This window comes from Dipodomys merriami, unplaced genomic scaffold, assembly GCF_024711535.1.
Source record: "Dipodomys merriami isolate MVZ:Mamm:240054 unplaced genomic scaffold, mDipMer1.0.p SCAF_64, whole genome shotgun sequence".
NCBI classification, from domain to species: Eukaryota; Metazoa; Chordata; class Mammalia; order Rodentia; family Heteromyidae; genus Dipodomys; species Dipodomys merriami.
Window position 1 is genome coordinate 4998159 of NW_027206224.1, and position 288358 is coordinate 5286516.

Genomic DNA, 288358 nt, shown 5'->3' on the forward strand with positions numbered 1-288358 from the left:
TCATTCAATCCCCCTTGTCCCCTGCCTACAGAAAAGAGCAGGAGTAGCTGCAGAGAGAAGTTTTGTTATAATTTAAGCAAGAGTAAGCACATAATGCAGCCATTCAAGATGCATGCCTTACACCACACACATACACACACACACACACACACACACACACACACACACACACACACACAATCAAGAAATTCTTTTATAATAAAGAGAAGTAATGATTATCAGGCCAAGAACCATGAAACAGCAGATTGCAAATAAAATATGCTTTTATTAAATCTCCGTTTCCATGTGGCAGAAAAGGAAATAAATGATAATATGCTGAGCCAGGGACTGCAAAAATATTGCCAAGGGTGGAGTCTAATGATTTGACTGTGAAACAAAAAGACCAAGCTTTAGAGAGAGTTAAATTTATTGGTGAAATTGGAATAAATTTCCACATTCTCCACTGACCTGACATGAAATCCTTCTTCATTTCCTGACTTTTAAGCTCAAGATGGCCCCTTTATATTTTGTCTTTTGTCGTAATCTCTCTTGATTTCATTTTAAGAAGTACTTAGCTATTGTTAGGCTTAAATAAATCCTCTGATTCATTAGGATTCATTGAGATTCTCTAATATGGTGTTTTAAATAATACCACAATTAATATTCTTTGTGCTCTGCATTTTTATTTTCTGCTAATCTCTCTTTTGTCTTCCCTCCATGTGCTACTTTGAAGCCATCAGAGTCAATTTCATAAGATATATATATATATACAACTGGTAGGTCCTCTAGGCTTCATTGGACTGCTTTTATTTGAAGGTCACTGCAATGTCATATTCCTAGAGAAGTCTTTAGTAAACTCCGCTTTGTGCTAGAAAAGCAGAAACATGTTAATTTTCCTGCTCTCCTGTCTTCATAAAAAAATTCATTTCTAGCATCTTGATGAATGTATAAATCAGGCTTTAAGGTTTTATTAAGTTTCAGGTAATAGCAAATTAAAATCTCATTCACAGATGCTCCATTAATTTCATTTGTTATCAATAAAGGCTGCTACACTTCTTGATACATTTGAATGTGTCCTATAAATACATGCTAATAATGGATTCTCAGCAAGGAATATAACACATTGTTGTGTAAAACATGTTATAATGACGAGTATTTTTAAAGCATGTGTTTAATACATAATTCAAATTATCAAAATGTGGGTGTATAAATCATAGCAAAATTTAGAATTGAACTTTTTAAATGTGTGTATGCAAATTTCTCCCTAGAATCTATTTTTTTTGGTGATTGTGTGGGTTTGCATAATTACTTGATAAGCGGCCACATGTATTAAAGATTTCTAAGCATGTCATAATTAATCTGTCCTCCTAAATGTAGTGCAAAGGTGTTGTGTTTTTTTCCCCCGTTAGATCACTGTAACTACCATGGTTAAAGTGTCATAGCTAGAATTTCTTTTTAATTCAAAGAGTTTCTCTTTTTGCCTTTTTCTTTTTGTGGACCATGGGGCTTGAATTCAGGGCCTGGACACTGTCCCTGAGCTCCTCTGCTCTAGGCTAGTGCTCTACCACTTTGAGCTACAGCTCCATTGCCTTTTTTTCTGGTGGTTAATTGGGGATAAGAGTCTTATGGACTTTCCTGCCCAGGGTGGCATGGAACCACAATCCTCAGATCTCAGCCTCCTGTAAGCTACCAGCATCCACCAAAGAATATTTCTAATACTGACTAGGGTGGACTGCTGATTTTGCTTTTGCATGATTCTAACTCAGGAGTAGAGAACCTGAAATTTCCACTGAAGATTCCGAGAGCCTGAAATATCCAAGCAGGTTTCAAATAGTTCACCCAAAGGATGGGGGAAAGGGATCGGCATGGAGATTGGAATGGGCTCTAAGGAGATAATCTTAGCTCAGACTCTTCACTGAAAGTAAAACTCAAACCTATGAGTGAGAACTTTTATACTGGCTTCAGATTATCTGACCATCCCAAGGATCCTCACTGCAGGGCGGCGGGGGATGGGGGGGACGCGGGGGGGGGGGGCGGGGCGGAATGAGCTCCTGTACACTAGCAGCGAGTATGCAAAAACAAAGAAACTACTGGTAAGACCCAGCTGTTTGCTGTAGCTGTGTGACTGTCTCCTTCAGTTTGGTCTTCCCCTGGGGTCCCAAGATACATGGGCCCTTTGGCAGAGGAATGACAATGTTCTCAATAGAACACCTCTCCCTACTTCTGTTCTAGCATGAAAAAAGGAAGGAAGGAAGGAAGGAAGGAAGGAAGGGAGGAAGGAAGGAAGGAAGGAAGGAAGGAAGGAAGGAAGGGAGGGAGGGAGGGAGGGAGGGAAGGAGGGAGAGAGGGAGGGAGGGAGGGAGGGAGAAAAGAAAAACAAGGCCAGCACTTGTGACTCATGCCTGGAATCCTAGCTACTCAGGAGGCTGACCTCTGAGGATTGTGGTTCGAACATGGCCTGGTCAGGAAAGTCCCTGCCAGACTTTTGTATGCAATTAACCACCAGAAAACCAGAAATGGAGCTGTGGCTCAAAGCATTAACATGCTAACCTTGAGCAAAAGAGCTTGGGGATGGCACCCAGGCCCTGAGTTAAAACCCATGACAAAAACACTACCATAATAATCCCAACTACATCCGACGGGTGATAGTCAATAGACTAATCCTGGATTGTCATAACCGTGGAGGTTTGAAGACACTTTTGTAATATAATGTACCCTATTTATACTGGTTTCAAAGAGGCTGATCTCTCCATGCAGCCTGTGGAGAAGAGAAAAGAAAAAGATTTATTATTACTTAAAAATCAGTATGGCCAATTGCCAATGACTCATGCTTATAATCTAAGCTTCTCAGGAGGCTGAGATATGAGGATCTAGGTTTGAAATCTGCCCAGGAGGGAAGTTTGTGAAACTCTTATCTCCAATTAATCACCAAAAAGCCATTGGTGGATCTGTGGCTCAAGTGATACAGCGTAGACCTCCAGTGAAAATGTTAATAGAGAATGTCCTTACCCTGAGTTCAAGCCCCAGTTCTGGCACTCAACACACACACACACACACACACACACACACACACACACACACGCACGCACGCACTCTTGCTCTCAATATGATAAAAATGGATTTATGATATGTTCTAGTACATTAATACAAATAGAATTAAGTCCCATGTATGTGTGACAAGAACAGAAATTTACTGAAGATCTATTATGTTTTTAAGCATATTATACCTCATTATCTCTAGCTCATACATCAACCTCAAGATGTGATGTGCTGAATTATAAGGGCTTTGAAAAATTTCTTCCCCATCTTGTACTATGTCTCTGAAATATAATGGAAGAGTTAGGACACTTTTGTAATGCATCCTTCTTTTGGAATATAAAATTACATCTCAATGAATGGAAGACACTTACTTAAGAGTACTTAAATTTGGGGAGAAAGCAGTAAGAGGACCCACACTGTCTCCGTATCAGTTAGCCTAATTGATGTCAGAAGAAAGGGTTTTCTCAAGAAGTTTGAGGGCATTCTGTTATTTTACACTCATCTACAACATTTACCTGTTTGTCTTGTCTGTGCCTATGAGTATAGGCACACTCCCATTTTTTTACACAATAATATTAATTTCAAACCATTTTTATGACTGGTGTCATCAGGACTTAAACTGCAGACTCAAGCAGGCTCAGTATACTCAGGACAATGTGGAATAAAAAGGTTAGGCAGATTACTCAAGTGAATTCTCTGCCAGAAATGTTTTGTTCAGGATTTTTAAAGAACCTTTATTTTTTTTTAAGAGTTGATGTGTGTGCTATCAGAAACTGAAAAGCAAAAGAAGAAAGGAACCCCAAGACAAATGTCTACCACTTTAGCTATGTGGATAAATAATAGATTGTGGAGCTTTAGGATGCAAACTGTACAAGATTAGAGAAGAAGGGGAAAAGATAACACAAAGTGTAATCTCCTGATGAGCAAGAAGTCCAGCAGAGTGCATTTTCATCCTGTAGGTATGGAGCTGTTACAGGTGCTGACCAGCTGTCCCATCATAAGATAGGAATTGTGCCCGCTACTCTTTAGGGATCAAGGGATTGCTGTAGGTTGTGAATTTGTGATGCACCAATTATAAGGTCACAATACATAGAGCCTCATGTCATGGAAATTCCTCACATGAGAAATTAACCCAGAAGGGAATGTAAGACACATCAACGGTCGTCATCCTGGATTTGAAAGCAAAGGAACGGCAGGAAGAGAATAAGAGGCGTCTGTCTCCATGTTTCCCACAAGGGAAATACTGCTTATGAACAGCACAAGGGCATTGTACAGAATGTCTGAGAGTTAGTTCCCTAAACTGTTCCATCAAAATCATTCTCAAGTTGTGGGTTATTTTTTTTTCAATAAAAATTTTGAACAAGAAAAAAAAAACAGTAAATAAACTTCTAATGAACCGATAAGGCAAAGGTAGAATTAGGAAAGCAAGATAAATGTGTAGGCTTAAGAACAACCTAGAGGGGCCTCGTGTGTGTGTGTGTGTGTGTGTGTGTGTGTGTGTGTGTGTGTGTGTGTGTGTGTGTGTGTGAGAGAGAGAGAGAGAGAGAGAGAGAGAGAGAGAGAGAGAGAGAGAGAGAGAGAGAGAGAGAGAGAGAGAGAGAGCAATGCTAGCATACAGGTGAATGAGAATGCTTGTCAAGGTGATTTTTGCCAGAGAAATACCTGCATAGGTTTGACTGTGCTTCCTTAATTATAACCACTTGCCTTTGCATCCCTTCTTGTTAAAATCACAGTTCTTTCTAGATAAGCCACTAGGGAAGATCCGTATGATATGATACAATGAAGAAAGAGAAATTTGCAAGAATTCTTTTTGGCCCCCTGTGGTTCTCCATTCTAATGAAGCTCACCCGCATTCCCTAAGTGGAGTCCTGAAACTGAGGGCTTTTGACTTTTCTGTTTGAACATTTTAAATCTTTACTGAAGTGTTTGAAAATTCATTATACTTTATTTGACTTCTTTTTTTCTTTTTTCATTGTACAGAAATAAAGAGTCCCTGTTGGAATACTGGAAGCAATGTGTTTCAGGAATTGTACCCAGTAAAATGAATAAAACAACAACAACAACAAAAAACAAAACAACAAACAAACATGATGCTCCCTGGGAGACAATTAAGTCTTTACTTAGACATAGACAAATGTACAAGGGCATGCATTCACACAACATTGTATGTATCATTTATGACATACTTACTTACATGTTTGCCGTTGCAAAATGAGCTCTTCCTATTTTGAAAATAAAGTGTGCATGTGGAAAACAAAAAATGAAATAAACAAAAAAAATTTAAAAAGAAACTAAAAGAAAAGCAATTCAGAAGGGCAACAGAACAGAAAGTTGTAGCTAATTATGAAGCTAATTATGATTTATAAACTTATTAACTTGCTAACCATTGTAACGAACCAAAGAACAAATTTAATTTTGAACAACATTAAAGTAGCAAAGTTGCCTAGACAAAAACATGAGCCAAGGAAACGTATTTAAAAACTGAGAAGTCACCTTTTTTTTTTTTTTGGACTAAATGTCAACTTTTAATTCAGCTTTCACTCATTTAACATGAATGCAGTAGAACTCACACAAAATAATAATGATTCAACATTGACTAGATAGTAGTTATTAAGTGAAATAAGTGTGGGTAGTTTTTTTCTTTTTGACATACTTAGTGTAGTAATTTCAAAAATAGTATCATGGTGGTTATTTTTTCCCCCAAACTCTGATGTCCTTTGTCCATCTATTCTGGGCACTGGCCTATAGGACTATCTCTACAGTATATATTTACCACCCAGAAAAAAAGAAAGCATTTCATTCTGCACTTTGAAATAAGAGAAATCATAAAGTTATATAGATATTTTGATGGTTTAGAAGTCACCCATATAGCAAAGCTAAGTTCCTTATATTGGATTATGTAATGTGTTTAAGTTAAATTACATCTCTGAACTTCCCTGGCTTTGCTCAGTAGCATGTGACACAAGAGAGAAATTATAGTAGGATATAAATCAAAATGTACTTTCTCAGCCACATCCTGCTTGCCACTGCTTTTAGCATCCAGATAAAGTTCTCCTGCCTTGTACCAATCACTCCAATTTTATAATGGTTCGAGGATCAGAGGCAATGAGAACAATGGTGTGTCATGCTACACATAAAAGTTTTAAGGGACTAAAAACTTTACTTCTCCTCCACTTTATTATTTTTTTTTTGCAGTGATGACTCAAGTTCCCCAGAGTACCTCGGTTGTAGGTTTATTTCTTCACACACATTTACAAATATAATAAAATTACACATGTATGGAGAGCTATAAATACCTCACAGAGAAAAAGCATCAGGAAAGGGGCTGGGTAAGATATAACTGCTGAGGAAGAGGCATTTACTTCCTCCAGCTAAGCCTTACCTCTGCTCTCTCACCAACTCCCAGTAATGCTATCTGTCCATAAACCCATCCAGGAATTGATCCATTGTTGAGATCAGAGCCCTTACAATACAATTTTATCTAGAAACACCCTCACAGACATACCTAGAGCTGGTTACTAATAACAGTTTTTGTTTTTTTTTTAATTTGTCAACTTGACATTCATACACATTTTTTTTTTTGGTTGGTTGTGGAGCCTGAACTCTGGGCCTGGGCGCTGTCCCTCAGCTCCAGCTCAAGGCTAGCGCTTTACCACTTGAGCCACAGTGCCACTTCCGGCTTTTTCTGAGGATGTGGTGCTGAGGAATCAAACCCAGGGCCTCATGTATGCAAGGCAAGCACTGTACCACTGAGCCACCTTCCCAGCCCTCACACACACACTCTCTCATACAGTCACAATCTACCCCTGGCCTCCCAAAAGTCTCATGGCTACCTCACAGTGCAAAATGCCTTCAGTACGTGTCCAGAAATCTCAATAGTCATAATAGCTCCAATATTGTCCAAAAGCACAAATTCAGAGATGGAGATCTAGATCAAGCAGGGCTAACAGAACACGTGCCTCACATGGATTCGATCCCCAATTCTTGAAAATAATCATAATTTTTGAAAGAACAGTCCAAATTCAAAATCTCCTCTCACTCAAGGCATGCTCTTAAGTATAAGTCCTTGTGAAAATCTAAAAGAAAACTACATATTTCCAATATACAGCGGCACAGAGTAAGCATTGCAGTTCTAAAAGGAAGTAATGGGAGAATAGCAAGGGGAAAAAATGGACTCCAATCACCCAAACCCAACAAACATAAAACCATATTGCTCCACATCCAGTATCCAGAGCTTAACTGTTGTGATGGAAGCCTTAATGGGCTTGGGAAGTCCTGTTCAAATGGCTTGGCCAACCTAGCCTCTCTCTTAGGTTGGCTCTGCTCATTGTCTGTAGCTTTCCTTGGAAAATAGTCTCCACTTGAGCCATCTCCAACCCCATGGGGGTTCCACTGCAGCATATTGTCCTCTTGGGGGCTCCTTTCAGGGAATATGATGGTACACATTGCCTGACCTCCTGGGCCTTCCTTTGACATCTTAATGGAAGACTCCATAATTCCATAACTTGCATTGTACATGACTATAAAACCATCATCACGTGGATAATGGTAAAGCCTGCAGCACCACTTCTGGCTTTCTAATGTTTAATTGTAGATAAGAGTCTCATGAACTTTTCTGCCAAGCTGGCTTCAAACCATGATTCTCAGGTTTCAGCCTCCTGAGAAGGATAGAATAGGATTCCCTTCTTTTTTAAGTGCATCTTTCAAGTGGGCTTACACGTTTACATCCCAGAGCTGGTGAGGAGTGTGATTTAGCTAACTCCTGAGCTGCCTTCAAGCATCCTTCCTGTCACCCAGGGCCAAGGGCTTGGCTTCTTTTTTTGGGGGAGGGGGTCCAGTTGTGGGGCCTGAACTCTGGGCATGGGTGCTGTCCCTCAGCTCTTCAGCTCAAGGCTAGCGCTCTACCACTTGAGCCACAGCGCCACTTCCGGCCTTTTTCTTTTTGCTTATGTGGTGCTGAGGAATCGAACCCATGGCCTCAGGCATGCAAGGTAAGCGCTCTACCACTGAGCCAACTTCCCAGCCCCGGGCTTGGCTTCTTTTTATGAGTACAACTCTCTTTTAACAACTAACCACCCACTTCTTGTCCATTACTTTCAACTGATTCCTTTTCTGGGCAGACTGCACATTTTTCAACTCTTTTCTTTTCTTTTTTTTTTTTTTTTTGGACTCTGATTTTCATTGTAATTCTGGCTTAAAAACAGCAGCTAGCAGTAATCAGGCCCCAGCATGAATGCTATGCTGTTTTGAAATTTGCTCCTTTAACTCAATTAGTTCACATTACCTTTAAGTTCAGCCTTTCACAAAAGGTAGAAAAATGAGTGTGTATGACCTTTAGTCCAATTCCCGGCAGAGTCTTTGGTTCCACTGAAAACCTTATGAGCATAGACTTTACTGTTCGTATTCTGTCTCCCACCAGAATGGCCTATTAAGCTCTGCTGATCTCATTTGGGATCATCTAGTCAACTTCTTCAAACTCTTTCAGATTTCTCCAACAAATCAGTTTCATAAGCATGAGACCCACATGGTCACATTTAGTCATAACACTGACCTCAAATTTCTGGTACCAGTTTTCTATATTTTACTTACTACTTTCTCCCCCAGGCTCAGAGTTCAAGTCCCATAACTGACTCCCCCAAAAATCTTATTTTCTGTTGCTGTGGTTAATACCTGAGAAGATCCATGTCAAGTATGACTTATTTATTTTTAATTCATTGGTAGGGCATAAAGGACAGAATAGTTTGAATCATGTGGCAAGGAGCAGAGAAAGAGTTGATGTTCTGTTTTGTAGTTTTGTTTTTGTGCCAGTCCTAGGACTGGAATAATGGGCCTGTGCCCTGCTTCTAAGCTTTTGTGTTAAAGGTTCTACTACTTGAGTCACAGCTCAAATTCCAGCTTTTGTGGTTAATTGGACATAAGAGTCTCATGGACTTTTCTTCCCAGGCTCACTTTGAATCAGGATCCTCAAATCTCAGCCTCCTGAGTAGCAAGGATTACAGGCATGAGCCACCCCTTCTGGGATCCTTTCTTTTTGCTCCACTTGATTTTGTCTTCATTATTCTCTAGTGATTATATCCTCAGAGAGATGACACCCACCTCTGCTTTGCAATCTGAATCTCTCTCAGGTTAAATGCAAATCTGATTTATCTTGTCAATAGAAAAGTTCAAGAGTATGTCTAGCTGAATCTCTAGTCAGATGCTTGAGGAAGGTAGAGGGGGGGATTCTGCCAAGATTTCTCTTAACTTAAAGAGACACAGCCTACAGAGTTCCCTTTGTTTAGCCTCTGGAGAGAGCTGAATATGCCAGGCTGCCAAGCAAGGACGACAAGCTACAGGTTAAAGGTAGCTGATGAAATGTAGCCCACCCACCATGGATAGAAATCTTACAGTTTAAATCATTTGGCTCAAGTTTCTCAACTGAAAGCCAACTAGGAAGTACAAGTCATAAACTAAGAGATAGTATTTCACCCACTTAACGGCTCTGTCAACAGTGCTAAGAGTGAGATGTACAATGGCAATCAAGTTTCTTAATCCAGTTGAGTTTGAATTAACTTCTTTGCAAAGTGGCCTTGCTAACACTGATCTCCAAATCTCGAAATTGAGATTAAGTGTTGTCATTGATGGCTGGGAACTTTGGGAAATTGGCTAACAGATTATCATTATATGTGAATTGGAAGTGTTGAATAGATGTCTTTGGCCCATCAAAATGATTACAATACGAGCTAAAATGTAGATGTGTTTTATTTATTTTTGTTTTTAGGCAAGAACATTGCAGAGCTAGAGGAACGGGCACACTTTCCAATCAGAATCCCGAAAGCTCTGTAATATATTCTTGCACAACTCAGGAAGGGAACATTTCTCTTAATTCACTGAGAAAATAGAATCTATATCAGAAGAGAAGTCCCACCTGCGTCCAACACCAAATATAGCAAAGCCCCTACATCTATACCCACCTGCTGTGTCTTTCCTCCTGTTCTGATGAATGAACTCACTTTGCTTCAAAGAATAACTTTTCTATGGTTGCCTGGACCCTCTTGTCTCCTGGTCAAGGACATTTCTTCTGCTGTCCTCTCTCTTTTTCTCTTTCTCTCTCTCTCTTTCTCTCTGTCTCTGTCTCTCTCTCTCTCTCTTTCTCTCTCTCTGTCTCTGTTTCTGTCTCTCTCTCTCTCTCTCTCTCTCTCTCTCTCTCTCTCTCTCTCTCTCTCACTCACTCACTTATTTCCCCTATTTACTGTATCATTCCTACTATCATACAAAAACATTGTAGCATTTTTCTGTCATACTTTCCCGGGTCTCTATTTCTCTTGACAGTAATGCTTCCTAAAAGAGCATTTGCCATCCTGACTTTTCCTTGCCTGTTCGTCCCTTGTACCAGTTCCAATTAGGCTTTCAAAGTCACTTCTTTCTCACTGAAGCTACTCTGTCAATTACCACTGTCCCCAAAGGCAGTAGTCATTTATTAGTCCTTATCACACATCCTGCCTCTGACGTAATTGACATAAACTCCCTACATCTTTGAATATTGGCCTTGAGTAGAACACTCACTATTTTTCTTCCTCACACATGGGTTATCCCTTTTCACTTTTCTTTTGAGCTTCCCTCCCCACCCCTGCCTTTTTCCCCAGCTTTAAACAATGATGTGCTCAGAAGGGACTCTTGAACTTTTATATTTTTTAAAAAAAAATCGAGTTATACTCAATCCAAACATTCTCTCATTTTCCCTTCGGGGAGTTGATTTTATGTATTTATCTTCTTATTTGGCTAACCAGTTCAAAAATGAACACAACCCAAACTGGATTCTTGACATTTTCTCCCTTTCTACCACCAAATTGGCTGCTTGTGCTGTCGTCTCTCAGTGAATGGCCATGGTATGTTTCCAGTTTCTCAGGGTCCAGCTCTAAGAATTGACATAGTGTCTTCTGAGGTTCTCAGAGGCCATTTCCAATTCATGAACAAATCCTGACAGAATCACCTCTGAAATAAAGTCCAAACATCCCTCATCACCTCCCTGACAGTCTCTTAGTCCTGGCTAATGCTAGGTCTGTTTCTGCTTTGCTTATTCTGCTCCCAAATCTCTTCCCCTCCCCACGCAAAATGGGCCTTTGAAGGTATACTATCCACTCCACAGCTCAGAATCCCCCCCCCCCACAGCTGTCCATCTCCTCAATAAAACAGCCCAATATCCAGAAGTTGCTTATGAGACTCTGAGACTTCTCTCCTAGCCACCATCTTTTTCTAATCACTTTTGAGACTACACCCCCCCACCTCTTCCTTTTCCCTTCATGATCTGTTTGCTTTCTTTGTTCTTTAAAACTTTCAAGCATCTGTGTCTGGCATTTTCTGCCTGAAAGACTGGCCTCACTTACCTGCCTAAACAGTCCTCTACCTCCTTCTGACTTCAAATATCATCTTTTTAGACTGCCAAGCTTTCCCTGGTTAACCTATACAAGATAACTCCTCTTCAAGGATATTCATGTGTCCTATTTAGTTTTCTCCAAAAGAGTTTTAGCCAACTGATGTACATTTATTTGCATTTCATATGCCCCTCTGTGCAAAATGAGCAATAGTTTTATGGATAGTGGTTTAGACGGTTTGATTCATTGCTGTACCTATAATGTTGTGGCCTCTTCATAAATTTCTCCTGGATAAAAAAGAAAATGAAGCCAAATGCAAGTGGCTCATGCCTATGATCCTAGCTACTCAGGATGCTGAGATTGGAAGGGCCCAGTTTGAAGGAAACTCAGACAGGAAACGTTCCTGAGACTCTTATCTCTATTTAATCACCCAAACGTCAGAAGTTAAACTGTAGCTCAGGTGCTCAAACACTAGCCTTGATCACAAAAGCTCAAGGATAACACCCAGGCCCTGAGTTCAAGCTCCAGGACTGGCACAAAAAAGAAAAGAAAGAGAATAAATTTGACATTCACCTATGGTATTACAGATTCTATACACAAATATGAGCATCACATACTAGAAGTTTTACATATTTCCTTCTCTTTTCCTACATGTATATTCCCTTTACTTATTTATTGGTTCATTTTTCTTACAGATAATCATTTCACTAAGCATGAAAGCAAAACAATCTTTGCAAATTAGGGGGAACTTTTCATGAGTCTTTTCATAGTGGAGAAAAAGGCTGGGAATGTGAGTTTAGAGGTAGAATGCTTGCCTAGCATGCATGAAGGCCCTGGGTTCAATCCCCAGTATTCTAAAAAATGATCATATTTTTTAAACATATGATCCAGACTTAACCTGTGGTGTAGCTGGACATTTATATGTTTCTCACCTTTCTCTTTTAATTACTTATTCTTATGAAAACTGTGATTGTATACAACATGATGAACAGTGTTTTTCTTCTTAAACCGTTTCTAATTATGTCTTAGCGTAGGGTAAAAACTGAGTTGTAAGGCAGGTGAAATTGTGGAGATTTAAAAAAAATGGTTTATGTAGCCTTGAGGAAGGGTGGGTTTCCATGTGAACACATTGCCTTGGTAAGTTCTTCTTGTATTATTAATGACTTTACTCTGATCAGTTCTCTAGCTGAACATATTTAGTGCTATATTTTTCTGGATAACTCATACCTTGATATTCAGGAAGGCTCATAGTTTTTTCATGTGGGAAATGTGCTGTGGGGGTGAGTCACCTTGCTTTGCTTACCCATCCACGTCTATCCATCTTCCCATGCTATGTTGCATATCTTTCGAGTTAATTTACATGGCTGCCCAGAGTGGGTTGCATCATTGAGAGAAGTTTGTATGTTAGGTATTCTAGGCCTCATTGTGTGCATCTGTGAGTGTAAAAGTCAGTTTGTTGTCCTGAGAAAAGCATAAACTTAAATTAGGAGATAATGGACTCAAAAACCAGAGCTCTGGCTGGGTGCTAGTGGTTCACGCCTGTCATCCTAGCTACACAAGAGGCTGAGATTTGAGGATCCAGGTTCAAAGCCAGCCTGGGCAGGAAAGTCGTTGAGACTTTCATCTGCAATAAATCACCAGAAAACCAGAAGTGACGCTGTGGCTCAAGTGGTAAAGCACTTGCCTAGAGCTGAAGAGCTGAGGGACAGCACTCAGGCCCAGAGTTTAACCCCACGACCAACAAAAACAAAACAAAACAACACAACACAACAATAACAACAAAAGCAGAGCTCTTCATACATACTAACTCTACCACCCCATGTGAAGTTTCTGAGTCAGCCTGGAGTGATTGAGCTTATTCATGCATGAGAAAAATAGGAATAATAACATGTGCCTCAGGGTACAAGCCAAATCACAGATGAATGGGAACACTATAGTAGGTTCTTGGCAAATGACAGTGTTTGTAGCTCTTCTTTCATTTCTTCACCCATCTACAGATGATGGTCCACCTTACTAGTGATTCCAGCTTGTTGTAATTACTACTGAAGAGGTCTTCTTCAAAGATGACCATACAAACTTACCCTGCTGCCTATGAGGGGGTCAGGTGGATGGCTTTGGCCAAGGAACTCTAGACAAAGTGAAGAAGAAGCTGGCTTCGGCACATCCTTCCATACTCATTTTGTCTTGACAACCACAGAAAGGTTGCTGTACTAGCTACTAGCACGAGACCAACACTGAAGTAGGTAAATAGCCAAGCTACACTTGACATGCAATCATGCAATGAACATATAGCCTTAGAACCATGCCCTTCCATTTTTTAAGTCAATCAGTGTGGGGGGAGGGATGTTTATTTTCACTGCTTCATCTTGCTCACTCTGACTGATAGTCTTCACTTTTACCTCCTTACCACCACCACCACCAACAACAACACTAGCAACAAGTGTGACACATTGAAATAAACATTAAAAACATGCTTATCTGGCACAGTGTTGTATGCCTGTAATCCCAGTATTTGAGAGGTTGAGACAGGAGGATGATAAGGCTGAGGACAGAATAAACTATATAGTGAAATCATATATATATATATATATGTCTATATGTATACATATATATACATAATTGTGCTTGCCTAGAATCTATTATTGCCAAGGCTTTTATGAGTTATTACAATTATTTATAGATGCTATCTGCCCTCAAAGATATCATAGTCCATTATCTCAGCATATGTTGTTATAAATTATCTCTGTCTCCAGCACACAAGGGAAGATGTTTTCTGACCTGGAAACAGGAAGGAGATGTCACAAAAATGTCCTTCTGCCAAAAAGAAGATGTGGAGTCAAGGGAGAAATTTCTCATTGCATCACTATCATATTCTACATACGTCCCAGAGTGACTAGCTCACAGCAGTGTCCGTTATTGTGGAAAGAAAAAAAAAGCCATTCCACAAGCTATTTTAGTTTTCCTAATGGAAAAGCTAGATGTGCAGATGAAAGAGTTATTAGAAAAATAAGTCTTAGTTTTTCCCATAAAAGCATCCAAAATGTGCTACTCGTCTTGTCCAGTCCATCAGCACTAGGAAGGAACGCATTAACAGGCAGGATCTCTAATCGAAATATATCTCACATTCAAAGTTGTTTTTCCTAGAAAGTAGTCAGAGGAGAAGGAGAGGCAAAAAATGTCTTGAAGCTAACAGAGTTGCCTAGCCCTGTTTTCAAGGTAGCCTGTTCCAGTAGCAGGCAGAAGTCAGAAGGCTGCAAGTCAAGCCGGGCGCAGGTGGCTCACGCCTGTAATCCTAGCTACTCAGGAGGCTGAGATCTGAGGATCACGGTTTAAAGCCAGCCAGGACAGGAAAATCTGTGAGACTCTTATTTCCAATAAACTACTAGAAAACTGGAAGTGGCACTGTGGCTCAAGTGGTAGAGAGCTCGACACAGGGACAGTGCCCAAGCCCAGAGTTCAAGTCCCACGACCAGCAAAAAAAAAAAAAAAAAAGGCTGGAAGTCAGCCAGGTGAGTTGCCCAATTTTTGTTTTCCCTCCTTCCTTTTCTGGCATTCTGTCCATATTACTTGCTTTTTTGCTTCTTTTGTTGTTGTTGTTGTTGCTGATCCTGGGATTTGAACTCAGTACATGGGTGCTGTTTTACTCAAGCGTAGCACTCTACTATTTGAGCTACAGTTCCTCTCTCAGCTCATGGTGGTCTAACTGGAGAGAGAGTGTTTCATGAACTTTCCTGCCTGAGCAAACTCCAAACCTTGATCCTCAGATCTCTACCTCCTGAATAGTTAGGATTACAACAGTGAGCCACTGGCACCCTGCACACTACTTATTCTTTTTTATTGTAAAATTTCAAATCTTCCAATTGTGTTACATGTGATATGTAATACACACATATGTGTATATGTATGAATAAATCATGTAGATTATTGTCTTCACCAATCTGTAGTGATAAATCTACTTACACTATGAAGAAAATTTCTGCTGAAACTTTTTCATCTTGCAAAAAGCAACCCCAAGGTCCTTTAAACAGTTCTCTATTTCCCTACTACAGGTTCTGGGAAGAATAGTCTTAGTGTTTTGGCTTCCATGAATTCAACCATGTTTGATACCTCATCGAAGTGGAATAACTCAGTTTCGGTCCTTCTGTGACTGGTTTATGTGATGTCATCAGGGTTGATGCATGTTGGAGTATGTGTTACATTTGTCCATCCCTCTCAGACAGAGTAGTGTTCCATTGGATGTGTGCACCACACTGCGTTATCATGCAGGGATGTCTGCATTGCTTCTACACTCTAGCTCTTTTGAGTCGTGTTGGGATGAACCCGGGCGTGCCGTTTCGTCTTCATCTTGACTTTGGACACAACCTCAGCCCAAGCTAAAATAAACTTCCTGTTCCAGTTCCACCCTACTTGCATGTGGGCAGGGATGAAGAACCAGAGCCAGGCTGAAGTGATGACATAGTCACTCACCAATCAAATTTAAAGGGCTCTCTCCTCAAAAACCCTCAAATCAAGGTAAGGACTATTGTAATGCACTGTTTTCAAATATTATAAAATAATACTAAAAATGTATGATGAATAAAACACCAAGATTTGAAATCAAGGAATGGACTGTACGGGCTTATAATTGAGATGGACAACACAAAAGGAGCAAAGTTAATAATGCTGATCCTGCTTTTGTTTAAAATTTACCATCTTTCTCATCATGCAATTTTACATGTTATTATACTTTTAAGATATGGCATGAAAATATTGTTTGTCTTGGTTACTGAGCTTTTTGGAACCTCCTTAAATGACTCACAACCTGAATTAAACGCCTCTCTCCTCCTCCCTAGCACCATTACTGTCAAACAAATTCATGTTTTGTGCTCATAGGTCTTCCTTGGTTTTATAAAAAAAAATCAGAGCCAATCCAGCTGGGGCTCCTTTATTATCTTTCCTAGATTTATCTAGAAAGCAGACAACCTTCTCAGCTCAAGTCCTCATCTGTCTAGCTAATGATTCAGCCAAGTATATAATCTTTTGGCATAACCCCCTCCCCCACACACACTTTGTAAAAATAAATTCTTAGGGTCAAATTAGTTTTGCAGGTGATCAACAGAACAGATCTAAAGACAGATGATTCGAGAATACCTGTGCTGAATCGTATTGTGAATGGCTAAGGTCGGTAGAGCTGCAGTATCTTCCTATTTAAATAAAGCAGCTGTGCAAGGACAATATACCCCCATATAAGTGTGCCAGCCTAGCATTTCACATACAGCATTCAGGGAAATGCAGACAGGGTTGGAGACGAGGACCCCAATACAGGCTCTTGGTGAAACTGCACATAGCTTGCACAGAGGTAAATTGATAATAGGCATGCTGACACAACCTTAAAAAATAATGTCACAACAGACATTTGAAAATAGCTCACTTGCCACTCTGGGGGAAGAAAGTTTACGTTGCATGATTTCACATCCTCATGTTGTTAGATAATACATGGCTTCATGTAGGAAAGAGTAAGAGGGAGATGAGTTATTGTTCACCATCTTATAATAGCTGCTTGACTCTTACTGACTGGAAAAAAAAACCATTTTGCTAATTTTGTGTTAACGTTCATGAAACCATCCTTTAGGGTCAAAGCAGGCTTAACAAGAAGGTGGAGAAATGGATTGAAATTGATTAAGTTGAAGGCATAGAAACAAGGCTTCTCTCTTAGCATATAATGGCCAAATCTATTTCTCTGGAAGAGGCCATGCAGAGGAATTTCTTTTTATTAGATATTGGCAGATCAGCAGTCTTAAAGACATCCTATTATTTAAAAAAAATGTAGACAATGTTTATTGGTGGTTCTCTGTATGCCAGACCCTAGGCTAAGCATTTATGTGGATTATCATTTTTAATACTTATGACAGGGCCAGCCATGAGACAGAAACTATAATTCCGCCACCCCCTCACCTCCCATTTTACACAAGAGAAAATTAGGTTCAGAGAGAGGAAGTCGCATTACCAATACACACGTGGTAAATGACAAAGATTGGCTCAGAAGCCAGGTGATCTGACACCAGAGTCAGCTCATAACTACCAGAGGCCAGGACCTAAAAATCTTTGCTTTCTAATCTCCCCAGCAGGCGTTAATTTGGCACTGGGCTGGCAGCAAGGTCAGGTGGAAGGGCAAAGCCACCTGACTAGGATCGGCTTACAAGTCCACAGGAGTATCAACTTTCTACAAAGAGAGAACATTAAACCTACCTGTACCTCAGCAGATCCAAAAACACCAGAGAAGGAAAGAAACAGACAGGTGTACAATTCTCCAAACACCCACGATTTCTTACTCAGTTCCTTCCAAGAGGTAGAGCTGTGTGATGGATTCTAACCAATTGATTCTGCAAAGACTTTATGACTCGGTGCACAATCCTTCATCTTCTCTACACCTGATGGGAGAATATGAGTATTTCAGTGCCTAAGACCAAGACAGACCATCTTGGAGTGGTACTGCATAGGTAATTAGTGCTTGAGGGTCACTCAAACAGGAGATCTTTGAATAAGAATTTGTTTTGTAGTATTTAATCTCTCACATTTCATGGTTAGTTTGAGACCATGCATTCATTGCCTAAACCAGCCGGACAAATATAAGATCACTATGGTGCATACAAAAGTATTCAGATTATGGGTCCATATTCCAGTGTGCAAACTTAAATTTCCAAGAATGGGAAGAATGGAATGTACATTTGTACATTTACAAGGCAAGAATTTTCTAATGTAAGTCTTTTTGAAGCCTATTTTTTACCCAATATTCCAATTTGTTTGATCTCAAAGTCTATCATATATATATATATACATTTATATACATGTTTACACATATATGTATAAAATATATGTATATAATACACACACATAAGTAATGGAAGTCCACAAATGATGAGCTTAAGTCTTAGGCATTCCAGCACAGTTTGGTAAGGAACAAAGATTTGATTATATGCCTTTGGGAAAAATATTTAGCTCTTCTAAGATCATTTTTATGAAACTAGAAATTAGTGCTGGAAATAGTATCAACTTCCCAATAATGGAATTAATTTTTTGTCTTGTTGATGCCATCAGATACAGAAGCATTTGTGTCTGCCAAAACGTATAAAATGACACATCTTAAGATATGTATAGCTCTTGAATATTCTTTTGCAAGTGCTCTACTACTAAAGCCACATACCTAGCACTTTTGTTTGTACATTATGTTCAGGACATAAGGCCTAACTTATAAGGGCTGGTCTCAAACTTGGAAACTTCCTGTCTTTGCCTCATGAGTTGTTGGTAATAAGGGAATGCAACATTGTGGCCAGCTTGAATATTTTACCTTAATAATGATAATAATTAAACAAACTAAGTCATAGTAAATGAAACAGTACCTACTTTACTGTGAGCATACAATAAGATAACCATAGAGAATAAGTATCATGATGTTGAATAAAATAGAAATTCCTGAAAAACAGCAACATAATTATATTGCATGTTAAGTTTGGCTTATTATGCAAATTATCAGACTATCTTCCAAGATTACACAAACTTAAATTCACAGCAGATTGGGGAAGGGAGAAGAAGGAGTCAAATTATTTTAGAATGTAAGCTCCATTTTCAAAGTGTATTTCATGGGGCTTGAACTCTGGGCTTGGGTGCTATCCCTGAGCTCTTCTACTTAAGGCAAGCTCTCTACCACTTGAGCCATAGAGCCACTTCCTGTTTTCTGGTGGTTCAATGAAAATAAGAGTCTTGCAGATTTTCCTGCCCAGACTGGCTTTGAGCTGCAATCCTAAAATCTCAGCCTCCTGAGTAGCTAGGATTACAAGCATGAGCTACCAGCAACTGGCCCAAAGTATATTTCTTAAGTGAATAAATTCTCTTTCTAACTAAAGTATTTTAACAAACAAATTTCATACTTACTCTAAGAGAGTCTTACAGAATATTGTGCATTCAAACTTCAGCTTATCCATAACGCATAATTTTACAAATAGTGTATGCTCTAACACACAATATATATTTTGTTATGCCTTTGCAGTAATTAATCAAGCAAAAAATGAGTATTATACTTCCTAATGATGACTTTGTGCCTGCAAAGAAAATTCTCGACAAAATGCGAACATAACTATATAGTTGCCTGCGTTAAATTGTACAATCCTCAACTCTAATTTCAAGCTTTAATTGCTATACACCATAACAACGCAAATTAGTTTTTAAAATATACACTTTCAGTAGCTTTTCTCTCCAAGAAATGCAACAGAGAAAAATGATATATGACACAGAGCACAAGATAAAGAATGCTAAGAATTACAGATGTGTTAGGAGAAAGATAGATTAGGTTGTTACCAATTTTAATTTACCATAACCTGAGAAAACGCATAGAACAACAACAGACTTTAAAAATAAGGCAAAATGTTTTATTTGAAGAAATATGTGAAATCTAAGAACTGGCTGTGGTGGTGTGCTTGCAATGCCAGCTACTCAGGAGGCAGAATCAGATCCTGAATCCAAGACCAGCCCAGGACAATGTAATAAAAAGACCCTGTCTAAAAATAAGACTTGAAACACTAAATGGCTGAAACGTAGCTTACATTGGTAGAGTGTTTGCCTAGCATGCACAGGGCCTGGGTTCAATCTGCAGTATCATAAATATCAGAAATGTATTAAATATAGTATGGCCTCTTCCATCCAAAGCTTCACAGAAAGTATTTGTTGAGCCTCTATTCTGTGCTAGCATTTTGGTTTGGTTTTGCTTTAGTGATGAAGACATGGAGAAAAGCAAGACTTTTTCCCTAGGAAACTTAACATTTTCTGTTGGCTATCCTGGGTATAATTGGAGTTTTAACAAGTTTCTCTTGTCTCCTGACCTCAAAATGAACAAGAAGCTCTGAGATTAAAATGCATAAAACATGTAAGTGATAAAAACAAGAGACAAAGGGATATTGGCAATAAGACTGGACTGCATCAGAATTGTTTATTATTTTTTTAACATTACTGTGCCTATCAATCAGAGGGGTCAGAAGTGTCGGACACACATTCCCAATGCATCCCAGTGGACCTCTCTCCCCTTTGACAGGGCAAGTCTCAGTGTAGGAGTGAAACACACACATAGCCCAAGTCTCTCCTTTTCCTTTAGTTTGCAATCTGCAGGGCTGGGATACTGTTTTGCCTATGAAAACTCAGATTCATAACACAAGTCTGTTTTACAAAAGCTCATCCCTGTAACACAATTCCATGTCCCCAAAGCACTATCCAACACGATGACACTTTGCTAAAGTGTGTGGCAGGAAAATACAGAAGTAGTCTTCTGTTGCAATTTGATGGAAATCCATCTGCATTAGACATTTCCTCTTCTAGTCACTTTCTGGATATTACACTAACCTTTCTCCACTATGAAGAATGGCAGTGGAACATCACAACTCTAACACTTTAGATCTACCTTGGCTCTGACTTCCAATTGTTTACATCCTTCACTGATCCAGGTACTCATTCCCAGCAGGTGGACACAGATGGGTTTTAATGTCCCTATCTGGCAAAGCACGAACAGCAGATCTCAGTTCCATACAACTGCAAAATGAGATTGATAATATAAACCATGCAGGGTGACTGTGCAGGGTTACATAACATTGTAGTCACAGAATGTCTAGTACCTACCTAGACATAGTAGGGACTCTGCAAATGTTGTCTATTACATGACTATTAATCACAAATATAGTTGTAGCAGTAGTGCTAGGCATAGTAGTTTTAACATTAGTAGTAGTAGGGAAAACAAAATGTCTTCAAGCTGTTGATACTCTTACTAGACCTGTTAGGTGTTTGCCTAGCACATACAAGCCCTGGGTTCGATTCCTTAGTACCACATAAACAGAAAAAGCTGAAAGTAGTGCTGTAGTTCAAGTGGTAGAGCAAAAGAAGCTCAGGGACAGTGCCTAGGCCCTGAGTTCAAGCCCCAAGACTGGAAAAAAATTATCTTTACAAGATCATGGTGGTTCTGTAATATCCTCTCTTACTCAAATCAGGCATGTAGTCTGAATTTGTGTATTGTCAGGAGCACAAACTTCAACAGCAGAGACTTTTTTTTTAACCAGACATCTTTCTTCCCTTAGCAGAGCAGTGCTCTCTCCCCAAAGCTTCCATCCATTAGTCCCAGTTTTGCACCCCCCAAGGCCAAACAAAATGAAGCTAATCACTCTTCTTCATGACAGCCCGTTAGATATTTGAACAAAGTGATCATATCCCCCCAGAGCATTCTGTTCTCCAAACTGCACATCCCCACATGGCTTCTCCATGTGACTTACATTCTGGAATCTTCCAGATCTTGAATGTCAATATGAGACCAAGACTGAAAACCCATCACAGACTATTGCAGAGCACAGAGGACATAAAATTACCTTTGATGGGCATTGTGTATGTATCAGTGCATCAGACTAAGTTGCTAGTCTGTTTGTAGGAAACTTACCAGTTGTAGAATTCTATAAAATATTCAGAACAGTGATGGATGTATGTATGTATTTGGACACATAAGATATACATACACATATATATTTCTGTCTCGGTCTCTGTCTGACTCTGTCTCTCTGTCTCTCTCTCTTTCCCAGCAAGAGAAGATCTTGTCAGTAGTTCTACCTCCTATCTATATTATGGGAATTGGGTGATTCTATATGTAATCTGCTTAGAATTTAAATGCTCCAGTGAAAATACTAAATGAATACAACCTTTTGTTCTTATTTGATGCTCACAAACACAGATGCAGTCCATTTTCCTGGTGCTTTGATAGGTCTTGAGGATCTAGCAATATATAAAAATGAAACCCCTATCCTTAAAATGTGAGAGGGGAAAAAAAAGAAAAAGAAAAGAACAGGTCAAGTTTTGCAGTAAGTACAGGGTACACAAAACACAAAGAAAGGATTTTACACCCTTACTAGTTGTAAAGGGGGGGAAAGGCAAGGGATAGCAGGAAAATCGATTTGGAGGATATAATACATGAGTACAGAGTCTTTGAAGAACAGACTGGAATTTGCCAGAAGATAAGGGGGAAGGTTGCTTTAAGCAGGCGTGGGGTGGGGTGGGGGGGTGGGGAGTAGGGCAGAGACACAGTGTAACCAACGTGTCTATGTGGCAATGTCACACCTGAGGGACATTTTGGAGACAGGCAGAGTTTGATGGACTTTCCAGCATTTGGCTTCAGGAGTGTGAGCGCCCTATTTTTTCAGGACTGAGACACTTCTCAGTTTACATTTGAGAAATACAAGAGAATACTAGAATAAGAAAGGCGTGGCTAGACATGCAAGCTCTACCTTGCTTGAACCTTACGCTTAGCACTCCTTTCTTCTAACATCACTGGGGGTGTTACGATACCCAGCCCAGAGGTGCGGGAAAGTTACCACCCTTATCCGAGGGTGCTGCTTCTCGGCTTCCGTGATGTTGGCTATTTACAACATGGTATTTAAGAGAGAGAGACTGACCAAATAAAATCCAAGTGGTCTGGAATTCACCTTGTTAACAAAGGGGAAAGTCAAAGATGTCATGAAAAGGCAAAGACTGGGTGTTTGGTATGAGGGTTGGGGACCAGATTAGCAGAAGATTGTCTGCTATTTCTGGCTCTGCTCTACATCACCTCCTTTGAAGGGATGGACTGGTTAAATCTTTTTATTTTTTCTTTCTATTTCTTCTACCAGAATCTATTGCACATATGCAAACATTTAGCATGTAAAAAGTAGTCTCACTTCATTTTCTACATCTGCTGCATCCCAAACGGTTTTTATCTGATGATTGATTATTTTGTAGCATATCTTCCAATGTTTGCTTCTGTGACTCATCTGACTTGAAGAAATCAGACAGTCTGGATGTAGTACCCCTTTCCTTGGTTGATGTAAGCAAAGCTAAAGGAGCAGAGCATTTCAGACTGTAAATACACATGGCAAATCGCTTCTTTTGGTAAACAGTTTGTAGTCAATCAAGGATTGCTTGTTCTAAAGACTAAATGATGACGATGTCCTACAGTGGAGCTAGAGTAATCCAATTTGGGTCAGTTAATGCTTTCTTCTTTTATTCTACTTTCCCTTTCTATGCTATACCAGAATCCCTTTTGAGGAGCTAGTATGACATATGTGACTTTCGTACTGCTTTATTCCTCATCCAGCCTTCCTTCTTCCAACATATTTTTGACAGTAAAGGTTAGCAAGCAATTATTGAATATCTACCAAGTGCCTGTGCATGTGAAATACAACAGGGAAATATCAATAATTATTGGTCTCTAGACATCTTTTGCAGAGAGATGGGTCCAGACCTATGCCATAGGGGCCAGTGCTCTGTAGAAAGATCAAATTATAAACAAGACTCTCTTTGGGAAGGTAAAAGGGAGAGAGGTTAGAAAAACACTCATTGAGTATTTAATCTACCCTAGACCCTGTGAATTATCATCTTTCTAACTCACAGAAGTCCTCAGATGATATTACTATTTTATAGACATGGAAATGAGAGGCCCAGAGAGGGAACGATTTGTTCAAGGTAAGTAAGGAGCATAATAAGCAGGGCTCAAACTTGGGCAGCTCAATTTGCAAGCCTATGCCCTTTGACCTCAAATTCTGATACTTCTGCTGAGAAGAATACACTAAAGAGCCATCAGTGATGATTGTAGAGATTTTAGGTAAGAAAGCAAGCCTGTGGTCATCTTTGGATGTCTTGAAAAGCAACAAGTCAGTGACAAATGGCCTGCATGGCGACTTCAGGAACCTCTGCTGACCTCCTCACTGAGCTCTGGGGTGACCTGCATACTTCTGTGAAAGTTCTGATCATTATTCCTGCTCTAGATCCTTCTTCACCCATGTCAGGATGTGGCTCCAGTGAACATACAATCAATAGAAGCTTATCCTTCAGATATAGTTCTAAAAACTAATCATCCCTGGGATACTTGCAATCAGTAATCATAGACTTTTAGAGGAAAACTGGTATATACCAAGTCTTTTGAGCAAACATCCTCATTTTAGATGAGAAGAAATGCTCTAAAAAAGAGAAATAAAGGTCCTAAGTCCTGAGCCCATATCTCTTATATCAGACATGACAGCTTTGTATGTTTAAGTTACTAAATACCAGGAAACTCTGCCTTCCTGACCCACAAGGAGAGGAGAGAATCTGAGGGTCCCAAAGGTGACAATGCAGCAGGTCTGGGAACTTGGCCTCCAACCATGTTCCCAAATTCACATGCCTGGCTATGCTCCAGATTTCTCAACTTCAATGATACATACCTATATCTACCAACTGCTTGAACGAAAATAATGAAAATAATCCTTAACACCCTTCTCTCCTTCCTGCTGCAACCAGTCCTAATTCCATTTCCAAAATGCACTCCGGACTTGTTCTCCATTGTCATTGCTCTTTAGCCAAAGCAGCAGCTCCTTTCTTAGATAAGAGAACCAGCCCTCATGCATCTATTCCAGCTCTCATCCACCCATACCCTGGAGCTCTCTGTCAACAGATGCAACCAGATCACACCTGCTTAAAACATCAGAAGCAACTAACGAATGACAGCAAATGATTCAATAACTGCTCATTCCATTGGGTACCACTGGGGATTCTTTTCTTGCAGAACTCCCAATTGTCTGTCTCTCTCCATATATTTCCCCTAAGGGTATTAAGCATTAACTCTATAGAGTCTCAAAGTTGAACTTGACAGAGGCCTACACACAACTCCTTATGTAAAAACTGTTCGTTTATGTGACTTTGGGGAATATGTTTAATTTTCTGAGCTTTTCCATTCCATTCACTATTAAAATGGGCTTGTTGTAGTAAAGAATGCACTGAGACATTCAATGAACCACTATTAAAAATGTTACTCATGGGCTAGGGTGTAGCTCAATGGAACAGTGCTTGCCTAGCTTTTCTGAGGTGGTGGGTTCAATTCCCAGCACCACAAAACATACAAATAACAATAAAGTTATTATTCTTTAATGTTACTCATTGCTCAGAAATTTGCACCCTATAGACAGTGTCTGAACTAATATGCCCACCCACCAGACTTGTCTGAAATATCCTTTCCGAGGTGAAAATTCTTGAGCCACTTATGTACAAACATACACTGGTTTTGACCCACTTTGTGTCATAAGGAGACTCTACTCTTAGCCCGTAAGCCACCAGAGAGACAGGCAAATAAGGAGAGAGAAATATATGCACCTAGATTAAGCGTAGAAATGCATCCTATCCTATGCAAGTTCAACTCTCATAAGCTGGGTACTTTAGAGAAGGACGATTTCTTTAAAAGCACTTTTTTTTTTGCATTGGATAAGGATGATTTCTGCCTTACCCTTCCCAGTATGACTGTTAAAGGTCATGAAAATTGGAACACACAGCTCTCTGAAATCCTGTTGTCTAAACTGTGGATGATTTGCAAAGCAAGCTGGTTCCCAATCTTGAATACATTTCCAATGGGTCTCCTGGAGAGCAAACACATTTAAATGCTTCTTCTATTCACTTTTTAAAAAGGATGTAAATGTATGCACATAGGAACATTGAAATAGCCTTCTGTGAGGTATTTCAATAAGCCAATCTCTCAGTCCATACAGCAAACAAACGAGAATCAAAAAGCAGCAGCAGAATTGTTATTATGCATACCTGTATACTTCATTTTAGGAAATTCATATGCTCTAGGAAAGTTGTCTGTATACCATCATTTTGTAAATTGGATTATATTTTTAAAAGCATGAAAGGAGGTAGCTATTTTAACCAGCTTCTGAAGGAAACCTTTGGTGAATCGAAGAATCATTTCTGTAATGTGAATAATTGGCATCATTAAATTCACTTTGTAAACAAGGGACACTTGCACCATGTTTAGATTCAAACAGATGATCCATCTGCTTTTAGATTTGGGGACTCATTCATTCAGCTAGCATTATTCATGCATTTACTATTCATGTATTCATTCTACAAATATTTACTGAGTGCCTACCATATGCCCAGCACTGTTAAGATGGGCAAGTTATAGGAGTGAACAAGAGAGAATATATTTTGCCCTCCTGAAGCTTGTATCTTTGTAGGGTTAAGATGACCAATAAGTAAATAGGAAAGCACGAAATATAATTTTCTAGATACAATGCATCCTGAAGAATGAAGCAGCTCAGAGGGATGGAAAATGATGGTCAGAGGGAGATTGGAGTGTTGAGTGTTTGCTACTGGGGATGAGAAAGCCAGGGAAATTCTCATTCAATACATGAAGTCATGAGAATATAGTATTCTAGGCAGAGGGAACAGCCAATGATAGAGTGGAGTAAATTTGTGTTTGAACAATAGCCAATAGTATATGGGTCTTAAAAGATCAAGGAGAAGGTAGAAACAGAGGCAAGGGGCAGCTCGTGTTATACTCTCTGGGTTCTTTAAAGTGGTGAAGGTGAAGTGTCTCTGGGCACCTGTAAGGTCAAGAGTGCATGAGCCAAGAAATTGGTGTGTTTCTGTCAACATGCTTATCCCCTCCTTCTCCCTCTCTCTTCCCTCTTGTAGGTCATGACGGAGCTTGAACTCTGGGCCTGGCGCTGTCCCTCAGCACTTCAGCTCAAGGCTAGGACTCTACCCCTTGGGCCACAGTGCCACTTCTGGTTTTCTGGTGCTTTATTGGAGATAAGAGTTGCCTAGACGTTCCTGCCCTGGCTGGCTTTGAACTGCCATCCTCAGATCTCAGCTTCCGCAGTAGCTAGGATTACAGCCACTGGCTTCCAGCTCTTCCTTCCTTCTTGACACCTTTTCTACTCATTGCAATTTACTATGAACCTACTGGGCACTAAGGCACCGTGTCTAAGGATCTGACAGATACTGTGTGCCTGGGGTGTAGAAGAAAGAAAGCTCTTTTTGCTTTCCTCTCTCCACACAACCAGAATCAATTGAATAAACTTCTTCCCTACAAGGCAGGTGAGGGCAACACCTTATGAATGAAAAAACAAAAACAAAAACCCTCAGGTTAGAATCCCAGATTCTTGGCTTCCCAAATGTATTAAAATGAACGGTGCATGTCTTTCCCTGCTCAATTCTCTGGTTGTGGGTAAAATAAGAAGAATGGTATATGCTTTGAAGGAATGCTTTGAGGACTGCCGGTTTTATACATAAATATCTCTGGAATGTAAAACAGGGTGAATAAAAGCTACTGGTTATTATTGCCATGTTATTATTTCTGCATGCGTTCTTCCTTTCCTTTCTGAACTTCGATGAAAAGGAAGAACAGATATACAGTGATGAGGTATGAGATTGAATTGCCTTCTGCCCCACCCCTCCCCAACTCTTATGTTCTAGAGAATGGCATTCATGATTATGGGATGGGAAAACCCAGGGTGCTGCAGAATGGGGGTTGGCAGGGGGATGATGAGTATTTCTTTTTGTGAGATGATACCACTTTGTTGTAAACTTTGTTCTCCCAAGCACTGGCAGCCTTTTCTATTCAAATCTGAAGTTTTCCCTTCCCCCACAGTATACGATCAGATTGCATTCTCCCCTCTTTAGCTTTCCATCATGGCTTTGTGACATGGTTCGGACAATAGAATAAGTCAAAAGACTGTGCTTGCAGTTCTGTGCCTCTGTGTGTATTTCTGTCTGGCTTCTTGTTCAATCTTCATAACGGTGATCCAATGTCCAGGAGGAAGCTGAGAAATAAAAGAAGACAAACTAAGTTGTTCCAACCTCGTCTAGACCAGGCAACCCCAGTCAATTCACAGGCATACCAGACTACACACAGGTTGTTTGTGGTGATTGAGGGCTGAGATCATTCAAAACATGGTATGAGGGTGGTGGTATTGGACCAAAATACTTTTGACTCAAAAATATATATTCTTTCATAACCAATTTTCTTTGGTGCATCAAGCACTGAGTTAGATGCTGGAGATGCAGCAGACACCAGAAAGGTAGAGGCCTTCACCTTGGGGGAACAGAATAGGTGAGGGAAAAGAGGAAATTAGTATTAATAGATTTGGAAAAGGTCTAATCTCAGAGATGAGCTGCCTGGGGTCAGGGTTGAGTTTGAGATGATGGGCCGATGGCTTCTAAGAGGAGGAAAGAAGAATTACATCACAGCTATACACCACACAATATTTATTAGCATTCATTAGTAGCAAAAGGGGGGAGTATTGTTTTCCATGCCCATATATGCATACAGCATATCTTGATCCGATTGAGCCCTCCATCACTCCCCATCACCCATTTTCCTAGAACAATCTCCAGATTCTATTTTTACCCAAGTACATAAAAGATTTTGACCACATTCACTCTCTGTCACCCTCTGCTTTGATTTCAAGAAGAGTCAGACTTCATTCTAATGTTTCAGTTCTAGAAGGATCTTCCTCAGGGCTCATCTTGAATAAGTTCTCATTTAAAGCTCCTGGAATCTGAGGATTGGAGCAAAGGAATGATTTACTCAAAGCCCTTCAATAAATTTACATCACAGACAGGCCATGATCCCTAGGTCTCTACCTCTCAGACTGGCACTTCTAATTCTAATATGACCTCAAATAGCCTTAGAGTATACCAATATTTTGAATGGTCATATTTTTGTCCAAAAGCTGTATTATTAATCACACATAATTTAATTATAATAATAATTAAATTATATGACTATATTATTATATCATATTCTTATCATTGTTATCATTCCTAAGTAGAACACAACTCCTCTCTTGTTCAGACCATTTAAGGTACAATAATCATCTAATAGTAACTAATAGTAACTTATATTTATTGAATCTAGTCTCCTAGCCCAGCCATTATTGCATCAGGCATGTGCATGTGAATATATTGAATTACTATAACAATCTCAGCACAGGTTTGGAAATTGCACATGGAGAAAAGATGTTGCCCTAAATCCTGTAGCAAGTCAGCTGTCCAGCAGGGAATCAGACACAGATCAAAGGCTTGTGGTCATCTCTCTGCCTTCTGCATTACTCAACTGCGGGAAGTCTCCACCTGGAGTGTGTTTCAGGGCCTCAAGTCTTTTCCCTATTTCTCCACGCTGCTCCAGTGCGTTGAGAACATAAGGCTGGATTCCGCTGCCGCTGCCATTGAAGGAAACTTATTCCCTGCTTGGATCTTGCCTTACTTTCTACACTATTTACTAAAAGAATTCCATCTCCCCCCCAACCCCACCCCTTTGTCTCTCTCCCCTGAACAGGAAGTTGGAGAAGGCCTGGGAGCCTGCAGTTTCTAAGTAGGAACCAGAAACCACCTCAGCAGGGCCTGGCTGTCTTCAGAGTCTGAGGCGAGATGCATCAAAGAGACAAGAGCCCGATGCCTTTGATGAGGGAACAGACAGACAGGAAATTATCAGGCTCACGCGTGCCTGTGGATAGACAGGACAAAGACAAGAAAAGGCTTACTTGCGTCTCCTATCTGTCTGGATTAGAACTGGCAGGAAGTAGAGGGGGTTGTTTCATCCTGGCTGAGGAATAGCCATGAACCCTGGCTTTTCCTCTTGAAGAACAAGGCAAAGGAAAGATCAGGGGATCTATGATAAACACCTAAACTTCCAGCTGCCTGGCCGAACTGAATCTTTTCCCTTTAAGTTGTCAGTGGGTGCTCTCCCTCCTCTCCCTGTCTCTCCCTCTCCCCCTCCCCTCTTCTCTCTCTTCTCTTTTCCTTTTTAAATCTAAACTGTAATCATACAATACTCCACCTAAGAGCACAATATGGATTTCTAAGACAGATCCTAACATAGTCATAAAAAAATATCTTCTCCGAAATGTGCACTTTGTACTGTGTCTATGTGTAGGTGTGTTTAAAATGTCACGAACTGGAATGCCTAACTCTAGTTCCCAGGAATTAATCACTTAGAAGAATGAAAGGGGGGAATTAACTTGCTTTAACACTTATAAAACTCTCCAATACAGTTGCCAAAATAGAACTTGCTGAATAGAAGAATGGTTATCTCTTCATAAGAACTACACTTTTTCCTTCCATACATATATATGTATATATATACATATATATATATATGTTATTCTTTAAAACCACCTTGCACAAAATGGTTTCCCTTAGGGGCTTAGCTACAGGTTACAGAAATTCTGAGGATAAAAGTGTGAACTCTCTCTTTTTAAAAATGACAATGGATTTTTATTTTTTTTTTTGACAATGGATTTTTAAAGCAAAATTTTATACACTTGCACAACCATCAGTGCTCACCAGTCTCAGAACATTTCCATTATCCAACAAAAAGTTCCATCCTATCCCATTTAATCCTATTCATACCTTTAGGTTCAAGATGGCACTGGTTTGCTGACTGTCTTTATAGTTGGCTTTTTGTAGACATTTCCTGTTAATAGATTTCCGCAGTATGTAGTGTTGCATCTGTCTTTCTGCAAACGTTTTGTAAGGCCATTCGTGGTGCAACTGCAGCACCAGTATTGCTTCCTTTTCTATCGCTAAATAATATTCCACCAGGTGACCCACCATCTCCTGTTGATGCAGTCATCAGTAGGTGGGTATTTGGATTGTGTTCCATGAGTGGCTGAGGTGAATGGGGTTGTTACGAACATTCCAGGTCTGTCTTTGTGTAATATGCACGTTTTCTGTTCTCTTGAGAATTCTAGTCACAGAATTGTTGGGTTGTACAAAGCAATAGCCATCACTGCCACACAAGGAGCTTGCTCTGAAAATGTCCCACGTCGTGGAAACCTACTAAGCAATTTTGAACTTGCTAAAAAGCAATTGGCGGGTGCTACCTTCCTGAAATGGATGGCCTGCAAAACAACTGTTGCCATTTGATGAATTCCGACCAGAAAGCAGAAGGCTAACATCAGATAACATGGGAACAAATGCATCCTTGGTTGGGCTTCAGCACTGGAGTTAAAGAGACTATCCCTGTGGATCAAGAGACACCCTAAGTATCTTAAGAACCTAAGTATCTTTGTAACTTACTACGAGATTGAGGAAAGCTCCAAATTCCCTTGTATGCCCACACAAGGCCAGGATGGAATAATCCGGGCAATAATTTGTAGCCAACACAAGAGCAAACAAAATTGAAATGATCTCCAAGAGACAGTGAGCATCCTGTATCCTCCTCTCAGAGTTGTAATTTCACTGAAGGGAGAAAACAAAAGGAGATCTGAGCACCCCATTGGATTGCTAGGCTCCTGGGGAGTGGAGATTTTTTGGCAAGGACTTTGGAGATCGAAAGGGTTAGGCTATAAGGTAGATCTCTGTGATCCAAGAAAAGATAACTGTTAATAGGACTCGGAGTAGGGTGGGGTGGGGAGCGAAGCAAGCTTAGGTCCAGAACCCAAAGAAAAGTGAGTGGCAGTACAAACACACTCTGCAGAGAAACACTCGGTCCCCCCGACCGCCCGAACAACAGCCTGAGTCCCGGCGATCAGAGGGTATTGGCAATCCGGAGGTTTAGCGTCTTGGCCGCCGGTGGGTGTGGAGAGACACGGAGGGAAGGATGAAGGAAGGGGATAGCTGGAAACTTAGCGCCCTCCTCTCCCAGAAGAGGGACGGACAATCTAAAGGCCAAAATCTACAGCCAGAGTGACAGACGCATCCTTTCCGCGCAAGGCTTGGAGTGGGAAAGGGGCGCAGACATACACCCCCAGTTAACAGGGATCTCGGAGTTTCCTCCCCCCGCAAAACACCAGTAAGAGGCAGATACTCTGGTGGTCCCGCCAGCACCCTTGTCTGTCTCTCTTCTTGTTTCCCAAGAAGCCTTGTGCGATCAGAAACCCCCCTCCCCGCAAGGCTGGCGGCCAAGGACTGGAGTCACGAGGAAGTGGATGCCCTCCTCTGGGAGCGCTAGCTCCAGGTTTCCTCTTGCTTTGGGGGCCTGTTTTTCCTTGTAACTTGCGGGCTCCCCATCCCCACTCCTCTTTTTCGGAGTGCGTGCACGCAGCTCCCCGTTTTCCCCTCCCAAACCTCTCACCCTCCTCCGCTCTCCGGGCTCTGCCACTGCTCCTATTCGGTTCCCTCCCGGTGGTTCCTTGACACGCGTTACCCATTTGCGCCGGGTCTCCAGCTCGTCTCCAGCCACCTCGCCCCACCCCACTCTGGAAACTTGTCCCAGACCGGGGGGTTCTCCACGTGGGCATCGTGGCTCTCGATCGTACGGTCCCACCAGCACCCTACCCAGTCGTTCGCATGAGTCCCAAGAAGCGATCCGCCTGCCCCTTTTTCTCCCCGTGACTTCGCAAAGCAGGGCCCCAGCCGGCTGGGGACTCTCTCCCTCCAATAGTGGGTCCTCCCACGAGTGGGGTACGCGGGAGACCCCGTGGAGGTTGCCTGCATTTCACTCCTTAGGCCCTCCGGGGGAAGGGCGCACTCTCCGCGGGGGGCTCTCCGGCTAATGACAGGGGAGGCAACAAGTGACATTTCCCGGGGCGGGCGGCGCGGGGGGGCGGGAGGGGGGACCCCGGTATCAGGCTGGAGCTAGAGCCCCGGGGGTCTCCCTTTGGAAAAGGAGGCCGACACAGGGCCGACCCCGGCGAGGCGCCCCCTGCGTCCCCTCGGGGGCGTGTGTGCGCGCGCGTGTTCGTGTGTGTGTGTGTGTGAGAGAGAGAGAGAGAGAAAGAGAGAGAGAGAGAGAGAGAGAGAGAGAGAGAGAGAGAGAGAGAGAGAGAGAGAGAGAGAGAGAGAGAGAGAGAGAGAGTGTATGGGGAGATGGGAAGCCGATGGAGAGAGCAAGACAGATCTCCCCAAGTCCGAAGTCTTCCCGGTGGCTCCTCCACCAGCGCCGCTAGCAGAGTTGGCCAGGAATGGAGGTTTGGGGGTGAAAGGAGGGGGCTGGGCCGGAGTCGGCGACGTGGAGGGCTGTGCGGAGGGAGGGTCGTCGAAAGAGTCGGCTGCGCTCCCCGATTCCCGCTTAGGTTCCCCCCCACACCCGGTCCCCCGACTTCACGATGCCTTCCTCCACCCCGCGGTCGGCCAGGCGCAGACCCAGCCGGACCAGCTGGAGAGGATTTGGGGGTGGGGGTGGGGGAGAGGAGGAATTGTGTGTGTGTGTGTGTGTGTGTGTGTGTGTGTGTGTGTGTGTGTGTGTGTCGGGGCGGGAGGGGGGGGGTCCTGGATCTCTTTCCTCCGTCGCCCTCCCTGATTGGCTGTGCGTCCCTGGAGCCAACTTCAGTCGCTCTAGTGTCTGTGGGAGCCCCGCGGGAGTGGGAGCGCCCAGACCCGGGGAGTGTGTGTGTGTGTGTGCGTGGGGCGGGGGGGGGGGGAGGAGGACCCGCCGCGGATCCAGAGGTTGGCACCCCTGGGGAGGGGGCAGGGAGGGGAGCGCCCCCCCCACCTCACCCCCGTAGTCTCCGCCAGGCCCTGCGCCCGCCGCCTCGGCTCCTCTCCGTCCCCCGCCCTTTCCTCCCCTCCCAGCCGCGGCCTCCCTCCTCCCTCTCTTCCCCCTCCTCCTCTCCCCCCCCATCCTTCTCCTCCTCCACTCCCCCCCCCCCCCCCCGCCCCAGCCCGGTTTCTCATTCCTGCCACTAGCGCGCTCGGCGGCTCATTCCGCGGCCGCCGCCAGCCGTGGGGGAGCGTCGCCGGCCGGGGAACGCGCGCCGCGGGGGCCGCTCGGAGCCGCCGCCGACTTGTGAATGGGACCCGCGGACTGGGGCTGGGGCTGGCACCACTGCGCTCGCCCCGCGCCGGGGACCGCGGGCCCGGAGGTCGCGTCCGCCCGCCAGGGCCCCAGGTGAGCGCGCTGCCCGTCCGTCCCTTCCTTCCTCGGAGTGGCGGCGGCGGCGGAGCGGTGGTGATGGAGATGGGGGGGGGGGGAAGGATTTGACTGGGGTGGGGGGTGTGGATGTGCTGGAGTCTGCCCGGAATTATTAGGCTTCATGAATGCGAAGCGCCAAGCGGGGTGATGGTTAAAGATGTGTGGTTTTTCTTTTGGAAAAAAAGAAAAAAAAAACAAAATCAGGAATTGAGAGAGAGAGAGAGAGAGAGAAAGAGAGAGAGAGAGAGAGAGAGAGAGAGAGAGAGAGAGAGAGAGAGAGAGAGAGAGAGAGAGAGGGAGAGGAGCCGCGGTGGGCGAGGGCAGCGCAGTGGACAGAGGCGCCAGATGTGCGCTCCAGGACTCTTCCCCAGCTCGGGCCTTTTTATTTCTTTATTTTTCCTGGGGTGTGTGGAGGACCCTAGTACCGGGGTGGAGGGGGGAGAGTTGCACTGGGCTGGAGCAAGAAGACTGCAGAGCCGAGCCGAGCTGCGGGGGATCCTCCCAGGTGCCCCCTCCACTCCCTTCCCCTTTCTAGATCACTGCAGAAGGCTCTCTAGTGCCACAGCCCCCCCCACTCCCCCACCACGGTGGAGATTGTCCCCCGGGGATAAGGAGGGGGGGTGGGTAACCCCGTGAAAAAGGAAGGAGGCTGAGAGCGGCGATTCCCCGCAGCGCTCCGCTAGCGTGGGTTGGAGTCCGCTCACTGCAGCTCTCGCGGGCCGCGGAGCGCTCCAGCACCCCCAAACCCAAGTGTCGGGGTTTCGATCTGCCGCCTTTCCCAGCCAGCAGCTCAGCGGTCAAATCCGAGAGCTACTCAAGACTCGGGGCTGGTCCTTTGGCTTGGGTTGGGTGAAGCCTGCCAAGGTCCACGTTAACTTTACGAACCGATCCTTCCCCCCCCCCCCCCAATGCCCCGAGCCCCTCAACCTCTCCGCCTCCATCCCCACCCGAAGCCCGCTGCCGCCGCCGCCGCCGCCGCCGCCTCTCCGAGCGCGCGCCCAACCTCTCCAAAGCTCCGGGGCCCTTCGCACCCTGACTGCGATTCCCTCTCACCCATCCCGGAGGAGCTTTGGGAGGGTCGGCCTGGGCGTTGGGAAACCAAGAGACCCCGCCCCCCCACACTAGAGAAAGTGGGGTTCGGGGGCTCGCGGGTCCATCCAGCTTCCTAGTCTCTTCGCTTGCCAGGGCTCCGATTTCGCCAGGGTTTGGCGCGCCTGGCTCGCGCGGATGAGAGATTTTTCTAGATGTTGGAGGAAAAACCCTGTTGCTTTTGCTCATCATGCAGCAGGGATTTTCGCGGGCCGTCATCCTGCGGTGCAGGCGTTGCATCTTTTAATGATTCATTAGTGTGGTTCCTTGCACGACGGGGGGTCGTCCCTAAGGGATAGGAGTGGAGGGGTGTGTGCGGGGGGGAGGGGGGCGCTGCGGGAGAGGGGGCTGTTCTTGAACCCCTGGTCATGGAGGTCTAGCTTCGCCTAAAATCTTTTCCCTTCAGTTTTCCTCCTAAAGTGTTCCGGTGGCTCTCACACGTCTTCTGCCGTTTCTTCTGATCTTTCCTATCGGTTCAATATCAGCCAGGGCGTAAGTTTTCGGTTTAATCACAGAGATGCAACGATAATTAATCTGGCGCGAGAGGAAGGATCAATTTCTTTAGTACTCCCGGCTTGCAGCTAGCAGGCATCGACGGTTTTGCGGAGTGCCAAGGCGCTCTCTCTCTCTCTCTCTCTCTCTCTCTCTCTCTCTCTCTCTCTCTCTCTCTCTCTCTCTCTCTTGCTCTGTGCAGATGCATTCTCAGGAGCGAGGATTCTTTAGCTCCACATCAGTGTTTCAGCCAGCCTGGGCTATGATCGCTAGAGCCTTGTTAAAAAAAAAAAAGACAGGAAAAGAGAAGGGACTGACTTTCGTTTAATTAATCTAGGAATGATTGTTCCTACACAAACCAAACCGAACAAACAAATCAACAACAACAACACAAAGAACCACCGAGGTACAGAGAGAGGTACAAGAAAGTAGCTGCAGAATCTCAGCTCTAGGGAGTCTGGTAGTCCTCTAGAAGAACAAAGGAATAAAAGTTACAGAGCCCAGGGTCACGGTGGTGACTAAGAGAGGGGGGTACTGGGGAGCTCCAGTCTTGTTAAGTGCCTTAAACAGATGCACTGATTCCAAGTTTTAGACTTGGCCAGTAGGCCCCGGAATTCTATCCTCCCTGCAAGGCTGAAATCCTACCCTTAGTACAAAGGAATGCGAATGGTGTTCAGGAGAGACGGGAAGAAGGCCTTCGATGGCCAGAAAACTTTTGCTAGAGCGAGACTAAAGCTTCCTTTCATGCTTTTTTAGGGGAACTTGGCAAATGAATACCTCAAATACATTTTGCATCCATTCTTTATTGGGATAGATAATAATTACTGCCATCAGTTGAGTTGTTAGTTCTGAGTGTGGAGTGTGCACATTTCTAATCAGTTTATTTGTCAATGTTTGGAAAAGAAGACAAGAAATCGCCCGCCCCACCCCTGTGGGAGGGGTTGGAGCCAAGTGAACAAATGCACCCAAAGGTTCAAGAATGCAGATCTATTCCAGCTGGGTTTATTGCATATAGAGGGGGGAAAATTGGCCTTTAAAGTAGTTTAAATAGAAGCAGTGGGCCATCTTGATAGCTCTTCAGAACTTTCATTACATTCCACATTCTTATCAGAACAGTAGACAGTAAAATTACTAGAAACCTAAATTCTCTTTTCAATTAAGATGCAATCTTTTGTTAATTTGACTTTCTTTTTTTGTTAAAGTTGGTACTCTATTATTTTTCTTTTCCTTTTTTTTCCCTTTGGTTATAATGCAGAACTTATATTTCTCTTCTGCTGTGATGGGTTCACGTGTGTGTGCTTGATTGCTTGTTTGTGTTTTGAGGCGGTGGGTAGAGTTGGACCTCCAAGTCATGATTGGGGGGGAGGGGTAGGAGACTACATTTCAATTTCATGCTCTTTTAATGCCCATGTCTTCATAACTCATGGTTTTTCTTTCACTTTGAATAGAATTACATGGCAGCTTTGTCAAGAGTCTAGTTTGAGGACCCTCATATGGGAAACGCCATGACTTTGACCTCATAGCCTGATTTATAATGCCAACTCTGTGCACATAGAAGCTTCATGTGCCTTGAAACCTTGCCTTTAAATACGAGTAGCTTAGGAGGCTGGCAGTTCACATAAACTATGACCGGCTATATTCAAACCTCCTTTTAACCCAGAACCACTTAAAAGCAGATCTGCCATACCTGATTTTAGTTTTCAGATACAGGAAGAAGTTCCAGGAGCATAATAATTTTTGAGTTTATTTTCAACCTTGAAAAATGTTCTCTTGGGTCCTTGGCCTTCCCCAATTATAAAATAATACTAGATAATACAATAGTGTTGTGTGGAATTGAAAAGTAGGTAGGAATCATTTCTTTGGAATCATCAGATTTGGAGAATGAGTACAGATTCCCGAGTTTTTCCCCTAAAGATTTTGAGCACTGTGTATGATTTAGCCTATAATTTGCAGGAGTGAAATATACTTGGGCTGAATTTCTCCCTTACAAAATGGGCCGTTGTTTTGTTTTTTTTTTTTTGAGAAGAGTTAGCAACACGAGAACTTCTGCTCTGTATTTCCAACTCAAAGTTAATGCCTCTGAAATGCATAGAGATATTTGGCCTACATAAACTTGTGGCTTAACTCATTAGGGAGGAAAACCCTCAACAGGTTTGCTCAAAAGAAAAACGAGAAACAAAATGAAAATTCAATGACAATAAAGCTAGATAAGGGACTCATCCTAACACCCCAGTGGGATACATGAGCCGTTGTACCGTCAGGGTGACTGTAACAGTTACTCAAAGACTCCTCTATGACCAGGAAAGGCTAAAGAAAACACTTGAGGAGGACAGTTAAACATCTTTCTGCTATAATTTTTGCCCTGACATTGAATGCCTTGTGCGTCTCTGGAAATGGACTCCTTTGCGGAAGATTGCACTTGTGGCCACTAGAGGGCAATGATGTCCTTCTCCAACTTTGCGTGGGGCCCATCTGCTTTTGAGGGCACCATGAAAAGCTGTTTTGTTACCACCAGCCTGGTCTGTACCTCGGGGAGGGGCCGAATTCGATCTAGTTGTGGTTCAGGCTCCGGCTCCAGCAATGTGTTTGGATGAGTGGGCGGGTCTTCCTTGACGGCAGCCTCTTCTTCTCCGCCTTGGACTTTGTTAGAAAGGTGGGAAACTCTATCACTTGATATTGGAGGGGTTGGGGTGTGGGATAAACCGGGGTCGTTTGCTGTGATCTGGGAGGATTTTCGGATTTTTATTTTCTGGTAGGAAGAGCACCATTTCTGACTGATGATGAATAAAGAAGCGAATTATTAGACGGCTTTTTATGTCGTTGTCTGTTCTTTCGAGAGCATTGGAAGACACTTCAGAGATATTTCTAACTTAAAAACAAACAAACAAATGGATAGTACTAGGACTTATATTTACATCTGGATATAGAATTTTATATTTACATCTGGATATAGAATTTTATTATAACTAAATGTTTTATGGTTGCCTTCAAACCATTCTTGAGATGCTTGTCCCAAACTCAACCTCAGTTGATAGTAACATTTAATTCAGTATTGGTCCTCGTGCATTGGCATTTAATCATTTGATTTTTCCTCTCAGTGATATGGAAATTACAGCTTATGATGAAACTGCATATTACAGCCTGCACAGATTTATATTTGTTACTGTGTGATAGTGTCATTATGGAGAAGTTCAGAAGAATGAAAGGAAAAACGAATGCTATATTATAATTAAGAGGAAGCTCTATTAAAATAAGTACTGTCATAAGTGGATACTTTTTTTTTCCCCTTTTAAACTGAGTTCAGTTGCTTCCCTAGTGGTTTAGCAGTGGAGTTCTTTGTAGCTCAGAGCTGTGCTGGAATGTGTAGACAGTTGATGTGGAAAGGATCAATGTAAATGGATTATGGGAAGGAGTATTAAGTCACTCAGTGGAAAGTAAGACAAAGTGTTTTGTAAACCAATGCTCACTTACCACTGAATAGTTTACTTAACTTTAAAAAAAAAAGCCATTTTAAATTCCAAATGCTATGAAAAATCCACACTGGAGGCAAACTACTGTTGATATTTGGTTTAATCGGACACTTGGCAGTTTTCTGGGATATACTATTGAGATGAAGCATAGCAGTCTCTTAGTTCCTAGGTCTAGTCTCTGCTCAAGCACAGCATTGGAATAGCAGGATATTAAATGAGATAGGGGTGGGACACAGGAGAGAAGGAAGAGGGGGAAGAAAAGCCAGAGTATGAGAGAGACTTCATGATACTATTTCTCAAGGCTCGCTGATTCCAGGTCTCTCACATTTTATCTCTGTCTCTCAAAATCCTCATGTAGGGTGTTTGGGATACTGAGTTCAGACAATTGCTATGGACAACTTTCTTCCTCCTCCTCCTCCTCCTCCTCCTCCTCCTCCTCCTCCTCCTCCTCCTCCTCCTCCTCCTCTTCCTCCTCCTCCTCCTCCTTGTCACTATTATTATTATTGTGAAAATATAGTCTAATTCCAAAAGTGTCTTGATTGTTACATGCAGTGAATAGCCTTTACTTTCCCACTAATCCCCAAGCTTCCATTTGTCAGAAATTCCCCTGACATGGCCCTCTGCATTAGAATAATTTTCATGAGCAAAGAGTACTTCTCTGCCTTCAATTTGCTAGGAGACAATGGCTTCAGGCCGGGGGGGGGGGGGGGTTCATCCCATGTGAGGATTACCAAGGAGAGCAGCTCCACACAGGGGTTGGAGATGCTCCTCCCTGGTCCTCGTTGAAAATGCAGAGATCTGGGCTCAGTCCATGTGAATAGAGTTAGGGTCCCTGCTTACCAGCATGACCTTCTTTGAAAGCCTGAGCTTGGAGGAAAGCAGGGAATTGGCTCAGGGGATCAAACTACAGGGTACTCAGCCCCCACTGTAGCTCCTGGGGAATGTTTTACCCATGAACACATCTTGAGATGCTCCGCATGGTTTCCATCATCCCTGATGCTTCAGCCAGTTATTTAAGTATGGTGGCTGACTCCAAAGAAGAGGCCCAGAAATGAGGCCTAGGTGTGGAGTACACAGAGTTAGAGCCTGTCCTGCTTTAAAACTTTGATTTTGTTGTTGTTGTTGTTGTTCATCATTGATTTATTTTTTCTCCCTCTCGATCTTTTCAAAAAATGTAGCGTTACATATCATTTATTTTGATGACTGAGAGAGTTTGTGCAGCTCCATTTACTTCAGCCTAGTCCCTACTCTGACCTGCTGTTAAAGGCTTCTGCATTCCAACTTCTTTGCTTTCAAATATGGGACACAGCTTCTCAGAGACTCAAGAGACCTTCTCTGTAAAACTTGACCTCATAGGATATCTGTGTTCTAGGATTATTATCAAAATAAACATTGAGTCCGATGCTAGCTCATGCTCGCCACACATGCTGTGGTCCTTTCTCTGTCTCTGAACCTAAACCTGGGGTTCAGTTTCATTCACTAATGACAATGATGAGATGCCAAAGCCTACGATGAATGTTTCCTTCGGTGACACACCACTGGTGCCTGCCTGTTCTTTTTATTTTATGAATGGCTTGCTGAATTTAAGTGATCCGTGCCTCTGCCATTTCCAGTAGTCAACAGGCAGTTGAGGTTTTAGATTTTGGACAATGCGTGCCTCCTTCCGACTTCTGCATGTTTACCCTCTGTTCCCTGCACCTACGGGGTGCTGTGGGAAGTTACCCTGAAGTAATAGCTGACTAGGATAGCTGGCTGCGCAGGCGTGGTGGAAATATCCCCCACAGGTTTGCCATCCGCTAAGAGGAGCCTCATTACTATTCTAGACTGGCTTAAAAGATAATTAGTCTCTTGATAAATTGCCTCCATTTTTGAAAGACCGTTCCTGTTTGTTTTTCCAGGTAAAGGTAGTTTGGGATCTTAAGGGGTTTGAGCAGTGACAATATGAACTCAGGAAGAGACAGCAGCTGAAGATGATGCCTTTGGCCTCATGGTTCCTGTCCTCCAGCTGCCCTGGCAGATGCATAGTGCTTTGGCCTCCTGTTATCAAAAATAACTGGAGCCTCATTCTCTCCCCACCCTGGATGGTTTTCCAACTGTTTTCACACCCACTAGCACAGCCAGGCTGGGCCTTTCCAAGGTTCCCGGGTCTTCCTGGGTTCTGTTGTTTCCCATCTGTGGCCTGCTTGTGGCACCTGTTCCCAACCTAGGCCCCAGCTCCTTCCTGTCGGGGTCTGGAAGTGGACAGGAATATCTGCCTGGGTCTGCTTGGAAAAGGGAGGAGGTCCTACTACATGTAGGTGTTGTATTCAGACCTTATTGATTCTGCCACAATGCAGGAATGCAGGACTGTTCTTTCTGAGTTTCAGAAGAGGGGGAGTGCTTGGCCAGGGATGGAGGACCTTTGTCTAATCTTGGAAGGGTGAGATGAAGCTGTGACCTGAGGTTCACAAGTTCCTGTTCTGGATGGATGGGGGTCACATGCTGGGACCTCTCTAGTTCTTGTAGGCAACATGGCAGGACAGAAGAGCTGGGTTGATGACTCCACTGTGAGCTCCATCATCATCACTATTATTATTATTATTATTGGAAAGTATAGTCTTATTCTAAAAATGTCCTGATGATTACAGGCAATAAATAGCCTTTATTTTTTCCACTAATCCCTAATCTTCCACTTGTCAGAAATTGTACACAGTCTCAAAGATCTTCTAAGATTTCTCCATCTTTTTTTTTGCCAGGCCTAGGGCTTGAACTCAGGGCCTTTTGCTCAAGGCTAGCTCCCTGCCACTTGAGCCACAGTGCCATTTCTGGCTTTTTTTTTCTGTGTATGTGTTACTGAGGAATTGAACCCAGGGCTTCATGCATGCCAGGCAAGCATGAAGTACTCTACCACTGAGCCACTTTCCCAGCCCCTCTACATCTCTTCTCTCAGCAAGCTTTCTTTTTTGCTAGTAAACTTACAGTATCTTAAAAATCCCGATGCCAGCCTGCTAACTGCCTCTCAGAGTACCTGTGAGGAGGACGGGTGGTCCATTAACTCTGTTCATTGAAATGCTCCTTTGGGTGAAGGAGGAGCTAAAGTGCTCTGCTCTGGTGACTTACTTCTGTGGTAACTTTGGTAACTAACTATAACTGAGTAACATTTAGTTTCCCAACACCTTTTCCCCACCTCCTGAGTGGCCCTACAGTTGTTTTTAAACCTGGGATTGGGTAGTAGTTGTTTGTTTGAGCACATGGGTAGTTTCTGGATACTGCTAAAAAGATTATATACAATATAGGATTTACTATTGAGTATAATTAAAGGTTGAACTATGAAGATTATGACCAGTATCTTCTCTCCCCCATGTGTGTGTGTGTGTGTGTGTGTGTGTGTGTGTGTGTGTGTGTGTGTGTGTGTGTGTGTGTGTGTACCTATACTTGAACTTTCACTTGGCATTCTTGCTCATGGCTAGAGCTGTCCCACTTGAACCACACCTACATTCTTGGCCAGCACCTTATGAGCAGTAATAAAATAGACTTTTCCAGCTCCTTACAGTTGGTAACTGAACGAAATGGGATCCTCCCCCTAACCCCAAAGCTTGGATGCGGTGTCAGTATACTCCCGCCGTTCATAGCTTCAGCAAGCCTGATGACATACAGCATCCAGGCCTTGTGCCATCTTTGCCTCTCTTACTTGCTGACCTGTCATTACTCCCTTTAACAAACGGCATGTTAAGGGAGATGCCCTCTCCCAGTCGCTCTGTGGTTATGTCTGACTGGATGTGCCACTTTCTGCAATGAGTGCAGAGGACCCAGTTTAAATCAAGTTGAACTCTCAGGACTCAGGTACATGAAGTCATTTCTTGAGTCCCCAGCCTTTCCAATCAACGAGGAGGAGGAGAAAAAGGTCCAGACATCCAGAGAAGAACTCATACTTGGCCAAGGCTACATAGTCATTTAGAGACAGATGACAGAGAAATGATGTGTTTTCTTGGCTTTTAACCCAGTCACATTTCACAGTCCCTGAGCAAAAAAAGGTGTGTGTGTGTGTGTGTGTGTGTGTGTGTGTGTATGCGTGCGCACACACATGTACAGGTTTGAATTGCATCTGTGAGTGCTTTTATTTAAAACAGTTACATTTTGTAGATGAATTCATGGTTGGATTTCTAAAAAAATACTTCATATATATGTAGATAGATACATATACATGTGTGTATATATACACAGATGTAGATACATACAGAACCATACATGTATCTATGTATCTATATATTATAGGTATAAGTCTATCAGTCAGTCTGTCTAGATATCTAGAATTCTATCTAGATATACTTACATATATTCTAGTATAAGCTTGCCTAGCTAACTTGCGAGAACTCTTTATGAGACCTTTCACAAACACCTTGCGTGGAAGTCCACAGTCAGCCCAATGTTATTTGCTATGCCATTTGATAGCATTCTGCAACATGTACCATTTGATCCTAGAGTTCAGAGCTGACCTACTTTATAGTCATCTTCTCAGCATCTACCTTTCTATGTCTCTTCAGAGGACAGACTGAGAAGATGTTTATGAAAGCAACCTTTCCACAATGACATAAAAAAACCTCTGAAATAATGTATTTGTAAAGCAGAAAATGTTTCTGCAGGCTTCCCTTTTGGAAGGTTTCAATCTAGATTGGTCAGCCCTTTTGCTTTGGACCTATGGCGAGGTTGCACTTGATGGTAGGAGTGTGTGATGGAGCAGAATTGCTCACTTTATCACCAGGGAGTAGAGAAAGGGAAGAGGAGGAGACCCAGGTCCCACAGCCCCCCATCCTGTAGCACCCCACTGTAGACCTAACTTTCTGGGAGATGTTCAAGATCGAGACTATAGCAGCATCCTTTTCCTTGCCTGTCCGATACCTTCACAGAGTCCACTGGCAGGATGTGGCTTGAAATTCACTTTGAACCAGTCTCCTCATCCTTCATTAACCAAGGGCTCTGTGTTGGATGTAGAGAGGGAGTGAAATTGCTGGAGCCTTTCTTCGGTGAACTGACAGCATCAGGAGCACAGATAATCTTCCGTCTTGTCGACAAGACTTGAATGTTGTCTGCAGTGATGTTACAAATGAAATGCTCATATATTAAGCTGCAGGAAAGACAGGCCGTGTCCAGTGCAGTGATCAAAGCCAGTCTGGGGCAGAAATCATAAGAATTTCACTCCTATGTGTTAGGTCGGAGACCTTAGTGGTCACCTCGACTGAAGCACTATACCAACAGCAGTGCCTACTTCATAGAAAAGGGCTGAAGACCGGAATCTAGGCTGCTGGCCTCTAGGTGATCAGCTTCCTTCTATACACTTCTTTTATTGCAGCCTGGGGCTACATTACATTAGCTTTTATTGCCAGCCACATCACCCAGAGGACTTATGCAGACTTGTGCGCCACCATTTATTTGTTTATTTGTTTTTCCTTATGTGCTGCTGTGAAGTCACATTCTCTCCCACCTGTCTCCATGCACAGAAGACATGATAAGGTACCCCACAGGTAGTGTAGGCTCTGAAGTCAGGCTATACTACTGCACCTTCTGGCCATAGCACTTACCAGCTGAGTGAGTTTCTGTCTCTTTGCCAGTGCCCCCACTATGCTGGAGATGATATCCCTATTTACTTATCATGTAACTGATAGCAAATTATATAAATTATATCAGTATATAAGACTTCTTGAGACAGAGAATACAATAGGGCTGCTGTCATTAGTCTCTTTTCTGTTATGTTCATATTTTTAGGTTCAGTCCGCTGATCTGGTGCACCACAATATTTTAAATTTTAAATATTTATTTTGCGATCTAACATAGCTGTTATTCTTTGCAGCCTCATTCTTAGCATTGGTTTACGCAGGCATCCTCCATGCTTGGCAAAAGCATAAATAGTCAGCATAAACAAAATATCCAGGTACAGCTAGGAATAACAACTTGTTTAACCATAGAAGACTTTGATTTAGTGATTCAATACCTTGGAAGATTCCCTTCTGCATGTTATCAATTCCACATAGTGCATTTTTCTTTTTCATTGTATAACATGAGAATCACTATCCTGTGTTTATAGAATCCATCTTCTATAGAGAAAAAAAAGTGCTTTCTTTGTACTCAGAGACTTAAAGGAGTCGAGAGTCCTGAAGTGGTAGGGCATGCCTTTAATCCCAGCCACACAAGAGATTACTGATAGGGAGAATGCAAATTCAAAACCCACACTGGGCTAAAGCATGGGACTCTGTCTGAAAAGTAACTAAAACAAAATGAGCGTTGGGGCATGGCTCACAAGTATACTTACCTAACAAACAAAAGGGCCTAGAGTTGAACCCCCAGTATTTCCAACTAATAAGTAGATAATAAACACATAAACAAATAAGCAAATAAACAAGCAAACAAATAAAAATAGACAGTTGTTCTACTAGTTCCCCTGGAAGACAGAATATCAACTCAGTCCCAACTTGTCAGTGTGGTCAGTTTGTATTCAGTATCTTACTTGCACACATGTGCATAGTCACTCACAGGTCTTTCTGGAGAACTCATTCTGGGCATTGTAGCAATGATGATAGAAGCACTTGATCTGCAGGCTCCGCTGGTGTGGAGTAGGCAGTAGCCATCTGTGTTTGGCAGGGACAGCCATGGCATCATGGTGGGATTTGACCTGTGGTTATCACTGCTTGGCCTCTTTAGGTTCCTGATGGTTTTCTTTCCTTTATTTATTTATTTTTTAATTGGTCATGGGGCTTGAACTCTGGGCCTGGGTGCTGACCCTCAGCTCTTTAGCTCAAGGCAAGCACTCTACCACTTGAACTACAGTGCCACTTCTGGTTTTCTGGTGGTTTATTGGAGATAAGAGTCTCACGGACTTTCCTGCCCAGGCTGGCTTTGAATCATGATCCTCAGATCTCAGCCTCCTGAGTAGCTAGGAGTACAAGCTTGAGCCGCCAATGCCTGGATCCTGATGGTTTTCTAAGACTGCTTTTCCAGGTGTTCTGTAACAGTTGTGCTACTCAAGTTCTTCTTTTATTACTTTCAACTGGAGAAGCACAGATCCCTACATATCCTTGTAAGACTTGTGAGCAGGAAGGGGACCCACCACAAAATACTGAAGTGTTTGGCTCTTGAGCCTCTTCAAAGCTGAATAGAATGAATGACCATCGATAGGACTGAGGATGAAGCAGGTGTTCCTGCTGAAGATCAATGAATTCAGTGGGTTGAGCAATGATTGGACAGGCCCATCAGGACCCAGATAGAAGCTTCTTGATTCAGCTCAGTGGATGAGGGGTTACTATCAGGGCTGGACATAGAGGACAGCATTACAGAAAGGTAGATGGCAAATAGTTTCTTGGAAGGGATGGTGGTAGCTGTTGGAAATGCTCCATGGAATCTCTCCAATGCGAGAAGCGCCAAAGATGGAATACACAAACTCTCCAGGCATTGAAAACTGCAAGTGGCCTCTTCATAAAACTGGGCAAGTAGTTCTAAGTCATGTCTCCGCTTCAGTAGCCCTGAGGCATATTCCACTCCCTTAGCAGTGTGGTGGCCTCCATGTTGGCTCAATATATGGGGCAGGCAGGTGAAAGGTCTCAGTGCATGTAAATGGATGAGTGTGAGCAGCAGGAATACACAAGCAAAACAAATCCTTCTGGAGTTAGATCCACAGCATCCTGGGACAACCTTTTTGACCCACGTTGGAAAGGAATTACCTGTCCAAGAAGTCTAGGCCTGGCTGTGGAGCAAGTCTAGGGTTTCAGAACTTCCAAGTCTTTGTAACCTAATGGTTCTAGTAGTTGAGCCATATGAAGGCTTTGACTGGTGGGGCGGGGTTGGGGGTTAGGGGCTGGTTGGGTTACTCACCCAAAATTGACCCACTTGTCACTGGACTCTTGGAGCCATGGAGTTCAACATGGAGTTCGGTTCTGGTCTGCCTGGACACAAATCCAAACAACTGATGAAGACTGACTAGACATATTTAGGTGAAGATGGTAATAGGGTTGCCAAAACAATATCAGCAGTTAATTTCCCATGGTACATTTATTGCAACATATACTTAAAGGTTTTAAGCAATATATTTCATTGACAATAGTAACAGAACTACATTTGAACTCCAAAGCCACGTTGAACACTGAGGTTCCATGTCTACAAACAATTCTCATTCATTCATGCTTTGCCTCCAAAATATCCCAATAGGAATGAGAGATTCTGTCTTGAATTGCCTGACTCTACTCTCTGGTGTGAGCTCAGTTGTGGTAGAAGATATAATCCTCATTTTCATGATTACTTTTGGGAACCTATAAAGGCAGTATATGAATGAAGTGTCACTAATAGTAGTATTATCTTAGAATAAAAAATTGCTCTTTAGCACTTAGAGCCGGACAAGTAATGCACTGGTGATTCTTGTGTTTAATTCATTATGGCTCCTACTGCACCCTTTGCAGATTATCTTCAGCTTTAGCAAATCTCAGCATTTGGGAGGACTAGTCAGATCCTAATACTGCCTGAGATGCTGCATCTTTGGGGTGAGGGATGGACCAAATTATAAGGAATCATTTCAGCTGCCCTTTCCTCATCACCCCGACTCCCATTGTGCCCCACATCGGGAGCCACAAGGGCAACTGATTTTCACTTACAGAGAGACATGCCCTTTGTCCCTTTCTTCATGGGTGCAGAGCTTCTATCCTGTTCCTTGCGAATGGAGAAAGATCACCTGTCAGCGAGTTTGCTGCCAATTGCTGACCAATTTTTCCTAATAGTCTGCTCTGTGGGTTCCCTCCCTCCCTTGGGCAGACCAGTGACACATGGAAAGGCTTTGGTGATAAATAGCTGTGTGGCCTTGGGCAAGCCAATTACCCTCAGTTTCCTCATCTGTAAAGTGGCCTTTTGGGTCGTGTCCAGCTCAGAAAGAATTTGGCTCTCAAGCCTTTGTCTACAAATCACTTGGCATGGTGCATGGTGCTTTCTGACCCGTGCGATCCAGCATGGAGGGAAGGGAGTTAGGCGGGATGTGAATGCCCAGATTTGTCTACCCAAGTAGCACAGATGTCCACAGAACCATAGCAGGGTGCAATCTTAGCAACCTTTGTGGAGCCTTTTCCTTGAATATCCTTCAGGGCTAGTTCCTTGCAAGCCTTTTCAGGGTGTGGAACAGGAGCCCTGCTGGACTCAGTGCTTTTAGTGCATTGTGGCCCAGCACTAAGAGAAACTGTTTGGAAGAGGCAAAACCTTTAAGAAAACAAACGGGGAAAAAGATCATGATAATGATGATAAAGCCAGGATCAGGGTATTGGACTCTGAAAGCTGAGGTATTCTGAACAAACACTATATGCGCAGTCTGCGCTCAGCACTTTCCATGAATCATCTCAATCCATCTTCCGGGCAAGCTCAATGAGGTAGAAGTTGTAATAATCTCCATTTATAAAAGATAGAAACCAAGCTTAAGGATAGACAACTTTTACCGGTGTTGTGCTGTTAGTCCGTGGACAGGCAAAGATCCTGCATTTTTCATGTCTCTGTGTTGGGATTTAAGATGTTTGCGAGTGTTCACGAGACTTAGTACAGATTGACCCTGCATTCTGTGAAGTGTCTTACTGAGTGCCCAAGATGGAGCCTGGGATTTCTATAGGTTTTCTCAATTCATCCTCCCAATCCCATAAATAAGAACCCGAGATCACACAGTTGGCAATGTCAAAAGATTTGAATTTCAGGATGCGCATTGAAGACCCAGCAAACTTTTCCTATGACTTGGAAAGTATATTGAGATGGATAGATTCTTGGCTCTCTTCTCACTTTCCCAGGATGATTTAAAGATGACACAGAGTGTTATGTTTTCTGTGATATATTCATGCAACTTAAATATTGAAGAAAACGTGTTAGGCCAAAAAGAAGTTGTATTTCCCAGATTCATTTTTTCCCCCTCCTCATGAAGTTTTGGCTCCTGTCCAGCTCTAACATAAATGAAGAGCAAGAGTGTTGCATGGCATCATGGATTCTTCACCCAGGATTCACTGCATGCTTATAGAAGCTGAGCGTAGAGTTATGCCTTCAGGGTTTGCCCCTCATAGGAGCTAGCTACTTTCTGAGATGCTGTACCCTGGGTCTGTTGGGTGAATTGAAAAGATGGGAGCAAGGGTCTCATATCAGGGGTTGTGATGAATAACTTTAGGGTCCAAGTTTTACAGAATAATAATCTAGTGGAAATCTATGCTGAAAGAAAAAAAAACACCCAAGCAGCTAAAGAATTGAAGCTGGATTTTATTTTGGAGGAAATGAAGAGGCACTTCAAGCTAGGACAAATGCAATCGTAAACATCAACAAAGAAGTGTTTTTGAAGAGACAAAAGTCACCAAAGTGTTTCTGCTTTGCCTTTCTTTTCTTTTTCTTTCCCTGTTATAATATTCTATTCTTGGGGGAATTTTTTGGTCTGTCTTCTATTGGTTCCCATCTGTTTATAGATCACTTCATTTTTAACCATCTCATAAGGAAGCCGCTTTGTCCATACTTAACTTTCTTATTTGGTAGAGTAAAAGGATTAGGAGGTAAAATTTCCTCTGCAGAGAACTCTGGAAGGGAGCATCTAAGGAGAAGGCTTCGTTGCTCTGCAGCCTACATTTATTGTTCTCCTTCTTGGCCAACTCTTTGGGACAATCGAAGCCAAAATGGGTGGTAGGCTCTTGGAAACTCAGAGGTTTTCAGTTTTGTCAAGGACGCTTCTAAACATTGTCCTATAACTCATTTACGTGAGTACGAATGTGAACTGATTAAATTCATGGAAATGGCATCACTCTTCAAGAGTTGCCTCTTTGCTTAATGTTGAAAATGTTGATAGCATCTCTAGTATTGTTTCCCCTGCTTTTCCATTTTTCCATGGGAAATGATTTGATTAACACGTGGACTTTTTTTTCTTTAACTGAAGACGATGTTCCTTCTGGGTAAATGGCATTGATTGTACTCGGTGGCACTGCCAGGCATGCTTTCTGATGCAGGGCAGATGGATTCGGGTGCCAAGCTGAGCCATGTTGGAACCGATGACGTCACCTGTGTTTTTGTACCTCCTTTAAGGCTCAGCTGGGTTTCCTGCAAAGGTGCCTTTGTGGATACCATCCACCCATTCTCGCCTGTGAGAGATTGTGCTAATCCAACTTTAATTTTCCAAACTGAACAAGAAATGAGTTGGTTGGACATAATCACATCTGCTGCAAAAGTGCCAGACTGCGGGGTTAGGGATCGGTGACTGTTGTGCTGTGGCATGTCTTTGTGTTGTCCAGTGTGCACTTTGAGGTCTGCTAGCCTGCAGGACTCCACAAGTCCCCCTAGGATATTCCTAGGGACCACTGCTGACTGTAGTCTGATCCCAACTGGGGGTGTTTTCTTGTTTCTCCCCACCAGATTGGCTTCTGCCTCTGCCTATTTCCCAGTGCCCTAATAGGCTCCTCACACACACACACACACACACACACACACACACACACACACACACACACACACACACACACACACACACGCACGCACTCACGCACGCACGCACGCACACACACACACACAATTTCCAACCTGTATAACACATTTCAGCTTTATGAAATCTGTGCTGTAACCTCAATGAAGATATCATGGGCTGGGAAAGTGGCTCAGTGGTAGAGCGCTTGCCTTGCATGCCTGAGGCCTTGGCTTCGATTCCTCAGCACCACACAAGCAGAAAAAAAGGCAGGAAGTGGCGCTGTGGCTCAAGTGGTAGCACGCTAGCCTTGAGCTGAAGAGCTGAGGGACAGCGCCCAGGCCCAGAGTTTAGGCCCCACGACTGGACCCCCCTCCCCCAAAATAAAAAGATATCATGACTAGATGCTGTGACTGTCAAGGTAGACCTAGAAATCCAAAGTTGTTTTGGGGCAACAGAACTAGGAACCTTTCAGACACACGTCTCAAGAAATGGCTTTCAAGCTATTAGCTATCTCTAATGCCAGAATTCTTCAGGCCTCACATTTCTGTAAGTTAACTTTTGATTGCATTTTCTGCAGAAACTTACTCTTAAACCTTACAAGACCCGGAGCACTTACTAAACTATTGTTGTTTACAAAGCGATGTTGGATTACTTCATATCTCTGTGGGTCATTTTTTTTTTCATTCTTTCTTTTGGACTCGTGGATGCGATTTAAAGTGATTTAAAATCAGTTCCCTATGAGTACAACAACAATAACAAAAAGACTCACAGTTCCTTGACAATCTTGGCTTTAGGATCATGACTTCTACAAGCATAGTGGGAGGGCAGTGGTCAAAAGCCCATGTGCTTGGTGGGCTTAGATGAAGTACTGCGTAAAAAGCGTGGAGATGCCAGTAACGGCCTTTGGTGTGCGGCCATGTGTACAGGACATGCGTTGGTTCCACTTGAGAGACAGCAGCACCTACCAAAGGCTGGATGCATAGTGAGGACGCATGCTAGGCCATGTCATTGCGACTGGATATCTGAGAAAGTTCACTTCAAGGAGAGATGGTTTCTTTTGGCTGATGGTTTCAATGGTCCCTTGTTTCTATAGTTTCTGGGCTATGCTGTGGCAGGAAATGATGACAAGGGAGCAGAATTGATCACTTGGGAAGCACTCAGAGCAAATGAGAATGAGAAGGGCAGTGGACAATAGCCCCTCTATATGGTATTTTCACAATTAAAACAACAACAACAACAACAACAACAACAAAGAAACACACACACAGAGAAGATAAGAATCCCTGAGGATTCACTCCCTCCAACTCATGCCTCTTACATCTTTATCACTTTCCAGTATCACTGGCTTTATAGAGGTCCACTCACTCGCTTCCCCAAAGCCTCACTACTAAACCTTGCTCTATTAGATATCAAACTATCAACACAAAACCTTTCAAGGCCATTTCAGATTCAGTACTTAACAAATGGTAGCAGAGGCATTTTTTAAAAAAATATTTCTTTTCTGTAGAGAGGAATGCTAGATATAATGTTTCTCTCCCTCTCTTCCTCCCTCTCTCTCTCCCTTTCTCTTTCTCCCTCTCTAGATAATTCAACTACTGAGTGACCCTTTGGGATTTGCACCCAAGTTCAGTGACATCAATATATTTGTTTCTTCCCATGCCATTTGCTGAGTTTTGCAGAGCAATTTCCTTCTTCTGCACCACACTCTTACCTGGATTTTAGGATGAGAGATTTTTTTCATTGCTTGCAAACCTTCCAGGCTTTACTCTAGAATGAAATTGATGTAAATAATATCTTCTTTCTCAGCATAAATTATGGGTTCATAACTCTGAGGATATTAAGAACTCAATTTGCTCTACCATATCCTTTGTTCCTGAGCTTTTATGTTTCTAATTGAAATTTCAGGATAAATCTGTGGAATCAGTGTTGTTCAGTATATTATGATGCAAAGCATAAATCAAAATCACCTATGTAATTCCCACTTTCCTGGTAAATGTAAAGTGTAACAAATAAAGTACTTAGTACTATATTTCATTTAAGCTCATATATTACATCACACAACATATTATAACAAAAACTATTCATTTATGACCAATATAAAATTAACATGATATTATATGTTTCTTCTATTCTTCATTTTTCAAATATGGAGTGTGTTTTACACTTATGTCATTTGGGATCAGATGCATTTTGATTGCACAAGAAGTATGTGTAATGGAGCTGGTGACTCATGCCTGTAATCCCAACTACTCAGGGGGCTGAGATCTGAGGATCAGAGTTTGAAGCCAGCCCAGGTAGAAAACTCCATGAGACTCAATTAAGCACAAAAAGTCTGAGGTAGAACTGTGGCTCGAGGAGTAGAACACTAGTCTTTATCACAAAAGTTCAAGAACAGAGCCCAGGCCTGGAGTTCAAACCCCAGGACCAGAAGACAAAAAAAAGAACTATGTATAGATTGTGACTGGACACTATAAACGGTGCCAGTTTCAGCTTTTTAAGGGAAAGTTTATCCAAGGAATTTCTTAAAAATCACTATTGATGTGGGAGATACTCAGCTCAGAATATTGTCATATCTGATCTCATTGTCAGAATCAGAATGACCTTGTATTTCCATCTCTGTCTTTCACACAAGGAGATACAAAACTCAGAAACATCTCAGATGATGTAGCATACTGAGCACTGCAGCATTTACTTAGATGCAGAGTTAACACATTTTGTCTTCCTGTCCAGGCATACTTATAAACTACTGTAATCCCCTAACAGCGAAAAGGAGGTTGGTGACAAGGACAATGATGAAACAGCAGTAATAACATTAACATAACAATCCTGTTAACACCTGACATGAGTAGGATTAGGACATTTTCTCCTACTTGTCTGATACATTCCTGTTCTGTCACATTTCATACAAAGTCCTTTGAAATGAGGAAGGCTTAGTAACTCAATCAGGTTATGCTGCTTCTCCTGTCTAGTTCATCCAGGAAATCAGGTTTCTGTGAAGGTCAGAGAGTTCCAATGGGACACATGAATTATGAATACTGAGGTAGAATACAGTGGTGTTTGGGTACATGAGCAATTGCTATTTATTTGTTTAGGATCATTCAATAAGAGGCACAGTCCGACGGAGATTCTTCACTTCTGCTCCTCGTTGAGCTTAAGGCAGGTTGAATGGGACTGGAGAAGCCACTTTCAAATTGTTTTTTTTGGTGGAAGGTAATTTCTGGCTGACAGCAGGGAGCTTCACTGGAACTTATCTGGCAACCCAGGTTCTCATCCACCTGGCCTCTTGTTGGCCTCTAGTTGATCTGTAGCAGGATAGTTGGGTACTGAGAAAACATTTTTTTTGTCACTCATGAGGCTTGAATGCAGGGTCTGGGTGTTGTCTCTGAGTTCAAGGCTAGCCCTCTACCACTTCAAGCCACAGCTCTATTTCTGGTTTTCTGGTGCTTAATTGGAGATAAGAGCCTCACAGACTTTCCTATCCAGGCTGACTTTGAATGGTGATCCTCAGATCTCAGCCTCCTGAGTAGCTAGGATTACAGGCTTGAGCTACCAGTGACTGGCTTAAAAGCATATACTTGAAAAGGATAGTGCTAAATGAGCAAGCACTCTGTGGTTTTGTTGCATTATACTTGTCTCTGGGTAAAGTTAGTCATGTGACCAAATCCAAAGTCAGTATATAAAGATCTCTAGGGCATGATTGATTGGGGGTCCTTTTATATAATAATCTCCCTCACAGCCTTTGTAAAAAGAAGGTAAAGAAACATGTCGGGGAGTGTGAGTATCAAGAAGTTAAAGAGTTAAAGAGTATAAAGAAGTGGCAAGAAATCTACTCTCATCTCCATTCCTCTATTGACACTATGGGATGAGTTGAATAGGATATTTTTTAAAGTCAATAGCTACATAGATACCTGAATAACACAGGGGTGAATTTTCAAGATGGATAAAAAGTTTGATGCTTTAGAGTTTCCTTAATTTAGAATGAATGTTCTTGGATTTCAGGATCAGACGTTTTCCTCTGGGAAAGCTGCAGCATTCAGACATATTTTGAAAATGAGAGCCTGTAATGACTGATTATATCAAAGGGTCCTCACTTTCAAGTTTATCATTCAAGCTGTGAATGATGCTGCTGTTAGGAAGACACAAGTACATTACACAGCTATGAGTGAAATGTGTCCTTGAAAGAAAGCAAAGCAATCAGAGTAAAAATGTATCATCAGTTCATTCCATCCATCCATTCATCTGCCCACCCACCCACTCATCCATCCATCTATCCATCATCCACCTACTCCCTCACCCATTCATTCATCCATCGTTTCTCTTAGCAAAACTCATATGCACTGATAATAATCTAGGCTGTGGCTATAAGTAGGAACAATACAGATCTAGTGCTATTTCTATGGTCTTTTGTTTAGACAATACAACTTATGTTTGGTTGCAGATAATACAAAAACAAACAAGAGAAGAAGACAATTTTTAGTCTTAGGATGACCAGTGAACTGAGACAATCAATTGTTTCCAGAAATGATCTTGACTTGGGAGGTGATAACTTACCATCTCTGTTCAGAAGAACTCTGTCCCCTACAATGAGGAAGACTTCAGTGATGACACTAAACCATTGTTAACCCTTAACGACTAAGTGATGAGCTAGAAATGGAGAAGACAGAAGGAAACAGAGCAAAAAGAAGAAAAATGAGAAGTAATGGATAAATAGAGGGAGGGAAGGAGGATACAATGAGTATCAGGGCTAACATTATTTTATGAATGATGATAGATGGGGGAGGTTTTCACTTGGGTGAAAATCTCAAAACTCCACAGGAGAAGAGAAGGATAGCTGATGTCCCAGACCATATCAGTGATCTGCCTAGAGAAGAACCCGGGCCTCTTGGATCAGTCACCTGCTTGGGTATGTTTCTCTCTCCTAATAGTTATTAGGTACTTTCCTGGACAGGAAGGTCCATCTTTGGAATGATGAATTAGAGCATCCCCATATCTCCTGAGGTCCTGAGAGGCTGGTAGAGGTGGAAAACAAATTTGCGTAAATAAATGGCTAGAATGGAAAAGAAATTATGTGAACATAGCTCCTCTGAGTAATGAATAACAGCTTTGCGGTGATGCCTGGAAGAATATAACCACACATATTTGAGGGATTGCTTCGAGGAAGAAAGTTATCAGATTTTCACCTCTGACAATATATAAAAAAAAGCAACTAAATGTGAGTCTCAGGATGAGAAATTTAGATTAAATCTGAACTGCTCCCTTGATAAGAGGTGTTAGCTATAAGGGGAAGGGATGAAATTGTTTTCTCAAAGGGCATTAAACATAGGAATCATTCATCCATCATAGATCTATCGTCGATAAACGCTGCTCCGGTGGGAGGGAGATGCCCTGGCTACCTTTGCACTCCCTCCACATCACCATTTCTTAGTGCTTCTTCTTCTTCTTCTTCTTCTTCTTCTTCTTCTTCTTCTTCTTCTTCTTCTTCTTCTTCTTCTTCTTCTTCTTCTTCTTCTTCTTCTTCTTCTTCTTCTTCTTCCTCTCTCTCTCTCTCTCTCTCTCTCTCTCTCTCTCTTTCTCTCTCTCTCTCTCTCTCTCTCTCTCTCTCTCTCTCTCTCTCTCTCTCTCTCTCTCTCTCTCTCTCTCTCTGGAAGAGAAGCTTTTTTCTCAGTCAGTCAGCTTTGCATTACTATAATGAAAGCTGCTTGTGAATAAAGAGAGGTGTTTTTTCCTTTGTATTTTTTTTGTGTTTTTTTTGTTTGTTTCCCTCATGATTTTGGATGTTCAAGATTATGGTGGCCCCAGGCTTTGGGCCTCTGGCAAGGAGAGCACATCGTGTTGGAAGTACCATTATGAAGGTTTACATCTGCCATAATGAAGCCCAGGAAGGGAGCTCAGGCCAGGCCTCACAAGCCATCCTGAAGACATGCCCCCTCCCCCCAATATCCTATGAACTTCCCACCAAGCCTGTTTTTTTTTTCTCACATATATATCACCTGCCAATACTGCCACCCTGGGTGGGTATACAGCTTTTACCTAATAAATGTTTGGGCAGCACCCCTCCAAACCAGAGGATTGATGCTTTCTTCATGTGGAGTTGTTCCTGTAATCACTAGAGATTCTTGGCACTGTCATCCTTAGTATTTTCCTCCATATTACCCACATGGCCAGGAGTGATTCATAAAGTTCATGGCATCATAAACCACCTTTAAATAGGAAAATAGGATCATTTACTGTAGTCTAGATTCCAATGATAATGACATCATCCACCCAGGTATCCACACAGAGCAAATGAGCTCGGAAACTTCTCTTTCAGAACTCACTTCCTGTTCATGATCAGTTATTCTTATCTCTGATATTTTCTTCATAGGACCTTTCTAATTCTAGTTATTTTTGTCCAAGACCCATTTTTTTATATCCTAGGTTCATCCTTAATCTCTAAACTCTTCTTCTTGCCTTTGACCTTCAACTGTGACATTTACTGTCCTGCACTTGAGTGGGTAAAGACTTGGCAGGAGAAATCGTTCCTGTTACTTCCATGTTTAGGTTGTACTGGGTACAGGAACATAATTGCAGCCAAAGGAGCTTAAGGAAAAGAAGGAAGTTTTGGCCTTATGTCAAACAGCTCCAAAGTGTTTCAGCTTTTGGAAAGATGAGCTATAGGACTGAAACTTTTTTTTTCTTTTTTTTTAAATTATAAAGATGCTGTACAGGGCGGGGGCGGGGGGGGGCTGGGAAGGTGGCTCAGTGGTAGAGCGCTTGCCTTGCATGCCTGAGGCCCTGGGTTCGATTCCTCAGCATCACATTAGCAAAAAGAAAAAAAGCCAGAAGTTATGCTGTGGCTCAAGTGGTAGAGTGCTAGCCTTGAGCTGAAGAGCTGAGGGACAGCACCCAGGCCCAGAGTTCAGGCCCCATTACCGGACTCTCCCCCCCCCCCTCAAAAAAAGATGCTGTACAGAGGGCTTACAGTTACATGAGTAAGGTAATGAGTACATTTCCTGTTGAGCATTGTTACCTTCTTTGTTTCCCCCTACTATCCTTTCCTCCTTACCTCCCCACTCCTCCCCACCCCACAATCTCCCCCCCCACTACCAAAATTGGAAAGTTCATTTTCAACATAGTGTGTTGTAAGACTCATTGTTACAATGGGTCAATCTGTATCCTTGTTTCAGCATTTTGTTATTTCCCTAGCCCTTTCTAAATTAGAAAAAATGTATATACGAGATACAGGGTATGGGAATCAAATAGCATGACAACAGGGATTATACCACTAGGAAGAACATATAAAAGGCACAGAAGAAATCACATAGTACATTAAAAACAATAGTGACTAAAAAACCTTTTGTGTCCCTTTCTTGGGGGTTCATTTTGCTTAGCATATGTTCATATGATCAGGTAAGATTATGCTAAAAGGACTGAAACTTAAGAGTGCTGTGAACTCTCATTTTCTTTCTCTATATCACACGCGGATCTATCTACATCTATTTCTTGTCAGGTGTTACTGCTGAAAGATCTTCTCCAGTTCACCAATCAATGATGTAATGACCACTGAAAGTTTCTGAACATACCTCTTGTGCTTTAAAATTACCAAAGCAAGACAACCTTCCTCCTTCCTTCCTTCCTTCCTTCCTTCTTTCTTTCTTTCCTTCCTTCCTTCCTTCTTTTTGAAAAAGAGTCCCCATGTATAAGGTATTTGTTATGTCCTATGAATACACGGATGTCTCAATTTTAGCCATGTGTTTATATTCATGGTTGATTTTGGGGTTAGGATAAAACAAATAAAATGTAGCACATTAATCCTCAGACAGGTGAGGACCTCTTCAGGTGGCTGGCTAAAGGGACAAATTAATTTATATTCTACTTTCCTAGGATTCCTCTGATTTTTAGTCTACCCTCATTTAATATTGTTTACTCTCCATGACAAAAGTAATCTGGCATCTTACAACAGAATTTATCTCCAGTGCGGATTCTGTGACACCTTATTGGCATTCTAGTTCACAGTTTTCCGTGCCTCCTTTTTTTGTTTGTTTGTTTGTTTGTTTGTTGGTTGTGGGGCTTGAACTCTGGGGCTGGGTGCTATCCCTCAGCTCTTCAGCTCAAGGCTAGCGCTCTACCACTTGAGCCACAGTACCACTTCTGCCCTTTTCTGCTTCTGTGGTGCTGAACCCAGGCCTCATGCATGCAAAGCAAGCACTCTACCACTGAGCCACCTTCCCAGCCCGCAGTGTCTCTTTTAAGAGATGGATGAAAGTATGAATGAGCAAGTGCATGACTGAATGAATGGAGTGAATGAGAAGACATTTTTGTAATTCCCTGTTCTCTGGAACATGAATATCTACCTCCACCCAGCTCATGAATTGGAGAATATTAGAGGCTATTTTTTCCCCTCAGGGGGAAACATTAGTTGTTTTCACAACCAGGGAGGGAAGGCTACTGGCATTTGGTGGATGGAGACCAGGGATGCAGCTAAATGTGTAATACATCTGGGCTGATGTCAATGGCACTGAACTTGATAAGCCTTGCCCCAAGGATTGACCATGTGTCAGAAGAAGTCATTATTGGCAGGAAGGGGTGGGGGCGGGTGGAGGGGGCATGACAAATATTATCCAGACATTTTTACTGTAACTCATATAATCACTATATGTTTGAAGAAACTGAGATTGATATGCTGATTAAGATAGTCCAACTTCCCCAATACCACACAGGGAAAAACACATGTTTCAGGAAGTCCAAACCCTTATTCTTTACAACAAATTTATTATCCTGCCTCTGCTCATCCCTTCAGCATATAATAATACTTTGAACACTCACAAATACATTTTTCTAATAGCTGAAAATTGTCTTTGTATGTGAGTGTGTGTGAATGTGTGTGTGTGTGTGTGTGTGTGTGTGTGTGTGTGTGTGAACAAGCAGATAAAGGTAATAACTAGAGGAGGCTTTACAAAGATATCATCCACCTGATCTTCTGCAATAATGCCTTTATTGAAACACAATAATAGTCCATTGTGAATTACGTTTGCCAAGAACTTGTCAGAAAATTGCAATGTGGAAGCATGGCATTCTAGTTATTGAACCAGTTGAAATTTGACCTTTGGATACAGGTAAGGAAACAGCTGTCATTCATTGGAGTTAAAATGTTTTCCTGGATTTTCTCAGGAGAAATGGAAAGGCTCTTGTATTTTCTCTAGTTAGAAACTTCTGTTCACAAATATGGATACGCAACTACCATGCCAGTCAGAGTTCTATGAGGCAAATGAGTTCTGTTAGACTATATGTATATTAAAAAACACTCATTAAAATAGCTTAAGCAATTATGGTATGTTTTAGTACATTTGGGCTGCTATAACAAAACTGTTTAGGCTGGATAGTTTGTGAATAAGAGAAAATTAGTGCTCACAGTTCTTTTCTTGTTGTTGTTGTTGGTGGTGGTCTTGGGACTTAGACTCAGGGCCTGGACGCTGTCCCTGAGATCTTTTGTTCAAGGCTAGTGTTCTAATGCTTTGAGCCACAGCTCCACTTCCAGTTTTCTGGTGGCTAATTGAAGATAAGAGTCTTACAGACTTTCCTGTGTTGACTGGCTTTGAACCTCAATCCTCAAATCTCAGCCACCTAAATAGCTAGGATTACAGGTGTGAGCATCCAGCATGCTCATAGTTCTTGAGGTTGGAAAGTAAAAGATCAAAATACTAGAAGACTTGGTATCCAGCGAGAGCCTCTTCTTCAAAGACAGCATCTTCTCCTTATATCCTTGTGTGGTGGAAGGGAGAATGAGTTTCCCCAGGTCTATAAGGGCACTACACTCAGTCCAGAGACCATAACTCTCATAACCTCCTCACTTCTCCACAGTCCACATTGCAGAATACACGTGCATACATAAATTAGAGATGTCTGATGTCCATGTGGACTGGTAGGCAGGAAGGGCAGAGGAGTGCTCAGAGGTGTGAGCTGAAGATATGTCCAAAGGTGAGATTTCATCAGACCTACCCAGAACACCTGGAATAATCTTCCTTCCTTAGACGGATGTAGATGTTACTTCATTTACAAAAATACCTAGACTCGTGCATAGACAGATAGAAAGAAAGAAATTGGAGCAATCATGTATAAAGTTATCACATGAAACTGGCCAGGCCACTCTTGATGATGTTTCCAGTTATCGAAGAAGTTGTTACAGATGTTAGAATCAGGTTAGCAGCCATGAAGAGTTTCACATAATATGAAGCATGCTCTTTCTCTCCGACTTACGGTAGTTCCCATCCTTAGCTACGGAGCTTCAACTTATTCTTCCTATTTGAGGATATCTGTGTTGTTTATGAATCTGTCTGTAAGCGCATCATAAGGCCATGGCAAATGGAAGAGAGCTAGGTCAAGATGTGACTCTGCTCTGTACAAGCCATGTGAAGATACTGAGTACTTCCCTGAGCTAAAGATTTTAGTACATTGCTTCATAGTTTCCTGTCAGGCTTTCCCAAGATGCTAGAGCAATATGGCAACACGGATACATATGTGTTTAATCTGTGTGTAGGGGTGTGAAAACACATACACATGCAGCAATTTCTATAGTATGTATCTGTTCACCCAACATATCTATGGTGTATAGCCAAAGTGCTGAGTGCAAGGCACTCCGCCTTTCAAGTGCTGGTAGTCTGAAAGATGGTACAATTCTAGTGGGAAATGCAAGTTGTTCTGATGGGACCTGTAATGCCCAATTTGGAATCATAAAAAGGCCTTATTGGTTGAATGCTGAATAACTGAAAGCACAATTGATTGGCTCTAAGTCTACCTTTATTTTAAATGTGTACCCCTTGGATGGGTTTTAGGACTACTTCTGCCTTAATAAAGAGTTGCTGTTTGTTAGGGCTTAACTCAAACTCTGCAGGCCTCCTGGAGAAAGGTTATTGGATTCCCAGCAGTTGGGCCGGGTGAAGAGCTCAAGCATCAAAGTCTATCTTCTTGTCTATTTATGGCCTTTCCTGTTCTTAAGAGAGTTGAAGCAGCTTTTATAAATACCAGCAATGATTATTTGAGAGCTCAACAAATGGAAGTTTTAAAGAAGTTAGGATGAGGGCAAGGAAGGTAAAAGTGACGTGGATAAGCTGGAGTAAAAAGAAGTGCTCGAAGCACAATTTTTGTGGCACAGAGCTTTCTTTCCTAATAACCAACGTTGATGGCAGAAATGCCGCTAGGTATGAAACTACCACAAAGGAAAAGTGTGTTTTTGCCCCAGAAATATTCCATTTCTTAGCATTTGTGCGTAATTTCTCTCAGTGAGACCTCCAAAGAGATGACTACCTTTCATGATGATACAAGAATAGATGAAAAGTATAATACACACAACATGCATACATAGTTAGATATTAAAAAATATAGCTGCATAGATAAATGCCTCTCTAAGGTTGATTAATTCATACAGAATCCACAGTTCAATAACTGTAGTCTTAAATGACTCTTTCTTGAGATTTCAGAGGTCTTTTGCAGCGTTGGCTCCTTCCATCTTCCTCACCATGTTCCCATAAGACACTGCTTCATGTCCTCCTCCCGGAGACTGGATACCATTAAATACAACAGCAGAGGAGTATAATGTAGTGTGTCAGAGTTGCTCGAATGTCTGAGAGGCACACACTGTTCAAGTTGTATTGGGCTCAGAGCCATTGACAGCCTTGAGTTCTAGGCCCCTCTGTCCCCCATCTCCTCTGTCAACCCCAGATGTGGCATTTCTCTCCCTTGGTAGCCACATTATGTGTGTGTGCCAGAATGTGTCATCATATTCTTAAGAGTCTTTGTGTTCCACAAATAAGAGATGAGCACACACAGCATCCAGAGGTGTTACTGCTCTTTGCTCTCCTCCCCTCCACTCCCAAGTAAGTGAATTTTGGTGCATTTGTAAGTATTGCAAGTAATTTAAGGTACATTACACTGTATTAATATATTAAACTGCAAGTCCTTTATATTACTTTTTCCTCTGAGGAAGACTTAGGAGATTTCTCCCCTGAGAACCAAGTCTCAAGAGGAAAAACTTCCATGTCCCAGTAATAGTGTCATGGCTAATAAATCTGTGTAGGAATTGGTCAAGAAACCTGTGATTTAAGAAGTAATTTTTAAGGCTCACTCATCAACTAGAAGAGCCTTCATTGGGCACCTATTATGTAGTAGAGCTTAAACAGGGAAGTGAAGCTAGTGTGCTCAGTGATCTAGAATCTTCCCTTAAAAAGATCTGGTGGGGATGGAGCAGAAACACATTGTATTTTGCAATGGCCGGAGGTTCCTGAGGACCACTGGTCTGCTGTGACATGATCCAAAGAATTCACAGAAGACATCAAGTGTTGAGGTGAGAAAAAAGCCTTCAATGCCATTCTGAAGTAATATTGTTGTGATTGAGATTTTGTAACAAACATCTCTCAACTTTTTGGTATTCTGAATAGTTGGGAATGCCTTATAAACAAGGCACACCAAATGTCCATTTGGCAAAAAGGAGAGGGTGTGGGAAGAAAAAGAAAATGTAGATATCAAAAGAAAAGGGATCAACTGATCGCTGGATTATGCTGATAATCATGGCTACTCGGAGGGCTGAGATTGGGAGGATCATGGTTTGAGGCTAACCTGGCCAGAAGAGTTCATAATGCCCCTTCTCCATTGAAAGCTGGGTGTGGTGATGGATTCTGTAATCCCAGTCAGGGTGGGACGCTTAAAATAAGTAGCTCACTACTCAGGCACTTGTATTCACAAGAAACCAGACCCTGCTCCTCAAATAACCACTGTATAAAGGATTGGAGACATGGCTCAGTGTTAGAGCCCCTGCCTAGAAGTACAAGGTCCTGAGTTCAAACTCCAATACTGTCAAAAATGGAAAAATGATTAGTTATATAAATTATGTTACATTGTTATGATGGACCACCATCTAATTATTATAATAAGGGACACAGAGGAAGAGATGCTTAGATTAACATTGTAAGTGGTACAAACTAAGTTTTTGAATTATCCAATTTCAACTTCCCACATTTTTATACACACAACAGAGAATGGCAAACAAAAACAAACAAACAAACAAAAAATGACAGACTAGCGTCAGAGAGCATAGGATTAATTTTTGCATTTAATTTTAATTTTTTTAAAAATTAAGTTACTCATTGCTACACACTAGAAAATCCATTTAAAATGACTCCAAATGTGTCACATTTGGAATAAAATGGAAAAGTGCATCCTTCCAGTTTGCTGGGTATTTCTGATGAATTAGTCATCAGACCAGTAGAACGGAAACTGAACCTTGAATTTAAAAACAAACTTTACATTTTGTTTCTAATATAAAACAGCTTTTGGGAAGCTTTTGTAACACTGCTAGTCATTTTTACTGTCCGCATTCTTCACTACAAATTTAAACACGAAGCCAGATTAGAAAGCATATGTGAATTTAGAAAACCTGCTTTCATTGTGTGCTTTTGTTGGTACCCAGAAATGACTGGAGGCAAAGATGGTGGACAAATAGAAATGACAAGCACCTTAGCTTAGTCAGCTGAGGCTTATAGGTGAGAAGTGATTGGCCTGTGTTCACCTAGCTTTACAGGTCAGTAGGCATTATAAAGACACAACTGAATGTAAATAATGCTTAAAAATGGTTGGTCCAAGATACCTTGTTTTGTGGATTGTTATATTGGTAATGGCCATTCAAAATAGAATAAGAAACCTGGTTCATTCTCAGCTGGAAACTACAATGTGGTCATTGCAGGGGTGTAATGCTTTCAGGATATGGTCTTTCAAAAGCGCAAATATGTGATTGTCATAAAGGGACCTCGAATCTCAGTATCTAGCAGGTAGAACTTGAGGGCCGGGTTTCAGCTTTGCTGTTCAGTGAGCACTTAGAACATGTCCGTTTTTCAGAATAGCAATGTTTATCTCCATATCTGAATTTTAACATTCATTGTGCATATGTTCTGTGATTTAAAAGTAACAGTCTTTCCCGTTTTTTCTCATTCTGTTGCAAATTGCAATCGCACCATGTCATCAAAAAGTTATTTAGTGACAACTTACAGAGAGCCAAAAAGTTTCTTGTAATTTGCATATATTTTCCACATCTAGAATGTTAGTGATTATGGGGATTTTTTGTATGTTCCATTTAAAATAATATATTATTATTGAAAATAAATATAATAATAAATGCAAAATGTTGGCTGTAATGCCATATGCTAAACATTTCCACAGCATATGCTTAGCTCTTCATTAAGAGATTTTAAAATAACTCGTATTTAGCAGGAATACATAATCTTTTATTCAGAATTAATTATATGCTGTTTTGTGTACCATAATTTAAAGTGCTACCCACTTCTAATATGTAATACCCAGAAGAAACTATGGTTACAATTCATTAGAATTGGCTTCTTTCCTTTGCAATTTAGCAGCATAATGAACACATAGAGCTGAAATGCTATTTGTTACTTGAATCAAAAGTTACATGAAGTGCAGATAACTAACAGTTACAAAGCCTTTATTATTTTTTTAAGCACAGCATGCTTTAGGAGAATAGGATAAGTCATGAGAGTAATTCATGTATAATTAGTTATTTTACTATTCTTTGATTTTTTCTGAGAACGTTTGTTACAAGGGCTATTGCAATCAGAAGGGGTGAAACATTGAAAAACTCATTTTGTATTATTCAGATGCAGGATGGTATGTAATGATATGCAGAGACATACTTTTGGAAAAGCAAATTATGATTTTTTTGTAAGACTTTGAATCTAGATGTTTATTCAGTGAACCTTCTTTGAAGTGGAGCCACCTGTCTAAACAAAGACCTAGAGAGAATTGATATGTCAGGTAAAGTGCTTGGACATTTCACGCCCTCCTGATTTGGATTATTATTTGTTTTAACAATTTGTCAAGCAATATCTAGAGAACATATGGGCTTGGCTTGAGGAATGCAGCTCATGAGTAAGAACCTACAGTTGGATTCCAGCTTTGGTGGCTTCCCTAGAAGGGAAAGAAACTCATTTCTAGTTCCCTGAGGATGACAGTATAGATCTATACCAATGGCGAAATTAGTCTTGAGTCAAAATATATATAGGCCATTTATCTTATTTAGTCCTCCTCCTCCGCCTCCTCCTCGTCCTCCTCGTCCTCCTCGTCCTCGTCCTCCTCCTCCTCCTCCTCCTACTCCTCCTCCTCTTCTTCCTTCCCCTTCTCCTCCTTTTCCTCCACCTCCTGCTCATTCTTTTCCAGGCCAAGGGCTTGAACTGAGGGCCTGGGCACTGTCCCTGGGATTCTTTTGCTCAAGGCTAACACTCTACCACTTGAGCCACAGTGCCACTTCCAGCTTTTTCTGTTTATGTGGTACTTAGGAATCGAACCCAAGGCTTTATGCCTGCTAGGCAAGCCCTCCACCACTAAACCATATTCCCAGCCCTATTAGTTTATTTCTTGTATCTAGCTTTAGGAAACAATATGGAGCACACAGAGCTGGAGACTCAGAAATGATGTTCATCCAGGTGATGTTCATGTTTTATAAACTGTACTTTAATAAAGCTGGTAAAAATTGCCTGCCACATTTTTATTTACTGAAAGTAAATGGAAAGACTTGTTAGGTGACTGTCTCATGGAGGAAATCTTTACATGGTAACAGTTCATTCCTAAATGCTCAGTTTGAAAAGCTATGGATCATATTTGTGAAAATATTTGTGAATGCTTTGTGGCATTGTATTTATCATACGACAGATGATGCACCTTGAAGGTCACCTACCATCTCTGATAAAAAGAAAAATGCTTGCTTAGAATGGTTCAAAGGGTTGAGTGTGGTGACACATAACTATAATCCCAGCAACTGAGAGGTTGAGGCAGGGCAGATGCCAGTTTAGGGCTAGCCTAGATTATAGTGCCAGACCTTGTCTTCCCAAACAAATAGCAAAAATGGTAAGAAGCAAAGCCATCAGCTCCTTTCATCTCTCCAATGTATGCTTCCTTCCAGTCTTCTACTCAAACACGTCTCAGACTGGGTAATTTATAAGCTGTAAAAACTTGGTTCCTGTGGCTCATGGTTCTGGAGGCGAGGAAGCCCCAAGGTCAAAGAACTACTGGCAGACTTGGTGACTGATTCAAACCTGTCCCTCATAGATGGTGCCTTCTATGTCCTTCTCCATCTCATGGTCAGGGCACCCATCAATTCCCAGAGACCTCACCTCTTCATACGGTTATATTGGGTGCTACATTCAAAAATATGACTTTTAAGGGGACACTCGTATTTAGACCATACACTGTTCTTTGCCTATCGAGTCAATATCATTCTATTCATTTAACGTTATTCTTCAATGATGATGAATTATTATTAAAAATAAGGTGCAAAGGAGATATAGAAAAGGTCAAAGTAAGGAGTCCGCATACACAGGCATCTCATCTGTGTTTAAAATAACCACACGTAGCCCCCACTTTTAGCAGACTGATAAACCTTTTTCTGGTCAGGAGGATCCAAACATTGACAAAATTTATGGACTTTTCATTGTCCCAATGTAATTGCAAATCAGTCCTGATAACATCATGTGGAGAAAGTTGCATTACAAATGATTCACCTACTACAACTCACTTATTTATGTACATTTCCCTCTTCATATTTATCCAGCCTTTACTGCTTCTAACTTTCTCCTGGGCACCATCTCTGTTCTAGTAGAAAGGCTGAATGTGGATATTTCTTACAACTTGTGAACTCAATTTCATGTTGCGCTGAGTAGCAGCAAACATTTTCCTTCCTTCCTTCCTTCCTTCCTTCCTTCCTTCCTTCCTTCCTTCCTTCCTTCCTTCCTTCTTCCTTCCTTCCTTCCTTCCTTCTTCCTTCCTTCCTCCCTCCCTTCCCTCCCTCCCTCCCTCCCTCCCTCCCTTCCTCCCTTTTTCTTTCTTTCTTTCTTTCTTTCTTTCTTTCTTTCTTTCTTTCTTTCTTTCTTTCTTTCTTTCTTTCTTTCTTTCTTTCTTTTCTTTCTTTCTTTCTTTCCTTCTTTCCTTCTTTCTTTCTTTCTTTCTTTCTGTCTTTCTGTCTTTCTGTCTTTCTTTCTTTCTTTTTCTTTTCTTCTTGCTTGCTTTCTTGCTTTCTCTATCTACCTTTTGTCAGTTTTAGAACTTGAACTCAGGGCCAGAGTGCTGTCCTTGAGCTAATTTTGCTCAAGACTAGAGCTCTACCATTTTGAGCCACAGCTCCACTTCTGGTTTCCTGGTGGTTAATTGGAAATAAGAGTGTCGTGGACTTTCCTGGACTTTTGTGGACTGGCTTTGAACTGTGATCCCCAGATCTCAACATCCTGAGTAGCTAGGATTACAGGCATGAGTCCCCAGCTCCTGGCTTCAGCAAACATTTCTTACACAAAGCCAGTTGCATATCCTCTCTGGTGGTTCACACTTTCCTCCGGAAAGGCATGAAGAATTATAATAAATTCCCTGGATTTGGAAAGAAAAGGAAATTGATAAAGATGTTGAAATTACACAGACCCTATGGCTGTTTTTGCAGTAGGAAGAAAATCCTTTGTCAGAAGCAAAATGTAATAACTCTGATTATCCAGTACCTACCTACTGGGACATCTCCCATTCACACCTAACTCTAAATGGAAAGATTCCAGTGTGTCCTGGTCTAAGTTTTCTTTCATGTCAAATGTTATCATTTTTTCTCATGTACAGTTCACTTGGAAGGGCCCAAAGTTGAATAATTGACTTAGATGTTTTCATGAAAGAAAATTAATGCATTGTGGCTCCTTTATTCTTTGTATGAAATCACTAGAGATATTGATCTAAGGTTTTAATAGGTTCCTCACTTTTAACCAGACCTTAACCTGAGGAGCAAGGGAAGTGGAAGCAGTTGTCTTCCAGGTTCTGGAATATGTATTTTGCAAAGGTTTTTTTTCATAAGAGATGTTAGTCTGTGGTTGATCAACTTCAGCATTGCTTGGTGACCTGGTTTTAATAGAAGCTCCTGGCACCCTGGTCTAGGCCTTTAGTAATGGGGAAGAGGGTCGGAGATGAGACCCCTTTGTTACAAATGTCCAGGTGATTGTGAAGGTCCCTAGAACGTGAGAAGTGCTGATCTTTATTCAAAAAAATTCCCTCAGAGCTTTTAGTCCTGTTATCCCATTCTTGATCTGATAACATTTCTTCAGAGGAGAATGGCTCCACACTCACTCATATCTAATATCACAGAGCCAACAGGAGGATCTAGATGTGATCTTGAATGGTTCACCACAGCCAATTTGTGAAAACAGCCCCATCCCCTCCAATGGAACATAAGTGAATGCTTTTTATGATGCTCTTCAATGTGATCTATCTATCTATCTATCTATCTATCTATCTATCTATCTATCTATCTATCTATCTATCTATCTATCTATCTATCATCTATCTGTCTGTCTGTCTATCTATCTATCTATCTATCTATCTATCTATCTATCTATCTATCTATCTATCTATCTATCTATCTATCTATCTATCTATCTATCTATCTATCTATCTATGAATTTTACTCATCCATCAGGAAGAAAGATGTATCATTTGCAGGAAATGGGTAGACCTGAAGAGAAACTACATTCGGTGATGTAAGTTAGGCTCAGAAAGACAAAGAATGAATGCATGCTTCCTCTCAATTATAGCAATTGTATTATAAACACATATGAAAATATATACAGTGTAATATATGTATATACACAAACATATACACTGACTAAAGTATAGTGTATTCAAGGGAGGATTCCAATGGTATACTTCCTTTGAATAACTAAGGTACAGAATGAATACTAAGAAGCTGGAACAAGTGCTGTTGCAGGGTGGAGGTAAGGTCCAGGGGACAAGGGACAAGAGCCATGCAAGTGGAGGGATGGCTCAGGTTGGGAGAGATGGAGGAGAATGAGAGAGGGGCTGACATTGTCTTAGACTGACACATTAAATTGAAGTCCCCTTGTACAACTACTTAAAAGACAATAAAAATCAAGAAATAAATACAAAACCAAACCGAAATGAGTTTCCTGGACCATCAGTATCCATACCAACTGGGGATAGATCAAAAGTGTTCCTTTTTTTCAGGCTTTCTAAATGAGTAACACTTAGAGTGGTCTTATAAAGGCCTCTAAGGCGTTTGGGGTATAGCTCAGTGGTAGAGCACTTGTGTAGACTGTGTAAGGCTCGATCTCCAGCATCACAGAGAAAAATATCCATGGAGGTACCTGGTTATTTCTAATGTTCAAGAAACAGTGGTTTTATCTAAAGTATGCTTTTACAGCCCCACTGCTAGCTGCGTGCCTCCATATATTTAAGTTGTCCACCTTACCAGTTTCTCCAAAGGATAAAACAGCTCTTTCCTTTAGACTATACTTCCTGCTAAAAATTCTCTCTGACCTAACAGCACTAGAGGAGATTTTAGAATCAATGTCATAAGCAAATAATGCCTTTAAAACAAGTAATGGTCTTAGTAGGAAGGTAATGGTTTGGTCTCTTAAAAGCAGCATCAAAATAGCATGACAAGACCCACAGAGTTTTAAATTAGATGACAGGTTTCTAAGTTAAAGCTAATTGAGTTGAATCTCGATTTTGACATTTCTCAGTTGTATAGCTTTTAGGGAAGTTAAAAGAATATCCTGGAGCCTTACTTTTTTGTATACCTGGAAAAAGTATAATGATTGCCTTCCTTTCCTACGGTGATTTTGATCATTCAGTGAGACAATGAATGAAGTATGTTTTCTGAGAACCTGGTAATCAGCAAATGCTTAAAGAATGTTTTAAGACATGTAATCAAGGATGTACGTTGCAGTTTTCTCTGACCCTTATTTCATTTTAAATGGGAAGTAATTGTAATATCTGAAAGTGGTTTCTGTAGTAAACCAGAACTGAGTTAATCTGAGTAACATAGAAAGCTATGTGTTTCATGAAACACAAAAGGACTCTCTGTTTCCCAGGCTTTAGGAAATAATTTCTTACAGGTTTCCTAGTTGGTGAGTAAATATGTAAACAAGTAATCGATAGTTGCATCTTATGAAAATGATTTTCCTAGTCCAGATTTTGCTGTCTCACTGTATCTGTATCTTTTTTGTCCTGCTAGTCAGTGAGTGAGTAAGCAAGGCTTGCTTTCTCTTTCTCTTCCTCTTTCTCTTTCTCTTCCTCTTTCTTTCTCTTTCTATTTCTCTTTTTCTTTCTCTCTCTCTCCCTCCCCCCTCTCTTTTTCTCTCATTCTTCCTCACATCCTCACTGCTTAAATTAATTCCAGGCAGATTGGTATCTTGGAAAGAGCACACAGGCTTGCCAATGAGAAAAACCTCTCACACTTCAGATCCGAAGTGTAGTTGTTGAGTAACTTGTTTGAGATGTTCCAACTTGTGTGGCTCCCTTGTCAAAAGAGAAGCATCTCTGAGTTATTCGGAAGGTTTGAAAATGCTGTTGATGGATTGTATATTCTGCATGCATTCTGCTTTTCTTTGGTATTACTCTTCGAATAAAAGAATAAATGACTAAATGAACGGTAGTTTCTTATAACTTCCCACCCAGAGAACCTCTTTTTCCTGAAAGTCAGTCGAATCTGGATTTTCCATTTCATCTTGGGTTTGGGCAAGAGAGTCATTTGGGGCAAGCTGTAATTTCGGTGTGGACTCCCAGTGAGAGGAGGAAGTCCAGTCTGGCTTCTGGGATTGGCTAGTGGTGGCAGCTAATCCTATTTCTCATCTGAGCCCACACACCTTGCCACACCATTCCAGCCAGTTGTTTGTCATCTTGTAATGAAGAGTTCATCTGACTATTCAATCATGTAAGCAATGTAGTATCCTGGAGCGTCTTGGATGCCAGCCTCTTTTTCTATACCTAGAAGTTACCAGTTAAAGTGTGTGTGGGGAGGGAGGACTTTTCTCTTCATTATCCAGGAAAGAATAAGTTCAGTTGAGCCCCTAGACGTCACAGTGATACCTGGAACGCCAACATCCCTGAAGAGGATGGATATGGTCCAACAAGTGGCTCCAGGCTCTGAGGGATGGGAATCTGTTGCAGCCTGTATGTGAGACCTCATCAAGGCAGAAGGAGAGAGTGTGCTGGGCAAACACTCAAACAGGGCATGGCAGCCCTGGTTAAACCCCTCAGAGCCCATCCACAGCCATTTCAGAGCCTTCGTGGATCTCTGGATCCCCGCTGTTCCTCCAAGCCTATGACATAAACTTGGCATAATATTTTCTTGAGTGTATTTTGTGTTCACATCACACATCACACCTATGTTCACAACAAAGACAGATTTTTTTTTTCTGGAAGTATCAGCGTATGGCACTACATGGCTCTTTGAAGTAGGTAAGATTTCTTTTTAAAATATGCTACATAACAACACTCTTCTGGGGGCTGAAGTTTGTGATACAGCTAACGTTATGTTTTAGCAGACAGCCAAAGAATGTCACCATTTTGATAGTCCCTAGGACCTAGCTGTCATCCTTGCATTGTCACTACACTGACTGTCTATGGATTGCTAGGAATGAAATATTACCATTAATCATATCAATTCTCAACATGTGGTTTGATGGAGCCATTTAAATATGTAATAGGAAGATTGAAATTTCTCATACACATACCCATATGAAGAATTTTTCTTTTACTTATTGAAGGAAGAGAAATTTGAGTAATACATTGTTTTTTTTTTAAAAAAAACTATTATTGTTCCTGTGACGAGACAGGGATGATAATGGCCATTTCATTATAATGCTGGTAGGTATGTAATTAAGACACGATTCCTGGGTAATCATCTTCTATCTGTATATAGAAGTTTAAAATTCTACCTCTTTTGACCCAGCAATTTCACTTCTGAACATCCATGCCATAAAAAAGGAGTGTGGAGATGAAGATTAATGCACAATTAAGTTTGCTGCTTTGTTACTTATAATAGGAATTTTAAAACTACCCAGGAGCCCAGTGGTAGGGATTTGAATGGTTATATAGTTTGTTTTACATTCTGACAGGCAATTATGCAACTGTTACAAGTAGGGTTCCCACAGACTGTTTAGAATTGGAGCACACACACAAACACACACACACACACACACACACACACACACACACACACATTTTTTCAGGTAAAACAGAGGGGAAACCCCTCAATTGTGTTTAAATATAAGAAAAGCGGTGGAGAGAAATGTTTGTTTTCTTATTTGCACATTATATTTTCTCAACTTTTGATGCTCAATATGCGTTACTGGGTAATTAGAATCTAAGTATGGATTAATAGAAGGGAAAATTTTTGTTGCTACTCATACGCTAGAGGTGAGAAGGCTACAAAGGAAAGGGAGGTTTCCAAGAGTGTGATCAATTAATTCTACCTGATGAGAAGGCAGAGAAAGCTGGGTTTTAAGGAGCAGCGCATAATTTCCTAGTGGACAAGGAAAGAAGGCCATTTCCAGACAGTCAGGTGTGTCTGAGCTGTGCAGATGACAGAAGCATAAACAGCCCTGGAATGTGCACAGATGAAAGTCACTTGATATGTCTGGGACATGGGCTCAGCAGGGAGGTGTTCAGATGTATCAAAGAAGGTAGAGAGGTACCCAGCTGTGAAAGAGATTTCCTTTTCAGGATATGCTTAGGAGTTTAAGCAAGAAAACCTAAGCAGGGTATCAGGGAGACTCTCAGAAGAATGCTGACTAGGACACACACACACACACACACACACACACACACACACACACACACACAAATGCATGCACATACCTCATGCACACACAGTTACATGTGCACATATAGGTTACAGGTAAATCTCACTGCCAACATCGAGTAAAAGCACTCATGCAAATATTTGCACAAATACTGGTTTATTCAGTTATGTTTTTAATACAAAATATTATTTTTTTCTTCCTAGTGAATCTTAAGCAAACCATGCTAGGAAAAATATATCTTAAATTAGTGAACATCCTTCTGCCTTTCCAGGTTTTCTACCCCCAAGTACTGTTACAGGAGAGAGGCTTTGTGGCCAGTTATGTTGTTGAAGGTCTTCTTTCTTATCTTTCACCTTTTAGCAATTGCTGGTTAGATGATAAACTTCCTGCAGACAGAGGAATCAACTACCCTACCTGGTCTATAGTATGTGTTCATTAATAGTTTCTTCCCAAATGAATTTCTCAGTGTCTCTGTGCTTGGAAACGATCTGTCAGAATTCATGAAGTTGACTGCTTTGCTCATTTTCTATGACTCAGAGTGCTTACCTAGTCTAGAGTCAGCACAGGCATATGATGCTAGGTTAATGTCACTTTGCACAGCCAAGTTGAAGTTCATTTTGACACTGTTGCTAAGCTTGGAGTCAAAACTAGCTGGATTAGGTGCTGCTTATGATCAAGCTGTCACCAGTCCTGGGTTCTACAAATTGTATTTGTCTTCCTTTGTTCCCTCAGTGTACTCCCCTGTGAGAGAAGGTTCTGGACTTAGTCTGAGTTGCTATTTCCAGAAGCCCATTTTAAGGACAGTTCCTGCATGATGATTGTTCACAGAGTTCAGTGGCAAGTAGCTGACGACTTATTAATCGAAATTGCCATCAGATGAGAGCTCTTGGCAGTTTGCAATGAAGTGTATGTTATCAAATTTCTGAATAGTTCTGGCGGTGGGAGGGGGAGGGGATCAGGGCATGACTTCTCTCCATGTGGTTAAAAAGGGGCTTGTCTATATTTTATTTAAGGAGATCATGGGTACCTTTGAAATCTCCCTATCTCCATTAGGGAACTCGTGTTTTATCAAGTCCTGCCTTCCCTGACACTGCTCCAAGTGATTTCCTGTCATCACTGGTGTACCAAATATTCCTGTTGCCACTAGAAAAAAAAATCATGTATCACAACTGGAGGTTCAGAAGTACTCATTCACTGACAGGGTCCCATGAGTTGTTTTCCTGTGTATGGAAACAGCCGAGCAAGGGCAAGACACTGAAAAGTCTTGTGGCCAACAAATCCTAGTATTCGGTCTCTAACGTGGCACGCTCAGAGTCAGGAAGATGTCTTGCAATGTTCTATGCTATCAGAACACAACACACCACATTCCAGCAGAATGAAGGGAGGATGACATTGTTTGACTGCCTGGCAGGGCAGGCCCTGGGAGGTGAGGTGTGGAGGTTGCTAGAGAAAGTGAGGATTGTCCAAGCATCAAAACATCAGCCTACTTGCCAACTTCTTCTAAACCACTTACATCAAAGATATTTGTGTTTCCACATCAATGAATGAAAGTCAGCATGGGAGTGGAGCACGCAGAGGATGGATGCTTTGCTAGGTAACATACATTGAAGGGAAAATATTTCAGACTGGGGTGCTTTACATCTGAAATGAAGAAGTAAAATACGAAGCCTCAAGAAGAATAGTAAATGCTAGGATGTCAAATCTGGGTTATAGATCCCATCAAATATTTGTGGAACTTGGTACTGCTGCATTCTTTAGATGTGTAATGACTTAATATTTAATTTAAAAGTATTTCCTCCTCTAAGCATAGTGAGTTGACTGTAAAACCCATACAGTTTCTTTTAAGGTTCCTCACAATTCAGTTTTTCATTGTCTCGACGACAAGGACTGTGTGAGGATATTGTGTGGGTGAGAGGTAGTGTTTGCTAATTTTATTTTTCCTCTTCCTCATTTGCTGTTGTTTTTTTTTGCATTAGAAGACCAGTTTTATAATTAGAGTAGGCAATACATTCATTTCCATTGTTAAGTTGTACTCTTTGCATTATATTTGTTTTTGCTTCTCTGCCACATACACTTTACAATAAAATATTTATGTGCCTTGAAATAAATTACAATTCCTTTCTGGAGTTAAGAAAGGAAGCTACCCACGCTCTGCAGTATCACGTCGGGCGATGGATGACCCTCTCCTCCATGATCTCATTTTAGCCATGTGTATTCATCAATAAAGATGCTTCTACCAGTTGTTCTTTCCCTCAGATAAGAAAACTGACATTTAGAGAGATCAAGTGACTTAAGGTGTTCCTATGTTGGAATGGGAGAGCCAGAAGTTAGACATACCAGTATCTTTACTGACCTTTGCATGAAGTATTTTCTAGGGAATAAAAGCTTACAAGATTTATTTTTCTCCTTCCCCTGAAGTATCTTGATGCAATGGAAAGTGTGTATTGGATATGCACGATCTGGCTTCTATAATTATGCCTGCTACTCCCCAGATGACTTTAGGTTGTTAGACTCTCTTGACTCTTCATTGTCTCTCAGAAAAATAGGGCAGACCAGAGCTCCCGCTCCTGGGGGACTATAGGAATAAAAATGTCCTTTCAGAGTGAGCTGGGTCAGGAGCAGGCATTTGTCTTGTCTCCATACTGTCCTAGTCTCCATTTTCCCAGGATTGGAGCCATCTATAGTGGTTACCAATGGTTGCTGTAGGTGGAGGAGCTTCTCAATGAATGGGAGAGAGGGAGAGTTTCTTTCTGATTTGTCATCATTGTTTTGAAAGAGGAAAGAAAAAGACAGCCAAGCCTTTAAAGCTGAGATACAAGACTTCCAAGAGCGGGCTGGGAAGGTGGCTCAGTGGTAGAACGCTTGCCTTGCATGCCTGAGGCCCTGGGTTCGATTCCTCAGCACCACATAAGCAAAAAGAAAAAAGCCGGAAGTGGCGCTGTGGCTCAAGTGGTAGAGCGCTAGCCTTGAGCTGAAGAGCTGAGGGACAGCGCCCAGGCCCAGAGTTCAGGCCCCACAACCGGACCCAAAAAAAAAAAAAAAAAAAAAAAAAAAAAAAAAAAAAGACTTCCAAGAGGGGTTTTTAGGAGGCAAATGCAAGCAAACTGTGTAGCATTACTACAGAGCGGATCTTAGGTGAACAAGTGCTGGAATGGAGGGAAAGGTAGGACTTTGCCAGGCCTTGTGCTAAAATGCAATGATGGTGTCTCTGGGTGGTGGGGAAAATGGGAAAGGGCAAACAACAGCTCCTTGGCCAATGCTCAGAGGCATGGATGAATTCATTTTGTTCTACCTGGGACCAACTCGTTCCAGCTTCTCCCCAAACAAAGCATTTAGTCATCACTCGAGGTCACTTCTTTCTTGTTACATGAGCTTTACAAGAAAGCACATGCCCAGAATCACAAGCCACACCCATAAAGCATATGGGGGTTCAGCTGGCCAGGTACTTGACCCCTTTCACCAATTCAACCTTCAGAATAGCCCCACAAAGACAACTATTATTTGTATCTTATAGATTAGAGGATTTACTCAGAAAGCTTTGTTGACAGCTGTTGGGGGGAAGGGAGAGGGGAAGGATAGCTGGTGTTGCTGAGTTATGTCCATATCTGGCTAGGTTTTGGTACCAGGTCAGACAAGCAGCATCCTGGAAGTATCAGGCAGTGCCAGCGTCCTCAGAGGAGATGAATCTTCAAGGCTGTACTGCTTGTCAGAGGTGGATTTCTTGAAATACTCTTGGCTATCCTGTGAAAGCCAGTGATTCAGAGATCCTTGCCTGGGGTCATTATAAATCCTGTTCAGACAGAGAAATCCCCAAAGAGAGAAGGAGACTTCACAGTGGCCCACAGCCCTGAGGCCACAGTATTGGGAAAAGAACAGTTTGTCAGGGAGACTTGAGTGAGAAACCCTGAGCTTCATTATCGGGCAGGGCTACTGATATCTCTCTAAGTAGGGTTGAATAAAGAATGCCCATTGCCCCCACAGTGGGAGGAAAGGATCTGTGGGATAGGAGCATCTGAGAAGCCATTGTCACCAGTGGATTATTCTAATCTTCCCCAGGAGTTTCCATGTCTCTTTTAGAAATGAGCAGAAGCTGTCTAACATTCTGTCTCATACCATGGTGGCAATAAATGTATGGCTGACAGCCATTTCTTCTTGTCCTAATTTCTCCATCGCTTTCTTCCTGCCTTTCTGACAGTTTAGGCGGGCAATGCTCATTCCCAGGTACCTGAGTGGTAGGAAGCGTGTTATCAGTCTCAGGTATTTGGTTTTCTAGGAAATCATCTTGCACTTTGTTGTGCACTACAGGCTTTGAGGCAGATGAGAGCAAAGTGTGTGTGTATTTAGCAATGTTTCTTTTAAATAAAATTACTTTTATTATATTTAGTTGTAGAAAGGCATTGCCATTTCAACAAAACAGTTGAATGTTTGTTTCTAGGTGAAATAACATTCTCAAGTGCGTGCATAGCACTTATTTATTTAGTTTGGCCATACTGGGAGGTTGAACTCAAGACCTCATGCATGCACTTGAGCCATACCCTCAGCCTTTTGGCTTGAGTTTGGACACAAGGTCTCCAAAAATTGGCCCCAGCTGGACTGGAACTTGTGATCATCCTGCTACCTCTTTCCTGAAACACCAAGATGACAGACATACATCAATCTATACAACATCAGGAACACGGCTCTTGACTCAAAGATACAACATCAGGAACACGGCTCTTGACTCAAAGATGAATTATTCCTTCCACGCAATACAACTTTGACACTCTTTGAATTATTTGGTACAATAATTTGAATTACAGAGAAAACAGGTAATTTGAGTGAGTGTTACTAGTACTTTGAATGAGTGTTACTATTCAACCCTTTTCTTGCCCCTGCAACCTGTGTCCCTTTGGAGCCTCTAGGATTTTATACTGCAAATGGATGCCCAGGTGGGCCCTTCCGCGGCAGCAGCCCTGTTCATGCATCTGCAGCCCAGCAGGGAAACAGGAAGTTAAACAACCTCCCTATGGGATAGCACCAGGCATCAATAGGCATTTACTTTATTTTTATGTGTTTGATTTAGAGCAAAACAGAGCAACAAATGTTCCGTGCCTCTAGGTTTAAGGACTGAGCTTACAGATGTATCGAAGGTGATAGAGGTTTTGATAAATAATGAAGGCGTTTCTTCAACTTGTCTAGAAACAACCCTGAATCAAAAGGAAAGGTGGATGGACCCCTGCCCTCATTGTCGCAAACAACAGCTTCTCCAAGGCCTGGTTCCTAGAGGCTGACCGTAGCTCAGAGATGTCCTGATCATGCCCCAACACTTCCAGATAGGAGGGAGTTCGCAGCTTGCTCCCCTCAGACCAGCTAGAGCGTATTTGATTAGGCCTGCAGTTGACTTGAATATTACAGTGGCAGAATCCTCTCTGGACAAGAAGGAGGACTCACCTCCACTCACGGCCAGGATTAGAAGGGATAAAGGAGCGAGTCACTGGCTGGACCCAATAATTTAAGAGAGGCTACAAAGTATAACTAATGCTCAGTGCTCTTGCTCTCTTTCCTCTCTCTCTCTCTCTCTCTCTCTCTCTCTCTCTCTATATATATATATATATATATATATATATATATATATATATATATATATTCGCTCTCTCTCTTGTTATCTCTATCTAGATCTATAATGTTTCCAGATTTTTCCAATCAGAATCTTTGAAGGAAAAGCCAGAAAAGCTGGTGGGACATCTGGGAATTGGAGATTTCTCTTTTTCTCTAAATCTGAATTTTTAGCCAGTGAAATTGCATATGAGTTGTTTCTGTCTTCATCTGCATGCCCACAGATCATTGGATATTTCAATAAAGGTGCTTGTACACAAAGAATATAGCGTGGTAACCCCGATTTAACACTCTGGGGTTGGCTCTGCTGGCTAGCCTAGATCGTATTAATGATGAGACTGTAATCAAGGCAGGAAAGCATACAAAGCCATGTGCTGAGTCTATTATATGAATTACCTTATTTAGTTTCCACAGGAAGCCCCATGGAAGAGGTACCATGTTAATTTCCATTTTAAAGCTGATAGTAACAACTTATCTAAGGTTATCTAGCTGGTAATTAGAGGAGGAAGGTTTCAAATCTGAACAATTTGCCCAGAGACAACTCTTTATTCTTCATGATCTACAAGAGAACTATGTATAATGAATTCACTTCACATTCAAAGCTCTAAACCAAATGGATGCACCTGTTTTGATCTAGTGTTACACTGTTAAGTGTCTTTCTGTTCTGAAAATACATTCCTTGATCATTTTAGGGTAAACTGTTGCTTAAATCCAAGAAGTGAGAGTCACTGGTAATGAGAGTTGCCTTTTAATAGTGTGGCTGCCATTCTCCTTTTAATTGTGGCAGGAGGAGAGGAGAGTTGAGAGAGGAGTAGTCAGTTGTAGGAACAGACCATCGTAGGCCCTCACTGCTGAGCTGTGGTAACGGGCTGTCGGTGGACCCTGCCTGGCTCTGCCCCTGTGTTTGCTTGGACTCTGCCTCTTCGGCAGGGCCACTGCTCTGTCCTCTGGCTTGTGTCTGTGTGGGACTCATTAGCAGTGGGTGTGTGTCTCACCACAATGGCTTATTCACTGGGTCGTTAGCAGTGCCAGGGATCCGGCTGCCTCTGGAGCTATCCTGAGATGCTGCCTCAGCCTGGCCAGAACAAAGCTGGGTAGAGCCTCTGGCCCTCTGGGTCTGCACATGAGGAGAAGGGATCTCTCGGAGATGGCATCCTCATCATGGCTGGATCCTGCCTGGCTAGGAAGACTGTAGGTTGCCAAATGCTGCCTGTGACCCTTGCAGCAATCGTGCCGTGAGTAGGTGCTAGATTCTTCAGGCCTGGCATCTTCCCCTGCCAGGTGCCCTGAGTAGGTGCTAGATTCATCAGGCCTGGCATCTTCCTCTGCCAGCTTGAGAGCACGTGCCAGTTACACTGCTGCCCGGGATGGACAGGCAAGGGATGGGATGGGGACAGAATGGTGGCACAGAGATCCTTGGCAGCAGGGAGTGGCTGTTGTGCACACAAGCTTTAGGTTGGCAGTGCGGTTTTATTTATGTCCCGCCCGTGCTGTTACAGCTGCCGGCCCTGCCACCCTTCCCTATTTCTGTGCTTTTGATTCAGGGTGCATTTTCCATTGCAATCCGAGGTTGCTGCCAGAACCACAGCTCAGATAGATGATTTGTCCTGGGCTGTGATTCTTCTGTCTTAGGAGTTTCAGGAAGTTTGTTCTGATCCTTCTGGGCGAAAAATGTCATGGACTGAATCCCACTGCCAGATTGCAAAGTCTGGGGACACGCGCTCGGGGTACTATTTCCATCTTCTGTCTTTGTCTGGTCGCCTACTCATTAAATCTTCCTGGGACTGTGGGTTTGACTACCAAGTGGTGTCTGACCTAGTTTCGGGGAGTCATCATGTGTAACCCCTTGCGTGTCCTCACAGATGAGTCATAATGGCTTGCTCCTGGTGATTCTAAGTGGATGCCAGTTTGTCTTACAGGCCTTTCTACCTCCGGGGAGTGAGTGAGAATTTACACGCGTGTGTATACTTACAGTGTACCTGTGTGCACACATGCATGTTGTTAGCAAACAGCTGCCTACCTATACTGGGTTTTTGTGTTCTTTTCTTTCTGTTGCTGCATTAGAACTGCTTGTGGCTTTAGAAGGAAGAGTTAATCGTCTTGCTGGCTTGCTCCCGTCCCTTCCTTTCATTTTCCACACGGAGCACTTTCTCCTGAGCTTGGGTTCTCACATTTTTTTTTTTTTTCTGTTCTTAGCATCGGCTCTGTTTGTTTTCTCTTCTGCCAAAGGACACCCGGGAGTTACTCAAAGGGTCTTTTAGATTGTCTGTTTAATGAATGAAGAGTCCATTTGGGACAGTTACAGGGGGCCAACACAGGGCCTTGCCTCAGGCCTGCTGGGCCGTGACTCAAGCAATTGGCTTTGGCCTCTGCTGATTTCACAAGCCACGTGGGAAGTTCGTTTGTTCAGCAGATCCCAGCGTCTGTGTGTGACCTTTACATCACCGCTTTACCCAAGCGTTTTCAAAACTACTCCCCAACCAGACTGGATTTCTGAAGCAATAACCAATTCAAGTTTACATCTTCAGTCAACTGCATGTACTTAATTGTCATCAAAGCTTCTAAGCAGTATGAGTTTATCAGAGTTTACAGGTTATTTATTCACTGCTCAGCAAATGTGTGGCAGGGGTTGGGAATAGAAAAGTGAATGATATTCAGTGGTAGCAGGAGTTTCTGATGCCCAATGAGCTTTTCGTTATCTTGTTTTAATTTAGGCAAAATGTATTGAGCACCCTAAGTGTGTTTGTCTGGTAAGAGCATGGTTCCTTCTGCACAGCAACTCCTTTAATCTTTGGAGCAACCCTTTGAGGTGTTGGAGACAACACATTGCTGGTCAAGTTGACTTGAGTCACTAACTTAAAAACCACACATTTAAGGACAACGTACTTGAATCTAGGATTCTGACAATTCCCCTGCAGAGATGAGATTCACTGATTCCATGCCTTCCTTCCTTCTCTTTTCCTGCAATTCTGTGTGTGGGGAGAGAGAGTTCCATATTCTGTTCTTGTTCATGGCTTCTGATTTAGTCTCCAAATCTGGGGTACAAATTAGTGTGTGACCCAAAGAATAGCAGAGCGTATAGCTTTCTAAGACATTAAGTATACCCTCCTCCTCCACCCCAGATTTTTTAGATAGAGAAATGAAGGCACAGAGTCACAAAAAGGATTAGCTCAAGGCTAGATGGCAGGACAGGGACTTAAACTCAGCCACGCTTATCTGCAGGGTGACTCATGCCATACTAAGTGATTATCAGCTAGTTTATTCTGAGCTTAGTCAAATCTTAAAGGTTCTTCTGAATAATTCTTTCCAGACTAGAGGGAACAACAGCCGTAATTAGATACAGAGCAAGCTCATTAGAGGCAAGGGTCTAACTTGTTCCTTGGTGTCCCTAATCTCTCGCACAGTCCCACCTGCTAGAGTGGATCAGGAGCCATATGTTAGATCAATACTCTGAAAGAAATGAGGTGGGCACCAACAATAATATCTCTCTTGTGATCATGGCTCAGATTCCTAGTTGCTGACCTTCCTTCCTGGATTCTCCCAACAGAAGAGAGTATTTTTGACACAAATTGATGGTATCAATATTTAATTTGACACTTGGATGATTCAGTCATTTAGCATTGCAAGCCATTTTCTTGTTTCTATTTTGGAATAAATTGCCTTGTTCTTTTGGCAGCTCTAGGTGGAGTTAGTTCTTCCTCACTGTTCAAGAAGGCAGTAGGGGGCATTCAGTCATGAACATCCTGGTTCTCTGTAGGCATGGCCAGCCCAGGATTCCACAATGAAAAAGAAATACTCTCTGTTATATTATGAGATCTTTTAATATCACACACAGACCTCTCAGACAGATAGTACTTTATAGACATCAAAAGAAAGGAAAACAGAAAGAGCTGGGCACTGGTGGCTCATACCTGTAATCCTAGCTACTCAGGAGGCTGAGATCTGAGGATTGTGGTTGGAAGCCAGCCAGGCAGGAAAGTCCTGGATATTCTTACTTCCAATTAATCACAGAAAAAGCCAGAAGTGGAGTGCTAGCCTTGAGCAAAAGGAACTCAGGGGCAGTAGCCAGGCCTAGAGTTCAAGCCCCAGGACTGGCAAAAAAAAAAAAAAAGAAAGAAAGCTCTCCATCCTCAGTTTATTAACTTTTACTCTTAAGATATCTACCTTTTTCTCTTTTCTTCTGATCCACAACTTAGGGATACTTTTTACTTTAGTGTCATTGGAATGGAGATTTTTATCTCATAATAAGCCATGACAAAATACTTCAGTGCATCACACATTGCTTTCCAATTCACATGAGTGTAGCCTTGGAGGGAGCTGCTATTCTGAATGAGGGGTATTCTGTACTTAAATGTTCTACTGTTACAGCAAGGCACTTCTGATTTTATGATGACATAAGGTTATAATTCTTGAATCAGCCCAAGAATTATATGAGAGGAATAGAATGGGATTATTAAATAGCTCTCAAAGCCCACAAGGCCCTTGACATCAGTTACTTCATCCTGAGTCAGACTGTCAAAACATTAACGATCTTATTTCTCTGATGACAAAAGCGTCCTTGAAATATGAATAGGGGAAAACTCAGAATTAGTCAATAGCCCCTTTTTTGATTTGTTTAAAAGAATAATTTAAATAATCAAAAACTTTGAAGATGAACATCTTTTCTTATTGCTAGGAACATCAGGGTTTTTTTTTTTTCATTTCTGATAATTGGTAACATTTTAACTGGAAGGCCAAACAACACAAGTAACAAAAACTTAAGACTACTATTCTTTAAGATTTCTTGTAGTAGAAACAAGTAGATGTGTGTGTGTGTGTGTGTGTGTGTGTATATATATATATCCTGTTCATATAAATCTCTGTGTTCACTCTTAGTTCAAACCTATTAGGATTCCTTCTTTAATGAGGTTACATGTTTTTAGGCAATGAGTCTTCCCACAAGGATCTAGAAATGACTGGACTTCCTGCAGTAGGCTGAGTTTCATTAACTGCTTGCATCATAATTTGGCAAGGTCATTTGAGAAAGCCATCTTACACCACTAAAGTAGCCTCCTACATGCAATTACACTCCCTCATCTGGCCTGTCCTTTTCTTTGGTTCTCTCTTATTTTGAGACCTCTTTTTATTCCTATCCTCCACCTACTTCCTTTGTGCTCTACATTTGCTTTGGATTAAGCCCTGCCGCCTGGTGTGTTGGGAAAGGGAGGGAAGACAGGGACTCTTAGACTCACCCACTCACTGAACTATGCTTCTTCCTTCTATTCCTTTCCCCCTCCCTCTTTTCCCCCCCTCCACCTTTCTCTCCCTTTCTTATTTTCTTTCCTCCTTTCCCTCTCTCTATCCTTTCCTTATTCTCTCCTTCTCACCTTATCTTGGCTCTTGCTTTCTTTGTGCTTATCGTGGCAAAGTGACCGACATAGAATTGCTCTATGGATAATGATTGAAAAAGTGCAAAAATGAAGGGATGAATCTATGAGAATTCATAGTACGGTAAGGCATTACCTTGTCTACTGTGAGTGAATAGCAGATCTAGGAAGACTTTGCCTCGGCTGGTCCTTTACCTGTAATGCTCCCCTTTTCCTTTCCCATGTCCTCACACTTAGATCTATGCAAGGCCTTACAGCATCCACATTGTCTGCCAGTGCCCAGTCACCTGTCCATCATGTTCATCTGCCCATTCCAAATGGAATTTGTGGATTCATTGTTCTTAATTATTTGCCATTGATTCCATGAACTTTATGTATTTTTTTTGTTTTTAGTGCTAGAAATTGAACCTAGACAATTACTTTACCTCTTGAGTGATGCCCGCCATCTTTTTGTATTTATTTATTTATGTATTTATTTTCTGCTTTTGGGGTTTGAATTCAGGCATTGGGCATTGTGCCTGAGTTTCTTTTGCTCAAGGCTAACACTCTACCACTTGGGCCACAGCTCCACTTCTGGCTTTTCTTTTTTCTTTTTGATAATTTATTGGAGGTAAGAGTCTCATAGACTTTCTTGTCCCACCTGGCTTCACACCCTGATCTTCAGATCTCAGCCTCCTGAGTATCTAGGATTATAGGCATGATCCACTGGGTGCCAGGCTTTATTTTGTTTTCAAGGTAGAATCTCACTTCCTCTTGCTTGGGCTGGCTTCAGACTTACAATCCTGTCTATATCTCACCTAAGTGGCTGGAATTACAGGTCTTCAGCACCATATCTGGTGTCATGCAAAATTTTGTACGGAAGATTTTACTTAAAAAGCTAATATTTCTAAACTAAATAAAGTCGACCTGTGTATTTAATAGAAGAAAAAAGAGAAAGGTGAAACCCCAGAATCTCCCCCCTCCCAGGTCTCCCCAGTCCGCCATTTCCAGTGGCCTTCTGACAGGCTTTAAGGAATCCTCAGGTTCTGCTATGCCTAGTGAAGGAAATCACCAAATTATATCATCACCAAATTACCATTTGGCTCTTATATCCTGTGATTTATGGTTTCTGTGTTTGTGTTTACAGTTGGCAGTAAATGCAGATGATTAGAAGAGTAAGCATTATGATTTAGGAGTTCTAGCCTGGGCATGGGACAGAGGATCTGCTCACTGTAACTTTCCAGAGATTGGAGTGGCAGGCAAAAGGATGGGAACATAAGTCTTTATCTGAAATGTTCAGGTCCAAGTGGTTGAGGAAGATGGTGCAGGTGGAAGGTGTGGCCTCTTCACTATACAGGCACTGGACTTCAGCTGTGTGGACATGTCTGTGTTGACATGACATTTCTGCCTTATGAGCCTTTTAAGAATAGTCTTTGTGTCACTCATTGCTGTCTCTCTTTTCACTGTGCACTTGCTGGAGGGGAGCTCTGATAGGAATACAGCCTTATCTGCTTCCCTAGTGACCTGGCCACTGTCTGGCACAGGAGACGGTCAGGAAATATTTCATAATGATGAGTGACTGACAAAAATGCCTCGTGTGTGTGTGTGTGTGTGTGTGTGTGTGTGTGTGCGCGCGCGCGCGCGTGTGTGTGTGTGTGTGCGCATGCACAAGTGTGGGCAAGTGTGTGTATGTATGTGTTTGCAACAAAAGGTTGGGAAGCTAGATTACATGAGGTAATATTGGATCAAGGATCTTAGAGGACAAGATTTTTGTTTCCTTTAAACATTTTTTAAAATTTTATTTTATTGTATTGCCAAGGTGATATACAGAGGGGTTACAGTCCCATAAGTAAGGTAATGAGTACATTTCTGTCAAACATTGTTACACCCTCCTTCGTTTCCTTCCACCCCCCCCCCCAGTCCCCTCTCCCCAGTTGTAAAGTTCATTTCCAACATAGGGTCTTGTGAGTATTGCTTTTGCATTGGTTCATTCTTCGTCCTTTCTCTCACCATTTTGTTATTTCTCTTCCCTTCCCCAAATCAGATAAATGTATATACAAGACAAAGGGTACCAAAATAAAAAACAGTGACAATAGGGGATAAAACAAGGGGAAAAAATGAAAGAAAAGGAAATAACTTCACACAGTCCATTCAAGAAAGAAACGAGGGTTTCATATGTTGTTTCTGTATGTTGGAGTTCATTTCGGTTAGCATAATTTTATATGGTCATATGTCCATTGCAATTGAGCTGTTGTGATTCTTTGCTAGGACTATTCTAGACATATACTAATTGAGGGAAACCTTGGAGCCTATGTTTCTTTGGGCCTGGCTTACCTCACTTAATATGATTTTTTCCAAGACTTTCCATTTCCTTACGAATGGGGCAATGTCATTCTTTCTGATGAAGGCATAGAATTCCATCGTGTGTATCTACCACATTTTCTTGATCCATTCATCTACTGAGGGGCATCTGGGTTGGTTCCATATCTTAGCTATGGTAAATAATGCAGCAATGAACATAGCTGTGCTGGTATCTTTACGATGGCCTAGTTTGTGATCATTTGGGTAAATGCCCAGGAAAGGATCACAGATACTGGTGGGGATGTGGCCAAAACAGAACATTACTACACCATTCATGGGAATGTAAATGGGTTCATCCATTCTGGAAAGCAGTATGGAGGTTCTGCAAAAAGACAAGATTATTCTTATGAGGAAAAGAATCAGAAAGGGTCTTCCATCCAGAGGTAGAAGTAGGAATAAAGGAAGTAGAATGAAACATCAAAGTAAACTGAGGAAAAACAGTGGATTCCTAGAAGCGTCCACCCCAGCCCAAGTAGAAAGTCAGCTGAGGTTAGCTCAAAGATGGCCTTCCCTAAAAACAGAGTGAGGGGGCTGAATGAATAGGAATGGGAGTTCTGAAGTCAGAGTATCTTTGTAGAAATCTCTACAAGTTGAATGAGTAAGCTGAGCTGTTGACCTTTTCTGTCTTAGATGTCTTTACTTTACAATAGGGGCAATCAATGTGGCAGTGCATTTAAGCATAGCACCTGGGCTATGCTTAAGCATAGGGCTTAGGTAGTATTCCAAAAAAGAAAATACTGATTCAATGAATGATCTTGTTGTCCCTGTTCGATTGGGGGCAGAGGTAGGAGGATTGAAGTCAATAGCCAGCTCAATCAACACGGTGAGACTGTATCTGAAAAGCAAATAATAATAATGATAATAATCGTAATAGGGTAATGGGTAGTAAAAGGGTTCTAGTGGTAAAGCATCTTGCCCAGCAAGCTCAAGGTTCAAATCCAACTATGGATCCAGAACTGAAACCAGGAGTGGCATGAGCAGATCTGTGGTTTAAAGTGAGCATGTAGTAGCTGAGTAGAAGATTCCCTGGTCTCACGGCCTCCTGATAAAAGGGAGCTGTTGAGCATCCTCTCCTCCTCTGATCTGGGGAAGATGCTGAGCTGCTCGTATGTGGGAGTACTGCTGTTCTATCATGTTCAGTTGTTTTAGTTCCATTACAGGTACTCTTAAGAATATTACTCAGTACCTAATTGAGAAGTGATGAGATCATGTGCTGGGCCTTAGTATCCAGAAAGGCTGTGATCTAACTGGGAGCCAGTTTTAATACTGCAAGCATTGTGGTCCTGTGCCTGATGGTGTGTCCCCATCTTTTTGTATGGTACAGACCTTGTGCCTATGGCATGCACATAAGGCCAGGCTTTGCAGACAAGCCTTGTTTTAAATTATTTCTTATTGCAATCTCTCCTTTTCCTATCACATAAAACATATTTTTGTACTGTATGCATCCTTTTAAGTGGTCTTAAATTTAATTTGGAATACAATGACACATAATTATATAAAATTTTATATATATATATATATATATATATATAATATGAGATTTTAGGGAAGATATGAGATAGATTTGGGGCCTGTAGACTTTTCAACCTAGTTTCTTCTTCAGTAAGATCTAGTACCCTGAAGCTATTAGGCTCTGCTCTCTCTTCTGTTGCCAGGTCATGATGGATATTTGTGTCTCTCTGCAAATCTTTTCTATCTTTGGAAGAGAATGACCATCACTCTTTGTGGTTCCTTTACATACCTGACCCAATGCATGATATTAATGAGGCCATAGCTAAGAGATACTGAGATGTGAGAGGCAGGGGCTATAGCTGATGATACTGCTGCAGGCTCTGCTATTGAATCATTTTCCACTCAGAGCCTCAGTTTCCCCTTCCTGGAGAAAAGTGAAGACGGATTGATTTTAATCAATTCCCTTCCCCGTCCTTCAAGTTTGCTTTCATAGAATCTGGGTACCACTGTCATAGTTAATTCTTCATATTTTCTTTGATTCCTTGTACTTTCCTTAAATATTTTTTGAATTAAATTATGTTGCTATCATTGAGGGGAAAAACAGTTCCTCTTGTCATAAATATGTTAGCACAAAAATTGATATCATTAAAGGGAAATGGTATAACTGAAGCTATTCTGAGCAGAGGCTTCTTTCTCTCTTTGCTAAAGGAAAGTTCACAAGGATGTAGAAGCTTACTTGTTACTGAGATCACAGTTGAAAGTATAGTAGTATTGTAGTATTTCTATGCCCTGATTCATTGCTATTTAATACCAAATAATAACCAGCCTGATTTGTGGACACCCATTTTGTCTGAGATATCGCACTAAATTTTAGTTATGATGCTATTGTAAGAGAACAACAATAATTTTTGGCGATGAAGCCAATTAGTATTGAGTGAGCAGTCACTCTGTGCCAGAAACAGGATGGTAATTTGCTTGCACTATCTCCTTGGCTCCACAAAGCTCTGTAAGGTGTTTATGATCCTAGCTACTTGGGAGACTGAGATCTGAGGATCTTAGTTTAAAGCTAGCCTGGGCAAGAAAGGTTTGTTGATGCTCACTTAAGCATCAAAAAAGCTATAACATATCAGGTAAAATATCTAAAAATCAAGCACATTATTTACTTGGCTTTTAAAATCAAATCAGAGAAGATTCAAATCAAGACAATGAGGCAATGAGGAGAATGAATGAGTCCTGATTCGAAGAACTCATAGGTCTTAGACCCTCAAATGGAAACCCATATGTTAGAATGCAAGTTCCTCATCCTGGCAGGCGCTGGAGTGTCCTGCCAAGGTCTGTTCAACCTCACAGCATGGCACCTCCACTTGCTTTCTGTATGTTGGGTGACTACATCCACTTGGTTGGGATGGTGTGTGTTCTATAGGTGTTCTTGGAGGCCACCCTGTCCTTGCACATGCTAAATGTTGGCTGTGCCTACACATCACCTCGAAAGATAAAGCATAACTGACTCATCCAGGTCTCCTGTACCCTTGATGACCCTTTAGAGATACCCTTTCCCCTAACAATGAGTTTGACACAGAGATTCTCCATTTATGTTAGATGGAAGAGAGGTATGAGCTCTTACCTCAGAGTTTTTAACTCAGATTGGAACATAGTACCAAGGAAACTGGTTGTCATGATTATAAATATTGGCGGAGTAGAAAAGAATCGCATTTGCCCATCAAATCTACCAGTGGGCACTCAATGTCAAATCAGCTTCATAACTTGCATATAAAGAATATAGTTTAACTATTTCCAGAGATTAACAACCAACTTATGAATAACATTTGTATATGTGTGTATAGATAAAATGTACATATTGCTATCTTATGTATCCATCTGAAGTTCTCAGCCTAGCCTGCGTGAGGAAGGTCATGAGACTTTTATCTCCAATGAAGCACTAAAAAAGTCAGAAGTACAGCTATGGCTCAAGTGGTAGAATGCTAGCCTTGAAAACAGAAGATCAGGACAAAAGCCTAAGACCTGAGTTCAAGCTCCAGGCCAGGTGTGTGTGTATGCATGCACAATACACACACACACACACACACACACACACAAGTTCATAAGTAAATATGATAACAAATTCACCCCATCCCCAAGTCTCTGACAGGACTGCTTCTCTGTCACTCCCAAAAGTTGGTCCCAACTCAGTCTGAAAAGATGATACAACTCTATTCAGATGCTGCAATGTTTTTTCCCCTCCTGAATCTTCATTCTTAACAGTGAAATTGTTAAAAGTAAGCATCACTTTTAACCATTCAAGAGATTTTTTTTTAAAGGATGAAAAGAAAGAAAGGCCTGTGGACCTTGGAGATGTCTGTTTTCCTGTGGGAAAATTAGATTCTTGATACTGGCAAGTGACTTTTCCCAGCACCTTCAAGAGCATCCAACTTCACGTAAACCATTGAAGAAGGCAATCCCACCAATAAAATGCAGCAAAGGAAACTGAAGCCTTTTAATGCCCTGCATCGCCCTTGAATATCGAATGACAGTACTTGATGAGGTATGATGAGGGGGCAGGGAGGCCTTTGGCCTTCTCTTCCTGGCCCAATGCAGCCCCTCTCTGGTCAAACTGGTGTTTGTTCTTGGAGAAAATTACATCTCCACTAACCACAGTCCTTCAGAAGCATGTGTGCCTGGCTGAGATGATAATGCTAAGGCCCCTTTCTTTCAAGCAATTCTGGAGCAGGTAGTTTGTGTCTTTGTCAACTGAATCTCTGGTGGGCAAGAAAGCATGCAAACATTTTGCATTTCTGTTGATCACAGGCACTTGAAGACTTCCTAGTGTGTATCATTAGAATGTCTCAGAGGAGGTAAATAACAACATTTTTTTCCTCTTAATTTTACCACTCAAAAGGACAACCCTACTTAATTTGGAGAAACCTTATATTATTTCTTTCTGAGAGTTAATGACCCTGGAGGGAATTCTTTCCTATTACAGTATATCATAAATCAATCACATTGCTATGCACAGGCCAGTTTTTTATTGGTGTATATTAAGTTGTACCTAGTAAAGAGTTTTATCATGACAGTTTATTTTTCTTTATGGTGAGAAGAGAGCAGGCTAGGACTATTTGAACACACAGAAAATACTCTTCAGTACAAGTGCTTATGTAGTTGTGATACTTCTCTGACTTTGAGGGACTTAGAGATTTTTATTCTCCTAAATTTGCCAATAATCTGATTCTTTGGTTGTACAGAAGTTGTCTAGATTTGATCAAAGGTTACAAATACTGACTCAGATTTCTGGTGTGGTCAAAAACATTATGCTCTTCATTCTACTTGGAGTTCTCTTGTTTTAAGGGCTTCTTCCTCTGGGAAGTCCTGCATTCTAGCAAAGTGCTACAGTTTTATTTTCTTGTGCTTTTATTTTATTTTTAAATCAGTGGACTAATTCTCCAAAATGATGTCCTAATTTACATTTGAAGGATGCAACTGAATACAGTAGTTGAAAGAACTGCTGTAGGATCCAATGACCTGCCTCCAACTCCTGTCTTTACTGGTTTGTGTTTAAAGACAACTTCATTCACCATTTTTTTCCAGTCCTGAGGCTTGAACTCAGGGACTGGGTACTGTCCCTGAGCTTCTTTTTCTCAAAGCTAGCACTCTTCCACTTCAGCCACAGTGCCACTTCCAGCTTTTTCTGTTTATGTGGTAATGAGGAATTGAACCCAGGGCTTCATGCATGCTAAACAAGCACTCTACCACTAAGCTACATTCCCAGCCCTATATTCATTCTTTTTATACTTTAATTTCCACTTGTAAAATAAAATAATAAAAATAAACAGTGTACAACTTAAGCATAGTACTCTGATTGTTACAATATTAAATTAAAATAGCAAAGATTAAATTAATATAGGAAAGTACTTAGCCAAACAGTCAACATATCACAGACTCTCAGTATACATTAACCACCATGTCTGCCTATTTAGATAAAGTGGTATGCATGAAACACCCAGCTCCTCAAGGATACAGAATTGCTGAGAGAATTAGCATCATGTGTACATGACTAGGATCATGCCTTAAATCCCAAAAGATGGCTTGATGTCTCACTTGCAATGGGAATGATTCAGAAAATAATCCTTATAATCTCTCAAACTCAACAACAACATGTGCATTTAAATGCCTGTCAGAAAATACCTGTTGTTTTTCATGTCTTTTCTGATTGTTTGCAGAAAGACAACTTAACTGTAACATCACTGACTTTATTTTAGGAAACAAATAAAATGGTGCCACACTGCATTTATCTCATTTGAGTAACTTGGGCCAGGTGAGGATTTCATTACAGTCCTTCAAAGCAAATGACTAACTGCTCTTGTCATTTGACATCACATGAATTGAAAGGGCGAAGGTTATTTGCAGATATTTAGAAAATGAAAAGCAATATAGTTTTGTGATTGTTCTCTGGTTAATTACTATTCATGGCCAGTGTAACATTCCGATTCCTGTTGAGGGTTAGCAGTATACTGATCCAGGCTAATAAAAATGAGATTAAGATGTGGTTTCAGTCCTTGGATACAAAGTTGGAAGGAGCTGCTAGCCATGTGTACCAGGAGCTCTGACTATAACAGAGAGAAAAAGCAATGAAGTGCTGTAAAGGAATTCCATTTGGTGCCCTCAGGGTCTCCTGAAGTCCAGAGTTCAAACTGTAAGAAGTTCTAATGGAAGAGTTTACATGCCAGATGGGTGAATAGCAGAACTTATTGGAGTAGGAGTTGAAGTATGCATTTGGGGCCTGGGAAAGACCTATGTGGTTAATACGGATGTCTCCTGACCTAATAGAAAACCTCCTGAGAGTTTTAATATTAACAGATTCTTTATATATACATATATATATATACACACACACACACACATATATAATATATAAATTGCCATCTATCTAATTGGTGACTTTCGTTTTGCCATATGCATTATATTCCAGTATAATGTATATTCATTCATGACAAAAAGGCAAATAAGTAAACTAAACCGACCTAAAAAAGGACATAATGGTTGCCCATATATGGTCATATATAATTGATCACATGAGTGTTGACTGCTTTGAGACCAGTAATTATTTATCATACCTTACTCGACTCTCTAGATATTTTTAAAAGTTGTCTTAATGTGTGATTATATTTCTTTTGTTCACCTTGTCACTTCCACAGAAAAATGCAAAAGTGACATGGCTAACAGAGCAAACTACAATATAGTCTTAGGGAAAAGCTTTGGGGTTTTATTCTGTTCTGGGTATTGCCAGAGTGTGTCAACCAAACACATAGGTGGAATGAAGAGATACAACTTTTATAATGGGTATACTTAGCCTTTCCTTCTTAGTCTTACCTTTTCTTCCCTTGTTACTCACTCAGTAGAGCAGTTATCATGGGGGTGTGAAAAGAAGGCCAGGACCTCTGGATGCAAGGATATAATTTAGATTGGAATTCCCATTGTATTAATTAGCTTGGTTATCCTGGACAAGTTGTTTAACTTCTCCAAAGTTCACTTCCATCCTCTTCGGGGATAGAATCAACAGAATAAAATAAACCATCTCTCTTCCAGTGTTGTTGGCAACATTAACTTAAAAATCACACGCTGAACACCAAAGTCATAATATCAAGGATGTACAGCTGATAGCAATAAAACTGGAGCTTTTCAGTATTGTGATTGCTAATATGCTAAAGAAGAAGTGAAACTGTTGTCATTGGGGGGAGAATGGGGTTCGAATGTAGAGGAGCCGGAGGTGTGCTCATATGCTAGATGACTGTTTGTTTATTCATTTCCCAAAGATATTACAAAGGCTGTGAATATTTATTTAGTTCTGCTCCCAATAGCCCTTCTAATAGGGAATTATTTGGGTACAACGAAAGACATTTGTAAATGCGGCTGATAAGACTGGCGCTGGACAAGGAGCGTTTTGTTGGACACAAGAATTCTATTATCCCTGGCTTCAGTTGTCAAGTGCCCAGAAAACCCAGAATTTATGGTGGTAGCACAATGGCCCTTTCACGGCCTAGCGAAAGAGCTGTGAGATCCTGCTCCCCGGCTTTTCAGGGCTTCTAATCTTTTTATCGGGTCAGGACAATGCCGGATTCAGCTGCTGCTTGGGCCTCCTGACTGTCCATTGGCCATCAGGTATTGTGCAGTAATTACCATGGTGACAATGGCCTCTGTCTACGCCCGTCCGTCGCTCCTTTGGAAAATGGTGAAGGTTGTCACTTCGTATTAGGTGCCACTAAAGGCACAGCTTACTTAGGGAAACTACTAAAGAGAAATAAAGATCCTCGTGTTAAGAGTTTCATTTAAAGGACTGCTGTGTCAAATCCATTTGGAGCCCCGGCTCTCTTCATGACTGTTTTCTTGTAATTACAATTCGGCATTGGGCATCATATATAGATATAGAGACATGGAGTAAGCAGCCTGGGGCATGAGCTGTGGGTTAATGGCTGCCCTTAACCACACAGTTAAGATCTAAGATCTTAACTTCTTTAAAACTCTTTCTTCAGATGGAACATAGAATGGTATAGAGATGAATACTAATTTGGAGTTAACATGTACAACTCTGCAATTATCTGTTTTGGTTAAGTATTTGTACACCTACCCTAAGTAGGATTTGATGAGTAGTAAACAAACAGTACAACGTAAGACTTCAAATCAAATCGGGTGCTGATGGCTCATGCTGGTAGTCCCTCCTAACTGAGAGGCAGAAATCAGGAGGATTGCTGTTTTAGGCTAGCCCTGGCCAAAATGTTCACAAGAGCCCACTAAACAGAAAAAGCTGGATGTGGTGGCAGACAGCTGTCACACACCAACTACAACAGGAAGTGTAAATAGGAGGATTGAGGTCTAGGCTGGCCCAGGCAAACAGATATAACCCTATCTCAAAAATAATCATAGCAAAGAGGGCTGGAAATATGGCTTAAGCAGGAGAGCTTAGTTCATGGCTGTAACTTCCAAAATTTTGTTTTAACATCACCTTTAAGATATAAAGATTCACTGATACCAGTGCAAATGAAATTCAAGGTGTGATTCATCCTGAAAACAATTATTTCACCTATAGCTTATGACACTGAATAAATTACATGCATATACAGTTATCATGGTGGACAGGCAGGAATAGAAAGGTATTTTTGTGCTGTTAGGGAGAAATTGGAAAGAAGGATGGAAGGAGTGATAGATCCAAGCTAGTCTCAATCTAGTAAGGCAAATTCCTTTAAATCTTCAGGATTACAACTAAGTCTCTTCAGTTTGAAATTTTGCTCTTTGGATATACTGCGGCAAATATACTTCCTTTGAGGCTCATATAATGTCTCTTGTGCTGTATTTCACTGAATACCCAAGCCCAGCTCAGATTCACATGGAAAAGGCCTGCACTAGGGCTATGACATGTAAGTAGGTGATTTATTGGTGGGATCATTTTTGCTGACCGTCCACAATATATAAGGTAGTTGCTAGGTAGAATCTTTCCTTATAAGTTATGTATTGTGTGGACTGTTCCATGGACTTTTTCCATGGCTCCTTTTGCATCCGGGAACAAAATCACAGTGCTACTCTGTTCTTGATATCCTGGTACCACCACAGGAGAAGGCCATGCTATTGTTCTAGTTGCAACAGTGCTACAATGTGCTATACATAAGCATATATCATAAAAGATTTAACTTTTACCTACAGCCCTTGAATAAGAAGGATTTGGGTCAGTGGTGTTTTTGAGGTGTTGTGTTGAGGACCTATTAGATGGAGGTAAGATGAGGCATGGAAAGGAATGATGTCTCAGAGTCAAAAAGAAAGATGATAGAGTCTTTCATCCAGGCCGAGTTGGTTCTAGAATGTGGAAGCTCGGAGGATGAAGGACAGTCAAGAACTCTTTTGTACTGCTTGTAGTAGAGAAGCTCTGCCAGTCAGCACTTTTGCTGGTTCACTGCCTTAGTTTTTAAAGATGACATCTGTTTAGACACTCCATATTCTTCTCTTCATCCATTCAACAAATACACCAACAGCTGTTCTGGATTAGGGAATGTGTTAGACACTTCATTAGATATGACGATGAATCAGATCAGAATTCAGAAAGAACATAGCCCCCACACAGAAAACCAAGAGTGTGGTACAAGGAGAGGGAGAATGCATGAGGGAGTTGAGGAGGATGTGCAGCTCTTAGGTTGAAGCTTTGACCTTCTGGAATGGGAAGGACAACCCCTACCACCGTAATTACTCTTCCTCTTTATCCTTGATCCTTTGGTCCATGGAGCTCTGGTACTTTCTCTTTTTAGGAAGGAAGGAAGGAGTGATTTTGGACTCAGAGTGTATGTTTTACATAAATGGTCTCCAAGACTTCATATCTTCCCTCACATATTTATTGTTATGTTAGTCCTTAAGCAAATGGATGTGAAGTTGCATGGTTGTTGGATATCATCAAAGTACTAAGTGCATTCACAACTGGTAATGTCACTATTCTGGCATCTCTAGTGTCCACAGTGAAATTTTTTTCTACTTTGCATATAGTTGTAATAATTTGTCCATATATATATATATTAACCTATTTAGACTGATACTTTCTTTTCCGTATTTTGTTTTTGGTATTACTGGGAATTGAGCCCAGGACCTCATTGATTGAACTCAGGGCACTCAACTCTTTGAGATAAGTCTCTAGTTCTTTCATTTTCAGTATGGTTTTCACATTAGTGTCTCATACTTTTGCCAGGGTGGCTTCAGACAGTGATCCTCCTACCTCTGCCCACCCAGTAGCTGTGATTATGGATATGTACCACCACACCTGGCTTAGACTGATTCGTTTCTAAGAGTCTTATATAAATGTTTATCCTCATTGATTCATGTCAATTCTAAGATACTCATGGTGCTTCATTTTTTTTTTTTTTAGCAGAAATCACTGTGCACATTTGGCTTGGTGGCCCTGTGTTCGTCATTAGTTGAGGAACCAATCAGATGGGGGAAGTGTGTTACAGAAATTGGCAGCAAGTGTCCAATGGGTGAATAAGGTAAGCCGGATCAACGTTACTAAACGATTCACATGTTAATATAGATACGTGGAGGTGGCAATCATATTTTCAGGTTCACTCTGGGACCTGACTTCATTTTAGACCTTCGTCAAACCCCAAATAGAATCTGAGCAAGGGAAAAGCAGACCTTGGACTCTGAATTATTCAGTGTTGTTATTGGGTTCTCTTTATTGTCCAGCTATGATGTACCAATACAGTGATTATCATCTTTCTGCATATAACAGATGTTAAGTAGAGAGAACAAACTAAAGATTATAGTTCTTTAGTCAGGCCTTGACAGAGCGGCTGAGCTGTCTCCCATGTTGCTTTCTCCCCCTCTTTTCTTTCTCTTAAAAAGTCTTCTTAAAATAGGAACAAGGTGACTTACATTCTGTAAGGAAAAAAGATTTCTAGAAGGCTGAACCTTTAAGACCCCAAACCACAGAAGACTTGCTCAGAAGCCAGGAGGCTTGATTTCAGTTCTCAGGCTGAGCGCTGACACTCTGACTGCGTGCCCTTGGGTTAATGGGCTCTTTTCTGGGACACAAGGGTGACTGACTGGTCCCAGCCTTTCTAACAGTTCTTAAGTTTTAGAATTTTACAAATCCATTTGCCTTCATTCTTCCTGTCCAGTGGTGTCTCTATTTTCATAAGCAATCCAGACATCCAGCCAGGTATGGTAGCATAACAGACTTTCTACACTGTGCTCAAGGGTTTCTCACACAAACACACATCTATGTCTAACAGCTGTCTTAAGTACACAAGTCCAACGAACTTGATGAATTTCTCTTCTAGCCTTGATTGGTTCTGTGTCTCCAGGTCTCACGTTCCAGTGAGTTACATCATAGTTCACCCAGACAAAAACATGGGAGAAATTCTTCATATCTCTCAGTTTAACCACGTCCCATAACAATTGATTGCAATACATTCCTATTGATTCTGCTTTCAATTGCTTCTGGAATGACTTTGATTGCTCTATTTCTATGGCCAACATCCAGATGCAAGCCAAATCTGTTTCTAGTGTGACTGACATTGCCATTGAACAGGTCTTTTGTCCTCCAGGAATATTTTCCCCTCCATGGCTCCAAAAGGTTCCATCTTCCACACACATTCTGAACCATATCCCTAAATCCCTATATATCTATCAGTTTATCCTTTGGAATTGGAGAGTCAGAAACTCCTTTACAAGCTTCTAGAACCCTTTAAGTAAAGGAGCCACTGTTTTGCTGACCAGACTTGCCTCTTAGTTACTCTCTGTCCACACTCAGACATCACAGTACATAACGCTTGTAGGAAAATCTTATTCCCCCAGACTATGCCCTCTGCCTTCACAAGCACACATACTCATTTTGTATCTTAGCCTGGGTTTCTATATCTCTGAAATGTTTTTTTCCCCAATCTTCTATGTTTGAGCTGTGGCACAAACATTGCCAAGTCAGGCTAGTGCTATCTTGGTTTTGGCAGTAATGGACATTATACATAGGGCTTCCCTCCTGCTATCAAACACTCTACCAGTTGAGTCATGCCCATGTCCTTTGCCCATTTTTTTTCTTTCCAAAGAAAAAATATCACAGTTATGCTCAGGCTGGCCTCAGACTATGATTCTTTTACCTCTGTCTCCCATGTGTCTAGAACCACAAATGTCTACTACCATATTTGGCTTGTTTTTTTGAGATAGACTCTTGCTAATTGTTTTGCCCAGCTTGGCCTGAAACCACAATCCCTCTATCTCTGTTTCCTGTTATCTATGTGCTGATGCACACCTACCTCATTCTGTCTTAAAGTTATTGCTTCTCTTAATCCTTTCAAAAGTCTTACTTAGTGGGTACTAGTAATATCCCAAATTATATAAATTATAAAACAATATCATAGAAAATAAGCAAGTTGCCTGTGGAAATATGCCATAACTTTTTTCCTGGGAGTTGTATCAATGGAAAGTCTGAATTAATTTAGAACGTGTGTCTTTTACCAATCTTCTCTCCCATGTTTCCTTTGAATGATTGTGTGAATTTATGGACAGAATAATTTCTTCCACATAAGTCTCTCCCTGTAGCTCACTGAAGCTAAAATTAAATAGAAATCCAACCCCTTCATCTGTTTCTCACAATAACCTTCCAATGTCAGGAGATTTCTCAGCTATTAGATTCTCATGTATGTTTGGGAGAAAAAAAATTCCATTTAGGGAGTCCACAACTTTTTCTTTCATGATCTCTGATCAATATTTGCTTGCAACCCCTCCCCCCAAAAAAATCAATGGATGAAAATATTTTCAGTAGAAGCAATGCTGTATCTCCCTGACTGTGCACCAACCTGCTTTGGAAATTGTCTGCCTGGGACCAGCTCCTGTTATATGCGCATATTTGGTCCTCATTTGCTCTGAAGCCAGGCGCAAGCAGACAAAGCACATCTCTTTTGTGGCTGTGTCTGTGAATGATGATCATCTCATTTCTGCAGAGCCAAATGGGCCTCTTCATTTCAGTAGCTCTTTGAATTCCTCAATAGGATGTGAGAGTGACATTTTCTATTTTTCTAGATAATAAGGACAATTAGAATGAGGTAGCAATGAAACTGAGTCAAAAGTTAAATAGAAAGTACTTGAATTTAATTTCACTTCTAGGAAATCTGTTAGATTTTTCTTTTTCACTTACAAATTAAGAGCAGCCTATGTTGAAGAGCTTTGCATAGTTTTTAATTCATGGAGAGGAAGGAAAATATTTCAATGCCTGTGGAATAAGCGTCAGTATTAGGGGCTGCTGGGACCCTTAAAAATAAAATAAAACGCAGCCGGGTGCTGGTAGCTCATGCCTGTCATCTTAGCTACTCAGGAGGCTGAGATCTGAGGATTGTGGTTCAAAGACAACCCGGGCAGGAAAGTCCATGAGACTTTTATCTCCAACTAACCACCAGAAAACTGGAAGTGGCACTGTGGCTCAAAGTGGTAGAGTGCTAGCATGGAGCACAAGAGTTAAGGGACAATGCCCAGGCCTTGAGTTCAAGCCCCATAACTCTCTGTCTGTCTGTCTGCCTCTTTATCTGTCTGTCTTCTGTCTGTCTCTCTCTGTCACACACACACACACACACACACACACACACACACACACACACACGGCCGAGCTGGATAGGTAACAGTAGCCCATTCCTGTAATAGTAGCTATTTAGGAGGCTGAGAACAGGAGGATTGCAATTCAGGACAAGCTTGGGCATCAACGTTCACATGAATCCTTTTCTCCTTATTACCTGGGTTCACTAGGATGCATCAATCATTCTAAGGAATGTCAAGCACATGACCTGAGGCAGATATTGGAAGGATAACAGACCCAGGCCAGCCAGGGTAGAAAAGTTCATGATAATCCATCTCCATGGAGAAGCTGGATGTAGTGGTCTCCAACAAGGGCAGGAGGACTCAGGTATACAGATCCTGCCTCAGGATCTTGACTAGGCAAGAAGCAAGATTATCTTTTGAAGATAACCAGTAACACTAGAGGTATAACACAAGTAGAGGCATGAGCACCTTTTAGGATAGGATTTTTTTGATATATCATCATGATTATGATTGCATCATAAAGGTAATATACAGAGGGCTTATAGTTACATAGGTCATGTAATGAGTATGCTTCTTTTTGTGCAGTGTCACTGTTTCTGTTGTGCTCTCTCAGGTTTTCTCTAGGATTCTTGTTTTAAGGAGAGAAATTTTTGCACGTAGGGGAGGAAATGGCTTATTTGTGATCATGTCCTGGGTAAAACAAAAGAAACCTACAACTTTATCCCTAGACTCAGATTTCTGTAACCCAGTCAGCCCAGAATGTAATTAATTCTTGATCAGGTACACATGGCATGTCACAAATGCAGGTGGAGATGAAAGACACTTTCCTTGTCTTAAAAGAGCTAACAATCTAGTTGTTGTGTATACAGCAGTCAAAAAAAATCTGAGTTGGAAGGAAAGAGAGGATACAGGTTTACCTCTTGATAACATCTCGGAAACTCTGCTTGAACTTGAGCTTCCTTTCCTGGCATACCTGTCTAAGTAACCCAGGTACTTTCCCACAGCGGGGGATGGAATTAGCTGGGTAGCTCCAGGATAGAGAGATCTCAGTCAGCCCTGTGGCCTTGCTGAGTTTTTGTAGGGCACGGGAACCTGGGAATAAATGTCTTAAAGAAGTGAAAGGGATGTACCTTTTGCAAAAGAAAAATGCACCTGCTGAGCAATAACCAGCAGGGGCTTCTGGTCACAGGTCACCCAATTATCTCTCATTTGCATAGAAGTCAATCCCAGAAAGTGGCGTGGTGGGGGAAAGCTCACCTATTCTGGCAAATTCACCACGCTCTGTATTGTCTCCGACAGCTTGAAAGGTTGGCAGTGGGCTGCCTACCCCTCTGTGCCTGCTGGGATTGTCTATGAATGCACACCGTTCCTATTTTGGGATGTAGGCCACCATGCAGAAGGAGGCCAAGTGTCTGCGTCTGTAGCTGATGTCACTAGAATCATAAACTGCCACTCAGCTTACTTGTTGACTATCTGCTGCAGCTCTTCCATGTGGCTCTCGCCTGGGCATGCAACCAGCATTTTCCTGAGGTTCTTAGGTATGAGGCTAGGTGAACATCCCCCCCTCTGCACAAGAGCAAACTAAAGGAAAAACCCAGTCAGTGCTGTGGTCCTTTCAGCATGCTTTATTTAACTGGTAATGGACAAAGAACACAGGTTGCTATCTACAATAACAATGATAGCTGCTATTTGTTAAGCATGATCATGTACCATGCACTGTGCTACATGCTTTACAGTTAACTTGTTTGGTATTACCAAAACTTTGGTTGACATAGGCACTGTTCATGATTAATTTTTGCCTCTGAAGCTAGTATTCTACTACTTTAGCCACAACTCCACTTCAAGCTTTGTTTATTCCCCCTTCTCCCCCTCCCCCAATGGGGCCTGGGCACTGTCCCTGAGCTTCTTTTGCTCAAGGTAATGCTCTACCACTTGAGCCACAGCACTACTTCTGGCTTTGAGTAGTTTATTGGGGATAAGAGTCTCATAGACTTTCTTGCCCAGGCTGGCTTTGACCTAAGATCCTTAGGTCTCAGCCTCCTGACTAGCTAGGATTACAGGTGTGAGACATTGGCCCTGGCTCACTTCAAGCATTTTTGCTGGCTAATTGAAATAAGAGTCTCATGGACTTTCCTGTTCTGATTACCTTCAAACCACAGTTGTCAGATGCCAGCCTCTTGAGTAGCAAGTATTATAAGCGTGAGCCACCAGCACAGGGCTTCATGATTCCTTTAAAGATGAGAACATCAGGGCTCAGAGAGGTTGTAGAACTTGAAGAGAGCCAGGATGGGTGGATATATTCCTTGGCAGGTTAGTGCAGTGTCTACTGGTCAAATTTTGTTCTAATTCTCCTGGTCTTTGACATGCAGTGCTCACGAAGTTGGGCAAGAGGAAGGTGGAGGACAGTTCTATTATAGTTTTTATCTCCAGAATTCTTTTATTCACTCATAATTTATTTTTATGATTTTTAGTTTTACAAAAGGTTTCCATTCAATATACTGGTCCCTGAGTATGACGTATCTTGATCAATGTCACCCTTCCCTTGTTCTTTCTCCCCCTAACATCTCCCATCCTCTCAAATTTCCTGGTTCCATTTTTACATATGGACATTGAATATTATGACTGTCCATTAAAGTTACTTTTTGTTCTTTTTGGCATGTCCACGTCGAAATCTCCATTTGAGTTTTAAAGATTGCCAGTTAGTTTGAGCTAGGGCAACTGAGCTCCACTAGCTGTGTACATGGTGCCAAAGTTGTAATGATGGACAAAAGCATGGAGAGCACAGGTTTCTCTCCATCATCCATCTCTCTGCACCATTCTTGTTTTGGGTCTTGAATTAGATACTAGGGATGTAGCATACCAAATGCACGTGTTTCAATTAGACAATGAAGTTAAGCTTGTACCTTTAAAGAACTCCCTTTTGGTGACACAGCCAGGCTAGAAAGGCTTAACTGTAGAAGTGACCTGTGAGTTTTAACTTGAACATGGGTAGGGACTTACCAGGAGGAGTGATCAGGAAAGGTTGGTCAGTCCAAAGGACCAGGATAGAAGTTGTTGAGTTCTTATTTCTCATGACTGGATGGAGCCTTCCATGAGACACTTGCATATCTGTAAACAGACAAGAAGTTGATATGGATGACAATAGTTTAGAAATAAAATATGTGAAAAAAGAGTCATGTAGAGAAGTCTCTATTTCTTGTCTTTCAATGTTCTGTAGCCAACCATTGTTTATTTGTTTGTTTGTTTGATTTTTGGAGATTTTCCAGCAGGTGTCCAGACATTTAGAAATATACACACTTGAATCAATGAATACTCTCTCATTTTCCTAAATGCACATAGATGGCATGCAGTTTTGAGCACCTTCTTGCTGTTCTACACACTGACTTCAAGAGACAGGAAAGAAATCAGGTTTTCCCTACCTGTGGTACAGCTTAGATATTGGTTATCCATAGACCAAGCAAGTTTTCTCTCTCTGCCCCTTACTAACGAGATCATCCAGATGTGGTTGCAATTGGAAGCAGTTTCCTCCCAGCCTCACTTTCCCTGAGATCTTCACAGAAACATCAGATCTACCCTGAGGATAGAGACAGAAGAGGGAGCCTTGTTTGGGGCCATTTGATCTTTGGGAAAGGTTTTGACCCCGTCTCCTCAGTTGTTCAGCCACAGCAAGTGTTTCAGGCAGGATAGCATTCTGCTTACACTTGTCTTGTGGGCCCACTGGTCCAGAGTAGTAACTGACAGTCCAGTTGAAATCTAATCACTTGTTTCCGACAACCAGCCATTTAGACAGCATTATGTCTTCTGTTCTGCTTGTCACAGTCAACAAGGCATCTCAAAGGCTGGTGTAGGTTTCCCTGCCTTTGAAGATCAAAGCACCTGAGTCTTGCTCAAATGATCTGTACACTTCCTCTGTTTCCTACCTGGCAAGGGATAGTTTGTACTTAGAGCAAGAGGGCCTTTGAATACTGCCACAGGCAGGAAGTAACTTAGTAAGACCCTGTGACTGGATTGGCAGCCATGTGTATTGGGCCTAAGAGGATTGTTTTCAAATATTTATTCATTCATTCTCTCAGGAGACAATTCCTGAAAGCCTTCACAACATTCTTTCATCTTTCATGTTCCTTGCTGAGACACCCTCTCTCCCCCCCTGCCTCCCCCCACCACATAGACATGCGTGCTCTGTGTGTGCATGACAGACAGATGAAGGAAACAATGGCATCTGAGAAGGATGTGATGGAGTTTCTGAGGAATGCCATTCCTTCCTTCCTTTCTTCATGCATGCATGCATTCATTTAGACTGCTTTCTGTTGTACTTAAGACATGGAGCCTTGTCAGTATGACCATTGCCTTCCCTATGCTTGTGAAACTCACTAGTTGATAAGAATATTCTCTGGTACCTTCTAAATCTAGCCATTTTATCTGTCCCCAGAGTGTTTTAGGAATATTTAGGCCATTTCCCCATTGCACTTCCTGGTTCTTTTAAGTCACAGAATCACCATTTCTTCTGAATGCTACAAACCCAATTTCTCCTACAGCCTTCAGAGAGCTCAGAGCTTGAAGCAATGCAAGATGAGAGAGCAGAGGAAGAAAGGTATCTATAATACTAAAATCTGCCACCAATTTATTGTGATGACCAAGGATACAGAAGGTTACAACCACACACCTGGCAGAGTCCTCCATTTGGAACCTTTAGAGAAATCGTGGAGGGGCCAGCAAGTTCATCTTTTTGAGAAGCTTTGAATCTTAGTATCTGAGCACCATTCCAAATGCTGCTCGGTTGCCTTAGCAACAGTTCTTATACTTTTTATTTAAAATAAAAAGATGTTTTTGGGAAAAAATATGTGGTCACATAACTTACAAGTGCTAGTGAGTAGGTACTTCTCTAAATAAATGTCTACTGGGTTTCTTGAAGTAGCCGATTTCTGTCTATTACACAGACTATTTCAGACTTCCTAATATTCCTAGCAATATTTCAGAATTTGCAATTAAATAATGAACCAATGGTTGGATGTGGCAGTTTATGCCTTAAATACTAACTTCTTCGGAGGGAAAGATGGGGGAAGATTTTATTTCAAGACCAGCCAGCACCAAAAGTTAGAGAAACTCAGTCTCAATCAACAAACCATTTATGGTGCTCACCTATGACTTGCTAGAAAGTTCACAGCCCAAAGCAGGCCCCAGGCAAGTGAGACATTACCTAAAATATAAACCTAGAAGCAAAACAGGCTGGAGGCAAGGCTCTTATCGTAGAGTCTAACAAGTACAAAGCCCTTAGTTCAAATCCCAGTACCACCAACCAACTAATCGGGAAAGCAAATCAAAAGAACCCAGGAAGCTTGTCATGCCTTGCCTACTCCCAATTGTGTACATCATTAGGATGCCATGGAAGAGAAAAGGCCCTGTGGTTTGTCTCATCTTGCTTTCATCAGGGCTTTGAGCTATAGTACATCTACCTTCTGTGCAAGCTCTCGTACAGTGGCTAGAAGATGCCTGTACCATCAAGGGCCTGCCAGTCTAGCTGGAGCACCCCATCACATGGGAGTGTGCCCAGATCTCTGTTCTCTTCCCCAGTCCATCACATGGGAGTGTGCCCAGATCTCTGTTCTCTTCCCCAGTACTTCTCCCCTCACCCAAAGCATGATTTTACTCATCAAAATTGCTCCAGGTCATCCATATATAGTGTTTGTAGTAAATATATAGTACTTCTTGCCTGCAATTCTAGCTACTCAGGAGGCTGAGATCTAAGGATTACTTATTATTTGAAGCCAGCCCAAGCAAGAAAGTCCAAGAGACTCTTGTCTCCAATTAAGAGCCATAAAAGCCAGAAGTGGAGTTGTGGTTCAAATGACAGAGCTCTATCTAGACCTTGAGCAAAATAGCTCAGGCACAGGACTGGGCACATGCGCAAGCACGTGCACGCACGCGCATGCACACACACACACACACACACACACACACACACACACACACACACACACACACACACACACGCAATTGCACCAGGTTGCTTCAGTATATATAACCCAAGCTTCCGAAGGTCCACTGTCCACCTATTTAAAGTCCTTCCACATCTTCTCATTCAGCCTAGTCCATCGCAGCACTCATGACAATGTGTGAGCATTTGTCTGTTTTATTTCATGGTTGACTTTTGCATGGCCCATTTCTCTCATGAGAGTATATTCCATGAGGTTCAGAGGATGGACTGTCCTATGTTCCTCTAGGACCTGAGAGTCAAGAGCCCTGCCATTCATGCTGGTAGTAAATACGTTGTGACCAAATAACAATGCAAATGCATAGTTAATGTCTCCTTTATGAATCCACGGAGATAGAATGATTGGGGTAGCCTTAGACACAACTTCAAGTAGAGGGATGGAGTCTGGGCTTCTCCACATCCTGAGATAAATCTTTACCTTTGTGTGTCTGTCTGTCTGTTTCTCTCTGGGTGATTCTTGGGCCATCATCACTCAAATTTTAGTAGCAACAGTTCTGGGAACTTTCCACTGTCTGGAAACCAGCAGCTCCATCATGGTTTTCCTGTGTGGCTATCTGTGTATTAACATGGCCTTTGGGGCCTGCTTCGACATGCCTGACCCATCTCCCAGCAGGAAAGACTGTGCATCTGTAATACTCTGGAAAATTAGGGCTGACATGTAGCTTGGTCCTCAAAGTGGTTTCACTCAAGCAAACACAGAGAATAATAGTTGTGCACTTAAATGCTTGAGTAGGTATCACGCGGAAGAATATTCTTATAATCCTTGTTTATAAAGCCTGTTAGTATGAATTTTTGAAATAGCACTTATTCCACTTTATTCTTGACAAATGGCATTTGTAGCCATTGAGATGTTTTATTTCAATTATGTGCTGGCATCGTAAGGAGAAGCTTTCTGACAATAGGGAGGCACAAGCCATTTCAATTCTGCTTCTATCACCATTCCCCCTGCTAAACTCAACTGGACAGTTCATTAAGATGAAAAATTAACAGCGTGTGCTTTGGGGAGAACGATCATGGAACATGACAGCTTGTGCAGGCCTCTGCATTCAGAGAAGCAGACAGATGACAAACATATTTGTCTTCAGAAGAAGTGGCGCTGAGCCATTCGCTCTGTACCCATGGGTACATGTGCTCATCAACTAGTGTGTTCAGCCCTGAGCTGAGGTGCTGGGGCAGGGTGCAGGGGAAAATACAGGAAAACATGACTGCCATCCTCTAAGAACATACCATCTACCTATGTGAGAAGGTTGGAGAGAAATCAGTTGTCAATTGAGAGTACCTGAGTGACTCATACCAAAGCCTGATATTTTGGGCCTCGCTGTATGTTTAACCGTAATTCAGTGTGGAAATTAAGAGAAGATTTTTTGAGGGGCCTTGAAAAATAGCAAGATGTTGATTAGTAAAATATGTTCTAAAAATAATAACTGGTAAATGGCTTCTGATATCCTTGGGGAAGATGATAATGAAAATATTGGAGAATTAGTAGGGATTCATGCATCATTTTTGTAGTTCAAATTGTTTTTATTTCCACATGTTAAGTGGTCTCTATATAAATGGAATGAAGTTTCATTGTGATATCCCCGCCAGTCCATCTAATGTACTCTGATCCTATTCACAACCTGTTACTTTTGCTTATTCTACTTACTTCCCAACATGGCATTTTGAACATAAGTTGGTGTCAGTATATCCCTTTCACATGGTATGTACTATTTTTTTAAACACCATACTTTTTAAAGGAATAGCCTTTTGATGTGTGAATTGTAACTTAATTAATCTGCAGTCATATTAAAGTACTCTCCAAATTGTCCACAGCAACATGATAGTGTGTTTTATGATATGTCCAGAGAATCAGGCTTAGTTGAAATAGAAGGGACAAAGCAAGACTAGTTTAATCCAAGACTTCTCCCACTGTGGTTAAGGATGGAGTGGATTATCTATTTTACAGAAGATGGAACTGAGGTTCCAATCAGTTTGTGCCTAATTCCAGAGACCACAGAATGGGTAAATATTGGGTTTGGGACATCGGCCCCTATCCATTCTGTTTCCTAACTCTGCTTCCCACTTGATCTAGCTGGGTTCTGGAAAAGACAGAGACTGAGTGGCAACAGCAGTGACAGAGTGCTTTCAAGTTTACCAAGTGCCCATACCTGTCCTCTGACCTGTGAGACAAGAGTATGGGCGGCTGCCCAGGTAGAGTGTATCTTGGAATACACAGGGTTGTAGAGAAAGGAGACCCTATCTCATTTTTCAATCTGCATAAAGAAAAGTGTATTTTGTTTTCCATGCACTCAGAGTTTCCTGTGTGCCATCTCCTTCCACTTGTATCTTTCTTTAAACTTTTCCATGCATTCTAGTTCTCCACTGCCAGAGAAATGTTTAAATGAAACCCTAGAGACGTGGGACCCACCGATATTTAGAAACAAAGCTTAGAAATGGATGCCCTGTCTGTTAACTAATAGGGGAATGTTTCTTATTTTCTCCTTTGTAGGGGAAGCTACACATTTCTATTATAAAGCCTATGTCTTGATTAAAGCCATTTAAAAAATCCTTATCTCCCCTGAGATTTGTGAGAAGGCTTTTGATGTCATTCTCAGCTTACCAGTGTAAATCATGGTTTACTTTCTCATCCTGCTGGACAGGATGGGAAATCTGACTCAGGATTTGTAAATACTGCTGTATTTCATTTACTTTCATGGGGACATTTTTTTCCCCCAGCAGACAGTGGAATAGAAGAGTCCCTGGAAACAGCAAAGGAGTCAGGATGCATTAACCTAAGCAGTGAGATCCAAACAAAAGCTCTGTTTGCAATCGCACCAGAGCTCAGGAGCACCACAGGCTCCGCCGTCAGGCTATGTTCAGTAAGCACAAATAAAATTAGATCTTCTGGAGTGAAAAAGGAATTGGGACTCAGCGAATGAAAGTCTCAAGGAAAGGGACTCCTTTTTTCCCATTTGTTTGCAGGTCTATTAGCTTTAAAGGAATTGAACATCAATAAACATGATTATCGTTATTACTATGAAACAATCGATGCTTCCTGAAATATATCCTGATGATGATGTTGGACTTTTGGCTTTCTTTTCCTCAGAAAAGTTGTTGGACATGTGGCCTGATTCAGGACTGGCAATGCCTGGGTTCAAGACTTTATCTATCATTCGCCATGCAAATGACTGTTGTGTTGTGTTGTTCGTTTGTTTCCCTGTTCATTTGTCTAATGTGATTCACAGAGGGGAGAATTTTATAATCGTCCAGTAATCAAAGTTTATACCAAAAGAAGCTTCACCTCTGATGTACGCAGAACAACCTTGTTCACATGGAAAAGATCCAGGAGCAGAAGCCAGAGTGATGATCATCATAGCAATCTATACAATTTCTTTCTTTCTTTTTTTTTTTTGACAGTGGTGGGGCTTGAACTGTGAGCCTGGGCACTGTCCGTCTGCTCTTCAGCACGACGCTAGTGCTCTACCACTTGAGCCACAGCACCACTTCCAGTTTTCCGAGTGGTTTATTGGAGATAAAAGGCTCACAGACTTTCATGCCCAGACTGTCTTTGAACCGTGATCCTCAGATCTCAGCCTCCTGAGTAGCTAGGATTACAGGCGTGATACACAATTTCATATACCCAGGTGTTTCTAAGTTTCAGACTGTGTAGATGGGAGTCACAGTGAATGATAGGATGCAGGTCACAGCTGAGTGACACATCTTAGCTCTGGAAGAGGACAATGGATCAGCTCATGCATGGAACTGTGGCTGTCCCATGCAGTGTTTGCCATATACTCATATGCTCCTCTCTGCAGAAGGGCCATGGGTATGGAATGTCCTAGAGAACTCAGAAGCAGTGCAGCATGACAGAGGGCAGCAGTGGGTTGTAGAAAGAGCAAGTTGATTCCTATCAGAATGTCATGTTGGCTTCTGACTGTGTGACTTTGAACAGAACGCTTGCTCTCTGGGGTGCCTGCATTTCTCTCTTGTGTAAAAAGCAAGAGGAACATAAAGACAGCTTTCTCTACTTGCAAGGCTGACAGAAGACTTACATTAGTTTACATGGAGACATTGGATTTATTTTCTTCCTTCCCCAAAGCAATACTGCACAGATCCACCTGAGCCAGAGCAGCGCTTCCACTCTGCGTTCATCATGTCAGTTTCTTTGTAGGTCAGCTTCGTGACTTCAGCCAGGAGAGTTCACCCTATAAAGCTTCAGTGTTCTCATCTTTCAAATGGATATGGAGGTATTGAGTCGGAGCTATCATAAAAGACCACAGGCTTAGTTCTTAGTGCACTCTAAGAACTTTATTATCTTAGAGTTGGATATCAGAAGTGCACAGTGGGTCCTCAGGAAGAAAGTAATATTGTTGGCAGGGTTGTGACCTTCTAGAGAGACAAGGAGAGAATTCATTTGCTTACCTTTTTTGTCTCATGGCCTTTTCTATCATCATCCCAATCTCACTTTTTTCTCTGTCTCCCTCTCTTAAGGACACTGGTCTTCTGAGGTCATCAGGATAATCTCATCCCCTCCAGACCCTTAATTTAACTCCATGGGGAAATTTCTTTTTGCCATTATAAGGTAACACATTCAGAGATTCTGAGACCTCACTTGTAGACAGCTCTTGAAGAGTTATTATTTCCACAGTAAGAAGACAAATAGTAACCAGCTCCTGGGATTGTTGCAGAGATCCAATGAATTATCGCATGTAAAACAGCTGGAGGAGTTCACCAGCACATAGTAATAACTTGGTAAACGTCCATTCTTACCTTGAGGAGAAAGTCAGATGACTAGAGCTGTGGACTTTAGTTGTGTCTGTTCCACAGGGGCTGGAGGCTTCTACTCACTTTGCTTCTGGATGGAAGCTGGTTTACAGAGAGAAAGAATCTTGTCTGAACAAAGTTTCCTTAGAAGGGTTGATTTAGTGTCACTGCTTTCTTATTTGTAAACTGAAAGAAGTGTGTTGGGGCACTTGCTTCCGGGGATTTTACTTCCATAGAGAAAATATCTATGATCTCTGATAATTGATGGATGTGTGAGTTGGTGTTTATGGTATATTGACCAGCTTCTCATTCCAAAATAATGGCAGAAACAATCATCACCGACTCGGCAGCTATATCCTTGCTTGTCAGTAATAGGGGTTCCGAATTGTGAGTGTTTCTATTCCCAGGCCAGGCTAGAGAAGGCCATCCATTTAAAGGATATTGGGCATTTTCTGTGTTGAGCAGGTCAGTAGACAGTTGAGGATAGGAAGACAGATTTCCAAACTAAAGGCCAAAGCAGAATTCTCCTATTAGAAGTTAGGTTGTTCACAGATCAAGATATGAATAAGAAAATATGGGAAGGGAATAAGTTTGCTCATATATCAAAACCTCATGGGATTCCCTCTGCATATTATTTCCCTCGCTTTGTGAGAGGAGGACATAAAAGAAGGTTGATTAATCTGCCCATGAGCAAGTAACACAGCTGGTAAGTAACCCCAGCAGGTGGAAATTGAATGCAAACTTCAACTCCAAGATGCAGCTTTTATTTCACCATGCAGTATGCTTTGATTCAAGCTCTCTGGCTTTGTCCTGTGACCTTAGCGTATAGCATTCTCTCTCTCTCTCTCTCTCTCTCTCTCTCTCTCTCTCTCTCTCTCTCTCTCTCTCTCTCTCTCTCTCTCTCTCTCTCTCTCTCTCTCTCTCCCCAATCACCTGGTCATAGCAAGTTTTATGTCAGCATTTTCTTTTTCAGCCAAAGGTTTTCCATAAGTATCTCCCTCTGGTTTGCCATCTTCTTTCTGCCCTTTATCTTCCCATCTCAGTTTTCTTAGTTTCCAAGCTGTTTCAGGCAGAGTCAGGTAATGGATGGTACCAAACAGATGGAGACTTAAGCAACTGAATGAGACTGAACTCAGCTTGTTAAGTTCAAAGTTAATTTCCCATTGACAGTGGACACCAAGGATCTGGGACACTGCCTTGGCTACAGTATTTCTGGAGGTTCTCCAGGAGCGGTGGTGGTAGGGGTGTCTGTGTTTTGAATTGTGTAAGGAATGGCATGAGGTATCAGTGTGGAGACTATATCAAGTTCCTAGAGATGCAGAATGAAAGAGGGTGCTGTGTTGAGCAGTGATTTAAGACCCTATGGAGGTGGTCTGCATTTCTTCTGGGACTCAGAAGTTGCCTCCATCAGAACATTGGAATACATGAGTTCTGGAGTTTTTGCACAATCAATCTCTCTAAGAACTACAATTCTCAAGGATTGTATATGGCCAGTGCCATATCAAATGCAGTATCTACAAGATGCTGAGCAGTTCTAAAGTCATGCCTTTGGATCAAGCCAATAGTCATTTTTTTTTCTGATGGTCACAATGCAAGAAGCTATGGGGAAAGTCAAGTGATTCTGGAGCAGAGGAAAAAAGACAAAGTGGTTATTAAGTAGGTTGCATGAAGCCAGGTGCCAGTGGCCCACACCTATCATCCTAGCTATTCAGGAGGCTGAGATCTGAGGATTGCTGTTTGAAGTCAGCCCAGGCAGACAAGTCTTCATGAGACTCTTATCTCCAAATAACCACTCAAAAACCAGAAGTGGCATTATGGCTCAAATGATAAAGTGCTAACGCTGAGCACAAAGAGGCTCAGGGACAGAGCCCCCAGACCCTAAATTCGAGCCCTGCAACTCACCAAAAGCAAAAACACACACAAAAAGAATTGCATGAGTTTGAGTTGTTAAACATGAAACTTCGAAGTGAGATTGGAGTGTCCTGGTCGTAGCGATTGTGTGATCTTGACTAAATTCTTTCACCTTTTAGAACTGCAGTCTCTTCATCTGTGATATGAGAGTAATATCAATCAACCTCACAAGCTTTGTGCACATGAATGAAAGCAGCATATTGAGTGCTCAGCCTAATATTAAGCATGGACAAGTACGTGATAATTATAAACATCCAGCATTCGCTGTATCCTCCTGGACAAGAAGCGTGGAGCAAATAGAGAAGCAGACCTGGAACTGGTTTGAGAGCCATTGACTTTAATGTAGAAATCCTCTTTTCAAGGAAAGTGTTTGCATCTCCGGGGACAGGAATTCCAGCTGCAGCTGGACTTTCAAGTTATGGCCTTTGCTTTCACTAGACGCTCTGAAAAGTAAAGAAAATGTCACACCTCCATCAGCGCAATGAGGGTAATGCTAGCCCTCATTCTTGTTGGCTGACTGCTTTATATAAACTAGCTAATGTGCATAAAAGCACTTTGTAAATCACGAAGTGCTATGCATGATGAATTATTATTTCGATTGCTCTTCTGTAGGCATTCCATAAACAATACAGAGAATTAAGAGCAGACACCACTGATCGTCCAGAAGCATGTATGCCTTTTAGGTGTATAGCTTTAAAGTATTAGTGGTCAAGATGGGTAACATTGTCCTCTGATGTTAATCTAGTAGCTGCCATGAAGAGACTGTTTCTAGAAAGGAAGGGGCTGTGGATGATGTGGTTCATCATGGCTAATTACAGCATTAAGAGGTTCTGAAGAATGGAGAAGGTGATGGTCACAAAGTCCAGGGTGTGTGACATGGGACAGGGGACTAGGAAGCCCCCTATTGAAGCTGCATGACTGCCCTGCTACACTGGTCTTCTCTCTTTCTCCTTAGGCCTCCCAGACAAGCGTCAATCAGGCTTAGGGCCTTCAATATCAGAAGGGTTTACTGGGGATCTAAAGGACACTGTCACCCAAATGCTGCAGCTTCACACCTAGCACTTCACCAACTCTGCTGGCCTTTACATTTCCAGGGTCATTTTCAACTGATTCTAGTGCTTTCTCCTGATGAACTCAGGCAGGTGATAGGAGTAGGAAACAGGATACAACCTATAACAGCTATGATGATTCGCCTGAATTTATGGCTATGTCTTTCATGTGAAGATGGGCATACCCAAACTCCAAAGACCCTCCACACACAGCCAGCTTTCTCTGGTCACTTCAGAAATGGCCATATGCATGACGCTGAGATGAAACCAGAGACATGCAACCTTGACCCTACTTGTCATGAAATGGTAGGGGCCAAGACTTGAGTACGCAGGATAATAACAGGTAGTATTGACTGAGCGTTTATGACATGGTACACTCAATGATTACCATGTTCTAAGATTTACCTCCTTCCATCCTCACATTAACCATAGGAGAAATGCTCTAATCCTATCACTCAAATTTTTCAAATGAGGCTGTGTGATGAGGAAGAGGGAGTCTATGAGCCCACGTCTCCCCACTGAAGAAGTACTTGTGGGCCTGCTGGGAGCCAGTGCCTGGGGGTGTAAAATAACAGAGAGGTAACTAGCATCATAGCAATGGGTTACTCTCTCCAGTCTAGCGCAGTCTGTAGTTCCCTTTTTCCTATCTATATTTGTGTCCTAGGGTTGCCATAGTAATGTAATACCATGCATACACATGGCTGACATGTCAGGAATTTGTTGTCTGTCGGTCTCATTAAGGTGTTGTACGTAGTTGGTGTCTTCTGATTCCGGTGAAGAAATATCTGTTTTGTGCCTTTCTCCTTCCTTCTGTCATCCAGGTACTTTTCCTTGAGTTTGTAATGGATCTTTACCTTGTGTCAAAATTTCTTCTTTTCTAAGGCCATCAGTCATATGACCTTAAAGCCTAGCCTAATGACTTGTTCTTGACTAGCTGCAAAGGCCTACATCCAATATGGAAACAGATAGTAGGAGTTAGGAGTTCTATAGCTTTAGGGGAAGTACAATTCATCTGTAGTGCTGTCCATGCTCATTTAGTGGATGATCCCTCTGTCTCTGAATGTATACACATGTACATATTCCTTCTACATACTCCTTCAACAACTATTTATTGAATGATTTAAGTGATTGGTATCCAACTGTCCACAGGAGACAAAGCATCTCTCTTTACCATCTTCATGGAGCTGAGGAGACACTCCTAGAGAATTTCAGGCTGTGCACAGAATTAGAGCTAGACTTTCATCAGTCATTCCAGATGGTCCATCTAAGGGGAAACGTGAATGTCGCCTCATTGTTCTGAGTAAATCTAAAGAGAGAACCATCAGAAGACAAATATTAATATTTGATTGGCTTTATTTTCATGCTCAGAGTTGCAACTCATCCAGGTCTTGGCAAGAGTGGTTGGATTTCTCAATGACCGTATGTATTTTGTTTTGCTTTTCTTCCTTTTTGTTTTTTCCCCTCTAGATGACTTGTTGGGTTGTGTCACAGACCTCTCAGACCAGGCCCTACAAGTAGGCTTTTTTTTTTTTTAATTTTTTAACCAAGGGCTAATTCTTATTAGATAGAAGAACTATTAGCTCATGCTCTGCTTAATTAAGCTTCACTTAATGGGCAAACGTTTCCTTTCGCAGCCTTTCTGTCATTTCATCAGTTATTTAAGGCAGTTCATTTCACAGCAGGGGCAAAAAGGGAGAGAAAAGAAGAACAAAAAAAAAAAAAAAACCTTCTCATTTGCTCAAACTCAATTGGTCTGAGGAAAAGCGTGGCTGTCTAGAAGTTGCCTAATTGCTGCCATGATCCTGAGCGCAGTTGCTTATTTAGTCCCAACCTTCTTATTGAAACGCTAATCAGGACTAGGTCTTACCTCTTGATGAATGATTTTGTAAAAACTTGATATTTCTCATTTTAGCTAGGAATGCCTTCGTACAAGTATAATGTCGCCGAGACTGAATGGGAAGATAACTAATGCCCTTAATTTTGTAAAGAGGTGTGTGATTTGGCACATACAGTACAGATCAGGGGGAATCAGAAAGGAATTAATTTCCCCCTTTGCATAAACACCTCCTCTTGTCATATCACGAGCTGCTTTTCTTTCTTCAGCTGTTTTTTTCTTTTTTTTTTCTGGAGTTTCAGAGAGCACTTGGCGCATGAATGTGGGTTTATTTCCTGTACTCAGGGTCAAATTTAGGTGATGCATTTTATCTAATGTCAGAACTTTGGGGGAACTTAAAAGTTTTCTGAATCTTGTCAAGCTACGAATAATGTTCCCTACCTCACAGGATGACAAGGATTAAATGCCATTCACACTTCTTGCTCAAGGTCTAACATTGTTGGTGGACAATGCAATGTTATGGCCCTTCCTCTCTGCTCCTTGTCCCATCCTCCATCAACCCTTGTGAGTGGGACCTAGGTGTTTGATTGTCCCCAAAGCAGTCCTAAATCTGAGCCATCTGTACTCTGATGCTTCGAAGGGTGTAGCACACTCCAGTGGAAGCTGGCTAACCAAACAGACAGCTATTTATTTTGACTGGCTGATTCCAAAATGAAGGGCATTTGATTTTTTTGCAAGGCTCCCTCACTTGTGTCTGGATTTCCATCATTGTAGGTCACAGCATAGTATGAAACTAAGCATTTTCTTTACTTATATATTAGCCAAAAAATAAAAGTGTCATTGTTATATATTTTTTTATCCTTTATCCCTCCCTTGAGTAGTCAACCCCCTGTGTTTTTATAGCCCCGGATTCCTGAGTTCACTGGACACATTATATAATCTCATTTCCTAGGTACCTGCTTATGCTGAATTGTCTGTATGAGTTGCTAGCGTCTACCTTGGACATCTGGTTCATTTGTATAATTGAAGATTAATTTTGATTTGCTGCTTTATATTAAGTCTTCCTTGATAAACTACCTCTTTTTTTCTTGTAATTTTGTTTCTTTAAGTAATTATACAAAGGAGTTACAATTCAACATGTCGGATTATGAGTACAATGCATCTTCATCAACCAATCTCGGTTCTATTTTTCACATATTATACACTGATTATTATGACTGCATCCTCTTGCTTTTTTTCCCTTTATTTGTCTATCCCCTCTTAGTATACCTAGTTTGGATGAGTTTCTTCTGAGACATCTTCTGTGAGCCATAATTGTACTGTGCACATTGTGTTTAGACTATTGCTTTGGGCCGCTTCTCAGGCTGCAAAGATTCTCATGTCCTAATGACATTGTCTTGTGACATTGTCCTGTTATGGTTTCTGTTTAACATAAAACCAGGATCCCAGTCTTGACTGAGGTCCTATTGGCTAAACGTATTTCTATTACTTTTGGTATGTGTGAGCAAACATGTAAGGAAAGATCTTGAAAGCTGCCCATTAATCCTGTATTGTACATGCTTCTCATACCAATGATCTTGACTCTGGGATTTGAGGGTAATTATTTTCTGAAAACCAGTACCAACTCAGAGGATGAAAGAGAACATTAGCTATAATTCCTCAATCAATTAGCACTATAGGTAATCCTTTCATCCTTAGGCCTTTTACACAGTAGGTCACCTGTCAGTGTGGAAAGGCCTGTTCTATCTTCTCTAGGGAAATTGGAGATCTTAACCTGGATTTCTCTGACCTCGGTTACATGATTTGAAAAGTTCCCGAACTGTCAACATTTCTTTGAATCTGATCTCCTCTGCTCAGGGAATGTACTACTGTGGGGACCTACCAAGAGTATTCGCAGTTCATAGAGATTAGAGCTGGAAAGAAAGTGATTCTGAAATTTACAATAAGAACAACTTAATGCTTGAAGTTTGACTTACCTAAACCAGGTGTGTTGAAATATCCAAGAATCTAAGCACTAAAAAAGCTGTGGCCAGGAAGATTATGGTGAGCTCAAAGCCAGCTTGAGGTTACATTTATTATTTGACAAATTGGCTTGCAGAGAAAATTTAGAGCTCCAGTTAGCCTTGCATTTATTATAGGCAACAAATAATTATTTGTGTATAAGGCTTCAAAGTTGTATGCGACATACTTGAGGAAGAGACAAGTAACTATATCTACTTTTGTGAAATTCAAATGAAATCAGAGATCAGAGTTCTATATAAATACGTGTTAGAAGCTTTCCCTTCATTAGAGACAAAACCCCTCATTATGCCATGGGAATGCCAGAGATTGAGCCATTATCCAGGGTTTTCAATTCCCCAACCACTATTTAATTTTCTTTCTTTCTTTTTTTTTGCTAAATACTTGTAATTAAATAGTTTTTCTGTCTTGACAGGACATATTTTTTGCAAATGTGTGATTATTGCTAGAAATCTCATTCATCTTAGCAAAGCAAAAGTTGGCTTAATATGGACTTCAACTCCAGACAAATTAGCCATGTGAAGACAGTTATAGCATGAGTATGTGATAGAGGTTTTTGAATTAGAGACACCATACATCTGGTTGGAGAGGTCAGGATCCTAATGATGCCAGATCTCTAAAAGTACTGGAGGGTTTTGTTGTGTAGGATACTGGAAAAGTAACACACCAATGGAGGATAACCAAAGCTACATGAAGGATAAAGACAAGCTATTTATTCTAAGGCTATTCATTTAGCTGGTGTAACACAACATCCAAGATGTCTCTATATCAACCTTCCATTCTCCATGCTTACGAAGGAGCTGATTCAAAACTTTTTAGCCAGTTATAAATGATACTCTTCTATCGTCTGTTCTGTAATCTGCATTTCTTCTCATCCTGCTTTCCTTGTTTCTTTTGAAAACAATTTACATTTTTTAAATCAATGTGGTTGGTTATTATTATTCTCAGGAAAAACAATACCATCTTTCTTCCTCTGTCTACTCAGAGTTCAATATTATCGCCAAGTTTTGGATTTGTAATTATTTGAAGGAGCTGCCACTTTTAAACATGTTCAACAAAATATCTATGATGTGTGTGTGTGTGTGTGTGTGTGTGTGTGTGTGTGTGTAGCTACAACATCTATAAAGCTTTAACACTTAAGATCCCAATGTCCTAGATCTGGGTTGTTCCAAAGAGTATACATCTTGAACTATGCATAGCCACAATGGAGAAACAGTGAGAGGCAGGAAGCAGCATCACTTACTGTGTCTTTCCTGCACCCACATAGAAGTAGGACTCTGAGCAGTAGGCAAAGATGCAAGAGTCAGGGGCCAACCGCAGGAAGAATGAAACTGCTACATCTTGAACAGAGTCTCCGAGCTCTAAGCACTCAAACTGAGCGTCTCAGCAGAATGGCAGTCACAAGGAGGACCAGGCAGTGGGTTTCCCAGGAAACAAGGCGTGAACTTGTGTTATGGAAAACAGGGCCACATGAGAGGGAGGTGGCAGTCCTCCTCCCATTTCTATCTTACAAAATTATACTGCAGATCCATTTCCTGTTTCCTTTATTTGTGACATCGCCATGCTGCCTTGACAGTTTCTTAACTTGTCTTGATGCTTATATTAGTACCTCATTTTTGTTTCCTGGTCCTTGGGCTAAACTCAGGGAGTGGGTGCTGTCCTTGAGCCTCTATATACTCAAGGCTTGTACTCTGCCACTGGAACCACAGCACCCATTTCTGTCTTTCTCTGAGTAGTTTACTAGAGATAAGAGTCTCACGGGGCGGGGAAGGTGGCTCAGTGGTAGAGCACTTGCCTTGCATGCATGAGACCCTCAGCACCACATAGGCAGAAAAAGCTGCAAGTGGCACTGTGGCTCAAGTGGTACAGTGCTAGCCTTAAGCTGAAGAGCTGAGGGACAGTGCTCAGGCCCAGAGTTCAGTCCCCATGAATGACAAAACAAAAGAGTCTCACGGACTTTCCTGCCCAAGCTGGCTTTAAACCATGATCCTCAATCTCACATTGCTGAGTAGCTAGGATTACAGGCATGGACCACTAGTGCCTGACCTGTTCTGGAACTGTTATTTTTCTCTCTGTGAGTGTATTTGTTTAAAACAACAATCTTGCAAGTTTTGACCTTTCCTTTATTGGTGTGGTGTGAGTTAGAATAGGATGGTGACAGCGAAATCCTTGAAATATCTTAAATTCTACAGAAATGGAAGAGATGAAGGATGCCAGTTTGGATGGGGAATTTGCAGAAAATCCAAGCCAGGGATTCAGAAGCAGGTGTAGTCTGGGAACCAGACCAAGTCATGTTTCTGTGGTTTTCTGGGCAGCCATCCTAGAGATCCAGTCATATACATTTCTATCATGGGCACCTATACAGGAAGATAGCAAGTCCTTGTTGGTTCATAGTAACTGTGTTTTGTTTTTTTAAAACTTTCTTCTTCCTGGTAGATTGAGGAGAGCTCTGGTTCAAGGGTGCTTTCCCTTAGAGAAGAATGGCAAAGAGCATTTTCTGCACAAGAAGTGGTGCCAGGGGGTTGCAAATTCGGCCTTCTAGCAAAGCAAATCTCTTAGGGAAAAATGCAATTTTTCTATATAGGTTGTAAAATTTTTTTGAGAGTATTGGCAAAACATATTCCTGTCTTTTCAATAGATCCGCATAAGGAGATTTGATGTTTCTTAGCACTGTGTAAACTCCTCCTTCAGGAGTACTGGATTTCTTTGACCATGATTATTAGCTCATGATATCTCACAGAGCCGTCTCTCCTGTTGGAATGGCTCCATTTGTTAGAAGACATCTATCAATTGGCTGCCTTCCTACAGTTCTTCACACTGCTTGCATTTTATTACTTATTAGCACCTTCCTTAGACATGGAAGGATGAAGTCTAAAATTTTGTTTTAACGTGAAAAATGTGTTGAGAGAATGGTTTGAAATTTTTGATTCATTTATTCAGAAGGTTTTTGGAGAAGTTGACTAGCCTGTAAGGTTCTTGAGTATGAAGAATTCTTAGCACTGAACTATTTCAGGAATCCAAGCATTCACAAATTTTTCCTAAGTGGTTGCTGTAAAGGTAGAGGGTTACTGAGTTCTCATTATCTCCAGAGAGCACAAGCTTGGAGAATTACAGAGAAATAGACTGTAGCACCATGTTAATGAGCAGAAGCCTCCAAATATGCCACATGGAAGTTTCAAATCACATTTTAGGCACTAGCTAGTCATATGAACCGAATTGAGCTTGTTCGGCTATAATACAATCACACTCTTGTTTCCTTATTTGGGCAGTAGAGGCAATAATATAACATCGATAGTGTTGGGGTAACTGTGGTTCAATGTGGCTGTCTCTTAGGGACTAAAGATGATTTACGAAAACACTGGAGAGAAATAGATTGGCCAGAGTATGTCTTACAGTGTTTGTTACATAGTAGGTATGCAATAAGAAGCTGACTAATAGATGAAAACTCAGTGAAAGTTTGCCCACCAATGGATGGAGCTGTTTTAAGTGGAGATTTAATGGATGATGAGTGACTAGTCAAGATGGCCTAGCAAAACTCATCCGGACAGGAGAGGTCACACTTCCCATCCAGCAGAGTTTTCCACCCTCTCTGTAACTGTTTTGTTCTCATCCTATAGCATGGATAACTGAGTGGCCCAGAGTTCCTACAGATGGATTTCTGATCCGTAGTTCTCTTGAGTCTGTGACTCATGAATACCAGATTTTCTTGCTGCAAGCAGACATCTACCCTCTCCCTACCTTATACAGCATCTCCTAGGACAAGGAGCTGAGGTCAGAATGCCCACTGGTCAACACTAAAGAAACGCTGTGGTCGGAGTAAACAAAAAGACTGTGCGAAGACACAAAAGAGAGCCATTTAAAATACCCAGCGAATTCAAGATCCCTGGGATACCAAAGGAAAGAATCACATCTCCTTCCTGTTAATAATAAAAGATGATTTACATTTATCTACGATCTACAATACTAAAGGCTAAAAAGTCAAAGCTTTTAAAATTAGCTAAAGAATTCTTAAGTTGTAACTACTGTCAGTATTTTATCATCTTTATAAAGAGTTTTCCAGTGCATTATGTCATTCGACCCTCCAATTAATGTGAGACTGAGAGAGGTCAGGCATTTGTCATCCTTTTCTTCCTAAGAGAAAGTAGACTCAATCGAGGTAAAGTGAGTTGTCAGCTGTCAGTCTTGCCAGAGTCTCCTGAGCTGAAGCCTCCTTCGGGTGCGAGGAGATTATGGGCACTGGAGCAGGAATTTCCACGCCTGCTGCTGGTCTGGACAGGCATCTGTTAGGTATCAAGATGTCACACATGGTTTTGTTTGTCTTTTCTTTTACTTCCTTTATTTTCTTTTTGATTAATACAGCAGAGTTGCTTTTCAAAGAAATTGCACTGAATCTATCTTTCTGTACTGTTCGCTGTAGAATGCAGGGCCAGTGTGCTCAAGCCTCTCTCTACCTACTCTACCTCTTTATCCGTTGATATTTTTTCAGGGTTTCTGCTGATCATATATGATCTAAAATGCAGAAAAGGCTGAGATCTTTGTACATAGCACGAGGAGTTAAGGGCAGGCCTCCAAATGCTAGACCCAATATTCTTTGGGCACTTTTATTTATGGAACAGATGTTTTATGATTCAGATGATGATTTTGAGTCCCTGAGATCAACACTTGAGTCGTGGAATTTTTGACCATGATTAAAAATCTCCACTTGAAATGGATGAATACGTTGACAACTTCAAATAGTATTAGTGTGTGCAGAAATTTTGTACTAGGATTTAAGTTAAAGGCCACAAGCATCTAGCTACTGTCCAAAAGAACGGTGCAACTCTTTTTTTTTTTTGCAGATTTCCTTATACTTTTTTATTTCTTTTTTTTTTTAATTTAATTTTATTTTATTTGAGAACATACTGTACAGAGGGGTTACAATTACATGGACAGGATAATGCATACATTTCTTACCAAGCATTGCATCCTCCTTTGTTTACCCTTCACCTCCCTTCCCAGCCTCCCCCCTCCCCCCCACCCAATCATACCCCCCTCCCCCCCCACACCGACATTGTAAAGCTGGTTTTGACATGACATTTTGCACTTCTCATTGTTGCAACAGGTCCACCTGAATCCTTAAACGACTTGTTTGTCCCCATCTCCTCCACATGTTATACTGACATCAAATATAGTGAAAGCGGGGGTTACAAGAACGGTGCAACTCTTATCCAACATAGCTCAATTTTGAATGTCCATTAGGAGAACCACCTGGAACTTTAAAAACATTATATTCTGGGTTTCATTGGTTTTAATTCATTTAGGGTAAGGGCAATGGGAGCTTTAAGACTCTCTAATGTTCATTCAAGGTTGAGAGACACTAGTGTGGATATTCAGTTCCATGAGGCAGGGATAATGTTAATTTTATGTTCCATTATACCAGGGTCAAAGAATTCATTTAGGAATTAGTAATCATCTAAAATCTTAGACATTTAATATATTTGGGGAAGAGGAAGATGTGTTCAGAGGCAAATTATAGTTGCAAGTGCCCTTATGATCTTTTATTTAAAAAAAGACAGTAATTCAAAGAAAGGAAATGGGAAGGGGGAGAATGAGGGAAAGAGAGACACAGAGAGAGAAATAGATAGAGAGATATCTTAGCAGTAATAGTTCTGGTAAGAAATACAAAATAAGTCTTCTTTTTCCTCTCATATATGCATTTGGAACAATAGATGTTTCTGCCAGGCAAATAAAAATTCATGTCTGTGATTCTCAATAGGATTAACCTGGGATTATGGAGAATCTAATTAAATGAACCATATCATGTGAGAGCCACAAAAGACACTTGACATTGCCTATGAAAGTCTTGCCTGTCTGAGAGTGCTAGGCATATTTCTATAAACAGGCTCCACGCACATGCCAGACACTTGACTAGTTTGCTGTATTTCTTTACTTTTATTCCATTCTTTATTTTTTAAAAACAGCCCATTCCTGATAAGTGACATTAATACATTGAAGAGAAAATTTGGGCTTCAAAGGTTGGCTTCTTTAAAGTAACAATGAGATAATTATGAAGCCTCCTAACAATAAATTGTGAAGGAGGGGGATGATATATTCTCTGTACAGGAGCAGATGTACATAAAAACCATTTAAAAACATGGTGGTGGTTTGTCTGTGCTTAATGGGATGGGGTGGTCCACGCAGTCACATTTGGGAAGATAACTCTATAATCCCCACCACCACCCATACATTCTGTCAAAAATCCAGCTTTCTGGAATTACCAGCAGCTTGACTCTACTTCCAGCTTCCACAGCATCCACTCACTGTAATTAAGCTATCTGGATGTGTGTCAATCTCAGTAGATGGAGGGTCAACAAGATGAACTCTTTAGGATCGTTAAAGCCTTTTCAGGCTCTCTTTCTTTGGTTTACTCTGAGAGAGTAGTTCCTTGAGCTTTAGTCCAATCCCTTCTGATTGCTAAGCCCACACTCTCAACTGCTCTGCACACTGCCAATGCCTATCTACATTTCACTGGCATATCTATGAGACTTCAGACCCAGTCAATCACCCAAACTAAAACCCTTCGTAAGTTCTCATTGCTCATTCACAGATTCAGATTCTTCAAGCTGGAACTCAAGATTTACTGCAGAAGTATTTTTGCTTTGCACAAACCAAGAGGATACTGCCGCCATTATATTCCATGTTAGTGAGGATTTGGCAGGGGTTGACCCTACCAGATGGGTCTCATCCTCCTGATATATAGAAAGAGAAACTTAGTTCCCAAGAAAGAGGTGCTTTAGTTAAAGGTGCATAGCTGTTCACTAGCTGAACCTATACTGAAGTACATGTAGCTTGCTTTGTTTGGGCCTAGGGATTTTGCTATGGCTCAATCTTCTTTGGAAATTCAGATAAGGAGACATTTTCTAGAGCTGAACCAATAGTCTCCACAAGCACACTATGTTAGCCTGGACCAGAAGAAGAACTTCCCCTAACTTTTTCTCCTTGATTATTATAATTTTCTCAATTAGGTTCATTGGCTTATAAAGCCCTCATGTTAGCTCAGCCAAAAGGTGGTGTATTGTTATCCAATGGAAAGGGTGTTGTAGTTTGACTTCATAGAACTTCAAAAACAGAAGATCAGTATGTCTGGATTCCAGAGAAATGACAGCTGGCAAGCAATCTCTGGGTGCCAACATCTTCAGAGACCAGGACCACATAATCTGCCATTTGCAGGACTCAAAGACAGAGGCCATATTTTATTTTAATATTTTTATTGTAAAAATATTGTACAGAGGGGTTACAGTTACATGAGCAAGGTAATGAGTACATTTCATATCAAGCATTGTTGCCTCGTCGTTTGATTTTCCCCTACCATCCCTTCCCTCCCATCTCCACAACTACACTCCTCCCTCTTAAATTGTAAAGTTCGTTTTCAACATAGTGTCTTGTACATCTCATTGTTACAGTGGGTCAAACTGTATCCCTATTTAAGCATTTTGCTTTTTCCTTTATGCTCCCCAAATCAAAGAAATGTATATACAAGATGCAGGGCATTGACATACAGTGAAAACAGGTGGTATACCATGGGGGAGGAACATACAAAGAAACAAAAAAATTCACTTGGTACATTATAAATACATTAGAACAATAGCAAGAAAGAGAAAATCCCTATCTTGGGATTCATTTCACTTAACATCATCTTATCTGGTCATATGTACATAGCTTTTGACCTTTTCTGCTTATCTCAGACATATACTAGTTATTGCAAATAAGGGAAACCATGGGACCTATGTGTCTTTGGGCCTGGCTTACTTACCAGCACAACTATGTTTACTGCAGCATTATTTACCATAACTAAGATAAGGAACCAACCCAGATGCCCCTCAGTAGATGAATGGATCAAGAAAATGTGGTATACACACACACATACACACACACACACACACACACACACACACAATGGAATTCTGTGCCTCCATCAGGAAGAATGACATTGTCCCACTTGTTAGGAAATGGAAAGACCTATTTTATTTTTTAATCAAAACCTAGGTTATATTCGTTGTTACTTGGTAGCATCCCTTGCTGACTCTAAAGCATTCTGGTTTTCTCTCATTTAAGTTTCCTAGAGAATGTGATTCTTCCACCTTATCATTTGGGGCCAAGTCTATGTACGCAAGCTGAAATAATTAATGGTGGGTCTGGCTGTCACTCTAGTGAGAGTAGTTTGGTCAGCTCTGGGTACAGTAGGAGTGGAGGAGGCTATAGGTGTTAGAGACTGGGTATAGGTGTTTGTATGTAAAAGACTGGAAGAGGTGCTTATCAGAAGGAAGGACTATTAAAAATTTGCCTATAGAGGTGTGGTCACTGATTTCTTTGTCCTGTTTGTACACTTCACATCATGCAATTATTCATCTGCTTAGAACAAGGTCTCTTCATTGTTTGAGTACAGTGTACAGATCAGAGGTACATTGGTACCTATATATATATAGATTTGGCCCCAACCTGGCACTGTGCAAAATTATTACTGAACAAAGGAATGAGCAGATAAAGAAAGATTTGTACATTGTAACTACTCATAGACAAAGGGAGTTTTACCTATAAGGCCTTTCATATAAAAAATAATGTTACATTATGTTAAATGTCTGTTTGTCATGGTCACTTTGCCCTAATCTTCCTTCAGGTAGTATTGCTCAGGCAATAGAAAAATTGCAAGTAAAATCTAGCTTTTGTTCCACATATAAGCATTTTTCATAGTGAAGAATGACACTACTGACAGTGTTATTTCCTGTATGTGTTGATGTATTTTACTCATCTTAATGATAAGCATTTAAAAATATTACAGTGAGTAAAAGATGTTCTTAGGGATTGAATAAATTTTTCATCGCACATATAAGACATGATTGTCATTTAAAGATGATTTAATCACTGAAGAGATAAAATAGTCACTGAATGAATCTGCCAGCATTGGGGTCTGAGGTCTCAAGTTGGATTTCCTGAATCCTTGCAGCCATAAAGCCCTGAGAATAGAAGAGCTGATTGTATAGGCAGTGAATAAATGAAATTCAGTATCACCTAAAATTCTGAGGTTCAAATAATTCTTGGGAATGGATCATACAGTCTTCTTTTATTGAAGGTTAGGTGTACGGACTTCTAAGAGTTTCAAAACATACCAAAATATCCCACAGTTAGATGCAGGTTTTGCATTCAGCTAAACTTGAATTTGCGTTGCAATATTTCCTCCGATGCACTACGGTGGACTTGAGTAAGTTACTTTCCAACTCTGAACTTCAGTTTTCTTATATTTAGAATCTGAGAATATCATGTACACAGTTTTGCTGAAAATGGAATAAAACCAAGGAGGGAGTAACAATGCTCAATAGGAATTGTACACAGTACCTTACTCATGTAACTGTAACCTTTCTGTTCAGTATCTTTACAACTAAAAAAAAATAAAAAAGAAAATGGAATAAAATTGTTGTACCAAAGCATGCTGGCCAGTAGAGCACTACTATTATTATTCAGTTCTATATAACTCATAGTGACACAGCTCAAATTTTGACCAAGATTTGTATGCCATTTAGGTAGTAAATCATCTTTTTATGATCAAAGCTCAACTCCTACGATTCTGTTTCCCCACAAGCAAAGAATCAGATTTACTTTGGAGAAGAGCTACTGTCAGTTTTTGCCACAAACTATAATATTCAAACTTGGTATTTGAGAGTGAAGCAACATATATCATAGCACTTTTGTATTCTTCATGATCTATTTTACACCTGAGAGGAGGTGATTACTCCAAGATTATGCCTTTCTCCAAGTATAGAAATCAGGGAAGAAGAATTTTGATTCAATAATTCTTGTAATACTTGCTGTCCCCTTTCTCTATGATTTTCACAGACAAGGCATAATTCCTGTGATTTGATTTGAAAGGGGAGACCAGCTCAGTGCTGAGTGATGAGATCTGAACGGGGAATAAAATATGCTTGAATTAATTTGCATAATAGAATCCAATTGGTTACAAAGCTCTATTTGTTGAAGGGCAGGCTAAAGCCCCTGCACTCACCAACAAGGGGATATTGCAGATACAGAAATGGGATTTTGAGTTTTGGTGCCGACCTTCGATATATTCTTAATGTAATAATAACCTGCCTTTAGCTGTAAATTAGCTACCTGGAAATAAAAAGAAAAAAATGGGTCAGTCAGCCTGATCCTTCTGGCTCTGTGGGGAGGAAAAAGCTGAAAACCTAAATCCGCTTGCTTTTTGCTAAGCGTTTTTGTCTTTCTCTCTCTCCCCGATAACAATTTCCAGCAGGAGTCCAAATATACTTAAACACCCATATATGTCATTTTCTTTTACAGAGACAAAAGCAGGCCCAGCAACAGAACGTTATGCTCAAGGCATAGTAGTTTATGGCGGGCTTCTCTGCTCTGAAGATGGAGGGCTGAGCCTTCCACTTTGAGCTGGTGATTTTGCAAATCCATTTTCCTGTCATGTTATTACCCCCGTGCCTTTCACCAACATTTGTTTTTCGCTCTGAGCAAAGTGTTCCCATCATAAAATGAAGTCCCCCTATATGTGTTAGTGGAACCCCAATGTTTAGGCGTCCTGGTATGTAGCAGCTGGAGAATGCTTAATGGAAGGATTGTTCAAGATCTGCCTTGGGGGTCTTTATTAAAACTAATTAGAACATTGATATATTCTCCTAATTATTACTGATGTCAAGGTCTCCTTAGGAGGGCAGTCTTCTATTAATTTTCATGTGAGATTCCTGCACAGTCTCTACCACTAAATGAATCCATCAGTTTTCTATTGTAGAAACAGTTCTTTCAGAGAAACAAAACTAAACATAGAAGAGATCTCTGAGTATATCAATTAGCCTATATACTTAGACATTCTGAAATAGAGATTTAACAATAAAAAAACCAAAGCTATCATTCATGAAATATAGAGCAATAAGGGTATGACCAGGAGTGGCTGGTATAATTGTATTTTGTTCACTTTCTATTTGACCATTGTTATGAAGTGCTTTCTCTTTTTTATCTGGTTAGTATGTTTTGCTCATAGTCTAGTTACTGCTCATGTGCCAAAAATTATTATCATGATAAAGCTATTATATGCATATAGGAATGTTTTTCCAAACTAGATGTCCAACCTTCCCTTAGAGAGTCAGGATCAGGTAGAAGGTTAGGGGACAGGTCCTGAATCTAAACATTCTCAGCTCCTTCACTGGCTGTTTTTCTAATCTTGGGCAAGTTACATGACTATGGCATATCTCAGAGTTATTTACCTCTAAAATGGGAATGATAATAATATTTTGTAGAGGCAGTATGATGATTTCATGAATTAACTCAAGGGAATTCCTTACAATAATACTTGATTTAACAGCTCATGTTGTTAAATGGAGAGACTGAGTTAGGGAGGATTACAGTTTAAGGCCACCTGGCAAAAAGTTTACAAGAGCCTCCGCCCCCCTTCCCATCCCAACAGACAAGGTTTGTCCTCTGAACTATGCTGGATGCGTACATTGGAGGCTATACAAGCTGGCCTGAGCCAAAAACAAAACCCTATTTGAAAAAAAAATGAGAGCATAAATGAGGCCTAGCAGGTACAAGGACCCAGTACTGTCAAAAATGATAGGTACTTAATACCGAATAAGCTATTACTCATATTTTCGTAATAATCGTATTATAGGTATACATAGAATTCTAGTTTTGCCTTTCTTATCACATTCAGATGTCTTTAATCACAGTGTGCACTCTATTTCCATATGAACGTTGAAAGCAAATAGCCAGAAGTATTGGTCAATGTTTAATAGATGTAAGAGCCTAGTTCAAATCCCATCTCTGCTATTATTAGAAGCCCACCCTAGAACAAGTCGCTTAGTTTATCTTGGTCCCCATTTCCTTATCCTTAAAAAAAGGAGAGTACCTACTCATAAACTTTTTACAGAGATCATATTCATAAAATTTCAGAACAATGGCTTAAAATAATTCACTAAACATAACTTTATTCCAGAAGCGAATCAGTAACAAGTCTTAAAATTGATCTTACACAAATCTGAGATAGTCACTAAAATAACTGTTATGTATTATAGATCATCTGCACAAAACAATGAGTCAGATTCTTTCTAATAGAAGACAGTAGGTGGTGTGATCTTTTTGACCAAGGGTGAAGTTCATTGTTTACGGGTTACATGGACATTCAAATTCCTGAGTATTAAGTTAGACTTCTTTTGTTTTGTTGGTAAGAGGGGGAAAAGTTGTCATCTGGTTGCAACACTTTAGTGTCAGAAATAATCATGCTTTGCAGCAAAATGGCAGCCAGAAGAAAGAGGTGCAGAAACATCGACTTTAATTAAAGTATTTCTTTCAAATACACTTCACAGTTTATAAGCAGGAATAATTTATCACCATGTGAGTGAATGCTTAATACTTGGCATGATACAAAATGGGCAGGGATTTTGTTACTTATATGTTCTTTGCTCTCTCTTGCTTGATGAATTTCTGTAGAGGCAATACTAAGTTTGACATGAGCTGTGTGGCTTATATCATACATTTTGTGGATGGCCTAGTTTAAGAGCAGGTCTTAGCTATCTCTATATAGGTATCAGTTACTGGTTAGGCTATCCATTGTTTATCTATTTGTCTGTCTATGTCATCTACGTATCTATCATCTATCTATCCATTGTCTATAATATAATGCCGACTGTTAAGAATACAGTGTTTGAATCAGCTACCTCCATCATCAATCATCATCTCTCTGATAGCTGGGAAGAGATTGGTAGAAAATTTCAGTCAACAGTTTCTTCTTATAGAGAAAGAGGAAAAGCCTGACAAGAAGGAATGGACAAGGTTCTAAGACAAATTATTGGCACCTTCTGGACCAAATCCCAAGCTCCCTCACGGAATCCCAGAGCTCTTCCTATCACTGCCTTATTTTAGGATCTCCTCTCTCCTCCAGCCATCTCTCTGCTCTTTATACATAGTCCATTTTGCTTATGGAAAGCATCATTTGATATATTATTAAAATGCTGCATCTGAGGATGCAGCTATTAAATAATTATACTTCTTATCCTTTATGTATTTGTTTGAGCCTAGGCATTCCTTTACCTCACTATATTCTCAGGGCTGGCTTCAAACGCACAATTCACCTATCTCACCCTCCCTGGGATTACAGAAGTACCTGATCCTGCTGATACATATAGCCTCTTCAAACTTGTCTTTCTCTTGCACAGGCTTTTTACTAACCCCAGAGTTTTTATATCTAACAATTATTGAAGGTTTCAATTCCCTATTTTTTTGGAAAGGATTAACAATTCTATCACAGAGCCTTACTGAAATTAAATACCTCAAATTTAACTGTACATCTGTAGCCTTTCAAATACAGTTTGCCAAATTACAAAGGAAATGGAAAGGTTTGGATTGGCAATCAAAGAACCTCAGAAGGGAAGGCGTCTGCACCCCTGAGTTAGAATTCTGGTAATTTTCTCGGTCCTGGACTACCGAAGCTTGATGACTGTGACGTCCTGAATAAACCTCCTGCTCTTCAATTCATCTCCGAGAGAAAGCAATTTATTGCCAAATAATAAGCCCCCATGTTTCTCCAGTGTAAGAACTTAGCCAAGCACAGTAATGATCAATTAGAATAACACAGCAATATAGTGTTCACCATATATCAACCATTGTGCTAATAGACATACTTACATTGTTCATTTAATCTCTGTGACAAGCAAACAATGAATACCATGCTTTCCCCCCCTTTTAAGACACAAGCAAGCTGAGCTCAAAGACATCAGTTAGCTTTCCCAAAGCTGGCAAGTGGTAAAACTGACATACAACTTTCCGTATTTGCTAAGTGGAAATGAAATCTTGTGAAGAAGGATGAAGAGGGAAGCTAATCCATATTCTCTCTCCTCCCTCTCCCCCCGCCCCCCCCCCACCCCGTCTCTCTTTGCAGAAGCTGACTGGGAAGTGGGTAGCCCTGACGTGATGCGCTCCACGCACAAAGGCATTCCATTCCAGGAGAGGTCTGTTTGACGCATCGGGGAAGCCACCATTGGGGAAGACTGCTAACTCAGTTGGCTGAAGGGGTGACAGCTGCGTTCTCCTGTGCCTACCACGCAACCAAAAATGAAGGAGAACTACTGTTTACAAGCTGCTCTGGTGTGCCTGAGCATGCTGTGGCACAGCCAGGCATTTGCCCTGGAGCGACGAAGCCACCTGAGGCCATCATTCCACGGACACCATGAAAAGGGGAAAGAAGGGCAGGTGCTACAGCGCTCCAAGCGAGGATGGGTTTGGAACCAGTTCTTTGTGATAGAGGAGTACACCGGGCCTGACCCTGTGCTTGTGGGCAGGGTAAGGCTACTTACATTTAACATCCGTCTGTCTCCAGCCAGAGTGGTACAGTAGCATGTAGAGAAATGGGAAAATAAAAACAACAAAACAAAATAACTAAGATGGAAAAGGTGAAAGCCCTCACATCAGTAAAAACTGAATTTCATTGTACATATATCTCTCCAGTCTTCTTCTCTTCTCCCCAGACCATGGACTTATCCATGTTGCAAATGCTTTAGTTTTTCACTTGTTATATTATACCATTAAAACACCATTTGTAATGGTTGCCCAATAGTCTACTGAAAGGGGAAAGAGTTTAATCTGTTTAACCATGCAGATTGATTTCTCTGATTACCTCCTAATCCTAACTTGGAGGCTCTTCCTTTGTTTACTCATGACACTGTTTAATTATTATTATTAGTAGTAGTAATAGTAGTAGTAGTAGTAGTAATAGTCAGTGGTAGGGTTTGAACTCAGGGCTGGGTCCCTGTCCCTGAGCTTTTTTTGGTCAAGACTAGCACTTTACCACTTGAGCCCACTGCTCCACTGCCTATCTTTTGTTGATTAATTGGAGATAAGTATCTCAGGCACTTTTCTGCCCAGGCAGGCTTCGAATCATGATCCTCAGATTTCAGCCTCCTGAGTAGCTAGGAATATAGGTGTGAGCCACCAGGCCCCAGCTATTATTATTATTTTTAATCATGATATTCTTTCTTGTATTTATTTATACCTTTCAAACTAGACCCAAAGTTACAATGCATGAGGGACAATGCCATCCTGCCTCCCCAGGCCCTACCACTAAGCCCAGATGAAATGAAGGTACACCATAAGGATGGGTGTGATTTTATCTTTGTGATGGTAGAGATGGTGAAACCCAAATGAGATTGTTCCAGAGTCCTAGCACTACTAAGATTCTATCTTCTTTGTGTTGCCCCGTCAAAAAAAATGTAAAGAGAATCCAAAACACATTTAGAAGACTTGACCTGACACTATTGTTGGTGGTAAAGCATGACCTGTCTTTCAGCTGATAATAGCATTTACAACCAGGAGATAAATATTTAGATACTAGGCAATAAAATTCTACTATGTGCAAAGGGAGTGCTAGGCAGAGAGTAAACTAGATCTAAATAATCCCTGAACAGAGAGAGTTCAGAGTTTAGGGGAAGGAACAATTATCCAGACAATTAAAAATGATAAAAACAAAGATGAGAAAGAATTCAATGTAAGTAATATAAGCTTACACAGTGACACTTAGAAGGAATGAAGGCAGGATTCACACAGAGTAAAAATTGCAATCTAAAAGAGAAGTAGGAGCTAGTCAATGAATGGGAAGAGAGGCAAGAATGGATGAGAAGGTTTGTTACTTCAGTGCTCCATGTAGTCCAACAAAGTTATCTTATTCCTCAATGTAAGAGCAGGACACCAAGTTTACACTGGAGGAGGTTCATGAGAGTTCCAATAAGAGTTCTTAGCATTGGGAGTATGTTTCTCTCCAGATCAAACAAGATTCATTTATTTATACCCTAAATGGAAAGCTATGCAAATAGTCTTAGAAAATGGAATCACAGGGGAGAAAATTGTCATATAGAATTATCTAAGTAGAAAAGCTGGGCTTGATGCCTAGACAGCAGGAAGAGATTTCCGCCCAGGCAGGGACTATGAAGTCTGAGACATACGAGAGCTGTGTATGAGTCACTGTGAGAAGGGGGAACACAGGAATGGAGGGAAAGAAAAGGGAAAAGTATGCATTATTCCAACTATGAGGTCTTGAAAAGCGATGCTTATGTGAGCCAGCCTTGGGTCAGGTTGGATGGGGGAAAAGAAAAAGTGGTTGGGTCTTCCTATAGAAATACTGCTGACATAGTGCTTTACAAGTAGCAGGAATAGTTGGCTTTTTTCTTGAACCGCCTTGAATTTGATGATATACAAGGTTGAGTGCTTCCCCGATGAAGGAGAATTTAGAAAAAAAAAACCCAGATATTCACATTTCTTATAAGAAAAGCCCTGGTGTCATGCTAGCCCAGGCTGAGGAAGAAGCTATCAGTGTTTAGTGTTAGGAATTGGCTGTGTGGGATGCAGCAACTCTATCTCTTGACAGCATTGGATAGGTTCTCCCCAATTTGCTTTCAGTATGGAACCTGATAAGTATCATCGTCAGTACCATATATCATCTTTGTGGGAATGTAAACCTCATTTTCAAATCTGAAGACAATGTAGAAAGAATAATGGGGTATGATTTTTGTAAAATTTTCTATTATTTGGCTGATCAGGAAAGCTTTTAATTCTGAAACAACTTTTCAAATTTGTAATCATTTATGAAGGTGCCCAGAAATGTTTAGTATCCTTCCCACTTATTTCTTTTATTTTCATTCACAGGAATGAATGTCTAAGTTTCCAGCTCAGAATTAGGGAAATTTTTTATTGAATTCACAAACAATATAGCAATCTTGAGGAGGATTCTGGTGGGGGCAGGGAGCAGGCCTCTACTGAGTAAGTTTGTATGGAAATTGGGGTAATTCTAGTTCCCCATTGAAGGCTACCAAATAAATTCATATTTTAAACACAATGAGCCTTAGTCTTAAGAAATATGTCAGCCATAGTTTCGCATAAACACATGGCTTGGTATGAATTAATTCTAAAGGAAAATATACTCCCTCCACAAGAAACCATGTGAGACAAAAACAAAACAGCCTTTGTAAATACTCTGTTTCCCTTTGAGCTGAAATAGTTGATATTTCACTGAAACACTGCAAACCAAGTAGATATCTTTGGAGAAATAATACTGAGTGTATAGGGCTGTGCATTCAATCTTGCTTTATGGCTCTGGGAAACGTCTTTGGGTCTTGCTTTCACAACCATAATTAAATTCTGGTAACAAATGACACTTGTAAAAATTTTTTTAATATTATTAATATTAAATGGAAATTAGCAATGATGATTATTGTTATTATTTTACTGCTAAACGAATATGTCATTTACTGTACAATGGCTCTTATGTAGCAGGTACAACCAATAAGCATATATGTATGTATATATATGTATACATTTACACATATTTTTTGTACTTGGTTACTTTTGAAGCGGATAAAATATAGTGAAAAAAACCTTCATCTGTCCTCACACAGGGAATAATGGGTATTGAGGAACTCAGATTAAAATGATAGCTGCAGAAATCAAGACTTGAGAAAGGAGGGTGAGGAGGTCATTGATGTAGGAAAGTCAGGGGGAGTCTTTGGCTTTAGTTCCATTTCTGAAACACAGACCAGATTTGGGAGAAAAACACAGAAATGTTAACTAAGAGGCATGAAGTGGGTCTGGGGAAATGACTCAGAGGAATAGCATTTGCCTAGAAAGTGCAAGTTTCTGAGTTTAGCCCCCTCAATATTGTGTGTGTGTGTGTGTGTGTGTGTGTGTGTGTGTGAGAGAGAGAGAGAGAGAGAGAGAGAGAGAGAGAGAGAGAGAGAGAGAGAGAGAGAGAGAGAGAGAGAGAGAGAGAGAGTGAGAGAGAGAGAGAGAGAGAGAGAGAGAGAGAGAGAAAGACACAGAGAGAGAAACAGACAGACAGTCACAGAGACAGACAGTCACAGAGACAGACAATAAGAGAGCTGCATAATTTCATAGCCTGGCAAATGTGGATTTAATCAAGAACAACTGTGTCTAGGCTTTCTTGACAATGGGAGAAATTCAAGGATATTTATGGTGCTTTCAAAGGTCCAATACATTGCATGCCTATCTTCCCATCCCACCCACCCCATCATTTATTGCAGGAATAAGATGCTTCCAAGAAGAATACATCCCCAAATCCTAGACCTTGGGTTCCATACAGCAGGGTTTTTGGCAAAGTCTGATCAATTGCATTGCTTATAGTAATAAAGCCTGAAAACAAGCCAAGTGTCCTTTGATGAAGACTGCTAGAAGCAATGATAATAGTAATCTTAGGGTGGACGAAGGGGATCTATCTATCTATCTATCTATCTATCTATCTATCTATCTATCTATCTATCTATCTATCTATGTGTGTGGAAGGGACATTTCAAGTTAGTATTAGGATATTTAGTTTTAGAGGGAGCTGGTGAGGGTAAGAATGAGGTGTACTTCTGGAAGTTGTAGTGTTAACACTAAGTAAGGACCCGTATGACTATAGAAATAGATTATTGTATGCATAGAACATCTGTTAGATGATTAACTAGAAACTGTGATAAACATGGTTGACTTGGGAGCAGAGAAAATGGGAGTCAGCATAAATGTAGATTCCAGTTTTTTTTATTGTGAAAATACTGTACAGAGGGGTTACAATTACATGGTAAGATAATGAGTACATTTCTTATCAAGCATTATAGCCTCCTCCTTTGTTTCCCCTTCCCATCCCTTCCCATCCTCCCCCCACACCCCACCCAATCCTCCTCCTGATTTCAGTTTTTTGAAAGCATATGTATTCATTTTATTCATAGTAACTTAGAGTATGTACTAGGATATACCTTAATCCTAGCTACTCATGAAACTTAGATCTAGGGAGGGGACACAGTTCCAAGTCAGCCCAGGTAGAGAAGTCTAACCAGCAAAAAAGCAGGGCTGGAAGCAGGGCTCAAGTGGTAGAGCTCCAGCCAAGCCAGCAAGCTGAGCAAATGCTAGGCAGAGATCGAGTATTGGCGAGGAAAGACACGTGTAAGTGCATATGTTTTTGCTATATGCTCATGTTCATGGAGGAGGGAGAAAGAGCAAAATCTTGGAATATAAAAGGAAATGTTTGAAACCTGGCCTTATTACTTCTTAGCTGTTTAGCCTTGGCCAAGGTGATGCTTTTTCTCTATGATTCCATTTCTTAATTTGGAAAATGAGGGTAAAACTATCTTTCTCATGATACCTCTGTGTGTGTGTGTGTGTGTGTGTGTGTGTGTGTGTGTGCGCATCTGTGCATGCATTTATAGCAATCAGCTTGAGACTTCATCTCATGAAATTATAAATCTTGATTTCTCTTTTTTTAGCTTCATTCTGATATTGACTCTGGTGATGGGAACATTAAATACATTCTCTCAGGGGAAGGAGCTGGAACCATTTTTGTGATTGATGACAAATCAGGGAATATTCATGCCACCAAGACATTGGACCGTGAAGAGAGAGCACAGTATACTCTGATGGCTCAGGCGGTGGACAGGGACACCAATCGGCCACTGGAGCCCCCATCAGAATTCATCGTCAAAGTCCAGGACATTAATGACAACCCTCCGGAGTTTCTACACGAGACCTACCACGCCAACGTGCCGGAGAGGTCCAATGTGGGTGCGTACGTGGGGAAGCTCAGCTCCGCTTCCAGCCTGGCGTCTCTGTAGGTGGTCAGACCAGTGCCTGGCCTCCCAACTCAGGAAGTAGATCTTATGCTCTATTGTTGGGGTGTCAACAATCACACCCCACGCCACTCCCTGCCTTTCTTTTGTTCATCTAGATTTTTCTCAACATTTAAAATGAGAGGGAGGCTTTATAGTCAAAGAAATACGGGGAAGAATGGCTTTATAGTCAAAGGTCAGTAAATATGAGGAAGAACGGAGAAGGGGAAAGAAGTGATAGAATTGGGGTGATCCTGTACTTGGTGTTATTAGCAAGTGTGTCTTGGAACCAATTGCATCTGCTTTTAAGAATAACACTCTCTTAGCCTTAGTTTCTTTGTCTACAAAATAGGAATAGAAATAAAATGTATCTAGTCACTGAATGTTCAGTAAGCAATAGGAAATAATGTTTCTTGCATGCAAGCATTGTGTTTACTGGGGACTGACACATTATTTTACTTAATGTTTGCTGTATTTAATCCTTTAGTGCTGTAGGTAGGTCCAATAGACTCTATTACAGTGAGAACTCAAGCCAGAAGCAGGTTAACTCATTTATCCAGAACTATCTGTGGTATTAAGTGAATCCAGAATATACATGACCACAGCACTATGTCATCATGTATTGATCTAGAAGTAGGTATGTCTTTACAATATGCTTGAAGATGTATTGCATTTCTAAAAGGAAGGTTTTCTGAACCAAGTGGTCAATTTCCCCTGGCAGTCACTTTCATTTGACTTTCTAGATTGTCCATAATTGTGGCCTTTTGAGAGAAATGCCTTTCATTTAAAATGTCTCTCACATGGTGAACAGAACTGATTGGATCAGATGTTAGTCTGATCAGATGAACTCACATGACTTTATTAAGAACAAACAGCCCAAGCCACGCTCTGGTACCTCACACTCCTTAAGCCTAGCTGCTTAGGAGTCTGAGATCTGAGGATTGTGGTTTGAAACAAGCCTGGGCAGTAAAGACAAATGAAGCATATCATTAGCCACTTAAAGCCAAACTGGAGGTACACGATACTAGCCTAGGGTGAAAATGCTGACAGTGACCAGGCCCTGTGTTCAAGCCACAGTACTGGCACCAAACAAACACACAATAACAGCTTATTTCATAAATGAGGAAACTAAACACTAAGCATCTGTGTGATCTTAAAATCTAAGATCCTTTGATTCTGGAGCCTCTTAGACCGGAAATAGTGTCTTTCTCTTCCAAGTAAGGTCATAGTCTTCTCATGTTTTGTGAAAGCCAAGCTGAGCCATTTCCTTTTTTCTTTTTCCTTTTCCCTACTTAGACCTTTGCCATCTCCATATTCACCTGTGGATTCTCATAAGAACTAGCAGACATCATAGATATAAATATAGATATAGATGATACAGAGATAGATAGATAGATAGATAGATAGATAGATAGATAGATAGATAGACAGAGACAGACAGACAGACAGACAGACAGACAGATAGATAGATAGATAGATAGATAGATAGATAGATAGATATAGAAAAATCTAGGAGTATTTTTACTATTTCTGGGGCTTTTGGATGCTTAGGGACAGCAGCTAGACTTCCTATCACAGATTATGAAGGTGTAGTCTTTGTCCCAGCACTGGGACTGAATCACTGCTGTACCACTGACCAACCACATGTACCCAGTCTGTTCTTCCACCTTTCTAAGATGTCATATAGTCATCTATGGAATCAGGGTCATGGACTATGGTGAAGGTTAAACCAAACAGATAGAAAATATGGGAGTGGTTAAGTGCTTGATGTAAATTAAACACACAAAAATGAACAATTTCCTTAGTCATGTCACATTTTTTTTTACTTGATTGTACATCTCCATCTCCTCCTGTGGGAAGCACTCAGAAAGGATAGCTTACATCAGATGATGAATTGCAGAGGAGTAGTTAGAAAAGAGTGAGATTAGCGTGTGTATCAAATGAAATCCTCTGACAACTCTGGAAAGTAAGGGCTACTTTACAAACTTACTTCCGTGCTGAAAATGTCACTGAAGGAATTTGGGTTTCATCACTTCCCTGGATCAGGATTAGAGTCCTGACCTTGGTAATAAACAACTTTGTGAAAGCAATTGCAAAATGCCATATATCTCTCACATCAGATTTCCCACAAGTAAAATAGCTGTAAAAAAAAAATGCCCAGTAGACAAATCCTGGCGTGTACATAGAATGTGACCCAAAGCAAGGGTAGATAATGCTAGAAAGCTAGATAAGGCTAGAAAGCCAGATAATGCGAGAAAGCTAGATAATTGCCCATTTTCTTTTCAGTTTGTTTCTCCTCACTGTGAGACCCTACATGCTCTGTCCAGATTCTTGTTACTTGTGACCAGTAAGGAACAAAAGTGTTTGTTTTTGTTTTTGTTTTTGAGTAAATGGAATCCCATTCTCTTTCAATTCCCTGGTGTTCTTTCCTTTGGACCCACAATTGCTTGCCTTAGTTCTCACTGGGTGTTTGCTGATGGTTCCTGCTACATGGCTTCCAGAGCCATTAGAGGTGGGAAGAGGTAATTGTCTTGCCAGTAGGGAACAACATTCTGCACAATATTTATAGCCATAAATTAATTAAAATATACTATTATCAGCAATTTTATTGCATGCAAAGCAACAATAAAAAGATATATTTATTGCTTTACTGCAGATGGAAGATTGCACTCTGTCCTTTTCATGAAAACCAATTCATCATTAATTATCATTTATTATACTCTCTGGGAAGATTTTATTTAATTATTTGACATACTGAACATTTCTATTGCATAGGTCGTAGAATGTTTTGGCAATAATGTTCCTATTATTATTGAAACCCAGCATAGTGGGATAGGTTAAGAAGATAGAAAGCTTAGTTTTAAACTGCAAGTAATCAGAAAGAGACAGAAAACAAAAGAGAAGATGGATGGGTGTTTTGTACCTCAAGTATAGGAAAATAGGAGTGGGTTTTAGATGGAGGAGATGAAGGACAAAAGAAGGAACTTGATGAAGATGTATTATACTCATAAACTGACATGTTGAGTTGGAATCCTTTACACAACTTTTTAAAGATAATAAAAAATATAAATGATAAAAGAAAATCTCAGACAGTAGTGAATAATTGAGATGCTGCCCTTCTTTTAAAATGAGACATTGCAAACTTTGAAAAGCTGGTAGAGTGTCACTCATGAGTCAATCCTCTTTTTCAGGGACATCTGTAATCCAGGTGACGGCTTCTGACGCAGATGATCCCACCTATGGAAATAGTGCCAAGTTAGTGTACAGCATCCTGGAAGGTCAACCCTACTTCTCAGTGGAGGCACAGACAGGTACTAGAGAATGTTATTGTCACAGTGATTTCTGAATTAGCAACCTCCGCCTGCTCATTAAACCTCTTGACCCTCAGTTTCCTCAAATAGGAAAAGGGTATGAAGAGGGTCACCTTAGAGTGTCAGGGTAACGATTAGACAATTTGTATCTCTGTTGGGCACAGAGTTGATGTGGTGTGAAGATGGTTTATTAACACTTCTGTCCATAAGTCACGAGGTAATAATGACACATACTTGTAACATGCAGAAAAGTCTTGAACTGTGGGTCTCCAAAATGAACAGAATTAGAGCTCGCAGCTTAAGATAATCAGTTAGCTCTCAAATCATACACCACTGGACATGGTGTAAATGGGAGGTGTTAATATTTGGGAGGTTTTGAAAAACAGCCCACTCCTAGTCTCTCCTGCTGAGCTGGCAGATTCTCAGTGGACATTGGCATCCAAAAGAAGTTTAGAAAATGAAAAGAGATGCCCAACCCCCATTCCCGCCCCCCTCAATTGAATAAAATAACAACACAAACCAAAATATTTCACTTCATTTTAAGCCAACTTTGATTCTCAAGTGGAATAAACACTAACATTCTGTAAATGTGCTCATTTAAATTATCTCAAGGGCCTTATCTTTTCTGGCAAGAAATGCCATCTTTTTAAAAAGATAATTACAAAGAATCTCTACTTAGGTTAACACTGAAATTTGTATATTCATGTATATATGTAGTATTTTGTTGATTTGCCTTTAAGTTTTTCATGCAGGAATACATTTGATTATAGTCACACTGTTCCAGACCACAATTTATGGAGTTACTCAGTCATCCACTATGGTTTCATCACAGGCAATGATAAAGGAATATAAAGATCATCTAAGTTCTTGAGATGTTAACAGTTGGATTATTATTATTATTTTTTGTCTCAAAGGTTCATGGTTAATTACTATCATTTGAACCTACAAATTATTTAACAGATAAGGAAAATAAAGTCCATTGAGTTTCAGTATCTTCAAACAATGGGAGGAAAACAATAAGGGCTAATGTATCTAGTGCAAATTGTATCGTATCTATACATAGAGAGAGGCGATACAGTGAGAGACAGAGAAAATACTTCCATACATACCCCAGGGATTTGAATGAGCAGTTTTCAAGAATCATATTCCAGGAACAAGATGCATTGTATTCATAAATTGCTTTGTTATATGACAACTCCTTTGTACAACTACTTAAAGATAATAATAGTCAATCATGAATTTATTATTGTTATTAGTATTAACTGATGGTATTTATGTAAGCATTGTACATATTTCTAACCCATATTGGTTCACTCTTTCAAATATTAATAGTAGCTTTTAAATTTACTGCACGAAATATGTCTCTCTAATTTATAATTCATATGAACTATAGATATATTTCTAATAATTGCATATAGGATAGATTTCTAAAAGAAATCCAAAAAATAGTAAATCATAGCTATTCATACATTGGGCACTCAAATATCTCAATCTCCAGGATTTTTTGTTGTTGTTGTTGCATTTTTTGAGGTTTTTTTACTTGAATGTTCAGAGAAACAAATAAAAGAAAATTGTTGCCTGTGAAACTTGTATGATTTTGCTTGAAAATGCCGTGGTTATTCAAGAATAGCTGCTTTAGGTTGCAATTGTTGAAATGTTTTTGAAGGCAAAAGACTTTTCATTTTTTTTCTTCTGTAGTACTTAAGACATCTTCCTTATGGTATTATGCTGTGTGCTGTGTGCTGTGTGCTCTGTGTGTGTGTGTGTGTGTGTATGATTTGTGCCAGTACTAGAGCTTGAACTCATGGCCTGGGTGCTTTCCCTGAGCTCTGTTGCTCAAGGCTCGTGCTCTATTACTTGAGCGACAGCTCCACTTCTGTCTTTTTGTTGGTCTTTCAGGGTCTCACAGACTTTCCTACTGGGGCTGACTTTGAACTGTGATCCTCAGATCTCAGCCTCCTGAAGAGCTAGGATATGGGTGTGAGCCATGGTGCCCAGCATGGTGGTATTCTTATAAGTGAATATCGGTGATATTTTCTGCTCCCTTATGCAGGTATCATCAGAACAGCCCTTCCCAATATGGACAGGGAAGCCAAGGAGGAGTACCACGTGGTGATTCAGGCCAAGGACATGGGTGGGCACATGGGAGGACTCTCAGGGACAACCAAAGTGACGATCACACTCACGGATGTCAATGACAACCCACCAAAGTTTCCACAGAGTAAGTAGTTTGGCTTGGCTTTCACTGTTCAACCCTGCCACATATAACGACTCATCTTCTCTTAACCCATGCCTATTTCATCCAGCCCTCAAGCAAAATGTCTACACCTCTTGGAGCTCTTTATATTATCCTTGTGAAGGACAAAACCAAGATAGAAATAACAGTCCCAACAAAAGTAATCTTTCTGTATGTTGGCAATTGTCTACAGAGAGATTGTCCCACCGTGCCTTCCAGCTGAAAGTCTAAGATTACCTCGAATTCAAGTCCAAAGAGGAAATACCCAAAGCCAAATAATATGAACACCGAAGGAGTGCTATAACTGACAAAAGTCATATAAGAGGAAACTAATGCTGAAGAGGTCACTTAGCTTAGCAGGAGGGGCAAGGTTTCTACATGCTGCATCTGCGTGGTGTGTTTCACACCGAGGATCCTGAAAATGCCAAGATAATGACAGGAAAAATGTCAGATTTGGGATTTCACTCCCACACCAACTCTTTTCAATGTCTTGTGCTTCTGCCACAACTCCCCAACTTTCGACCTACTCTTTTTTGTTACCAGACAGCACACTTGCCACAGTTTTGTTCTTGCCATTCTATATATAATCACAATGCCACACCTCAGCAATCTTTACATTTGTTGTTTCCTGGCCTGTGATGTTTTATTCCCTAGATATTCACACGTGTCTCATTCTTTCTTTCTTTTCAGTAGAATATGATGTCTTCTCTCATCAGGCTCTATTAAATGAATTTTTCTTCTTCTCCTTCTATGTATATTTAACAGAAGATATGTTTACACTCATATTCATCCACATCCACAAACACACACACATATATCTTATATGGTCATAGATAAACTCTTTACATCATATTCATACCCATTCACATATACACAACTTAGACACCGAGTCAAACATCTACCAGCAGACCCACACAATCATATACTTACACATAACCAACACATACTCTCTCATTATCTAACATCTCTTAATGAAATTTATTTTTTGGTTTCCTAGTGATGACATCAGAGTGAATACACACACACACACACACACACACACACACACACACACATGTGGTTTTCTTTCCTTCTTCTGTGCCTCTTTAAAAGAGAAATCTTGACTGTTTTGCTTACTCTAAAGTCTCTTGGGGGCTAGGACAGTGCCTGACACATACTAAATTCCTAAGACACAGTAAGCAAATATGAATGTGGAAAGGTTACCCATTAGGAAAGCTTACAGAGAATGTTGTACTTGAGCTGGTGTTGAAGGAGATTAAGAAGAGAGCCTGAGAGTTGAAACAGATATAACTTTGAGAGGTAAAATAAAACATTGGATTTTAAAATAAGTATGGATCCCTCAACTATTTTTAAACAAAGAGTGTTTTGTTTTTGTTTTTCCCTTGGCCTTCACAATGCCATTGCTGTCCCCTGAATGAACTTATTGACCCTCTTTAAAGCATGGTAACCCAGCCCTTTGAATATATTTAAGTGGTGCTGGTTTTTAATCATTGTCTAAGTTAAGGACTGTAACAAGCATTGTTCCTTCTATGTGAGCAAGGACCCCCTCAGTTCATATTTCGCCAATTATTTCATCATCCTATACAGAACAGTAATCAAGCCACCTGCAGTTTCTTATTTTTAATCTATCTTCCACTTCTTTCATGTTTTTAATCAATAGAAAAGTCCATTTCAAATCCTTGGAGAAATTTATTGGGATTCAGTGAAAAAAAACAAACTTGGAAGTTTACAGCTGCAAAATAATAATAAAAAAAAAGGATGTCATCTTTTTCTCCTCTTTCTTCCAACTCTTCCTCTTCTTCCAGGTGTGTACCAGATGTCTGTGTCAGAGGCAGCTGTCCCTGGAGAGGAAGTTGGGAGAGTCAAAGCTAAAGACCCAGACATCGGAGAAAATGGCTTAGTCACGTACAATATTGTGGATGGAGATGGCATGGAGTTGTTTGAAATCACGACAGACTATGAAACCCAGGAGGGTGTGGTGAAGCTCAAAAAGGTGAATTTGGAGGAGGAATTGAACATGTCTCTGCTATTTTCTGTGACTTGCTTTTCCCGGACAACCAGGCAGGGGACAGGGTGAAAGTTAAGAAAAGAAACTATGGGCAATTGGGCGCTGACTTCATTTTGCAGCGCATTTCTGAGCACTTGGAGATAACAGAAGTGTATTTTCTTTCTGTTTCTGCTGATTAAAGTAGTGATGATGCCTGTCTGAGATTGCTGGCTAGTTCTATGTTTGGACACAGTTCTCTGGTAGAACTAGATTAGAGTAGACTTGGGAGAAGTAGCCCTGAGCCTCTTTAGTTCTGCCAAATGGAATCTGTTAATTCAGGCTGTTCAAAACTTCACTTATTTCAAACATCCAAGGTTCTTTGCAGTGATGGAACTCTGGTGGAATTTGAAACAGGCCTCTTGTTTTTTCTTTCAAAATTGGATCTAGGTTAACAGTGACATTGGACCTTCCACAGTAGTCAGCTGTCATTAGAAACATGTCCCTTATATTAATTCATTGCAAAGAGGTGTTAACCGCTTCTGTTTGGGTTTGTAAATCTGTTACTCAACATTATAATGCAATTTAGCCTGAACCTCTTACAGATATCTCATTTATTTTTAGTATGAAAAACAATCATAGAAGTGTTTAATATTGTCCCAAGGAACAAAAATATCTCAAATTAGTTAGGCGATGGAGCCATAAACAAATTCAGTAGTTTGACCTGCTCAGAGTCACACACAGGTGTGAACTTCAGAACTATTAAATTTTGGAACAAATTTCTTCTTAAGACACTTGGAAAATGATTCAGCCACAAAGGTCTCATAAAAGAAAGTCAGGTAAGATTCTCTTTCAAGTGAAGGAACAGTTGTAGTAGATTCTAAAATGCTTTTCCCCAATTGAGAAATCAACTCTGTCCATACTCACAGTGAATGGAGTGTTAAAAGTGAATTCAATGATGGGATTACCTGGGTTTTAATCAAGCCTTCATTTTCTACTTGGATTTATCGCATGAATATTAAGTTTCTTGGGGTGATGGGAATATTGGACTCCAACACGGATAAAGATTTAATGTGCAGAATCAATAAAGAGGCCAGTAGCTGGAGAGGAGTTAAGGCTGGGATGGGAGAAAGTAGATCCTGGGAGGATGGTGATGGGGTCACAGGAAGCTGAACTTTTAAAACAGTGGGAATTTTGTTGGATCAACAGAAAATATGTGGGAGACACAGAGCAAATAGAAAGTAAGAGGTGACTGCCATAATCAAGGCAAGGAAAGAGAGAGCAGGATGATTGGAGATCACCTTTTAGCTAGTTGGAAAAGTCTCCATGAGTCACTATGAATGGAATAACTTAAGGAAGCTGTATAATCAGCCTCCACAAAGGGATCAAGTATTTTTTTTCCTTCTGACTCCTCTTCTGAAAAGTAGCTGTGTGAACTGTGTGGCAGCCTTGAGATGTCAGCTTACTTTGTTAATTAATATTACTCTCCCTCCTGCTTGACACTGACACATGAACGTTGACATCAGCATTTCCTGCCTCCCATTCTCCCTATGCTCCAGTAATTGCACAGTTGGCAATGTGAAGGTTGTCACCTGTGTTCAGTATATTCAGGGCATAAACATGCACCGTGTCGCTAAACCCTTGAAATGCCTAAATCATCCCCATGGAACTCACATATGGCAAATGAGCTCTCTGCATATGATTAATTTTTGCACTTTCCCCCAGTTCTCCATTTTTTTTATAGGCAAGGAACCAGTCTTCTACAAAGCTCTGGCATGTATGTTTAATACAATGTAGGGGGATACTTCATTTGCAAGAGAATATTTGCTTTAATTTATAGCATAAAGTTCCAAAAGTCCACCAAGACAAAAAAAAAATCAAAAGTAAGTTTAGCAGAGTAAAACTATGAGTCCTGTGGAAATCACTACATGTGGTTGAATCATATCAAACAGGATGGGGAAATCATGAAAATATTTTTGCATTTTAAAGATTTTGCTGTTGTGTGCTGGCCTTGAACACATGATCCTCTTTCTTAAGTCTCCCAAATGCTTGAATTACACACATGTATTCCCACACTCGAGATATCCTTTTCCTTTTTTAAAAAGATATTCTGTTAATATAGTATTTTCTTTTATTTCTTACTTTGTTCGCCAACAAAGAATTACAGCGTTCTCGTGTTTTATGTTTTATTTGTCAGACAAGATCTTGGTAAAAGCTGTAAAGCTCAGGTGCATGAGAGGAAGTACAGGCTATAGGAAGATCAACGTTTAACAGGACATGGTGGTGAAAAGAGAATTAAAATACGAGGACTTTTCCTTGCTTTGTCAGAGTTGAAGTTTCAAGCTGGGTCCTTCTTTGCTCTAAGGGTTGTTCTGGGCGTCATAGGGGTTTTTTCTCACTAGGGGTCAGTAAGCACATGCACCCTTTTACCCCAGTAGTTATTTTAATTAAAAAATAGCTTTAGTCATTCATGAATATCTTTGGAGTGATTGGAGGCTAACATCACACCCCCGTTGAAATCCAGCGTTCATAAATATTAAGTCCTAGGGGTATGGCTATTAATGACTGTACATCTTGAGTTGAACTCTGGAAGGCCTGGTATCCATGAAAACAGGCTACATCTATGAGATTGCATCTAGTCTTTAGAACTTGAGACCTTTATAGCACAACTGTGGTTTGCAATGCAAAGGAGACCTTCCAAAGAACTGAGCAAGGCAGAAGATGTAGTATGATCGTAGCAAAGGAGAAAGAGTCAAAAGAAAAATAATTAGAAACGGATTCATTCTTTAACTAATTTGAAAACTAATGTTTTCTGAGTTCTGACTTGGGCCAGAATTTCACGGGGGAACAAGAGAAAAGAAATCTTGCCCCAGGGTATTTACCCAATCTCTATTGGTTAGCTGAAGAATAATGTAAATTAGAAGAGATGAACATTTTAGGTAGATTGCTAACTGTGAGGATGCAAGTCCAATCTGTCTACTGCAATACCCTTAACCAACTGGGAATCCTATCTATTGCAGAGAAATCCCAGCACAGTTTCCAAGCTGTTTATTTTCAGCCAAATAAACATGTGAAGCAGCATGAAACGGGCATTATAAGACATTTTAAGTACTCCTTATTTTCACACAACCGTTTTTATATCTGATGTTTCTTTCTATTCTGAGTCCACATGTGTAGAGATGTGGGTGCTTAATATTTGGCATGCTTGTAATCATAGGGTGATCAGATTTGTTAACTTAATGTCACATCATAAACATTTTACATGCTGTTATATAATATACATAATCATTTTTAATGACTACATAACATCTCAAACTATCGATGGACCATTATTTCCTTAATAAAATCTCACAGTTGGACTTGGTGTTTTGTGTATACATTTCCCCAGATTAGATATAACCCTCTATTACAGTGAACAAATATTGTGCATTTTTTGAATATTGTTTGTTTGGGTTTTCTGTTGAATTAATCCCTCAGGGGAAATTTTCAGAGGTGGGGATTAGTTAACTAGGGGGTATTAAGATTTTTATGGCTTATTCAGTGTGTTGCCTCATTTAGCTTTATTCCAGCTACTCATAACATGGATATAAATGTTCACATGGGGAACTACCTTCAATCCTTTTTGGAAAGAGGAAAGGGAGTAAATGGTAAAGCACATTTGTAAATGTTATCCAGCCATCCATCAGACCTGTTCCGCATTCAGCCAAAAGGATTGATGTAGAAGATCACTTGGGAGAGTTGTTTCCAGGCATTTGGGAAGACAAAGGCCAACAAAGATGCGCAAGAGTCAGGGGATTCCTCTGTGATGTTCCTCCCCTAGCAAAAGGAAAGGAATGAACTTCTCCCCTTTTTCTGGTTACAGATGACCTCTTCTCTGCATGATCCTATCTCAGGGTTCTGTCTAGTAATGACAGATTCGGAGGAATTGCAGATGGTTCAGAGATCTATAAACATCATTCTTTCCCACTGTTCATGAACACACAATAAGGATAAGGAAGCTGCTGGGTCCCCCTCGGGATGATGCAGTGGCAGGGATGAGGCTTGTGTTCCCTGATTTCAGAGTGAGAGATGGGAAGATATAAAATGTAAAGGATGCTGACTATGTTTCACCTTTCTGAAATAGACCACCCCAGGTTTGGAACTGTACAGATTTAGGTTAGATCTAAGCTTCACAATAGGGTGCCTATTCAAAAATCAGTGTTTGCTATGCAAATGACAACCACAGGGCAGGCAGATGCTTGCCTTCAAGTACCAAGCTTTCCCTAAACACTTGATAGTTCGGCATCATCTAGAATGTTAGTTAGAAAACTTCCTAGGCATTGGGGTTTGCCTTTTTTGCTCTGATTTCAATGTCTCATCCTTTCTTAACTCTCTGCATTTCCTCTTGTTGAGAAGGAAGGATTACTTATAATCAGTTTTATTTCTCAGTGTTTCTTTCATAGCTAGGTAGAATGTGTATTGCTTATACTTTTTTTGAAACAGGCCATGTTTTTCATATCTCTGCATTCTTCTCTGAAGGAAGAATGAGCTTCACTTACCACTAATAGAAGGCAACCTAAAAAATAAATGCCAGCCAACAAAACCCTGCCCTTTCATTTTAGCTAGAGAGTAGAATCATAGACAACGACAGCTCTATTGGGAAGTAAAACAGATATGTTAAAATCAGCACTATTTTCAGATGTTCAGGATTCAGAGAAAGGAATAATGATGCCAATGAGTAAGATATTTAATAGCTCCACCTCCCTGGAGGACCCACAAGCCCCCTTGAGTAATCTCACATATACTGCTGGTAAGAGTTACAGATGATGGGAAACACGGTGGTCAGAAAGTTACAAAACATTGAAGCTGAAAATATGATTATTATAGGTGAGTTCTGTGTATATTCGACAATATCAAATGAGACTGTGCTTGGTTCTTGGAGTGACATTTGTGGATATGCTACATAACATCTTCATTTTCTACAGCATGGACTAGAAAATTATTTTTGTAGCATTTTAATGCCTTTTGTTAGATGGCTTGAAGTGACCAAATTGAGCCACCTGGGAATTACTGGAGAATATGAAATTTATTTTAGGTGAATGTGGCCATTCCTTGTCAGGATCCTAAAAATGACCCCTTAAATACATTCCATGTCTCAGCAATTGAATTGGCTGGTTTTGTTTTTGTTTTTCTGACCAAATGGCTCAGGTAATTGGATGTTAATTGATACTGATTTCTTTCTGTTTGTCTCTCTGTCTGTCTGTCTCTTTTTTGGTCAGTCATGAGGGCTGAACTCTGGGCCTGGGCACTGTCCCTCAGCTCTTCAGCTCAAGGAGAGCACTCTACCACTTGAGCCACAGCACCACTTCTGGCTTTTTTCTGCTTCTGTGGTGCTGAGGAATCGAACCCAGGACCTCGTACATGCGAGGCAAGCGCCCTACCACTGAGCCACCTTCCCAGCCCCTGATTTTTCTCTCTTTGAGGAACTATTTACTTGGCCTCATAAAACTTTTCTTTTTCTTGCATTAGCTTCTTGAGGCATTGTGTGTCAATCTTTTCTTCATTCTTGCCAGCCCGTAGATTTTGAAACCAAAAGAGCATATAGCTTGAAGGTAGAGGCTGCCAACGTGCACATCGACCCGAAGTTCATCAGCAATGGGCCTTTCAAAGACACCGTGACAGTCAAGATTGCAGTAGAAGATGCTGATGAGCCCCCCATGTTCTTGGCCCCGAGTTATATCCACGAAGTCCAAGAAAATGCAGCTGCTGGCACCGTGGTTGGGAGAGTTCATGCCAAAGATGCTGATGCTGCCAACAGCCCAATAAGGTACATGGGGATATATAATTTCAAACAACAACAACAACAACAACAAAATAAACAAACTTGAATGAGTGGGTTTGGAGGCAAAACCATGTGGAAAACACATTTTCCTCAGGTCAAAATCATTGGACCTGATAAAATGAGGTCCAATGAAATGGAAGCTGGATTAAGATTGAGAATATTGGAGCTGCATTTCATCTCTGTTACTAAAATTTTTGGTTAGGATTGTTCAAGCTGTCGTTTCTCTAAGGAGCAGATTTCTCAATTTATATTGGACAAAAGAACCATTAGCTGGCCTAGGAACTAGGGCAAAGCATAAATAATGAAAATGGCCTTTGATGCATTTCACAATGGTTTTTACATGTAGTGAGAGAAATCCACTTCCTTCTTGTGCATGCAGATATTCAACCATCTCAGTACTATTTATTGAAATCTGTTCTTCTCATCTGAATGGTCTTGAATGTTGACCACTGCTATGTGGTTTTATTTTGGACTCTCAATTTTACTTCACTCATCTGCCTGCCTGTCCATATTAAACTATCACCTAGTTTTGATTACTATGGCTTTTTTTTTTTTTTTTTTGTCGGTCGTGAGGCTTGAACTCTGGGCCTGGGCGCTGTCCTTCAGCTCTTCAGCTCAAGGGGAGCGCTCTACCACTTGAGCTACAGTGCCACTTCCGGTTTTCTGGTGGTTTATTGGAGATAGGAGTCTCACTGTCTCTCCTGCCCGGGCTGGCTTTGAACCGCGATCCTCAGATCTCAGCCTCCTGAGTAGCTAGGATTACAGGTGTGAGCCACCAGCGCCCAGCTACTATGGCTTTATATTAATTTTGAAGTCAGGAACTGTGATTCCTCCAACTTTATTCTCAACACCTTTTTTTAAAAATACAATTTTATAGAAAAAAATTGGGTGCTGGTAGCTCACGCCTATAATCCTAGCTATTCAGGAGACTGAGATCTGAGAATTGTGGTTTGAAGCCAACCCAGGCAGGAAATTCTGTGACTCTTATCTCTGCTAAACTACCAAAAGACAGGAGAGCACTAGCTTTGAGCAAAAGGAGCTCAAAGACAGATGTTGGGCCCTAAATTCAAGGCCCAGGATTGGCATGAAAAAGAAAGAAAAGATAAAGAAGATGGTCACATGATTCATTTACCTATAGCTGCCAGGTCTAATGCTACTAGGGTAGAGCTGGGTAGTATAGGCAGAGGTTTTATGTACTGCAGAGTCTCAAATACTTACCAGCCCTTAATAGAAAAGATGGGCTGACTTCTGTTCTAGTTCATCACTGCATTTTTCCACTGAACATAATTTATACTAGAAGATTTCTAATGCTCATTTATTGAAACACCTGTCTTAGAAAATCAAGCTCACAAGTATGAGTGATTGTAGAAGAAAGTGATGGCATCTTATTCAGGTATCTATTCAGGAAACCTTCAGCAATCATATATTAGGGGTTTCTAGTATATTTTGGGAAGGAAATACCTATAAAATCCCAAAACAAACATTTTTCCAGAGATAGAATTAAGACCAGTAGCAAGGAGGAAAATATGGTTGATACAAATCAATAAGGTATTTTATATTCCAGACAGCTATAACATAGGGCAGTTGAACATTTTTCTTACAAAGAAATAATGACTGTTTAAGATGATAGATATGCTAATAGCCTAGATTTGATCATTGCACAAAGAAACACTTATGGAAACATCCTTGTACCAATACAATTGGTAGGTAACAATAGAAGGTTTTAAATTCACTACAGAGCCACTATGATCAGGAAAACATTAAAAAGAAAGTTGAATATGAAAATAATACTATAAACAACTGAGTTTGCCCATTTATATTAAAGTAAATGATGGTAGGATAGAAGGAATCTCTGTGTTAGATTTTTGAACAATATTTATTTCTGGAGAAAGATAATTACAATATTTGGGGGACCTTCGTCATATCCTGTTTAGAGTTTAATATAGTTATTTAAGTTACTCATCAGAGATGGCCTTTTAGGCTGTGACTGCTTTAGGAGTAAGTAGAGGAAAGACTGAGTTCAAATGGATGAAATTACTTCCATAAACTCACATGACCAGTTTTGGAAACTGGATTTTAGCCCAAATCTACTGTAGGTCTAATCCGGTCATTTAATTCCTTAACTCATTGGCAACTAATGGAAATATTTCTCCAAAAAGATTGGGACTATTATATTATTTCCATGTAGGAAGAAACCTTATATAATAAACCAGAGACCCTCATTGTACCTTTGAACTATGTACGGATGTTTCCGGTATGGGTTTTAAATGGATTAACTGTAATTTAGAGAGCTGATGTGCATCAGGACCTTTATAGAGGGACAATGACGTAAAAACTCATGGAAAAGCTATTCATTTCCTCTGCAATTCATTATCTACTAGGATCCATGACTGCAATTGGTTATTTGGGTCATGTTTTCAGTGGTAGCTATTCTGTGCCTGTAGGAGATTTGCAATTCTATAATTATCTATGGATGCTCAGTATTGAACTGGAACCAACTGCCCACCCCACCCACTTTGGTTCATGTTCTTAGAATTGCCAGATCGATTATGAAAGGGCATTTGAGTTTTTAATTCACAGACCTCTTATTCTCAGAGGCTGCTCTGCCTCTTGAAGGTATTTAGTAAAGTTGGACAAGTAGGTAAGGCCTTGCACTATCACCACAGGTCTCAGCTGCTTGGATATGTCGTATGTATCCTGGATTCTATAGCACCGATGCATTTTTGTTTAGCACTTTATTTACTTCTTGAAATAATTCTCTTTGTTTCCGTGACAGTCAATTGTATATGCCCCAGAAAACCCCATTTCTGGTACTCTCTTTAGACTTTGATCACTGTTCAGGTGCTGGGGCTTTCCTAAGACTCAGCTTTTCAACTTTGACCTCTCTGTGAATGTCCACTGCATTGTAGGAATGTACTTTGTGTACTGAGGTGACTGAGATGAAGTGCCATATTCTCTGCCTGAGTCTGATCTTCTCCTGGTTCTAATTCTGTGTTTCTGATCTTGAGTGCTATGCATTTTTCACCCAGTTGCTTCTCTCTTCATGTGCTCATTATTGTACCCCTGCTTACCATGGGGTCAAGTCTTTACTGTCTTAGGAATTTCAGCATGTCCCCCTCTGCTAAATTAACCTTCTTTTCATGTCTTCAACTCAGACACTCAAGCCAGAAGATGTCTAAGATTTTCCCAACCTTTCTTAGGCATCCAAATATCTGCTGAGTCCTACTGACACTTTTCTTTTTGAAATCATTACTTTCCAGTCCTCTTATCACCCTGGTATCAAACTATCCTATCCTCTTTATGTTTTAAGGACTATATAAGATCCTTAAATTTTCTCTGGTCTTTCCTCCAAGTTCACTTTCTCAGAACATCTTGTCTATGCTTACTTATTAGTGACTCAGATAATAAATTATTTCCCTCCTTGGCAGCCTTCCATGAATTCTCATTGGCTATAGGATGGAGGATACTCTCCAACATCTGAGAGCTTCTAGCAATGCACACACACACACCACACACACACACACACACACACACACACACACACACACAGATATTATGGGTTGGGTCCCTTCATGTGTGTGAGGCATGAGGGTAATATCTTAAACATTATTATTTTATTTCATTCTCACAAATAATGCAGAAGTTAAGGACTATTGCCATTCTAATTTATAAACTAAGCATGCCGAGGTTCAAAGACCTTAAATCACCTTTCCAATAATAATAATAATAATAATAATAATAATAATAATAATAATAATAAAATAATAATAATGAGTTAGTAGAACATAAGTTTGTACCTAGCACTTTCCAAATTTGAAAGCCACAAGCTTAGACTACAGAACGTCTTGACTTATTAGTACTTTTGGTTCATATTACTCTCATTCCCAACTAAATACTAAACTCCATCCTGGCCATTTTTAGGTTGAACAGTAGGCAAGGGGACACACTATTCCATTCCCACAGGGGACATCACAGACACCCCATGGTTTGTGTGTGTACTGTGAAGTATTGCTCACTGGACACTGAGCAGTCTCTCTTGGCTCTACTAATGGAGTCTTTACACTAGACATAGGCTGTTGGTAAATTCCAGCATTTGTAAATTTGGGAGAATATAACCTGTGATATTTATTGTCCTTGATATCTATAATATTCTTTAATATTTCTGATGATCCACGAACACCTTCAAATGCATACATTCTGAAAAAATTTGGGAAATACAGCGAAGATTTCTAAGAATTAAGAAACTGCCCTGTTATGAAACAAAGCATCTGAATGAATGATCTACCTTTGCTTTTTTTCCTCTTTGAAGTTGGCATAGTTGAGTGGTTATAACCTATTTAATGGGCTTCAATAAGCCCATTATAGCCTTTTTTGGTTAAAAAAAGGAAGAGAATGCTACAAAAGTTACTGGCCAACACAGTTTTGAATTTTTCACCATAGGCTTCAGAACCAAGCAACCTAAGAATATCTATGACTAAAGAAACTGAAGCAATTCATCCAAAATATAGATAACATGTTTTAATTAAATAAGGAGAAAATGGATATTTTTTAAAGAGTTATAAATAATCTTTGATGATGAGTTTGGATAAACTTGAAAGTGTTTAATATTTAATGTGCCACAAAACGGTGAAGGTTTTCTGCATTTGTGAGTTTCTGAGTAGTTTGGGAGCAAAGCAAGCTTACTTCCCAAATGCAATTTCATAAATATTCAGATGGTGGGTGATTGTAGTAAATATGGAGAAATATGCAACATGTGATTATGCTTCTCAATCAAATATGCTAAAGAGTTGCTTCATTCATTGTGCTGAATACAGAATTCCAATGTGGCAATATGATTTCTATAAAAGATTCATGTTCAAAGTTCAAGAAGTAAATTTGATTAAAAAAGGAAGACCTAATTCAAGTGATTCATTGAAAAAAGGTGCTTTAAATATTACATGGAGAAAATATTCAGATATTAAGCTGCTCTGAATATCTTGGTCTAATTGCTTCATTTGCATTCTGCTTAGGTATTCCATTGATCGTCATACTGACCTCGACAGGTTTTTCACTATTAATCCAGAGGATGGTTTTATTAAAACTACAAAGCCTCTAGATAGAGAAGAAACGCCCTGGCTAAACATCTCAGTCTTTGCAGCAGAAATCCGTAAGTATTCTCATAAGGGTTTTGGTTTCTATTTTACCGAATAGTAATCCCTTTAGACTCTCTTTATCGTCTAGAAAATGAAAGAGCTGAGATAGACATTTTAGTCTTATAGATACTTTTCATTCTTTGAAATTTATATTCAGTGACCTATCTAAGAAGAAAGAGAGGCAAGTGCAAATGTTTGTATTTTCTTTCGCAGAATGAAACACATACTTGGCAAGATCCCAGTTAATCCTCAGCAGTTTTTAAATTCATGATCCTCTGGTTAAACTCCAAACAGCATCCTTAGAAGCAAGACTTGTGGGATCTGTTTATCTACAGACCAGTAGTTCTTGAACTTGTCCATGAGTCATGAACTCCAAATATCTCATAGTTGGCTTGGCATTACAAACATTTCTAGGTCCCATTTTGAGGGCTCAAGAATGAAGCCCAAGAATTCCTCAGATGGCTTTGATGCTGATCTTGGGGACCCTACTTTGAGAACCACTGCAGTAGAATCTCGCTGGGGATTAGGCTCTGCTTGAACCCTTTAAAATCAAAGCTGTGCATCAAGGCCAGCAGAATTGACAATGTCTAATACTGACATTTATTCTTGAAATCCTTCTTTTAGACTGAGCAGTACAGATTTTCCATGGGTTTTATGCCAATAGTGCCTGTATCAGTCACTTTTTTTTCTTTTCATTGCTGTAACAAGTATTTGAAAGAACTACTTAACAGGAGGGAAGACTTATTTCACCTTGGGTTTCAGCCTATGGTAGCTTGCTTGCATCCTTGCTATGTGCCGGTGGTATGGCAGAGCATCATGGCATCCAAAGCAAGCAACGAAAACAAAGCTGCAGACTTCCTGGCAGATAGCAAGCAGAAAGAGAAGGTGAAGCAGAGAACAAGATACATCTTTCAGAACCTGTTCCTGATGATCTCCTTCCTTCAAGGAGACTCCATTTCTTACTTTTCACAATTCCCAAGAAAGCTCTCTTATTATGTGTCTTTCAAGGAAATAGCCCATCCAATAGGTCAGAATCCTCAATACTCAGTCGCTTCCCAAAGCGCATCAAATATACAAGCCTAATGGGTAGCATTTGGTACCATGCCTTTCCAACTGAGTGAGTGAAGTATTTCCTTCCATTCCCAAGGGCAAGCTTAGGTCAACCTGTGTGTTCCTATGCGGTGGCATGGGTTCACTATCTGCATTTTCTCCTTCCAGACAACAGACACCAGGAAGCCAAGGTTCCAGTGGCCATCAGAGTCCTTGATGTCAATGATAATGCTCCCAAGTTTGCTGCCCCTTATGAAGGCTTCATCTGTGAGAGTGACCAGACCAAACCACTTTCCAACCAGGTAATGGTGCTTTCTCCTTTCCTGGCTCTACAAGCAGTCCATTTAGAAACAGAGTTTGCTTGGGAAAGTATCATTTGGAGATAATTCCCACTATGCAAGGAGAACCCCTACTCTTGTTTCGTTCAGAAGCTAGATTCCATAATTAAAACCAGGTATATTTTTTGGTAACCAGCCAGGAATTTTTGAATAAATGATTGTGGCAATGACGTCATCATGATATACTTATGGACCACCTTTCTCTTTCAGCCAATTGTTACAATTAGTGCCGATGATAAGGATGACACAGCCAATGGACCAAGATTTATCTTCAGTCTGCCCCCTGAAATCATTCACAATCCAAATTTCACAGTCAGAGATAACCGAGGTGAGTACTAAGGCTCTTATTCATTCGGAGAAGTAGATACGGAAGACAGATGACTTGCATATTGCACAGAACAGATATTTCTCCACTAATCTTTATAATGCCTTCCCATTGAAGAATAAACAGGAAATAAGAATGCCACCTCTCTGGGCTCATTTGATACATAGGAATAAGCGAGTCTAATTTTATTTCCCTGTAATTTATTTATTTATTTTTGTATGGCTTTGATATTCATGAAGCAATGGGGGAAAAAAGTGGAACAGCTTACAGGGTCAATATGCAAAAAACTCTATTTATCTCTCTCTCCTTTTTTAAGAGCTTGATAAATCCTTGAGCGGGAAGCATGGCTTTATGAATATTGATATCAAGTAAAGCAGTAAGAGAGATTAGCTGAACTTTGTAAGGGAATATAATCTTTTGAGCACAGGCCTTTCTTTCCCAGTATAGTTGTAATGCAGTATGATTGGATGCAGAGATTCAGACCTAAAGGTGGTTGCAGATTTAATGGCTGAAGGACATGAAAAGACTCGTGTGACATCCATTGTAAATGTGGAAAAATTTAATGTGATTTCCACTTCTTACTTTATTATGAAGAAGGCTCTAGACTTGCAGATTATTGGAAGTGGATTGCGTGTGTGTGTGTGTGTGTGTGTGTGTGTGTGTGCATGTGTGTGTGCATGTGCCTGTGTATGTGTAAGCCTGGAGTGATGTAGTCCCCCAGCAATGTTGGTGGCAGAGCCAGAGCCAGGGACAAAGAATCAGCCTTTTGACTGTCAGCCACAGTTTGGCTCTAAGTACTTTTCCTTGATAGAAGACTGTGAAAATACAGACCAATGAGAAATGCTGAACTTGAAAACGGAAAGTTCAGAGTACAGATGGTTTTCATTAGTCCCATGCTAGCCCTGTCCAGGATTGTAGGTTTACTGTACTGTCTTTCCAGTGACTAAGAATAGGCTCATAGGATCAAAAGCAGTATAAAGATTTCTACTTTCTCCATCATAGCTAGGACTGTCATCAATACCATATCTCCAGTAGCTATGCTCCAAGCATCCACACCGTCATCCTTCCCCATTATGTTCACTTAATTTCCTTAACAACATAAGTAAACATTAGTATTGTTGCTGTTTCCATTTTATGGAGGAGGAAGAGGAGGCACAGAACCATTGATTAACCTGCCCCAAATCCCTCTGCAGGAGAGCCAGACATTGAGAGGCTCAGTGTTACAGCCTTAACTTCACTGTGGCTGCCCATGAAATTGGAGCAGGGCTCCCCATGATGTTTGCTTTTGATGAGAATGTGTTTTTGACACACTTCATTATTTCCTGAACTGGCTAGAACGTGTAATGCATTGTCTTACAAATCAAGCATCCATCAAATGAGACTTCCAGCTAAAATGCCTTATGTATTTGACAAAGATTTTTGTCTCCTAGAGCCTTGCTTTCTACAAGGAACTTGTTCAAAAGAGCCAGGATATGAAGAAAGTTATGAGTAGGAATATGCATGTTAAAGGAGCTCTATAAATTATTTTGTAAATGATCCCTATCCTTTAGAATGGAAATGTTATCCAGCCTTCTTTAATTTTGTATTTTAGCTAGCATTTTTCTTTTACCCCTTGGCATGGGTTAATGTGAATAGGTCATCCCCTTCAAGAGGAAACTCTGTAAATGACGAAGGTGAATGGTAGCTCTTACCCAACAGTATGCATACCTCTGCTGTCACACCTATGTAATACAAGAATTTCTTGTGATCTTAGAACTCCCAATACTCTGGCACGTGGGTGAGCAGTTGGGGACTGTGCCATGCTGAGTTGAACAAGGCAGCACACACAGAGACTTCATAAGGTTTTCTAAGATACATTCGCATCTGTATTTCAGTTCATCAGGACCCCTGCCTCCCCTCTGAGCACCTTCCATCTTCACATCTTAATTTCTGTTTCACACTATGCTTTCTCTCTGCCGTGTGGCTCAAGCCTAGGCTCATATCTGTTCTCTGATGATAAACATTCCAGAGGAATATATGTCACTATGTGCCTGGCTTTTTCAATAATGAGAGGATTTGCTCTGTTGTCTGAAATATCTGGGCATCTCAAATGCCACTACTCTTTTCATCATCTCTTTTTGCAAATATTTGTATGCAAACTTTTATCTATCTCTTGATGTAATTTCTGAATTATATCTGAAGTCCCTTTTCTGTCTTTGTTCCTAGCAAGATCACTGATTATCCTGAGATAACCTCCCACACCAGACACTTGTGGATTTATTAACTGATCCACCTTCCTTTCTGTGTATAGTCATGTGTAGTCATCATTAACCTCCAGAAACATGATGCTAAGACATGTTGTTCTGTAGGTGTTATAAGTATTTTGTCTTGTCACAATAGTTTGCGGGTGCTACCTCTATTTTCATGATTATACTTCCATAGATGAACCAATCCACCACATAATTTATCTCCTTTACTCTCTCCTATAAGAGACTGTTCAGTTACATTTTTTTTCTTTGCAGAGAATTGCTAGTGCTTGGCAAGAAATCACTAACTACAAACAGTTGCAAAAAACACCCAATTCTCATGTTTAGAACTATCACAGAACTTTCAAGCAAATACAGTTCCATAATTATAATCTAATAGAGTTTTTTAATACTAGTTTCTAAAAGTAATTACATATTGAAGTAATCCAAAAGGAGTAATCACATTCTGCATCCTATTAATAGCCTACTGGGTTACCAAATTTCTCGGCTGAGACAGTTTTCCATAGAAAACATGAGTTAATGGTTTCTATCATGCTGAGTAAAAGCATCAAGGGACTTTCTTCACGAGTGCTTACTCCCATAATTCCATGTAAATAATCACTATTGTGCTTGCCTAAACTCGGTCCAAGCATTCGACGTCTTTAGAAATATAAGAGGGATAGCCATCTTCATACACATTAGCCTTTTATTTACTTGTATTTTTCCCATTCTACAGCTACAACTTCAAAGATAACTCAGCAGGCAGTAAAAGAGTAGGCCAGCAGATAGCTCTTCAACATTGAAGCCTATCTCGGGCTATTTGTTAATACCAAGAATGGTGCTTTTTGGTCCACTCAGGTTTTGAGATGCATTCGCTTTGAAATATTAGAATGTGACATATCTGCAGATACAATAAACGTATAAAGGATACAAAAAGCACTCTCATCTATTCACTGTTTACTGGTTTATAAAATCTTTCAGAGCTCTTGTTTAACCTGGTTCTTTAAACCGCTGTTAAGGTAGGCATGCTGTATATTTGTATTCCAATTTTAAATGAGGTAGGAACATGAGACATTAGAAAAGAAGCAGTGACTTTTCCAAGGTCACATTACCTGTAAGTAAGTGTTTGGAGGGTCCTGCCCTGTTCATATAACATGTTATAAACAAAAGATAAATTACATATCCCTCCTAGTGAATACTTTTCAGTCTTTATTGATAGGAAAATTCTACAATCCAACTCATCAGTCTGGTAATCATGGGAAAAGTCTTGTCTTTCCAAACAGAATAGGATAAACGACTTCAATTTCGAGCTTAATCACAGCCATAATAATCACAGTAAAATATATTTGCAACTAACTTTATAATTTTCTTCTATTGCATTATTAATACACATTCTTAGTGGGAAAATTACAAAACACAAATATGCAGAAATAAGATTTTTAAATGATTAAAATAACGATAATGTATTACCAAGAAATAATCACTGCAATTTGTATACCTTCTAAACATTTTTTTCCATATACTATCTTTCAAGAGATGTGAATGTAAAATGCATGCCCTTTTGTTCTGACTTAATATATGATATACTTTTTCCTGCATGCATTTATTGGTGAAGTTCTTTCCAACTTACACTCTTCCTAACTTACACTCTATGCCATTGGCTGACCTTGTTTGGAAGTGCTTCAGTTTCATCCACTTTTGCCAGATACCCAATTAGTCCTTTAGGACAGATTCCTAGAGTGGAAACATTAGATAAAAAGCCTATGATACATAATGGACACACTGTCTATTGGAAATTGTACAACAATTTATAATATCATTATCAAGTAAGTTTTATCCATTTTCTAATATACAAACCTATGTCAAATGATATCTGATAAGTGTGAAATATAGTGGTATATTAGAATTCCAGTTCCTTTAGTCATTAGTAAAAGCTAATTGTCAGTGAAGATTGCTCATTTCTCATTTTACTTTCTTGAAATGGCTATTTGTATTATTTATTTATTTATTTATTTATTTATTTATTTATTTATTTATTTATTTAGTCGACCATGGGGCTTGAATTCAGGGACTGGGCAGTGTCCCCAGGCTTTTTCACTTTGAGCCACAGGTTCACTTCCAGTTTTCTAGTGGTTAATTGGAGATAAGAGTCTTCTGGTCGTTTTCCTGCCCGACTTGTCTTCAAACTGGGATCCTCAGATCTCATTGTCCCAAGAAGCTAAGATTACAGCCACAAGCTACCAGTACCCAGTTGCTATTGATATTTTTGTATGTTTCTTAAACTATATGCTTATCAGTTAATAATTGATTTTATAAATTTCTTTATGCATTATATGATGCTGTCATATCATAACATACCTCATATATATTTTCCCAATGCTTCAGAGATTGTTCAATCCAGATTATGTTGCACTCTTAAGTAAACTCAGCGCACTTTTCATGCCAGTTTTTCTCTGATCTCATACTGTATAAAAGGACACCAACTTGCCTCACCCAAATTGCTCTCAGAATTATCTAATCTTTCCTTTTTGAAATATTTGTATACTGTTACCAATTTGTTTTCTTTGTAAATCATGCAAACTCTCATTTGTCAGCCATTTCCTAAATATTACTCATGAAATATTCATAGAACACCATATTTATTGTCTTTTTACATTATGCATGATCAGCATTTTCTTAGACTTTCTCTTCTTTCTCTTCTTCTCATTTACTCTGTTGCTAGTACTGCATTTTTCCTTAATGGTAGCATAAATATATAAGGTGAAACTTGTTAGGTGTTTGTTCCATGTTATTTTTATGCTATTACTACGTTATCAATTTTGGCTTCTCTGTATCTCCATAGTATTTAGAACTTTAAAAAAAAAATTTGATATTTAGAATTCTTTTCCAAGTGCTTGATGAATATATTGGGAAACTTTATTGCATTCATCCTGAATTGGTAGATCAAATTAAGAACTAAAATATTGAAAATCTGAAAGTGGTGCTGTGGCTCAAGTGGTAGAGTGCTAGCCTTGAGCTGAAGAGCTGAGGGACAGTGCCCAGGCCCAGACTTCAAGCCTCATGACCAACCAATAAAATATTGAAAATCCTATTTCTATGCAGAAAAGATCTTGATCCTATTTCCTATTGAATCAATTCCTCTTTTAGAAATTTTTATTTATTAGTTTGAGTATCTTATAATAGCAAAATAATCATACAGTTTTTATTCCTGTCTCTGGTATTATTGTTATATATGATTACACTGAAACATAGGCCTATATATGATATTGAATATAGCCATTATATTGAAATGTCCTAATATTAAGATTCATGCTTATAATTTCAACTTTCATCTCTTGGTTTTAACAAAGATCACTTGATAAAAATTTAAAAGAATGATTTTCTCTAAAAGGGGAACAGTATTCATAGTGATAGTTAAATATTGTACATGTTGAACAGTATTAGTAGTTACCTCACAACAAGTCTATGAATTGAACTGCTCTTCTGATGCATAGAGGCGCCAAAATACTAGACGTTGAAAGCACAACTATAATAATCTCAGGATCCTAGAACTCTGTGGCTGCAGGTTTGCAGGGAGACAATGCAACTGACATTGGAGGCTTATGTGATCACAGGGAGACTAGCCACAGTGGTGTGTATCTGGAATCTCTGCTACATGAGCATCTGAGGCACGAGGGTGGCTTGAACCCAGGGGTTTGGACCCAGTCTGAATAACACCGTGGGACTGTCTTAAAAAGATGACAAGACAAGAGAGGTGCCAGTGGCTTAAGCCTGTAATCCTAGCCACTGGAGGACTGAGATCTGGAGGATAATGGTTTGAGATGAGCCCGGCAGATAAGTTGGCTAGATTTCATCTCCAAAAACACCAGCAAAAAGCAGGGCCGGAGGTGAAGCTCAAATGATAGAGTGCCAACCTACCACATGCAAGCCGTCAGTTCAGATTCCAATACTGAAAAAGAAAGAAGGCAAGAAGGATTGTTGTTTTGTCATTTGAACAGGGAAGCAAAAACTTAGGGTCTTTTAATAAATTCCTTTATGATAATTTTTTTAAAAAGTTTATCATAAGTATTGTGAAAGAGAAGCTTAATAAAATCTCAGGGATCATCTTGCCTATTTTAATTTGACCTTGACTATTGATGGTTCTTACACATTTAGAGCCAGGGTTATCAGAAACAAAGCATTCTTTAGTTTTCCTATCTATTTTTTTGGGGGGGTCGAGTCGTGGGGCCTGAACTCTGGGCCTGGGCGCTGTCCCTCACCTCTTTAGCTCAAGGCTAGCACTCTACCACTTGAACTACAGCACCACTTCCAGCTTTTTTCTTTTTGCTTATGTGGTGCTGAGGAATCAAAAGCAGGGCCTCAGGCATACAAGGCAAGCACTCTACCACTGAGCCACCTTCCCAGCCCTCCTATCTATTTTTTTTCTCGAAAATATCTGAAGAGTGGGTCTTTAACACAGAATAGAAGGCATAGAGTATGGACTCCCAGGGGTTCCAAAAATACATCCAACAAAATTATATATGGTGGGAAGGCACAGGCAATTTTGGTAGTGTTGTGCCAATCGTTTTTCTGTTAGTGTAACAAAACACCGAGATAACCAGCCATATATATAAAAGAAAAGTTTGGCAGTGTGAGCACATGGTTGGTTGACTTGTTGCTTTGGAGTCTGTGACGATGGTACATCATTGCAGATAGTACGTACTAAAACGTGTTCCCTCAACACAGGAGGGAGGCCAAGCATCTATCCAGACATCGCCGTGCAGCAGAATATTCTAGTTGCTTGCTATAGTGCCTCCTTTTATCCAGTATTTTAACATGCAGGAGCTATGATTATGTATTGCTCATTTTTCCCTGTAATAGTTTGTCCTTTTAGGCAAATACCACGTTGGTCCTAGGGGAGGGGTACTATTAGCCTATCAGGGGCTATTTCTCCTCCCCTTTTTTCCCTTTTAGCACCTGATTTTGCGCATCCCTTTCATTGCTCTCCATCATCACCATCAGCATTCTATTTGCATTCCCAAACTGGTGCCCCGAAGACCATTATTGTGAAGAACCTTCACGTTTTATCAGTGTAATGACACTGTGCACAGATAAAAACAGCAGGTGATTTGGAGTGCAGGTTAGAGACGAAATATTTGAAACCTGAATTTACTGTTCCATTCATAGAAGCACTACAATTTATACATCCCATTTACCTGCCATCAACGGCATCATTTGTACATTTTTGCCTAATAGGGGAAAGAACGAAAATGGTGGTAGGTTTGTGTGCCAGGTTGAAAAGATCAGGAATGAAGATTAAAACAAGAAGTGACTAAGGGGCTTGGAAACATTTTCTGACTGTGAGAAGTATGTTGCTTGGGAGGGAAGAGTGTGAAGAACTTTCTTACCTTGGATGCTGAGAACTTCTGGGGAGTCAGGAATCACATTCAAAACAGTGGTGACATTTCCAAGAATTTGCTTTAGTTTCCTTGCCAATACCTTTCTCTTCCTCATTAGTCTCTTGCTCAAGGAGGAGAGCTTCCAGCAAAGAATATTTGCTGAACAGTAACAACTGTCTGGCAGTGTGCTGAGTACTTTTTTGAACAGAAATCCATTTAACCCTAAAAATATACATATACAAGCTGCATAAATGAGAATGTGGAAAGTCAAGATATTGACTTAATATATCAGAAGTCAGACAACTCATAGGTAGGAAATCCACAGTACAAACCTATATCATTTGACTCTCCAGACTGAGTGGCCTGTTTCTCACAGGCTTTGTATAGACAAGGGAAGGGTCTGAGAAATCTCATAAGGGAAATACTTAAGTTGATTTAATATTTGTCTTTCTCTGGTTGTCTTATAACACCATGGGGCTAACTAACACAGAGCTTAATCTAACATTTTGAGTCAACAGAATGTGTCTTCAATAAGCCTCTTCAATAAGCAAGAGGAGATGGGTCTTATATTTAAGGCTTGGGTGCTGTCCCTGAGTTCTTTTCCTCCAGGCTAGCACTTAACCACTCTGATCCACAGATCCACTTCCAGTTTCTTATGGTTAATTGGAGATAAAACTCTCACAGACTTTCCTGCCCAGGCTGGCTTCTAACCATGATCCTCAGATCTCAGCCTCCTGAGTAGCTAAGATTATAGTCATGAGCCACCAGTGCTCAGTGCCTCTTTTATGCTTTTGCTCACAAAATTTCAGTTATACAAAATCCAGACTAAGAGGAGTCTCTCAAAGACAGACCAGGTGGCCAACTATTTGATAATTTAGATGAAAGAGAACTCATGGTCAGACTTTAGATATACAACTAGTTCCAAAGAAAGCACTTTGTTCTCTTGTTAGTCTGTTCTATATGTGTGCTTAGATTTTTTTCCCCACATGTTTCTGATCATATGCACCAGTATTGATCTGGGTTCAGGGTGTATCACAGGAAAGACCCTTGATGCCAATGCCCAGAATTGTCCTTCTTGGTCAAAGCTTATTGGTACTGAGGAAGCTTTGATTTAAAGGAAAAAATATTCTATTGATGCAGACAATGTACTTCACCCAAGTGTCAAGTTCAAAGTGGTAGAGAAGGCTTCTAGCTATCATATTCACCCTTCACCGAGTTTCAACGCTAGATGTTAAGTTCCTGTTGAAGGATTCCTCCCAGACCTTGGGAAGCAGAGCATAGAGACAATTACTGCCTCATGCCATGTTATTTAGTCCCAGAGACAACTCATTAGGTATGCTGCATATAAACAGAACTCCTGGTTTCAAAGTTTAGTCAGCTAGACTCCATATGGGAAAAGAAAGGACTCATTTTAACGTATACAATTGTTATCTCTGGAAGAGCCCCTTAATCCATTTCTTCCCCATCTCTTGAATTGATCTTCAAATCTGTATGCAAAGCCTGTTGTATTTGAAGAGAGGTTTAAAGAAGGTTTTTGAGAATCTACTGACATGTCACTCAGAGACTGTAAATGGTTCAGTCAGCTGAGTACTTTGGCGAGTGTTTGTGTAAGAGTTTTAGTGTGTCTTAGAAGGCTCAATTGTCAAGAAGATGAAACATCTTCAATTTAAATGCGGGTGTGCTCAGATCCAAGTTTTCCTTCATCTTGGAGTTTCAGTTACCTCCATGTGTATATCTGCCTGTTGTATTTGGGAAGTACAACCTCTCTTGGGCTCATTGAGATTCTTTTTTAATTTATGGTATCTACAAGTTTATAAAGACAAAAATACTCTGTTCATATTTTCTCAAACAAGGCCAGATCCAATATGTAAGCTGAATGAATGATTTTCTGCAAGTTTCATCTCTATCAGAGTTATATTTGACCAAGCAATTTAATTAATTTGCTTATCTTCTTAAATTTTTAATATTCATTTTTAGTCATGATGGCATTAATGACATTTCAGGTAATTAAAATGGGATAAATATTGTAACATTTGATTTATGGAACTTATATTTGAACATCAAAGTATGAAAAGCAGATGAATATCTCTGAATAATTTATTAGAGGCCAGCAAATGTAATTGTCTGAGACAGTAGAATCACCTAAAACAGAAAAGAACAGTCAGGTGACTAAAATTTTAATTGACTAATTTGCTCCTTCTCTCTGTTTGCCATAGTATATATAATTTTTCTCTTGTGATAAAAGCAAAATATGCCAATCATGAAAAATTGAGAAAATGTTGACAAGAGAGCTGTTCTGCCTTGTTTTGATTGAGCTGTTGGCAGGGAAAGTGTTGAGAAACTATCATTAGAAGTACACACCAAAACCAGTGAATGAATACTTCTTCCTTTTACATCTGCTTATCCCTAAATGAAAATGAATCTGTCATACAAGGACCTTACAGAGAATAAAAACACACTTCCTTTAAGCTAAATAAAAGTAATTTGGGGTGGCAAAATATTTTTCCCTATTACAGAGTAAATTAATGGTATTAGCAACCTAGTTAAAGCGTGCCAATTATTGGGCTTTTATATAGGGCTTTTATATTTATTTTGCTATAAATAACCATTTCTTAACCCACAAAATGCAGACCATACCAGAGGTTCAGTGTGTGTGTGTGTGTGTGTGTGTGTGTGTGTGTGTGTGTGTGTGTGTGTGTGTGTGTGTGTGTGTAAACTTAATGAGACATATTTTAATTTTTTTCTGTCTTATAATACCAATGTTCTTCTTCTAGAAAAGTGCATACTGGAAAACAATCTGTTTTCCCAGTAGAGAAAATATAATGAAGAAACATTTTGGAGGTATAGTTTACAAGTGATTGAGAAGTACAGGAAGGCCAACATCTGGACTTTGGGTTAAACTTTTCGCAGAAAACAGTTACAACCATATGTTACACAAATATTTATTAAATGTCTGCTGTGTAGCTAGTGTTGGACAGCCTGAGATGAATCAGATAAATTCCCTCTTCTCCAGAAGTTCACGGTCTTATTGAGGTCAGAGTGGTTATGTCAACAAATCATGACAGACTATTACGCCACTTATTTCTGTAGGAGTTGTAGAGGAGATGGATGATGGAGGGGGTCCAGGGAGGCCTTCCTGAGGACATGTCTTCAGAATTCAATTTTGAACCTTGAGAAGTTCAGCAGTCAGGATAAAAGGAATGGCTTTGGGGAATAAGAGAGTTGTAGAAAGGAGAATGGAAGTCAAGGGTGGAAAAGCATTGTGTGCTCGGGGAACAGAAGTGCATTATCTATGTCAGGCCGAGCCAGGTCATGTAAGAAGAGGAAGGATGTGAACCTGGAAGGCAAGTGCAAATTTAGCCAACGAGAACACTTCATGGCCCACTGTGTAGGGCTGGGCTGTGTTATGTGAGAAGCAAAGAAAATAGGATTGTTTTAAGCAAGGGTTGGACAGGCTTAATAGTGTAGCTGATGATATTTAAGTTAAAAAAAATGATTCTGCTGCAAGGTTTTTCGTGTGTGTGTGTGTGTGTGTGTGTGTGTGTGTGTGTGTGTGTGTGTGTGTGTGTGTGTTGGTCATGGGGCTTGAACTCAGGGCCTGGCCACTGTCCCGGAGCCTCTTTATGCTCAAGGCTAGTGCTCTACCACTTGAGCGATAGTACCACTTCCAGTTTTTGAGTGGTTAATTGGAGATAAGAGACTCATAAGGACTTTTCTGCCCTGGCTGACTTTGAACCTTGATTCACAGATCACAGACACCTGAATAGCTAGGATTACAAGCCTGAGCCACTGGCTCCCGGCCTCAAGTACTTCTTCATTGAAGATAATTTCCTTTGGGATTTATGAATGAGTTCACGATATAATTAAAATTTGAGGGTTGACTTGCAATTTCTTCAAAAAGAAAAATGTCTGTTGAAAAATTGGCAAAAGACATGCCAAGGTAGAGTAATTGTCAGTAGGGGGGAAAAAAGCTTATTTTTTTTAAAGTTTGTTCTCATGCTGACTTAAATATCCACTTATATGCTCTATTAACATATAAAGTACAGCAAACCCCTCCTGAGTGGGGTTTGGTGAAAGGAGCAACATCTAAAGAGAATATGGTGTGGTTTGCTTGCCAGTGCAGGGATTTGGTACCAACTAACTGAGAAAGAGCCAGTTGCTGGTTTATTCCCCAAATGTAGAGATTGTTCTGTGATATTGGCATGCTAAATGACAGTGGCCTTAGATTACAGAAGAAGTAGGAAAGATTCTGGTTGTTGTTATTGTTTAATTTAGATAGCTTTATTTTTATTCTTTAAAATTTTTATTGTAAAAGTGATGTACAGAGGGGTTATAGTTACATAAGTCGGGTGTTGACTATATTTCTTTCTAAGAGTGTCACCCTCTCCCTCATTTTCTCCCAGTTCCCCTCCCCACCCAAAGTTGTAAAGTTCATTTGCAACATAGTGTCTTACGAATATCAGTGATGAATTCATTCACCCTTTGTCCTACCATTTCTGTGCTTCCCTTCCCCTTCCCAAGTCAGCTAAACTTACATACAAAAGTTAGTTGGGCATCCGTGGCTCATGCCTGTAATCCTAGCTACTCAGGAGGCTGAAATCAGAGGATCTCGGTTCAAATGCAACCCAGTCCGTGAGACTCTTATCTCCAATTAACCACCAGAAAAACAGAAGTGGCGCTGTGGCTCAAGTGGTAGAGTGCTAGCCTTGAGCGAAAGAGCTGTGAGGGACAGTGCCCAGCAGGATTTCAAGCCCCACGACCAACCCCCCCCCCCAAAAAAGACCAAACTTACAGAAATTGAAAACAGCAACAAAAGGGGAAAAGCTCAAGTGGGGAGGGAGGAAATAATCTCAAAAAGTAAAATAGAAAACCTTTTGTTTCCATTCCTTGGAGTTCATTTTGATAAGCATCATTTTATATGATCATATGCACATAGCTACTGAGCCCTTGATTTTTTTGCTTTATTTATTTATCTTCATTTTGTAAAATTTGCTTTTATATTGTAAAGGTGATGAACAGGAGGATTACATAAGTAAGTTAATCAGTATACGTCTTTTTAAACCCTGTTGCCCCTCCCTCATTTTCTCTTGCTTACCACCCCCCACACCTTGCCCCCAGGATGTAAAATTCATTTCCAACATAGTGTTTAGTGAGCATCATTGTTGCATTCGATCATCCTTTGTCCTGCTCTTTCTGTGGTTCCCTTTCCCTTCCATGGATCAGATAACATGTATAAACAAGGCAAAGTGTACAGAAAACTAAAACAGAAAGAAAATATTAGTACCATAGCTAACATATGGAACCAACCCAGATGCCCCTCAGTAGATGAATGGATCAAGAAGATGTGGTACACACACACACACACACACACACACACACACACACACACACACACACACACACACACACACACACACACACACACACACACACACACACACACACACACACACACACATGGAGTTCTATGCTTCCATCAGAAAGAGTGGCATTGGAAAGGAAATGGAAAGACCTGGAAAAAAATTATATTCAGCAAAGCAAGCCAAACCCAAAGAAATATAGATTTCATGGTTTCCCTTATTTGTAATAACTAGACTATGTCTCTGATACTCATAGCAGGGGATCACAATAGCCCAATGACTAATTGCATAGGGCCATATAGAATGAAGCTTACCAAAATGAACTCCAAGAATTAGAAACAAGTGGAATTCTATGCCTCCATCAGAAAGAATGACATTGCCCCATTTGTTAGGAAATGGAAAGATTTGGAAAAATTATATTAAGTGAAGTAAGCCAGGCCCAAAGAAACATAGGTCCCATGGTTTCCCTTATTTGCAATCACTAGTATATGTGTGAGACAAGCAGAAATGGTCAGATAAGTTGATGTTAGGCGAAATGAACACCAAGATAAGGACTCAAATATTTTTTTCTTGCTTGCTATTGTTTCTAACATATTTATAAGATGATTTCTTTGTTTCTGTGTATGTCCCTCCCCCACAGTATAACCCCTGCTTTCACTGTATTTGATGTTGGTATAATTTGTGGAGGGGAAGAGTAAAAACAAATTGTTTAAATAGGGATACAGGTGGACCCATTGCAACAATGAGATGTACAAGTCGTTATGTCGAAAAACCAACTTTACAACTTTGGGGGAGGGGGGTTGGGGGTGGGAGATGGGAAGGGATGGGAAGAAGAAACAAAGGAGGAGGCTACAATGCTTGATAAGAAATGTACTCATTACCTTGCCCATGTAATTGTAACCCCTCTGTAGGGTATTTTCACAATTAAAAAACAAAAGAAAAAGGAAAAAGAAAAGAGGTTCTTAATACTGATCCCTTGTGAGGTGACACATGTCCTCAAACCTTGCCAGCTTGATGTAACTGTGCTTTCAATGGTCTTGATCCATGGGATTACACCTTTTGTCCTTCTGTTTTAACAGATAACACAGCAGGGGTATATGCCCGGCGGGGAGGGTTCAGTAGGCAGAAGCAAGATTTGTACCTCCTGCCCATCGTGATCAGTGATGGTGGCATCCCCCCCATGAGCAGCACCAACACCCTTACAATCAAGGTCTGTGGATGCGATGTGAATGGGGCTCTGCTCTCCTGCAATGCTGAGGCCTACATTCTGAATGCCGGCCTGAGCACAGGGGCGCTCATTGCCATCCTCGCCTGCATCGTCATTCTCCTGGGTAAGGACTTTCCTGGAAATATCATTTCTTCACCACAGGCTACTTCTTGGGGCCACATGGTGTGCAGTACATTTCAGTTTACTAGGAAAACTATAGGGCCTGCCCAAGTCCCATGGCTTTTATGGTGTAATTTCCCAAGCAACATTGGCATTCCTGAGAAATTCTCAGACACCGTGGCTGTGTCTATCAGAAATCATGGAGGACATCAGAGAAGGTTTTGCAGGTGAAGGAATACTGGAGGCTGAGAACTGGTGCATGGGTGAGGGTTTGTCTCACAAGAGGAAGGAAAAGTTAACAGAAGGAGAGGAAGGAGCAGAGAAAAATATCAATTGACTCAATCTAGACCTTGGCCTTTCTCTCATAATCATATCCAATGTGTGGGTGCATGTCTCGGCTGAGGGGATACTTGTGAATATGTTTTGCACTTGCCAGTGGAGGTAGGAGTCCCTCTTCTCTACTTCTATCAAAGTGTACAGACGTACACTTTGCAATCATAGTATTGCATGGACGCTATTTGCCTCTGCCATTACTGGACCTCAAAAATCACAACTAGATTGGAGCCTTTTGTCCAAGTTAGTTTGTTCTTCATTGGATGAATTAATAGGGACAACTCCATAGGCAAGCACCAGTGAGTTCAGTTAAGAAAAATAGTTATCGAGTGTTACCTGGGGATCAAGTCCTACCCTATGTTCATATTTGAAGGATAAAGAAAACTAAACAAGACTTCCTTGGGGGGATGAGTCCATAGCCTGTTAAGAAAAAGAACAAATGTAACAGACACACATGTGGGCTGCTGTGATAAGAATATGAAGAGGGATGGGGGGACACTGAGTAAAAGTCCTTGACGCACACTGAAGTTTAAGACATTTGGGAATTATTGCACAAAAGAAGCGTTTTCCAGCTGGTAAAAGTAGATGGACATTGAAGATAATAGGAAAATATGAATAACTGATGGGAGAGAGGTACGTAAAGTACAAATAAAAGGTTATGGTGAAGACCAAGCAAGGTAGGTGGGGTGAATGACACAGTGGCCAACAGCCTGGTAGCAGCTCTGTGGTGGGAATCCCAGGAAATACTGAAAATGGAAAGCACTGTCTAAGGGAAGAAGGTTAAAAAGTTCTGGGAGGTGAAGGTGAGGATGAGGCATCTATCCCTGGGAACCACAGGATGTCTACCACAAGTGTGTTCTCTGACGCGTGCCTCTCAGAGTGATGTGTTTAGAGATGCTCTTTCTTTCTATTGGCCAATTTCCTCCCGAAACATTTCTTCAGTCTTGTTGAGTGTGTGGGGGAAAGCCTGCTAATAAAACATTGTAGAAGCCTCCTAGAAGGGTTAAGCGAGGGCCAGTGGTATCAACAAAGAATTAGGCAGTGTCTGAGCTTTTCTTTGAGTGTTGAAATTTAATGGGATATTTCTCAACACCTCCTCTGTAGGACTTCCTTTTTCCAGACTTTTTAAACAATGTTCAAATAAATGGGAGATTTTTTTTTCTCCTGGAGGTCTTTATATGTCCTCTCCATTCACCTTTTTATTTTATAGTAGGGTCAGTGGTATTTTCAAGACCTCTGGGACAAATGCTAGATATTACCTCCTGTGGGAAAAATAGGTCCTAAATTCATTGAATGTCCTCATTCTTAAATTTTCATAGGGGTTTGCAAATGGAAGAAATCTAGGATTAGCTTTCTCTTAAGAAACCATGGACTGACATATTTGGAACCTTAATTCCAATTCTTAGGAAGATGATTCCCAAAGAGCATTGAGATTCCTTGGTCAAAGTGTTTCTAAGCAGCACGCAGTCAACTTCTCAAGTCATAAGCTGATTTCACAGACTTACAGTGGACGGTCAACTGTCTTTGTCTTTGGAGATTTCTAGGCAATGTCTTATTTATTTATTTTTGTCACTTCCGATTCTTAAGCATTGATCACTTATCCTTTCCATAGAAGGAGAATTCCTTTGGGAAGTGAATCTCCCTGGGGACGCTTTGGGGTTGGGTGGGGGGAGGAAGAGAGGGAGGATGTCATCCTCCACTGACTTTCCTTTACTTCCTTTGTAGTCATTGTTGTGTTGTTTGTGACCTTGAGGAGACAAAAGAAAGAGCCACTCATTGTTTTTGAGGAGGAGGATGTCCGCGAAAATATCATCACCTACGATGATGAAGGAGGAGGGGAGGAAGACACAGAGGCCTTTGATATCGCCACCCTCCAGAATCCAGATGGTATCAATGGATTTATCCCTCGAAAAGACATCAAGCCTGAGTATCAGTATATGCCTAGACCAGGGCTGCGGCCAGCGCCCAACAGTGTGGATGTGGATGATTTCATCAACACAAGGATACAGGAGGCTGATAATGACCCCACGGCTCCCCCCTACGACTCCATCCAAATCTATGGCTACGAGGGCCGGGGGTCGGTGGCTGGGTCCCTCAGCTCCTTAGAGTCTGCCACGACAGACTCAGACTTGGATTATGACTATCTACAGAACTGGGGACCTCGTTTTAAGAAACTAGCAGACTTGTACGGTTCCAAAGACACTTTTGACGATGATTCTTAACAATAACGATACAAATTTGGCCTTAAGAACTGTGTCTGGCATTCTCAAGAATCTAGAAGATGTGTAAACAGGTATTTTTTTAAATCAAGGAAAGGCTCATTTAAAACAAGCAAAGTTTTACAGAGAGGATAACGTTTAATAAAACTGCAAAAGGACATCAAAGTGGTAAATACTGTGAAATACCTTTTCCCACAACAAAAAGAAAAAGGCAAATTTTGAAGTTGTTTGTCAACTTCCCTAGAGAAAAACCACTTGGCATACAAAATATTTAAGTGAAGAAGTCTAATGGTGAACTTACAAGGAAGGGAAATTGTTTATGTGTTCTGAACATCTAAGTCTTTCTTCTTTTATTTTTTAATTTGTCAAAGATGCTTCCACAAAATTAGAAAGGACAACAGTTCTGAGCTGTAATTTCGCCTTAAACTATGGACACTCGTTATGTAGTGCATTTTTAAACTTGAAATATATAATATTCAGCCAGCTTAAACCCATACAATGTATGTACAAAACAATGTACAATTATGTCTCTTGAGCATCAAACTTGTTACTGCTGATTCTTGTAAATCTTTTTGCTTCTCCTTTCATTTTAAACTAATACGTGCCAGATATAACTGTCTTGTTTCAGTGAGGAACGCCCTATTTCTATGTCATTTTTAATGTATCTATTTGTACAATTTTAAAGTTCTTATTTTAGTATACATACAAATATCAGTATTCTGACATGTAAGAAAATGTTACAGCATCACACTTATATTTTATGAACATTGTACTGTTGCTTTAATATGAGCTTCAATATAAGAAGCAACCTTTGAAATAAAAAAAAAGATTCTTTTTTAATTCTGGGTTTGATTCTTAACATGGAAAAAAATTTGGATTTCCAATGATCCATTTCCATTTCTGATTGAATTGTGATCTTTTAATAACCCTATTTATGATCTGTGTAGTCTGCGGATTTTATTGTTTATTTAAAGTTAAATATGTTTCAAGTGTTTTCTTTTAATTTTTACAGACAAGATTATGTAACATCATGTGAAGCATTTCTGTGTAGTTTTTAGTGTTAACCTTCTGGCTTCTGTTCACACATCCCCTAAAGAAAGATGTTTAGAGGTCTAGGTAAATCCCAATTTGCAATACATTATATAATATACATTTATTTACCTCATATATCTGCACTGTCATGAGTAGGAGAGTCCAATTCATGAGGGAATGAAAGCTAACAGATTTCTGAAGGTGTAGATCCCTTAAGTAGTTTTACATCCTGTAGATTTTATGCCCTATCCTAGTATTTGAGAACTGGAAGAGTCTCAACGTCAATGTTACCCCATTTTTCTTTATATTGATGGTCTGACCTTGGACAGTCTAAATTTATCTTTTTTTTCCCCTCCTGTGATTTTAAGACCTATCTTGAAACAATGTGACTATCTTAGCAAAAGCTAAGAGAAGGGTCAGTTAAGCTCAAAATATTTTGTTTTAGAAAATGGCTTGAGCCATAAGCTCAAAATGAGAGCAGGAGACCATGTTGGCTCTGAGTGTGAATACCATTTGATCCATTAGATACCTACCATCATCCACCCCCCATCCAGCTATAGGGATTGGGACTTACATGAAGGGCATTTTCAGGTCTACAGTCTGGCCAAAATGTCACAATAGTTGGGGAAGAACCATACAAAGTTATGCTGCAATCAGTTTCCCATTTTTTTTCCCCCTTAAAGACAAGGCATGTGATTTTTTTTGGGGGGGTGGTCAAACAATGTTTAGACTATCATTTTTTTTCTTACTTCATGGTGAAAGTTTGTTTCAAGCATTTCTTGATATCCTGTTTCATACTATTTTTATCACTTTGATAAATGCAGACAAAGAGAAATGTGTTTAGGAGGTGCTGCTCACTCCCATTTTCCTCTGCATTTCAATCAAATTGGCTGAACACTTCAACGGAATAAAGTCTGTGGGCAATGACACTTCAAAATCATTCATACCAGTGAAGGATTACAATACTTCCATAATTGCAGGTCATGTTCATTTTTTATATAGTTTTTTATAATCCAAAGAATATTTTGCTAGGTTTGCACAGATCTCCAATTGAATTTGAAATGAAAAGATAACTTAAAAGGAATAGGAATAGCACTTAAACAAGTATGCATCTGTAAGTAACGCTGTCACTATGAATGATCCTTTTTCCCCCTAAGAATGTATTTGGAAGAGAATTGACTACATTTTCAATTTTTATGTCGAAGATTTTTTTAAAGGCTGTCTACTTTTCAATAGTTAAAAATACTTGTTTTCCTTTTATCTTTTCTTTTTAATTTTTTTACTTTAAAGCTCTATTGTTTGTAGGACCCTCTTAGAAGCTGGAAAATAAAATACTTTTCTGACTAGTGAAGTCTTTTTTCTTTTTCAACTTATTTCCTGAAAAGCAATCATAGCTTAAGTGATCTTTCCTTATTTTGATATAAAGCAATCACTGCTTTATGACATCAATGCATGTAAAAAGTGGAACATTTCTCTGTTCCTCTAGATAAAAGATAGAGGTGTTAGTCATCCTTTATTAATCCATTTATTGATGCATTCGCCAACATCTTGATGCTGGCTACTTGAGGCTGCTGAATGAATCTTGGAATTATTCAGTTTTTCCAACATTTTACCACATACCTTGTGGTCTTCTATTTACCTAGTTACCTCTCTGATCACCCACTACCCAAGATAATGCAAGACTGAGAGAAAAAGTGAATCAAATAAAAGATAAACTATGGTCAGATGTTGGGGCGGAATAGAATATAGGCCTAGCACAGTCATTTGGAACACTGTTTATTTCTGTATTTAACTAAGCTGTATCCTGAGGTTTACCTGGGAGGTTGAGGGAGATAAGAAAGCAGATTATCTCTCCCACATAAAGAGCTTAGTCAAAGTCATCATTTCTCCTGGTGTTCTGCCTGTTGCATGGAATTTGATGAGCACTACTTGAAATTATTCTTGTGTAATTTTACTCCATCTTTCACACTTCTATTTGTGAGATTACAGGACTATGGGCATGTAAGAAATTAGGCTCTGAGCAGAAGCATAGAAAAATCTATATGGCAGGCAATGGGGAAGGCAAGTTAACACCACATAAGCCTAGAGATTCCCCAGGGAGATTTTTATGAAAGAAACAATGAGATACAATGAGGGGCTAAGATAATTCAGTAGATAGAGATGGAGGAGAAGAAAGACTTCAGAGGTTGGTGTGGCAGCCAGGTAACTGACAGGAAGGGAAGCCTGTATACAGACTAGCTTCTAGCTTCCTAGAGAAATGGATCATGCATGGAGAATGGGAGTAACACATTCATGTTGAAATGAATATAATTCACGTTCTCCATAGGTTTATTGTCAATGTGAGCACATACATCACAAAAATAACTTATGGGAGGAAAGACTTGTTTCTGGGTTTAGAAGTTTCAGTCCATCATGTCAAGGGGATTTTAGTGGATCTGCTCAAATCAAGATAGACAGAAATTCCAGAAAGAGGAGCAAGCATAAAAGATCAGGGCAAGATAAAACCCCCAAGGACACAGCCCAGTCACTTCCAACTGGACTGCTCTTCCTCCAATCCTATCACCTGCCAATAGTTTATCAAAATTTTAATCCATCAATGGACTGAATTATCCATTTGGTTATTATCCTCATTATCTAATTGTCTCTAGAAATGACTTTACTGACAAATTTAAGGCTTTCTTAATCTCCTTGATCTTTCTCAGGACAATCAACTTGACAATCAATATTCATCATCCCAATTGGATACAAGCTACATAACAAGTATCATTTGAAATTTGTATGAACTTGTCAAGAATGGCAGTAACTTTGAAATCAAAAGGAGGAACTTTGTAATCAAAATGATTTTGTTCATTTGTTCAAATAATAACACTCCTTTTTTAAACAAACTGAAATCTTCTATGAAAATATTTACATCTGAAGACACACGATCAGAATATACTTTGTATAACAACTCAAAAGAGTTTAACTATACTTTTCCACCATTTAGCATGGAGGAAATTGGAAAGTATTATATGCTGTTTTAACACTGTTTCTTTTTTCCTAACCCACCAGAAACATTAATTGTCAAATTTCTTTCTCCTGTGAGTTTGGAAAACACTGCTTAGTATAGTAATAAAACCTAACAAAATAAGTCTCAAGAATTACCAATGAACTCCTCTGGAGGATCCATCTCTTCTTTTTTTAAAAATTTAGATTCTTGGCATAGATACTAAGGCTCTGATTATAAATGGTTTGGACAGAAATTCAGAGACAGATGGCTAAATAGAAATGGGAAATTCTTCTATGTATCATATTCTAGGAATCATAGTATCCTAATCTAGAAATGTACGAGTGGTCATTTGTTTGCTTGTTTTCCCTCCTTCTGCCACTCATATTTTAATATTACCATTGAGATGCTTTGAATTTAGACTGATGCAATTAGACATCCTGCTTGGATATACATTCAACACATACTCAGAGAGTACTGGACCCAGAAGTGGTGTGGTATCAGATTGTCTTTGTGGCTTGCAAGCCCTTTCTGCCTTTCTGTTCTGAAAGTCTCTTATTTTTTGTATCTACACCAGAGAGACACACTAGGTATATATTTATATATACACATATGTGTATATATATATGCATATATATATATACATACACATAGACTTTATACCTAGTATACACATATATACACACACACCTATATATATGTATATATATACCATGTGTGTATATATACACACACCTATATATATATATCATCTATAAACACGTGTGTATGTGTGTATACATATACATATACATATATATATAATAGTTTCAGAAAGACTGACCTAGAGTAAGAAAATAAACAAAAATGTATAACATGCTGCACAAAAATGCATTATTTTCAGGGCCCAATATTTCAATAAAGGTTCAAATTCCTTGTTTTGTTTCAGAGAGCTATAATGAACTTAACCATTCAATGACTTTGTAGGTCACAATGTGAAGTTTACCTGTGATAGATTTTCACCCTAGAGTTGGTGGAAAGGGAAATTGTGTTATGCTTTCTGCTACACACGAAATGTTACTGACAATGGTTTGCAAGGTGCAGATTATTCCCATACTAAAAGATCAAGGGGATAATCTACTCACAGCATACTCTGTTTTAAAAATTAGACTAATTTAATATTCATTGTAAATTTTCTTTAAATTATTCCAGATTAATATTATAGATAAAACTCCAAATAAGGAATATATTATAGCATGAAGTATACAACATGGAAAAATGATTGACATCTTATAGATTTAAATATACCATAATACTGTCTTTATGGCTTTGTTTTACTGTGGTTTTGTTTACTAGGAACAAATAAAAGCAGGCATTTTCTATGGGTATTGTGACTATCCAGGATGATTGCATGTCCTCATGTTTCTCTCTGAGGTAGTCTGAGTTTGTGTCTGGGTTTAGGTCAATTTTTGTTTTCAAATGTTATTAGTGGTATTCTCATTTGTCAGTGTGACTCATTAGGATATCAATTCTTATGGTCATTCTACCAAGACTTTTGCACCTCAGGATTGACAAGGTGCTATACTGTCAGTGGTTCATAGAGATTTTCACCCTGAGTTTAGAAAGGCGATTCACTTGTGCTAGGAAGGAAGGGAGAGAAAGAAAAACTTTCATCACATTAAACTTAGAGAAATATTTCAGCACACCAAACATCTCCTCTCTTTCTTTGCTGCTTTATATGTTAATATTGATTTAAGGCAAATAACCTTAAATTTATTCCATAGCATATTTAAATATTAAAAATAAGAAATGAATGATGGATTCACTTTGTCAGTTTAGTTTTATGTTGTATACATTATACTCAACATAGGGGAATGTTTAAAGTATGAAAAAATTATTAACCCTTGTATTTCGGCCCAATATTGTCTTGGATGAGAGAATGAAACGATTCTAAATACTTCTGAAATTCATTTAATTTTTCTTTTAATAGGCTACATACTTGTAAGGTTTTAGGGACAAAACCCACAACAACTCAATGGAACAAGTCCCTGCTTAAAGTTAATTGAAATTCTGTAAAAATAGAAAACTAAGCCCAGACACAGGTATGCAACTACATCTGTATTTACAAATGACACAGAAACAAGCAGTAATGATTATACATTGTGTTTACATAATGTTCAAATTAATGAAACTCTTCAGAAAGTAGAATGTAGGGTTCTGATTATTTCCTCTGGATGAATTCCAAAAAGTGAGATTCTTCAATGATAACTGAGATTCAAAGCACATGAATACTATTTTTCCTTTGGAATTAAAACACATATTCTCAATTTATTTCTAGAAAAGAAACATTTTCTCACTCATACTTTCTCCAGCAATGCATTTTATTATATATGTCAAGACACTGTGATATTTTTGGTGTTCCAATTTTTTAAAGTATCACACTCTTCATGTATTGAGTTTCTAGTGAATCTTAGTATTTCTAGTGTTTATTAGCATTCTACATTTGACTTCTGTGAAGTATTATGTTGTAATGTTCTCTGATCATTTTTGATATCTGCTATATTTTTATTTTAACTTAATGATAGTCCTTCATTGTTCATATTATAAACATGATGTTTAACATTTAATGAGAATGTTATCTAGAAAAATAATAAAATTATTTGAGATTAAATCTGTGTGCTTTCCATAACAATATACCAAAAAAAACTTGTGATACTTCCCTTGTCTTTGACTTTTTTGCCATTGATTTTACAGTTAAAGTTTTCCAATTAATTTTTGTGTGTAGTCTAACACAAAGGTAAGAATCTTTTCATACAAAAACACAACTGGTGCTCCTTTGTCTACTGATAATACTCCCCATTAGTATTTATCCTTATCAGCCTTTCCCCAGGAATTACTACAACAGCATTGCCAAAAATGAATCAGCCATGTACGTTTATGTCTATTTGGGGGATCCCCTGTTTTGTGCTATTGGTGTCAAATATTGCCTTGATTTCTATAGTCTTGTAGAGAGTTTTGGATCCGTGGACATTTCATTGTTTGATTTGACAATTTCAACCAAACACACACTCCTGAGATAAGTGCTCAAATATCTATGAGTCCTTTTAATGCATGATGCAATCGAGATACTAAATTTTCATCAATGCTTTCTGGATTTATATTGAAGAAAGCATGTTGTATTCCCCTCCTCCTGCTCTTCTTTTTTGGTAATGTCTATTATGAGTGTGGTAATTTAAAATTGGTCTTAAAATTACTTGAGCTCTTCTGTTTTTCTGGGCAGTCTCATGTAGAATTTGTAATCTCTACATTTGAACAGCCTGTTAGTATTCACCAATAAAAATCCCTGGGCTTGCAGCTTCCTTTATAAGAAAGCTTTTACACAAATTGCATTTATGTGGTAGACATGAAGTCATTCAGGTTCCTTATTTCTGTTTATAAGACTTTGATCATGTATGTTTTCTCAGGAATTTGTACAGATCAAACTACATTCTTAAACTAATGACCTGAATCTGTTCAGAGTGTCTCCTTTTAGGCCAATGACTTGTAATTATTATAATTTTTAATAATTGGTATTTTATGGTTTTTATGTTTTATTTCAACAGGCTATTTAGAGCTTTGCCTTGTTTCATTACCTTTTTAAATTGGAAACACATGATTTCATTGAATTTGTTTCTATTTTTTTTTCTTTTATCAAACTTGGGAATTGAACTCTTAGCCTTATTCATGCTAGACCAGCCCTCTACTTCTTGAGTTACACCTTCAAACTGTGTTCTCTTTATTTCCTTTCTATGTTTTTTGTATTTTCAATCTTTCCATTTATAATACATTGAATTTGGTATTTCTTTTCTGTTTGGGTAAAGCAGAAGATTAGGTTATTTATTTCAGACCTTTCTTTTATATTAAGAGGAATATTTAATACTCAAAATTTCCTTCCAAGGTCTACTTTACGTCTATCCACAATGTTGCTATAATACTTTGCCATTTCTATTCAGCTCAAGGTGTTTTATTCTTGTGTGATATCTTCTTTGATCCATGGCACTTATTAAAAATTTTTCATCTTTCCTTTTTCCTTTCTTTCTTTTGTTCCTTATAATATTGATGATAAAAAACCAGGGCCTTGTGAATGATAGTCAAGCACTTTACCATTGACCTACTCCTTTCTCCTTTCTGGTTTTGAGTTTTAGGTTTAATTGAATTGTGACCACAGATAAATATTCCTGGGATTTCATTTTAGGTGAGTTTTTAAAATTTTGGGGGGGTAATTTGGTATGTAATCCATGAATGATTGGGAATATATTCAGTTTTCTATTGTTGGGTTGATGTTCCACCAGTATTGATTCACTCAAATTGATGGATTGGGATCAATTATTCTCTGTCCTTACCATTTTTTAAATGGTTATGTTCAGTTACTGAGAAAAATTTTGTTGGGAATCTCTAATTATAATTCTGGATTGTTCTCATTTCCTCTTTCAGTTGTAGTCATTTTTTGCTTCATGGGTTTTGAAATTCTGTTAACAGATGTATATATTGGGCTGGTCCCCAGCCAAGCCTGCATATTTGGATGAAGAAGTGCCTCCTGTGATCAGCTGTCAGTAGACAGAGCATCCTATTGTGAGCTCAAACCAACTTTCTCCTTCTTCTGGGACCTAGACCCCATTCCTACAGGTTCTGACAAAGACTAACTGTGGACATTACATCTCTTTATTTCAGAAAGGGGTGAAATTGCACATTAAAAGTCTTCCTACTCCTCATTTCAGTCTCTTCATTGGATTTCATCTTTCATTTAAAAAAAAAAAGACTTAGAAAAGCTTTTTGACTCCAGGCTATATCTCCTTTCTGCAGGACAAATCCTTGAGGCTAGAAAGCAGAAACAACTTGGGAACTTAGTTCACATAGAAGAGAGGAAGGCAGAAAATAGAGAAATCTGCTCCACTAGTATATAACAATATTAATTTATTGGGTCACCTAGTGAGGGAAAGACAATCAACTTTTGTTATATGACAAATCACTGTGGATCTACTCGCATTTTTATGCACACAGATGTACTTGTGGTTATAGTTACAATGATATATATATATATATATATGTATATATATATATATATATGTATGTATATATACCATAAGTAGTAAGTGTAAGTACTGAGTTGGAGATAATCAAAGGAAGGCAAATGGGAAGAAATTGTCAGATTGGGAGAGAGTACTCATATTTTATGTAATTTGGCCAAGGAAAGTCTTGCTTCAACCAGGCACTAGAGACCAAATGAATAATACTGAGGACCAGATCATTTAAAGCATTCATACAACAGGGTAGCAATAAACAGAAGAATTCACATATCTGTCCTCACCAAATATTAATGAAAAATATACACTCAGCTAAGGTAGCATTTAAACTGATATATTTCAATGACACCAAGACAAAAATAAAACAACAGCAGTGAAAATTATGATACTCCTGGCAAGAATGCAGAGAACATTGTGATGTTTTCATGGCAGAAGTGTAAATTGGGATATTTGTTTAGAAAATCAAGTTTATAATGTGTATGAAGTGCCAAATTGTTACAAGCACAGCCATTCTACCTCTGGGACTCTCTCTGTCTATAGAGATAATCCATGTTTAGAAAAATGTCTGCAGGAGTGGACTTACAAGAGTGGATAATAATGTGAGAAATGAATGAAAGACCTTGTGAGATAGTACAAACTAATTTATAATGTTAAATGACATAAAGTTAAATCAGAACAGAGTCCTACCACATAGATACATATCTGGATTACAAATTAAACTCATAAACTGACCTCGTGTGTGCACAGACACAATATTGGATTTATTTCTCTTGTATGTGGAAAAAAAGATGACTGTCATTTATCTCTTTATCATCTATGTATGTATGTATCATTGGTCATTTATCTCTTATCATTTATCATCTTTTATTTATCTCTTATTCATCTATCATCTGTCATTTATCTCTTATTCATACACCTATCTATCATCTGTCAGTTATCTCTATCTATCTATCTATCTATCTATCTATCTATCTATCTATCTATCTATCTATCTCTACCTATCTATAAGAAAAATTGAGTAGTGCATTAGATTGTAGTATCTTAGAAAGTCTAGAATCTGCCAGGTAGTCTGGCAGGCTGGAAACAGGGTGAGAATTGCAGTTAAAGTACAAAGGCTGACTACTGACAGAATGGCCTTTTCTTCTAGTGAGGTGGGTAGTCATTTCTCTACCACTGATTGGATGACGCCCACATATTTTTTAGAATATAATCGGTTTTACTTCAAGTCCCATGGATTTAATTTTTTGGGGGAGGGGCGTCCGGTTGTGGGGCCTGAACTCTGGGCTTGGGCGCTGTCCCTCAGCTCTTCAGCTCAAGGCTAGCGCTCTACCACTTGAGCCACAGTGCCACTTCCAGCTTTTTTCTTTTTGCTTATGTGGTGCTGAGGAATCAAACCCAGGGCCTCATGCATGCAAGGCAAGTGCTCTACAACTGAGCCACCTTCCCAGCCCCAGATTTAATTTTTGAAGTTTAATTTGATTTAAATTTTTATTCTATATGTTTAAGCTACATTGTACTTGTTACATGTAGACATAGTTAAATATTTATGTGGTGTGCATATGTGTGTGTATCTGCATTGTGTGTACCCACGCTACTAGCATGTAAAACTTGTTCTCTTCACTAATTTTTACTCTACCATACAATCTTCTAATGGGCCATTCCATTCTATTCTTGATTATACTCTAAATAGGATTGGTTTCCTCAAACATTTTTAGACATCTACTAATACAAAGAAATGATGATGATGATGATGATAGTGGAGGTGGTGGTGGTGATTTAATACTGAGTTTTGAACTCAGGGCTTCATGCTTGCTAGGCAAATGCTAAACTGCTAGGCTCCTGCCTTCATCTCCTAAAAAGCTGGAAACACAGGTGTGCCCCACCACTCAGGTATATATTTTACGAAGAGTGTCTCCGGATTCTTTGCCTGAGCTGGCCTGGAGCTGAGGGAGGTCTTCCTGGCTCTTCCTGTTCAGCAGCTGGAATTATAGGCCTGTGCTCTATAATACAAAATAAATGAAATGTTCATCACATCTAAAAGTACTGTCACAAAAACATCTAGAATAATTTTTGACCATAGGCATGGGTACCATGGCCTAAGCAATCACATAGCTTCCAACGGGTTCCCCAGCTCCAAACTGCCAGAGAACAGCAAGAATAACTGTTTCCTGATGGTCCAAGGAAGATTTAAGAGAAAATTAGGCTAGCTTCGAGTCCAGGGCCAACCCCAAGTTAACTCCTGTGAGCATGGACCAGCCCAAATTACACAAAGGATGGGAGAGAGAGAGAGAGCTAGTCCCAGTTGCACCATGTAGAACTCGACGTACCTGTTTTCACTGTATTAGACATCAGTGCCTTGCATCTTGTATATACATTTCTAATTTGGGGAGGGGAAGTGAAATAACAAAATGCTGAAACAAGGACACAGGTTGTCTTATTGTAACAATGAGATGTACAAGACACTATGATGAAAATGAACTTTACAACTTGGAGGGAGGAGGGAGGAGTTGGGGAGTTGGGTAAGGAAGGGATGGTAGGGGAAAAACAAAGGATGGTAGCAATGCTCGATAGGAAATGTACTCATTACCTTACTCACATAACTGTAACCCCTCTGTATACTATTTTTACAATAAAAACATAAAAAGGGCATAATGACAGCATGTTGCATCGCTGGCAATTCTACCTTCATTTTACTACAGATATTATTCTAGCCAGCCCTCTCTGAGCTTTCAGGATACCATCAAAATCTTCTCTTCATAATTTATTCTTAACCTCCATCTTTTATTTATAGTAGAATAAATCCAAAGATAATAGGTTATTGTCATCCTTTATCTTTATAAGTTTTCTAAATGTGAATACACACACATACAAGGCACTGCAAAATTGATTTCTATTTGTAGTACAGGATATGAACTCTCGGTTATGAGACCATATGAGCTATGCTTCCAGTCCTACATTTTTAGGGGTCATTTTGTAGATGGAATTTGGACAACTTTTTCCACCTAGGCTGATGTCAAAGCCATGTCCTCAATGGACTCATTACCTTGCTCATGTAACTGTAACCCCTCTGTACAGTAACTTGGTCTCAGTCTCCAGGGGAGCTAGGATTACTTGTTTGAGCCATCTGTGCCTTGTTAAATAGTAACAACTTAAAAAACCATTCACAAGGTTGAGAACCAAAGGTCAAAGTCTTGTTAGGTTGGAAACACCAGGATACAGTGAGGACAATACTAATAAAATTTCCAGGCACAGGTGACTTACACCTGTAATCCTAGCTACTCAGGAGGCTGAGATCTGAGGATCATGGTTAGAGGCCAGCCCAGAGAAGGAAAATTTGTGAAACTCATTTTTTTAAATTTAATTTTATGGTAAAGATGATGTACAGAGGAGTTACAGTTAAATAAGTAAGGTGATGAGTACATTTCTTGTTGAACAATGTTACTGCCTCCCTTGTTTTCTTTCACTTTCCCTCTCCCTCCCAACTCTCCCAAAGTTGCAGAGTTCATTTCTAACATAGTGTCTTGGGAGTATTACTGTTGCATTGTTTCACCCTTTGTCTTTTGACTCACCATTTTGTTATTTCCTTACCCTTCTGCAAATCTGATAAATGTATTCACAAGACAGAGTACCAAAATAAAAAATTGTGACAACTGTGGATAAAACAAAGGGAAAAAACAAAATAACTTCACATAATACATTAAAAAAACACAAAAATAATAACAAAACAACAAAAAAAACTCTTGTTTCTATATCTTGGAGTTCATTTAGATTAACATCATTTCATGTAGTCATATGTACATAACTATTGAGCTATATAATATTGTGTGAAAGTCTTCTCTCCAGTTAACCACAAGAAAAGTGGAAGTGGAGCTGTGGCTTAAGTGGTAGAGTGGGAGCCTGGAGCCCAACAGCTCAGGGACAGGGCCCAGGCCCTAAGTTCAAATCTCAGGATCTGAAAAAAAAAGTAAATAAAATTCCATTGATCATCTTGTGAGGTAGGATTGGTCCCCTGTCAAATAATTCTAGAAGACTTGTGTAAAGGAGTGGGATACTGGGGGAAGGAAAATGGGAAAAAAAAAACAAGGGAGAGGGGTAACAATGTTTGACAAGAAATGTACTCACTACCTTACGTATGTAACTGTAACCCCTCTGTACATCACCTTGAAAATAAAATTATTTTTTTGAAAAGGAGTAAGAAGAAACAAAAATATTCTCTGTGCAAAAATGACTATGGAACTTAGGGGTTTAAAAGGTAATAAACTTTCCACAAACTTGTGACATTCATAAATACAGGTATTATTTATATATAGCATATAGTTTTAGGCTACAATCTAAGGGGTCATCCACCTTTTAATTTCTAGTCCTAAATGCTCTTATTAAATCCAGGACTTGCTAACATTGTATAATGCTGATTTTTCTCAAAGTTAATGTCTGCATTAGTGTCAACCAATGTTTATTTTCTGGTAAAAATACTTGTGGGACTATAATATCAAAATGCTCCATACTTGGAATTTTTCTTTTCTTGTAGAACAGGCCATGTAGTCATGCAATCTTTCATTTGTTTTTTCAGGAGGTATTTGTCATTTTTACAAGTTGTTCAGAAAGAGAAATTTGAAAGCTAATTTCAAATTGTTTTTGCCTGTAAGGTCTAGAGCGGCAGTAGCTTAATAATTTCATCTTCTAATGATTTTAGAGCAGAAGTGACACAGTTATGTTGTTGACCTAAATCTCAAAGATTTATTTCTCATATATTATTTCAAAATGTATGCCTCCAAGTCTTAACACTAAAGTACTAAAATCATATCCATGTTTTAAAATGAGAACTCTGAGGCACACAAGTAATTGAAGTTTAAAGGAAAGAAAAAATAGTTTACATCATAAACAAAGAATTGATTAAAATCAGTTTCATAAAAAGGGATCACACATAGCTTAAAAATTCAACTCTTGTATGTTAAGGTGGCCAAGGCTTAGTGATGTCAATATGATAATATAAATCAATAATGATGATACTGTTAGTAAGGAAGAAGTGATAAAGATGAAGGAAAACATAATAGTTACATTATGTATTAAATAGTTTTATATTAGTAAATCAGAATATGAAAAAATAGTTCAAAACATGGTTAAAAATTGACAGAAAAACAGGCACTGGTAACTCATGTCTATAATCCTGGCTACTCTGGAGGCTGAGATCTAAGAATCATGGTTCAAAATCGGCTCGTGCAGTAAAAGTCCAAGAAACGCTATTCTCCAGTTCATCACTCAAAAAAAGGAAGTGAAGCACTTGCTCAAGTGGTGTAGTTGCTAACCTTGAACACAAAAGCCCAGGAACAACACCCAGGCTCTGAGTTCAAGCCCAGGATCAGCACCAAAAAATCAAAAACAAACACACAAACAAACCAAAAATGCGCTTTGACAAAGCTCAGTGGCAAAACACAGTTTGATCTCCAGTATAAGTAAGAATAACAACAACAAAATGGAAAAAGAAAAACAGCAAAGAAGACAACTTCACTTTTATTGAAAATATGATTATGCAAAAAGCTATACTTTATGTCATATTAACTCACAATTGAACCCAAATTTAAGATTTAAAATTACAAAATATCAAGAAGAAAGTAACGAAAAAATACTTGTTTATTAGCTTGCCCCATAAATAAAAAATATGATCAATTATTCTCCATAAGATCTAGAATTTGCCTTCAGCCAAAGTGTTTCAGCCAAGGAGGGGGCAAAAATATCCTGGTCACATATGTGATAGACGACTTGTACACAGAAAAGTAATTTGTATCCAGTAAACTAATTTGTTACTGCAACATATGCTCAGAGCTAGAGTATTAGTTTACCATGAATAAGACACCTCTAAGAAAACAAAAACAAACAATAGCAACAAAATAAAGCTCTCTGTTACACTATGAAAAGAATACTGGAACAGCTATATCATTAAAAATATATAGATAAGCAGCATACAGGTGGAATATATTGATACCCCAAACTGTCTGTCATTTGGGAAATGAAAATTATCACCACAAGGAAATGTACTACAATCTTCTTTTTTAAGAAAAAAATTACACCTTGAAAAGTGAAATTTGTTTTATTGAGAAACCCATCTTATATACACATTAATATTTAAGCATATTCATACAAAGGAAACCGCACAGTGTTCATTTAGGTGACATTGTTTAACCAATAATTTCTTAGATAAAAAATTAAATATAGGCTGGGAATGTGGCTTAGTGGAAGAGTGCTCATCTAGCACACGTGAAGCACTGGGTTCAATTTCTCAGTACCATATAAACAGAAAAGCCAGATGTGGCACTGTGGCTCAATTGGTAGAGTGCTAACCTTGAGCAAAAGAAGGTCAGGAACAGTGCCCAGGTCCTGAGTTCAAGTCCCAGGACTGCCAAAAAATTTTTTTGAATATGAAGAATTGATAAGAACATGAGACAGTTATCAGTGTTGTTCATGTACAAAGTATTAACAAATTTGTAAAATCTTTAGGCAGTGTTTTACAAAGTTACTCATATCAACTCTGAGGAATTTAGCTAAGTGAAATAAAAACCTTTATTCACAAAATTTGTATATGCGAATATTTATTGTGGTTTTATTCATAATTGTGAAAAAATAGTATCAGTGAAAAATATCCAATGACAGATTATGGTGTATCCAACCCCCCCAAAAAACAATAGCATTGATATTCTTATCTAAATAGGTGAATTTCAAATTTGCTCATGTTTAGTGAAAGAAGCTAGCCTCCAAAAGCTACAACCCTTATACATGTTGCTGAGATTTTCTTCACTAAACACCTGCAATTCATCACTTTCTCAAGAGAAAAACATTTATCTTGACTTCCTTTCCATTCCATTCCATTCCATTCTCCATTGGCCCTGTTACTCTGAAACGAAGTGATGTAACAAGCCAGAGTGACAGCATTGACAGAGTGAAATCGAATACCAAAGGTAGAAGATGTAGAAGACAAAGAAGAGACCAGGGCTCCGCACTCATCTTCAAGGACACAGTCCCATGCAGGTGAAGATCATCTCCCATTAGTTCTCATCTCTTCAATGTTTTATCACCTTTCAATAATATATCGAGCATTTAATAGGTGGATCTTTGAATGCAACTCCAGAAACAAACTAGAGCAGCAGGCTTCCTTTGTGTGTGTGTGTGTGTGTGTGTGTGTGTGTGTGTGTGTGTGCGCGCGCGCGTGTGCGCATGTCTGCACGCATGCTGGTTCAAGCTTCAGTTCAGGTCCTGGGTGCTGTCACTGAACTTTTTTGCTCAAGGCTAGCACTCTACCACTTGAGCCATACTTCCACTTTGGGCTTTTGGGGATTAACTGGAGAAAAGAGTTTCACGGACTTTCCTGGACTGGCTGGTTTTGAACAGTGATCCTTGCATCTCAGCCTCCTGAGTCACGAGGATTAATTACAGGCCTGAACCACTGGTGATCGGCTAATGTGCTTCTGTTTACATGACATATTGTAAAGAAAATAACTAAAGAGATAAACCAGACTAGTTCGCCTGGTGTTGAAGTGGAGGAAAGAAATTGACTGCATTAGAGTATAGGGAAAATTCTTTCTTATATGTTTATTGTAGTGGCTAATGTGACTATTTGTATTTGTGAAACAGCAGAACTGTACAATTAAAAATGCAAATATTATTGTATCCAATGTATATCTTTATAAAAATAATGGAATAAATTGTAAGGGGAGATAGTGGGAGTGAATAGATGAAGGAGAGACAGATACAATATGAACACTTGATGCACATGCATGATGAAGGAAGTGGAAATATGAAATGAAGCTGGGGGAAGTAATACTTGGGATAGAGGAGAATAATGGAATGCATGACCCAGATCAAGAAACACTGGTTATTCAGACAAGTGACATTGTATCTGCTTTGTACAACTTACTGATATTCAGAAAGGGAAAAAAACTTAATTAAAAAAAACATCAGATCACAAATTTTGGGCAATAGTAAACCATCCTCTGCCATCTTCTCAGTAGTCTTTCCGGTGTGGATATGAAATTCCAGAAGTTGAAGACATAGGCACTTGACATTCCCACTACGTGTACTTAACATAGGACCAGCCTTCTGCCGATATCAGGAGGCTTTGCAAGCTGCCATTAATCCCAGTAATTAATCCCTGCCAATGACTTTTCATTGGGATTCCTGATTGAACTATAAACTGAACTCCATCTGCTAGTCATCTAAGCAACAGATAGGCTGATGCTTCCCAGAGAAGCATTTGTTTAAAGGTTCAAAAGGAGGAAATGAGCAGTTGGCAATATCAGTGCCAAATCCCTAGTGGTTCGGAGGTCACCTTCAGTGCAAGTGTAAGTGGGAGGATTTTCTGAATAAATTTGTGTATTCTTCCTTGGTCCATAGGGTCTTTGTTGAGGGTATAGCAAAGCAGGCTAGTATGGCGAGTGAGAAGTATACAGAATGCTTTAGCTAGGTGCAGTAGTTCTTGACTGTCATCCTAGCTACTTAGGAGGCAGAACTTAGAGAGATCATGATCTGAGACAAGCCTAGGCAAAAACATGTTCACAAGTTCCCCCTCTCCCTCCGCCCCCGCTGCCATTTTAGCTAATATAAAGCTAGGCAGGGTTGTTGTACACCTCTGTCAGCTCAGCTATGTAGGAAGTGTAAAGAGGAAGACTGGATTCAGGATGTTCTAGGCAAAAAGTAGGGCTCTAGATTAAAAGGGGAAAACATTAGCTGGGGGCATGGCAAACATGAAGAAGGGCCCAGAGCCCAAATCTCAGTACCTCCAAGAAACAAAAGCAAAACCTCCATACTGACGTCTGAGATAACCTTCTACCAATACATTGTTTCTTTCAGGTCTTACAAAGTTTTAGTTGGGCACTGGTTAAGTACATATTGCAGTAACTTTAGATAAGAATTTCCCCCAGGAGGTGATTGTTATTTGGCTTTGTCACTTATTTGTTCTGTGAATGAACTCTGTGAGTCTACTACATCCCTGGTGGTATGTGGCCACTGATGTCCAGCTCTGACATTCCTCTGTGGTGTCCAGCTTCACTGTGGCCCCTTGGACTGAACCTTGAGCAAGAATAAGTCACAAATGGATCAGAGCTTGTGCTTATGTTCTGGAGGGGGCAGTTCTATTTTATCTTTGCCATGGATATGTGTATGGCTTGCTGGCTGATGTCACAAGATCAAAGTATTATGCCCCCCACATTGAATCAGAGATTATTATGTGTCTCTTTCTCCCCCCTCTCTCTCTCCCTCTCCCTTTCCTTCTACCCCTTCCCCTTTCCTCCCTTCCCCCACTTTCCCCCCTCTCCCCCCTCCCTCTCTCTCCCTATACAGCCTTGGACACGCATTCAGCCACATGGACCAGCTTGGCTGAGTATGATTCTGTTTCTAAGCTTCCACTCTCTCAGAATAGTTGATGTCTGGCAGTCAGAGCACGGAGACCTCTGCTCAAGGTTAATAGGTCTGTGAGTCTCTTGGGAAAATGTTTGTGCTTATGTTCTCTTATGCTTGCTCCTCATTTATCTTTCATAGTGTTTTGTCAAAATAAAGACGTTGGAAATCATTTATCAAAGTCTTTTGATTTTCCTTGTGATCAACATTCTTTTTGGTTAGCATACAGTTAAAGCTTAATTCATTTTCATTCCCTCCCTCCCTCCCTCCCTGCCTTCCTCTCCTGTTTCTTTGGTGTATATGGTGACAATCACTGCTACATTGCTTAGTCTCTGAAGGTAGAGACACCTCCTGTCTTTTACCTGAGCTCCTCATGGAAGTAGCACTATACTTTTTTATGTAGCAGATGCTCAGTACATGTTGGATAATTGATTCGTTTTAGAAAATGAAATTGCCCATGCTGGAGTTCTTCCAGAGGGAGGTGGAGAGAAGGGACAAGAAAGAGAGCCAAACCTTAACAGGTTTGTTCCCAGCAGCCTGAACTACGCAGAAGATGTCTGGCCAGGGTCTGAAAATTTCCTGCACTAAATCTCATTCAGGATGTTCAAGGGTGCGTGGGATATGTGGGCACTGGCAGACTTGGGGTATCAGTCATCATCATAAAATATGAGAAAGAGAGCATCTGCGCTGGGAAAAAATGACAAGGGCCTTGTGGATTGTGGGACTTCAGGGAAATCTTGCAGCAAAGCTTTACTCTGAAAGAATACAATTGTCAGGGTGTAGGTACCTCCCCCAAAGAGTTCATATAGACTTGTGGACCACCAAATCATGGCCATGCCTAAAAAGAGAGGCAGGTATGATAAAGGTAGCAGCTGGATTAAGAACATAGTTTTTAGTCAACAGAGGATTTCTTTGCAGTGCAACATAAGTCACAAGCACCAGACAGGTTACAGAAACATGGGAGTTTCTTGCACATTAAAATCGACAGTGCTGTATGCTCTGTGGGTGGGCTGGGTGGAAATGGCCCTGAGGAGAGAAGGAAGGAGTCAACCTCCATATCTGATGTGGCATGTGTGGGCTGAAAAGCTTCAAACAAGAGGAATTTATGAGGACACAAGTCTGATAATAAAGGAAAGTCCATGGAGATATCTGTGCTGCAAGGTTCTGCACAAAACATCAGCTGTGAGGGGAGAGAAATTCGTGGGCATTGTAGCATCGAGGAACATATATGCTTTGTACAGTGAAGATTAGCTAATCAAATGGACAACAATCAAAAGCACCTTTCAATTTTTATTGCAAGCATTAAACATTAAAGAAAAAAGGTACCAATCAAAGGTACCTAAAACAGTCTATAAAGCTGAAAGAAGCATGGGAACAGCCCAACAATCTTGCCTTCTGCATTTCCTCTTCCTTCCTCCCAGGCTGCTCTCCTTCCCACAGAGCCTGTTTTATATGCAACTTCGCCACAGCCACAATCATATTCTCTGCACAATTCTGCACCTTGCATCTTTCTCCTAAAAATATTTATCATATGTAGTTTTTATGTTACCAATTTTGCATAAGCACCTTTTTAATGGCTGCCTAACAGTTCATCATATGGATATTATCATTTAATAATTTCCTTTATTATCCATCTAGGTTTTTTTATCCTATCAACAAAATGGGAAATGATGATGTGATAAACATATTTCTGCAAATATTTATACATATTTATTTTCCCCTATGTCTTAGGTTATTTCATTTGGATAGATTTCGGGAAGTTGAATGGCTGAGCCATAATAACCCCGTATGAACATTTTTAAGACTCTTGATCCATTAATGCTAAATTGCTTTGCAAGAATTTTGCATCCATTTATATTCCCATGAAGCATATGCAAGTCCTTAAAATGATAAATTCTATGACACAGAGGAGGAGAGGATGACAGAGACTCTAGGTGAGAATTAATGAAATATGCTGCAGGGTGTCACCCATAAAATCTTATCAGTGGTATACAATTAGAGTTTATTTCTGGTAGACACCTGAATAGTAAGTGGTTGCTTGTTGTCAAGTTAGCACTTGTATTCAAGATCTACTTCTGTGACACCATTACTCCAGTGTTTTCCCATGTTCTCCTAGTTGAAATGGGGAATCAGAAGAAATCCCTCATAGATAGTCCTTTAGAATCCTCCTCATGACCCCTCTTGTTCATGTTGGCTCTACCCAGAAGAATTTCTTATACAACAAGTACTCAGACAAGTACCTATTTGTAAGATGTGCTTATGAAAGGGCCATAAAGATTTGAAAAGCAAGATTGCTGAAGGACAGATCAGCTCAAGGATATTATTGAACCTGGAGAACAGGAGTTAGGACTCGAGTTTAACTGTGCAAACTTTGCTTTCTCATAGTTGGTGATATAGAAAACAGTTGTCTTGAAAGTCTTCTGAAGCCATTCCCCTGGAGAGAGTCAAGAGACCCAGAATAAACCAATGTGGGTGAGACAGAGGTCATCTGTTTGACCTGTGGATATACACAGTTGGGTCACTGATAATTTGATCTATGAGCTGCTGTGTATATTCTGTGATAGGGCTGGGGTAAGGCGGTGTTAGGACACCACCCAGATCACCTGCAGGTGGTGATGAAAACAGAAAGAAAGTATTCCTTAAAGGGAATACAGCTATTCTAGCTGTCAATCATCTGAAAAGAAGTCATATTGGATAGGAGCAGGGTGAGGAACCTGTGTCATTTGTATACAGCCAAGACACTATGGCCCAGGTCCCAAGAAGGGTGTATTGCCTTCTGCCATGATGGGATCTTTGGGAAAATAGTCACAAGGATCCTGGAGCATGTCTTTGTGGCTGTCTGTAGATCTCAAGGAGAAAGCCCTATCTCAGGACTGGATACACCAAAGAGGTGTCATGCCAAGAATCATCATTCTATCAAACACAACTTTGGCTAGGAAAATGAGGGTTATTGAAGAATGAACAGAGCTCAATCAAACATGGAGGTGCAGAAGTAGTTATGAACCTGCTCCTGATGCAGTATGTTGGTGGGTACCTAGCAGGAGTCATGCTCTGTGACTCATGTCACATGACCCCACGGCAGAAACTCCGCTCATGTTTGTCTTATTTCCCTGCTACCAGACTTTCATATATGTAGACTTAGCAAGCTCCACAACAACTTTAGGGATTTACTACATATATAGCATCATTTAAAATAGGATTTATATATAATTTAGATCAACATATAGGTAGGAGATCTTGGCTAGAAAAGGTAGAATCTGATCATCCGTAAACAACAGCCAATGGAGCACCAATGGTTTACACCTGTAAGATTAGATTTTCAGGAGGCTGAGAGCTGAGAGTCTTAGTTCAAAGTCAGCCCAGGCAGAAATGTCAGTGAAACTATTGTTTCTAGTTTACTACCAAAAAGCCAGTAGTAGAACTGTGGCTCAAGTAATATAAAATCAGCTTTGAATGAAAACATGAAAAGGCTGTTCCCACACACTGAATTTAAGCTCTAGTACTTTGTCTCTGTCTCTGTCTCTCTCTGTCTCTCTGTCTCTCTGTCTCTGTCTCTGTCTCTGTCTCTGCCTCTCTCTCTCTCTCTCTCTCTCTCTCTCTCTCTCTCTCTCACACACACACACACACACACACACACACACACACACAAGCACACACAGAGAATTGGCTTGAAGGCTGAGAGCGTGTCCTCTCATCTGTAAAAAGTAAAGGGAAAACATAAAATCATGAAATAAATGAGCCCAGGTGTTGGAGATTAGAAAATGTGAGATCTGAGCCCATTGACAAAAGAAAGTAAAATTATTCTGTTAAAGGTTTTTTTTAAAGTCTTTGGTTGTAGGGAATATGACTATAAGTGACTGAATTATTTTATTTAATATTGATTTGCTATACTCACCGCTAATGTAATATGTTTCAAATTAAATCCAATTATCTTGAAATGGAAACTCAAAGGCAAACTTGGAGAACAAAGACTTTTTTTTAAACCTCAGAAAGATGGAAATCTTTTCATCATGTGTGCAGGGAAATGGTATGATCCATTTACAGAGGAAAAATGCATGTTGTGGAGATGGGAGGGCGCAACCCAAAGGAAAATCAAAGCAGCAATAATTCAGGGTTAATAAAAAATAAGTAATCAATAGTACACGATAGCTTATGTTGTTGAGAGGAGTTTGAATGTATGAAACAAAAGTAGATTTCTTAAATAAAAATAAAGCTACAACGAAAGTCTGAAATTTATTTGTGAAGTTGCTATCATTATTAGTACAATTTGGGCAAACATATATGCATGCACTTTCACTAATACAAAGGCAATATCCTGCATCTCCTCATGTGTCAAATCCACCAATTTTCTGATCACGAGACCTTTGCATTTCTATGCCATTTGGTACTTAATTACAATAGATTCTTTTGGACAAAATCCCTGTCTCCTCTAGAGGCCCCTACTTAAGTGGTTTTATGTATGAACATTTAGTAAACAGACCAAATGGAGACAGGAATCTTTTTCTGTTGTCATTTCATAGTATTCTTTATGAACTTCACCTTCAATAACAGATCAGTTATGCATGCTTCGTTTGCAAATTTCTATTAAGGTAGAATTACCTTTGTCCCCTTCAACTTCAATATTTGATAGCCCTGTGTGTGGATCAAACAGAAAATAAATAGCCCCACTGGTGAGCTTTGATTGACATAGCCCATCTATTCTGGGCAAAGTTCTGTGCTCAGCATGGGGATGGCTGAATCAATAGAACACTAAAGCCTCAAACCCATCTTGGAGATGTTTGAATGCCCAAATGGAAATGTTGACCTTTTCTTGTTGGAAACTCAGTCCTCCATTTAATGAAGTTGCAGCTGCAAAGAAAAGTGCTTGATCAGCTGGAGTCAGAAAGTAATTTCCTACTTATTAGATGTTGATAGTTCTTGACATCAAATCCCCTACTCTGATCCTGTTACTCTAAGTACTCATTAGAGGGCAGAACTTTCAATGTAATGGTCTCTTCTCTCCAGTAGAGCCAAGAGAAATGAGATTTAGGGAAGACCTGCAAAGGAACAAGTCACCCTTTCTAGGCTTCAGTGGACCCAAAAGTATATCAAACAAGACATTGAATAGATACAACCTGAGAGGTGGTAGAGAAGATAAAAGAACAATGATTTTAAAATCCAGACGTCTCCCCATTTCCTAAGAAACAGGAAACTGACCCGTTCCTGGATTACACCGAGGTTAAAATGTGAAGGGCACAGCTTCTTGTGGGCTGATGATCTCAGAATTTTCATTGAAAGCCATGGGAGCAGAGGGGAAAACAAGATTTACTTAATACTCCCAAATGGGGAGAATGTATTCTTGAAAAAGAGTCACTCAGTTTCTTCTTTCTTTTTTAAAAATAAGTTTTTTATTGTGAAAATATCATACCCAGTTTCCTTCTTAATGTCAATCTGAGCAGAGAGATGAGATCTTTTGACTTTGATTTTGGGGGGGCTCAAGTAGGAGCCAAATGTCATAAATGGTAAGGAAACTAGATCTAGTTTGATCTAAAAAGTGCTACTTTGTTTTTTCACTGGACAGATCACAGGCATTTGATAACTGGCCAAAATCGTCTTTGAAGGGACAAATTTGAGCTCCTCATCTTTAGAAGGGTTCACACATTATCAAGATGCTAAAGATGTCATTGGGCAAGGAGGTAACTTGAGGGTTCTATAAAGCCCATTTCCATCTCTGGAGTCTGAAATTTAATTCCATCACCTTTAAAATGGTGATTCAGAAGCATTTCTCCTTCACAAAATGTGCATGGGATTCAAATATGATATCCCAACATGCAATGTTTGGCATGACACTTCAGCAGTAGTAGAAGCTCAGTTAAAGTTAGCTCTGCTCTTATTCACAATTTACCTCTAACAGAAACATTGCTACACCCAGACTTCTGATTAAAAGTTAAATTTATATCACACTTTCAGGTGTCCATTTGAAATGGCTTAGGGAAGAAAAGTTTTAATAAGGACGTGAGTTCATAGCAGTAATAGGCTGATATTTCAAAGTAATAATATTGGAACTGAGCATGAAGAGGGGTTGGCACCCCAATGTGATTAAGTATGCATAATCATTAGGGCTCTTCTCTTGTTCCCAAGGCAAGTTCATGCACTCCATGCTTGCTTTGTTTGCAGGTGGTAAAGCAAATCCGCGGCCAATTATTGATTTGCTATTGCTCCATTTGCTTAATGTTCATGTCAGAAAGTAAAAATAAAAACTCTTGGAATTTCCTCCATAATTCACAGACCTCTGATTGTCAAAGGATTTCATCTGACGGAGTGATTATCATTTATGATCTGAGCAGAAAGCAGCAAACTTATTCCTTTATCCTTTGATTTCTAAAGGATGGCTTTATTAGAAAATTTCAATATGTTCAGAAAACAAAAAGCCATATATACATACTGTATTTCTTGTCCACAAATTAATTTTGACATCATATTTAATCCTAAATAAAATTGCCATAGACTTTCTAAAACTTTAAGAATCTATTGGCACACATAAGCACCACATAATAAGGAACTATGGAATGCCTGCTCTTTTGGTTTAATATAAAAAGATATTATATAACAGCAGAAATTAACCCAGTATAGTACTTATGCAAAATTAGACAGGTGGGTCAATGAGACAGCAGGGAAAACCTCTTCATACACAGACCCACATGACTTCCAACTATTGTGTATAATTGGAAAAGAGGGGCCATTGCATAATGGTGTTTGTAAAATTAGCTAATTTTGGAGGGAATGAAAATGAAAATATATCAACATGCACATATGATATAAATCCCTCATGGGTAAAGAGCTTGTATGTAATCATCAGCATAGGAAATTAAAATAGAAATGACACTTCGTAAGATTTTTACAGAAAGAAATACTTGTAAGTTTTGAAGCAATAATTTTTCCCTAAAACATCCATCCATTTTATCTCCCATAAAATGACGGAAAAAAATGCCTCTCTCCAGTAAAATACATTAAAAACAAAATAAAAAATGTTCAAAATAATTATGAAGGTGATTATGCCTAAACTACATATGTAATGTGTATGTATTTACAATAAAATTATCCTGGATTATAACAGAAAAGAATTGCAGCAGTAAAGAATTGTAAAGAAAAAAAATCAAGTAAAGAAGAGTAAATAGCAATGAGAAAGGAGGAAATAGATGTTATGTTTTCTATGCTATTGTTCTAAGAAATTGTTAGATACTGGGAGCAAGTAGACGCTCTAAGAACTTTTTGGAAACTAATACACTGAACATTAAGGCTCATAAAAAGTGTCAAGGCCTTGAAATACTCACCAAAATGTTAACATCAGGAAAGATAGTCCATACATTAAAATTCTAAGAACTCCAAATGTTCTAGGAGTCAGAATCTGCAGTGTGAAAAGGAAACAAAATGAGAAAGGGAAAACAAAGTGAACAGCCGTTGTGCAGATTAGAGGTAAGTTCAGCTCAAACTTCCTGGGACTTAGGTGTGCTTCAAGTGCAAAACTTTACTAGTCCACCCTGGGATGTCTGCTCTGAGTTTTGGAAGTTGCTTTGTATTTCAAACAGTAGAACCTAAGGATGTTAATTCCTGACTACTTTGGCATATCAACAAGGAAGTCTTAAGAAAATATCAGTGCTTGAACTGACGCACACCTCAATCAGATAAATCAGAATCTCTTGAGGTTCTGACAAATTTTAAAAGTACTACCAAGAGATTCTAATGTGCACCCAAGATGGAGATCAAAAAAGAATTTTCATCTATGGATAGGTTTCTTTCTAAAGTCCCTAAAGTGCAGAATCTCTCCTATTCCTTCACCGTCCCTTATCACTGAGGTAAAAGAGCCTCTCTACTCCTTTCCATTTTCTTTCTTCTCTTTCTCCTAAAACCAGACTAGTTTAGGCTTCAGTAAACTTGGATAAAGTAAATATTTGCATTTATCTTAATTCACTTGTATGCTATTAATATCATATCTGATTATCATTGTATGATTACAAAATTCTCTTCCTATAAAATTCATGCTTGCACTGAAGCTTTAATAGGTCAAGAACATAAAACTAAAAACCATCTGAAATTTTGCTGTAGAAAGAGACAAATGTAAATATTTAGATGGATTTTTTCTCCTATTTTTGAACTTAAAATTTTATCATTTATGATAATGCATTCACAATCCATTCTCCTTAGAAATGTACAGTCACCATTACCTGAAGTTACTATACCACCCAGTAGAATACAAAAACTTCTCACAGCTATTTAATGTAGTTTGTATCCTTTGTTCAATCTTTCTACATCTTTCCCTCTCAAACTCTCTCCAGCCTCTGAAAAGCATCATTCTACTCCCAATTTCTGCAAAATCCAATAGGACAATCTTACCTCTTGTCTTTTTTAGTCATGCTTTTATTTCTCTTACATGAATGATGTGTTAATTAAATTAAATTCTAAGACACTGAAGAGTCTTAAAAATCACCTGTGATTCTAGATCACTCAGAACGAAGTCTGACAGCCATGATTGCATATACTTTCATAATTTCCCTATTCTGGGAGACAAATATGAATACTGTACATGAATGAAACTGATTATACATGCCTATAATATGATTTTCTCCTGAAAATACATCAATATCAAAATTGTTCTATGTTAATAAATATAGAAGGATCTTCACTGACATTCACCACAAGTATTTTATTTGAAGAAAAAAAAGCAATTTTTTGGACATTTTTATCATCTAAAAGAGTTCTGAGATGATTAAAAAGCCTATCTTCATGTATTTATCCATTGATATATTTGGCATAAATCCCAGTGATAACTACAGTTATACATCTTTAAATTTTTCAAAAGTGTCATGAACACGTTGATATCATTTTGACTGAGAGTCAAGTCACATCTTACATTAATTTTTATGCCTTTGGTTTTCAGGGAAACCAGAAGAGTGTCAGCAGCGTAGAGCAACTGATTTTTCACATTCAACCTGTCTGTGCTTCTCTCAAGCCTGCTATGTTTCTTCTCAAAGAGCTTACTTTCTGACTTCTATCTCTGTGTTACTACTAGAATCTCAGACTTCATCTTCATAGCGACAACAGTAACCCAAGGCTTTCAATTCCACTACGACAGAGGGAGGCAATTGTCTCATGCAGTAACATGACAGAGACGCTTGGAACAACTCAGTGTGAGATGCCAAGCTCCACGTGAGTCTGCAGGGTGGGTGAGTCCAATTCCCTAGAGAAGAGGAAGCATGTCTGACATGCTTCTGTCTCACAGCATCCGCAGGGCTCCCCAGGGATACAGGCACCTGCTTTCTTAGCTGTTTCTATGTCTAAGGGAGAGAAGATGGCTAGGGAAAAAAAAGACTAGTTATTTCCTGCTACAAATGAACAAGATATTATGACCAGGAGGCGGGGTCAGTTGGAGCAAATGGGAGCAAGGCCGTTGAGGGAGATTAAATCAGACATCTGGATAGGGGAGGGAAGCTAAGCTGCCACGTACAGAACGACTGCAGTCTGTGATGTGAGCTTTACAGCACATCCCAGCACCACCTGTCCACCTTGGCAAGAGAGAGACTGGCAAGTGTGATATATTATATATATAATATATTATATATAATATAATACATGATATATATACACATATATATATATTGCTGATCATGAGAAGTAGCCTTGAGTTCAGCTGTTTCTTCTGAGCTTGGTCCTGATTCTTTCTGGATTTTGACTGTCCTATCATCCTATACACCAGCAGGTTAGGGTTTCCATCTTGGATTACTGCTGTCTTCCTCTGTGTGGGAAGGGATGTCTAAGCCCTCATGTTTTCACTGCCTGTGTCGGGGATCAAAGATTCTTCTCAAACCAGGAGGAGCAAGAACACAGGGTAGCTTGAAAGTTACAACCATGTTGTTCTTGCAGACTCTCCAGGAATTCCCATCAGAAGTGGGTCTTCTCTGATCCAATCAAGAGGGACTTCAAGTCTGACTGAAATACTATTGTAAACTTGCTTTATTCTAGCTTGTCGTGTGTTTTTAGGTATGCTTCTACCTGCCCTGCTCCTGTGGCCTAGTACAAAGAGCAGCTAAATTAGCCACAATCACTAGTTTGACCCGGATGCATTTCCCTCTCTGTCCCCAGTCACAAAAGAGGGTCAGCTGAAATGATGACCACTAGGCCAAATTTTTAAAAAGAATTGTATCCAAGAACAGGATCATTATATATCACCCTGCACCAGAATCAACTCCAAATGGATCAAAGACCTAGAACTCAAAGCAGACACTCTGAAAACATTACAGGATGGAATAGGAGAAACCCTAGGTCTCCTTGGCTCAGGCCGAAATTTTCTGAATAGAGACCCGGAAGCACAACAAATCAAAGAAAGGTTGGACAAATGGGATTGCATAAGGTTGCAGAGCTTCTGCAGGGCAAATGACATAGCTAGCAAGATCAATAGAAAGCCCACCGATTGGGAGAAGATCTTTACTAGCCATACAACGGACAAGGGTCTCATATCTAAAATATACTTGGAACTCAAAAAATTAAACCAACAACAAATCCTCAAAGAAACAACTGCCCAATAAATAAGTGGGCGAAAGACTTAAAGAGAAGCTTCTCTGAAGAAGAAAGAAGGATGGCCAATAGACACATGAAGAAATGTTCAACATCCCTAGCCATAAAAGAAATGCAAATCAAAACAACATTGAGATATCACCTCACTCCAGTTAGAACAGCAAAAATCAAGAACTCTAACAACAACAGATGCTGGAGGGGATGTGGACAGAAAGGAACCTTACTTCATTGTTGATGGGAATGTAAACTTGTTCAACCACTTTGGAAAGCAGTATGGAGGTTCCTCAGAAGACTTCACATAGATCTCCCCTATGATCCAGCAATCCCACTTTTGGGCATTTACTCAAATGTTTACAAACAAGACCTCACTAAAGCTACCAGCACAACTATGTTTATTGCAGCATTATTTACCATAGCTAAGATATGGAACCAACCCAGATGCCCCTCAGTAGATGAATGGATCAAGAAAATGTGGTATATATACACAATGGAATTCTATGCCTCCATCAGAAAGAATGACATTGCCCCATTTGTTAGGAAATGGAAAGGTTTGGAAAAAATTATATTAAGTGAAGTAAGCCAGGCCCAAAGAAGCATAGGTCCCATGGTTTCCCTTATTTGCAATATCTAGTATAGGTATGAGTCAAGCGGAAAAGGTCAGATAATGTGATGTTAGGAAAATGAACCCTTAAATATGTATTTTAATGTTTTTGTTTCTTTCATGCATGTGTTTCTAACGCATTTATAAGATTATTTCTTTGTTGCTTTGTATGTCCCTCCCCCACAGTGTAACCCCCGCTTTCACTATATTTGATGTCAGTATAACATGTGGAGGAGATGGGGACAAACGAGTCGTTTAAGGATTCAGGTGGACCTGTTGCAACAATGAGAAGTACAAAATGTCATGTCAAAACCAGCTTTACAATGTCGGTGTGGGGGGGGGGAGGGGGGTATAATTGGGTGGGGGGAGGGGGGAGGCTGGGAAGGGAGGTGAAGGGTAAACAAAGGAGGAGGCTGCAATGCTTGGTAAGAAATGTATGCATTATCCTACCCATGTAATTGTAGCCCCTCTGTACAGTATGTTCTCAAATAAAATAAAATAAAATTAAAAAAATAAATAAAAATAAAAAAATAAAAAGAGGAATAACATAAAGGTAAAAAAAAAAAAGAACAGGATCAAAGCACATTAATGGCTTCCTTTAAGCTACTACAGTTTATGGATTTCAAAACACCATCTAAAAAACAGCTCTACAGATGCCCTACAATAAATGAATGGATAAAAATGCAACATATATATCCACATAATGGAATTTTACTCATCCATTAGAAAGAATAATATTGTGTCATTTACAGGACAATGTATGGACCTAGAACAAATCATTTTAAGTGAGATGGGCCAGTCTCAGAGAGAAAAGAGGTATGTGTTTTTTTCTTATATGTGGAAGATAGATCTAAACTACAACTGGACATGATAACTTATACAGGACTCTAGGCACTCACATACTACCAGTCTGACTACATAAAGATAATTTTAGGGGAAGAGTCAAAGTTGTACCTCTTCTGAACATTTAAAATACAATTTATCCAAATGACTTTCAAGAAAGGGAAACACATAGGGGTTGCTGTTTGTTTTTGCTTTTTCTTTCCCCCTCCTAATTTTTAGGGGAGGTAAAAAGTAGGCACAAAAATGGAGGGAGGGAGCAAGAACAAATTCAGTCATATTATTTGGTAGACACTATGTAGAAAATGAACTATGCAATTTGTGGACAGGGCTAGGAAGGGAAACTGGAGGAAAGCAATAGAAGAGGTGAAATTACCCCCAAAGAGATATACTCATTATCTGATTTATGAAATAATAACCTCTCTGTCCAACATCTTAATAACAAGAATAAAATTATATTAGAAATATTTCCTAAAGTTGGGCCCTGGTGGCTCATGCTTGTAATCCTAGATACTCAGGAGGCTGAGATCTGAGGATCACACTTCATAGCCAATCCAGGCAGGAAAATGTGTGAGAATCGTCTCCAATAAACCATGAGAAAACTGGAAGTTGTGGTTCAAAGTGGTAGAATGCTAGCTGTGAGCAGAAAAGCTCAGGAACAGTGCCCAGACCCCTATTCCAAGCTCATGACCCACCACCAGCAAAAAAAGAAAGATTAAAAAAATACTTCCTAAGATCATTTTTTGTATTTATATCTCATTTGTGTGTATGCAAATATGTTTGACATTTATCTGGGGAGACGTGAACTGAGAATAAGTGCACAAAGCATCCCTCTTTATGAAAAATATTACCTTTATTATATCTAAGTTTGTTCGTCTACTGGCCCGCATCTTCCCCTAACCTGAAAACTCCTCAGGTCAGATACTGCATTGTTTTGATTATTAGAACACCAACATATCCCACAGTACCTAACCTCTAAATAAGTAATGATTGGATGGCGAATAAATGAATGACTGCTCATCATTCCAGTCCTCTGACAATGAGGACAGCATTTTCTCTCTGGGATGAGCAAGTAACCTTTATCAGACTAAAGGAAGTCAGAGACCATGGACACCTAGGAAGGATCTTTACAAAGTCCTCTGATCAGAAACTTTATTTATATAATTGTCTACAAAGGATGGGGAAAAAAATCACATAGTCCCCTGGAGCAATAGGATAGAATAGACAGCAATATATTATATATACTTATGTATATATAAATATATAAGAATATATATACATATATGCAGCATTTATATGTAGCCTATGTGTGTATTTTCAAGTACTGATTCATATAAATGGTCAAGAAAACCTGACTGGATACTAATCTTCCTCTCTTCATCCCCATCATGTACTTTGATGCAAACCTGATCTGTCAGACTGGCTATGAATATAACAGGCTGATGTCAAGGAGGCCAATCAGAGCCCTATTTGACCATGTAAGCTGAGTGTGATAAAATCCCACAGGGGTCTGTCAGGAGAGACATTTAGATCAAATTCAGCAGAAATGCCTGACCTTTCCCTTCTGGAAGTTTCTCCTTCTTGCATCTGTCAGTGATCACAGGGAACCTTGCTTGAGGTCCTGGGCTCATAGTCCCTTCCTCAGTGACACCACTCCAGATAATGTTTCCAGCTATGGAAAGTTTAGGACACACTAACGAATCCGAAAGCCTTGCCGTTTAAAGCGTGCCTGGGTTGAGCAGATGATTCTTCCACCCTCACAAGTAAATATTCCCAAAGCCTGCTAACACGAAACAGTCTATCCTGTGATCAGTGAAGTCATAACCTTCTCGAGCCTGGCCCAGGCACCTTGTGCCTGGGTTATCTGTGAGTTCATGCATTCTCCTTCGTCAAGAAGTCTGTCTTATCTCTCATTTGTCATCCCTTATTCCACAATGTTCTCTCACTCCCCTCTTGGCCTTTGTAGGCCAACAAATTGTCCCCTAGGAAACTGTGCCTTGCATGTTTCTGGAAGTGTTTCTTGATGTTTCTGACCTTGACCCCCTTCCTCTCAAGCAGGGCTTTCTGGCATCCTTGACTGAGGCTCTTATCTCTCCCATACACACAAGGGTGTCAGAATGTCCCAGGGAGTCATTAATCAAGGCCTCCCCGTCCTGACATCAGCTCTTTAGAAGCTCTTGGGTACCTTGAGTGCTTCTGCAGGTCTAGGCAGACCACACTGGGCAGCTTTTATCCACACATCCATCCCACAGTGGAGAGCTGATGGATGGCGAAATGGGAAATTAAACATTTATGCATGGAAGACCAAAAGGCACAGGAAGAAAAGTCTTAAGTGCACGGGCTTGCAGAAGGAGCATAATCCTTCATTCTCCACTTGTCTCATCACTATGCACCTACAAGGAAAACCACCTCCACGGGACATCTGTCTTGGGGTCGACAAACCTTTCAAAGTCATTGAGCTGCTTCTCCATCCAAACACCCGTGAAGGGCCTGGCCTCACGTTCTCCTCCTTTGAGGTTTGTTGAAAGGCTGTCCCCAAGACCTTCTTCCACCCCACATACCAATGATTCCCTTCTTGAAAAAAAAAACAGTTGAGAACTATTACCTGACTTCAGAGAATATTCCAGAGGGTCAGAAGAAGGACAGAAGATGCTCATCTCATCTTATTGAATAGGTGCAACCAGAATGACAACTTTTTTTTCAGATATCAAAGCCTGTGTGAACTGCTGTCTCTGCTCCAGTAACATTGTTGTTCTTAGGTGGATTCTCCTCCCAATATTCTCAATTAGATAAATTTTCTCATGACTCCCGTTCTTGTGTCATATATCTAAGTAAGTAATCAAGTTTAACAGCTAGAGAAAGAAAGGAACAAAGAGAAAGAGAATCACAGGTGGGGCAGATTATCAAATTTTCACGAAGGGATACTCTCCATATTGGAGAATATCTGCTATTAAAGATTTAACTTTCAATACTATCACCCTGGTGATATCACATTAGAATATGAATTGGGAGGAGGGATGTAAATACTTAGATCATGGTACTCTCTTCAAAATCATACATGAACCATTCAACTCTATTTCACTCCATAAATCTGATAAAATGGTGAGCTTTCTCAAAGGAACTAAACTCATAGTTCTGACATATGGAGAAGTGTGTGCTCACCTCTGCATGAAGAATAGTTTCTGCAGCTCAGCAGCTCTCAGAGTTGACCATAACAGGCTGTTACATAGCAGGCTTAGAAATCAAAATAGACAAAAAATTTCTTTTGGATGAGATTTAATTTCTGCGCAGTTTGGATGTCACAGAGTTCAGAGATCACCGAATGACATAATTCCTTTTAGAGAAAGGCTCACCCTTGTGGCCAAGGTCCTTTGATAGGCTTGGGAATCTTCAATAAGTAGATAAAATAAATGATGTTGGCCATAATATACACATGAGACAATCTGCCTAGGTCTTACATGTGTTTTCCAGAGTCTTCACAAGTCCAACCTTTTAGAGAAATGAATGTTCTCAAAATTACCATCTTTTAGATCACTTTCTTTTATCTGTCATAAAATATTTCCTTTGAGCACCCTTGTGTTGATGTACTAAAGTTTGGTTTATTCTAACTTATACATCAGGGATTATGTACTCTCTGATCTTATCTTCTTTTATCATTTACCTTATAGGAGAAATTTTACCATTCCAATCACATATGAGTATGTACCAATACACACCACACATATACTCACATGCACAAATTACACTGCAACAGAACTGTCAATGTATTGGTCTTTCTACTCCTTGAAACCATAAGATAAGATGATGTTAGGTAAAATGAACTCCAAGATAAGGATACAGTGTTTTTTCTTTCTTGCTATTGTTTCTAACATTGTTGGAATTGTTTTGTTGCTTTGTATGTCCCTCCTCCATGGTATAACCCCTGTTTTCACTGTATTTGATGTTGGTATAATTTGAGGAGAGGAAGGGAAAAAACAAATTGTTTAAATAGGGATACAGGTGGACCCATTACAACAACGAGATGTACAAAATGCTATGTTGAAAAATGAACTTTACAACTTTGGCAGGTTGGGGCAGGGGAGAGTAGTCATGGAAATAGGTGGGCAGGGATGGTAGGGGAAAAACAAAGGAGGAAGCAACAATGCTTGATAAGAAATGTACTTATTACCTTGCTCATGTAATTGTAACCCCTCTGTATGGTATTTTCACAATAAAAACAAACTTATTATAAAAAGAATAGTGTTGACCATTTTTGTATGCCAAATATTTCTCCTAGTTGTTCCATAAGGACATATTTAAATTGATGTGCAAATATGTAAGCATGTAAGTGAATTCTCACTTCTGTCTTTGGACCCTGTTAGGAGTCATAATCTGTGATGTCAGGCATAGATTAATATTTAGTAAGGAATATCAGAATTACCTGGTCTGCTTTTTTATACTAAAAGATGATGCTATTCTTGACCTTTTTTTAAGAAGCTTCCTTTACAGAGTAATTCAAGATTAATGGAATGCTTTTCTGCCAGCTTACATCATAAAGGAAACAAGAATGATTTATAAAATTTTTATCCCCGCACTAACCAGGCATCTTAAAATGCGATCAAACATGAAGGCATTTCTTGATGATGAGTGTAGGTGAAGTGGGTGATCCAGGTTTCTGTAATTCAGCCTCTCCCCAGCATAAAATGGTCTCACCCTTCTCGGAAACTACATCCACAGTCTCACCGGGGGTTCCCCTGGAGACGTACCCCTATGCACACACATGCATTATGAAGGCTCTACTCCATTCTGTTGTCAGATGGGTTTGTGGTTAGCTATTTTGGTCTTAGTGGAAGGAAAAAAAAACTCGTTTTGTGTGTGATCTCATACACAAATAGCTAGTTACTTATGGCAGATTTTCCTCTACCTCAGCTTATAAAACCACACTCCTCAGAGATTTCATTTTGGCTTTAATATATTGTCAAAAGCACAAGGAATCACATGGTAAAGAAACGTTTTCTCTGTCATAATATATGGAAGTTCTCTTACTACTTATCAAGCCATGCAAGGTACACATGACTAGGTCACATTAGCACTTGTCTTTGACGAATTCTGAAGCAATGCTACATTTGTGTGTGTTTCTTCAAGTCTGTGAACAGGAATTGAGAGAAAGGCTGTTTTCTTCTCTTCTGTTGCTGTCATTTCCAATCCATGGGACCCACCATGGACTTCTCTGTTGCAGAATCATGAGTGTGGTTCAGGTAGGACTAATTAAGACACAGGGTGAGATCTATCCTATATAATGCTGCTATTCGATCTTAATCTTATCTCTAAGTCTAAGATGGTCTTGTATGTGTACTCAATCGATAATAAGCATTGTTTTCACAGTCTCAGCCTCATGCGTCTCCCTTGACTTACATGCTCACCCCCCTTGACACTGTTCTCCACCTGGTTTCATGTGTTGTACTGGAGTTGAGCTCTTTGAACTCACATTTTATATTGCCACGTAAACATGCCTTTGTGATATTTGCCCCTTTCTTGATCACCTCTGCAGACTCAACTGTGGTTTTCCTCCCTTTCATTTGTGTACCATCGTAGAGAACTATCAGTTGGCAAGATGATACTAGATCATGTGTGTTTACATGATGTTAGTCCTGGTGCCTGAACTTAGACACACACACACACAATATTAACTAGTATCTTAAAGCCTAATTATGGTCAAGAGAGATCAGTTGCACATAGGAGAATACTAAGAGGAAGAAACTAGAAAATATAGTATCTCCAATCAAGCAACAGCAACAAGGAGTATATCTGCCATATATTGGTGGTCGCTGCATTTCAGGTATAGGGCTGAGCTTTTACTTGAATTCATACTTTCACTCTTTGGCAAAACTTTGAGTTATAATCAATCCTATCTTGACCATGTGGAAACTCCATTTCAGAGAAAGAAAAACAAAGCAAAAATTCCCTTTGATTGGTAGAGTTGGGATTTGATCAAGGTTTATATGCAGCAAAAGCACCAGTGTGTTTTTTGTTACAGGAAAACAATAACTTACCTTGTGTTCATAACTTATAAAATGTGTTGCCTAATTTTCTTCCAACTCATATAGTGAAATAAAAAAAAAACTACATCTGACCTCTATTACATATGGGAATATTGTGATTTAAAAAGACAGAGAACTTACAGCCAGGTAAAATGGTCCATTCATTCACTAAAGTGTCATGCAGATACTTAAGAATGATGACATAACGCCTATTTTGACATTGAGAAATGTACTCCTTGTATGGTTGGTTGAAATAGAACATTATATATGGTACATTCCCATATAAATAAGCACACATTGTTTCTATAACCAGGAACATGTAGTTATGCTGAGTTTTGAAAATCAAAATAAACTCCTTTCCATACATCAGCCAAACCAAAGCAAAATATCCTACTGTATTAGCTGTTTAATGACCTTGTACTAACACTAAAGCGCCATGAGTCCTTTGATCCCATCTTTCATGTTTCCCTTAGCACCTAGCAGAATGCATTTGCATGAAAAAATATTTTATTCAATTGCATTAAAACAGAAAGTATGGATGGGTATATATACAATATGATTTAGTAGCTGAAAAGGAAAAATGTAACCCAGGCAGAAAGTAACCCAAAAGAAAGTAACCCAAAAGACCACATGGACAGAAGTCAAGCAGAAGGAAAGATTTATTGCCAGCAGAGCTGACAAGGACAAGCGCTCATGAAGAAAGAGAGAAAATTGGCCGTCTGGCTCCTTGGAGGCCCCTTTTATATGGGGGGAGGGGGCAGAAGTGGGCGGTGCCCTAACTACTGCGCAGGTCTGGAGATTTGGTCTGCGAGGGGGACCTTTCCTTCCGTCGCCCCACTTTTTGGTTTACTATGTACAGTACTGGGCAGGGAATATGGGTGAAGATCTTGTTTTCTAGAGCTACTTCCTGCTGAGAGGGGGTGCCAGGTATGGTACATGAAGTGAAGGTGTGGTGGTTATGAATATGTTTTTTGTCATATAAACCCATCATATAAACCCATGTGTCCTCAAGTTTACTCGTGTTCAGTAAGAATTTGCTCATCTAATAACTGTTTCATTTTTGAAGATGGTTCTTTTTGTCTTTTGTTTTGCTGGTCTTGGGGCTTGAACTCAGACTGGAGGCTTTCCCTTAACCAATTTGTGTTCATGGCTAGCAAGGGCTCTACCACTTGAGCCACAGTGCCAAGTGTGAGTAGTTTGTTGGAGATAAGAATCTCAGGGAAAACCTCTTGTATCCATATCTTGGGGTTTATTTCACTTATCATCATTTATATAGTCATATGTACATAGCATTTGAGATTTTCTGCTCATCTGATAAGATTATCCTAGATGTATACAAATTATTGCAAATAAGGGAAACCATGGGACCTATATTCTTTGGGTCTGGCTCACTTCAATTAACATGATTTTCATTGTCGTTGTTGTTTTTAATGTGCTATGTGATTTTTTTTTTTGGTTTCTTTTGAATGTTCTTCCCCCTATGGTATACCTACTGTTGTCACTATATTTGATTTTGGCACCCTGCATCTTGTATATACATTTATCTAATTTGGGGAGGCGAAGGGGAATAACAAAATGTTGAAACAAGAACACAGAATGACCTGTTACAACAATGATACTCACAAGACACTGTGTTGGAAATGAACTTTACAACTTTAGGGGCCGGGGAGGAGTAGGGGAGCTGGGGGAAAGAAGGGATAATAGGAGAAAAACAAAGGAGGGGGTAACAATGCTTGAAAAGAAATGTACTCTTTACCTTACTCATGTAACTGTAGCCCCTCTGTACAGCATCTTTACAATAAAATAATAATAATAATAATAATAATAATAAAAGAATCTCAGGGACTTTCCTGCCCGGACTGGCTTCAAACTAAAATCCTCAAATCTCAGCCTCCTGGGTAGCTAGGATTACAGGTATGAACCACTGGTACCCGGTTAATGGTTCTTGATGTAAATAAGTGACAGAAATTACTTAGTCCCGAGTTCTCACCTACCTCCACTGAAGAGAACAAATGCTCCTACCAATATGCCAGTGTAGATGCCAGATGCGAGTGTTCCATTTCTCTGATATTCTAGTGGCGCAGTTTTCTCCCTGTGCTTCTGGCTTGTGGTCGGAGGATCCCAGAAGGTCACAACATACACAGCTCTTTTGCTCCACCGAACTCTGTCCTGGCCCTCTGCTTTCTGAGTCCTTCCTCCTGCACTTTCAAAGTGGGTGAGAATAAACTTTGTTTTAGCTGTCCTTGGGCAATGTAATACTCTGATTAATAAACCAGGAAAAAAGACCTTTCTTGGAGATAAATGAAGAACAAAACTCTTACAGGGCATTTTTATGCCGAGCATCTAAAGGCAGTGGAATAAAGGGAGAAGAGAAATCTGAGGCAATAATTTAAGTAAGAAATCATATCTTATTAACAACTTGTTAGTGAGACCCACACACCTAGAGAGAAATTACCAACTAATAGGAACAGGAGAAATATTGGGAAATAGCAGATGGCTTAAGCCAAAGGAGAAAAAAAAAAGAAGAAACAGAAGTGAGCATTAGATGAGATGTACTTATCAGGTATAGACAAAATAACTTGAATGATTCTGAACCAACAAGAAGTGCTAAGAGTAGTCAAAGCTTTTTTATTAGCAAATATCTTGTGGCAAATATATACTACTCCCCAAATCCCTTTTGGTTATGTTAAACTCCCTAAGGCAGGGACTTAAATATTGCTCTCTGGCTTTTAAATCTTACCTCATCCTCTTCTGGATTGTAAAAGAAAAGAAATACAGTGCATGGTATGATTTCTGGCCTAGAAATGCTTCTAAGACACCTTGTACTCACTTTGATCTTTTCTATTCATCATTTTTATTTTCTAAGCATCTAGTCCATAATATCTCTCTGTCTGTCTGTCTGTCTATCTATCTACCTATCTACCTACCTATCTACTTCCTACCTACCTACCTACCTACCTTTAGTTGTACAAAGAGGTTTCAACTGAACATGACAATTTATAAGTACAATGCGTCTTGAGTATTGACCAATGTTACCCTTTCCATCATTCTCTCCCATCTTTCCCAGCCTCACCCATCCTTCCAAGTTACCTGGTTCCTCTGTCACATGTGTACCTGGTCACTTTTGCTCTTAACGTTTGTTATACCAGAATGGTGCACATACCAGCATTCTGGCTTTGCCTTGAATTCCTTTGTATTTGACTTTGCTAAGCTTGCAAATGCCAGTTTAGACACATTCAGTAGGAATGCAAACAGACATTAGGATTTTTATTGATCAAAAGGAACATGTTTAAACAATTCTCAATAGATTTGCAAATGAGAGAACCCCACATTAGCTGCTCATTCCTGGAGTATTTCCTTGTCTTTAATTGCTGACTGCTCCCTCCTCACATTCCCTTTCTCCTTCAGCGATGTTGCAGCTGCTTTCCTCCTGTGTTTGTCTCTTCCAGAGCAAAGCATTAACTTGGCATTCTCATCTTCTTAAAAAGTGCTTCTGACTGACAAAAACTTATGAAATAGTACCAAATTAGAAGAAAATTAGGACCAAGAATAAGGAAGAGCTAAGCAGTATTTGAGAGAGAGATTTGTCTTTGTGGGCTAACAGTGTAATTGGCTGGTTAACTATATTATAAACAATTTTGACTTTCTGCCCCGCCCTTCTCTTCTTCCCCCCCTCCCCCACCTCTCTGCTTCTGATGTTTTTCCTTTCCCATTTTCCTTTTCTTAATTCCTACAGAACTTAAACAGGTACAACTCATGCCATTGACTTTGTAAAACTTTATGTTTGAGACATTTTCTGCTGGTTAATTTTTAAATGGGTATCATGAATATTGAAGGCACTGATCTTTTCAAGATAAGAAAACCTTTAATTGGAGAAAAACTTTCATTGTTCTATTTCACTGAGAGTGATTTTTTTGGCTCCTCTAATCACTACTCCTTTCTCTTTACCTAATAAGAAGACATTCCATCAAAATAGCTAAGAAATTGAACACTTTGATCTTCCCTTGTAGTAATTCATTTTAAATGATCATAATTTGCACATATATATACATATTTTAGTATACCATTGAATGGCTTCATATATACACTGCTTGTAGTCATTGTCTGAATTTAGAGCTAATAGTTTCTTTCAAAGTGGATTTTGACACACTGGTATAATCCCAGGTTCTTCCACAGGTGGATATAGGAGGATTGTGGTTTGAGGCCAGACTCTGCTAAAGCATGAGCTGCTATCTGAAGAATAAGCTACAATGAAAGGATGATGGGTGAGAATATACACCTCAAGTGGTAGAGTGAGTGCCAAGCAAGAGTGGGGGAGATCCTGAGTTCAATCCTCGGTACTGCAAAAAATGAATCAATAAAAAGAAGAAGAAAAGTGAATTGTGAATCCTTTCATCTGCAGATTTTCAGATTTCAGCTCTGCAGAATGATGTTAGAAAATCTTCCCTGTGAAGAAAGCATTCTCCTTTAATTCTTTGTGAAGAACCTAGAATTCTAAAGCTAAAGGAAGCCTTATAGAGGCCTTATTTTTTTAAATAGCACCTGGGTAAATAAAGGAAACTCATTTGGGATATAATGACTAGTCAGCTACATTTTCCTGGACTGAACTTAAGTTACATTACCAGGGCCTTTTAAAATTCTTTATCTACCCCCTGAGTCCCAGTCCAAAATAGAGCTCACCAGCAGACAGAGCCAATGCATCACTTACAGAACTTATCCATTCATTTATTTATTCTCATTGCATGAGCAGCAGCTTGGTTGCTAAATGCCTGCATAACAGTTAATTAAAATAGCTTTAGACATTATATTTTTTCAATTAAGATGCAATTCACTAAGCCAATCAATTACAGGTTATTATAAAATTTCAAAGGTGACTTAAAACATGCAATAACCTGGAATTAAGAAATTGTAATTTGCTTGAGAGGGCCACCTTTACTTGAAAGTGTCAACCAGCAGCAAACTCTATATGATCTCCAGAAAGTATTTTAACTGCACTTGCTACCTCCCTGCATCTGAGTAATCCATTAAAATATATTGAGGGCAATTTAGAAATACCTTCTCAGGTTGCCCCTGCACAATTCAACTCTTCAGTGATTTATTCTGCTCTGAGATAAACACAGATTGAGAACAGCTAAGGCCCCTTTGTGTGTGTGTGTCATTGGGGAGTTTTGCCCTTTCTTGGCTCTGCAAATGTACCCCAGATGTACCCAGATGTGGCCCTGGGCATTACTCTTGGGCATTCTTCTGGACAGAAGCTCATCGTGGAAAACAAAAACACAAAACAAAAAATCTTTCATTAGGAACGAGCTGTGAGTGTCATTCTAAAGGAGCAAGATTAGTTACGACTGTGAGTTGACCCAAAGGTCAGCCAGGGGCCTGTCTTTCCCATTACCTCTCTTTTTCCTACCGATCTAATCAGTTCAGTTCTCAAAGAGTCCTTGGTGTGAGGAGTTCCTGCTTTAAATGTTGTAATACATCAAGCCAAAGGTGCGTCTCAAGAAATGTGCTTTGAAGGCTGTTCCAATTTAGCTGCTGGAAATTTATTATTTAAAGGAAATGCTGGGACACACAATAGTTTAGTATCTTAAAAAATGCAGGAGGGCTAACTTAGAGGGCAAAGACAGGGGAGGGAAGAGATACAATCCTCTTCATCAGTTGATATTGGAAGTGGCCTCACTGGTATAGCCGAAGAGGAGGGAAGTACAGAGAAAACAAAAACAAAAACAGGAGCACAGAGGTAAAGCTGCTGCTTTCCTGGTGTCACCCATTCTCAGGGGACATCTGCAGCAGAAGTCTGGATAGCACTCGTGTCTTTATGAACCTTGATAAAGGCATCTGCTCATCTGCCTCACAGACAACTCAACGGAGGCATCTTCCTGCTTAGAGCATTAGCAAAGGCAGTAGGCTTGATCCCCTGTGCACGGTCCATCCTATGGACAAATACAGCGTGGCTGATTATTATCTCTGTCCTCTCCCCAGAGATCCCCTAAAGGATGAAACAATGAGTGTACTCAGCTTGCAAAACAAGGAACTCTACAGAGCTCATGCCTTAGGAAGAAATCTGCAGTTCTAAACAGCACATTTGGAGATGGAAGACAGCCTTCACTTCCTCATTCTCCTGGGCACGCACTCAGGGGAAATCTTACATGGTCTGTGCTTTAGTGACCTGACTAGTTAAGGACAGATGCTCTGCCTCAGGTGATCTGGACAAATCAATGACGCCATGATGTAACTGGCTTGGGAGAGCACTGGCGCAAATGGTAGGCCCAATGTGGGTCAATTTCCCTCTCCTTGCCCATGCTTCCCCAGACGGTTTCATTTTCTTCCATCTCCCTTTTTGTTCTACAGCCCCTGACAATTGGCTGATGCTTTCAAGAATGGAGTAGTGTATTTCATTTGGATTTTGAGAAAGAATGCATACACGTAATAGAAAGAATGCATCCCCAGGCCCTTTTCTAGGACTTCCAGTCTGATGATGTTGACTTTATTCTTGCTTCCCTCTTGTGAAGAGAGATTCCTCCCCTTGTTCCCTGAAGCCCCCAAGAAGGGAACAGTGATGTTGCCAACAGCACCATGACACTCTAAAAGGCATTCATATATATACATATATATATATATATATATATAATAAAGATTCTGTACAGAGGGGTTACAGTTACATGAGTAAGGTAATGAGTACATTTCCTATCTAGCATTGTTACTTCCTCCTTTGTTTTTCCCCTACCATCCCCACCCACCCACCCCAACTCCCCAGCTCCTCCCTCCCCCTGCAAAGTTGTAAATTTCCTTTTCAACATAGTGTCTTATACATCTCATTGTTACAATGAGTCAACCTGTATCCTTATTTCAACATTTTGTTATTTCCCATCTCTTCCCCATATTAGAAAAATGTGTATACAAGATGTAGGGCACCGGAATCAAATACAGTGAGAACAGGGTTATACCATGGGGGAAGAAAATACAAAAGAAATTTACAAAATCACATAGTATATTATAGGTACATTAAAACAACAGCAACAAAGATAAAACCTCTTGTGTCCCTATCTTGGGGTTCATTTCGCTTAGAATTATCTTATATGGTCATACGCACATAGCTTTTGACATTTTCTGCTTGTCCTAGACATATACTAGTTATTGCAGGGAAGGGAAACCATGGGATCTATGTTTCTTTGGGCCTGGCTTACTTCACTTAATATAAATTTTTCCAAGTCTTTCCATTTCCTAACAAATCGGGCCCTGTCATTCTTTCTGATGGAGGCATAGAACTCCATTATATATACATATATATATATATATATATATATATATATAATTTTCTTGATCCATATATGTATATATTTATAATTTTCTTGATCCATTCATCTACTGAGGGGCATATCTTAGCTATGGTGAATAATGCTGAAATGAACATAGTTATGCTGGTAGCTTTTGTATGGCCTTGTTTGTGATCCTTTGGGTAAATGCCCAAAAGTGGGACCGCTGGGTCATAGGGGAGCTCTATGTGGAGTCTTTTGAGGAGCCTCCATACTACTTTCCAAAGTGGATGAACAAGTTTACACTCCCACCAGTAATGCAGTAGGGTTCCCATAAAAGACATTCTTTAACTGCTACCATTTCTTTGGCTGTTTCTTTAACAAGTGCCCACAGAGGACTTGCTCTACATCTTCAGTTGAGCACTTGCTCTTCAAGTCAGCATCACTTTCATCTACCGTATTCCCGAAGCACAGGTCTTTTCTCCCATGTCTCCTTGCTCCTTTTTAACTCCAACAAACTTTCTCCTGCCCCAGGCAGGAGATGATTTAGGCAAATCATCTTTTACAGCACTGCTGACCCCCTATCCACACTAATTAGAGCAAGGCTGATATTTTCTGAGGATGTTAAGTATCGATTATCTTTTCTCCAAGCATGGAGGCATATCCGGTGAGCCCCTTCAACCCTGCCAAGACCTGTGAATCTTCACTGAACATCCTTAGTCTTTCTAAACATCATCTTTCCCCCTTTAAATTTAAATTCGCACTAATGGCAGGTCTTCTCTAAGACTCTGTTAAGGAGGGAAGCATTTTAGCACATGGAAATTCAGAGTGAGACTGTGATCACTGCTAGTGTTTGGTCTTTTAAAACATGCTCACCTTTAATTCATAGTCCAGCAGTGTGTCCAATTTCACAGGTAAAAAGCAGAGCTGAATTTGGTCCCAGCTTTTCAAGTGACACATAAATATGAGCAACTCAAGGATCGTCCCTGGGACTCTGTTTTCTTTATTTTCCATAGAATAGGGAGTAAAACCATAGCCCTTTCTAAAGAGTTAAATGTGAGCACTGACTTGTGTGGTCTTCTCGAGTTATTGCTACATCATCAGTTGCATCTCTGCTATTCTTACGGGGGGGGGAATGAAGCAAGTTATCTCATGGCTTAGATCGGTGACTGCTAATGGAAGGGACGAGGTTCCTTATTCATGATAGAAAGGAAACTGCATGATTGTTTAGGTAAAGAAGAGTATTCCCAAGACGTCTGGAATGGTTGTGTGTACTCTTGCCTCCATGAACATTTCTCGTCCTTCTTTCTTAAAAAAATCTCTTAGCATCATCTTATATGGTCACATGTGCATAGCTATTGAGCTATTCTGCTCATCTGCTAGACTCTACTAGACACATACTAATTATTACAAATAAGGGAAAACATGGGATCTATGTTTCTTGGGGTCTGGCTTACTTAGTATAATTTTTCCAAGTCTTTCCATTTCCTTATGAATAGGATAATGCCATTTTTTCCCGATGGAAGCATAGTATTCCATTGTGTATTTATTCCTCACTTTCTTGATCCATTCATCTACTGAGGGGCATCTGGGTTGGTTCCATATCTTAGCTATGGTAAATAGTGCTAAGATGATGCCAAGCAAAATGAACCCCAAGACATGGAAACAAGTGGTTTCTCTTTGTTGTTGTTGTTCCCAGTGTATTGAATGATTTCTTTTTTCTCCCCCCCCCCCGACTTATTCCATGTTGTCACTGCATTTGATTTTGGTACTCTGGGTATCGTTTAAAAATTTATCTGAATTAGGGAAGAGAAGTGAACAACAAAATGATGAGACCAAGGACAAAGGGTGAAGCCATGCAACAGCAATATATTCACAAAACACTATGTTGGAAATGAACTGTACAACTTGGGGGCAGGTGATTGGGGAGGGGGAGGGAAAGTAGGAGAAAATGAGGGAGGGGGTAATAAGTTCAACAAGAAATGAACTCACTACTTTGTGTATGTAACTGTAACCCCTTTGTACATCACCTTGACAATATAATTAAATTAAAAAATGATGAAAGAAAACCTCCCAGTACCTGGAGAAGCATTTAGCAGAAAATTCTCTCTACTACCAATGACGCATATCAGTGATGTAATTTTTTTCTCCTGGTTTGTTGTGTGGTTAGTGCTTAGTGTAGACAGGCTCCGTGTTGGTGAGATACACATACTTTTGAATAGACTGAAGGTGTAGCATCAAAGTGTCTTCCCAATGTATTCTCAGACATTCAGACATCTATAAAGCAATATGAACTATTTAGACCAAAGTTTCACCTTAGACAAAGTTCCTAGCTCATATAGAGACTGAGTGTCTCATGCATATGAATTAATTGGTGATTTCAGTTCATTCAGCTTTTACAGTAGGATCTAGGTTTTTTTTAAAACTTCAGTTTTGAGTCCAATCTTTCCCACTGTTTCCATGAGATGAACGAAAGGTCCCAGAACTAGTGTTATAGTTAATGGACTGGATCATGAATGAATTTGATAGAATAATTAAAATAAAGTATCCAAAAATCCCTCCCTCTACTATGTGTCATTTTTCTTCCACTTTCTAGTAAAAAATATTCTGATTGAAAGTATAAGTAAAGCACTTCGGCAGTGGAAAGATTGATATGCAGAAACTTTAAGAATCTTTCTGATTTTAAGTACCTTTCTGACTCCTTGCTCTCATTTTGTGTATGAGAGGACTAGGGCTGAGGGAATGAGTTACCTGCTTGCCAGTTGGAAGGACAAGTGGCAGATCTAGTTCAGATTCAAGATAATCCTCTGGCTCAGCTTATGAGGCATTTTCACTTTTTGAAGGTGTCTTCCCTCTATACAGGTTCGTAGGTGGTATGATGACAGGCTTCAGGATCCTTTGGATGCTGGCTCTAGTCTGAATTTCTCTGACATCTGCAGTATCTCTCTAAGCCTGCCATCTCCCCACACTGCTGACCCCCTCCCCATCTCAACAGCCGAAGTGACATCATTTGTCTCATGAAGCTACTGTAACTGTGAGATGTGAAAACATTTGTGGAAGTGTGCTCTCTAGTTTGGGCACACATTGCTTCCCACCCACATTGTATGCACTTCTTTCCCTTTGGAAAACCCTTTGGATATGTAAAGCAAAACTTTCCCTTTTTCAGCCTAGGATGGCCAGATCTAAGCAGCTGACAACTTGTATGACTTTGATGTTCAATAAAGTTGCACATAGAAGATTTATCACCCACATGTGACAAATGAGCCTTCTCCCTTTTCATTAGGCGGTGGCAGGCTATATATTGAAATTACAACCTCTCATCTCTCTTGATGACCTTTGAGCTATCGATCCTTGTAATTTTCTGAAATGAATATTCTAGCTATAGGACATGGACCTGCCAATTCCAGAGATCAATACCATCCTTTATAGTAGCTCTCAAATAGATGACGGAGTCAGAGGGAAGCCATTCATTCTGTCCAGTACAAACAGACCTCAGCATTTTTGTTGAAAAATGTGACTGTCTCACAGAATCACTTTCTCTACTGAGTAGTTCATATTGGGAAAGATATGATGTTCCAGACACAAGTTTTCTTTTAATTTCTCTATATACTAACATGCCAAACACATTACTAAGGAAATATGTACACAAACTACATGTGTTACATATATTATATCAACATATACCTATATATGTACTTATTTGTATGTTTGTGCACATATACATAAATGGAATCACTAATTGGCAGAGATAACACAACATGCTAATTGGCAGAAATAACACAACATGAATAATTAGCAAATAACCAAATGTGATCTATAGCAATATGATCTATAGAGTTAACATGCTATGAGAACTAGAAAAGAATTGGAGATGGTGGTGTACATACTCAGGATACTGAGACAGAAAGTGTTTCAGTTTGAGAGCAGCTTGGGCTATAAATCCCTCTCTTTAGGAGAAAGAAAGAGACAGACAGACAGACACACACATACACACAGAGGCAGACACAGAGACACATAAACAGACTGACAAACAGACAGATACACAAAAGGAGAGCCAGGAAGAGAGGAGTAGGAAAAAATACCAATATTCCCTTGTGGAAAGAAAATGCCAATACTGCTTTGTATAATCTGATATAACTTCATAGATTTTGAGGTTTCTAAAGGTCTTTGAAAAAGACAGATGATATTGATGAGAGAGGCAAAAAGTATAAGCAAATTGCATGTCTATAAGTAGTAGACAGGTTTTATACAGACATGCACACTGTGATTTAGGACTAGGTCTTATATTTTTATTTTCCTGTCACCTTGTGGTAGGATATAGAGGTAATGTTTGAAAGTTGGTCAAATGACATTAACAGTGGGTAGATTAAATATATTATGAGGACAACTAGTCTCCCAAAATAACTTAATAATCCAATTCTCAGTAAGTTTAGAACAAGTAGTGGGAGATAAGGGTATAGATGTAGAGATAGATAGATAGATAGATAGATAGATAGATAGATAGATAGATAGATAGATAGATAGAAAGATAGATAGATATCATTTCTTCTGTACTGCTACATTCACTATTTGTCAAATTTCTTAAATATTGTGTTAATGATTGATCTTAGGAATACAGGCTAGTTAAAAAGAACTGTACTTCATTCTATTTAAAACATGGTTCAAAATTCATTCTTAGTCTGTGGAGAGGAAGTTTCTGAGATGGTTTATCTGCTTCTGAGGGTACAAGTCTGATTCTGAGCTGTAAAATCTGATGTGTGGAGTCCACTAATTTAGAAGAGCCTTCCTCTCTTTCTGACTCTTTGTGACTGTTGCCAACAGTGCTCTCCACCAAGCTTGAGGTAACCCCTGAAACAATATTCTACCAGGTGGAGTAAGGTGGCATGATGGTAGAGGAAGGCTGCAGGACAGCCCCACACATAGGCATTAACGTTAGAGCTGTGTTCTCACAAAACTGCTCGGCTGGAGCCAAGCCCCTGAACTGGCAAAAATGTGAGAGATCTGAATGATAAAGGAGAGTAGAAAGAATAGATGAATGGAGAACAAGAATTTCTATACTAGCAGAAATCTGATTTGTCTAACTTAAGGGGAACGTATACATCCTCTTTCACATTATGAAAGATTCTAAGATTACAACCAAATGTCTTCTGCAACTTCAAGAACATGGTTACTACCCCTCTTTTCCTTCACGTTATCTTCCCCCTTTCTTCCTCTACACTCATGTCATAATGTTCCTTCTCTTAGTAAATTGCTCTTGGTCTTTCCTCTAATAGCCAGACATCCTTCAGGTAGCTACAAATAAGAGACATGGGAATATTTAGCTACAGGCTTCCATCAGCTTAGTTTTCTGAGACTGAAGGAAGTAGAGATCTTCTGTAGTCCAGGTACAATTGGCAGAGGAGGTGTCTAGGCCACTTTGGGGACAGGCATTTTGCATAGTCACTTGGCCACAGGGGTGGGAGAGACTGAGTGCACAGATCTGTTGACTCAGTAGGACAGATAGAGTGGCTGCCACCCTGAAAAGATCCACAATGAAGGGAGAAGAGGCAGGTTCTAAGGGGGCATTTTCCAAGTAGAGGAGCCTCCCAAGACCTGAGTTACTAAGGAAACAACCAATTTAGAAGTGGGGAAAGGAAGTATCTTGACATTGAAGAGAATAACGTTCCCAGAGGCTTCAGGCAGGGCATAGAAGTAGAAGATATCAATAAATAAATTAAAATAAAGCTCTAGTTATAACCATAGCAATCTAGCATGTAATAGTATGGTCCAGCGCTATAGTGAAGCAAAAGTAGGCACAGGCACTTTTGGAAAGCTATGTAACTCATCCTTACTACCAACTTTTCTTTTATTTTTTTTAAAGGCCCAAGTTAACAGAACTGAAAAAGGGGAGCAAGAAAATGTTTCTGGTCTTGGAGGCTCTATAACATCACCTCAAATGAGCAGCGGAAATGGAAAGTCATACGTTGAGAATGACATTCAAAATTGTGGAGATGAGATTTTATGGATTGAATGTTGTCAGGAGGAGCACTTGACTCAAAACTCAGTTCTCCGGAAACGCTTATTAAAGGACTAAATTAATGATAAATGAATCAATGGATGCATATTCATTCATTCAGCACTTTTTACTTATAAACCTTCATTATTAATTCACATGATATATTATGTCTGCTTGAGTCCTTGAGGAATTAGACAAATCAATATGTTCCTCATCTCATTTCTAGAAAGCTTTCCACCAGAATGAGTATGGGAGGGGAATCGTTTCCCTGAGCTCTCTCCACCCATCCCCATCCACAGATATCACTTCTTAAAGGAATTTTCAATCTCTGCTTTTCCTTACCCCCAATTCTATTGCCTGACAAAGAAAAAGAAAACGTTCTGTGAATTATAATACATTTTCTTTTAATATAAGACAGTGAAAATGAAGCTTTGTGGTGGTCGCTTCATTTGGAGGGCATTATTTTTAGCCTTGCAGTGGACCAGTGGCACGAAAACAATTAGGATCTTTTGTCAAGTTAATTAAATTTTACTAAGTGTAGTAATCTCAGTGGGCTTCGTACACCAGAGGTAAAACTAATTAAAACGCAAATTCTTCCTAGTCTAATAAGGAGTTCTAACTTGGGTAGCAGAGGAATGCTGTGCATACTGAGAGATATTCAAAACTAATTTATAACGAGATGAGGGCAAACCCTTAAATGGCTCCGTTCTGCTGAAGGCTCACTTGAGAACACCAATAAGTATGTTAAATTGGAAGCGACCACTTAAAGAAAAGAAAGCAGGCTGGCAAAATTTGCTGGTATGGAAAAAAAATGGACTCGATTTAGATGGTGAGGATGGGGCAGCCGGTTGAAATGAGGGAGCTAGTTTTCACCTTAACAAAAATATAAATGCTATTTTCTCCCCAAGTTTTCTCTGTTCATTACATTCTCTATGAGCAAGTCTGAACTAATAGAGATTGCTTCTCCTGTAGTATTCGTCTTTAGAATGCTACCTCGTGCAAGAATGTTAAGCTGACAAAGATTCAGGTTAGAAATTAATCTACACCAAGTCTCTGATGACACCAACAGCTCCCTTTTGTTTTTGAAGATGAGACCACGGAAAGACTAAACAAAAAATCCTTCTACAGATTCACTGGGTTATAAAGACAGAAATCCAAAATGGCACCATCTTAATCCTTTCATTAGAACCTATGGATACCATTTTCTACTTTCTGTCAAATGTGTATGCATTTCAGATTTGCGGTTGAGAAATTTGAAATGATTGTTGAATCACCATGGGCAGTCTTCATGCCAACTTGGGCACACGTCAATTGACAGGCTATTATTCTCCCATTGATTGAAAGTGGCATCTACCTGCTGACATGTTCCTCCTTTCTCTGTCTCATTTCACAGCCTGTGGGCTGGCTTTGGAATCTGATATCCTACTGATTTTGGCATGGGTTGCCCATACCCTTCTAATCATCAAGTCAAATGGCTTCTCTTTGTTTTTGCCTCTTTCCATTAGGTTGAATCATTTGTCACATTGAGTACCCATGCCTCCTAAGCCATTTCCTTTCATGATATTGCTGTGAACACAGAATCACTGAAGACAAGCAATGTGAAATTCCTCATGGAGATGCTGCTTTCTTGTCTACTTAAAAAAAAATTAATACACAAAGATGCTTCCTGAAAACAAAAAGGTAGATGCCATACTACTTGAGCATCTATAGCAACACTAAAATATTTACTTTTTCTTATAATATTTCATTGTTTATATTATACAACAATTCATGCTCATTTTCAAACATTGAGGTAAAATAAAAAGATAAAAGGAAAAGATAAAGCTGAGCATAATTACAGTGATTATTTTCTTCTTATATTCTCTTTGATTTTCCAATTACAGTCTCAATATATTATCATTTTGCCATGGAATACTCTAGCCTGTCACTAAGAGTATTTCCATTAGCAATTCAATATAGTGGGAAGAACATGGACCTTTAATTTGGCACCTCAGAGTTTAAGTACAAGTTTTATCTTGCATTGGCTATGTAATGTTAAGTAAGTCTTTACATGTATCTTTTTAGTTTAGGTTCCTTGACTGTAAAATCCTCATTAACGGTATCATGAACCTGATAGTAGGACGAAACTGGCTAATGCTTAAAACTTGCCTAGAGTGGTTTTGGATTTTATATTGTCATATTAAATATTGTGTCTACTGGTTATACAATATTTCATCATGTAGATATTCTATAAATTACTTACATTTATCATTATTACATTTTCATTTTTTCTTTCATTTCCCAGTATCAAGAATTCTAAAATGTGTATCTCCTTTTCTTTGTTATTGTCAAGGGGTTACAGTTACATGAGTCAGGTAATGTGTACGATTCTTTTTTTTTTTATTGTACTATTCACTGTTCTTTTCTTTTCTTTCCTTTTTCTTTTTTTTTTTTTTGCAACAATGAGATGTACAAATCATTATGTCGAAAAACTAACTTTACAACTTTGGCGGGGGGGGAATGGAAGGGGAGGGTGAGTAGGGGGGTGGGAGATGGGAAGGGATGGGAAGGGGAAACAAAGGAGGAGGCAACAATGCTTGATAAGAAATGTACTCATTATCTTGCCCATGTAATTGTAACCCCTCTGTACGGTATTTTCACAATAAAAACTTTTTTTAAAAAAAAGAGTACAATTCTTTTTGAACCGTGTCTCCCCTTCCCTCACTCTCTCCCAGTTTTCCCCTCCCATCTCCTCCCACAGATGTATAATTCATTTTCCATATGGTGTCTAGAGAGGACCACTTCTGTATTTGTTTGCCTTTTGGTCCACCTTTTCTGTGTTCCCCTTTTTCCTTCTAAATACAATCATACGAGACAAAAGGATAAGAAAACAGCAATAACAACTAAAAGTACTCTCTTGTTTACTTTTTCTTGTAGTTCTTTTCATAAAATATTATTTTATATGATCATATGTGAATAGCTATTGAGCCTTTGTCATCTACTGCTATATATATCCTCCTTTGGTCTCAGTGTGTGAATGTCTAGAGGCCTATATAGTTCATCATATCCCCCTGTGTGTGTGTGTGTGTGTGTGTGTGTGTGTGTGTGTGTGTGTGTGTGTGTGTGTGTGTGTGTAATTCAGTGTGTTTACTTGTAGATTTATAGGCACATTCTAGCTACCACAAATGAGGGGAAAACCTATGTTTTTAGCATTACTTCACTTAAATATAATTTCTCCTGTCTTTCTATTATATATCACTTCTTCAGCCCCTTTTGGTAATTTCGGGAAGAAGAAAGGCTGTTCAGCACCATAGCCACAGGTAAAGCTGGTCACAGGCTTATAAGAAAACAAGTTACATATTTCTGCCTCACACTCTAAAATCTTTACCTTTTTCAGGGTTGAATTTTTCTACTCACTCTAAGTGCTGAATTCATGAGTGAGCGAGTGAGCATGAGAGAGAGAGAGAGGAAAGAGAATTCATGAGAGGGAGACAGAGAGACAAAAACAGAGACAGAGAATAAATGAGAGACAGATAGACACACAGAGAGATTTGTAGGTGTGGAACCATGTTGGGAACTCCATGCAATTAGGGAAATTTCAGCTCGTTTGTGGTATACTTAAGCATTAATTCTCTTGCCTTCAATGGGTGAGATGCCCTAACCTGAAAAACAGCAACTGAAGATACTTCAAACATCTCTGAAAATGCAAACAAACATTGAACTACTCTGTTCTCTGTACGCATCAACTATACTGCTCACTCAACATTACTGAGATGCAGAACTCCAAGTGCTACCCACTCTTAGTTCTAGGGCTACCGATGAGTACTTAAAGTTGGTTTCCTCTAAAGAGCTCTCTATCCAATTGGATGGATGAGACCACCAGTAACAGTACTACAAAATTGCAGTCTGAAGGGGAAAGGGATTTGGTGGGGAAAACCCTGGAAGGTGATGGGGAGTAGATGTAAGTGGTGCTGGATATACAATGTTTCTCACTTTAACAATATCTTTTCTATTGAGTGCAAGTTGTGGATGAGGGAGTAGTCTGATGGATAACAGGCCATGCTTGTAACAGGAGAGCTTGTATTTTGTGTGGTTGGATTCGACAAAATTTGAGGGAAGTAGGGTAAGAGATGACACTAAAGACATGGGGAAATGATATCATAGGGCAAAACTCTAATGTTGTTCTAGAGAAACTGTGTTTTATCATCTGTTATCGGAAAAGGATTAAATTAGATTTTGATGGAATTTGTGTTGCCATTCAGTGGTGTTAATTTACTGCAACATTCCTCTGAGTCATAATGGTAGTGGTGAAGCAAAGAAATTCAGTCTCTGTACCTAACACTAGAGAAAGGATGCTGTCCCTGGCATGAAATCACAGCCAGGAGGGGATGGCATGCGACTTGTGACAATGTTCCCTATGGAAGGCTAAGTATAAAGCAACATTTTCTTCCAGGACTGTTTCACAAAGGGGAGAGATTCCTATGGGGCCTGCCATTATAGCCTTTTAATAATTGCAGGGCAACAAGCTAATTACTGTGTTTTATCTTCTTTCTTCATAGAGCTCTAAACAGAATGAGTAAGCTTGAAACAGTAATTTAGAGCCGTGAGCAAACAAAACCTCCAGCCTCCAGAAGGAAAACAACAAAAGAACATAACCAGGGTCCTCAAACTCTGCAAGTAACTTGGCTTTTCTTCTTTCTACTCCAAGCTTTTTCTGTGTTTTTGTTGTTGCTACTGTTCATAGTTTGTATTATATTTCTGCAAAAGTCTGTGTGGGATAGCCCTTCCCAGGGCCCACTTGCTAAGTCTCTTCCATATTGCCACAATGTAGTGTGACAGCACATTTCTGAATCTTAACCAGTGCAAGGTTGTTTGTACTTAGAACTCCCTTGTTTCTCTGACTTTGGGTGGTTTGGCTCTTTCTGCAGCCCATTAAACCTACATCATCTTTTTCATTCTTGGGACACTGAGAGTTCTTGCTTTGAATTCTACTCACCTGCCATCTTTCTTTTCAAATCTCTCTTCTTTGCCTCTCCTTTCCTCCCCTCCCCTCCTACTCCTCTCACTTTTTTTTTGTTAACGGTACTGAGGATTGAACTCAGAATTTCTCATTTTGCTAGGCTAGTGCTACTTCATTTGAGCCAGAACACTATTTTTGACATTCTTGTCTTTTCTTTTGGTTTTGGGAATTTTTTTAGATATGATTCCATGATTTGGGCTCAGTTGGACACAGATCATGACCTACCTACCATAATCTACTGAACAACTGAAATCATAGCTGTGGGCCACTACCTCATCTTATATTTTTTCTTTTTTTTTCACTGTCATTTAGGCCAATTTTATTTTCCCATCTGAAGATGTGTATCAACAGTTCTTTTTTAAAAATATTTTTATACTTTTTTATTGTAAAAATGCTGTACTGAGGGTTTGCCCTTACATGATCAAGGTAATAAGTACATTTCCTATTGAGCATTGTTGCTTCCTCCTTGGTTTCCCCTACCATCCCTTCCTTCCCACCCTCCTTGTTTCCCCCTACCATCCCTTCCTTCTCACCTCAACAACTACCTCCCCACCTCCCCCCCCCACCGCCGAAGTTGTAAAGTTCATTTTCAGCATAGTGTTTTGTATATCTCATTGTTACAATGGGTCAACTTGTATCCTTATTTAAGCATTTTGTTTTTTCCTTTCCCCTCCCGAATTGTACCAACATCAAACACAGTGAAAATAGGTGTTATACCATGAGGGGGGAACATACAAAGCAACAAAAAAATCACATGGTACATTATAAATATGTTAGAAACAATAGCAAGAAAGAAAAAAGATATTTGTGTCCCTATCTTTGGGTTCATTTCACTTAACATCATCTTATGTGGTCATATGTACATAGCTTTTGGCCTTTACTGCTTGTCCTACACATGTACTAGTTATTGCAAATAAGGGAAACCATGAGACCTATGTTTCTTTGGGCCTGGCTTACTTCATTTAATATAATTTTTTCTAAGTCTTTCCATTTCCTAACAAATGGGGCAATGTCATTCTTTCTGATGGAGGCACAGAATTCCATTGTGTATTTATACCACATTTTCTTGATCCATTCATCTACTGAGGGGCACCTGGGTGGCTCCACATCTTAGAAGAGGAAATAAGAATGGCCAACAGACACATGAAGAAATTCTCAACCTCTCTAGCCATAAAAGAAATCAAAACAACATTGAGATTCCACCTCACCCCAGTTAGAATGGCTATAATCAAGAACTCTGATAACAACAGAAAGGAATCCTACTGCATTGTTTGTAGGAGTGTAAACTTATTCATCCACTTTGGAAAGCAGTATGGAGGTTCCTCAAAAGACTCTACATAGAGCTCCCCTATGACCCAGCAATCCCACTTTTGAGCATTTATCCAAACGATCACAAACAAGGCCATACTAAGGCTACCAGCACAACTATGTTTATTGCAGCATTATTTACCATAGATAAGATATGGAACCTCATCTTATTTTCAAGGTAAGGGTCACACTAGTTTTCAGTCAGACTGGCCTTGAGCCTTATATTCTCCTATGTCAGCCTCCCAAAAAGTTCATTGCATCTTTTTACTTTTTACAATTTTGTCCAGGGTGATATGGGGAGTACAGCTGATTTGGTGGGAGGGAAAGGATGGGGAGGGAAAAGCAAAGGAGGAGGCAACAATGCTTGATAAGAAATGTACTCATTACCTTGCTCATGTAACTGTAACCCCTCTGTACAGTATTTTCACAATAAAACATTTAAAAAAAGAATATCCATGAACTATTTAAAAGAAAATAAAGAAATAATAAACATTTCTGTTATCACCCCAAAGTGAAATTCATAGGTTATAAAATTACCTACATAATTTAAAAACATTAATTCAGTGTCCTAATTGTGATTGTGAAAATATTAAAGTAGATTTTGATAAAATAGTAACTATCTCCCATATGTTAAGAATTATGACAGGTCATCATAAGAATATATAATGCAATAACTAGGCTCACTCTGGTCCATGTATGAAAATCACCATAAAAGAGATGTCTAAAAATGCAGACTGGAACAGATGTGCTCTATCAGAAGTAAAAATGCCAAGAGGTGTATCTCTGTAGCTGATTTGAGTTTCCCAAGACGTAAACACATTTTGGCAAAAAATTTAAGGTTACCTTCTTTCTCAATTACACAGATGTTATATATTCCTGAAAAATTCAATGAATTCGCAAGCAGTGAAATAACTTCTACCTGTTCATATATAAAATGAATTTGAATCTAGACAAAGACAGCTGGAAAGAGCTTACATTTCACCATATATCTGGCATTCTTCCCAAAGTCATGTGGTATATATGACATTTTTGTACAGAATTATTCTTTATTGGCATCTGTAAATTAAAATTCTGTTATCATTCTATCCCTCCTGTCCTTAAAACCCACACAATGCAAAATCTTCCAAATCCAGCACATTTTAATGTGCACACTTAAGGTATTTTACTCTCTAGTCATGACTGATGAGGTAGAATGTCCATAACACTAAGCATTCTGGAGAATTCTTCACCCATGAGAAATTGGTATGTGAAAAGCTTCCTATTGTGGGTTGAAATGTAACTCACCTATGCCCCTATGTTTTAGTTCTAATTTCTGTGTTTGAAAGCGGGGTCTTCAATGACACAATTAAATTAAAATGAGGTTGTTAGGATGGTCTCTAATCCAATACAAAAGGTGTCCATATAAAAGGAGAGTGGGTACTTTTGGCTCACACATGTAATCCTAGTTAAGCAGACACTAAAAGGGGGAAGTGGAGCTGTGGCTCAACGAATAGAGCAATGGCCTTGAGCAAAGAAAGCTCGGGGATAGCACCCAGGTTCCGAGTTCAAAGCCCAGGACCTGCACCAAAAAAAAAAGGAAGAAAGGAGATTAGAATCTAGAAAACAATGAGGAAATAGCATGTAAAGAACCAGACACCAGAGCAGATAGTTGTCTCTTTGGCTGGAAATCAACCAGGCTGGAAATCAACCATGCCAACAGCTTGATCTCAGATTTCTAGCTCCCAGGATTTTGAGAAAATAAATTCTGTTTTTTTGTTTGTTTGTTTTTGGCACTGGGGATCAAACCCAGGACGTAGGCAGCTGCTTTTTTGGGGGGGTGGAGGGTCTGGTTGTGGGGCCTGAACTCTAGGCCTGGGCGCTGTCCCTCAGCTCTTCAGCTCAAGGCTAGCTCTCTACCACTTGAGCCACAGCCCCACTTCCGGCTCTTTTCTTTTTGCTTATGTGGTGCTGAGGAATCGAGCCGAGGGCCTCAGGCATGCAAGGCAAGCGCTCTACCACTGAGCCACCTTCCCAGCCTCTAAATTCTGTTTTTTAAATCATCAAGTCGGTGGCATTTTAAAGTCACAGCCCCAGTAAACAAACCTATCTACTTTTCTACTACTACTTGGGTTTCTTTCTAACTGTAGCTCTTATTAAGTCTGCTATTACCACCACTATGGTGAGTTACCCACACCACAATTAGTAATAGCTCTTGAATGTGAGTTGTGATATTTTTGTGGTGCAGTGTTAATTACTCCCCATAACAAGCACATGATCAACTTATGTCTCTGAATAGGCCACACTTAGTTATTAGTTGCCAAAATTCCCTTCATCCCCAATTACAGTTGTCCCCAAAGGCCACATCCTCCAGTTCCACTTACATCATTTTCTGGTACCTCAAGTGTCTGGACTTTGACCTCCACTAGGTATGTCATGGATGTCTATTTTGCTCATGAATTAATCTACTGATCCCAACCAGAAATAGACCCTTACAGAACACCCTTTGATAGAATAGATAGATTTGAAAAAAGCCATTTGTAGATGTAAATGTATAGATGTAAAAGGAAGTGTGTAACTGATCATCTAAGCTTTTTTTTTCTTTTGCTCTTTGACACCAAATGCCTGGAAATATTATCACTTGCATATGCTCAATAAGGTGAACCTCTTTGAAAAATGTACTATCACTTTTAACCATCCATTTTCACACTCTAGTTAACCATTGTCCTTCAAGAACTTCAGCCTTTTATCTTAACCTGAAGGTCACACTGATGACCAACTTGGCCTTGCTCATAGCAGAGCTGGGAGTTTTCACTTCACTTTTTTCCTATCAAGGAAACATATCCACCCATTCCCCTCCTACCAACACCAAGAAGCACAGAAAAGTATTCACCACGGAATGAAAACTGGCATCACCGTGGCTCTCTGCTCTACTGCACTCTCAGTTCTGTGAATATTAATGGAATTTCTTCGTTGGATGGCTGGCTGCTTAAATTCATCTGCCGTTCTTCGGTTGAAATCATTTGGGTAATTAATGTGGAGTAGGCACTCACAGCAGCAGGGTCCAGTTGTAGGTCATGGGCATGCATTCAGGCAGTATGTGTGTCCAGTATGTGTGTCCAAAGATCAGACTTGTGAAATCCAGCACACGAGAAACTGGAGGTACAGAAGTAATTGGTCATTTTTGAATGCATTGTCACTACAAGGCTGAATCTGGTTTTATTCATTTGTGTTTGATTAGGCTCCCAAACCATGGGAAATACCACCTACCTGCCATTTGTGGTTTATTTTACTTCACCTATGCTATTAGTTAGTCCAGGTGTTCATTTTGAAGCCCACTGTTGTATCTGCAGTGGGAGGTGAGCCGCTACTGGGAGCCTCACTGTAGCAGGGGACAGTTATCGACACCTGGGTGAGAGTTTCAGGTGTCCCGTCAATCACTGTGCAGCCACAGATCAACCTCTTAACCTCACTGGGTCACTGCTTCTTAATTTGTAAGATGCAGGTAACCTGGTAAGGTTGTTTGAAGTTTAAACGACTTCACCGAGGCTCATGGAAACGTGCCTGGAACAGCATAATATGGAATTGTTAATTATTCCTAGAGTTTGTTGTATTATAGGGGAAAAACTAGTAAAGATATAAACAAAGAGACTTCAGAATCCTTAAATATAAAAAGACTAAAAATATGGTTGGTATGTCCAATATCAAAATCAATTTACCTGGATTCCAAGGTGCCATATGGGAGGGGGAAATCTTCCAAAACAAAAACAAAAACAAAACAAAAAACCAAATGAAAAACAAAAAATACAAAACAGGGGTTGGAACAGATCTGGACTTCAAACCCAGCTCATTCATTTAGACATTTAGGCTGTTCTTGAGGGAATTGATGAATTTTTTTTCTGAATCTATCTTCTCATACAAAAGAGGAGCAATAACATTTGGCCGTGTTATAAAAGCTCACTAAAATGACTGAAATAAAATACATATTGCTGCATACATAATAACTTCAGTAAAGCATCAACCATGTTTGGATTTATCAGAGCCCTCTGCTCTTGCTTTGTGTTTGCTTTCCAAGAGTTTTGCCTTTCACAAAGAAGGACAAGCAAAAATGCATAATAACTTTCCACTGGGGCGACATAAAGGGCCATGTTAAACCCTGAGCAGAGAATACGATATAAAGACATAAAACAGGAAAGCAGACTGGTAGAGATGAGTCATTACAGGTGTGAGGTAGATCTTTGGATATGGAAGTCCAGTCAACTCTTGAATAGAGCAAATATCCCATGAAACACACACACACACACACACACACACACACACACACACACACACACACACACACACATAATATTTTATTGCATAGTAGGTAATGTAGATGGATTCACATTTCCTAGAAATACACGAGGAAATGTACCTCAAACACCTGAAAAAATGTTCATGACAATTGATGTGTTATATAAATTATAACTATTATTAACCTGGATACTGACAAATAGAAGTCAAAGGTCATCAACATATTACAAATTACAAGGCCATATTCAAAACCCACCAGTATACAATTATTTTGGTCACAATACATCTGGGAACTAGACTGTTTTGCAGTCATTAAGATGTTCTGCTTAAGCACATTTTATGATCTGAAGTAACAATTGTGGCATGGTATTAAGAAATTTTTTAAAAATCCTAATGATGTGACTGTTACCAGGTTGTGCAACACCAGCTAGACGTTGCTTGTAATTCATCTGTTTCTGTGAACAGTAGAAGGACTTCTGTTATTATTTGGGAATTCCTTTCACATGGCCTCCTGTGGAGTGTGTGGGGTCTGTTATACACAGATTGCCGCACCCCCCCCCCTGGAAAACCCAAGTGTTCTGTTTCATATGAATAGCAGCATCCCTGCCTGGCCGTCAGTGGGAGCTTTCTGATGGACTACTGGGTGGTCACAGATATCACCCTGTGCTGGCAGGAAGTCAGGCATCACATCTGGCTGCGATCTGGTTGCATGGGCACTGTCATTGCAAAAGCCTCTGGTTAAAGGCCATTATTTGGTAAGTGTGTGTGTGTGTGTGTGTGTGTGTGTGTGTGTGTGTTTGTATACTGAATAGAATACTGTGTGCTTTAAATGCCTTAGTTAATAAAATTCTGAGGCTCAGAGACCCAGCAGGCCTGACAATGAGGCCAGAAAGGTGCTCAGATAAAGAATATAGGGACACTGGCAGGAGCATGCCTCTGTCCTTAAACTTGTGACTGTAGATGCCTTCTTATGGTCTCCCTGGTTCTGCCTCGGCTCAAAGAGATGGGAGAGCCTCTCAAACCTGTGATGCTGGCAGGGGATTGAGTTTGTGGTCAATCCCAAATCCAATGGGTTCTGAGGCCTTTACATTTTCTCCTGTATCCATCTGTGGACTTCCACAAAAGCTCAGAATATTATGAATGACAGAGGCACTTATTTTGCATGGATGTGTGTCTGCACGTGACATGGCAGAATCCTTCAGGTGTAAAAACACAGAGTGGTTGTGTAATTCATCAAAGAGCAAGCACCGTGATCAAATGTGGGTGTCCTCCTCCCATTTTAACGGTGGACCCTGAGAAGAGTGTGGCAGGAAACAAGCAGAAAATGATACGCAGGGCAGCTAGCCATGAGAGGCAAACGACTCCCAGCAGCTCCTGGACTGGGCTAGCGTGTCATTGGCAGTCAAGTCTGATGTAATTAGACATAGCATCTTCTCCAGCTGAGATGAATTTTGGGTTCACAGACAGTCCCAGTGGGTAGCTAGTTAGCAGTTCACCATTGGGCCAAACTACCATGTGGCAAGAAGAGAGGGTGAGTGAGAGAGAGAGAGAGAGAGAGAAAGAGAGAGAGAGAGAGAGAGAGAGAGAGAGAGAGAGAGAGAGAGAGAGAGAGAGACAGAGACAGAGACAGAGACAGAGACAGAGAGACAGAGACAGAGACAGAGACAGAGAGAGACAGAGACAGAGAGACAGAGAGACAGAGACACAGACACAGACACAGAGAGAGACAGAGCAAGAAAGACACAGACAGACGGTCAGACACAGACAGAGACAGACACAGAGACACAGAAAGACACAGAGAAAGAGAAAAGAGAGAGGAAAAAAGGCTTCTAAGTCAATTTCATCTTCTGGTGAAAATATACTTACTGAAGTAGAATCACTTAGTGCCCAAAAGGAGAGTGGACTTTCGTCTCTTGTCTGCTTAAGGTGATAGTCTACCACCTGGCAAAACAGCTTAGCCTTGGAACGTGAATTCATAGTCCCTGTGGATATTATACAGTGATTAGATCATTTGCTCTACACAAGGGATAGAGGGGTTTTCTGTTCTCCAGGTCCCCAAGTAGAGAAATACCCAAAGTACATGCTCAGAAACGTGTGTTTTTACAGTGACCCATGTACATAGCAAACATTTATCATGCTCTGTGTGCCAGGCACTGGGTATAGCATGATGTCATTTGTAATTTCCATACTCCATGAGGTCATTATGATTTATTATCCACCTTTTTATGATAAAGAAACCAAAGTTAAGTTTTTCATCTAAGATTACACTCAGTAAGCACTGGAACGGATGTTCAAAATTGCATTTGGTGGTCTTTTCTCTTTCTGCCTTCCAAATGCTTGTAAAAGAGAATTAATTTAATTGAATTATGAGGAGTGCTCACTGAATGAATGAACGGTTAGTGAAAATATTTATGACTTGTATCTATAAATGTAATGTAGGTTGGTGTTGAAGGAAGGTGAGAGTTAACAAGGTCATTTTCTGATAGGAAATATGTGTGTATGCCTCCTGCATTTCATTTTCCCACTGTTTCTGAAATATTTGCCAGTTGTCTAAGAATTGTTGCTTTTTGTTATCTGCAGGTGTCATATCATCTTGGCTGTGTTCAGTGGAGAATGAACAGGGGAGATAGGGCCCCTGGAAATGTGTTCACCTTTCCCTAGTAATGAAAAATACTATGGTAGCAGAGAGATCACTCTTCTGTCTTATTCAGATAATTCTTCTCGCTTACTTCCTGAACTTTGGTTTCCTTGCCTGAAAGGTGAAGGGCATGTACTTATGTTCAATCTTGAATTTAGATGCAGTCTTTCATATCCTTTATATTTAGAGGTCAGGGGTTAATGACAAGCATTTTGGCTTTCATCTAGCCATTGTGTTCTATGATTTCATCACCTTGTTGAAGCACGTTTGTGTGTGCATGGGTTTGTGTGTGTGTGTGTGTGTGTGTGTGTGTGTGTGTGTGTGTGTGTGTGTACATGTGTATCTGTGTGCAAGCTTAATTTTACAGGGCAAAATCTAATTGAGAAATAATGACAACAATGTTAGCTAACTTCGAAGTATCTCAGTTTGGCATAATCTCCCTAGGATCGTCAGTGTATCATGGCATCCCATCAGCTTTCATCTATCTTAGCTATTACAAATCTTACTTTTCTCCCTGTGGTCTAGAAGGAATGTCTACCTGCCTGCTCCCTCCTCATTCACTTCACTCAAGGATTAGGATCTTCATACTCTTTGCCCTGTGGCACATTCTGACCTGTATATGTTCCACGTACATATCCTAGCAAATGCCTACTTGTTTTTTCAAATGTCTACCATGGTGTTCTTTGTTCCTTAAAAACGGGAGCCTTAGATCAGCTTCTTATCCAATCATCTTCCATGATCAGGTTATATTTGGGGTTGTCTTGCTTAACATATGACTGTCCCTTAAATGGTGAAAACTTGCACTTAATATGTTTTCTCGGCATGCAGCACTATTCTTGGAAGAGTGGACCCTTACTCCCTAGTGATGGTTATGGGACAAAAAGGACCAAGTGATGTGACTGTGGTGTTCTCGTGGACACATACTGGAGATGTTACACTGGAGTACTTAGCATTAGACTTGGTGTCAGAAGATGAGAATATTCTAAGTCAAATTCTTCCACTGATGATCTAAGTTCAACTAGCCAATTAGTAGTTAAAGGTCCTTGGGCCTCTGTTTTATTCTCTAGAGAAAGACAATTATTACCCTTCCTAAGCATTCTGAGAGGACTCATGTAGCTATAGGAATCTAGGATGGTGTAGTTTAGGAATTCTGGCCTTGTTACCATTTTTTTTCATTTCTGAAGGATAACTGTGATCCTGATTGGTTTATAAAAGCAATTGTCATGGAGTACTCTGTTGGTATATGGGCAATGATGATCCTATTAAGTATTTGCTAGGTTTGAGTGCCTCAAAACTACTACAATCGCATGAGAATTATGCAGCGCCCTTTTCAAAGTTCTGTAAGTATATATTAATTTCTTCTGAAATTTCAATTTTGATGTTTCAATAGTTCCCTGAAATTCTTCCCCAAGAAAGAATAATGACCCTTATCAATGGGTGATTAGTGAGCACATATTTAGAAAGTTAAATATAGCCACCACAGTAATGTGAACATTCCCTGCATTTGGGAAGAACAATAGACTTAATTATTTTCTGTCTCAAAACAGGGATCTAGTAGTGTTAGCTTATTGACTCTACCACTGGCATTAAAGAAAGAGCGAGTACACATGCCCATATCTATTACTGCACTATTTTTTTTCTCCCCTTAACTCATTTGATTGAGGATTTAAAGAGATGAATAACGGCTCTTTGTTTCAGAAGCAGACATTTTGCATTCATATATGTGCTCATATTCACAAGTAAGAAAGGTCGTGACAAAAGAGTACATACTGAATATAATACAGTATATTATGGTTCACCATCCAAAAGAAAGGCAAAGATATTTGTGTTTGGGAAAGAAAACGGTTTCCGGGAATGAATCTCTGTCATTTTAAGTATACTTACTCATGCTTATGTCTGAGTTTTCTCAAGTTTCCTTCATTTTTCTAGTGATAAATAATTAAAGAAGTGATTCAGGGTCTGGTTTCTCATCCTTGTAATATAGCTATTCAGACATTGTTGATGCCAGACTGAGCAGAAAAGTCCATGAGACTCTATTTCCAAAATGACCAGTAAAAAGTAGGGATTGATGGGGGCTGGGAATGTGGCTTAGTGGTAGAGTGCTTGCCTTGCATGCATGAAGCTCAGGGTTTGATTCCGGAAGTGGCTCTGTGGCTCAAGTGGTAGAGCACTAGCCTTGAGCTGAAGAGCTGAGGAACAGCAGCCAGGCCCAGAGTTCAAGCCCCAAGGCCAAAGGGTGGGGGAAGGTAGGGATTGAGTTACAGTTCTACATGTGGTGTTTCCACAAAAGAATCAAACAGAATGAGCACCAGGCTCTGAGTTTAAACCATAATAACATGCACACTGACACAGACACAGACAAACACAGACACGCATAGATACATACGCACAGAGATATTTAAACACCTGGCATTTGTATCTGGGACATAGAAGGCATAGGATGGATACTGATATCATTCAACAATCATTTCCTCACTCTCAAGAAATGCTTCATAGAACAGGAGACAAAGTTAAGCATTTCCTGTGCTTATTCCCCTACTTCCACATTAAAGCTCACTATTTTTTTTTGTAGATGACCTTTCCCTAAATTGTATTATTGCTGACAAGAAAAGATTTAATTAAAAATTTAAGTCAGGAACATTTCCCCTGGGATTCAATGTGCTCCTGCCCTCTATAAAATGCTGGCTTTTAGATAAGAGAAGTGATGAGAAGAAATTTTTCTCATTACTAGAACTACCCAGATAGCACCATTCTTCAAGAAGGGTGCGGTACCTTTTTATTTGTGATTAGATAATTTGGCTTTAAAGTTCTTACTTCAAAATATACAGCCCTGGACTTCAGTGTGTATGGGGGAAAGCCGAGAGAAGAGGAAATCGTGCTGATTTAGGAACAGTTCCATTTCCTTGAATGTATTATTTAAATGCATCCGATGGGAGGCCATTGAATTCTAGAATTGCTTCTGACCCTCCAAATCTTAAGTGAGCACTGACCAATTAAGGTTCCTTTGCTTCTCGGTATTTTCCACAGCCACTGCCAACAGGATCTCTGGGCTCAATTTCTCTAGGTGTCCATAGCAGCTCATTTTCTCCTACCTTTCTGGAGACACAGCAGGTGATTTGGGGTGAGAGTCCTCTCAACAGGATAATAATCAAGTTGTGTTGTTCAGAGGGTGAGAGGTCTAAGTCCCCATTAGTCATTCGGAGAGACATGGTAAATTTCTGAACTCTAGCTCAGTTGCTTTATTCACTAACTGAGAGCTAGCGATAAGGGGGTTCATCCATTTCATAGATCATTATTTACTTGGCTTCTATCTCTAGTAACTTTTTACAACTTATACCACACACTTCTTCTGAGACTATAGACCCAATACAGGTGCAATTCTTCTTTCCCTGGCATCCTAGCATGTGTCAGGGCCCATGTGAGAAACAGCAGGTACAATGCGCCAGATGGTGAGTCCTGAAGTCTTTGGACCCATTATCACGCTCAAATACTGACTTCCTTTTCAAACCTGACACCTCCTGCCTAGAGAGTATCATTATTAATTCCCTTCTACCAAAAATAGTTCTTCAGCTTCTGAATGATATTTTTTTTCCTCAACCAAGAGTTTTCTCAGGTCTTTATCTTTGAACAGTGCTAGACAAAGGTGAAGGTAGTTACATCTAGGTTGACTATTGCAGAGATTCCTTTTGTGAGCACTGTTGTATGACTCGTTATTGTTGCTGTACTTAGAATTATGCAAAGTCAGCTATTGCTTTCAAGTTTATGTGAATGGTACACTTTTATGGTCTGGTGTTTTGTTTCCATTTCTGTAGGATTTATGTTGAACCAATTGGATGAAAAGTTAAGCTTCATCTTTGGTGGCCACCATATTCTGTTGATGGGGACTTAGACCTCTCACCCTCTGAACAACAACTGCGGCCTTGTGTTGGGAAGGAACTCAAAGCTTCAATATGGTTCGGCATGATAGAGTATCATTCAGAATCAGGAGAGCATGAAATAGAAGTACAGACATGAGTGGCTGGGAAGGTGGCTCAGTGGTAGAGCGCTTGCCTTGCATGCATGAGGCCCTGGGTTCGATTCCTCAGCATCACATAAGCAAAAAGTAAAAAGCTGGAAATGGCTCTGTGGCTCAAGTGGTAGAGCACTAGCCTTGAGCTGAAGAGCTGAGGGACAGTGCCCGGACCTCCCCACCCAAAAAAAAAAAGAAGTACAGACATGAATTTCACAGATGGTCAGCCTGTCCAAACAAACCATAGTTCTATGAACCCCTAGAACCTTAGAAATTCAAACATGTTTGAAAGAATATTTTGCATATAAATATAAAATATGTATATTATATATTATACAAACATATAATATATATCCATACATGTATAGCTAGGCTCTTGTGACTCAGGTTGTTAACCTTAGTTACTCAGGAGGCTGAGATCTGAGAATTGCAGCTCAAAGCCAGCCCAGAAAGAAAAAGTCCACGAGATTTTTATGTTCAGTTAGCTACAAAAAGCTGGAAGTAGAGGTAAGGCTTAAAAGTAGAGTGCTAGCCTTGAGCAAAAGAGCTCAGTGACAGCATCCAGGCTTCATTATTGGCACAAAAAAGTGTATTATATAGAAATGTTTGTATCAGCAACCCAAGGTTCCAAATAGACAATTATGACTCTCACTTAAGATTTGAATAAAAAGTAAAATTAGCATCTGCCTTCCCTACTTTTCTTTTTAAAATTTGGGATGATAATTAAATTGGTTATTCCAGATAACACATTTACATTTTAGCAGAGGCTTTTAATAACAAAAAGTTTTATATAATGCAGAAATTCTAGCCAGAGAGAAACATTTTTCAGTGCAGAATGCTTGTTCCTCACCTCTTTTTTTCTTTTGTTTCTGTGTCAAATATTGGATGAGGTTACTTGGCTTACTTATATATGAGGAGTCAGCCTTGAAAACGACCAGGTATGAAAGTGATAGTTTTGAAAGATATAAAAGAGTTTTTCCCTGCTTTTCTTCTTTCTATTTTCTTCTTTCATAAGATTAGAAGAGTTATTTTAGAGACTATGTTTGACTGAACAATGGTAAATGGTTCTTTGACAAGCAATCTTTGGTGCAAAATTTCACATGAAATTAGTTGGTTTTAATGCTACGATGACTCTAATAGCACTCTTATAGATTGTATATAGTGTGAGTGTTGCCCATAGTTTCATGAGTTGGAAACGTGGTTAATCTTCAGTACCTGGTCTTTAGGGAAATGAAATGAAATCAATTTGAGGACATTGTCCTTGGGTGAGTTTAATGCTGGTGTTTTAGAGTCAGTTCTTATCAGAATGAGTTGTTTAAAAAAAAAAGCAAAAAGGAAAAAGAGTAGCTCCCTTCCAGGTTGCTCTGGCTTCCTGTCTTGTCATGTGATAGCTTTGCCATTACCTCTACCTATAATGTCATTATTCTGAGCTCCTCATCAGACACCAGATCAATTGATTTACCCAGTCATGGACTTCTAGCTTCTAAAACTGTGAGCTAGAGGAAATGTTTCTTTATAAAATGTTCAGCTTCATGATAGTTATAACACTAGAAAATGGATGAATACAAATATCTGCCGCAAAATCACTGCATGGAGTCCATAGATTAATTGAGTTTTACAACACAAATATTTTGGATACTATTTTTTTTATTACTGCTGACATCATGTTCTGATACGTTGAATAAATGTGTAAATTCTGTGTAACTTCCACACTCCTAAACCTTAATTGGCAGCTCCAGTGAGGGTCAATAATGAAAATTATCATGAACAATAAATAGAAGACTTATTATTTTGTTGATTTTTTAAAAATTTGTCACTAAGAATGAACGCAGCCAAGGTCCTCATAATGATGTGGACTGTGGGCTTCTCTTTTCTCACAGGCATATTGTTTCACACTTTAGAATCCAGTGACACCACTCTTGAGCATTTATCTGAAAGACTATTAGCATAAATAAAGACAGTTGCATATCATGTACATTATTGCACTATTCACCATAGCAAGTTATAGAAACAGCCCAGATGTCCTACAGTGGACAAGGAATCAAGATACGCATACATTTATGAATACATACACACACATATAGCTGTGTGTATGCACATATATGTGATGGAATTTTATTCATCTATCAGGAAGAGTTATATTATGTCATTTGCAGAGAAATGGATGGACCTGGAAAGATTATATTAGGTGACATTAATAAGACAGACAAAGGGCATATTTTCTCATATTCAGCACTACATTATATATACATATATATATATATATATACACACACATACACACAATCAAATTTACTGAAATATGGTATATATGGTATATGGCATTTGGGAAAGATTTTACAGTGTAACTCCTTTGAACAATTTATTGGCAGTTTAACAAAATAAATACTAGGAAGCTGAAACATATTTTGTTTGAGTGGGGTGAGGCTTAAGGAGAGAGGGACCCTCACTCAGAATTGAGAGAGGAATACCCTTATAATAATCAAGGCAGAGACCTGCCAATCCTCGCTGTTATCTATCAGTTTTGCCTAAAATCTTATATACATGTTCTGTGAGCAGATATAGAAAGATATCAGAGGTCTTCAGGCTGGAGTCATGGCTCACTCAAGTGGTAAAGTAGCAACTGAGCAAGCAAGCAGATGTCCTGCGTTCAGACTTTGGGACTGGAAAAAAGCAAATACATATTTAGAGTCCTTAAAAACACTCCTCACTGAGTTGTAGTGATTGAAAGGCAACTCTGGTTTCATGTCTTTTTCATACTAGCATCTGAGACAGATTAATCAGCAGTAAAATGGAAGAATAACATGGACCACACTGCAGGGGTTGCAATCACATAAATAAAACAAACATCAATCTTTAGTTTGTCCAAGTGGGGAACTAGTGGTAACTAATGCTTCATAAGATGTGCAAGACCTCCCTGCTCTTTTTGATTCTATATTTCCAATTTCTAGTAGTTTTTTGTGCTAGTTTCATAACTGTTAGAAAATAAGGGTAAGGAGTGGACCTGTTGCAGCAATGAGAAGTACAAGTTGTCATGTCCAAAATGAGCTTTACAATGTCGGGGCGGGAGTGGGGGGTGGGGGGAGGGGGGGGAAGGAGAAGGATTGGGATTGGGGGGGAGGGGGGAGGCTGGGAAGGGATGTGAAGGGTAAACAAAGGAGGAGGCTGCAATGCTTGGTAAGAAATGTACGCATTATCCTGCCCATGTAATTGTAACTCCTCTGTACAGTATGTTCACAAATAAAATTAAATAAAAAAAAAAGAAAAGAAAAGAAAATAAGGGTAAGGAAAACAGAAGCCAAGTACTTTTCTGTTTAGGTTCACCTAGAAATACAATGTACAACACATTAAATACTTAATGAATTATCTAGCCCATTACATCAGTTTGTTCCTATCAAGTGATTAAGTTAGAATGTAGCATTAATTGGATTGGTATTTGTTAATGTGTCTGGAAAATATGTTACATTAGCAGTACTTTAGGCAACCAACATGCAAAGGCAAAAGCAATCTTATCCACATTTTTGTAATTCGCACTATATTTCAGTTTGTAGAAACCAGTCCTTTCCAACCAATCTGGAAGTTCCAATGTTTTTATCTCCTTAGGACCCACATCACCAGACACCTTTAGTTGTTCACTGGATCTCTGACAATACATGGTGAATTGCTTTGTTCATTGACGATTCAAAAACCCTCCTAAGAGCAATAGAATGCAGTGAAGGCAAATGTTACAGAAGTTCCAAGCCTAGAGTACTATGTGTGGAATGGAACCATCAATTTAGAAGAGCAGATTAATGAGGTATTTCCTTCTGGTAGAAAAATAACATTTGCACTCATCTTTATGACTTTTCTTTAAACAATATCTTATATCTCTGCATAGACCCACAACAAGGCATAACATCATTTTCATCTATAATGTTCAAGTATGTTTTATTGGTTGAAACAATTAGCAAGGAGTACAGTAATATAGTCATTATTAAACATTTATTAAGGTCCAACTGTGTGGAAGCCACTGGTGCATTTTAAAAATAACTTCTTACCATAACATTTGCACTATAACCTAACTTACTTTGCATTTAAGTTTTATAATGTATATAAGAAAGTGGGATTGTTAAGCTTCTTCAGCAATTCCCATGGTGGCTAGAGCAGAGAGAAATGAAAAAGATTAAAGTGATATTTTATTAATCCTAAGGACTCACACTCTGCAAGGGTCATGGTGATGACCTAAATAGCAATATGTTAGCCTTCTCCTTACAGGATATTGACACAACATAATCTAAATCTCCTCTAAACTTGAGGGATCTGGAGTTTTGGAATGGGAAACTCACTGTGAATTGTAACTGCTCCAAAGTTATTGATAAGGATAGAAGTTCTTATTGGTTATTGTCTATATATCACTATCCATAAATACATAATGTTTAAGGTAAATACATGTATTTTCAGAGATATATTTAATTTCTGTCTGTCCTGTTCCATTTACAGCTATGCCTGACCATTGCATTTAGCTGCCCTGACACTAGCTTGTGGGCTTCTTGTACAAACATGGTCTTGCATTATTTGTTTATCTCCAAACGTGGCTAGAGATGCTGAATGTCTGAAGCGAGCAGGTTCTGCCATGAAATTACATTGAGGATTATAAGGGTTATATAAATTATATTGAGGATATAAGGGTTTCCCTTTCTTCTGTGCTGTAATGAAGATATGGGATTATTTCTGGCAATAAACATTCTTCTAGCTATAGAACAAAAGCTGTGATTGAAGCAGGATATAATCAGGGGAAGATATAAAGGAGTATAGAGTCCTAGAATAAGTGATGGAGGAAGGGTGTTGAGAGAGAAAAGGGAGAGGAAGGGAAGAGGGGAAGAGAGAAAAGAAAGAGTATAGAGAGAATAAATTGAAGAACAGGGATGAGAATGATAGTATCTTGCTTAGGCTTGATTTTAGTTTTACTGTTTTTAACTCAAGAATCCCAATGGGTACATTCTTCAATGACTTTTAATTAAAATATAATTTAATATTATAATTAGTAAAAATAATGCTAAACTATGTGTCTAGGATTGTTTACTGTATTTAATCATTGCCTTACATCATGCACCAACACTGTTATGATTGCTAATATGTTGTAGATAAAGAAACAAGACTGTGGGAAGGGGATTGAAGTCCTCCTCTCCTATTCCTTTCACACTTAGTATCTTTTTCCCTAAATTTTTCCCACAAAATTTTCTCTTATTTTATTGCAGATAAAACCTTTCATTCCAGACTTCTTGAAAAACTTTTGAGGGACAAAGGTAAGTTAATGAAGAAAAAACTAAGAAGAGAATATTTTCATATATATATATATATATATATATATATATATATATATATGTCTAGTAAATAAAATTCCTAGTAACCCTAGAGCTATCTTTAAGGGAGTTAGTTGGGTTTTTTTGTTGTTTAATCTGTTTTATTGTTGTTTCAAAGTATCCCTTAGAACTCCACTGTAGTAGGTGGTAGTGGTTGTATTTCCATACATATCTTTCCTAGGAATCTTTCCTGCACACTTCTACCTAATTGAAGTTGGTTTTGGTAATAAAGTTTGCTTTGGCTAGCAGATTCTGAGCTGAAGTGACATATGCTATATTTGAGTTGAAGTGCCAAGAATCATCAGGGGGAATCTATCTCTTTTTCTCTTCCTGACTAGAAAACAATATCTCAGATAAAGAGTGACCCTGTATTCTGTTGTAAAGAAGACATGCAATGTGCACATTGTAATTGAGAATACTGGAGCTGAAAACCTTAAAGACTTGAGGTTTTTTTGTCACTCAAGCAAAACTGTAGCTCAAAAACACAAATAATAAGGGCATTTTGTTACTTTGTGTGTGTGTGTGTGCGTGTGCGTGTGTGTGCGTGTGCATGTGTGTGTGTGTGTGTGTGTGTGTGTGTGTGTGTGTGATGGGTTATGACATTGGAGTCTCTTCTCTTTCTAATGAAAAAGCAGATTTAATAATAGTTCATTTTAGAGGTAGAATTGTATATGCTTATGTAGTATAATAATGATAGTCACAGAGGAAAAACAAAGAGTTCTAATAAAGTTCTCCCAATTCATCTTTTCAGCTCTTCATCCTTAATCATATTCTGCTACATAAATGAATGGAGTCCAGGAAGTTCTTGGACTCTGTAGAAGCTACATTAAGCTTTTCAGGATACTAAGTGCACTTACGGTGAAGGGGACATGAATTATTAAATGTTATCCTAGAGACCTGGGAAGTTCACATAAGGGGCCTTCCTTATATCATGCTGTGGTTTAATCACTTCAGAGGACTTGTTAGGCCATGTCTCCCACTGTGGAAGTGGCTGGGGACCCTGCTGTCCTGTCAGCCCAGTGACAAATGGAACCACTGGTGTCAAATGCCCAGTTGAGGAGTGCAGGCCAGCAATCCCTGCTTCTAGAGACATGGCAGAGTCAGGGAGAGGATAAGAATGGGTCCTAGGTTGAGCCGGGCGAAGGTCAAGTCCACATTTGGGCAGAAATGAACTTGATAATCAGTCAAAGAACTGAGCTAAATGGGGCCACAGAGTTGTCAGACCAAGAAACTAGAATGGAATCAGTTCCAAATTTAGATGAAAAGGTCAAATTGTGTCCCACGTTAATCTCTTAGACAACACTGTGATGATAATGTAAGCTTCAAATTTGTGAGCAAGAAAAATTGGACTGCGTATTTATATTTTAAATATTTCAATTAAGCTGTGATTCTGTGCTTTGGCTTTTCTAAAAATTTAATTCTTTGTATTCTTGTAATGCTACCTCAAAACAACCACCTCTCTCTCTCTCTCTCTCTCTCTCTCTCTCTCTCTCTCTCTCTCTCTCTCTCTCTCTCTCTCTCTCTCTCTCTCTCTCTCTCTCTCTCTCTCTCTCTCTCTCTAAGGAGATGCTATGAATACTTGCCAGAAATATCAAGTTAATGCCCAAGCCATCTCTATGTTCTGATTTATCTCCCATGTTGACTCTGAGTAACAGAGCCATACATTAAGGAACAAAGCCCGCTGCTGGGGTATTTATAACCTTGTCTTTTAAAACATTTGGCAGACGTTCAGACCCTCCATATGTTCACAGTATTAAACTTTACCATAAAAGGAACTAAAAGAGTTGCATTTGAAGAAAGCTGGTATTGTAAGGTCTGAAAGTCTGGCAGTTACAAAAAATATAAAATCAAGTCCAAGTTGAAATAACAGACGTTCTATGATCCTGCTGCAAGCTTAAATCTCACACAACAAAGTCCTGCTCTCTCTTACCAGGGCAGATGTCGTATTTCAGGAGCATGTTTGGTGACTCAGAGCTGACACACTGAGCTTCTGAGACTGGTTTAATAAGGATGCATTCCTGAGTGGTGATGGGGAGAAAGGAAGGCTGGGAGGAAAGGGCACTGGGGCCTAGCCCTGTGTCCATGACTGCTTCCTTCTAGCATTATTCAAGCTTCACAGAGGTGAGGGGAAGGCATGATTATTCCCATGAGTGTTAGAGCAAACATCCAGGAATATGGAAGGGAAATGCTGGAATCTATATTTATCCTTATGTTCATAAATAGATTTTTTTAAATGTATTTTTCTCTGAAAATATTTGTCATGTTATTGAAATTGGCACCATTGGACTCCATCTCTCAGAATCCTGGGTTTTAAACCCTCTTTGAGGTGGTGTATGAAAGTACAAAAGTTCCAACACTTCATGAGCTCACAGCGGTTCCACTCTCATTGTGTTGTGAAGTCAGGCAGGTGGCAGCTGCTCAGTGAAGTGGAACTGTGCATTATTTCATGTGGATTTAGTTAAACAACCTAATTTTATAAGACATTTTTTTTAAGTACCTGAAAAAGGAAAATGGATCAAAGGTAGTAGGAACCATGCAAGCAAAGGAGACTCACAAGAGAAGAAACTGCCATCCCAAAAATTAACCTTCATCAGTATCATTCAGAATAGCGAAAGGACCAAGTCCATACTGATGAGGAATTAGAGAATAAAAAGAATCCACCCAAATTGAAAGCAGTCTGTTGAACTGGATTCTAAAACAGGAAAAGGACATGAATAGAAAAATATGAATAAAACCTAAATAAGTCCATAGGTTAGCAGTCTTACAACCTAAATAGAATTACTATGTTAACTAGTAGTAGTACATGGATGTTAATTTTTTACTTTTGATAAATGTCTAAGTAGTTAACATTGGGGGAAAGTCAGTGATGGGAATGCAAGAACAGTCAACTATCTTTGAAACTTCTCTATAAATTCAATTTTTTTCTGATATAGAATGCTTATGAAAAGAATCCAAAGTGATCTGAGGAGGAATTTATAAAATAAATTCTTAAATGCTGGCAGTGAAAAAAAATACTAATACAGTAGAAAATGTTGAAAGTCTAACCAAAGAAAAATATTTTAAATACGGATTTCCATTCTCTATGATAAAACTCATCCTAAGTATATGATTTTTATATTCATGAAAAATAGTAATAACTTCCTTTAGAAAGAAGCTCACGCTGTGGAGAGAACATTTTGAAAATATTTCCTGCACCATGGGATTTACTGATGAAAACGATTCACCTTACAAAATTATCAAACATTCACAGTGAAAACATGTTATCATTAACTATAATAAAGTCAATGGAAATTCACAATTTTAAAAAAAAGAGAGAAATTAGGATTCCTGCGTTAGAGACTCAGACTTTTCTTGAAATGGAATCTAACTTGTCTAGTGCAGCTCTGTGATAAAGGAAGAGAAAAATCCAACTAATCCATAAGAAATTTAATCAATTGTCTTAGCTGTGCTTTATCAACGAAGAAATCCTTCTTCCAGCCCATGCTTTAAATTGTCCACAATATCACTGTGTTGCCCACAATTTTAAGAAACCCTTTTCAAAAACTAGGAAGATGCTATTGTGACTAACACATGGCTCATGCTAGGAAATCTATTTCTAGGGAGTCATTGAAAAGCAGAGCCAGAGACCCATTCTCTAATACACATGAATGCTTATGATAACATCGTGTACAGTATAAACAACATAAGAGACTTAAATGCTCCCCCCAAAAGTAAATGTTGATATATCCATTGGAATGGCAACTAACCTTATACTACTATTTCAAATATTCTATGTAAATGTGGAGGCATACTGATGCACACACACACACACACACACACACACATATGTAAGATGCTTTTCATAGACACCATTAAAAATCAACTAACTGCATATGAACTTAAGCTAAGCTTGATTTGCCTTTTTTATGAAAGATAAATCATACATACCTTTCACCTCACAACCTAGGTCAGTCATAGGAAGTTCATGAGATCACTACTTGCTAGGAGGCGTGCCTAGTCCAGCCTTTGACCTGTAAAAAGTCCATTTGGGGTGAAGGAAACAGCAAAGGCATTTTGGAAAATTCACAGGCGGATGAATGGATAGATGGACTCTGTTTTTGGAGGGGAAATATTTGCTTTAAGGTAGAGATAGGTGATTCTTCCCCTTGGTTATTTAAGAACAATACCTAGCACAGACATATCTCTACTGCATAGTTGGATCGTGGCCCCATCTAGGTCAAGTTCACATGGAATTTCCCATTTTCTAGACTATTAACTTCCTTTGTGGAGAGAGCTAATAAGTGCAATTATTTTCCCCCTCTTCTCAGCCAGAATCCTGGCATTCTGTCTTCTATCCCCATTTCCTTTTTCTTCCTTCTGCTTTTCCCAACTACAACTGCCTTGAGTCTACTCGGTCATCTCTCCCTGTCAATTAGAATCCCACTCAGATTTATACCCACTATCTCGGCAATTTATGTCTCCACTCAATATCACATCTCTTCTCTTGCCACTGGATTCATCTTGTATACTTTACTGAGAAATTCAGTTGTCGTATTTTTTTTTGTTGTGCTGGAGATTGAATAGAGGGTTTCCCACATGCCAGGAAAATGCTTTACCATTGAACTGCCTCCCTAGTGCAGTTCTTATTTTTCAAATCGGTCTTTCTTTCTTTGCCTTCCTATTTCTCACAAGATAAAACTGATTGGCTCTACATTGACATGATAACATCACTGGCTTTGATTATGCCTCAATTTGAAGCCAACCTTTACTGGTCCACACTTTATATGCCTATAGAAGACCCTCCTGTTCCATGGTCTGGGTTAGCTAGGACTTTCCTGAAGGGTACATAGATTTCTTTTATCCTATAGCCACATAATAAAGCCCTGTTTTTTCTTCTCTATCAGAGATGTGTCATTCTTCAAAAAATTTATCTTCTCCTCATGCAGAAAGACCATCTATTTCCTTTCTACCATCAGTATATGTCATATTATCATATAGTGCTATAATTGCTAAGTCAATGAATAAATATATGCACATTTATGTATATGTCAGGTCCAGGGTAGCTTTTCATGCACAGTAGAACCAATAGGAAATGGTTGTTACGTTAATTAATACATATGTTCTGAATGCTTACTGTGTAGAAAAGACCCCCCATAGATAAGCAAAAAGTACCTCTGGAAAGTCTCAGATAAAATGAAAATGCATTATCTAAATATCATACTGGTGTAAATACCCTTCAAGTTAGAATTTTAGAGGATAATTTATCTATGAATATAGAGGTATGACTAGAGCATATAGACACATTTACAGTGAAAAAAATCACCAAAATTCTTTCCTTGTCTTTTATGTCTTAATGACTTCATTTTGTATCAAGCCCTTTCCACATGCTCTTAGAAATAGGAAGCCTGAAGAAACAGTTATTATTTCCAGACATATAATGAAAGCAAAAGTTGTGATTTTTAGTCAGTCAAATTTGAGTCATGTTCCAGTTTCTCAAGAAATCAATGTCTTACTCTGACTTATTTGCAGAGGTCAAAGACAAAAATTATAGATTTAGAGAATCAGATAAGGACTTTCTAAAGAAAAAAAACCTGTGAAATATGAGATAGATAAAAATAGCACATTGACTATATTAAACAAACAAAAATGTAATTGTCTACCACATCGAGCTTAAACAAAGAAACTCCTTCCAAATAAAGATCCTTAGAAAATGATATGTCTTCCATTGGTCAGTTTCAAAAATAACTTGTTTTATATAATCTCTCCACCCCTCCACCTCGCCCCAAAAAGAAACTGTAGAATAACAAGTCATTTTTACATCTCTAAATTCAGCTCTGAAATTGCTTTTGATTTTGCACCTACTATGTTTTGCTGCTATTACTTCTTTATGGAATGGCCAACTTGATCTAGCTTTCCTTGGCCTCCTCATTTTCCACCTTCATCTCTTCTTCCTGTCCTTTCTCCTCCTCTTCCATTTCCTGCCCCTCCTCCTGCCACTCCCACTTCTATTTATCCTCCTCCACTCTTTACCAGTTCCACACTGAACACACAGTAGATTCCAGAAATATTTGTAATTTGCACATATAGACACTGAAGTCAACAAACAAGAGAAAGGCTAGGAACTGTTCAAGAGACCATTTGTCCTTTCCTGAGCGTGGAGCTACATGGAGGGGAAACCTGTTTGCAGCTCCACCTACTTTTTCCTACTAACCCACAGCAGTACATTAAGAAGGAATTGGATATATAATTTCCAAAGTTGATGGAACACAAGAATCTGGCCACCTTTTAGCTGGGGAGGATATTTAGTTTTTCAGAGACTTCATCACATGAAAATAAGACTTAACATACTCACATAATGAGTGATTTCACAAAAAAATTAGAAAATTTATTTGGAAATGAGCAGCACAAAGCTCCCAGTTAGCTTTAGTTCTTTATGTAGAGTTCTTCTCTTACTGTCCCTTATTTACTTGCATCTCATTCTTCAAGGCCCTCTTGGATTAACATGGTACCTACAAAGCAAAAATTTTCTTTCTAAGCCATTATATTGCTTCTTGACAATTTGTTGCTTCCCATCTTGGCCTTTCTGATCATCTTGGCAAACCACGCTTCTTATGTGGTCGCAGTATTCTTCTGTTTGTTCAACCAGCAAATGTTAGTTTCTTTGGAACATGTTTGCCCAGTAGGTGTAATGCACTGATTTCTTCCACTTTGCTGAGAGCAGAGGTTGGTGTGCTGGGATGAATCAGGGACCAACCTGTGCAGGAATCCCAGACCCAGGAGAACTTGGACAACCAGCTAATCCCTGCCCAGTCTATTGGAAAGATTGCTGCGAATGACAGAAACTCACAGCTTGAACCTAACAGGCAATAAAATAAATTATATTTGCTAATGCAATTTTAAAAACATAAAATTTCCATTTATTCTCTCCTCTTCCCCTCATATCTTTATTCTCCTGTTCTCCATTTGTCTCAATTCTCAGTGATCTGAATTATTCTCAGACTGTCAATATAAGCAGAAAAATAGACCTGGTAGCTAGCTGAGTGTTTTCCTTGTTCTTATAGCTTTTTGTCTCACAAACTGGGTTCCTTCTATTTTTGCTTTCTTCCTTTTTCTCTTCACTCCAATCCTCTCCCCTAATTTTACTCAGTTTCTCCTTATGTTTGTCTTCTCTTTCTATATAAAATATTGTGAAACAACTCTGATTGGTCAAGCTTAAACCAATGTTATACCTCTGCACCAATCTGAGTGCAAAGAAGGAATGTAGTACTGTAATTGGCCAGAACTAGGTGGAGCCTGGCAGTATTACAAAATAATCATATTTTCAATAAGAAACAGACAGCTCTACCAGGATGATATTACTGGAGTTGGAACTCAGGGCCTTGAATTTGTTAGGTTGGCACTCTACCTTTGAGCCATGATTGTAGCTTGCTTTTTATTGGTAACTTTTAGAATAGAGAGCCATTTCCCACCCAGCATGCACCTGAGACCTGCTCTACCAACATTAGGATTTCCATAATTGCAGAGCTAACAAACGTGCACCACCACATCCAGATTCTCTCTGTGGAAATGGAGTCTTTTGGATATTTTGCCCAGCTGAGCCTCAGATTGCTTAGTCTCCCCAGTAGCTCAGTCTCCCAGTGTGAGACACTGATACTTGGCTCTGTGATACATTGCTCAGATTAACCAATGAGAAACTCAATAAATGCAGTATCCATGGCCAAGTAACCTAGTTTGTGTTTCTGTTTTGTTTTGTTTTACATAATTGCAGTATCTAAGGGACTCTGAGCTTTAACACTTTGAGAGTCTTTGAGACAAACTTTGAGTCAAACCCAGACTATCACTATATATGGTCTGTACTGCATCCAAAAGGAAGAGTGATTAACCTCTAAAAGTGCTTACAGTAAGTCTAAAATTTTTAATAATCTTAATTAAATTTTAAGTTATTAGATTATCCTTCTGAGAGTAGTTATAGGTTAACAAAAAATTCAAGTGGAAAATACAGAGTGTTCCCATTACCACCACAGTCTTTTTACTTCCAATGCATTCTTCCTTATTAGTATCTTGGATCTGCCTAGTATGTGAGAACCTATATGAAAAAATAATGAAGGCTAAAAGAGTTGGGGCTTGACTCAAATGGTAGAGTACCTACCAAGCTCACTTGAGCTCAAAATCCAGTAAACCACACACATACAAGCAGAAAGAGAGACAGAGAGACAGAGACAGAGACAGAGACAGAGAGACAGAGAGACAGAGACAGAGACAGAGAGACAAAGAAACAGAGAGAGACAGAGAGAGAGGAAAGAAGAGAAGAGAGAAATGGAACACTCATGACTAAATTAAAAACCTAGTGTGTTGAATAATTTTTAACTCATTAATTTAATTGGTCACCATGTTTTGTTATTAGAATTACCTTTCAGTCACAGCTTCTCATCTGAGTGAAAGGTATAGTACAGTTAAAATGATGTGGTTAAAAAATCCCAGTACTGCTGACCATGATCACCTCACATCTATAGATCTTAGCTATTTGAAAGATGGAGATCAGGTGAATAAGGATTTGACCCCATCTTAAACAGTATCTGGGTACAGTAGACAGCCTCTTGTTTCAGTTACACAGGAGATCTAAACCAGAAGGATTATGATCTCAGGCTACATAAGGCAAAATTTGAGACTCCCTCTCAAAAATAACCAGAGTAGAAAAAAGATGGAGGCGTCATTGAAGTGGTAGAGTGCCTGAAAACATCTGAAAAATTTCAATAATATTCTTAAAATACCATTCTGTTTAGACTTTTTGAGTAATCTCCATACTGCTTTCCAGAGTGGTTAAACAGGTTTATCTTATCAACAACAATGCAAAAGTGTTCCCTTTGGATGACATCATTGCTGACGTCGGTTATTATTAATTTTCTTGATAATGGCCATTTTAAGGTGAAATTTCACTCTAGTTTTAATTTGCATTCTCTGATGGCCAGAAATAGTGAACATTTCTTCATGTGTCTATTGGCCATTTTTACTTCTTCTTTTGATAAGTCTCTTTTTAAGCCTTTAGCTCATTTATTAATTGGATTATTGTTTCTTTGACTTTTGATGGGGGGTTAATTTTCTGACATTTCTATTTCCCTATTAGCCAGAAATTCCACTCCTGGGCATTTATCCAATAAACCACAAACAAGGCCACACTAAAGCTACTAGCACAACCATGATTATTGCAACATTGTTTACCATAACTAAGATATAGAATCAATCCAGGTACTTCTCAGTGGGTGGATGGATCAAGAAAATGTGATATGTATATGTGTGTGTATGTGTGTGTGTGTGTGTGTGTGTGTGTGTGTGTGTGTGTGTGTGTATGCACAATGAAGTGCTATGCATCCATCAGAAAGAAAGATATGGCACAATTAGTAAGGAAACAGAAACATTTATATTGAGGGAAGTAAGCCAGATCCAAAGAAATACAGGCTGCATCGTTTCCCTTGTTTGTTGTAACCATGTGCCTATGAATATAAAAATAAACTGGATGGTAAAAGAAAAAAATACTTGGACATGATAAATTATATAGGACTCTCGAAATTCACAAAGTGAGACCAAAGAAGGATATTCTTAGGAGATGATCACAAAGGCTCAATAGCTCTGTGCATGCAATCATATAAAATGATTTTGAAATTAACTCCAAGAAAGGGAAGCAATCGATTTTTTTTGTTAGTTTGCTTTTTTATGTTTGTGTTTTCTCTTTGTTACTGTCTTTGTGTTCTGTACCTTTTGTCTTGGTTGAAGGTTCTATGTTTTGGGAGAGGAAGGGGAACAGAGAAAATTTAAGACAAAGGGTGAACAAATGCAGCAGTGATACTCACTAGACACTATGTTGAAAATGAACTAAACAACTTGTGGGGGATGGGGGTGAAGAGAGAAAAACCGGAAGAAAACAAGTAAGAGGTGAAGCTGTTCACAAAGAAACTGTACTCATTACCTCACTTATGTTACCCCCTCTCTATATTACCTTTGCAATAACAATAAAAATATATAAGAATTTAAAAAACTCAGTAACTAAAGAAATATAGACATCATTCTAATGTAGAAATAGAAGATCTACTTTTGGTCCTTACTGCTCCCTCAATCCTAATTGACTGTATTCACAGCTGAGGACTGTGGGTGGGCCAGGCCTAGAGGCCTAGAGTGAAGCAAAATTACTTTCTTTAAATGCCTTGTGGTTATTCCAGGGACCGCTCCCCCCACCCCATGGGGACGCTTGGAAATTGTTGAGTAGTATGTGGCATGGTTCTTGAAGACAGAGGATATTATTCCTGGCATAATATGAAAGAACTTCTTCTCTAGAATCATTTTGATGGCTAAGTTTAGTATTGATCTCTACATCCTCAAATATCAAAACCAACTTGTCAGTGATAAAGAAAACCAAGTGTCCAGAGACCTCCCAGGAATTTCCTGCTAGAAAAAGAAAAAAAAAATTCTTGCTTTGCTGTCCAAATGCTCAGCATGCTAAACCTCACTTTGAATTGCCCTTTCAAACAGATAATGAGGTGGTAACACAATACAGGACTCGAATAGAAATGGATGGAGTGCTGAAGAATTCCTCAGGATATGAGCTAAGATATGTATACAAACCAAGTCAGCGACCATTAATAAAATCCATTCTTTGGCCTCCCTCCCTCTGTCTTTCCTGCACAGTTGGAGGCTGAGATTCTTAAAGAAGAGAACCACACTTCAAACAACACATCTGCTTAGTTAATGAAGGTGTCAGACTGGAGCTGGGTTTTAAAATGGAAATCCTTTGGCATATTGCAATAAGGAGATAAGATACTTTTCATGGATTGTAAGAATTTAAACACTTTGAGTTGCTTTCTAAATTTTAATAATATCCAGCCCTTCTTAGTTGCAATGAATGAATAAGGCAAAAATGTGTCAGACATTGCTGTAATTACAGAGAGGTTATTTTGAATATAAAGTAGCAGAGAGATAGCTTTTCTTGTGTGTGTGTGTGTGTGTGTGTGTGTGTGTGTGTGTGTGTGTGTGTGTGTGTGTGTGCATGTGTATTCCCAATAAACGAAAATTTTAGATAATCTCATTCACACAGGTGAATTTCCTTATTTTCCATTAGAGAAATAATGACACAGATGAGAATGGAACCAGGATGTATTTAAATATTATTTACAATTCTGTCAGGTAAATAGTAGCACATGTACCAGATATATGTGGGTTAGGAGACTGAGAGTCTTGAAATCTCTGTGTTCTACATGCAAAGATAGCAGTTGTTAGAAATGGGCTACAGTAAGTTCAGTAAGTAGCATCTTCAATGAAATCATAACCTGATGAGGGTATTTGTTTTCTGGAGAAATCAGTGCTGAGAACTAATCATGTTAATGTCATAAGGAAGATAATTTGATAAGGTCTAATATCTAACTAATCTCCTCAATACCAAGTGAGCAAGATTGCCTAAATTTGACATTCTCTTTAGATTTTTTCCCTTGAGTTCACTTCCAATCTCCGTAAAAAAAAAAGAAAAAAGAAAGGAAAATAGAGGCAAAGTCTACTGCTCACCATACAAAAGAAAAGTCTTTGAAAATAAATCCCAGCTTTATGGGAATTTTTAACCTGAAGCCTCTTGAAATGGTAAACTTTTCAGAAAAATAAACTTTTCATGAATTTAGGACTGAAAATTATTTCATGAGATTGCAAAAAGTGATTAATGATAAAGCTTATCATCCCAAGTAAGAATTTCTAGTGAAAATTGTACCTACACAATCAATGACTATTTTTACAATATACATTATCTAGCAATGAGAGTTAATATGAGAGTTAAAAATGAATGTGACAATAAGAAAAAAAACAGAACAACAGATAACAATTTTTAAAATGTGAACACAAACCTTATACAGGCACTGTATTCAAGATGATGTTAAAACATGCAATAAAACTAGAAAATAGTGATTACTAAGTCTGCCAGTAAGAAACTGGAAGATAAAGATATGTCCCCTGGTACCTTCAACCACATCAGGTAAAATAAGAAATAGAGGCAAGTGAACTGAGGAAGGTATAGACTAATTGGAATGTCATATCCAAAAGGACTTTAACTTGGTACAATTTTTTTTTCAGTTGTGGGGCTTGAACTTTGGGTCTGGGGGCTGTCTTTGTGCTTTTCAAGGCAAGTGCTCTACCACTTGAGCCACAGAGCCATTTTCGGTACAATTTTTTTTTGAATGATAAAATTCCAAATCAGGCATAGAGGTCCATGCTTGCATAATCCAGCTACTTGGGAGTCAGATATTAGAAGGAATGTGACTTGATGCCAACAGAGGCAACAAAACAAAACAAAACAAAAAACAAGAGAGGTTCAGTTCTATAAGCTAGGTGTAATGATTTATGTCTGTAACCCCAGCAGAGTCCATTTCTTGGTATAACTATGAGAATCTATCTAGAATTAACCCAAGGATATTTCTCAGGTGGTAGAGCACTTGCTAAGTCCTGAGATCAAGTCTTCAGAATTGAAAAATAATGATAATAGCAACAATTTTAATGAGAAGCCCAAGTGTTGGGGGACAGTACTAAACAACAACATACATACTTCCTATCCAATAATTTTACCACTAAACATATTTTCCAACAGAGATGTTTGTTTGTATATATAAAGTGATTCATAACAACCTTGTTGATGGGACAGGCCAGGTAAAGAACAGGGAAAGGGGGGCTTTATCCACCAGACAACAGTGGGAATGTTTCTATTTATGTCAGAATTATATCAAACCATTTAGATAACCTGGGTTTCATATATTAACTCAACTCTTTAGCTTGATGTGTCAAATTAATCAGGAAAGGAAAATGGTTAATGATGTTTAAAGGAATTCAACAAATTTTTGTCCATCTCTAGACCTCTCACTGTCTTATCTCAAAATAAAACAAAAAAACAAAAACAAAAACAAACTTCATCATTCCATGATGTATCTGGCTATGTTATCTTACACTTTTGCTGTCTTGGCCTGTCATTATTTTTGCTTCACTATTATATCTCCTTTTTTTTTCCTATCATCAACATTTCTCTTTTTATTGTTTTCTCCCCTCAGCAGTATGTAAACATACACAAGTTTTTTCAACTAAAAAATAACATAAGCATAACTTTTTATTAAAGATTTATATTGTTTTGTTCATCTGCTCTTTGCCCTTCACCGGTGAATTTTTGGAAAGAACTGTCCAAGTGCATGGAAATCGCTTTAAGTCATTGGTGTCTGGATGAATGTGTCTATATCTCTGAATTTCCTCATCTAAACATTATCAAGGGTATCTGTTTGGTAAATCCAATAACTAATTTTCAATTGCTGTCTGAACTGGGGTTTCAGGAAGATTTCATCTTATTGATTGCGCCCTCTTACTGAAGTTTATTTTTTTCTTTGGACTCAGTCACTTCAGGTTTTCCTGACACTCTAATCACCTACAGGAAAGGATTAATTTTCCAGACTACAACTTTTAATAGAAGAAACTGCTGGGTACTCTGCTCCTTTCAGGATGGCAGAGAGAGAGAGAGAGAGAGAGAGAGAGAGAGAGAGAGAGAGAGAGAGAGAGAGAGAGAGAGAGAGAGAGAGAGAGAGAGAGAGAGAGAGAGAGAGAGAGAGAGAGAGAGAGAGAGAGAGCAGTCAAGTGCTCCTTTAAACCTGGCACCTAGACCTTCATATGGAAAGCAGAAGGGAGAAAGCTACTTGCCTTGGGGTGACTTCTCTGAGTGAAGACAGTAGCAACCCTTTGTTTGTGAACAGGCCGTTTTTCAGATCTGAGAGGTCATGATTCTTTCTTATGCTGCCTACAGCTGTGACTGGCTTAATGGAATCCTAACCTTCAAGTAAACAACGCACCTGTTTACTTTGTCACTTTGTCCTGGTTTCTGGCTGTTGCTCTCTCTTCTACTTGATGGAAATGACAGATTAAGGCTATGTAAAATGGCAAAATCGAGCCCAATTGTTTTACTGGAGTTGGTATCTGAAACAGAGAACAGAAGGGGCTTTTCACTTTTTAGATTATATATATATGTATACATATATATGTATATGTATATATATGTGTGTGTGTTTACATATATATATGAAATTAGTTTACGTGGTATCCACTCAATAAAAGAGGTAATGCAAATTTAATTTGAGGAGCTAAGGCTGTCATTGGAGGCTTTCCTAGCATTTTCAAAGCTCTGAATTTAATTTCCAGCACTACAGAAAAGAAACAATTAAATTAAATACATAAGCAAATTAATAATTAGGAATCACAGCCAGGATGGTATTATAGGTCTTTAATCCCAGAATTTGGGACTGGAATAAATAGTAAAATCAGAAGATCAGAAGTTTGAAGCAAGTTCAGGTCAGCCTGGGCTACATAGCAACACCCCCCCCATACAAACACACACATATATATCTAGATACATGTGTACATATGTATACATGTTATATATATGTATATATATATATATATATATATATATATATGAGCAGTAGAAGATCTAAAACTAGAATGGAGTATGGTGACAAGTGAAAATACAATATCAATATATTTCCCAATTACTCAGGAGATGGAGGCAGGAAAATCCAGTGTTTACAGCTAGCTAGGGCAGAGGCAGGGCAAAACATTATCTCAAAGACAGAATTTTTAAAAATAAAAATAAAAAGGGCTCAAGTGAATGGTAGAACAGTTGCCTCACATACGCAAAATATTCCATCCTAGCACTACAAAACAGGAAGGAAGGAAGGAAGGAAGGAAGGAAGGAAGGAAGGAAGGAAGGAAGGAAGGAGGGAGGGACAGAGGGAGGGAGGGAAGGAAGGAAGGAAGGAAGGAAGGAAGGAAGGAAGGAAAGGAGGGAGGTGGGAGGAAGGAAGGAAGGAAGGAAGGAAGGAAGGAAGGAAGGAAGGAAGGAAGGAAGGAAGGAAGGAAAGGAGGGAGGTGGAAGGAAGAGAGGAAGAAAGGGGGGAGGGAGGGATGGAAGGAAATTGAGGGGAGGGAATTAGCCTCAAAAGTGGAAAGAATCCTGTCAACTTAAGCCAGGACAGTAAGAGGACATGGAAGGACATAATAACATTTTCTAAAATGACAGTAAAAAAGAATTGAACTTGGGTAGCATATCTAGTTTTAACTTCTACAAAACAGCTGTTGACATTTGAAGTTTGAGCAGGTCAAAATGACCTGGAACTCTACTTATTTGGCTTCCTATTCCTTCCTAGGGCTTTCCCTGAGTCATTTTCAGTAGAACCCTATGCGTCCAGAACTTACCTCTTAAAACTGCTAGCATAGAAGTGCTAGCAGCACTTTATCCAATCCAGCGATCCTCCTTATGATTTTACTAGGAAGTGATTCATCAGAGAGACTTGAAACAAAAACAAAAATAAAAAAAATTACTAAGGTATGTAAGTGATTCTCCATGCCTTAGCGTTATCTTAATTAGTAATTCATATATTCAGCAAATCAACTATGATATAATCACATATTTAAATATGCAATCATTTCTCAACTTGATTGTAATAACTTGTCTGTAATAAAAAGAGGTCTCCCCTTGTCGCTGTGTTGAGTAAATGTTAAATTAATCACGGATGCTTGCCAAATCTTCTTTTAAAAAAATTTTAAAGCAAATAACTTGTTTTCCTAAGCCTGAATCGCACTGCCTGTCTTCTAACACATTTTTTTGTAATTACTTCTTTGATTGCCCCAGTGATAGTATCAAGATGGATTCTTAACCTTTGTACTAGGCCTTTGTGTGCAAATATATTGGAGAACATGGCCAATGATTTAATACTCTGTGCAAGAGGGAGCCTTAAACCCTGTCTCTGATCTACAAGAGACTGAGTGGAGCCTGTGATGGAAAGATGAGATAATAAAGGGAAAATCTTGGCAAGAAAATTACTCTGCTTTGAATCCTAATGGCAAGATATCTTGAAAAAGCTAGGTTTTTAGATAGTTTTTTTTTAATGTGGAGAGATTCAAAATAATACAACAATCTTTGCAATATGTAGCAATGAGGGAATGAAATATATACATGGATGATGTGTAAAACACCCATTAAAATCACTGTTTTGCAGGCTTCAAGAATTTCTCCAAGAAGATCTATAAATATACAAGTAGGCCCAATGGGTAGTAAAAGACAAAAATTACATTTGGACATGATGAATTAAATAAGACTAGGACCCTAAACAGTCACACAATGAGAAGAAAGGGGTATTCTTAGGAGAGAATCACAAGGGAGCAATGGTTATGTGCATATGATCATATAAAATAGTACTTATTGAAATGAACTCCAAGAAATGGAACCAAGAGTTTGTTTGTTTTCTTTTCTCCTGTTTGCCCCTGCTGTTACTGTTTGATCTCTGTACCTTTTGTCTTGTATGTAAGTTTAGCTGATTTGGAGAGAGGAAGGGAAACACAGAAATGGTGGGACAAAGGGTAAATTAAGTCAGCAGCGATACTCACTAGACACTATGTTGAAAATGAACTATAGGGGCTGGGAAGGTGGCTCAGTGGTAGAGTGCTTGCCTTGCATGCATGAGGCCCTGGGTTCGATTCCTCAGCATCACATAAGCAGAAAAAAAAAGCTGGAAGTTGTGCTGTGGCTCACGTGGTAGAACACTAGCCTTGAGCTGAAGAGCTGAAGGACAGCGCCCAGGCCCAGAGTTCAGGCCCCATGACTGGACCCCCCCCCAAAAAAAAAAAGAAAAAGAAAATCAACTATACAATTTGAGGGGAAAGAGATGGGAGGAAAAAATGGAGAGAAAGACTGAAGAGGCTACACTGTTAAAAAATAAATGTACTCAGTACCTGACTCATGTATCTGTGACCCCTCTGTACATCATCTTTACTATAAAATTAAATTTTAAAAAAGAGCTTCTTTTCTTATCCAGCATTGTTGCTTCCTCAGCTTCACTCCTGCTCCTCCCCCCATTTCCTACCCCCCCCAGCCTTCCTCCCCACCTACCTAAATAGTAAAGTTCATTTTTCGACATAGCGTCTCACTGTTGCAATGGGTCCACCTGTATCCCTGTTTAAACAATTTGTTTTTTCCCTTCCGCTCCCCAAATTATACCAACGTCAAATACAGTGAAAACAGGGATTATACTGTGGGGGAGGGACATACAAAGCAACAAATAATCACATCGTACCTTATAAATATGTTAGAAACTATATTACCTTGCTCATGTAACTGTAACCCCGTTGTACAGTATTTTCACAATAAAAATTTTAATTTAAAAACAAAAGAGCTTCTTAAGAAGATAATTGTTCTGGGTTTGAGGCCAACCTGGGTAAAATGTGAACAAGACCTCCATCTCAACCAATGAGATGTGCTTAGAGGCACATGCCTTTGATTCCAACTGTAGATCCTATCTATATAATAGATAGGATGATAGGGTCAGACCCAGGCAGAAATGAAAGTCCCTATTTGAAAAATAACAACAACAACAACAAAGAGTGGCTCAAATGTTAGAGTACTGACCTAGCTAGTGTGAAATTATTGTTTTTTTAGGTTCAAATCCCTAGTGTAGCCACATAAAAAGAGTAGCAGGATCACAAATTGTCATTTGATGAAATCACATTAGCCTATGAATATTATTGCTATTTTAGGTGAATATATTTATTATGGAATTAAATACTTTTTAAAATTTGTCCTACTTTAAAACTCTTGTTAGTTCTATTTTCTCTGGAGGCTTCAGATTTTCTACAAGTAGATTAATTTAAAAGAGTTGCCATGAAGTGAAAAGAATAGGCTAATCTCTATGGAGAGAAAAACCTTTCCTTGGAGGGTGAGAAGACAGAAATTAGTAATTTGATAAGATATTTTGAGGTTTGAGGTTGTTGGTCTGAGCTTAGAGAGACAAGGAAGAAAATGTGGCCACAATGTGTGCATATATCTACTAGCTCACTCCCATGAATGGAAATATACCATACAATGAAAATGTACCAACAGATGTCAACCTGCTTTGTTTGGATGTTTTGGGTGTGTGTGTGTGTGTGTGTGTGTGTGTGTGTGTGTGTGTGTATACAGGATTACTGGGGATTGAGCTCACAGCTTCATGTTTGCTAGACAAGAGCTCTACCACTTGAGCCATGTTCTCAAGTCAGTGGTCACCCCAAGGTGGGCATGATGGACTGATGAATGGAATGTTTGTGACAGTAAGATTAAGGCCTGGGACCAACTGCTTAGACTCCAACTTACCAACGTTGATCAATTGCTGCCTGAGAATATCTTGTAGGACAGCAACAGAGTGTGATTCTGAGTAGTTAGCACAGTGTTATTTCTTAAGTCTGACTTTCTACTTGATTGGAAAGTTAGCCACACTTCCATTCTGGAAGGTTCATTCATTTTTTTTTTCAAAATAGACACATATTGAAGATTAGACTCTTTTTTCTACCCATAGAACTTCAAATCAGCACCTTGACCTCAGTTTTTATAAAGTATCTGTGGAAAAGAGATCTTGTAGTGAAGAGTGTTTGATGGAAGGTGTGTGTTTTACAGTAGAAGAGGCACAATATTTGGCCTGCGATCATAACATTTACCATCCTGTTACAAAAGAACTTTCCAGAAAGCCACTGGCCTGAAGGTATATTGAAATCAAAGATTTAGCTGAAAGGAATGATCTGCATATTATGCTAACCATAAGCTTTACCATCTTGATTAATTTAGAATCATTTTGAATAATACGGATTTCCATCTTCCTGAAAGTTGTAGGTCTAACAAATCAAAGGATATTCCATATTGTTATTCTGTGATAAATGCTTGTTGTAGGATGATATGGACTTGGGAACAAGGGGTAGAATATAAAGCCTCCACTTACTGTCATTTCCAATGACCCACTGGGGAATTTTGCCCTTCCCATACCTACAACTCAGGGCTGCATTAGGTCAGAGATTGTGGTCTCCAAAGGGAATCTGGTGACCAAGCAGTAGCTCTAAGTGTCACATTTCACTATGTAATTGTTGTCACAGGACAGTTTGGACTAATTATGTACAGCCATAAGGAAAGCATTTATCTTGTCTGTGATAATTCATCCTGGTCAGCAGTAGGAAGAGTGACAGGATGGTTTGTTGACGACATACGTGGTTCTCATGTTCTCTACTGTTTGTGATAGGATAGACAGGACCAGTGGCCCTGCCCGTGAAGGTCACTAACGATGCTTACCTTTTCAGGAGTGAGGCCTAGGTTATTAGTTAGTTGTAGAGAAGGATGGATGTTATTGTTCTGAGTCTGGCTCTAGCAAAATGAACTACAGTCCATTCTCCTAATTTCTATCCTCTAAATTTCTCCTCAGAAATGAAGCCTCTAGATCTTTGGGTATGTATGTAGAGTCAATCCTGTAGTACTGTAGAGATAGTAGATGTGCTCTGCTATCCTGTAGAGAAAGGACTTTTTAAATCTATAAAGATGAGGGTGCATGGATGTGTGTGTATGTGTCTACACCTGCATGTTGTGTGTATCTTGTCTTGTTTAAAGCTTCTGTGGTACTTGATTTCAGATTAGACTGAGACAGCAGAAACAGGACTAGAATAGACATAGAAGGACGGTAATGGTGAAACCAAATGGCTGAACATGGCAAAAGCAGAGTGTAAAGAGGAATCTATGAGGCTGGGTCAGACGATGAGGTAGGGAAGGAAGCGTCAGATTTTATGGGGCCCTGTCTACCTTGATACAAGAAGGAAAGGCATAGGAAGAAGATTTAGATTGCTGTTATACTAAACCAGGTCACAAACTGTGGGTGCCTAATAAAAGAGAGTAGCAGTGAGAATAATTAGAAAGGTTTTAATATGTGAAAATAAACAAAAAATGGATGAATGGTCCACTCAAGGACACATAAGTCCACTTAATGGTCCACTTAAGGACATACCCCAGAATTTGGTGTAGGAAGTAGTATATATGCTGTTTGCTGCAATGAGACTGACAGGAAGAAGGTTGGACCAAGAAGATTATGAGTTAGGTGTTCATTATGTTAACGCCAAGTAACCAGTCTCATATTGTGATAGAGATAGCCAATACATACAGGGATATACTGTAAGGAAAATGCAGGCTTCATATGCCCCAGAAAAATATATTTGCTATCCATTGAGCTCATACCTGGCTATAGAGTAATATATATAATATATATATATATATATATATAATATATATACATATATAAATTTTGCACCAATTAGATCAGCATTAATACTCTTTGTGTATGTATGTATTCCTCATAAGTGAGAATATATTTTACATCCTTCATTGTGAACTCCATGATATCTGGAAGGATGAAACAGTATAGTGAGGAGAAAATCAGAATTGCTGTCTTTCATTCAGAAGGAGACCCCAATGCCTTCTTATGATTAAGACAAATTTTCTGTGCATTTTAATTTAATGAACCATACCAAATGTTGGCACTGGGACAGCTGTCCTGTCAATTAAGCATCTTCTACATGGTTTTTGAACTGAATTAGATTTTATAGACTCCTTAAAAAGAGAATGGGATTCTTAGCTCATGGATGGAATCAGATCCATTTAAAGGTTTACTAATTTATGAGTCTCCCAAACCTTGTTGGTGATGGTTATTTATCTACTTTCTAATCAGTACTTCAATTGAGGTGGACATTGTATAGAACAAATCATTTCATTGGATAACTATAGTGGCTAGAAAAGGATCCTTATATGAAGCAAGATCGCCATTCTTGTATTTCTTCCCACTGTCTCCTTCTTCCTTATAACTTTGTGTCTGGTATTTAAACTCAGTGAACTTCTTTTCTTGACTCATTGGTTTTCAAGATCAAGTATCTTGAATTTTGCCATTACTGTCTTTATGAGTTCACTTCTAATTCTCAATACCTGTGTCGTCAAAGGACTGGATATTTGGTGAATGTTTAAATTTTCCCAGGCTTCATCTTAAAGCCTCTTCTTTAACTGTTTGATCAACTTCATTGAAATATTTTACATGAAATACAATGTACCCATTTTAATTTTTGGATAATGTGGTGAGTTCTGACAAGTGCACTATATATACAGAATCCATAACCAAATCCTCAAAAGTTTCTAAAGCCTATTTTCAGTCAAACCAGCCATTCATCCAGGCAATCATGGAAGCTTTTTTGCCCCCTAAGTTTGATTTGTTAGTTCTTGACCTTAATTTCAGAGGAATCCTTCATTATACACTCTTAAATACTTTGCTTCTTTTGTTCCATGCACTGCTTATTTTATTTGGCTAGGGCTTCCTGCATTTTGATAGCACTTTCCTTTTACCTGTGGGAAGGATACTCATTTGTACTGTCATAAAATGCATTCAACAATTCACCTGTTGGGTATTTGGATGGTTTCCACCTGCTATAAATATTCCTGTACAAGTTTTTGTGTGAACCAGCCTTTGCTTCTCTGGTTGAGTCATCTAAGAGTAAAATAATGGGCTCATTTTAAAATACAGGAGAAGAAGGCCATTAGATTACATGTTCCCTAAGCATAAAACAAACTTTCTCTCCCCAAGAGATGTCTAAGAGTAGTTTTTCTACATATATAGGACAAAATCGACTTTATACTCTATATTCAACTAAAAGCATAACATTTTGTCATTAGACTAGTGTTAGAGTCTCAGCAATGCCAATGGTTAGGTGGGTGATTTGAAAAGTTACTCAATTTCTCTGAACATCAGTTTTTCTCACCTGTAAAATGAAGGAAAAAATACAAATAAAAAGCTGTGTCATAGATTTCTGCGAATACTGAGAGGAATTTGAAAAAAAATAAACGAAAAGCTTTTAGGCCAATTCCTGACATAGTGTAAACACTAAGCAGACTAATACATGTATTGCAATGAGTTACAGAACGGCTTACACATGGGATGTCTATAGAGCAGTCTTGCAGAACATGGGTTCTGGCCCTTCACAAAAGAACATGAGGAACAGTTATTTTAATTTTTAAAGTGTCTAAGAGGAGCCCTAGTGACACTTATGCAATGAATCCCATAGGATTACATTTGAAATGCCGTCTTCTCTTTCCACCCCAAGGCACTTCACCCTCCTACCCTAGGGGGGACAATGCCTGCATATTTGATTCCTAATAAAACAGTGACCATCATAGAGCACTTTCTCAATACTGTAACTGGAATAAAGAAGTTCACATTAGTTTGAAAAGACCTCAATTGAGATTCCTTAAAGAGGTCACTGGCAGTATCATTTAAACCATTATTTTTTTTGACAAGGGACTTTAATACACATTAGTAATTATTCCTGGGGCCTTGACCTCACAGATGCTAGGTTTTAGATGCTGTTGCAAACAGGCTTTTTTAAAAAAAAAAAAGATTACTTTTGAAAGGAAGTTGAATTAAGTAGCTACATGATAGAGATCATAGGCCTGGGCTTGCAAGGTGAATGGATAAATAGAGAACACAGAGGGATGTAGAATAGGCATGGTTACTCAGATCAAGGGAGACTGGCAAACAGGGTTTGAAAAACTCTGTCCCTTGGATAAGTTTGACAGAAATGAAAATGATGTGATCTAGAGACTAGTATTCCATGAAAGAAAAGCATTGACATTGAAGGATAAATGAGTTTGATGTTTCATCCAAATGATAACCTGCTACAACTAAATTGATGAATGAAACAGGTTGATCCCTGACTTTTCATTTTTAACTTCCACACTAAGGAATCTTTTATTTGAGCATATAGATCATTTGCTGGATCTACTCCTGGAAAAGGTAAGATTATTCAAAAACTCAGTAGATAGAAGGTTGCAAATCAGAGACCATTGGATCTTTTTTATTTACTTGTTTATTTTTTTAAGTGCTTGAAGCTGTCTGTCTACAGGCTGTGACTTTTCTGATAGAAGCTCTGTTGCCAATTGAAATGAGCAGGGATGGGTATTGGATGTTCTAATTTAAGGGAAGTATCTGTTCTGTGAGCAGCAGGAAGAAGAGGGAAATTATCCAACAAGGCTGCTGTTTGCAGCCTGGGGCAGATGAGTAGAAAGACTGAGTAAATTACCAATAGTACCACTATTTTAAAGCCACAGAAATTACTTAAGTATTTTGTATTACTTCAGCACTTCTTTTTAAACTACTGCAAATTTCAAAGTTGTCTCCCACCCTGTATTTGTGCTACATAGGCTACACACAATTCAAATATTTGTGTAGTTACTTGTGTTTATGGAGAGAGAATGAGACATATTTGTATACGTGTATACAAATTTATGTGCATACATTTTTACTATTGTCTTCCAAGTTACCAAGAGCACAGTATTAGCATGATATAGAAGACTGTATATCATAATTTGGCTATAAGTAGACATTGGTTTTTCCTGCTGTTGGAGTCTCTAAAATATTGTGTTATACAAAAGTTATCCATATCTCACAGTCAAAGGGGAATGGTAGTCTTAATGAAGTCATTAAATTTGTTACCAAATATATACCTTGGTGCACAGAACCCTTACATTATAACATAAATTTAGGAACCTGAGTTAGTCTTAATTATGAAAATGGGGTCACATCCTGTACTCAGTGACTGAGGCATGCTTTCTCAGTTCCTAGAAAAGCCCTAGATATTATTCTTAAACTCCTTACATCTGAATCCTTTGGCATCTCAGATAAAAACACTTCACGCTGAGAAAGGTAACTCGTATAAGATCACATTGTTGGAATTAAAAGACAAACTCTTTTTTTTTATTGTGAGAATGCCGTACAGAGGATTACAATTACATGGGCAAGATAACGAATACATTTCTTATCAAGCATTGTTGCCTCCTCATTGTTTCCCCTTCCCATCCCTTCCCATATTCCTCCCCTCCCCCCTCCCCCCCCCACCAGATCCTCTTTCCACTCCCCACCAAAGTTGTTAAGTTCGTTTTTCGACATAATGACTTGTACATCTCATTGCTGCAATGGGTCCACCTGTATCCCTAGTTAAATGATTTGTTTTTTTTTCCCCTTACCCTCCACAAATTATACATATATCAAAAACAGTGACACTATGGGTTATACTGTGGGGAGGGACATACAAAGCAACATAGAAATCATCTTATAAATATGATAGAAACAATTGCATGAAAGGAAACCCCCCCAAAAAACATTTGAATACTTATCTTGGGGTTCATTCCCCTAACATTAACTTATCTGACCTTTTCTGCTTGATACAGACATATACTAGTTACTGCAAATAAGGGAAACCATGGGACCTAGGCCTGGCTTACTTGACTTAATAAAAATTTTTTCAAGTCTTTCCATTTCCTAACAAATGGGGCAATATCATTCTTTCTGATGGAGGCATAGAATTCTATTGTGTAAATATTCCACATTTTCTTGATCCATTCATCTACTGAGGGGCATCTGGGTTGGTTCCATATCTTAGGTATGGTAAATAATGCTGCAGTAAACATAGTCGTGCTGGTAGCTTTAGTGTTGTCTTGTTTGTGATCGTTTGGGTAGATGCCCAAAAGTGGATTGCTGGGGAGCTCTATGTGGAGTCTTTTGAGGAACCTCCATACTGTAATCTTCGATAAATGAGCTAAAAAAATAGAATGGAAGAAAGACAGCCTCTTCAGTAAATGGTGCTGGCAAAATTGGTTAACTACTTGTAGGAAACTAAATTTAGGTCCTTATATATCAACTTGCATCAGAATCAACTCCAAATGGATCAAAAACCTCGGAGTCAAAGCAGACAACCTGAAAACATTACAGGATGGAATAAGGAGAAACCCTAGGTCTCCTTGGCACAGGTCAAAATTTTCTGAATAGAGACCCAGAAACACAACAAATCAAAGAAAGGTTGGACAAATGGGATTGCATGAAGTTGCAGAGCTTCTGCATGGCAAAGGACATAGCTAGCAAGATCAATAGAAAGTCCACAGATTGGGAGAAGATCTTCACTAGCCACACAATAGACAAGGGTCTCATATCTAAAATATACTTGGAACTCAAAAAATTAAATCCCCCAACAACAAGTCCTCAAAGAAATAGCTGCCCAATACATAAGTGTGCTAAAGACTTAAAGAGAAACTTCTCTGAAGAGGAAAGAAGGATGGCCAATAGACACATGAAGAAATGCTCAACCTGCCTAGCCATAAAAGAAATGCAAATCAAAACAACATTGAGACACCACCTCACCCCAGTTAGAATGGCTAAAATCAAGAACTCTAATAACAACAGATGCTGGAGATGATGTGGACAGAAGGGAACCTTACTTCATTGTTGGTGGGAGTGTAAACTTGAAAAGACAAACTCTTGTGAATTGAAAATGCTGCATTTTTTCTTTCAATTGAAAATGCTGCATTTTTTCTTTCAAATTAAGAGCATGGAGAAGCATTGGGAGAGAGAGATGGAGAACTCTACTTGGTTTCATTCCCTGCATTGCAATATATTCCAAAGTTTAGGACAGTGCTGAATTCATAACAAATGTATAATTAGCATTCCCAATAAATACTAATTCAATGACTGACTAGGATTTCTCCTGCACTGTATCTTTCTTCCAGGACATTTCTAATTTCTAAAGTAGAACACACACAGACACACACACACACTCAGACATACACACACATTCACACACACATACCCCAGTTTGACTTATTAAAAATTATTTATTGGGAAACCTCTTTGGGAATTGTAATTGAAGAGAGATAGTTGAGAGTAGCCCAATTCCAAAGAAAATTTATCTCTGGAACATTAATATCACAATTTAAGGAAATTTCTGTGTTTTGTTGAAAGACATGTATACCAAATGTGGCTATGATTTCCTCAGGGTAAATATAAAATCAGCTAATATAAAAGCAGGAAAAACAAGACAAAACCGCCCAAACCCTTGGAGATTGGCTACAACCTGCTTTTTATTGTACTACAGTAAGAGTATCCTCATTAGACTCTCCAAACCCACTTGGCTTATTCCAGTACTTTAAGGGATTTGAATACACACACACACACACACACACACACACACACACACACACACACACACACACACACACACACACACACACACAAGTTCATGTCAACTTCCTCCCTGGGATTTTTTTTTTTTGTCGGTTGTGGGGCTTGAACTCTTGGCCTAGGTGCTGTCCCTCAGCTCCTCAGCTCAAGGCAAGCACTCTACCACTTGAGGCACAGAGCCACTTCCCATTTTCTAGTGGTTTATTGGAGATAAGAGTCTCACAGACCTCCATCCTCAGATCTCAGCCTCCTAAGTAACTAGGATTACAGGTGTGAGCTATCAGCACTTGGCTTCCCTGGGACTTTTCAATGGCCACCTTAGGATTTAGTCCTGAGAACTCCATGGAAAGGAAGGTTAAAATTAGACCACATTTCCTATGTCCCAGCTTCACCCACTTATTTCTTTGGGTCCTTGCATGTCCTGCTGCTCTTGTGTTGGTTAACATATTGCACTTTCCTACTTCATTGAGTCCTTCTAGTCTCACCTATACAAGTACTCTGTCACATCTCTCATCCCCTAACTTCTGGCTCCCTTGGTTTAAAAGCTCTAGAACACTTGTTGGTCTTCTTTAGACAATTCACATTGCTTTAAAAATTCCTCTTCTATTTGGATAATGCCCAGAAGTGGGATTGCTGGATCATAGGGGAGCTCTATGTGTAGTCTTTTGAGGAACCTCCATACGGTTTTCCAAAGTGGTTGAACAAATTTACTCTCCCACCAACAATGCAGTAGAGTTCCCTTTGGGCCACATCTCCTTCAGCATCTGTTGTTATTAGACTTTTTTTATTGTGAAAATACAGAAGAGAAGGGTTACAATTACCTGGGCAAGGTAATGAGTACATTTCTTATCAAGTATTGTTGCCTCCTCCTTTGTTTCCCCTTCCCATTCCTTCCCATCTCCCCGCCCCCCCCATCCGCTTTACTACTTGTAAAGTTCATTTTTGACATAACATCTTGTACATCTCATTGTTGCAATGGGTCCACCTGTATCCCTATTTAAACAATTTGTTTTTTCCCTTCCCCTCCACAAATTATATCAACATCAAATACAGTGAAAACAGGGGTTATACCGTGGGGGAGGGACATACAAAGTAACAAAGAAATATCTAATAAATATGTTACACACAATAGCCAGAAAGAAAAAAAATTTGTGTCCTTAACTTGGGGTTCATTTCGCTTAACATCAACTTATCTGACCTTTTCTGCTTGTCTCAGACATATACTAGTTTTTGCAAATAAGGGAAACCATGGGACCTATGTTTCTTTGGGCCTGGCTTACTTCACTTAATATAATTTTTTCCAAGTCTTTCCATTTCCTAACAAATGGGGCAATGTCATAGCCATTCTAACTGGGGAGAGGTGGAATCTCGGTGTTGTTTTGATTTGCATTTCTTTTATGGCCAGAGAAGTTGAGCTTTTCTTATGTGTCTATTGGCCATTCCTATTTCCTCTTCAGATAAGTCTTTCTTTAAGTCTTTAGCCTAATTATTAATGAGGTGGTTGTTTCTTTGAGGATTTATTATTGGAGAATTTAATTGTTTTTGAGTTCTAAGCTGTCTGTTGTATGGCTTGTGAAGATCTTCTCCCAATCTGTGGGCTTTCTATTGATCTAGCTATGTCCTTTGCCATGCAGAAGCTCTGTAGTTTCATGCAATCCCATTTATCAAACCTTTCTATGATTTGTTGTGTTTCTGGTTCTTTATTAAGAAAATTTCGGCCTGTGCCAAGGAGCCTTAGAGATTCTTCTGTTTCTTCCTATAATGTTTTCAGAGTATCTGCTTTGACTCCAAGTCTTTGATCCATCTGGAGTTGACTCTGGTACAGGGTGATATGTAAGGAGCTAACTTAATTTTCCTCAGGTGTTTAACCGATTTTGCCAGCACCATTTATTGTAGAGGCTGTTTTTCTTCCATTCTATTTTTTAGCTCCCTTATCAAAGATTAGGTTACTATATATCTGTGGGTTCATTTCTTGATCTTAAGTTCTATTCTATTGGTCCTCAGGTCTGTTCTTGTGCCAATACCAAGCTATTTTGATTACTATGGCTTTGTAATGGAGTTTGAAGTTTGGTATTGATATTACTCCACCACTGTTCTTTATGCTAAGGATTATTTTCACTATTCTGGGTCTTTCATTGTATGTTAGTTGCAGCATTATTCACCATAGCTAAGATATGGAACCAACCAAAATACCCTTCCATAGATAATGGATCAAGGAAATGTAATATGTGTGTATGTATATGTGTGTGTGTGTGTGTATATATATATATATATATATATATATATATATATATACATGTATATATAATGGAATTCTATGTTTCCATTAGAAAGAATGACACCATTCCATTTGTTAGGAAATGGAAAGACTTGGAAAACATCATGTTAAGTGAAGTAAGCCAGACCCAAAGAAATATAGGTCCCATTTTTTCCCTTTTTGCTATAATTAGTATATGTCTAGGACAATCTTATCAGATGAGCAGAAAAGCTCACAAGCTATATACATATGACCAGATAAGATGATGCTAAGCAAAGTGAACCCCAAGATATGGACACAAATGGCTTTACTCTGTTGTTGTTTTTAATGTACTATGAGATTTTTTTTGTTTCTGTATGTTCTTCCCCCTGTGGTATATCCCCTGTTGTCACTGTATTTGATTTTGGTGCCCTGCATCTTGTATATACATTTTTCTAATTTGGGGAGGGGAAGGGGAATAATCAAATGCTGACACAAGGACACAGGCTGACCCATTGCAACAATGACACTCACAAGACGCTGTGTTGGAAATAAAATTTACAACTTCTGGGGGGAGGTGAGGGAGAGGTGGAGGAGGGAAGGGATAGTAGAAGAAAAACAAAGGAGGGGGTAACAACGCTTGATAGGAAATGTACTCATTACCTTACTCATGTAAATGTAACCCCTGTGTACAGCATCTTTACAATACAATATAATATAATATAATGAAAAAGAATTCCTCCGTTAGTAGACTGTCAGCTCCATGAAAATTGAGACTGTCTGTGCTCTCTGTTTCCTGCTCCAAAACTGGAATCCTGTTTGTCCCGCTGAATGTTCCTGTGCCAAAAGCTCTGTCCTCATTGCAATAGTGTGAAGGTGGTAACACCTCTAAGAGGATATAGAGGAAGGTGGTTGGGTCACACAGGCTTCATTCAAATGGGTGGAGCAAGTTTGGTAGGAGTAGATTAGTTTCCAGCCATGGGCTGAACTTGAAAGCGAGCCTCTCTGTTGTTTGGCTTCTTGCTTCCGTGTTCCCACATTTGCCCTTTCTCTATCTATATATTTCCTTTCCACTTTTCCACCATGTTATGGCAGACCTGCCTGGTGGTCCCTGCTAAGATGCCAGTGGTGTGTTATTTGTATTTAGCATTGCCCTAAACAAATAAACCTCACAATATATGTATAAATAATATATACTATATAGTATATATAATATATAGTATATATTATATAGTATGTACTATATATACTATGTATAATATATGATATATAATTTATAATATAATATGATATATACTATAAATAGAATATATACTATATAGTGTATATATACTATATATACTATAGTATAGTATATAGTATATACATGCTATATATAATATATATTATATACTATATATAATATACACTATATACTGTATATAGTACATATATACTATATGTTATATAGAATATATACTATATAATATATATGTTATATATTATATAGTATATATACTTTATACTATGTGTACTATATATAATATAGTATATATTATACTATATATTATATGTTACAAATACTATAATATATATTATAGTAACACATAAAGGACTAAGACATACATAAATGTATTTCCCACACAGGACTTATCAATATGAATGATCAACCAATATCTATTGAGTTAATCACGTAGCTCTAATTCTTGATCTTGTTTCCATGGCAATGTGAATTGAAGGAATTGGCACTGGGCCTTGGAGGGCTTTGCACATAAATGGCACTTGTATGCTACATTGCACCCAAACAATGGCCTGTCCATTGAGACTCAGCACAGAGGAAATGGCCTGTGGCTGAGATGGGCCAGATAGAATATGATACCAGAGATTGCAAAGCCATGCCACACAAACATGAGCTTGAATTGTAGATGAAGAAGGAAACCAGAATCAAAGACAAAAAAGAAGAACTAAAGTTAAGGCCTAGAGACTATAAAGCAACACTATCTGTAATAATAGTAGTAATGTATGAAATAATAAAATGAACAACCACCATTTATTTATGCAGATCTGGATGCACCATTTTTCTATGGGCTTTAAAATTGTCCTTGCAACAAGTTTGAAAATGTTATATCGATCCAGGAAAATAAATTAATAAGATAGGCTTTGAAACTATAAATGCAAGCAGTATAATATTAAAAAATAATTACATGTAAAAATAAACGTTAAAGCTTTGGTATGCATGGATGCCTTAATATAGCTTATTACCAAAAATGTTATATTCTGATAACAACTATATATATGAGTAATATAACATACGAAATAATAAAAAGTATCTACTTTTTATTAACATATATATACTGACATTAACTTGCAAATAAGATCAACATTTATCTAAAGAAAGAAAGAAGAAAGAAAAATGAAAAAAAGAAAGAAAAAGAAAGAAAGGAAAGAAAGAAAAAGAAAGAAAGAAAGAAAGAAAGAAAGAAAGAAGAAAGAAGAAAGAAAGAAAGAAAGAAAGAAAGAAAGAAAGAAAGAAAGAAAGAAAGAAAGAAAGAAAGAAAGAAAGAAAGAAAGAAAGAAAGAAAGAGTAGCAACAATATCCAGATCAGATGTATGAGGTCTGGGAAGTTTTAGTGATGGATTAAGAATGGGCGTACCTAATGAATAGAAATACAAGGCCCATTGCTAATAAGATGAGCAATCTGTGGGAAGTGAGTCCATTACTATTTTAATGGCAGTTGTGTGACAAGAAGAAAAAGCTCTCTGTGTATGAGCATAAGTTGTCAGGCTTTTCTGGATCTGGTTTCAAATCCTGCCTCCTGTCAGTCCTTTTAGACCTTAGACAAGTTTCTCTACATTCCTGATCGTCTGCTTCATTATTTGGAAAAAAAAAAAAAAAAGCAATGGTAATACTTCTGATTGTTTCGGGTCACAAGGAGAAATTGACAACCTCCTAACCCATAATAAGTACTGCATAACAGAAACATGGCAATAGTGATATGGAAAAGCAAGATTTTGAAAGAGCCATCTCACATTAGATTTTAAGAGAGAAATATGTAAAGGATAACAATATGGTTCAAAATAAATAAAGAGGGAAGCATGTGAAATTGAGTAAATTCTTTTTTCTTGCTATTGTTTCTTCTTGTCCTTTGGGATGGAGAATTCTGTTCTCTATTCATGCAGAATTTGTGCCTTCTACAGAAACACATATTAAAAATGATTCTCCCATCATTACATTTTTCCAAACTTAGTCTATGAACTTCAAGCCCAATAAGATGATCTTGGAGAAGAAAATTAATGGACAACAGAAAACAGTGTCCAAAGGAAACATTATAGACTCTGTGAAATCTTGCAACAAATCTCTTGCTGCACTCAGTTTAAATTATTGGATTTCAGGATCTTTTGTATGTTTCCATAATCAGAATGCTAATGAGCACACTTTGCTAATCGCTTGTCTGTCCTGGTCTTGCCACTTCACACAAGCAGAAAGTAGGCCACGTAGAGGTCATTTACATATTTTCCCTAAAGGTTACATTTGAATGACAAAGAAAACATAGCCATAAGTATCTAAATCCATGGAAGAACTACCTACAAAATTGTGCAACCTGAAAGAAAATATTGCTAGTTTTTGAAGGCTTCCTATGCTTGGCTAACAAAAATCTATGCCTTTTAGACTCATTTGAAGTTCAGCATGTTTATGATGTTGATATTAGAAATCATAAAGACATTCCTAATCCAATCTCTCATTAGTATTTTAGGACATGATTTAGACATGCTAGAATATAGATATGAGATTAATGCTATTTTGTTATTTTGCTTCATTTGTTTTATTTTCACATGTTTATTAGCATCAGTTGAGTATACAAAGGGATGTTGTGTTAGCATACAATGTATCTTGATGAGACTTGGACTCTCCATCACCCAACCTCATCCCCTTCTCTTGCTTCTCAAACTAATGTCAATAAGTTTCACCCTTCCATTTTCACACAAGTACATGAAATATTTTGGCTATATTTTACCTCCTTCTTCATTCAACCTCCCCAGCTACCACTATTGCCCTTCTCCGCAGAAACTCTTTTATATTTCTGTCATTTCTTATTTCTTTTAGTCTATGCTACTGTGAAGCCCAAAACTATGAAACTACTGCAGGAAAACATCAGTGTATGGGAAGATCCTACAACATATTGGCATAGTCATTATTGTTCTGAATAGAATCCTAATAATAAATAACCCCTCAGTAGGTAAGGGCAAGGATTGGCACATGGGATTGCACCAAATGGAAAGTTTCTACAAAGAAAAGAGTCAATTCACTGAAGAGACACCCTGCTGGATGAGAAGAAATCATTGCCAGCTATCTATCTGGCAAGGCCTTAATAACTAAACTAACCTGGGAGTTAAGAAGCATCCTCAAACTCCCAAAGAATCAACACCCCAGCTAACAAATGGCAAATGAAATTAACAGATAATTCTTGAAAGAGTACAAATGACCATACATATATCTAAAAACACTCCACATTCCTGCCAATAAATGAAATACAAATTAAAATAATGGAGAGACTTCATCTAACCCAGTCAGAAGGACCATCATCAAAACCACAAACAACAACACATGCTGGGTAGGATGTGGGGGACAAAGAGCCCAGCACACAGTTGGTGGGAGTGTCAACTAGTGAGAACACTATAAAAATCATTATTCAGGTTGCTCAAAAAGCTGAAAGTATAAACTAGCATTATTATCCAATGATAGTATTATTGGGGTACTTATCCAAATAAATATAAATAGGGTTACAATAGAAACACTTGCATCTTCATTTCAAGCACTGTTTACAACAGTCATGGTATGGAGATGAGCCAGTGGTCCAACAGCTGCAAGAACATGAGTAACATATAAACCGTGAAGTACTATTGAGCCATACAAATGCATGGAAGCAGGGAGCTGGTGGCTCATCCCTGCAATCCTAGCTACTCAGGAGGCTGAGATCTGAGGACTGCAGTTTAAAGCCAGCCTGGACATAAAAGTATGAGAGACTCAATTAACCACCAGAACACTTAACCTGGCACTGTGATTCAAAGGGGTAGAATGATTGCCCTGAGCAAAAGAGCTCAGGGACATTGCCCAGGCTTCGAGTTCAAGGCCCACAACCACCACCACCAACAACAATAATAAAGGGAATGGAAATAGGACACTCATTTCAGGGAAATGAATGGTCATAGAGATCATCATGAATTAAGTCAGATTCAGAGCAAAGGTTATATTTTTCTCTCATATATGTATGTTCAACCTAAAGACAAATAGCTATGTAAATGCATACATGATCAGTCAATCTCTCTCTCTCTCTCTAATATATGTAATGTTTGTAATTTTTGGACTATTTGAAGGAAAGAGAATGTCAGAAGATAAACAATATTAAAATACATTGCATTTGTGAATGAACATGGCAAAATGCAACCCACGGATAACTGTCAAATAACAGGTGTAGGGTGATAGGGAAAGCAAGAGTAAGCCTGGGAGTCAATCTGATATTGATATTCAGTTTCTACAGTGTGCAAAACTATGGAGATGAATGGTTTTAAAACTGTTTTATAGCTACTTTATGTAATCAGTCAGATGGATGATACCCACAGAGGGCAGAATGTATGCTTTATCAGAGTCTTGTAATGACATTCTCTATCAGGGAGTGGAGATACTTCCTTCCTCTCTGAATGTGAGTGGGAAGTGGTTGCTCTGACCAACAGGTACACCCAGGTGACTCTGAAGTAAGGCTACAATTCAGATTCAATTTGTCTTGCAAGACGCTTGCCTAGAGAACATAGCCAACTGGACCATGAAGATAGATAGCTGCAATAGATTCTGCTATTTAAATCTTTCACTTTTGAGTTCTCCATATATAAACCAGGGGTACTAACATTATTCATAAGGGTAATGTGAGGATTAAATGACATTACCTGCATAGAGAGTATGACTTGGTTTTTGGTAATTAAGCATCACCCAATAAATGTTCAAGATAAAGATATCAGTTCTGAACTACAACTTCCTACCACAATTCCTAAAGTGACTCTGGAATTACCCATTTCCCTACCCCCACTTTTTTTCTCCCTCTTCTCCACCCCTCCACTGGATTTCAATTCTCCAAGCTTCTCTTGGATACACATATCCTTTTTGATGGCAGCTTCAATTTTCCATTCATCACCTTTGCATGACATTTTATGAGACAAACATTCTGCTCCACTTACCTGCAAATAAAGGTGGTTCATTACGATGGCATCTTCTTGGGTCTGTCTGAGTTAGTACCAAGTCAGATTCCATGTCTTGAAGCCTGGGGAAGAGGACTAAAAAGTACCTGATGTTTGTTTTAGGTCATTTAGTATTTAGAGTTACAGAGACTCATAAAAAAAATTCTGTCTCTGTTCAAAAATCCAGCTCTCTGTTGTTATTATTCCTTGAACTATCCCTAAACGACTTCAATTTTTCAAAGCCTTGGTCTCTCCATATTAAAAAAAGGCATAAAAATCACTAGATACCTCCATGAGAATATTTGGAGGGTTGAGTTAATTTCTGCAAAAGTATTTAACGCAGTGCCTTTGAAACACCCTGAGAATTTGTATTGTTCCTCTGCACTTGATGGCCTGCCATACCACCTCGGGTCCTTAACCAGCCCCACTGTGGTGCATTTGGTGCCAAGAGCAGACATCTATTCAGCTGTGGATTCAGCTGTGGCCATCTGGCAGTCAGTAGCTGGGAGTGCTAGCGAGGAGGTTGCTTTAAGTAGGAGACTCTGTAGCATCTGCTTCTGGGAGAGAAGCTCTCTGTGCCCCCTGGCATGTGCTCCACTCATAAATTCTCCAGAAATGGGGATGCAGCTGAGACCCACCATTTGTGGCAGCAGTGACTCTCCTCCACTCTGTCTTATCCATGTAGAGTTGAAGCGCAGCATCACTTGGCATGGTGTGCAGCTGCTGGCTTGTAATGGCCTTCCCAGCAGAGGCCCTGCAGGCATCTCTACATGGGTCCTGGAAGGGAAAGAAGCCGAGTGCTGAAAGGTAGCCACAGACAAAGAAATCATTATTTAAAGAGATTCGGGGATTGTGTGCTTTGCCTCTTCTAACACATCCAGTGGCTCCTGTGGTAGGCAGAATGGCTTCTCAAGGAGTCAGTTCCTCCATCCTCTGTGACTATACATGGCTTGAAGGCTTTGCTGATGAAATGAAGGCTATGCACTTAAAACAGTGATAGGAATCAGAACCAACAATCCAGGAGGCCTCAGCCAAGTCACTCAAGGTCCTAGAAGGAGAAGACTTGTTCCAGCTGGAGTTAACAGTGGTGGCAGAAGAAGTTAGAGAAACGCAAAGACCCAGTGGGACTTGATGGCTTCCTCCTATGGGCTTTATGGAGAAACCCTGGGAAAAGCACTAAAGGAAACATGGACTTTAGCTTTATAACCACACACAAAATAGTGAATCCAGTCACTGACCTATTTGAGTGTGGGCATGAATTCTTCCCCAGATGCTATGGATAAGACCTTGATTTAGTCAATATATTTTGGCTTTGTGAAACTCTATTTAGAAACCCAAAATGGGATCATTCAGGTTTTTCACCACTAAGTCAGTGTATCTGTATCCCCATCTGCTTCTTCCACAACCTTGTGTAGCAAAGGCAGAATCTATAATCTCACCCGTAAATGTTCTTGTTTAAAGTATTCTAAATGTATCTATGTTTATTTTGTGTGTGTGTGCGTGCGTGCGTGCGTGTGTGTGTGTGTGTGTGTGTATGTGTGCGTGCATGCGTGTGTGTATGCACATGTATGCACGTTTTCTGGGGCTTTAACTCAGGACCAGCGTGTTGTCAATGACATTGTGCTTAAGGCTAGAATTCTACCACAGCTACCTTGTGGTTTTTTGGTGGCTAATTAGAGATAGTTTCAGACTTTCCTTCCTAGGCTGGATTTTAACTGCAGATCCTAGCTTCCTGAATATTTAGGATTATAGACGTGAGCTACAGAGCTACAGAGACCCTGCTACAACCATGTTTAAGTACACTATCAAGGTCACTATTACCCTTCAAATGAACCAAAATTCAACAGGTTTACTAGAGGAATTGGAGGAACTGAAATGATCTTGCATGCCTTCCAGAAACTTCACATGGGGCAGAGTGTGAGTCTAGATGGCAAAGGTGAAGAAGGGGATACTAGTTAGGAGGCTGGAAGACCTAGTGATCAAAAACTGATCTCGGATTGGCCAAAGTTTTTGTGATGGATGGTGATGCAAAGGAAAGAGAATTAAGGACTCCAAGGGTATGGATCTGAGTGACTGGGTAGGTGTTTGTGACTGAAGAGGCCTGAAAAGTGACTTTGGGAATGGACATCAATACTGTAAAAAGTTCCAGCAACTTGGGTTTTCTTTTTTTTGGGGGGGGGTCCGGTCATGGAGCCTGAACTCTGGGCCTGGGCGCTGTCCCTCAGCTCTTCAGCTCAAGGCTAACACTCTACCACTTGAGCCACAGCACCACTTCCGGATTTTTTCTTTTTGCTTATGTGGTGCTGAGGAATCGAACCCAGGGCCTCAGGCATGCAAGGCAAGCGCTCTGCCACTGAGCCACCTTCCCAGCCCAAACTTGGGTTTTCAACACATGTCAATCACCATCCCTTCCTCCAATGCACATCCCATCATTTCCTGAAATTCTCCTTGTCTGACAAGGACAACTTTATGTACTTTTCCTATTTTATTCAGTGACATATACTGCTTCTATCTGTATGTAATTCAAACAAACATTTTCCTGCTTTTAGTTTATGCCCTTTATTAATCCATATACAATCACTTGTCTTCTGGCTTGTTGAAAAGTAAGTTAGACAACATTTGCCACAGTAATGTCTGGCTAGCCATAAAAACTCCAGCACCACATTCATCTGAAAGGAACTCTCGACAGAGATGGCTACTTTTGCCTTTTTCATCCATTTTATAGTATTTCAGGACAGCCATTTTAACCTTCTTTCTCTTCTTCTTGTTCTTCTTGGGAGTGGTGTAAAACTTCTTCCTTTATTTAGCACCACCTTGAAGTCTCATTAGTTGATGAAGAGTGGAGTCCTTTTGAATGTTGTAGACAGATAAAGTACATTCATCTCCCAGCTGCTTACCAGCAAAGATCAGTCTTTGTTGATCAGGAGGAATTCCTTCCTCATCCTTTACATTTTGTATAGCATCTGAGGCTTCAACTTCAAGTGTGATGGTTTTCCCTGTTAGGATTTTGACGAAAATCTGCATCCTGGCGGTGGTCCCATCCTGATGGCGGATCGGAAAGGCCAAACAAACAATTTTTAAATTATTTTTTTTCTGGTACTTGGGCTTAAACTCAGGACCCCAAACTTGGCAGGCAAGCATTCTGCCACTTCAATAAGGCTTCTAGTCTTTTTTGCTTTTTAGATTATTGTTTGATTTCGTTTCTTTTGTTTAGGTTTGTTTATTTGGTATTGAGTTTTCAGGTTTGGCCTGGACTAGCCTTGAATTTCAATCTCCATTTCTTTCCTTCCTGAATAGCTAGCTACATAGGAATGTGACATAATGCCTGTCTTCCCCCACCCCAAGTCTCCCTCCCCCACACACATCACAGCTTCTTTTTGATGAAAAGATCTCACCAACTTTTTGCCCTGGTTGATCTTGGAAGTTGATTTTCCTGTTGGTAGTGTCACAGGCATAGATGTCACTATACCCAACTCTAAACAAAAACATCTGCACTTCAAATTCTTAAGTCATAGTGAAGGAATTTGCACAGAAAACACAGGTACACATTAGCTCTCTGGCCTTGCAGAATGATTCTGAGTGTTAGTTTCCCATTTCTGGGACAAAATACCTGAGGGGGGAAAATCAATTTAAAATTAGAAGATTTTGCTTTAGCTTAGGGTTTCGGGGGCAACCATTGATGGTCCATTGGTTTTATCACTTTGGACCTGTGGCAGTGAGGCACATTAAAAGTGTACAGTGGAGAAGGATGCTCACTTCCTGGTATTTGGGAAATGAAAAGGGATCCTCAAACCCAATGACACGCCTCTAATGATAGATCTTCCTCCCCCTGGGCCCTGCCGCCTAAAGATTCTACTACCACCTAATACTACCACAAGACTGGATAACAAACTGAACTCAAGCTCAGACTTCAGTGTGTGGGGCTTTGTGACATGTTTAACATCCAAAATGATGGCACTTGACTGTCCTTATTTCTGCTAAAGAGTAAGATCATTTAATTTTTCTTGTTATATGGTTGGATAGTTTAAAATTTCAGTAATTGAAAGGCTTTTCCATAGCTTTTGAGTGCTAGTCAGAGATGACAACTCATTATTATTGCTGTTGTTGTAGTTACTATCTTCTTTGTCTCCCCAATCAAAGTGGAGACAATTGGGCATGTGCCACTTATAATGGGCTCAGAGGATGGTACCCAGGGAAGAAGGCTATCATGCTCCAGATATGGTGAAAGGCTCTTCAATGATACTTAATCTGCTTCAGTTCTGAATTAGTAGAGAGCAGATATTAGGTAATTTGTAGAGTTAACTTAATTCGTATACATAAACTTCTTTGTTTATACATCTGCATGCACACACACACATCACATATGCTTGCAATGTGGAGACACATTTGATTTACTCATCAGTCTTTGAAGCTTTATGTGTCTATTATTTAAGAGTTCAATAGTGATCTCAGGATTTTATTATGCAGAAATTTTTATCATGGCTACTCATAAATCCCAATTAGGCAGCTTGTAACAGAGCCTAGGGAGGAAGTACAATTTCTGTTTGTTCCCAGCGTCTCATTAATGACATGCTTTCACAATGGATTACAGATGGAAGCCAGGCTCCAAACAGGATAGTTAGCAGATGGATGGAGAGTGAGGTAACTGGGTACTCTTTGCTCAGCTACAATGTTATTTTATGCAAAGGCAAGAGAATTAGGACCAGCACGAGACTGGTTAAGTGGCATAGATGGTGCCTCACGTTGCCTTGCTCAGTGTAGATTTTTGAGCAGAAACAGATCTGAACTTGAATCTAACTTCTAATTTTGACAAATGCCTCTCAACTCTGCATGCTTCCAGCGTTTTCCTTCATACAAAAAGTGAACAAGGAGAAATGCATGAAGTAACTCTAAAATGTGGTTCCAATGCTCCCTGATATTTTCCCTCCATTCCTCCTTTACAAAAAATGGAAGGGCTCACACTCCAGAAGGACATTATTGGATAGCAAAACAGAGATCGTGAAATAAGACATCCATTCCTTCCCTAAGCTGCAAATAAATGTGGAGCTATCTTTCTACCAGAACACTTAAAATGCTCATTTGTCCCCATTACTTTGTATTATCTCACCATCATTACAAAATCACTATACATAACAGGAAATTGATACTTCAAAGGGAGCAGCAACCTCACCGAGCACATGGAGATGGAGAGGCAGGGGCGGGCTTGTGATCCAACCGAAGCTTTCTCCTTTTGAATGATGTGCTACTCCATGGTAATCAAGAGAGGTCCCTTGGCTTTTTAGTCTTTTGTATGTTCATGCATTAACTATGTGCCTAACAACTAACCTAATCCTGTAAACTCTGAGTTGAAACTCTGAAGTATTGAATGTCTCTGTGTGTTTTAGATCCCAGGAGAGTAGAAGAAGCAATCAACACATTGTAAGTGATGCAGGACAGGAGTGATGAAGAAAGGAGAGCTTGCTGGTAAAGCTCAGAAGTGAGATGACCTATCTCTCTAGCCCCCCCAACATTCTGGTGGGAGCTTTAGGGAGAGGTTCTTCTTTGACTACACTCAGAAGGATGAGATGTCAATCCAGGCACAGGGGAAGAAACGGATTTTGCTATTTCCCACAGAGAAACTCAGAAACGTAAGGATTGGGAAAAGGTTAGTTCTGTGGAGAATCTAGACAAGTACCTTGTGACATAATAACCTGTTAGATCCAAAGCCTCAGTTCTCTGAATAAAGTACACCATATGTTTCAGTGTGTAAAAGCTGGGAGAAAAGAGAAACCAATTTCTATTTCCAGTTCCTACTAATAGCCATATTAACATTTCGGTAATTTCTAGGCACAGATTTTCTTCTTTTATATGTTTATCTATTGACATATACTGTGTATGAATCACCTCCTGCATAATTAGATGCACTTCAATATCTTTCTTTCTTATGCAGTTTAAATTGTCATTATTTTAATAGTCTCCTTAGTAATATGCTTGTTTGTCCTCAGTACAAGGTTAAAGCCATACAAATCAACATTCCACATTGTGAATAGTATCTACCTAATCGGCCCCTTTGGGCACTTTGTCCCAACTGGACAAATGCCATATTTTCACCATAATGATACACATGCCTGGCTTAGAGTCTCAGACACAGAAAACAATCACTACACGTCTGTCGAATGCCTATAATTGGATATTTGCATCATCACCCTCATTTCGTAATTTTTACACTGTTCTACCTTGAAAATTTCTCAACCCACCCAAATGTTTCTTTTAAAAAGATTACTAAAAATGGATTTTCTTTGGATCAAAAGCCAAAGTAAACATGCAATTCCTTGGCTACATATTGCCAAATTTGCATTGAGCCAAGGCTGTAAATATTTTTCCTCCCACTGCTAATGTATGACAAAGTCCTTCCTCTGTACTCCTGCCAAAAGTGAGTATTATTCAATGCTAATCCTTGCTAATTAGAGAGGTAGGCAATAGTGTCTTATTTCATTAATGAGTAGTAAGGCTGATGCTTTGCTTATGGGTTTATTGATATGTGTGACTCAGCACTAGATTCCATTCTTTATTTTACTGTCTTTGAGTTTTAGATTTTGAAAATTAATAGGAACAGAAAAGTTCCTATTATAAAGTTAGTTGTATATTAATTATATAGTAGATATATGTTAACTATTGAAAGAACTGTTTTTTTAAAATTTATATAACATAAATTAAATGATACAAAGCAAGGGAAATGATGATAACATGAAGAAAGATCCCATGCAGAGGTAGCTAGGAAGGAAGATGAGCACAAGGCAAGAGCAGAGAGAGAGAGAAATGTTCAGATTGTCAATCAGCAGAGACTCACACATGTAATTCTACCTCTTCAAAAGGCTGAGATCTGAAGATGACAGTTTGAAGCCAGCCTGAGCAGGAAAGTCCATGAGATTCTGATAGCTGATTTACCACCACAAAGCCAGAAGTAGAACTAGGGCTCAAATGGTAGAGTGCCAGCCTTGAGTTTATAAAACAAAAGGCTAAAGGAATAGTCCCTTCCCCTAGTTAGAGCCTCCAAAGAAGCTCATAAAGAAAATGCTCAGAGGAAATAGCATAGGTCTTGTAATAGAAGGACATGAAAGTGTTTTCTAGCAAGAGAAAAGGATGAATTAATTATTTTGTAACATCGATCCCCATGACTATCTTTCGAAGTTTAATGGAGCACCAATACTGTGCATAGAGAAATGGAAGCCAATGGAAGCCTTTAGAAGCAAACATCTTGGAAGTCCATAGATACCTTATCTTTCACAAAAGTGATTGCATTTTGTTCTGTCATTGTTCCCCCTTCTAAGGTTACATGCCTGTCTCTGCTCCTCTGGAACTCTGGGATTGCAAGTTTTTTGTTTTTTTTTCCACACAACTTTGTTCCACTTAGTCCTCTCTTTCACAATGTAGCATTAAGATGTTATTTATTTTATGTCGGTTGTTTTAGATCTTTCGAATTCAAAGGAGTGGCAAGAATGTTGGGTTATCATCCAGGCTAATCATAACAGTACAAAGAAGACATGGAAAAACAACAATATTGCTCAGTCACAGAGGTCTCTGTGAAGAAGTTCAGCCAAACCAGCTTCGTCCACTAAACTCATCTTTCATTAAGCCATAGGGGAGAAAAGAGCTTCTCATTCTTCCTTT

General features: G+C 39.5%; 1 protein-coding gene and 1 pseudogene across 5 annotated transcripts; one reads left to right on the forward strand and one right to left on the reverse strand.

Annotated features, from left to right (window-relative positions):
- Positions 1 to 32967: 32967 nt before the first annotated feature.
- LOC138815453 (cadherin-11) lies at positions 32968 to 178423 on the forward strand. Of its 5 annotated transcripts, none has more exons than XM_070004887.1 (13): positions 32968 to 33073; positions 96744 to 96861; positions 131383 to 131783; positions 136748 to 137042; positions 140278 to 140397; positions 142451 to 142618; positions 144439 to 144626; positions 150170 to 150423; positions 155448 to 155584; positions 156789 to 156922; positions 157169 to 157286; positions 171326 to 171577; positions 173632 to 178423. In XM_070004887.1, the coding sequence occupies exons 3-13, from the start codon at positions 131556 to 131558 to the stop codon at positions 174126 to 174128; spliced, it is 2391 nt and encodes a 796-aa protein (XP_069860988.1). In that variant the 5' UTR covers positions 32968 to 33073; positions 96744 to 96861; positions 131383 to 131555; the 3' UTR covers positions 174129 to 178423. The 5 variants fall into 5 exon arrangements, with proteins under 5 accessions (XP_069860988.1, XP_069860991.1, XP_069860987.1 ...); XM_070004890.1 differs by having other exon boundaries at positions 32970 to 33073; positions 96747 to 96861; XM_070004886.1 differs by lacking the exon at positions 32968 to 33073 and adding an exon at positions 33826 to 33993.
- Positions 178424 to 283285: 104862 nt separating this feature from the next.
- LOC138815337 (ubiquitin-ribosomal protein eS31 fusion protein-like) lies at positions 283286 to 283732 on the reverse strand (annotated as a pseudogene).
- Positions 283733 to 288358: the final 4626 nt, after the last annotated feature.

Bases quoted from the DNA above. Each gene is read 5' to 3' on its own strand.
- LOC138815453 (XM_070004887.1), top strand. From the start codon at position 131,556: ATGAAGGAGAACTACTGTTTACAAGCTGCTCTGGTGTGCCTGAGCATG. The intron at 156,923-157,168 runs GTAATGGTGCTT...TTTCTCTTTCAG, and splicing joins CCAAACCACTTTCCAACCAG to CCAATTGTTACAATTAGTGC. The intron at 157,287-171,325 runs GTGAGTACTAAG...CTGTTTTAACAG, and splicing joins CACAGTCAGAGATAACCGAG to ATAACACAGCAGGGGTATAT.